Source organism: Heterodontus francisci, chromosome 18, assembly GCF_036365525.1.
Source record: "Heterodontus francisci isolate sHetFra1 chromosome 18, sHetFra1.hap1, whole genome shotgun sequence".
NCBI lineage: Eukaryota > Metazoa > Chordata > Chondrichthyes > Heterodontiformes > Heterodontidae > Heterodontus > Heterodontus francisci.
The window spans coordinates 47,091,899-47,335,691 of NC_090388.1; the positions used below are offsets into that span (position 1 = coordinate 47,091,899).

Here is a 243,793-nt window from a genome sequence, read left to right on the forward strand (position 1 = left end):
ATTTAGGAATGAGGCCCTGCCGGGGAGTGGGTTTGTACTGAGATCCACTTTAGGTCATGCAGGAAAAAGATTGCATGTGTCTCCTTGGGTATGTTGCATTCCCTGCATTCATTGCATGCCCAGAGAGGAAATCTATCTTGCGATGCTTGAACTTTTAAACAATCAATAGCATCAGAATCAAGTAGGGATGTTTCCAGGGAACTGTGAATTATTAGAATGAATGTGAACTTGGTGATCAAAACTCTTGATAACAACGACAACAGGATTGTAATTCCTTACAGAGTGTATAAAGAAATGTTTTAACAAATTTGTTGGGGACACGTTAATAATTGCAGGAAGAAAGATCTGGGGTGTTATATAATATTCAAGATTAAACAGGATATGAATACTGCAGTGAAAATTTGAACCTCATATCTTAGTTATCAACAGAATATACTTATCCTGCATTGGGCCACCACAAGCCCCTGGTGGAATGTTGCTTCAAATCCTTTGAATATAAAAAAAACTTGATAATTGTGGGCAGCTCTTCTAATTGTCAAGATGTCTGCTCTTTTAAAATGCCATTAGTAATTTGATTAATCAAGCAATTAAATTTACATTCTCTAGAAATGCTAGACAGAAAGAACTGACAATAGTCCTCATTAAAAATATGTAGAACATAGTAAATTTGTGGAAAATTATCACTTTTCAGCAAGATTTGATTTAGTAAATAAATGGCTAGAAGTATTCTGCTTCCTTTTTTTATTAGATTACATTACGAACCCTACTGAGAGTGGTTAAGATTCGTACACAAGTTTAGAGGATACTGCTAGAGAATTGACTCTCCAAAGCTCCAACTTTCCCATTAAGGGCTATTTGCTCAAGGTTGGCCACTTTAAAAAGGGGCCAGGATTAAGAAAATCCATGACCAGTATTGATTTTTATTTCTTTTTGGCTGATCCACCATTGCCCTTGGGAAGGTAGAGGTGAGACACCTTCTTGAATGGCTGCAGATCATGTGGTATACCTACAGTGCTGTTAAGCAGGGAGTTTCAGGATTTTAACCCATTTCCAAGTTCGGTTAAGTTTCTGGTCAATGGTAGCCCCAGGATGTTGATGGTGGGGGATTTGATGATGGTAATGCCAAGGGAAATGGTTGGAGTCTGTCTTGTTGGAGATGGTCATTGCCTGGCACTTGTGTGGCATGAATGTTACTTGCCACTTATCAGTTGAAGCCTGAACGTTGTCCAGGTCCTGCTGCATGTGGGCGTTGACTGCTTCATTATCAGAGGAGTTGCGAATGCAAGTGAACATTGTGCAGTCATCAGTGAACATCCCCCACTTCTGACCTTATGATGCAGGGAAGGTCATTGATGAAGCAGCTAAGATGGTCATCATGACAGGCATACCAAACCTTTACACTTTTACAAACTAGTCACATTATTTGTTTTAGAAATGAGAACACTGGCTGACCTCCACTGACTCGCTCCCCAACACATCAACTTCAAGATCTACATCCTCATCTATAGAACCTTCCATGGACTCACTCCTCTTTACTTTTCCAGGCTTCTCCAGCCCTACCATTCTCTTATTCTACTGTACTGCATGTTTCCCTCCCCTCTCCTTTAATATTGGTAGCAGAATCATGGGTCATGTCGCCCCACACTCTCGAACTCCCATCCTAAATCGTTTTGCCATGTTACATCTCACCCTACTTTTAAAAGTGTCCTCAACCTATGCTTACAACAAAGCATTCAGCCACCTCTCCTGATTTTCTTCCTAGTCATTCTTTGGTATGACCTCCCCTCACACCACCCACCTCCACCCCCACCCATCCCTGCCTTTCTATACGATATATGGACTCTTAAGCCTCTATATTTGTGAATTTCACAATCTCTATCCATGTGTAAATAAGTTTGATATTTAATGTTATGTGTTTTTACTTTTAGCATATGAGACTTAGTTTTGGAAAGAAGGGAGGTGTTGTAAGATTGCTTGAAGAGTGATGTTTCTTTAAGATCTTAGTATGCTCATGAGCTAAGTACCAGGACGCAGTCATGTGACTCAGAGCCAGAGTCACTCTGCCACTGTAACACCTTGAGCCATGTTTTGTAAATCATCAATCTTCATCTTAGGCAACAGGGAACGAGGATGACTTTCTTCCACTCCAGGGTTATGGGTCCTTAGGTGACTGAATAGTCCAATTCTAGATCCGCACACTCTGCCACAGGTGGGGCAGGTGGTGTTTGATGAGGCAAGTGGATGGGATGCTTGAATTTCTGAACTGTCCTTTTGCTTTTTGTGCTTGGTCGCTGCCTGGGCATGTCGACGTTGTTCGAACTGACTGGCATCGTTGCGGATGCTTCTTCTCCATTTTGGGTGGTTCGGGCAAGAGATTCCCAGAAATCAGTGGAGATGTCACATTTTTTCAGGGAGGCTTTAAGGACATCCTTGTAGTGTTTTCTCTGCACTCCTGGTAGCCTCTTGCCTTGACAGAGCTTAGAGTAGAAAGCTTGTTTTTTGAGTCTTGTGTTAGGCATGCGGATGATGTGGCCCACCCAACGTAACTGACTAGCCATGACCAGTGTCTCAACACGGGCAGTGTTGGCCTGAAAGAGGACCCTGATATTGGATCGCCTTTCCTGCCACTGAATTTGCAGGATCTTGCGGAGGCACTGCTGGTGATACCTCTCCAGGGCTTTGAGATGTCTGCTGTACAGTGTCCATGTTGTCAATGCATACAGGAGGGCAGGTAACATTGCGGCCCTGTAGACCATGAGCTTGATGCCAGGTTTGAGGTCTTTGTCATCAAACACTCTTTTCCTCAGACGGCTGAAGGCTGCGCTAGCACACTGGAGGTGATGCTGAGTTTCATTGTCGATGTCTGTCCTTGCTGACAGGAGGCTCCCAAGGTATGAGAGGTGATCCACATTATCTAGTGGTTCGCCATGGATCTTGATAGTCGGGAGCAGTGTTGCACTGCGAACGCAGGCTGGTAGAGGACCTTTGTCTTCCGGATGTTTGGCTTAAGGCCCATTCCTTCATACGTCTCTATGAATGCATCGACGAGGGTTTGAAGCTTGGCCTCTGAGTGTGCTCATACGCAAGCATCATCAGCGTACTGCAGCTCGATGACAGAGGTTGGGGTGACCTTGGTTTTGACTGGAGGCGACGTAGGTTAAATAGTTTCCCGCTTGTCCTGTAGAGTAGATCTACTCCGGCAGGGAGCTTCATGGAGATGAGGTGGAGTGTTGCAGCAAGGAAGTTGGAAAAGAGCATTGGTGCAATGATGCTCTGTACTGTATAATAGTTTATCTGTAATAAACCTGTTTTGAGATCTTCAACCAACTGGACTCCACGCACCTCATTTATGTTGCATCAGACAACATAAAAGAACTCATTACAGTATTCATATTCAATCTATCCTCTAAAGGACCTTCTCCTTCACAGTATCCTGCCTGCTTTGAATGAGAAATTGCTTTTCTTGATACTCACTGTAATCCATCTTTCTATATGCCATTACTTCTTTTCATACTGATATAGATTTGTCTATCTTAATCCTACTAATCCATTATTGTGCAATGATGTTAGTGACCTTTCCAAACAGTGTAGTAATTCAACAGTTACACAGTTGTACATATCCCTTATCCCCTATTACAGTGCAATACATTCAGTGCCATATTCCATTATATTCCAATATATGCTATTGACTGTAATGCATCCCACTTACCATGCTATACTGCAATATTGCCCATTTAATATTACATGTCACAATACTGCAACATATCTATATTGTGTGCAGTAACACATTCCACTCATTCCTCTCCCCACTCTATCTAACTTCCCAAAGTACCTTCTCTCTTGCCACCATTCCAGGTTTGAATCCTTCTTGAATAAAGTTTCCCTCTACCCCTTCCTTGGAATTCTAGGTCACATCTATTGTGACATCATGGGCAGGATTTTCCTTCCAGGGTCGGGAAACTAACGTAGGGATCATTTCCAGGTTTGGACCCCACCTCGGGGCGAAGTAGTCGCAGACTGCTAATTGGCTGGAGGGCAGGTTGGGTGGCCAATGAGAGGCCGTGGGTGCAGGAATGGAGGCGGGACTGAAGTGTGGGCTCCATTTAAACTCACCATGGCAGCCATTACTGTGGCTGCTGATTTCAGGAGAAAATGCAAACACCAGGAATCAAGGAAAAGAGGCAGAGGGCTGGGATTTGGGGTGGGGCTGCCCCTCAATTATTCAATGCCAACCTTGATGTTTCCTGGAGGCAGTGAGGGAGAAGAGGGAGATCCTCTTTTGGAGGGTGGAAGGAGAAGGCCACCTTCCCAAACCAAGCTGGCATGGATGGATGAGACTGTCAGCAGCAGAAGTGTGGTCCATAGGAACTGACTTCAGTGTCGGAAAAGTTTCAAAGACCTTATTTGCTCTGTCAAGGTAAGTGCAAAGCCAGAGCCTCATGACAGGCCTTTGAATATTCAACCTCCAGCAGACACTCCAGCTGAGGAGCCTGAGGGTGCATGCTGCTCCTGAACATGGGCGGAATGTGTGCCCAGGGGACTTACTGACCCTTCAGCAAGGCTCAGAGCCATAGTGCTGTTGGGGACTTGCTAGCATTGACACATGTGGCTTCATACATCAATGAGCTGCTGGCATTGGTCACAGACTAACGGTGCCTTATCTCTTTTTTTTTTGTCCTTGCTGGAGAAGATGGCTCGTAAATCCCGAGAAAAGGGCACTGACAGGAAGAGGAGGACCCTATCTGCACATTGTCACTGCCATGGAGGAGGGAACCATGAAACTCGCAAGGATGGCCCCTCAGGAGAAAGTCAGGGAAGGCAAGATCGGCATTCCTGGAATAGAGGGTGAAAAGATATTGCAATCTGTAGATGACAGGTGGAGTGCACTCCTCCCCATCTGACAGCATCCAAAGACTCAGCTGCATTGGAGAGCTTCAGCACTACAGAGACTCTGCTCTCAAATGGATAGTTCTCATGATCTCTTCTTGTGTCTCCCACAGGTTCTGACGTCAAGGGGGAAGGATAGTGTGCTGTGATAGTACCAGGGCAGCACTGGAAATAGAGACAGCAGAGCAAGCACCATCACATCTTACAAGTGCACCCTCCACCAGCACAGATACACTCACATCTGTGGATCCACGCGCATGATTAAATAGGATGGCACTGGGTGAAGAGCAGGTTGCAAGTGAGCAGGAAGAGGTGAGAGAGGCAGAAGCAGCTTTGGGCAGTCCTTCTCAGGGGATGGAGGACAGACACATCCCTGCTCAGCTGGGCACAGATGTAGGGCCTCAGGATTCACAAGAAAGGAGGCTTTACTTTGACCAGCAGCAACAGATGTGCTCCCACATGTCAGTGTTTTCTGAGGCAGTGCGGGGTGATGGACTGAGAATGGAGGAGTCCACTCAGCTCATGCACCACCATGGCACAGGGCTTTGAGAACATGAACTCCTTTATTGAGAGAGTGGCCAACCTCATGGAGAGCCATATGCAGCAGCACTTACAGTGGATGCAGGAGCAACACGCTGACATGCGCAGAATGCATGCCGCACTCAGTAGCATGGACCAGTCAGTGGCGCTGATGGCAAAGAGATGTTTGGAATGGTTGCCAGTTGCACCCCATCTTGGCCATCTAGAGTGCTAGCCTGTGCCTGAGACAGTCACCAAGGAGGACGATGGTACCACCCCTCATGGGGCACCATCATCATCATTGGCCTCCTTCGCCTCTCTGACTGAGGGATCATCTATGCAGCAGAGGCTGCCCCTGCATTGATGTCGGTGCAGCAGCCTCTGGATGTGCCCCCACTGGCACCTCCATGACGAGGATGATTGCCATGTGCATCGAAGCTGCAAGCAGAGACAAGAGAGCAGGTTGCTTCCACCTCAACCAAGGCTACAAGGGGAGCACCGCGTGGAAGTGACTGAGATCAGAGGCTAGCTCGTTGGGCAGGGCACTGAGTGGTTCGCTGCCCCTGTAAATGTGCACTTTTTCATTTTTTGAACCAAATGTAAATATGGACACATGATGCCTGATGTGTGAGCTTCCATTCTTTAATGGCAACACTGGAAAAGAGGGAAGAAGTAGTGAAAGGAAGAGTCTTTGTAGGGGACAGTGAAACCTTTGGCCAGATCTGCATCATTCATTGGTGGTAAGAGGGTATCCAATACAGTCATTGGGTCATTTACAGCACTGAAGGAGGTCATTTGGCCCTTCGGGTCCATGCTGGCTCCCCCAGAGCTATGCAGTCAGTCCCACTCCCCAGCTCGATTTCCTCCTAGACCTGCAAGTCTATTCTGTGTCTTCATTGGAAGTGCTCTCACAGGCAGGTTAAAGTGAGTGCCAGATCATGTCATCCTTCTGGGTTAGAGGGGCTTAGCTGAAATATGCCTGGATCAGATGATCCCTGACGTTGATGCCATCCTGACGAGACCCTCAAGTCATGTGTCGGACCCAGCCACGTCCCTGTGCAGCCGGGGCACCTCAATGTTCTGCCTCCTCCTCCTCCTTCCTCCTCCTCTTCCACGTCCTGCTCCTCCTCTTCCTCCGATGAGCTGTCGTTTCACGGCCTCACCCTCTTCAAGGCCCACACCTCCCTGGAGGACCATGTTATGGAGAGCACAGCAGACCACAACAATGCACAAGGCCCTTGCAGGAGTGTATTGCAGGGTGCCACCCAACCAGTCCAGGCACTGGAACCGCATCTTCAGAAGCCTGATGGCTTGCTCCATGATGGTTGCAGTTGTGGCACCTCAGTGGCTCTGTCACAGACTCACATAAAGGGGTGAGCAGTCATCTCGTCAAGAGATATCCCCATTCCCTAGAATCCTTCCATGGGGTGAGTCAGTGACGTAGTGGTAATGTCACTGGACTAGTAATCCAGAGCCCAGGCTAATGCTCTGGGAACATGGGTTTGAATCCCAACATGGCAGATGGTGAAATTTGAATTTAATAAAAAATCTGGAATTAATGGTGACTATGAAACCTAGGGCCCTTTAGGGAAGGAAATCTGACATCCTTACCTGGTCTGGCGTACATGTGACTCCAGAAATGTGGTTAACTCTTAAATGCCCTCCAAAATAACCTAGCAAGCCATTCAGTTCAAGAGCAACTAGGGATGGGCAATAAATGCTGGCCTCGCCAGCAACACCCACATCCCACAAACAAATAATAAAAAAACAAGTTTGGGGTGTGGGATTGAAGAGCTGGATTGCCAGAGGATCAAGGAGTCATGGCAGCTGCCAGGAAAGTGAGTGCACACATGCAAGAAGCTCTTGTTGTGATCGCAGATCAGTTGAATGTTGAGGGAGTGGGAGCCCTTCTTGTTGATGAACCTCACTGGCCATTCGCTGGGTGCCTTGATGGTCACATAGGTGCAATCAGTGACACCTTGCACCTGGGGGAATCCAGCGATGGAGGCAAAACTCATTGTCCTTTGTGCCTGCGAGGCTTCATCTGTCTGAAATTGGATGTAATGTCCAGTTCTCACAAATATGGTATCAGTGATCTGTGAGATGCAGTGATGTACAGCCGTTTGCAAGATGCCACCAAGGTCCGCAGCTGATCCTTTGGAAGGAGCCAGTAACAAAGAAGTTCATGGCTACAGTGACTTTGAGGGCTAGTCGCAAGACATGGCAAGCAGTGCTGTGAGGTGTGAGGCCTTCCACACGAGGGCACAAATCTCTGTGACCATCTGCCGCACTGGTTCTGTGACATGTTCAGGTAGCTCCTTCTTCGAAAGATCCTATTCTGCGGCTATGGCCTCCACTGTCTTCCTGCCACTCGCGCTTCTCCTTTGCCCTCCTTATGCCCAGGGCTCTGCCCTTCCTGCAGAGGGTGTCGCTCCTCTTCGCCACTGGGCCCAAGATCGGAGAATTGTGCCCCCATTACCAGTTGCTGTCTTCCTTGCACTCAGCTGGACGCCCTATAATATCTAGAAGCCTAACTCCCTCCTCTTATGCCCCCGCGATGTGAGGAGGGTCACTAACCCCTGTACTGCCAGAACGCATACAGACGACTCTCCTCGCAACACCTACACAGCTGATGTCACCTGTGTGCCAATGGCTGAGTGCCCCTCTCCCATTTATAGGCCCACCTAATATCATGGCGCAGCCATGACTGGCTCCCTGCTGTGTTGCAGCCTCCATGCACCTGGTCTGTCCCTGACCCAGCGTGAAACCTGTGCACCCCCAACCAAAATCCCAAACTGGCCCTCAACGAGCTGACAATGAGCTCATTAACAGGATTAATTGGCCTCATTTCTAAATTGGGCAGGTTGCTGGGCTCCGCCTTCCCCTGTCCTAAGAAAAATAGTCACCGGCACGAACGGTGATAGGAAACTGGCACAGAGGCAGGCGTGGTTATTTTTTAGTGCCTGCCCGCCTCTGTTCCTGCCGCCATTGGGACCAAAAAATATTGCCCCACACTGGCTCTCCAAGAGCAGCAACTACAATAGTCTCATTTCTATCCCACTCAGTTTGGTCTTTGGGGAATAACCTCTCTAACCTCCTCTTCATATGTTATGTCGAAATAGACACTCAAATTGGTAGAAATAATGAGCTGCTTTATTTTCCTGACCCATCATTCCCTTCAAAGAAAACAAATGTAATACAAGAGAAGGGCCATCTAGTGTTCAGTTAGCAATATGTGAATACCATACATATCACTTTCCCCGTCAGAACTTCAATGTGAAAATTATTACTTCCAAGAATGAACCTGGTTATTTTGCTGAAGCAGTAATGGCATCTGAGTGGCACACAGCTTTATTAATGCACAAATCAATTAGCAATTTATAGAGAAGAATGCCCCATGAATTGCAGATTGCCACATGTTGCTGCCACTCTTCCCTTAGCTTCGCAATAGTGGCATCTCGTGCTTAACCTGCCCATGATTTTCAAGAAGTTGCTGCATTTGCACGTTAATTTTCCATTAAATGCACCACAGGGAGTTAAGTCTTGTAAATAACAGCATAAGCATCCTTTTAACAATTGTTGATAACTGCCAATCAAACTCTATTATCCAGAAAATAAATTGGGTGGAGTCTCATTCCTTCGGGTTGTAAATTATTTTAGATCTTATAAATGTCAAATTTTACATTCTAATTTCTTTCTTTCTCTCTTTTTCTCTCACTTAATCCAATCTTTCTTTCCTTCTATTTAGTTCTCTTTCAGTACCAGATTTGACACTGAAACTACCCATTGTAATGCAGCCTCCTTCTCAGCCCTTCCTCTGTTTATTTCTTACTCCTTAAATCTCATTCGTTAAGGAGATATAAGGGCATATTCTTACTTGCCAACATGTAGGAATTGGGTGGCCTGGTAGCACGTGTGAAACCTGGAGGTCTGCTTTCCTCACAGGCTGTGGACTATTAACAGCGTGCAACTTTGATCTTGACTGTTTTCCCGGCTGGAAGTAAGCCTAACTGACAGGCTGAGCTTTCAGTCAGGTGGACAGCACTCCGAAGGAGATCGCTGGACCAGGTAGGTCTGATCCCTGACCCCACGGGGTGTCCAAATCTGAGATGGTGGGGGGGGGAAGGTTTTGATCCATGATCCCAGGGGTGTTCCGATCCCCAATCCGATGTTGAGGGTCTGACCCTGAAGTGAGATCTGAACCCTGACCAATCCCAGTGAGGGGGCTGATCCATAACCCTGGGGTAGGTCCGATCCCAAGGGAGGGAAGTTTTTATGATGGATATCTGACAGGGGGCAGGCAGCATGGTGGTGCCAGGGCCAGGATGAAGAACTCCTGAGAAGGAGTTCTGTGAAGCCACTGGCCTTTCCTCCAAGGCTACCCATGCCTTGCTGCAGCTGCCAGGTTTCCTGAGGCCAGGAAAACCTAGCCGATCCCAGTTAAACCTGTAAAAGGTGGTTAAATCCAAAGTTTCTACTTTATTAACATATTTAAGGTGCCAATCCACCTCCTGCCCATTTAAATCCCCCACCTGCAACCAAACCCACCCAGTCACCCATGTTAAAACTACCCCCATACTGTTTGTCCCATTGTCCACCAAGATCCCAGATTTCCAGTTGCCTTCGCTGTGCTGTTAGCAGTTCACACTTCCAGTAAAATTGTGGGTAATGTTTGTTAAAATCTAAATGTGCACAAACAAGTTTAACTAATGGTGCATGCTACAAGATGCCCCGCTCAACCAAAATCTGGCCTTATACTCTTTTTCTCCCATGTGATATGTGATACTACCCAAAGTAGTAGTCTCTCTGATGAGATAGTGAGGCAAATGTAGAGGTTAAAGCAAGCAAGTTCAGTAGGCAGGCTGGGCAGGGGCAGAACAGGGAGCGTGGAAAGTCTGATAGGCTAAACTGCATTTACTTTAATGCAAGAAGCCTTACAGGTGAGGCAGATGAACTCAGAGCATGGATCGGTACATGGGATTGTGATATTATAGCTATTACGGAAACGTGGTTGAGGGATGGGCAGGACTGGCTGCTTGATGTTTCGGGGTACCAATCTTTCCGGCGTGACAGAGGTGGAGGTAAGAGAGGAGGGAGAGTTGCACTATTGATTAGGGAGGACATTACGGCAGTACTTAGAGATGATATCCTGGGGGGAATGTCCAGCGAGGCCATATGGGTAGAACTTAGAAGTAAGAAAGGGGTGATCACTTTGATGGGATTATACTATAGGTCCCCCAACAGTCAGAGGGAAGTGGAGGAGCATATATGGAGGGAAATCACAAATAGGTGTAGGAATTATAGGGTTGTAATAGTAGGTGATTTTAACTTCCCTAATATTGACTGGGACTGCCTTACTGCTAAGGGATCAGATGGGGAAGAATTTAAGTGTGTCCAGGATAGTTTTCTGAAACAGTATGTGGATGGCCCTACTCGAGAAGGGGCTACAGTCGACCTCCTCTTAGGAAATGAATATGGGCAGGTGGTTGATGTGTCAGTGGGGAGCACTTTGGGACCAGTGACCATACCTCTATTAGCTTCAAGATAGTTATGGAAAAGGATAGGACTGGTCCTCAGGTTGAAGTCCTAAATTAGGGGAAGGCTAATTTCGATGGCATCAGACAGGAACTCTCAAAAGTTGAATGGGAGAGGCTGTTTACAGGTAAAGGGACGTCTGGCAAGTGGGAGGCTTTTAAAAGTGAGATAGGAAGAGTTCAGGGCCGGCATGTTCCTGTTAGATGGAAGGGCAAGGCTGGCAAGTTTAGGGGACCTTGGTTGACGAGGGATATTGAGGATCTGGTCAGGACAAAGAAGGAGGCATATGTCAGGTATAGACAGTTGGGATCAAGCGAGTGCCTCGAGGAGTATAGGGGATGTAGGACTACACTTAAGAAGGAAATTAAGAGGGCGAAAATGGGCCACGAGATTTCCCTGGCAGATAAGATAAAGGAGAATCCTAAAAGATTCTATAAGTATATTAAGAGTAAAAGGGTAGCTAGGGAGAGAGTAGGTCCCCTTAAGGATCAGTGTGGCAATCTATGTGTGGAGCCACGGGAAATGGGCGAGATCTTAAATGAATATTTCTTGTCCGTACTTACCATGGAGAAGGTCATGGAAGCTAGTGAGTTCAAGGGAGGGAACAGCGATATCCCGGAGCATATCAACATTACAAAGGAGGAGGTGTTGGAGGTTTTGAACCGCATTAAGGTGGATAAATCCCCAGGGCCTGACCAGATGTATCCTAGGATGCTATGGTGGTATAGTGGACAGTGAAGAAGGTTGTCTAAGGTTACAACAGGATATAGATCAACTGGGAAAGTGGGCAAGGGATTGGCAAATGGAATTTAACGCAGGCAAGTGTGAAGTGATGCATTTTGGGAAGTTAAACCAGGGTAGGATATATACAGTGAATGGCAGGGCCCTGGGGAGTGTTTTTGAGCAGAGAGACCTTGAGGTGCAAGTACATAGTTCCCTGAAAGTGGCAACACAGGTAGACAGGGTAGTGAAGAAGGCGTATGGCATGCTTGCCTTCATCGGCCGAGGCATTGAGTACAAGAGTTGGGATGTCATGTTACAGTTGTACATAACGTTGGTTAGGCCGCATTTGGAATACTGTGTGCAGTTCTGGTCGCCGCACTACAGGAAAGATGTGATTAAGCTAGAGAGGGTGCAGAAAAGATTCACAAGGATGTTGCCTGGTTTGGAGGGCTTGAGTTATAAAGAGAGATTGGATAGGCTGGGTCTGTTTTCCCTGGAGCGAAGGAGGCTGAGAGGGGACATGATAAAGGTATATAAAATGATGAGAGACATAGATAGGGTAGATAGCCAGAGTATGTTTCCCATGGTAGGGGTGACTAAAACTAGAGGGCATGGATTTAAGGTGAGAGGGAGGAGGTTTAAAGGGGATCAAAGGGGTAAATTCTTCACACAAAGAATAGTGAGTATCTGGAATGAGCTGCCTGAGGAGGTGGTGGAGGCAGGAACAGTAGCAACATTTAAGAGGCATTTGGACAGGTACTTGAATGAGCAAGGCATAGAGAGATATGGAATTAATGCAGACAGGTGGGATTAGTATAGGTAGGCATTATGATCGGCATGGACACGGTGGTCCGAAGGGCCTGTTTCTATGCTGTACGACTCTATGACTCTATGATATTGCTTCCAAGTTGGCGATCCAACATTACAATGTTTCCATCTTAACACTCAAGTTTCCAAATCAAGTTTGTAAATGTCAAAACAAGTACAAAACCTTCTTCCATTGAATGCCACAGAAGTTGCCATTGTAATAACAGTTTGAGGTGTAAGATAGCACAAAAGAAAGAGAGTTAATTTCTGATGCATGGTTCCAAGATCTAGTAGCACCTCTTTTAGAGAAGTTTTGAATGTACTTTCAAATTTCTCAGTCTCCAATTGTTTGTGGGGCTGGATGGTAAAATAATATAAGACACACCATTCTTATTCAAAAATTGAGAAAATTCGTATGACTGAAAAAATGGTCCATTGTCAGAGACCAGTTCTGAACGAAGTCCCTATTGGGCAAACAAATAACACAACAGATCAATTGTTGGCATTGTATCCAATAATGACACGACTTTGAGCCATTTAAAGTGAGAATCCAAGTAAGTAAAAATATCTTTGTCTTTAGTTCAGTGCAATCAACATGAATATTCTGCTGTAATTTTGTCTGCTCTTGCCGATGATTAGTTTCTGCAGGGTTTACAGGTAGATTGATCTGTTAGGCTTGACACCCATGACATCTTCCATGTTGTTATCGAGGGAAGGCCATTGCATCTGCATTCTAGCTAATCATTTTATTTTTACTCTGTAATTCCTGAATCATCTTTAATCAACAATTCATCTCAATGTCTACCATATGATTGTAGTTTTGCTGGAAAAACTCTATCATTGGACCAGCCATTCACCATGTAGCATATAACATGAGATAGTACGGGACCAATCCTGTACTATCTCATGTTATATGCTACATGGTGAACTTTGTAATGTGTCATATGTCATTGACTGAATTGAGAAGTCAGTACCACTGCTTAGTAAACAATTTCTTGGTCAAATATTTGACAATAAATGGACCTGATATAAGTAGGGAGAACACAAGATCTGCAACTGCATTCAATTTTGATGGTTTGAACTTGATTTCATGCTGATAAGCCAATAATTGAATAGCTCATTTCCGAATTCTCATTAAAGTTAAACTGGTATTCCTTTGTTCTCAGAGTATATGAAAACTAAAAGCTTATGATCAGGATACAGAACAAAATGAAATATATTTGTGCAATTTCTTCACTCCAAAGATGATTGCAAGGGCTTCATAACTGGTCTTGGAGGAGGTTAGGGCAGGGATTGTGAATGCTATTGGTTATTTGGAGCAATCAGGATATCAATGAGCAATCACAGCTTGAACACCCACGAACTGCATCAATTCATAAAATCTACCACAATTTCAGATCATAATGTACCAATAATGGTGCACATACTAATCAAGTCTTCAACCATTCAAAACTGAAGGAAAACTGACAGAAGGAATCCCAGGTGCACTAGTTTGATTTAAAAGTGATACTTATGAACAGTAATGAGTACACTTTAAACATTTTTTCTAAATGTCTGAATTTCAAGGGATTCAAACTTGATACCAATTGGTTACAGCAAACCTTTTATTGACACACAGCAGAAATCAACACATTACAGTGACTAGGCAGTAATTTGCAGCTCCTACAGATCATATATCACCCACTAGTTTACTGGACAGAGTAGCATGCTCTGGCTTGTTCTTTAGCAAAGTAGGTGTTAGGCTCCAGCCAGCATTAATGTCCACCTACACAATCAACGGTGTCTTCCCCACAGCACTGATGCTCTGCTACACACACACAGACACACACCAGAGCCAAATAGAGGTGGGCTCCTCCCAAGTTAATCTGTGGCTGTGGAAACTCACACCTAATACTGATTTACAGCAACTGAATGATTCTACTCAAACACAAAAGCAACTAAGCTCAGGGATAGTAGGCCCAACCACCTTCAACTGTTTCATCAATGGCCTTCCCTCCATCATAAGGTCAGAAGTGGGGATGTTCGCTGATGATTGCACAATGTTCGCTGATGATTGCACAATGTTCAGTACCATTTGTAACTCCTCAGATACTGAAGTAATCTGTGACCGCATGCAGCAAGACCTGGACCACATTCAGCCTTGGGCTGATACGTGGCAAGTAGCATTCGTGCCACACAAGTGCCAGACCATGACCATCTGCAACAAGTGAGAATCTAACCATCTCCCCTTGACGTTCAACAACATTACCATCGCTGAATACCCCACCATCAACATCTTGGGGATTGCCATTGAATAGAAACTTAACTGAACTAACCACATAAATACTATGCCTACAACAGTAGGTCAGAGGCTGGGAATTCTCTGGTGAATAACTCATCTCTTGGCTCCTCAAAGCCTGTCCACCATCTACAAGGCACAAATCAAGTGTGTGATGGAATACTGTCCACTTGCCTGGATGAGTACAACACTCAAAAAGTTCAATGCCATCCAAGACAAAGCAGTCCGCTTGATTGGCACCCCATCTACCACCTTAAACATTCACTCCCTCCACCATTGATACACAGTGGCAGCAATGTGTACCATCTGCAAGATGCACTGCAGCAACTCACCTAGGCTTCTTCGACAGCAACTTCCAAACTTGTGACCTCTACCACCTAGAATAACTAGGGCAGCAGATGCATGAAAACACCACCACCTGCAAGCTCCCCTCCAAGCCACTCATCATCCTGACTTGGAACTATATCGCCGTTCCTTCACTGTTGCTGGGTCAAAATCCTGAAACTTCCTCCCTAACAGCACTGTGGGCATACCGACACCACGTGGACCGCAGCGGTTCAAGAAGGCAGCTCACCATCACCTTCTCAAGGGCAATTAGAGATGGGCAATAAATACTGGCCTTGCCAGCGACGCTCACATCCTATGAATGAAAAAAAAAGTGCAAACAACTTGAACCCCTCAATTAAATTTCAAACTGTATCTCAGAATCTTTCATGCTGATCTGAGCCCCACATTGTGACTAGGTCATTGGCATATGCTTCACATTCTGCACCTGCATGTTGCATTCTTCTGCATAATTCTGAATCACAACTGGGAGGGAAATTGGAGCATGCTTCACCCGGGATTCCCAGTAAACTCTAAGTAAGGTTAATGCCTGTTTTTTTGCAGATGCACAAGTACTTTCCTGAGCTCAAAGTAGCAATTGTTTAAAGCATTTAAAAAACTCATTTAAAAACTAATCTGTAGAATGAGCTCTTGAACATACATTAGTTTGTTATTAACATTCAGGTTTCAGTTGCAGATTTTGCATCCCAGCAAGGGCAGAGACAGCTGTAAAATTAGTCCACTTAATGGCAATATGCTCACCTGTTTCACAATGTGTTTGTCCTTGCTGCATTGTGAGAGACCCCAATTATGGTGCCGAGTTAGAGTAGGTCTCTAATTACTTGTTTGAAATTAATCTGCTGATAATATCATTGCTTTCTGCTTCAAACGTTGTTTTAGAAATTCATTGGAAATCTGTGATTTCAAAATTTATATTCCTTGAAGGGTCTGTTGAGTTGTGGACTGAAAAACTTTGCTTGCACCTTGCGTGGCATCTTATGAGTGCCGCGGCATTCCCGATGGCAGAACCGGAAGTTGTCGTGACTTTCGCTTCCGCCGCAAATCCTGTTTCTCACGTGATTTTGTATTGAAATTATCCATGCAGCGACAGGCATGGGGAACACGTGAGATCATATGGCAAGGGTGGCCTTTCATTGGTGGAACCCGCCATCACTGCCATGAGCACCATGATTGCCAAATTGAAGCTGGTACTTAAATCAAAATGTTTCTTATTTTGTTAAAGTCACCACCAACTTCATATCATTCATTTTCTCTACAGCCAAAGTGATTGACATGGCAGTCAGTAAGCAGAGACCAGCCCCATGGTTCAATGACGCCTCCCTGCAGGTTCTCGTCCAAGCCGTGAGGGAAAGGCAGGAAGCCCTCTTCCCTGCAGCTGGAGTCAGAAGACCCTCCCGCCTCACCAAGGCAGCCTGGATGGAGGTAGTGGAGGAGGTCTCAAACCGTGGGGTCACTTGAAAAACATGGATGCCGCAAGCAAATCAATGACTTGCTGAGATCAGTGAGGGTAAGTGGGCCTGGCGAGGCTGCTCCATTGATTTCTTCCATGGCTATGTGTCTTTAAGGCAGAGGGTACACACTGAATGCATGAGCAGCCTTGGTGCCATTTACTAAATGATGAAGATTGGCATTGTTTATGTGATTGGATGTGTCGTGCGAAAGCCAATGCAGAATGAGTGATATTGATGCATATAAGCATCATTTGCCATGCCATTAAATCTACAGTCTGTTGCAGGATAAACGAAGCCAAAAACAGTGCGAGCATGCTAAGATGGGAGGGGGGGGCGGTTCCTGACATCAGGCTGCTGAACATGGCTGAGGAGGAGGCCTCTGAGATTGCGAGAGAGGAGGGAGGCAGGGCGAGCTGGTGTGCATGACACAGACATGTCGCAGCAGCTGAAGAAGCATGTGCCACCGGGTCCCCTGATAATTGGAGGACTGCTGGAGACCAGGCCCCTGCTCAACCCCACACTAATGATAATTCCCTGTTTGTTGCTACGAGAAGTCTGCTAGATGTGCAGCAAAGCCGTGTGGAAAACATGTTGGAGATGCCTGAGGTCATGCATGTCTTTGCATGTGCCATGAAAGAGTCCATGCAAACCATGACATCTGCCATGTCCCAGGCATTTAAGCGTATGGCTTCCTCAGTAGAGAGTCTGGCGAGTTCTGTGGTGAGTCTGGTTGAGCACTCGAGCCACATGCGATCTGACTTGCACGCCATCCCTGTTGCATTTGGCTCCATGCAACAGAGTCTAAGCGAGAGGGGACAAGAAACCTGGACCTCCCCCCAGGTGCTCCTTCCCCTCAGGGAGACAGGCAGGTGCTATTGTGTACACAGATGGAGGAGGAGAAGATGCCAGCTGCCCTGGGGCCTTCCTCTTAGGACATTCCCAGGGTAAGCGGTGTCTCGTCCCCCCCGCTGACATTGACCCCCTTACCTACAGCAGGCAAGCACACAGAGGATACTCAGGCACCATGGCTGCAGAGCCTTAGTAGGATGGAACCATAAAGGCTCCGTTCCTCCAGAGGACGCCCGCCACGGTCATTCACAGCAATGGGACAGTGCACAGAGCAGACTGCCTCCAACTCAGCTGCTAATGTTGGGGTATCACCTAGACGTAGTGGCAAGAAAAGAAAATTGAAATAGTTTTGAGCATGAAGGGTGAGGTAGAAATGTTCATGATTGCAAAGATTTATTCAAACATTTTTATTACATGCAAAATGTGATCCAGTCTCAGTAATGTTTAGCTTGGTTACAGATGGATACAAAGAGGTTTTTTGGAGGCCTATGGAAGGAACACAATGATGCTTGCAAAGCATCTCAGCAAAGGTCCTGTGTCCATATCTCACTGGAATTTGAGCCTTCACTCTTCAATGGTGGCTGTTTTTCTATTGATGATTAATAACTTTTTCCAATACTGTCATGCCTTACTTTTGTTTTCTACAGTCACTACTTAATGCTGTTTGCAGTGGTGTGTAGTCACATTTGTTATGATCAGATGAGGAGGATTGAAAGGCTCCTCCCTTGTCCCTCTCCTTGGTTGTCCGCAACAGGATTTATTTATTTGAGCAGTGGATATGCTTACTAATCAGTGAGTGTTTAATCCTTTATGTGCTATGATCATAAAATAACTAATTGAACTAAGATTTTCTTGAGTTTAAACAAGAAAGACATTAGTTCATTGTACTTAAAATCAAAACCTGATCTAAGTAAAATAATAAACTTTGCTCTAACTTTCACACACGCACACACACACGAGAATCACAAATACACAAAAAGGTTACAGAATGGAGAAGAATAGATTGGTTGGATTAGAGTCTGAAATAAATAACAAAAGATTCTCCAGTCTGTGGAATCTGGTAATTCAGTTGTCTTCCAGCTGAACTCGGTGGTCCTGAAGTTTCTGGCTGGTAGATGTGTCTGACTGCTTCAGGGTTTTCTTGGAGACAGTGATACAGATGGTTTTCTTCCTGGGGTCTCTGTTTGCAGCAATGATAGGCTTGGATGTTTGCAGCCAGCAGACAGCATTTGTATTTGCAAGGTCACCTGGAGAGAGAGAGAGAGAGACCACTTGGTTCCTTCTTAACTGATCAAACTCAGGTACTTGTCTGTCTGTAGAGAGCAGGAGCAGCTAGTTTCATGCAGCTGTATAGTCTGTCACATGATGATCCAGTGTATTCTCTCTTTTACAACTTAATTAGGTCAGGTCTAAGAATTCCAATTTCCCTCAGGAGTCCCATTGTTTCAATGATTATCCCTTGAATGGTCCGTCTCCGCCAGTGTTAATGTTCCATGATTGCCTTTAATGTCTTGTTAATGAAAGCAAGGCAGGTAGCCCATTCAAAATTTATAGGCCATTGTTCTAGTTGGTGATTTACTAGACCTACATCTCCACCTCAATACGTGTCGGGTATTTAGATGCAAATTGCGGTAGCCATTTTAACTGTTAGCAGTCGTCTTTTATCAGATCTTTGTCTCCTATTTTTTTAAAGTTTAATTCAGATTGCCAACCAATGGATTAAAAAATCATCATTCGGCATAGCACGTGTTCATGACACATTCATCGTCGCTCATGGATGATTTCAAATGCCAATCACATGGAAGTGCAGCAACGCTTCATTAAGATTGCAGAGATGAATAAGACCTCATGCAAAAGTGAATTTCTGTAGGGAATTATTATGTTTCTCCTCCCAACTTACCTTGATGATGTGGCTTATTGTTGGCTGAAACGTGCTTAAATTAGATTCTCCCTGATGTCACTTGCATGTCTCTCCATAGCCCTCATATCGATGACGCCATCTTTGTCCTCTGCCTCACCCTCATCATAGTCTTCCTCATCTGAGGAGGACTGGTGTTCCTCCTGTTCCTCTGCCTGCAGAATGTTGTCATGTCTAATTGCAAGATTGTGTAAGGAACAGCAGACAACAATTATTCATGATACCCTCTGTGGCTCGTACTGAAGAGCTCCTCCAGACTGGTCAAGGCAACAGAATTGCACTTTCAGCATGCCAATGGTGTGTTCAATGAAGGCTCGTGCAGCATTGTACCTCTCTTCAGCAGCACTTTGGGTATGATGCACTGGTGTCATCAACCATGTAGAAAGGGGGTAACCCTCGTCACCCAGGATCCAGCCATCCACTTCAGTTGGTTCCTCGAAAACTGCTGGCAGCTGGGAATTCCTCAAGATATATGAGTCATGACAGCTCCCTGGGAAATGTGCGCAAACACATGTGATTCTTCATCTGTGGTCGCAAACCAACTGTACATTTAAAGAGTGGAAGCCTTTGTGATTGACAAAGACAGCAGGCTAGTCCCAGGGAGCTCTAATGGCCACATAAGTACAGTTGATCATCTCTTGTACTCGAGGGAAGCCAGTGATGGCACCAAAGGCCACAGACCTTGCTGCCTGACTGTGCTCGTCTACAGGTAAGTAGATGAAATCATTGGCATGTTGAAAAAGGGCATGAGTCACCTCTTTGATGCACCTGTGGGTTGTAGACGGTGAGATGCCACATATGTCACCTGTGGATCCCTGGAAGGAGCTGCTGGAGATAAAATTGAGTGCAGAAGTCACCTTGAGGGCAACTAGCATGGGATTCCCACCAAAGCTGGGCGGCTGCAGGTCATGCTGCAAGATCCTACAAATTTCTGTGACCATTTCACGTGACATCCTTAGGCATCTCTGGCATTGCCTCTCTGACATTTGAAGGTAATTTGACCTTGTCCTGAGAATGTGATGACGTGCCAGTGCCCGTCTTTGATAAGGATGTTCCTAGATGTTATCATTCGGAGCATCCTCGCCTTCCTATTCTGCCTGTTGTTGGCACTCAGGCATTATGAGTTGAGGGAAAAGAGCCCTCCTTAGACTCTCTCTTTGTTCTTCTTCCTGTGGTACTCGACAAATTGGGTGTATGAGACCAACTTCACTGCGCCTTTTCTGAACAATAATTTGAGTGTGGCGATTCAGCACTCTGTTGCCAGTGAGCTGAAGCATCGAGGCAATGAACAGCTTCCTTATATCTGCCTTCAAATTGCAGCCAGGTAGAAGACACACCAACTGTTGTTTGCTTCCTCCTGCTCTGCTTGCAATCCTTGAGTGTCCACATGGTTTGCATTATCATTGGAGAAGATGGTGCACATAGAATTCAGAGCAAGTCTCCACACCTTTGAACCTCCTCCTGCAACCTTCTAGTTTGAACCCAGCACCCTTGACCCACCCAATGTTACTGTTACCCTTCCCTCCATTACTACTGAGACTTCCCCCATTACCGTGCACAGTGTAATCATAAATGTATTCATGCCATCCCTCCCCCATGTTCCTACTCCCGTTACTATCGGCATGCTAACTCTTACCCTTCACATCGCACTGACCATTGTTGCTGAGTCCTGTTCCCCTCCATATGAAGTTGTCGACTACCCACCCATTAGTTTTGACCTTCCTCCCCCCCTACAGAATCTATTTTCCTCCACTGATTGTGATCATTCCCTCTGCTAGCCAGTGCCCTCAACTTGCCCCACAGCTCCCCGACATCAACAGCACTTATCCCTCCCTTTAGACCCTTGCCAAATATCTTCACATACTACTGATATAATCCACCCACAACCCCCACAGCCAACAAAATGCATCTTCACCATCAACATCAACCATTCAACAACCTGGACGTTTACTCCACCCTCTCCTGCTCCTCGATGCACCTGATCAGCCCCGCCCTTCCCTCCCTGACTACTCTACCCTGTTCCTCCATGTAGCCCCCGCCCATGTCATTGCCGCCATTCCCTGAGATGATTCACTCTTGCTGGTGCCGAGCCTGGAGGCAAACATTCATTCCAATGCTGGCGATATTTAGCGGATGAGGGAAAGAGAGAAAACCACAGTCCTGAGACTCAACTGCACAAATCCAACTGCTGTACACCATGTTGAAACATTTGTGAACTGGGTGGCATGGGAATATCGCTCACCATTCAGTTAATCTGGCAGGTCGGATTAAATCCTAACTATGCGTAGGGTAATGAGTGTTCATGGAATGTAAATTAATGCAAAGCTGCAATCTGCCACCGCGCTGGGGAGCCCTGGAACGCCGAAAACCTGCTGACAACTTAATTCCTCTAAAATATCCCACTGTCGGGAATCTGATAAAACACCTCCCGCCTAATGATACCACCCAGCACGCCACAAATCCGCCATGGCAAACCACATAAAATTTCCCCCATTGTTTCTAGTTATTAATTTAGAAAGAATGAATGGTTGCTAGGAATTGTGGGAGATTTAGTCCTGTTCTATTTGTGAATCTGAACCAGTTAGAGTTAAATGAATCCCATCTTTTTTAGTGGGATTTGTTTATTCTGATTTGAAAACGTGATACTCCCTCAGTATGGTTGGCAAGCTGAACTTTTAATGCTGCCTCCTTTGCTCCTCTTTCCAGTTTCCTCTCAGACATTGCCCATGTGTTATACCTTGAGATATGCTCCTCTTAGGCAGTTGAAAAATGAAGGCAGGCAAGTGGGGAAAAAACAACTGGATGCCAATAGCAAGTTCTCTCTCTTGATATCTCCTCACAATAATCTCTTCACCATCTGGAGGGAAAATTTCTAAATGTTTGGGCCCCACCCTAAAGATGGTCTTTAGTATGATCAGAGTTTGAAGTTGCCACATGTTTGTGTAACAAGTGTCATGCTAGGCTAGGAATGAGGCACATTAATTTTGTCATGAACATTGATTTTAAACTGTTACTGGAGTGAAGAAAGGACTTGTTAAAAAGATCAGCCGTGGCTGGAAAGGACATTTGCATATCAACAGACGGTGATTTTAAGGACAAAGGAACCATTCCCTGACACATTCAACCCACAATGGACCCTGATCACCAGGTATTGTGTGTAAGAGGAGCATTCCAGAGACTGCTAAGGTGATACAATCCAAGACATGGTCAGACCAATTAGTCACATGACTATTTTCTGAATTGTACATACAGTTTGAACTGAGAGTGCCTGCTTGCTCCTGGACTGAGAAGATCTCTCCTGTCTGCTCTCATCTCTTTCTTACAAGCCTCTGAATCCACTGAAGACACATGAACCCCAAGAGAGAAAAGTCTCCTACAGTGAACAAGGTTTAAGAAGAATACTGGGCCCCAACGAAAAGCAAGATCTACCTACAATCAAGGACTCTACAGTGAGCTCGAAGAACTGTAACAAAAACTCTTCAGATATTGCCTCAAACTTTCCCACTTTATTTTTCTTCTGCTCTTTTCTGTCTCTATTTGCATGTATGTATCACGTATGCATGCGTCGTGTATCTGCAGGCGTCAACCAAATTAGAGTTTAAGTTCAAGGTTAATAAATTTCAACTTTTCTTCTTTAAACTTAAGAAAACCTGTTAATGCTGCTTTCTTTGCCTTATAATGGAAAAGCAGTGAACAAGGATTCACTAAGGGGGAGCTAAAAACATGGTGTTTTTAAAATTAAACCCTGTTACAGTGAGACCAGGTGAAGGCTGAAAGGGAACCCTAGAGCTCTTTTGCATCTGGTCGTAACACAAGGCTGCACTGGGTTTAATGTTTTGTATCTACTGGTGAGCTACGTCAGACATGAAGATTTCAAAATGACTGAGAAGTCTTTCAAATCTTCGGAATAGGTGTAATGACCTATTCACAGATGGGAGAATGGTAGGAAACAAAGAATGAAATAAGCCATGAGCAGGATTTATATTCAAAGCTGTAGCCTGCAGCCCTTAGATGGGATAAGAAGCCAATTAAAGAATTATTATAGCTGGCAGTAGTGTACTTGCAAGCTTTAAGGTCCACAAGGGAATATAACATCTTATGAGCAGTTCTGGTGATCTGATTGATGGCCTACAGCACAGATGGATGTAATTACAAATACAGGGCACAAATTCACACAGGAGGAGACCACTTGATCCTTCCTTCCTGCCCAGATCTTCTTGCCTTTCACGATATTTCAGATCTAGTTACAATTTCTATTCAGAATGACTTGACATAGTTCATGGCCTGTTATACTGCTCACTAACCTGTATCAATAACTTACTTAAGTTTTTAGATTTTTTATTTTAGATTTAGATATACAGCACTGAAACAGGCCCTTCGGTCCACCGAGTCTGTGCCGACCATTAACCACCCATTTATACTAATCCTACACTAATCCCATATTCCTACCACATCCTCACCTGTTCCTATATTCCCCTACCACCTACCTATACTTGTGGCAATTTATAATGGCCAATTCACCGATCAACCTGCAAGTCTTTTGGCTGTGGGAGGAAACCGGAGCACCCGGAGGAAACCCACGCAGACACAGGGAGAACTTGCAAACTCCACACAGGCAGGACCCAGAATTGAACCCGGGTCGCTGGAGCTATCAGGCTGCGGTACTAACCACTGCGCCACTGTGCCGCCCACTGTGCTCAACCACAAGGGGAAACTCAAGCTTGGAATGAGGGGCACATTTAGAATAAGATGTGGCAAATATGCTATTTCTCAAACATTTTCTAAGTGAGAATCTAAGCTTTTACAATAATTGCTTCTTGTCATGCTAGCCATAGTGCAAAAGGAATCACTCTCCAATTAGAGAGAGACAAGTTGGTGATGTATAGCTTGAGGGTCACCACTCCACAAGCATAAGGCAAGGAGGCAGGCCTCATGAACCACTGCAGCTGGTACAGAGATTGAGCCCATGCTGTTAGTATTATTCTGCACCACATTTTAGCCAACGGAGCTATCTGGCTCTCTCAATAATTGCTTGAGAAGGTGATTAATCAAGGTTACTCTGCTCCCTTCCCCCGACTGATCTAACTGTGTAAGGATGTCACACAACACAGATATTCACAGTCAAACATATTGAGGATAAACATCTTGATATAGCACCAAACACATCAGCAGCAGCAACAGATATGAACCAACTAGTAGCCTTGCTCTTTGCTAGACATCTTTGGCTCAGGAGAAAGTGTTGAATTCCATTAATGTTATCTGTACTATGTGAGTTCAGACAAGTCCCACATGGCTTCAAATTACACCTTCCCTTTTTACCCATGTAAAACATTAAACATTTGTAATCACTTATGGCAAAGCAAGTAAAAATGGGCTTCATCATTCATCAGACAAGTTGTTTAAATGTATAATGTGACAGCATCTGGCATTTATGACTACTCAGAGCTGCATATTCAACAGATAGACATTGTGTGGCTTTGAGTTTGGAACTTGTGATTTTGTGATAACGTTATCATTGGTTTGTACTACTGTGCAGAAAATCAATTTGTATCAAGTGTAAGATGCTTCATTGCAATATTAAGTGAGAGCTGTTTTGTCAGAGGGGCCGTCTTTCAGCTGAGACATTAAACAGAGACCGTGGGCTGAATTTTTAGGTCCTGCCGGGGTTCGGAACAGAGGCGGGAAGGGGATGAAAACACTCCCGCTGGCCAGCATACCGGTTTCCCACCACCGTTCCTGGTGCCGGAGAGTTTCATCAAGGTGGGGGAGGGCAGCCCTGAGAACCTGCCAGATCCATTAATAGCTCTAATTTAGGTAGTTAAAGACCTCACTGAGAGCTTGTTGATGGCCATGTTCAGGTTTTGGTGGGGGTGCATGGGCTACACGCTGACTCTGGGACAGACCAAGTGCGTGAAGGCAGATACACAGTGGGGAGAAAATCATGGCCATGCCAGGGAATTTGGTGGGTGCATAAAATGGAGAACCGCACAGAGGGGGACTTGGCGATTGGCACACAGGTGGCATCGAATCAGCGGAGGTTGTGAGGAGAGTGGTCTCCAAGTGCTTGGGCAGTGCAGGGTGTCGTCACCCTGCTGGCATGACGGGGGGATGAGGAGGGGACAAGGTTTCCAGACACAACTGGGTGGCCACCTGAACAGAAGGAAGGCAGCAGCTGGCAATGGGGTGCGACTCTCAGATTTCGGGCCCACTAGTGATGAGGAGCAACATTGAGCATCAGAAGGGCAGAGGTGAGGAACAAGGGGCAGGAAGGCAACAGAGGCCATACCCTCTACCGCCAAAGATGGAGCTCCCTTGAAATGACCAGTGCCAGAGGAGACTACAACTCTCCAGGCAAATGGTCACAGAGATTTCAGCCCTTGTCGCTGAAGACTTCACTGCTCACCTGCCCTACCAGTAGCCACCAAAGTCACTGAACTTCTTCACCTCTGGCTCCTTCCAAGGATCAGCTGCAGATCTTGGTGGTGTCTCACAAATGGCTGCACACCACTACATTTCCCAAGTCACTGATGCCCTATTTGCAAAATCAGGACAGTACATACAAATTCAGACAGATGGAGCCTCACTGTCACAGAGGGTAGTGGGTTTTACTTCCATCATTAGATTCCCCCAGGTGCAGGGCATCATTGATTGCACCCATGTGGGCTATCAAGGCACCGACTGACCACCCAATGAGATTTATCAACAGGAAGGGCTTTCACTCCCACAACATCCAACTGGTCAGTCACCACAACAAGAGCTTCCCTCAGATGTATGCTCGCTTTCCTGGCAGCGACCATGACTCCTTCATCCTCCCTTAGTTCAGGCTACCAGAGCTGTTTAATTCACCCACCAAATTCTGTGAGTGGATCCTAGGGGAAAAGAGATATCCCTTATAAATGGCTACTCATCCCTTGACAAGAAATCGAGACAGAGGCAAAGAGGCACTACAACTACAGCCATCTGCTCAGGCCATTGAACAGGCCATTGGCCTTCTGAAGATGAAGTTCTGGTGTCTGCACCAGTCAGGTAGCACCCTGCAGTACACTCCTGCAAAGGTCCCATGTATGGTGGTGGACTGCTGAGCTCTCTGTAACATGGCCCTCCAGAGAGCTGTGGACCTTGGAGAGGGTGAAGCGCTGGGTGGACACAACTCATTGGAGGAAGCGGAGGAGCAGGACATGGAGGAGAAGAAGGAAGATGCAGAACACAGAGGTGCCCCAGCTGCAAAAAGAGCGGCCGGGCCTGGCGTGGGGCTCGAGGGTCTCATCAGGGTGCCATTAACATCAGGGATCATCTGATCCAGGCACATTTCAGCTGAGCCCGTCTAAGCCAGGAGGAACAGCATGGTTTAGAACCCACTTTGAGCTGCCTGTGCGAGCACTTCCATTGAATACGCAACCTGGAACAGCTCAAATCTTACCTCCAATGAAGGATGCATATCTGCCCAGAGATTTCACTGTCACCATTCATGGACCCAAGCTCCCCTTCACCATTTCACACCACTTTCGATGTACCACCATTAATGAAGGGAGGCTCACACATCTGGATTCATGTGTCAATGTTTACATGGTGCTTGAAAAGACAAAAAGTGCACAGTTACGTGTGTTAGACACCCCAGTGACCCAATCAGTGCTCTGCCTGATGCAGTGGCCTCCGCTCTTGCCACTTCTACATGGTGCTCACCTTGTGGCATCAAATGAGGTGGAGGCAGCCTGCTCACTTGTCTTGGCTTGTGGCTGAGATGCCAGTGGCGGCACCTCCAAACGCTGCTGCACTGATGTCATTGCAGGGGCAGCTTCCATCACTTTCCTTGCCGCACAGATGCTCCCTCAGTCATAGGGGCCAAGGAGGCCATTGATGATGATAGCACCCCCTGCGGGTTGGCGCCTCATTTTCCTCAGTGACTGCTTCAGCCCTTGGCTGGGGTGCAACTGGCATCCTATCCAAACATCTCTGCACCATCAGTGCCACTGACTGGTCAAGGCTACATAGTGTGGCATACTTCCTGTGAATGTCAGTACACAATTCCTGCATGTACTCCAAATGCTGCCATATTTGGCTCTCCATGAGGTTGGCAAATCTCTCAATGGAGGAAGTCATGTATTCAAAGCTCTAAGCTCTGGACTTCAATATGTGGGAGCACATTTGTTGCTGCTGGTCTAGGTAGAGCCTCCTTTCCTGTGACTCCGGAGGTCCTGTACCTGTGCCCAGCTGAGCAGGGCTGTGCCTGCAGATGCCTCTGCCTCTGTCACCTTCTCCTGCTCACTCATGACATGCTCATCATGCAGTATCACCCTATCTAATTGCGCACAGGGACCCACTGAAGTGACGACATCTGTGCTGATGGAGGATGCGCTTGTAAGGTGTGACGGTGCTTGGGCTGAAGTCTCTTCTGGAATTGCTTGGCCCGGTGATGGTGCAAGAATCTGTCTTTGTGCCTTGACGTCTGCATCTGCGGGAGACACAAGAAGAGATCATGAGAACTAGCCTTGGAGAGTAAAAGCCTCTGCAGTGCTGAGGCTTCCCAATGCAGCTCCGGCATGCCGTCGGTAGGGCTGGAGTTAAATGATCCCCTTAATCTATGCATTCCAATTTATATTCACCCTCACCACCAGAGATGCCGATCTCACCTTCCCCAGCTTGCTTGTGGTCAGAAATCCAGGTGATCTCCATGGCTCCCATTTCCATGGTGGTGACGATGTGTAGGAAGGGAACCCCTCCTCCTGTTTGGGCCCACTCACAGGCATTATCTGCCTGTTCACCCTACATGAACAAAAAAGAGAGAGACAAGGCGCTGCTGACCTCGATGGCCAATGTTTGTTGCTGCTGGTCTAGGTAGAGCCTCCTTTCCTGTGACTCCAGAGGTCCTGTATCTGTGCCCAGCTGAGCAGGGCTGTGCCTACAGATGTTGCATGTATTAGCACTGTGACTCTGAGCATTGCAGTGGGTTCAGTAAGTCCCCTGGGCACACACTCCTCCCATGTTCAGGAGCAGCATGTACCCTCAGGCTCCTCAGCTGGAGTGTCTGCTGGAGGTTGAATACTCAGAGGTCTGTCCTGAGGGTTCAACATTGTGCTCACTTTGCCATAGCAAATAAGGTCATTGAACCTGTTCCTGCACTGGACCCAGTTCCTGCAGACCATACTGTATCTGCTCACAGTCTCTGCCACCTCAATACAGGCCTGCTTAGTCTGGGAGGGTGGCCTTCTCCTGCCACCCTCTGGGAAAAGGACCTCTCTCCTCTCCCTCACTGTCACGATTAGGATCTCCAGATTGGCATCCACGAAGTGAGGGGCAGCTCTGCCCTGGTTTCCAACCCTCTGCCTTCCCTGCTCCATCAATAACAGTACCACAGCAATTGTTTCATGAAACGGCTGCAGTTGTGTGTTTAAATGGGGCCCGCTCTCCTTCAGTCCTGCCTCTGTTCCTGCTAAATGGCCGCCCAATCCACCTTCTAGCCAATTAACGTTCTACCCCTATGAAAATCGATGCTGTGACTGCTTCCTGCCAGTTAGCAGGGTGGGTGGCGGATTGGGGGACCCGGAAACAGTTCCGACATCTATTTCCTGCCTCTGAAAAGAAAATTCTGCCCCATATCACTGCTTGTTCAGGTGGTACATAAAAGATTCCATGACTTTTTGAAGAAGAGCAGGATTTTTTTCCCAGTATCCTGGCCAACATTCATCAGCAATCGAAAACAGATTAACTGGCTATTTATCTCAATGCTATTTTGGAACTGTGCTACATGCAAATTTACTGCTGTGTGTGACTGCAAAACAACAATGGCTAATCTTTTGGCTTTGTGAAAGGCATTGTTTAAATGCAAGTAAAAACAGAAAATGCTGGAAATACTCAGCAGGTGGAGAGAGAAACAGAGTTAATGTTTCGGTTTGATGACCTTTCATGAGTGCTGGAAAAGGTTGAGTTTTAATAGCTTTGACGCAAGTACAGAGGCAAGGAAAGGAGGTGAGGGGGGTTGGGGGGTAAGGAAAGAACAAAAGGGAAGGTCCGTGATAGGATGGAAGGTAGGAGAAACCTCCGAAGACAGTTTTGGGGATTGTGGAACATGATTAACCCGTGCCCATTCATTTTGTTGCAGGCAGCTTGTTAAATTTGTGCTGCCTGCTGTTTTAAGTGATAGCTGCATGCAGCCAGTGCTGCCCATGCTGTTTATTGGCTACATTCATCGGCAGGGTGCCCGATATCGTAAGTGAAGAGCGCTACTTAAAGGCAGCTTGCAACTCTTAAAGGGAAGGTGCAATGTGGCTGCAAGAAGTGGCGGGAGTTTTTCAAAAGTGAATCTGGGCAGTGATACTTTGAGCAATGAATGAACATATATGAGAGAGAGAGAGCACCAAAGTCTTCAGACAATGCACTGGAGGTCTTAGTGGAAGAGGTGGTAAAAAGGAGAGGCGTCCAGGTGTGGTGGGATGCCCTCTATACATATGCTCAGAAGGCAGTGGAAACTAATAGCAGTGGAGATCAATGCCAGGAGTGTTGCTCCATGAACATGGATGGAGTGCAGGAAGAGGTTTAATGATCTAACATGAGATGTCAAGGTGAGTGAATTAGTTTTCGAATGGTATATCCTACCAATTGCACCACTAGCCCCATCAAGTGCCCAATTCACCCCATCGCCATCACCCATCCACCAACAAACTCTAGCAATCGAGGGTAGGTGGTGACGTAGTGGTATTATCATTGGACTAGTAACCCAGAGACCCAGGGTATTTCTCTGGGGACATGGGTTCACATCCCACCACAGCAGAAGGTGGAATTTTAATTTAATTAATAAATCTGGAATTAAAAGCTAGTCTAATGACGGCCATGAAACCATTGTCGATTGTTGTAAAAACCCATCTGGTTCACTAATGTCCTTTCAGGGAAGGAAATCTGCTGTCCTTACCTGGTCTGACCTACATGTGACTCCAGACCGAATGTGGTTAACTCTTACATGCCCTCTGAAATGGCCTAGCAAGCCACTCAGTTGTACCTAACCGCTACGAAGTCAATAAAAAGGAATGAAACCGGATGGACCACCCGGCATCGAACTAGGCACCGGAAACGACAACGGCAAACCCAGCCCTGTCGACCCTACAAAGTCCTCCTTACTAACATCTGGGGGCTTGTACCAAAGCTGGGAGAGCAACAGTCTGACATAGTCATACTCACGGAATCATACCTTACAGACCATGTCCCAGACACTGCCATCACCATCCCCAGGTATGTCTTGTCCCACCGGCAGGACAGACCCACCAGAGGTGGTAGTACAGTGGTTTACAGTAGGGAGGGAGTTGCCCTGGGAGTCCTCAACATCGACTCCGGACCCCATGAAGTCTCAAAGCATCAGGTCAAACATGGGCAAGGTACCCTCCTACTGATTACCACCTACCACCCTCCCTCAGCTGATGACTCAGTACTCCTCCATGTTGAACACCACTTGGAGGAAGCACTTGAGGGTGGCAAGGGCACAAGATGTACTCTGGGTGGGGGACTTCAATGTCCATCACCAAGAGTGGCTCGGTAGCACCACTACTGACCAAGCTGGCCGAGTCCTAAAGGACATAGCTGCTAGACTGGGTCTGCGGCAGGTGGTGGGGGAACCAACACGAGGGAAAAACATACTTGACCTCGTCCTCACCAATCTGCCTGCCGCAGATGCATCTGTCCATGACTGTATTGGTAGGAGTGACCACGGCACAGTCCTTGTGGAGACGATGTCCCGCCTTCACATTGAGGATACCATCCATCGTGTTGTGTGGCACTATCACCGTGCTAAATGGGATAGATTTCAAACAGATCTAGCAATGCAAAACTGGGCATCCATGAGGCGCTGTGGGCCATCAGCAGCAGCAGAATTGTACTCGACCACAACCTGTAACCTCATAGCCCGGCATATCCCCCACTCTACCATTACCATCAAGCCAGGAGACCAACCCTGGTTCAATGAAGAGTTTGAGGAGGGCATGCCAGGAGCAGCACCAGGCATACCTCAAAATGAGGTGTCAATCTGGTGAAGCTACAACAAAGGACTATCTGTGTGTCAAACTGCGTAAGCAGCATGCGATAGACAGAGCTAAGCGATCCCATAACCAACGGATCAGATCGAAGCACTGCAGTCCTGCCACATACAGCCGTGAATGGTGGTGGACAAAAACAACTAACTGGAGGAGGTGGCTCCGCAAATATCTCCATCCTCAATGATGGGGGAGCCCAGCACATCAGTGCGAAAGATAAGGCTGAAGCATTTGCAACAATCTTCAGCCAGAAGTGCCGAGTTGATGATCCATCTCGGCCTCCTCCTGAGGTCCCCAGCATCACAGATGCCAGACTTCAGCCAATTCGATTCACTCCACGTAATATCAAGAAACGACTGAAGGCACTGAATACTACAAAAGCTATGGGCCCTGACAATGTTCCGGCAATAGTACTGAAGACCTGTGCTCCAGGACTTGCCGCGCCCCTAGCCAAGCTGTTCCAGTACAGCTACAACACTGGCATCTACCCAACAATGTGGAAAATTGCCCAGGTCTGTCCTGTACACAAAAAGCAGGACAAGTCCAACCCGGCCAATTACCGCCCCATCAGCCTACTCTCAATCTTCAGTAAAGTGATGGAAGGTGTCATCAATAGTGCCATCAAGTGGCACTTGGTTAGCAATAACCTGCTCAGTGACGCTCAGTTTGGGTTCCGCCAGGGCCACTCAGCTCCTGACCTCATTACAGCCTTGGTTCAAACATGGACAAAAGAGCTGAACTCAAGAGCTGAGGTGAGAGTGACTGCCCTTGACATCAAGGCAGCATTTGACCAAGTATGGCATCAAGGAGCTCTAGCAAAACTGGAGTCAATGGGAATCAGGGGGAAAACCCTCCGCTGGCTGGAGTCATACCTAGCGCAAAGGAAGATGGTTGTGGTTGTTGGAGGTCAATCATCTGAGCTCCAGGACATCACTGCAGGAGTTCCTCATGGTAGTGTCCTGGGCCCAACCATCTTCAGCTGCTTCATCAATGACCTTCCTTCAATCATAAGGTTAGAAGTGGGGATGTTCGCTGTTGATTGCACAATGTTGAGCACCATTCGTGACTCCTCAGATACTGAAGCAGTCCGTGTAGAAATGCAGCAAGACCTGGACAATATCCAGGCTTGGGCTGAGAAATGGCAAGTAACATTCGTGCCACACAAGTGCCAGGTAATGACCATCTCCAACAAGAGAGAATCTAACCATCTCCCCTTGACATTCAACGGCATTGCCATCGCTGAATCCCCCACTATCAACATCCTAGGCACTACCATTGACCAGAAACTGAACTGGAGTAGCCATATAAATACTGTGGCTACAAGAGCAGGTCAGAAACTAGGAATCCTGAGGCGAGTAACTCACCTCCTGACTCCCCAAATCCTATCCACCATCTACAAGGCACAAGTCAGGAATGTGATGGAATACTCTCCATTTGCCTGGATGGGTGCAGCTCCAACAACACTCAAGAAGCTCGACACCATCCAGGACAAAGCAGCCCGTTTGATTGGCACCCCATCTACAAACATTCACTCCCTCCACCACCGATGCACAGTGGCTGCAGTGTGTACCATCTACAAGATGCACTGCAGCAATGAACCAAGGCTCCTTAGACAGCACCTTCCAAACCCACGACCTCTACCAACAATAAAACAAGGGCAGCAAATACATGGGAACACCACCACCTGCAAGTTCCCCTCCAAGTCACACACCATGCTGATTTGGAACTATATCGCCATTCCTTCACTATCGCTGGGTCAAAATCCTGGAACTCCCTTCCTAACAGCACTGCGGGTATACCTACCCCAAATGGACTGCAGCGGTTCAAGAAGGCAGCTCACCACTACCTTCTCAAGGGCAATTAGGGATGGGCAATAAATGCTGGCATTGCCATCGATGCCCACATCCCGTGAATGAATTTTTAAAAAAAATCAGTACTCAACACTAAAATTGATATGCTTCACCTCACCCTCACACGCTTAGCACTGTTACAAGCCTTGCACACACAGGCAGCTATTCAAACATGACAGCCACATTACCTAAACATTGCAGGACACTCACTGACACACTTCCCTATGTCTTGCAGAAGAAATAACAGCAGGCAGCAGGAAAGAACTGAAGGAGGACAAGTCTCCTGGTGTTTTCTTCCATAAAATGGATTTTTCTTCCCCTTTAAGTCCAAGTATTGCTGAAATAGCCTGGAAATTGGGGCTCATTATTACGTTATTGCAAAATCCTAGCAATGCTGAGATTTAACAGGCTATGAATAAATTGGCTGCTGTTTTTGAGAAATCTAGAGCAAAGGTTAAACTCGAGAGGCTTTTAGTTATCTGTATCACTTTAAAGCACAATCCATTTGTGATCAAAACATTTTCAAATGGCAACCCTTTGCTGTAATCATGTAGGATGAAAACCACTCTGCGATGTGCACCTGTCTGTGAGAAAGGCAATCAAAAGCAAATGTATGTTCACTTTAAACACAAGGGCCTTGAAATTATGCTGTGTGATATTAGCAAATGAATGCCTAATGCTTTTTCTGAAATTTCTCTCTTTTATTTTAGGTGAGATACTTATTCGTTTATTTTGAATGGCTTAATTTCAAGATTTATGTGTTGTTAACACAAATTAGAATTCAGCAGAAGAAAGAGCACAAACCTTCTCAGTCACAACCTTCTGCCACTGATGATAGATTCTTTGTTGCTGCCTCACTTTTACATGGAAGAGTTACAACTGTTTAGAGAACATGATGCTCAGCTTATAACATCATGACACAGCTAATCAGGTCATTTATGGGTACTTGACTGTAGCTCTATTTTCTGGTGAACTTGTCAAGTTGACAAATAAAAGGGCAATAGATAAGTTTGGGTCTGTTATTTGGGTCATAATGAGATTGGAGATTAATTTTTATGGGGGTTCTCCTACTCATCGGTCTAACTATGGCAGAAGAGGTGTGGAGACCCCAATAAAATGGCATCAATACTTTTCTCCTGGGTTTCTGTGATTCTTCCACTGATGTTTTGACAGACAAATAGAAGAACTTTAGTAGAAACTGTGGTCAAATCTGCGGTCTGCTGGATCCATGGGGAAACATCTGCAACCTGTTATCTGAACAGATGGCTTGTTGAATGCTCTGGCAGGTGCACTGATCCTGGTTGCAAAGATTGTTTCTTTTCTTTGGAACAGAATGTCCTAACAGAAATTGAAAACAAGTCCTTCAGGTTGCTGAGGTAACTAAAACTGGTTGGAACCAGATAAAAGGGTGAGACAGTGCCATCCAAACAGACAGCAGGAAGGCTTTTTACAGGTAGGTTGAATAAAGTGGAGACGGGATCTAGGAGCGGTTTTTGTTATTTAGAGGAACTGATTAACCAGCTCCAGCCATACAGTGCACAGGGTTGTCACTGAAGGGCATGGATAAAGGTAGCACTGGGAATCCACACTTTCAAGCCTGTTATGAGGAGAACTGAGAAGGCTTTGGAGAAGTATGCCATTTTTATTTTGGTGAAGACTGCACCTGTGTATTTTGAGATTAAAGTGAAACTGCTGTCTGTCGGTAATTGTGGCTGCATCTTGAAAGACAGGTTCTGGGGAGAACTACCTGAGGAATTTCAGGGTGCTTAAAGAACTGTGTGGCTCTACTTTGGTGCCATACCTGCTGAATGGACTACCTTGTAACTCCATAAGATCCATCTTTGTTGCATCTGATAGTGAATGTGTAATTTGTAAAATCTTTTCCATGATGTACAGGTAATTCGTGTTCAATTTATGTTGATTTTGGTTTGATTGCTAAAGTAAAAGTTATAAAAGTGAAATCTTGCTCTTTGGGTTTTAATGGGGTCATTCAGTAAATCTGGTTCTTTTTTTTTATTTTTAGAGATACAGCACTGAAACAGGCCCTTCGGCCCACCGAGTCTGTGCCGACCATCAACCACCCATTTTTATACTAATCCTACGCTAATCCCATATTCCTACCACATCCTCACCTGTCCCTATATTTCCCTACCACCTACCTACACTAAGGGCAATTTATAATGGCCAATTTACCTATCAACCTGCAAGTCTTTGGCATGTGGGAGGAAACCAGAGCACCCGGAGAAAACGCACGCAGACACAGGGAGAACTTGCAAACTCCACACAGGCAGTACCCGGAATTGAACCCGGGTCGCTGGAGCTGTGAGGCTGCGGTGCTAACCACTGTGCCGCCCCACAGTTTGGTTTGTTCATCTCCACACGGATTATAAGGAAAGAAAATTGTTCTGTAAAATAGATTCACTGGAATTTTCCAGAGTTTAAACAAACAATATTTCACATTTACTTTTGCTGTATTCAGTGGGAAACCAACACGAGTACCTTTGATGCTCATGCCATTGTGGGAGAAAGAGGATTTGTCTCTTAGTGCCTTGAAACAGTTGACAAAATATAATTAGGAATTCCCTAAGGATGAGGTGCAACCATGACAGAGTATCCACACAGGGTGGGAAGTACACTTACTGCCAAGTGGTGTGAAAACCTATGCAGCGATTTGGATCCTTTACCTTTACTATTGTTCCCAGCATTTATATTCTTGATTCCCATTGCTTATCTTTCACAATGGCCCAGATTTTGTGGTAGTAATGGCAGCAATACTGTCAGCATTCGCCATCAATTTTCCTCTGAAACTGAGCAACTGCACATGCGCAACTAAACGTGGAAATCCAGAAGTTGCTGTCATTGATTTCATACTTCTCCTTAGGATGTGCTGCTGAAGGCCTCCCAGACTGTAATCTATTAGACATTACTGAAATGATGCAAACTTTCCTTTTTATGCTATTAGTCTTGTTGTAAAAACCCTTGAAAAAGTTACACCTTGTTGAATGAGGACACACCAAGCTCATAATTACTGCTAAACAGACTGCTAAATTGGCTATGAAAAACTAACTTTTATATTTGTGGAATGTTAAAATTCTCCTCTCTGGTAAAAAAAAAAATCCAAATTTTTAAAAATACTTTCTGATATTTCAGCTTCTACCTTAATCCCACAAGTATGTCACAATCATTCATATTGCTTTCTGTAAAATTTTAAGTGAAGGATTATAAGTACATTTTACTTCTGGTTTGCTGTCCTTGAGAATACTTTAATGTGAATGACTACTTACCCGGCTTGATGACATCACTGTTACTGAACGGCTGAAGATCCCTTTGACTTGGTGCCAGATTTAAACTAATGTCGGGCAAGTGGAAATCCATGCCACAGAGATTACTAGATCTTTGCAGGATGCTTTCTTCGATGTCATCTTTGCTTTGCGAAATCCAGGTCAATATTTTTGCACAGTTTAGTTGTTCAGATATTTAAGCCTCGGCTTTCTACCTTCTCCTCCCCCCACCAACACACCAAGCATTCCTGGGGTATGAAGAGAAGCCGGGTCTGTGGAAGCATTCACGGGGTATGAAGAGAAGAGGGGGCTGTGGACATATTCTCAGAGCGCAACACTGCACAAGTTCCGTCATGTAAATAAAAAAAATTGTTGAAGTAATCTTTTGTTTATACAGACAGCTGCTTGATGCGTTTTCCTCTTGCAGTGATAGGCTTCTGTCGCAGCGAGTCTCTGACTCCAGGCTAACATGAGTCCCTAACAAAGACCAGAGAGCTCACCTCATCCATGCAAATGACCATTGGGCCAGGGTCAGGAAAGTGCATCCCAGGAGAGCCAGAAGACTCACCCTGCCATTGATATGGCTCAATCAACTGCAGTGGGCAGGGAAGCAGAAAGCCTAGGCCGTCTTGTCATGGTTGCTATTTCACTGAAATAGATTCAAGTATAGGGTACATATCACGTATTTAGTTAAACAAACTACTTATTATTAGCGGAGTAACTACCATTACACTCATAACAGTTTTATAGAGTAGATTATTTTGTTATATATTTTTCTATACAGTAAAATGATATATAAAAATACACAGATTACAATAAAAATGCTTATTCTTTGATATTAATTTAAACTTTTCAAGGGAAAGCAAGAGAAATGCCAGGAATTGTTGGTACAGTTCATGCAGTGGGAGATCACTATACTCAGGCAGGTGGGTGGGAGCTTCTGATTTCCTGTGTGACATTCGCACCCAATTTTAAGAATTCTGATCAGCTTGAATATATTAGGCACATTACAGTTAATGACTTGATATAAATTAAAACACAAAAATGTGGCATAAACGAATCGGAATAACAAAGAATATGCTGTTCCTCCTGCTGAGGTGATAAGGTTCTGTTACTTTTCTTTCCATTGTTGTAGTGAACACAGATATTTCATTTTAAAGTGAAAGCTTAAGCCAAAAATGGATATTTCTAGTTGGCAGCATGGCTCATTAGCATCACAATAGGCAAAACCCTGCTGTGAGCTCGTCATGGTGTAGCCTTGAGAAATACAGATTGTGTAGGATATAGCCTGTTACAGAAAAAAGCTGGAGGAAACCGGAGAGAAATAAAAATAAACATATCTATTCACATTAGCATCAGACAGCCCTCAGGACAGCATAACCTGAGTGCAGCATTCGTCCTAAAAATGAGAACTGTGGACCACTGAAGCTGGAATTGTTCAGCACCTTGATCCCCACGGAGGTTACCATAACAACAAGAGTTTTATATTTCTTGCTTTGCACTTGGTTGTAATAAGTAGCTCCTTATACAGTTCTTTCTCGGCAATAAGCATCTTCCCTGCACCAAGTTCGAGTAGGGCAGGGTTCAGTTAGGAGTTGAGGTCTAAGGCTACTAAGCCAAAAAATTGGATTTTTGTGATCATAATTTCCTCTTTACTTTTAGTAAAATATGAGGCTCATGCTCCTAGGAATGTGGTTTACTATTACTGGGGATTTACAAATACTTTTTGTGTCTCTGGCTGAAAATGAGTCCGCGATGTTAACAAGGCCAGGTTGTTCATCTCCTGTTGTAGAACTATTTAATTTGCATGATTCCATCGAAAATGTTACATTGAATGGCTTCACATACCTCCAGCAGTTAATTTACATGCAAAAAAGTACTAAATTGTGAGACTATAATTCGGACAGCAAATGTAAGTAATTACCATACATTTGCTACCCAAATAGCATTTATGGTTGCATGCAAGATTATTGTGCCATTAATTCTTTTACATAATTGTCTTTGAGAAAAAGAGATGGTGCGAGACAGACTGCACATTCATTGAAGACACAAATCCAGTTAAACGTTTAGAAAAAGGGATTATGCATGTCTTGCAAGAACAGGCATCCACCTTGACTACTAAGAAGAGATGTTTAGTTTAGTTTAGAGATACAGCACTGAAACAGGCCCTTCGGCCCACCGAGTCTGTGCCGACCATCAACCACCCATTTTTTTATACTTCTTTGGGCCTCCTTATCTCGAGAGACAATGGATATGCGCCTGGAGGTGGTCAGTGGTTTGTGAAGCAGCGCCTGGAGTGGCTATAAAGGTCAATTCTGGAGTGACAGGCTCTTCCACAGGTGCTGCAGAGAAATTTGTTTGTCGGGGCTGTTGCACAGTTGGCTCTCCCCTTGCGCCTCTGTCTTTTTTCCTGCCAACTACTAAGTCTCTTCGACTCGCCACAATTTAGCCCTGTCTTTATGGCTGCCCGCCAGCTCTGGCGAATGCTGGCAACTGACTCCCACGACTTGTGATCAATGTCACACGATTTCATGTCGCGTTTGCAGACGTCTTTATAGCGGAGACATGGACGGCCGATGGGTCTGATACCAGTGGCGAGCTCGCTGTACAATGTGTCTTTGGGGATCCTGCCATCTTCCATGCGGCTCACATGGCCAAGCCATCTCAAGCGCCGCTGACTCAGTAGTGTGTATAAGCTGGGGGTGTTGGCCGCTTCAAGGACTTCTGTGTTGGAGATATAGTCCTGCCACCTGATGCCAAGTATTCTCCGAAGGCAGCGAAGATGGAATGAATTGAGACGTCGCTCTTGGCTGGCATACGTTGTCCAGGCCTCGCTGCCGTAGAGCAAGGTACTGAGGACACAGGCCTGATACACTCGGACTTTTGTGTTCCGTGTCAGTGCGCCATTTTCCCACACTCTCTTGGCCAGTCTGGACATAGCAGTGGAAGCCTTACCCATGCGCTTGTTGATTTCTGCATCTAGAGACAGGTTACTGGTGATAGTTGAGCCTAGGTAGGTGAACTCTTGAACCACTTCCAGAGCGTGGTCGCCAATATTGATGGATGGAGCATTTCTGACGTCCTGCCCCATGATGTTCGTTTTCTTGAGGCTGATGGTTAGGCCAAATTCATTGCAGGCAGACGCAAACCTGTCGATGAGACTCTGCAGGCACTCTTCAGTGTGAGATGTTAAAGCAGCATCGTCAGCAAAGAGGAGTTCTCTGATGAGGACTTTCCGTACTTTGGACTTCGCTCTTAGACGGGCAAGGTTGAACAACCTGCCCCCTGATCTTGTGTGGAGGAAAATTCCTTCTTCAGAGGATTTAAACGCATGTGAAAGCAGCAGGGAGAAGAAAATCCCAAAAAGTGTGGGTGCGAGAACACAGCCCTGTTTCACACCACTCAGGATAGGAAAGGGCTCTGAGGAGGAGCCACCATGTTGAATTGTGCCTTTCATATTGTCATGGAATGAGGTGATGATACTTAGTAGCTTTGGTGGACATCCGATCTTTTCTAGTAGTCTGAAGAGACCACGTCTGCTGATGAGGTCAAAGGCTTTGGTGAGATCAATGAAAGCAATGTAGACGGGCATCTGTTGTTCACGGCATTTCTCCTGTATCTGATGAAGGGAGAACAGCATGTCAATGGTCAATCTCTCTGCACGAAAGCCACACTGTGCCTCAGGGTAGACGCGCTCGGCCAGCTTCTGGAGCCTGTTCAGAGCGACTCGAGCAAAGACTTTCCCCACTATGCTGAGCAGGGAGATTCCACGGTAGTTGTTGCAGTCACCGCGGTCACCTTTGTTTTTATAGAGGGTGATGATGTTGGCATCGCGCATGTCCTGGGGTACTGCTCCCTCGTCCCAGCACAGGCATAGCAGTTCATGTAGTGCTGAGAGTATAGCAGGCTTGGCACTCTTGATTATTTCAGGGGTAATGCTGTCCTTCCCAGGGGCTTTTCCGCTGGCTAGAGAATCGGTGGCATCACTGAGTTCCGATTTGGTTGGCTGTATGTCCAGCTCATCCATGACTGGTAGAGGCTGGGCTGCATTGAGGGCAGTCTCAGTGACAGCATTCTCCCTGGAGTACAGTTCTAGGTAGTGCTCAACCCAGCGGTCCATCTGTTTGCGTTGGTCAGTGATTATGTCCCCCGATTTAGATTTGAGGGGGGCGATCTTCTTGATGGTTGGCCCAAGAGCTCTCTTCATGCCATCATACATTCCTCTGATGTTTCCGGTGTCTGAGGCCAGCTGAATATGACTGCATAGGTGTTGCCAGTAGTCGTTTGCGCAACGCCTAGCTGTTCTTTGTGCAGTACTTCTGGCTGCTTTAATTGCTGCGGATGTTAAATCGCTGGGGGCTTTCTTGTAGTTCAACAGTGCAATGCGCTTAGTGGCTATGACAGGTTCCAGCTAATCCTACACTAATTCCACATTACTACCACATCCCCACCTATCCCTACCACCTACCTATACTCAGGGCAATTTATAAAGGCCAATTAACCTATCAACCAGCAAGTCTTTGGCATGTGGGAGGAAACCAGAGCACCCGGAGGAAACCCACGCAGACACAGGGAGAACTTACAAACTCCAGACAGGCAGTCGCCAGAATTGAACCCGGGTCGCTGGAGCTGTGAGGCTGCGGTGCTAACCACTGCGCCACTGATGGAGGGGTTTTCCTCATAGAAACCACCCAAGGGGCAGTACATTGAGGGAAGTGAATGGAAATATGGCGGGGTGGTATTCCATCCCCCCAAAATTGTCTGTTTCCCTCCAGATAATCTACTAAACAACAGCAACACTGGCCCTGACTCACCCCACCACATGTCTCCTTGGGACTCTCCTTCATTTCCAGCTTTAACCCAAGGACCAATATCCATGCCACCTGTACAAGCAGGACGGGTTACACCCAGGCAGGACCGGAACTGATGTCCTCGCGGGGGCGTTTGCTAGTGCTGTTGGGGAGGATTTAGACTAGAATGGCAGGGGGATGGGAACCTGAGCGGGGAGACTGAGGAGAAGGAAACAAGGATAAAAACGCAAGACAGGAAACAAAAAGGCAAAAGTGGAAAGCATAGAAATCAAGGGCAAGAAACAAATAGGGCCATAGTGCGAAATAAGGCTAAGATGCCTAAGAATGTTAACAAGACAAGCCAAAAGGCATTGTGTCTCAATGCGCGGAGTATTCACAATAGGGTAGGCGAATTAACTGCGCATAAAGATGTAAATGGATACGATATAGTTGCGATTATGAGACATGGCTGCAGGATGACCAAGGATGGGAACTGAACATCCAAGTGTATTCAATATTTAGGAAGGACAGGCAAAAGGGAGAGGAGGTGGAGTAGCGTTGTTAGTAAAAGAGGAAATCAATACAATAGTGAGGAATCCAGATGTGGAATCTGTATGGTTGGAGCTAAGAAACACCAAGGGGCAGAAAACGTTGGTGGAGGTTGTATATAGACCCCCAAACAGCAGTGGTGATGTAGAAGATGGCATTAAACACGAAATTAGAGACGCGTGCAATAAGGGTGCAACTATAACTATGGGAGACGTTAATCTGCATATAGATTGGGCAAACCAAATTAGCAACAATACTGTAGAGAAGGAATTCCTGGAGTGTGTACGTGATTGTTTTTTGGACTAATATGTTGAGGAACCAACTGGAAAACAGGCCATTTTTGACTGGGTACTGGCTAATGAGAAAGGATTAGTTAACAATCTTGTTGTGCGGGGTCCCTTGGGGAAGGGCGACCATAACATGATAGAATTTTTCATTAAGATGGAGAGTGAGGGAGTTGATTCCGAGACTAGGGTCCTGAATCTAAATAAAGGAAACTATGAAGGTATGAGGGGCGAGTTGGCTATGATAGATTGGGGAATGTTACTTAAAGGATTGACAGTGGATAGGCAATGGATAGCATTTAAAGAGCACATGGATGAATTACAACAATTGTTCATTCCTGTCTGGAACAAAAATAAAACAGGAAGAGTGGCTCAACCATGGCTTACAAAAGAAATTAGGGATAGTATTAGATCCAAGGAGGAGAAATGTAAAATGGCCAGAACAAGCAGCAAACCTGAGGATTGGGAGCAGTTTAGAATTCAGCAAAGGAGGACAAAGGGATTGATTAAGATGGGGAAAATAGAGTATGAGAGTAAGCTTGCAGAGAGTATAAAAACTGACTGTAGAAGCTTCTATAGATATGTGAAGAGAAAAAGATTAGTGAATACAAATGTGAGTCCCTTACAGTCAGAAAGGGAGAATTTATAATGGGGAAGAAAGAAATGGCAGACCAATTAAATACATACTTTGGTTCTGTCTTCACAAAGGAGGACACAAATTACCTCCCAGAAATGTTGGGGAACATAGGGTCCAGTGAAAAGGAGGAACTGTATGAAATCAGTATTAGTAGGGAAATGGTGTTAGAGAAATTGATGGGATTGAAGGCCGATAAATCCCCAGGGCCTGATAATCTACATCCCAGAGTACTTAAAGAAGTGGCCCGAGAAATAGTAGATGCATTGTTGGTCATTTTTCAAAATTCTATAGACTCTGGAACAGTTCCAACGGATTGGAGGGTAGCTAATGTAACCTCACTATTTAAAAAAGGAGGTAGAGAGAAAACAGGGAATTATAGACCGGTTAGCCTGACATCAGTAGTGGGGAAAATGTTAGAGTCCATTATAAAAGATGTAATAGCAGAGCACTAGGAAAACACTGACAGAATCGGACAAAGTCAACATGGATTTACGAAAGGGAAATCATGCTTGACAAACCTACTGGAATTTTTTGAGGATGTAACAATAGATAAGGGAGAACCAGTAGATGTGATGTATCTGGACTTTCAGAAGGCTTTCGATAAGATCCCACATAAGAGATTAGTGCGCAAAATTAAAGCACATGGGATTGGGGGTAAGGTACTGACATGGATAGAGAACTAGTTGGCAGACAGGAAACAAAGAGTAGGAATAAACGGGTCTTTTTCCGAGTGGCAGTCAGTGACTAGTGGGGGACTGCAGGGATCAGTGCTAGAACCCCAGCTATATATATTACAGATATAGATGAGGGAATTAAATGTAATATATTCAAGTTTGCAGATGACACAAAGTTGGGTGGGAGTGTGAGCTGTGAGGAGGATGCAGAGAAGCTCCAGTGTGATTTGGACAGGTTGCGTGAGTGGGCAAATACATGGCAGATGCAGTATAATGTGGATAAATGTGAGGTTATTCACTTTGGTGGCAAAAACAGAAAGGCAGATTATTATCTGAACGGCGATATATTGGGAAAGGGGGAGGTGCAGCGATACATGGGTGTCCTTGTGCACCAGTTGCTGAAAGTAAGCATGCAGGTGCAGCAGGCAATTAAGAAGGCAAATGGTATTAGATTAGATTAGATTAGATTAGATTAGAGATACAGCACTGAAACAGGCCCTTCGGCCCACCGAGTCTGTGCCGAACATCAACCACCCATTTATACTAATCCTACACTAATCCCATATTCCTACCAAACATCCCCACCTGTCCCTATATTTCCCTACCACCTACCTATACTAGTGACAGTTTATAATGGCCAATTTACCTTGTGGGTATGTTGGCCTTCATAGCGAGAAGATTCGAGTACAGGAGCAAGGATGTCTTGCTGCAATTATACAAGGCCTTGGTGAGACCACATCTGGAGTATTGTGTGCAGTTTTGCTCTCCTTATCTGAGGAAGGATGTTCTTGCTATGGAGGGAGTGCAGCGAAGGTTTACCAGACTGATTCCTGGGATGGCAGGACTGACTTATGAGGAGAGATTGGGTTGATTAGGCCTGTATTCGCTAGAGTTTAGAAGAATGAGAGGGGATCTCATAGAAACTTTCAAAATTCTAACAGGACTGGACAGACTAGATGCAGGAAGGATGTTCCCGATGGCGGGGGAGTCCAGGACCAGGGGTCACAGTCTAAGGATAAGGGGTAAGCCATTTAGGACTGAGGTAAGGAGAGATTTCTTCACCCAGAGAGTGGTGAACCTGTGGAATTCTCTAGCATGGAAAGCAGTTGAGGCCAAATCATTAAATATATTCAAGAAAGAGTTAGATATAGTTCTTAGAACTAATGGGATCAGGGATACGGGGAGAAAGCGGGAACAGGTTACTGAGTTTGGATGATCAGCCATGATCGTATTGAATAGCGGTGCAGGCTCGAAGGGCCAAATGACCTACGCCTGCTCTATTTTTCTATGTTTCTATATATGAGGGACAATATTAAATAGAGAGTGGTGTCACAAAGATCATTCTACATTGTAGAATCTACAAGGTAGAGACCATATTTGCTGAAGTTTCTTCAGCTCTCTCCAACTCCTGTCAGGATGGTGAATGTTGGATTTTAGGCACTGCAACAACAACAACAACCTGCATTTATATAGAGCTTTTAACACAGTGAAACATGCCAAGGTGCTTCAGAAGAGAAATTACAAACAAAATCTGACACCAAGCTACATAATAGGACAGGTGATCAAAAGCTTGTCAAAGGGATAGGTTTTGAGGAGGGTCTTAAAGAAGGAAAGAGGGGGAGAGATATGGAGAGGTTATGGGAGGGACTTCCAAAGCTTTGGGCCTAGGCAAATGAAGGCATGGTGTCCAATGGTGCAGTGAAGAAAATTGAGGATGCGCAAGAGGCCAGACAGAATTGGAGGAGTGCAGAGATCACGGAGGGTTATAGGGCTGGAGGAGTTTACAAAGATGGGGAACAATGAGGCCATGGAGGGATTTGAAAACAAGGATGAGAATTTTAAAATCAAGGTGTCCTAGACTGGGAGCCAATGTAGATCAGCAAGCACCGGGGTAAGGGGTGAACGGGACTTGATGCGAGTTAGGATATGGGTAGCACAGCTTTGGATGAGCTCAAATTTATGGAGGGGGATGATGGGAAACTGGCTAGGAGACCATTGGAATAGTCGAGACTAGAGATAACAAAGGCATGAATGAAGGTTTCAGCAGCCGATGAGCTGAGGCGGGGTGAAGTCAGGCAACGTTAAAGAGGTAAAATGAAGTGGTCTTGATGATGGAGAGAATATCTGAACATCACTGAAAAGTTCTTTTGATTTTTACAGTTAGTATCTGATAATTTGAAATATTTTGGGGAGAAGAATTTCCAAATGGGATTTTCTCTCTTTCTATGTAATGAAGAGAAAGATAATACGGATATGGAAGAGGCTAGAACAGAGAAAATTGGAATAGAGCAGCATGAAAGACTGTTGCATCCAACCTATAGATATTCATTCCATGGGGTTTCCTGATCTCACAGGCTTTATCTAGACTTTACAGCCCATCAGTGTATCAGAGACCATTGGGAAATGATGCCAGTTGTTGGCACTTGAGTGGCAGCCCGCATCACCAAGGAGTATAGCATTATCTGTGGCTATGAATATAATCACTGCTTTTATTTAGTTTTCTGTAACTGATTCTATTCAGGCACGCTCAAATAATCAATTCGACATTAGTCTAGCAGCAGCTCACCACTGCATAAATAAAGTTACCGATATTCTCTTCAGATTAGCATCTCTTTATATTTGTTTCTCCTGGAACCTGCAAAACAGAGAGAACAGCCTAATTATAGAGTTCCAATAAGTACAGGGAGCAATTGATGCTATACACAGGTCTTGAAGGTTTCCAGTTACCTCCTCAATCTTATAAATAAGAAACTTTTGAAGAATATCTAGCTAGTCTGTGATGTAGATTATCTGAATTTACACATCAATGCCTACTAGCAATCATGACTCTCTTAATCTTTAGCATTGCATTAAGGAGTCGGCCCAGGAGAGTGGAATGACTCTTTGGTGCATGAACATGCTATCTTCTCTCCAGATTTCGTGCTCCCATGACTGCCACTCCACCAGTGTCCTTACCAATGCCACTCAGCCAGCCAGTCAGCCCAAACTGCTGCCATCCATGCTGAGTCCAAGGCCCAGAGCTGCTGGAGGTCATGCTGCAAGGCCATCTGTAGTCTCCACCATTGAAAGTCAGCAGCCTTCTACCAGCTATGCTGCAGCGACTGGGGTGGCACTGCGTAGGAAAACTAGGCCAGACAAAGGCATTCACAAGACAAGCATTAAAGGGATGCACAAGAGTGAATAGTTCAGTTTTGCATGCATTATTGGAAGTCATAGAGTCATTTACGGCAGAGAAGGAGGCAATTCGGCCTATCAAGTCCATGCCAGCTCTCTGCAGAGCAACCCAGTCAGTCCCATTCCCTGCTCAATCCACGTAGCTATGCAAGTTTATTTCCTTTAAATGCCCATCCAGTTTTCTTTTGAAATCATTGATTGTCCCCACTTCCAGCACCCTCGTGGACAGCGAGTGTTCCAGGTCATTACCCTCGTTGTGTAAAGTTCTTTCTCACATTCCCCCTGCATCTCTCGTCCAAAGCCTTCAATTTGTGTCCCCCAGTCCTTGTACCATCAGTTAATGGGAACAGTTTTTCCTTGTCTAACTTATCGAAGTCTGTCATTATCTAGTATATCTCTAGCAAACTGTATTCCAATACCCAAGTTATTTATATATAGCAATAAAAGCAGTGATCCTAGTATTGAATTTTGGGGAACACCACTGTCTACCATTCTCTAGTCTGAAAACCAAACATTTACCACAACTTAAAATAAAAGCAAAATACTACAGATGCTGGAAATCTGAAATAAAAACAGAAAGTGCTGCAAATACTCAGCAGGTCAGGCAGCATCTGCAGAGAGAGAAGCAGAGTTTAATGTTTCAGGCCGTTCTGATGAAAGATCTGTTATTTCATCAAAAAATTCAATTAGCTTAGTCAAGCATGATCTGCCTTTTACCAGTCTATGCTGGCTATCCTTAATTAACTCAAACCTCTTCAAGTGCCTGTGGATTTTTTCTCTGATTATTGTTTTGAACTCGCACTGATGTTAAACTAACTGGCCTGTAGTTTCTATGACTGTCCTTACACTCTTTCTTGAATAAGGGTGTCCTATTTGCCAGACTCCAATCCTCTGGCACCTCTCCCGTATCTAGCGAAGATTGGAAAATTATGGCAAGCACTTCTGCTATCTCCACCCCCACTTCCTTTAGCAACCTGGGATGCAAGTCATCCGGACCAGGTGACTTATCTACTCTAAGCATAACCAGCCTTTTCAGTACCTCCTTCCTCTCAGTTTTTACCCTATCCATTGCCTCTACTCTCTCTGCTTCTACAGATATTTTTTTCAGATTCTTCTTCCTTAGTAAACAAGATACAAATACTCATTAAGTATTCTAGCCTTGCCCTGTGCCTTTAAGTATATATTGCCCTCTTTGTCCCAAATAGGCCCCACGCCACCTCTTACTATCTGCTTAGTATTTACATGCCGGTAGAAGATTTCTGTGTTCCCTTCTATGTGGACTCTATTCTATTCTCATATTCTCTCTTTGCCAGTCTTATTTTCCTCTTCACCTCCCCTCTCAACTTATTGTGTTTGGCCTGGTTCCCACTTGAAGAATTCACCTGCCATGTATCTACACCCTCTTTTTTGTTCCATTTAATCTCTATCTCTCTCGTCATCCAAAGAGCCCTGTTTTTCATTCTCCTGCCTTACGCCCTTGTTGGAATGTACCTAGCCTGAACCTGAAACATCTCTTCCTTGTTCCCTTACAGTTTTTCCTGTCAGTCTTTGGTTCCATTTTATCCCAGCTAGATCCCTTTTCATCGCATTGAAATTAGCCCTCTTCCAATCTATATGTTCTACTTTGTATCATTCCTTGCTTTTCTGCATTACATGTCTAAACTTTATGATACGATGATCAATCTTACCCAAGTGCTCCCTGACAGACACTTGGCCACTTGGCCCACCTCATTTCCCAGCACTAGGTCCAGCAATGCCTCCTTTCTAGTTGGGCCAGAACATCCTGATCAAGGATGTTCTCCGGAACACATTTCAGAAATTCCTCCCCCTCTTTTCCTTTTACTCTAACATCATCCCAATCGATATTTGGGTACTTAAAGTCCTCCAATATCACCACTCTAAAGTGTTGATAATGTTGTTCTGAAATGGTTTTTTATTGGTTGTTTTAATTTCAGGACTTTTGCCGAGACGACACTGTGATTGTACATAGCAGGTGATTAAAAGCTGCAAATTTTGGAGTAACTGTGATGTTGCGATGAGATCTTAGAGGAGCCAAAGTCTTTGTATCTGCTCACACACAATCTGTCTGGACGAAGGCTTTCTGAATGCCTCCTCCTTGCTTATCCTCCTGTCTTCCTCTTCCTCTCCCTCCTCCCGAGGTGGCCTCTGAACGCTTGGATGGAAGGGCTACATCCTCATGATCGTAAGGTTGTGGAGGATGCAGCACACCATGACGAACTTGGACACGTGCTGGTGAGTACTGGAGGACACACCCAAATAGTCAAGGCAGTGGAACCATTGCTTTAGGATGCTGATGGTTTGCTCCACTTGTTGCTGCTTGGCTCTCATTTCCTTGCACGGTGAGTAATGGAGGGGAGTCATTAGCCTGGTGTATAGCAAATATCCCTTGTCATCCAGCAGCCAGCCTCTGGTTCTTTGTGGTGTTGCAGAGATGGCAAGTACTGCTGATTGGCACAGGATGAATGCATCATAGCTGCTGCCAAGATAGAAGGCATTCACCAAGAAGATCTTCTGGTCATGGTTGTACAACTGCATGTTGACGGAGTGGTATCCTTTGAGGATTAAGATGTGGGACCCGCAGAGCCACATGTGTGCAGTCGATTGCACCCTGCACCATTGGGAATCCCGTCAACCTAGCAAATCCACATGCTCTCCCCTCCTGCTTCTCTCTGGTCAGTGAGAAGATGTTGAAGGCCCCTCTCCTTCTGTACAGTACCTCTGTCACCTCCCTAATGCAATGACTCACAATGAACTGTGAGATTCAGTGGCATAGAAAATTAGGGTGATGGTGGCCTTGATGTCGACTGGTAGTGCCATCCTCACCCTTCTGTGTGAGGCTACAGGTTGAGTTGTAGGTGGTGACACAGGACAGTTACCACCTCCTTGGTGAAACGCAGTTACCTCCATGCTGCCACAGGCTAGGGTGGAAGTAGGAGATTGATCCCTAAAGGCCATTGATGGGAAGAGCCTTCTAATGAGAGCCCTCCTACTCCTCCCTCTATGCACAGCTTCTCCTCTCTGCTGCCTGTACTTCATCTCCAAGTGATGCTGCAGCCCAAGAGGGACTGTAACTATAGCCCCCATTAATGAATCAGGTTTTCTCCTGACATCCCAAACAACTCCTCTGACTTCCTTGTCAGGATCCAACACCACTCCCTTGAAATGCCAAAATGTTGTCAAAACTCTTCCAATAACACAACACAGTACTTCCACTAACTCCACACCCACAAAAGTAAGTCAAAAGCACCTCACCTAGAAGTTGGCTGGTTAGCACTTTAAATAATCTTAGTTGGAGTGGCAGGGGGAGGGGTTGCTTGTACAGTTGAATGAATTGTTACGGCCACTTGGTGAGGGGTTTGGGTGATTCCCACTGTTTAACTCCTACCTGACCACAGCAAGTGTTTTTGTTATTAGAGTTTAATCCCTTTGTGTTTTATTCATCAAATAAACAGACAGCGACAGATTTCCTTGTAGGTTTAAAACAGAAAAACAATTATTTATTGATCAACATGCCTTAACCCGAAATTGTCGCAACCGTATCCACTCACACCTTTACTCGTGTGTGCACATGCACACACACACTGACACACACTCACACACAAGAGACAGATAGAGAGGAAAATTGGTAAGTGGTTGTAAGTGGGAGTAGGTTTTGGGGGTCATTTTAAACCTGTTGAATTCTCTCAGAAGTCAAGTTCTTGTTGGTTGAAGACCTGAGGAGTTTGTAGCTTTCACTCTTGGTTGAAAGTTCAGTTAAAGACAATGGATCACTTTTAATTCACTGCTGCATAAGTAAAGATGTAGAATTCTACAGCAGGGTGCATCCCTTCCGGCTTGCTGGATTTCTCTCAACTCCATTGCTGGAAACAAGCTTCGTGGATGCTTCTTTCTGAGTGTGTGTGTCTCTCTCTCCTCAGGGAGCTACCTTTAAGATCAAAAATGGTTTCATACCTTTGTCTCTGTTGGGAGATATGGATCTCCCTCCTTGTGGTGACCAACAATGGCCTAGGATGTGGTTACTTCACACCTTCTTTGTTTCAGAAGAACCCAATCAATTTAAAAGTGTCTCTTGATGTGTCCAGGATGAGAATAATCCAGTTCTGTTGTTTTCACCTTATATCTTCTTCGTTTCAGAAGAACATTCAATTCAGGAATGTTTCAGGATGGGTGTAGTTGACCCCTTCCAGCTCAAAAGGTATTCCTTTGTCCCTGTCAGACAGTTTAAATATACAAAGGCCCGGTCGTTCACCTTCAGCAACCATTTTGGAGCACATTGTTCACTTTTTAAAAGAAAGGTCCATGTTTTAAAAGACAAAGTCAATTTTTATAACTCTTCACTTTGAATCTGTATTTTTTCAGCATGACACTTCTCATAAATGTAACAGCATGTTCAACTGGGATTGATTAAGCCATGTCATTAACTGGGTCTACGCAGTCCAAAATTGCAAATTGTGTGGCAAATCAGCATTAGAGGCTGTTTGACATCATGGTCCACCCACTCTGCATGCTTCCGATGCACACACAGTATGCCCACACTAGCACTCTGTCAGTAAGGCATAGGCCACAACAGAAGTGGCTGGAAATGGCCCAGCTGACTTTTTTACAGTTCAGGGCTACCATAGCACTGGCACCAGTTGTGCTGCCGTGCCCAATTTCAGGGCCTTATTGTTGCTGGTTTGCAATGAGAATCCAACATTTTTAGCCATAGGCCTGATCTTTCCTTTTCATTCTCAGGATGTGGGTATCATTGGAAAGGCCAACATTTATTGCCCATCCCTAATTGCCCTGAAAAAGTGTTGGTCGGCCACCTCAGAGGGAAGTTAAGAATCAACCACATTGGTGTGAGTCTGGATTCATTTAACTGTAGACTTTCACCGCAAGTCTCAGTTTTATGTATAGTGTCTACTCTCTTATGCAATTGCCCATGGAATGTAGAATACACCACATTAATGGACTCACGTGCAAAAGATCAGTGAACTTTATAGTGGATAGTTCTGTTTCCTGTATTATGGGAAGGTTATTACATATAATATGAATATACACAAACCATGATTCTACCTCATATCAACACATATAGGCAGGTAGTTCTCAAACCTGCCAGAAGCCAAGAGTTAATGAGGCTTGCATGTGTAACAATCAACACAATAATTCACTGTGGATTTAGTGTCATTTACAGGTTAGGTAAACATGTTGAGCAGTAATCAAATGAACAAGGATCTCTTAGGAGGCTAATTTATTCAGTCATTACAAAACCTCCTGTATCTGAAAACAGATGTCAGTGCAGGCTTCAGCTCCAGCAGTTAACTTCTTTCAAGTTTGACCTCTAAAAAGAAAGACTTACATTTATATAGCATCTTTGATGACCACCAGACCTCTCAAAGCACTTTATAGCCAATGAAGTACAAATGTAGTCACTGTGACAATGTAGGAAATGCAGCAACCAATTTGTGCACAGCAAGCTCCAACAAACAACAATGTGATAATGACCAGATGGTCTGTTTTTGTGCTGTTGATTGAGGAGTAAATGTTAGCCAGGACACCTCACCTGCTCTTCCTCAGAATAGTGCCACAGGATCTTTTACATCCACCTGAGAGGACAGACAGGATATTGGAGATGAACAGGGTGATAACAAATTAATCACCAAGTTGTTCAAGGGTGTCATTCCAGAGATATATGACCAAGACAGGAAGATAACCCACAGAATGCCCATGCAAGGTAATGGATAATTTAAGAAGCAATGTCAGCTTTGTAACTTTAGAAAGAGTCAAGGTAACTACAGGCAAATTTCCATGGAGAATGAAAGTTGAACTGGGAATAAGAGAGAGAGTGCTGAAATGACATAAGACTGGCACAGGTTTGGCAGCCCTTGAAGACAATAGATGGGGTATCATCGAGGTTAGCTGTCTCATTGGGGTTCCAAGAGCAGATATATAATTTGATGTTGTCTGCAGTGCCAGCACAAAGAATAATGGAAGGAAGTTCTTTGTTACGGTCATAAAGACTAGAGTTAAAGAAGAAAAGTTACACCAAAAAGTTAAGCTTCTTTTTAGAAAAACTGGAATTACCATGATGAAGAGGATTTCACAGGATTCACAGGAGTTTCAAGAGAGAATTTTGGCAATGGGTCAGAAGAAACAACTTGCTGGAGGGGCTGAAAGGCAGTGGGTGATTCTTCTGTTCAATAAAGTTGTTCAGCAGCTCGATTGATGGAATTAATGGGAGTTACAAGCTAAGATAAAGTTGGTTTGGATGCTTCAGACTAATGAAGTCGCCTGAATTTTTATGAGAGACTGCAAAATAGGACTGAAACAAGATAGTCGGACGAAGTATGAACCTTCAATTCTAACTAGAATAATGCAACTCCAGATAGATAAATAAATGTTAACTTTTTTTAAAAATGAAACTTAAGAATTTTCTCTGATTTTCACTTTTAGTGTCATTTCATAGAACTTAGTCCCAACAATTCCAGTAAAAATCATGCTGTACCACCTTGAGATTTGCAAATAAGCATCACTACATCAACTGATACTTCAAAAGATTTCCTCCAAGGCATGACATGAATAATCCTGAACATGAAACTTGAAATGGATAACTATTTATTCTAGAAGGAAGAGTGCAAAAGTGTCCCGGGAACATCTGAAGTCTGTCTCTAAGCTGAAAACAGGAGGGAGAATATAATGTACATGGAAATAGATCTCTAAAGTGCATAGCATTAAAGGTGAAATTGCTTTGTGTTAATTCAATGCTAATTTTTTAGCAGCATAGGCTACATTAATTCTATTCTCTAAATGCTGCATTAATTTCTATCTTCATGAAATCAGGTCTGCTCTCTTCCACTCACAGGTACCTGTGTATTTACTGAAATTATGGATAAGCTTTCAAAGCCTCAGAGACTCACCTCCTGCTCTCTCTACCCTATTCCCATTAAACAATGACCACTCAATTTTCCTTCCTAGCTCCCATGTCAGCTAACATTGTTAATGGTTCTCTCTCCTCAGGTTCTGTCCCTCTGTCTGTCAAATCTGCCGTTATTACCCCTTTCCTCAAAAAAAACAAACCTTGACCCCTCCATCCTTGCAAACTACCGCCCCATCTCCAACCTCCTTTTCCTCTCCAACGTCCCTTTGTGCCATCTCCCAAAACTGTGCCCATCTTTCCTGGAACTCCAAGTATGAATCCCTCCAATCAGGTTTCCTCCCCTGCCACAGTACCGAAATGGCTCTTATCAAAATCACAAATGACATACAATGTCAACGTGACAGAGGCAAACTATTTCCCCTCATCCTTCTCGACCTATCTATAGCCTTTGACAAAGTTGATCATACCATCCTCCTCCAATGCCTCTCCGTCAATCAGCTGGGTGGGACTGCACTCCCCTGGTTCGATTCCTACCTATCTAATTGTAGATAGAGAATTGCCATCAATGACTTCTCTTCCCATTGCCGCATAGGTAACTCTGGTGTCTCCCACGGATCTTGAATACCTCCTATTTCTCATCTATATGCTGCCTCTTGGCAACATCACTGAAAATGTGTCAGTTTCCAACGTATGCTGATGACACCCAGCTCTACGTCACCACCACCTGTTTCGACCGCTCCACTGTCTCAAAATTGTCAGACTCCTTGTCCAACATCCAGCAGAAATTTCCTCCAATTAAATATTGAGAAGCCTGAAGCCATTGTCTTCAGTTCCCACCACAAATTCCACTCCTTTGCCACCGATTCCATCCCTCTCTCTGGCAACTATATGAGGCTCAACCTGTTCGTAACTTCAGTGGCATATTTGACCCGAGATGAGCTTTCAGCCACATATCTATGCCATCACTAAGATCGGCGATTTCCACCTCCAAAACATCGCCTGTCTCCACCCTGCCTCAGCTTTTCTGCTGATGAAATCCTCAACCTTTGTTACCTACGGACTTGACTATTCTAATGTACTCCTAGCTGGCCTCCTACATTCTACCTTGTGTAAATTTGAGGTCATCCAAAACTCTGTTATCTGTATTCTACCTCACCCCAAATGCCATTCACTCATCACTCCTGTGCTCCTGACCTACACCAGCTCCTGGTTAAATAATGCCTCAATTTTAAAGTTCTCATCCTTGTTTTCAAATCACTCCATAGCCTGACCCCTTCTTATCTCTGTAATCTCCTCCAATTTACAATCCTCCAAATATCTGTGTTCCTCTAATTCTGGCCTCTTGAGCATCTCTGATTTTAATCGCACCACTATAAGTGACCATGCCTTCAGTTGCCTAGGCCCTAGCCTCTGGACTTCCTTCCCTAAACACTCCATCTGACTACCTCACTTCCCTCCTTTAAGACATTCCTTAAAGCCTATGTCTTTGACTCAGCTTTTGGACATCAGCCCTGATGGCTGCTTATGTGACTCAGTGTCATTTTGTTTTATAAAGATTCTGTGAAGTGCCTTGGGATGTTTTATTACATTAAAGGTGCTATGTAAATATAAAGTTATATATAAAATTATTGTCTTCTGGCTTCTCAGTAGTGATGGGTTTATGCGTGTTTAGATATATATATAGCATACCTAGTCCATTCTGCAAACAATCTACTACTACCAATCCTGTCATAGCTCTGTTGTGGGACAACTCAATGACCACATGAGAAGACTCAGAAACAGATTTCAATCGTCTATTCAAGTATACGCAGAGAGAGACTATCGCAGGCAGTCCGAGCTAGCACTCTAGTTTTACACTCAAAGTTGCGAGCCTATATACATTCTTTGTCATGTAACCTTATGATTACACAGTTTTATTCTTATCAGTGCTTAGCAGATGTTTCCAATCTTAGTTCTCTATCTCCTTGTTTCACATTAATCAGGCATTGTTGTGTGACCTACCACAACTTGCTGATTGTGCAGCCTAGACCGCATCCCGGTTTCCAAAACTCACTCTCTAACTTTGCCCTTTGCCGGAGCAACTTGTTTGTCTTTTTCTCATCCTCACTTGAGTACATTCTGCTGAGTTGCCTTTCTAATTCACATGTTATTTCTTCTTAACCCCTTTAGTCCCCACTTTTGGCCCTTGGCCTAGCCCAAGATGGCCAATGAATCTAACAGTGATGAATACAATCCCACTTGCTCTCCGCCACTCATAGATACTGGCCAGATATCGAGTTTAGGGTCACAAAGGCAATTGACTACACCATCTGTGTGGGTCGGCGCTGCAGTAAGGGCTCAAAAATAACCTGTCTAGTGCCCATATTCCCATGTCCCCATACTGATTCTAAGCCATCTAATCGTGGTGGCAACATCCATGGATCAATGGCCCAATCACACTAAATCACAAAAGCGTCATATTACCTTCATTACAATATCACAATACTTCCATCATGCATGGGCTTAAAAGGTTCTCCAGTTCTCACTTTGCCTGTATCCATCTTGTGGATAGTTCTTTCTAGATATTATTATTTTCATAGCCCTTCAACTATCTTTCTGAACTTTAATTTTACTCCCTCCAATCATTACCAATGTGTTGATTTATACTGAGTCATGCAGGCCCACCTGCCAAGAATGGGGCGCAGATGTTTCGCCACATAAATATTTAATTTTTAAATTGTTGTTGGGAAGAAAAGAAGGCCTATTATAAGGGGTTGCCAAGCTCCTGACTAGAAAGACATTTGCATTGTAACAGACAGTGCTTGGAAAGGACAAAGGGACCACTCCCTGCTCCAATTTAATCCACAATGGACTTTTGATTACCAGACATTGAAGGTGTAGAGGCTAGCATTCCAGGTTAACTGCTAAGCCAGCTGAATATACAAACAGACGTGGTCAGACCAGTTTAGTCACATGACTAACTGGCTGGTTTTTTTTTAATTTGAACTTGCCACAGAGAATTTGAACTAAGAAAGCTGTTTGCTCCTGGACTGAAAAGCCCTCTCTTCTGTCTGCTGTCATCTCACTTTCACCAGTTTCGGAAACCATTGAAGACACACGAACCCCAAGAGAGAAATGTCTCCTACAGTGAACAAGGTTTAAGAAGAATACTGGGCCTCCACGAAAAGCAAGAATTACCTACAAAAGGACAAAAGGTGAGCTTGAAGCACAGTAACAAGAAACTCTTCTGATATTGCCTCAAACCTCTCCATTTTATTTTTCTCCTGCTCTTTTCTGTCTCTATTTGCAAGTGCATATCGCGTATGCATGCTAGCATGGGGTGCGGCATGTATCCATAGGTGTTAACCAAATTATAGTGCAAGTTTTAATAAATTTCACTTTCTTCTTCAAACCTACGAAGGCCTGTTTATGCTCATTTCTTTGCCTTATAATTGGAAAGCGGTGAACAAGGATTCACCAAAGGGGGAGCTCAAAACTCAGTGTGTTTAAAATTAAACCCTGTTACAATAAGACCAGGTGAAGGCTGAAAGAGACCCCTAGACACCTTTCTCACCCGGTCATAACACCTGATTATTGTAAAGTCATTTTCTCTATTAAGTATGTGTCAATGCCTTGATAATGTAAAATGTTGTCTCACTCTACTGGTCACATTAACCATTTCATGCCATGCGACCTGTTCTTCAGTGCATTTCGCCATGCATTTTGCATGTTAGTTGCTCTACATGTAACAAATCACATCTGCACATTTACACTGGTATCCCAATATTATGCCACACATTCTCGACTCTCAGGTGATCTCATCAAAAGATCAAAAGGTCAGGAGAGCTGGTGGTGTCTGTCCGAGATCTTTGCTTACCTCCCCCTGCATGCTTCCGATGTCTCGGGTAGTGGCCAGACTTTCAAATGTAGCTCTCTTAAAAAACTCATAGGCAAGGATACAAATATCTCCAGGAGAAAATTATCAAATTATTTACACTTCTCTGACTTTCACCGGAAAGCTCTAGACTTCTTGGAAGTTCCACACTATATGTTTGAATTCTAATTTCACCATAGTTTATCCCCAGAATTCCTTTATTAGCTCTTGCAGTGGCCAGATCTAATCACCAATTTGAATTAATTATAATTCTATTTCACTTTGAGCCTTGGAAAAACTTTACAGTCCAATATTCATAATATCTTTGAAACAGAAATCAAACATTCCTATTTGATTCCAGTCACTATCATATTTTGGTTGTTTCTTTTCTCTATCTTAGATGACATTTTAATTTCTTAAAAGTAACTTATTAAGTTACACTGGATTTTCGACATCTCAAATTATTCCAAATTCAAATAACAGTGTTGCTGGGGTGACAGGTTTTGTTAATGCTCCATTTAATTGCTCTGCAAATGAAACTTTAAATGTCAAATAAATTCCCCTTTGTGTGCTTTAAATAACCATTCATATCAATTTAATTTTGTTTATCCATTCCAATTTCTTATGCCCAGGCTTGGTGGTATTGCATGGTTTTTCACATTAAAGACAGAAGTGCTTGCAACTACCTCTCCTTCTCAAGCACCTTGTCTCATAAGATAACAGATAAACGTTTTTGAAAAGGCAAAACCTTTAGTCCAAATTGTGACTATGCTGTGACATTTGATGTCTGCAGTTAAGTTCTTAAATTCATAAAGCTGCTGGATCTCTTGCTGTGACAGCAGTTCTCATGTGGCCTTGGGAACTAGCATCACCTGCTTAAAAAAAGCACAAAGAATCCATTGTGGCTCTGCCCCGAGCCCAGTGGGTTAATATGTCCAATTATATCTATTAATTTAGAAATTTAAAATTTAATAATATCCAATATATAAATTTTACTCTCAGCAATGCAAAAATTGTGTGGTGAATTAAATGGAAAAACAGGTGCAGCGGGGTAAATTTCTTTGCTTGTCTCCAAGGGGTTGGCAAAACATTCTCTGCTACGCCACTTTACGTAACTGTTTTAGAAAAACTTTCCTGATTGAAAAAGAACGAAACTCAATTTTAAACTTTTTTTTTCAATTCTTTTGGTATCCTTAGGGTTTAAAAGAACAAAATCATCAGTAAAATTATCAACTTCAAAAGGAAAGCATCTCCATCAGGAAAGACAGCATTTTAGATTAAACTCCAATTGTTTCCAAACTTTTTAGCATCTTTTGTAAGAGATTTCTAATCAAAGGATGTTTTTTTTTGATACAACAAAGATGATTCCAAATTCCATTTAGACTTATTAACTTATAATACTTATTAACTACACACAAAACAAAATAGCACTTGTTTTTTTTTAAAGAAGAGGCACATTACGTCATTTTTCTTTGTTCTTTCTTCAGGCACCTTTTCAAATGCCTATAATACAATCAAAAATTAACAAAAAAGTTATTTAACATTCTTAAAACAAAAGATTTAACACCAGCTTCTTAAAAAAACTTTAAACATTCCGATCCTTCCCATATCTCCTTTATTTATCCTTCTCTCCCTTAAACCAATATCCAATTCCTGACATTTGCGACGTAAAAACAGTCAGTAAGACACGTCTTTAATTTAAACTGCAAAAAAAAAACAAGAAAAGATGGATTTCTGCCAGACATCTTCAGCCATTCAAGGTTGAAGCTTATCTCTTAGAAAATTGTTCATTGTCTTTTCACAGTTGCAAAACCAACTTGTGGTGCACAATCTTAAATTGAAATGAGCACACTCAACAATCACTTTCCACACTCATTCAATTCCAAGCAACTTAGAAAAATTGATTCCTGTTATGAATTCAAAGTACCAAAAATCTGTGTTAAATTCCCTACCCTGATCCCAAGGAGCACACAGGTTCAATTAGTTCACAACCAAAACATGACTCAATGTTCCCACAAAAATGTACGCGTGTGAAAATAGAACAAGTAACAGACTAATGCTTTCAACATTAAAGCCAGACTACAAAGAGTTAACAACTGTCAGCTCCACAGCACACAGCTACACAGACAAATGGAAGCTTCCAAGATTCATGCAGACTTGAACATAGACACAGTAACTTGTTTTTATTCACTTGAAATTTCACTAAAACATCATAAGTTGTCCCTCTTTCCTCATTCTGATAACAATCACTTTCCCACTCCAGCTTCCCCAATCTACGTTCTAACCAGTTCCTCTTAGGAGACCAAGCCAGTGCCTCCCACGGTTACTACAGACACAATTGTCCGTTGTCTCCCCATTTTTCTCTGCCATTCCAAACATCTCCTGAAGCATTCATTCTCCTCCTCCTGTTGTTTCAACTGACTTTTATTTTCCTGAGAGTCAATCACGGCTGCACCTGTGTTCAGGTTAGAGAAATGTTGCTGCTATAACAGAGCAGTTGTACACTTGTGGCACAGCTCCCAATCGCGAACCCACTGGTTCAGTCACTCAAGCTCTTCATCTTTCTGAGTACTGTAAGCCAGATTCTTCTGGCCTATCTTATCTTGATTGAACTCTATAACCTTTAACATCTTAAATCAACATGACTTATTATCCTCTTTATATTTTACTTTATGTTCTTGCTTTGTTTGCATTGCCCTGCAGTTTCCTGACGAGCGCGGCTTCGCTCTACTCTTTAGCTAGTTATTTGACATCGCCCTGCGTGGTCTTTAGTTTCCTGACCAGCGCAGCTTCGTGTCTAAACTGTAAAGGATCTGACCTCTCTGCCCAGCTTCAGCTTCACTATCCCGCCAGTGTGGTTCTGCCTCCTTACCCGGCTCTGCCTGTCCTGAGTCCTCCTTTAGATTCTTTGGGTACTCGACTGGACCTACACTCGGGTAGGCGTACTGCCCTATCTATGGATGGTAAATAAATATACTCACCTGCTTGCAGCACTGCTCCAATGACTACGCCATATTGTTGTGGGACAACTCAATCACCACATGAGGAGACTCAGGAACAGGTTTGATCATTTATTCAAGCATACGCAAGGAGAGACTATCTCGGGCAGTCTGAGCTAACACTCTGATTTTACACTTAAAGTTGCAAGCTTATATATATTCTTTGTTACGTAGCCTTATGATGACACACTTTTATTCTTATCTGTGCCCAGCAGATGCTTCCAGTCTTAGTTCTCTATCTCCTTGTTTCTCATTAACCAGGCATTGTTGAGTGACCTTCCACAACATGATGATTATGCAGCCTAGACCGCATCCTAGTTTCCAACACTCACATCCTAACCTTTTCCTTTGCCCGAGCAGCTTGTTTGTCTTTTTCTCATCCTGACTTGAGTACATTCTGCTAAGTTGCCTTTCCAATTTACATGCTATTTCTTTTTAACCCCTTCAGCTCTTTGCATCAGTTTCATATCCAACACTGTTGTTGCACCCTGATTATTCTCCTAGTACAATTCTACCTTTGAACTCTTAAATCTGATATTGACAGCTTTGAGTAAACCATGTTATTCACCTCTAGATCTGTCTGGATCACTTTCAACATTATCACATATCTCTCTCCACAGCTAAGTTATTCTACTGCCCCAGAATTATCCTGAAGAGTAAGGAAATCCCCAGACAGCTCTTCCTAATCACAAATACATCCCCCAACATTACATGTGAGGAGCTCATGGATTTCCTGAAAAATAAGACCATCTGCTTGGTCACTTCAGCTGGGTTCTCCTGCTTTTCCTTCTCTCCCCACATCACTGGTTTCACCTCATCACATTTTAGCTTCTTTGCTATCTCTCCCTAGCCTCGCAATGCTTATCACCTACTCAAGATTCACCTTTTACTTACTCATCCCCTCCTGACTAAACCACACCACCACAAAACTACCTGCCCTAAACCAATATCTTGCTGAACAAATCAATGGCTTTTTCATCTTGAGTTACATCCCGTCTCTTCCAAGACTGGTATTATCATACTCTCCATCAAACCTCAACCTTCCATCTCCATGGCCTCTCTACCACCCTATCTCTAACCTCCCTCTAAAACCCTTTACTGTGTTATTTTATTTTTATTTAGAGATACAGCACTGAAACAGGTCTTTTGGCCCACCAAGTCTGTGCCAACCAACAACCACCCATTTATGTTAATCCTACATTAATCCCATATTCCCTACCACATCCCCGCCTTCCCTCAATTCTCCTACCACCTACCTACACTAGAGGCAATTTACCATGGCCAATTTACCTATCAACCTGCAAGTCTTTGGCTGTGGGAGGAAACCAGAGCACCCGGCAGAAACCCACGCGGTCACAGGGAGAACTTGCAAACTCCGCACAGGCAGTACCCAGAACCGAACCTGGGTCGCTGGAGCTGTGAGGCTGCAGTGCTAACCACTGCACCACTGCGCCGCCCCACTGTGTTATTGTCAGCCAGCTCTGTGCCCACCTTTTCCATTATTCCCTGTTTGAATCCCTTCACTACCGTGCCCGCAACACCGAGGCTGCCCTGATCAAACTTACGGATAACATAGTTTGTGGCTGTTGTTATGCACTATCACTACTTATTCTCCTCAGTCTCTCTTTGGAGTTTTCTGCAGTTGACCTCTCCATCTTCGCTTATTAGTTCCCTTCTATGACCTAACTCCATGGCAGTCGCCTTACTTTGATTCCCTCCAATATGGCCCTACAGCCAGTAGGACTCCTACAACGATATAATAAAAGCAAAATACTGCAGATGCTGGAAATCTGAAATAAAAACAAGAAATGCTGGAAATATTCAGCAGGTCTGGCAGCATCTGTGGAGAGAGAAGCAGAGTTACAATGGTTGCCTTCCATCTTGGTACATTTTATTCTGTTAGAGATGCTATAAGAATACAAATTGTTGTTGTTCAGACCATACTTATCAATGCAGAACTTTACTCAATGCAGAAATTCATTGTTTCCTGGAGGTTCCTCATGGCACAGTTCCCAAACAGATGTTTCCCACTATAATGTTCCTGAAGTGATGGTCATAGAAACATAGAAACATAGAAAATAGGAGCAGGAGTAGGCCATTCAGCCCTTCGAGCCTGCTCCTCCATTCATTATGATCATGGCTGATCATCCAACTCAGTAACCTGTTCCTGCTTTCCACCCATAGCACCTCTTCTGAAGAGAGGTTCCTCAATGTGTTGTTCCTAAAAAGAGACCCCTCAGAGATATCATGCAAAAGAATGTTTCCTCCCAGTGCTCCTCCTGAAACGAATGTCCACGACATGAGCTACAGAGGTGGATAAAGCCTTATTCTAACCTTAGTGCCAATCCTATATACTGATTTAGCTATTTTCATGTAGGAATATACAATGGGGTAGAGTTTCCATTTTGGGCACAATCAGTAAATGGGCTTGAAATTGTGCTGGTTATGTTGCAGTTGAAGTTTCCACTAATATTTATTTGCAAAATCACAAGCCTAAAATCTTTCATGAACCAGCACAAATAGGGGACTTAATGGAATGTAATTGTTTTTTTCTCTATTTGAAAGTGTTCCTTTAAATAATTAAGAACCTGGTGCAGTTTCATTGTCTTCCTTTTTCCTCAACCGAGGATTTCCCACCACTGTAGTTGACGGGGCCCTCAACTGTGTCCGGCCCATTTCTGCACCTCTACCCTCACCCCTTCCCCTCCCTCCCAGAACTGCGACAGGGTTCCCCTTGTCCTCACTTTCCACCCCATTAGCCTCCATATCCAAAGGATCATCCTCCACCATTTCCGCCACCTCCAGCATGATGTCACTACCAAAGGCATCTTCCCCTCCCTTCCTCTGTCAACATTCCGAAGGGATCGTTCCCTCTGCGACACCCTGGTCCACTCCTCCATTACCCCCACCACCTCGTCCCCTTCCCACAGCACCTTCCCTTGCAAGCGCAGGAGGTGTAATACCTGCCCATTTACCTCCTCTCTCCTCACTATCCAAGGCCCCAAACAGTCATTTCAGGTGAAGCAGCAATTTACTTGTACTTCTTTCAATGTAGTATACAGTATTCGCTGCTCACAATGTGGTCTCCTCTACACTGGGGAGACCAAACGGAAACTGGGTGACTGCTTTGCGGAACACCTCTGCTCAGTCCGAAAGCATGACCCTGAGCTTTCAGTTGCTTGCCATTTCAACACACCCTCCCTGCTCTCATGCTCACATATCTGTTCTGGGATTGCTGCAGTGTTCCAGTGAACATCAACGCAAGCTCGAGGAACAGTTTCTCATTTACTGATTAGGCACACTACAGCGTGCTGGACTGAGCACTGAGTTCAATAATTTCAGAGCATGACGGGCCCCCCATTTTACTTTTATCCTTAGTTATTTTTTCTTTTTTCTTTTTTTTTTGTTTATTTTATTTTAGTTTGTTCAGTTTGTTTCTACTGTGCCTACCCACTGTTTTTTTCATGTTTGTGCTTGTGGCTGTTCAGTTTTCAGTCCATTAACACCCTATCTGTACTAATGCTTTGTCATTCAGCACACCATTAACATATTGTTTGCCTTTGCTCCATGACCTTCTGGTCAGTTATTCTCTGTGACCTTCTCCTATCAACATCTCTTTTGTTATCTCTTGCCCCACCCCTGCTTTACTTGCTTAAAATCTTTTGCATTTCTTATATCTGCCAGTTCTGAAGAAGGGTCACTGACCTGAAATGTTAACTCTGCTTCTCGCTCCACAGATGCTTTCAGACCTACTGAGCTTTTCCAGCACTTTCTGTTTTTATTGCAGTTTTATTGATCCAACTGAAAATGAGTTTATCACCAAAAATAAGCATTTTTATTGCTTGTATCCAGTTGTCCACCAGTGAGTATCTGATTTAAAATCACTGAAGATGACTCAAAAGAACGATATCGAACTATTTAGCAGTTTCATTGCTTTACAGTAATCAGTTTTTTAGTAAATTAAGCAACTGAGTGTGATTCGAAGACCCTTCCAGAAACAACCAGCATGATCTCAGAATTTTGACCTGGAGGCGGGGACTATTTTGTGGGTGTACCCAATTCAGATGAACCGAATATTAAGCTAGTGTGAAAGACAAAAGTAAACACAAGTGTAAATATTTTCAGTCTTAACTGATTTATGTTCTCAATTCCCCGCTCTTTTGCATTGGTTCGTCGGATTGCACTGGAATCTAGGCATGAAAGTAACAGAAATAAGTGCAAACTCTACCCTAATATAAACAAAATTTAACAAGGTTCAGAAAAGATTGCTCACTGTGCTTTACATGAAAGGAGGCTCTTCGTTGTGGTCTTTTTGAACAGATATTTCTGACAGTGCTTTTGATTATATAAGACCCCAGAGAGCATCTTCCAAAAGAATGCTTCCTACCAATGTTCCTTCTGAAGATAAGTGTCTTTGCTGGAGAGAAACTCCTTGCAACATGCTTCTCGAAAGAAGCCTGTGAAGGTCATGCTAGATTTAATGGAGTTTCATGATCCAATCAGTTGTCTCATGTTTGTGTTGTAACCATTGAATGTCTTTAGCTACTGGTGTCTGTGAAACATTCCTAATGATTCAGACAGTGCATAAGGCTGTATCCACTATCCAGTCCTGGGTATGATTTTTCAGCAGAACTAGACTGATAGAATTATCCTTTATTTCAAAATTATTCAATGATGCCAGAGTCTTAAACCCAACAGCCTCCTTTTTTCAGAATGCAAGAAGAGGAATGCGGTTAAATTTATTACTAAGATTGAGACTAACAGTCAAAGGTGGAGAAGATCTTTGCCAAAGGTACTGTCTTTACCTTAAGGGTAATTTGTCCAGGTTCCCTGCCATTGCGTATATTCTTTTCAAAGCCAAATATTCTATCCATCATATGCTAGTACAATGCTTCACACCAACAGGGTAGCTTTCTGAAAATGCCACTGGAAGCCATCGTAACCCACAACTGTAGATAAGCATATGGTGCCACATCTATAAGAAAGAACACAATCCAATACCCACATGGATACTCCAGAAGCATCTTACCATACAAATCTTCAAGAGAGTGCACTACTTCACAAAGCTAGGCAAGTGCACTGATCTGCATCAATGCAGATTTTGAGTTATGCACTACCCTCTAAGTGTGAGTCCAGCTTTCCGTGAGCGTTAATCAATTGTCACGCCAACTTGATTTGTTCAATGATAATTTTCTTTAATCCACTGTCTGGAGATCTGAATTTTTTTTAGAGGATTTTTTAAAAAAGATTTTAAAATATGACTTTGCTAGCAGCTTAAGGTGGCCACGTAATTTTCAACACTTTATCCCACATTGCAAAGCCTGTGAGGTGGACATGCAATGGCTACTGATCCCAGCAAGAACCAAGACCCAGGAAGTTTAAGGGAACTACCTGTTCTTTTTAGCAAGAAAAGAAACACTGCTACCATGTTTAAATCACTGGGTGACTGCCATGTGACAATCTCCCTCCCCATCTGTGGTTTTAAGCTTGTGTTTCTCTACAGCAGCAAGGAGAAGCTTCTGGATTCTGACACATGCAGACTCAAGTGGGGGTCCCCCCTCCCCCCCCTCCACCTCTCTCTCTCTCTCTCTCTCTCAATTTCAGCTTACAAGCTTCAAACTCTGACTGTTGACTGAGCACCTTTGTATACTCCCGCTACAATCAGAAATCATCTGTATTGCTGTCTCCAAGCGACCCACCAAAACAATCATCTACCTCTTCAAACTAAAAGCCTCAGGACCACTGAATTCAGCTAGAAGCCAGCCAAAAAACCAAACCCCACAGACCGTATACCCCTTTGTTTTCCTCTGGACTCTGACTCAACCGAATTACCTTTCCCCACTCTGTAACTGATTTGTGTGTGTGTAAACCTCTAGTGTGTGTGAAAGTTGGAACATAGTTTATTATTTTCATTAGTTTGGTTTAGGTGGAAAAAAGCAAAGTAAACCTCATCCTTTGTTAACTCAAGACAACCTGTCCGATTAGTTCTTGTTATGATCATAGCAAGTAAGTAATCAAACACCCCACTGAATTGGCCAGTACATCCACTTTAAGAAAGAATTAAACCTGTTGTGGTCAAACAAGGAGAGGGAAAAGAGGAAAGCCCTTGACCCTCCTCACTTGACTGTAGCACAATGCACCAATTAATGTGTGCAGTGGCTCACAACCACAGAGGAGCACTGCATATTTCTACTTGAATTCTTCTGTGTGACCATTGTTACAATTTGATTTCACTCACAGGCCCTGCAATGCTACTTCTTGGAAAAATCAGGTTGTTGGTGTCATTCTGCAAGTAGAGCTAACAGCTGGAACATCGCTTAACTCCTGAAGTAACATCCCATCCACCATACTGTAATGAATTTTGACTGCCCTGCACTGTAACATTGGGTGATAGCTGTTGATCTGTAACAATGCAGGCATAGAGACAGCATTCCTCACAACCGGCTGGCTTCTAATCTCCGATTACCCTGACTGGTCGCAGTTGGTTGGAAACTCACTGTCTATCTCTCTAGCTACAGACATTGAATGTGAACATATTTAGCATTTTCAGTTACAGGGTATTTATCTGCTAAAAATAAAATTTTCTCTGTTTTTGAAATATACATTGCTTTTTATTTCTTGCTAGTTCTGAAATATTTATAAGGCTATATTTCTTCAAATAAGACTGTTAAATGCAATAGATGCATTAGTTGCCTTTAAACCTGCACTAACCTGAGGGCATTTCTCTGGATGAAATCTCTGCAGGGAGGCATCAATCAGGCACTTCGCTGCTCGATCCAAGAATAGAGAAGTGACAGAACCAATATTTCCACAGCTCTCTCGCATATACAATCACAAATGTGAGTGTGTTCACCTGCTCCAGTTACGATACATAAAAAGAGAGATACAGTGCCTCTGATTCTATGCATGCTTGTGTGTCTCTGTGTATGAATTTTGGGCATTTGGCCCATTGCACTTGTGCTAGAACATAGAACATAGAACATTACAGCGCAGTACAGGCCCTTCAGCCCTCGATGTTGCGCCGACCTGTGAAACAATCTGACCTACACTGTTCCATTTTCATCCATATGTCTATCCAATGACCACTTAAATGCCCTTAAAGTTGGCGAGTCTACTACTGTTGCAGGCAGGGCGTTCCACGCCCCTACTACTCTCTGAGTAAAGAAACTACCTCTGACATCTGTCCTATATCTATCACCCCTCAACTTAAAGCTATGTCCCCTTGTGTTTGCCATCACCATCCGAGGAAAAAGGCTCTCACTATCCACCCTGTCCAGCCCTCTGATTATCTTATATGTCTCTATTAAGTCACCTCTTCTCCTCCTTCTCTCTAACGAAAACAACCTCAAGTCCCTCAGCCTTTCCTCGTAAGACCTTCCCTCCATACCAGGCAACATCCTAGTAAATCTCCTCTGCACCTTTTCCAAAGCTTCCACATCCTTCCTATAATGCGGTGACCAGAACTGCACGCAATACTCAAGGTGCGGCCGCACCAGAGTTCTGTACAGCTGCAGCATGACCTCGTGGCTCCTAAACTCGATCCCCCTACTAATAAAAGCTAACACACCATATGCCTTCTTAACAGCTCTATTAACCTGGGTGGCAACTTTCAGGGATTTATGTACCTGGACACCAAGATCTCTCTGCTCATCTACACTACCAAGAATCCTCCCATTAGCCCAGTATTCTGCAATCCTGTTACTCCTTCCGAAGTGAATCACCTCACACTTTTTCGCATTAAACTCCATTTGCCATCTCTCAGCCCAGCTCTGCAGCCTATCTATGTCCCTCTGTAACCGACAACATCCTTCGGCACTATCCACAACTCCACCGACCTTCGTGTCATCCGCAAATTTACTAACCCACCCTTCTACACCCTCATCCAGGTCATTTATAAAAATGACAAACAGCAGTGGCCCCAAAACAGATCCTTGCGGTACACCACTAGAAACTATACTCCAGGATGAACATTTACCATCAACCACCACCCTCTGTCTTCTTTCAGCTAGCCAATTTCTGATCCAAAGCACTAATTCACCTTCAATCCCATACTTCTGTATTTTCTGCAATAGCCTACCGTGGGGAACTTTATCAAACGCCTTACTGAAATCCATATAGACCACATCCACGGCTTTACCCTCATCCACCTGTTTGGTCACCTTGTCAAAAACTCAATAAGGTTTGTGAGGCACGACCTACCCTTCACAAAACCGTGCTGACTATCTCTAATGAACTTATTCTTTTCAAGATGATTATAAATCCTATCTCTTATAACCTTTACCAACATTTTACCCACAACCGATGTAAGGCTCACAGGTCTATAATTACCAGGGCTGTCTCTACTCCCCTTCTTGAACAAGGGGACAACATTTGCTATCCTCCAGTCTTCCGGCACTATTCCTGTCGACAATGACGACATAAAAATCAAGGACAAAGGCTCTGCAATCTCCTCCCTGGCTTCCCAGAGAATCCTAGGATAAATCCCATCTGGCCCAGGGGACTTATCTATTTTCACACTTTCCAAAATTGCTAACACCTCCTCCTTGTGAACCTCAATCCCATCTAGCCTAGTAGTCTGTATCTCAGTATTCTCCTCAACAACATTTTCTTTCTCCACTGTAAATACTGACAAAAAATATTCATTTAACACTTCCCCTATCTCCTCCGATTCCACACACAACTTCCCACTACTATCCTTGATTGGCCCTAACCTATCTCTAGTCATTCTTTTATTCCTGATATACCTATAGAAAGCCTTAGGGTTTTCTTTGATCCTGTCCGCCAATGACTTCTCGTGTCCTCTCCTTGCTCTTCTTATCTCTCCCTTTAGATCCTTCCTGGCTAGCTTGTAACTCTCAAGCGCCCTAACTGAGCCTTCACATCTCATCCTAACAGAAGCCTTCTTCTTCCTCTTGACAAGCTCTTCAACTTCTTTAGTAAACCACGGCTCCCTCGCTCGACAACTTCCTCCCTGCCTCACAGGTACATACTTATCAAGGACACGCAGTAGCTGCTCCTTGAATAAGCTCCACATTTCGATTGTGCTAGCTTTTCAACTGGAGCTATCTACCTCATCTCAAAATGGAGCTCTGCTGCCTCACAACCCAAACCTTTGAAGATACAGGCTTACCCATTTGTCATTGCCAGGTTTCAAAGCATAGTTCATCCAGGTATTAGCATATTATTTAGGCAGAGCAATTATTTAGCAAACAATGCAGCAGCTCTGTCATACATACAACAGGGGGTGTAGGCTTAAATCAAGCAACAAAACAACCGGTGGTGGGGAGAAATGATTAGGCCCGATATCAAGCACGGGGTCGTGATCTATGTTGAGACAGGCGAATGCAAATTTTGTGCTGCCTGCTCATCAAAATTATTGTTGCATGGAGCCCAGTGTACAATGTACAGCTGGCAGTCTGAACACTCAGCAGGGGGTCCAAATGCATGTCTGGCTAGCATGATATACAGCTAGTCTGCACTTCTTAAAGGCAGTCTGCCCCTCTTAAAGGGGGGAGGTGCTCAGGCTACAGCAATTGGTGGAACAGTGTCAGGAAGGTTTTGTTGGAAGGAAGAAGACTGGTAATGGAACAACAGGCCAGGAGAGGGCTCCCAGGTTCTCAAACGCTGTGGTGGAGACCTTAGTGATGGAGGTCAAAAGAAGAAAAGAGACCACGGGCTGAATTTTATGTTGGGTGGACGGGAGCTGGCCAACGACGTAAAAGTTGGTGGTGAACCTGCTTCTGCCCAGCCCAGGGATCCATTCCGCATTTTACGGGTCCCCGGGCTTTAATTGTTCCGAGGCAGGATTTCCACCCGCTTAGGGAGGAAGCCTCGCCTCATTGAGCTGCCGGCCAATCATTGGGCCTGCAGCTCTTAGTCCTAATGGCGCCACCGGGAGCGGTGGCCACTGCTGGGACTGCAGTCCAGCCGAGAACATGGAAACAGGAGTCCAGGTAAGTCAGGGTTGCCTCGCCGGACTAATCGGTTGCTCCTGGGTGAGGCAAGGATGGTCGTTTGGGGGGAGGGGGGCGGAGGCAGGAGTGGGTCGGGAAAGCCTCCCGGAGCCTCCCGCTCAATTTTCCCCCACCCTCCACCCTACCACAAGCTGGCTCGCTGGGCTGGTGTAAAGTTCCGGCCCATGTTTCCATCGGGGGCCAACAAGTCCTCAGCGCACACCCAATGAAGGAAAGGTGACCAGGAAGATCTGGCCCCGAGAACCTGTCTGCGGTGCCAGAAAAAGTTCAATGACCTCACACAGGTCGTCACGTCAGTGAATACAGCTGCAATGGACATCCCCTACTCATCACACCACCAATTTCTCATGCTGCTCAATGCACCACAGCCCTCTCACTCACCCATCAGCAATGAGGACTCATGCCTCACATTCAGATGCTCTATCTTACGCTTACAAATTTGCCAATGCTGCCAGATTCTTACCCACACAACTTGTAGCTTCCACATACATCCAGCTATTCATCTATGGCAGGCATCTCACCCAAATACATTGTAACACACTCACTAACATTCTTTCCTCACTCTTGCAGGACAAGGTCGCATATAACCGCCAGCTTCAACGTTGTTGGCAATGATGGATGCAATGGCCACAGTCACAGCTGGCCCCATGATGCAGAGCTTCATGATGATGGGCGGCACAGTGGCGCAGTGGTTAGCACCGCAGCCTCACAGCTCCAGGGACCCGGGTTCGAATCTGGGTACTGCCTGTGCGAAGTTTGCAATTTCTCCCTGTGTCTGCGTGGGTTTTCGCCGGGTGCTCCGGTTTCCTCCCACATCCAAAGACTTGCAGGTGATAGATAAATTGGCCGTTGTAAATTGCCCCTGGTGTAGGTAGGTGATAGGGAATATGGGATTACTGTAGGGTTAGTATAAATGGGTGGTTGTTAGTCGGCACAGACTCGGTGGGCCGAAGGGCCTGTTTCAGTGCTGTATCACGAAATTTAAAAAAGAAATAACCGCAGTGAGTCGCAGAAAACTGGCAGGGGACAAGCATGCCTGCATCTCCTGATTCCTTTGGAGGAGATGAAGCTCTGCATCATGGGGCCAGCTGTGACTGTGGCCATTGCATCCATCATTGCTAACAACGTTGAAGCTGGCGGTATGTTCCTGCCTTATGCTCCTTCTCAAATTTCACTTTACCCTCATCCTGCTATGTGGCATGAAGTGCATGCTGCAGATGGTGTGATCATTGATGTCTTTCTTTCTACCCCAAACCCCCTTCCCTCAACTCAAACCTGCCGTTCTGCATTTTTGCTTTCAGATACCCAAGATTTGCTGCCAAGCTAGCCAGCACTGCTTCACCATGAAGGGCAAGATTAATACCAGACCTCTGATGAAGAAGCACCATAATGTGACCTGACACATGCAGCCAACAGTTCAGATCCTGGGTAGTATAGAGTTGGGATCAGCATGTCATCGGGCACGAGTGGGCTGCAGCAAGGCCAGGGAGAAAGGAAAGTGCATGTGCCAGCTCCCTGGAGGGTGAGGTCAAAGATGAGTTCTGCTGCAGAGGACCCAGATAGAACTTTAATGGAGTAGTGTACAGGAGAATGCTGAAGGGCATGCACACTGGACTGCTTGGTGCATTGGCAGGCCTGGCAGACAGCCTCTTGTCACTGACAAGGCGCATTGAAGAGTCCGGCTCCAACTTGGTACAGGGCTTTGTGCAGAGCTTGGAGCCCATCCTTTCTAGCGTGGAAGTGGTGGCCAACTCCACAACAGCACTTGCGGACCCAGCCATGCTACAGCGTCTGGTGGCTGATGTCTCTGCTTCTGTTGCAGCACGGGCAGCAGCCATCCAATGTCTGAGTGGTAGCTCAGACCGAGGTAATAAGATCCTTGCATTCTGCCATACAAGCCCAGTTCTGTGCCATGCAGGCTAAGACTGCTGACGTCATGGCTGCAGATACCAATGTTCAAAGGGGCTTAAGTGCTCTCACAGCAGTCCAGCAGTCTGTGCTCCAGTAGATTACCAGGATTTCAGGGAGTGATAGTGGCTCTGTGGTGCATGAACCTGCTCTCCCATCACAGGATAACAACATTCATACTCCCACCACTGCCAGTCCACCATTGTCCTTGTTGATACTTGCCAGCCAGCCAGCCCAGACTGCTGCCACTTATGCTGAGGTTGTGCAGTCCAAAAGCTCAGTCTTCGAGGGCCAAAACTACGCGAGGTCATCCTGCAAAGCCATCTACAGTCACCTTCATTGAAAGCCATGCTGCGACCACTGGGGCAGCACTGAGTAGGAGCACTAGAACAGGCAAAGGCACCTGTAAAACAGGCACTAAGGGAATGCACAAGAATACACAAGGGTGAACAGTCAGTTTTGTATGTATTGTTGGATGAAGTCATTATGCAATGGTGTTTTGGTGATGGCTTTAATTTCAGGATTATGGCTAATTGAAAGCTGTGATGGTCTGGAGCTGACAGATTGAAAGGTGGAGAATTGTGAAGTGGGTTGGGTGACAGAGGGGAATCATGAGCCAGTTGTAGTATTCCTTGTCACCCAGCAGCCAGCCTCTAGGTTCATCATGGTGGCCCAAACATGGCCAGGCGGCTGACTAGCACAGGATAAATGCGTTGTGGCTGTTGCCAAGATAGTGGGCATTCATTGACAGAATGATCTATACATGCCTGCACACCAACTGCACATTGATGAAATGGTAGACCTTATGGTTGTGGTACATCACCCCATTAATATGTGAGGCCCACAGAGTCACCTGCATGCAGTCATTTACACCCAGCACCATTGGAATCTTGCTCGGATGGTAAAGCCTTAGGCTCACTCCTTCTTTTTGTCTCTGGCAAGTGAGAAGATGATGAAGTCCCCTCTCCTGTACAGGGCCTCTGTCACCTCCCTGATGTAGCAATGGATGACAAACTGTGAGATGTTGCTGACGTTGTGTGCTCCTGCCTGAAAGGATCTACTGGCATAGAAATCGAGGACCATGGTTATCTTCATGGTTACCGCCAGTGCCGTCCTTGCCCTGCTGTGCAGTTGCAATTCTGGTTGGAGAAGGTGGCACAGTTCAGTGACCATCCTTGGTGAACCGTAGTCCCCGCTGACACTGCTGCTGGCTGAGGTGCAGGTTGGAGAAGTGATCTCTGAAGACTCTTAGTGGGTAGGACCTTCTTCTTAGAGCCCTGCTCCCACTGTTTACAGCTTGCCCTTTCTGCTATCTGTGCTCCATGTCCAAATCATGCTGCAGCCATGAAGTACTGCAACTATTGCCCCTATTAATGAAAGCAAGTTTTCTCCTGAGAAGCCTTCCAAGTCCTTGTCAAAGTCCAGCATCCTCCCTTGTAAATCCAAAAAGTTTTCCAAACTTCTCCATTGGCATTGAACACAGTACTTGCACTCACTCTGCACCAGAAAAAGAATGTCAAAAGCACCTCACCTTGAAGTCCTATGCTGATCCCTTTAAATAACGCTTGTGGGAGGTGGGGTGGGTGGTGTCCCTCAAGCAGCTTACTGCATGTTCAGCTGGGAGAGCTTAAGAGATGGCATTAACTGGACCTGCACAGTCCAAAAATGGCAGTTTAAGCACCAAATCAGCATTAGATTTTTGACGTCAAAATCTGCCCACTGTGCAAGCTTCTGGCACACGCATGGCATGTGTGCTGGCGCCCTTACAGTTAGGGAGTGCCGTGCAGGCTGCACTAGAAGGATTCTGGCTGACATTTTCGGAGTTTTAGGCTTCTGTAGTGCCAGCACCAGTGACACAACGGAGCTATATTTTGTGGCCGTGGAATTCTGGAACTTTCATATGTGGCACGTAATTCCAGGCAAGTAACACCCGATCCACGAACAGAGAGAAGTGCACAACTCACAGTCAGGGGTAAGCATGTTAGAGAGATGTGTTGTACAGTTAACATATATGTGTTTTTTTGTGGCCTTGGAAACCTGGCAGATTAAATCCTCTTTAACTGCTTATGGATGATCCCTGATTAAGTTGAAACACTTCCTGTGTCAGGCACAGAAATCTCAGTCATATGCTTTTATGCACTTCTATTTAAAATAATAAAACAACTGAAAAAGGGCATCTTATCTCATGATTCAACAAGAACACTTTGACAAGAGACAACTACCCTAATATCAAAAGTCCTCCATTGTCTCAGGTTTATGTAAATCAGGATTTGAGTAGCAAAAAACATTTTAACTTTCATTTTTATGACATGAATCTAATTTAAACTTATTTCATTTAAATGTATCTTGTTTAACTCAATTCAACATTAGTGGAAGAGAGTTGAGTGTACCCATGCAATTTCCTATACAACAGAAGGCTATCGGAGAGAAGGATATGTGACCTGATAAGCTGCTGCCTGTGACTTCACTGTCAAGTTAATAGTAGCTGTGTATGGTAATAAGAATGGAATAGACCAAGCATAATTAATGTGCTTCAGGGAGTACTATGAATAAAGAATACGCAGAGCAGTAAGCTAATAAATAGAGATTACCAAAAAAAGTTGAATCAAAATAAGGTCCTAAAAACACTGAATAAGCCCATTCTAACTTTTAGTAATTACTGCAGTGTGCCTCATTTTTTTTTTTCCTAAGATGGCAAAACAGGACTTTTTCTCTGTTTTAAAGTCTCCATTCAGATCCTGCTAGGTTAGGTTAGCTGGCACCCACTCCGAGTGCAATCTCTTTCCTCTTTACTGTGGCCTGGTAGAAAAGGACACATCATGCCACCCCACAGCTCCCAGACACAGCAGCTCCCAGGACAACAGGCCCCTGGACAGGGAGGCCCCCAGCCCCTGGACAGAGTGGCCCACAGACCTCCAGGACTGAGTGGCCCCTGGACAAAGTGGCCCGGGACTGAAGGGACTTTGGGACAGAGCGAGCCCCGGGCCACTGGGACAGAGTGACTCCTGGTCCCCCGGACAGAGTGACCTCCCAGACAGAATGGTCTCTGGGGCTGAGGGCCCCAGGGACAAATTGAACGTCAGGCATCAGGGCAGAGTGGCTTTGGACACACATTATTCTGAGTGGAGTTAAGTTCTGGTAATCCAGGCTCTTGGATTTATTCTGAGCAATAGCAGCTGATTTTCCTTCCAACCATCAGTGCTACACACCTATACAAAAGCAAAATACTGCGGATGCTGGAATTCTGAAACAAAAACAGGAAGTGCTGGAAATAGTCAGCAGGTCAGGCAGTACCTGTGGAGAGAAAAACAGAGTTAACGTTTAAAGTCAATGATCTTTCATGAGAACCGCTACACACCTCTTGGCTTCTGGCTCTTGACGGAAGTATCTCCAGCAGTGCTTCCTCCAGTGCTCTGCCCTTTGATTAGCCTTTGGACTAACTTGTCCTCCATATTTCTCTCTGAATCTCTATTCTGCATTTAATAGCAGGACATATTTCTTCTTACCTTCCATACCTATGTACTTTGAGTGCCCTTGTGTCCATTTGTCTGCTCGATTTGTCTACTGTCCCGTACCTGAGCCCATCACTTCTATTTTCCCTTTCTCGTCCATGTTTTTGTTCTTTCTCTTTACCCCTTCTTTCGTCATGCCTCCTTTCATTTCTTCCCTCTCGGGTACTCTGCCCTCCCAAATCCCTACCTCAACACTTCAGCACTCCTTGACCTTCTTACTCTCTTGGGTTTGACTTCCTCTTAGATAAGCCTACAGCTTCCCTCTGTGGCTTTCTTGGCATCCTTTGAAGGCCCCATTGAGGCACTTGGCACTGCCTCCTTATGAGCTTGCCGATCATTGCACTCAGTGCACCCGCTGGGCCCGAATCTTGCCAAGCTCCTGCACAACCCACACAACTCCCAGTGCTAACCTTGTGGTCTCTGCCAGCAGATTAGCTCCCACTGCCCCTGTCCATATCTCCCTCTAGAATGTCCATTCATTTGTGGCCAAGGCCCTTGCCATCTATGAACTTATTGTGGATGATTACATTGGCATTATGGCCTTGATGGGTACCTAGCTGGGGTTGATGACACCTTCCCTCTCAAAGTAACATCCCCACCCTGGCTATACCTTACACCACTTGCCCCGCCCAAACTGCTATCGTGGTGGTGTAGCCCTTATTACCAAATCACATCTGCCCCCTTACTGCTTCTTTTCCTTTAACCTTGTTTCACCTCTCTCACCTCTCATTAAATATTCTCATTCTCCACCACTCATCCAAGTACCGCACCAGGATTTTCACTGCTTTCCTCCCTCAACCTCCCTCAACCTCTCATCCTGAGTGATTTTAACCTCCATCTCAATTCATCTTGCTCTCTCTCCTCTGAGTTCACAGCCCTTCTATCCTTCCTTAATCTGTCCCTCCATATAAATTTTCCTACCCATATTTTCAGCCACCCCCTCGACCTCAGCATTTCATGTGCCCTTGCTTTTCCTATCATGTCATTCACAAATAAAGTCATCTTTTGTCATTTCCTTGTATCCCAATCCACCCACACCATTACTTCCACTCCCAACCTCACTTTGTTCTGTATTCATCCCTGGAAAAACTCTTCCAATTCACAATTGCACTTTCAAATTCTCAACTCTCTAGTTAGTCTCTAGTCCTCAATTTACCATGACATTGCTGCGATCTGCTGAATCACATTCTCACCTTCACCTTTGACTCCCTTGTCCCCACAAAAACTATCACTCTCTTTCGCCCCAATCATTCTTCCTAATGCAGCCCTCATCTCTGCTCCTTTAATTCCAAGGGATTCAGATTTGAATGTCTATGGGGAACATATGGTTTAACCATTCATTGCCTGATCCAGCTGGACCACACAAAGCACTATCAGGCCCTGGTGTCCTCTACCAAAGCTGCTCACTATTCTAGGATTATCTTGGAATGCAAAGATAACTCCCAGCTTCTTTTCTCCACTCCTCTCCCCTGCCTCCTGTGATGGAGTTTTCATGTGTAGACTGGGTTCTATATACTTGTGTTTAATTTTTTTGAGACAGTCCTCGATTTGAAATTGAAACTGGAGGCTTCCAGGTTTTTGGGGAGTCAAACCCAGGTTAGACAAACAGAACTGTGACTGAGAGAAAAACAAACAGTTTATTTTTCCCAGGACATATGGCTGAAGGCTTAGGTTTCAGTTTGACCAGAAGGCTTTTGGAAATAGGTGGAAACCAGCTAAAAGGTTGTGTGTGTGTTTTACAAAAAAGAATACTTTTGGGGAGCTGTGAAGGACTGTGCAGTGGATGGAACATCAGCCAGATTGTTTTAAGGAGACAAGCTGAGAGTTGAAAGTTTCTGGGCTTCCAGAGGATCTGCTTGGAATAGAATCAGACTACAAAGTAGCTGGTTGAAGCAGTTGTTTTGACTGCAGACAGAGGAGCTCAGACTGAGTGCTGGCCATTGGTCAATGACTTACGGCTGATGCATTCAGTGACTGCAAAATTATCAGCGGAAACACACCATCAGGATGGTAGTGGGCACGGCCGAGGTTGTTCGAGAGGCAACAAGACAGAATCATTAAAGGGAAGACTGCATTGCTCACTATCAACGGGACCTCATTACCTCTGTATCTGCATCCTGGAGGACAGAACTTGAAATACTAGCTGAGGAAGATCCTTATTTTGTTGTACTGTGGAACAGTTCAGCGTCACCTTGCTGATAAAACTATTCTGAAGATCCGTAAGGATGCTTCTTTTAATTTTTGTGTAAACTTTAAGATATAGACTGTGAGTTAACTGTTAGTTCATGTTTAATTTAAGTTGGTTTTGGTTTGAATGCTAAAGTAAACTTTATAAAAATGAAATCTGGTCCGTTAGTTTTCGGTTTCCTAAACTGGGGTCAGTTGGTGGATTTGATTCTTTTAGTTTGTTAGTGGTCTACTGGGGGATCAGAACACTCTTCAACCCTCATTTCCAATGATTGTGAGGAGCTCATGGGACTTCTTTAACACAAAGACCATCTCTTCAGCTGCCTCTGTCACTTCCCTTTCTTCTCTTAGCTCACTGGGCCAAACTTCTCCCAAGGCTCCCACTTGCCCTAGCTCTGAATTTGTATCTTTCTTTTGTTTCTCTTCTTGCTCATCCTGCCTCTTTGAGCTCATCTTGTCTACGAGATCCACCTCCTACTACCTAGACCCTATTGCCACTAAACTGTTGACCGCCCAACTTCCCTTCTTGGCCCCCATGTTAGCTGATATTGTAAACGGTTCTCTCTCTTCAGGTACTTCCCCCTCTCCTTCAAATCTGCCATCATCACTCCTCTCTTCAAAAAAAACATCCTGGATCCCCCTGCCCTTGCAAACTACTGCCCCATCTCCAATCTCCCTTTCTTCTCCCAAGTCCTTTGACACACCATCCTGACTTGGAACTATATCGCTGTTCCTTCACTGTCGTTGGGTCAAAATCCTGGAATTCCCTTCCTAACAGCACTGTGAGTGTACCTGCCCCACATGGACTGCAGCGGTTCAAGAAGGCAGTTCACCATCACCTTCTCAAGGGCAACTAGGGATGAGCAATAAATGCTGGCCTGGCCAGCGACGCCCTCATCCCATTAATGAGTAAAAAAAAAGGATGACAATGGCATCCTGCTCCAAGCTCTCTTCTCCATTGTCCAATTGGATGTGGCAGCCCTCATCTGGTTTCATTTTTACCTATTGAGTCATAGCCAGCGAATCACCTGCAATAGCTTCTCTTCCAACACCTCTGGAGCCTCCCGAGGATCTATCCTTGGCCCCATGTTATTTCTTAACTACATGCTGCTCTTCATCAACATCATTCAAAAACACAGCATGAGTTTCCACATGTACCCTGACAACACCTAGCTCTACCTCACCTCCACCTCTCCCAACCACGCCATTGTGTTTGATTTGTCACACTTGTCTGACATCCAGTACAGGATGAACAGAAATTTCCTCCAAATAAATATTGGGAAAGTATTGAGCTGGATTTTGTGCGAGAGGTGAGGCCCCCAGCACTGGTATAAAAAGGTAGGGGGATCCCTGCCTATGCCTTTTCGTGCCCCACACCGGAGCGATCCTCTGGTCTTTTTAAATTGAAATTTAAAATCCCTTTAAAGGCAGGGATACTGCCTCCAAGAGCTGCCAGCCAAACACAAGGCCGCCAGCTCAGCAGTATCAGCAGCGCCACCGGGAGCAGTGGCCACTACCGGTACTGCAGCAGCGTCCGATCCAAGCCCAGCACTGGAACCACAGAACAGAGGTAGGTGATGCGGGTTGCCGGGGCCGGTCTGGAAGGCCCCGGTGAGGTGTGGGGGTTGGTGGGGGGGTGGTCATCTGGGTGGTCCCGGAAGGGGGACCTGGGGTTAAAGTGGTTCTTGGTGTGGGTCCTCCATGGGCCACAAATTGCCCACGAAGGATGACACCCCTCCAAGACCACAGGGAGGGCACTTCGTTTTACAAGGCAGCTGCCCCACTGGTAAGATCTGAGCAGCAGTGGGATGAGGCCCTCAATTGACCATTAATAGGCCACTTAAGGGCCTCAATTGGCCTCTGGGTGGGAAGGCCATCATCCGCCGATCCCGCCCTTGGAAATATCTCTTGGCGACAGGCCCTCTGCCACCCCCGTCACCCGTCACGATAATCCTTTACCCCCACCTCCGATCCCATCTCAGGGGCCACACAAAATCCCAGCCGTCATCTTTGCTTCCCGCCACAAACTCTGTTCCCTAGCCATTGATTCCATCCCTCTTCCTGGCCACTGTCTGAGGCTGAAGCAGATCGTTCTGTTAATTAATGATGGTATTAGCACAATAAAGAGGGATGACCTAAGTTCAGGAAACCAGGATGTAGAAGCAGTTTGGGTAGAGATGAGAAATCATTAAGGTAAGAAGTCACTTGTGGGAGTGGTGTCCAGGCCACCTAACATTAACCACACCGTAGGATGGGGTATACAGGAAGAAATAATGGCAGCTTGTCGGAAAGGTACAGCAATAATTATGGGGGATTTTAACCTACATATCGACTTGAAAAATCAGATGGGCAGCGGTAGCTTAGATGAGTACATAGAGTGTTTTTGGGATAATTTCTTGGAACAGTACGTTCTGGAGTCAACCAGACAGCAGGCTATACTAGACCTGGTATTGTGCAACGAGATAGGATTAATTAATGACCTTATAGTTAAGGCACCCCCAGGTAGCAGCAATCATAATATGATTGAATTTTACATTCAGTTTGAGGGAGAGAAGAGTGGGTCCAAGACTAGTATTTTAAACTTAAATAAGGACAATTATGAGGGCATGAAAACAGAGCTAGCTAAAGTGAACTTGAAAATTAGGTTCAGGGATAGGTCAATAAAGATGCAGTGGCAGAGATTTAAGGGGATATTTCAGAATGCACAGAATAGATACATTTCAATGAAAGAAAAATTTCAAGGGTGGGACCCGCCATCTGTGGTTAACTAAAACAGTTAAAGATAGTAACAAACTTAAAGAAAACGCCTATAATTGCTCAAAGATGGAAGACAGGTCAGAAGATTGGACAGAATCTAAAAATCAGCAAAGAATGACTAAAAGATTGATAAGGAAGGTAAAATTAGAGTACAAGAGAAAGCTAGCTCGAAATATAAAGACAGATATTAAGAGTTTCTATAGATATTTTAAAAAGAGAAGAGTTAACAAAGTGAACGTTGGTCCTATAGAAAGTGAGTCTGGGGAATTAATATTGGATAATAAGGAGATGGCAGATGAATTGAACAGGTGCTTTGCATCAGTCTTCACTATTGAGGATACAAGTAACATCCCAGTATCAGCTGTAAGTCAGGAAATGGAAGGGAGGGAGGAAGAAACTGTTGGATCTGCGGGCTGGAAAGCCCCTGGGTCCTGATGGACTTCATTCTAGGGTATTAAAAGAAGTGGCTAGTGAGTTAGTTGATGCGTTTTAATTTTCCAAAACTCTCTGGATTCAGGGACGGTTCCGTTAGATTAGAAAATAGCGAATGTAACTCCTTTACTCAAAAAGGGAGGAAGACAGAATGCAGGGAACTACAGGCCAGTTAGCTTAACATCTGTCTTAGGGAAAATGTTAGAAGCTATTATTAAAGACGTTGTAGCAGGACATTTAGAAAAATTCAAGGTAATCAGGCAGAGTCACATGGTTTTGTGAAAGGGAAATCATGTTTATCCAATGTATTGGAGTTTTTTGAGAGAGTTACATGTGCAGTGGATAAAGGGGAACTGGTGGATGCATATACTTTGGAAAGCCTAGAGGAGTATAGAAAGTGCAGGGGTGAAGTAAAAATGGAAATTAGAAAAACAAAGAGAGGACATGAAAAATTATTGGCAGGTAAAATCAAGGAAAACCCAAAGATGTTTTATCAGTACATTAAGAGCAAAAGGATAACTCAGGAAAGGGTAGGGGCCATCAGAGATGTACAAGGGAAATTTTGCTTGGAAGCAGAAGATGTGGGCAGGGTTCTTAATGAGATTTTTGTCCCTGTCTTCACAAAGGAAAGGGTTGACGTAGATATTGTAGCTAAAGAGGAGGAGTGTGAAATGTTAGATATGATAAGCATTATGAGAAAGAAAGTACGAGAGGAGCTGACATCCTTGAAAGTGAATAAATCACCAGGGCCAGATGGATTGCATCCCAGGTTGTTAAAGGAAGCCAAGGAGGAAATAATGGATGTGCTGAGGATCATCTTCAAATCCTCACGAGGTACAGGAGAGGTTTCAGACAATTGGAGGTCTGCGAACATTGTATCATTGTTTAAAAAGGATACAAGGTATAGGTTAAATAATTATAGGCCAGTCAGTCTGACCTCAGTGGTGGGTAAATTGTTAGAATCTATTCTGACAGACAGGATAAACTATCACTTAGAAAGGCACGAATTAATCAGGGATAGTCCACATGGATTTGTTAAGGGAAGGTCATGTCTTACTAACTTAATTGAGTTCTTTGAGGAAGTAACAAGAAGGACTGATGAGGGTAGTGCAGTGGACTTTAGTAAGGCATTTGACAAGGTCCCACATGGCAGACTGGTCAATAAAATGAAAGCCCATGGGATACAGGGGAATATGGCAGTTTGGATCCAGAATTGGCTCAGGGACAGGAAACAAAGGGTAGTAGTCGATAGATATTGTGAATGGAAAGCTGTTTCCAGTGGCGTTCCACAGGGCTCAGTGTTGGGTCCCTTGCTATTTGTGGTATATATTAATGATTTGGACTTAAATTTGGGAGGCATGATTGGGAAATTTACTGATGACACAAAAATTGGCCATGTAGTTAATAGTGAAGAAAAAAGCCATAGACTCCAGAAAAATATCAAAGGTTTGGTTGAGTGGGTGGAAAAGTGGCAAATAGAATTTGATCCAGATAAGTGTGAGGTAATGCATTTAAGGAGGGAAAATAAAGTGAGAGAATTACCGCCCCATCACCCTACTCTCAATCATCAGTAAAGTGATGGAAAGTGTCATCAACAGTGCCATCAAGCGGCACTTGCTTAGCAATAACCTGCTCAGTGATGCTCAGTTTGGGTTCCGCCAGGGCCACTCAGCTCCTGACCTCATTACAGTCTTGGTTCAAATATGGACAAAAGAGCTGAACTCAAGAAGTGAGGTGAGAGTGACTGCCCTTGACATCAAGGCAGCATTTGACCGAGTAAAGTATCAAGGAGCCCTAGCAAAACTGAGGTCAATGGGAATCAGGGGGAAAACCCTCCACTGGCTGGAGACATACTAGCGCAAAGGAAGATGGTTGTGGTTGTTGGAGGTCAATCATCTGAGCTCCAGGATATCTCTGCAGGAGTTCCTTAGGGTAGTGTCCTAAACCCAACCATCTTCAGCTGCTTCAACAATGACCTTCCTTCAATCATAAGGTCAGAAGTGGGGATGTTTGTTGATGATTGCACAATGTTCAGCACCATTCGTGACTCCTCAGATACTGAAGCAGTCCATGTAGAAATGCAGCAAGACCTGGACAATATCCAGGCTTGGGCTGAGAAGTGGCAAGTAACATTCGCGCCACACAAGTGCCAGGCAATGACCATCTCCAACAAGAGAGAATCTAACCTTCCCCCCTTGACATTCAACAGTATTACCATCGCTGAATCCCCCGCTATCAACATGCTAGGGGCTACCATTGACCAGAAACTGAACTGGAGTAGCCATATAAATACCGTGGCGACAAGAGCAGGACAGAGGCTAGGAATCCTGAGGCGAATAAGTCACCTCCTGACTCCCCAAAGCCTGTCCACCATCTGCAAAGCACAAGTCAGGAATGTGATGGAATACTCTCCACTTGCCTGGATGGGTGCAGCTCCAAGAACACTCAAGAAGCTCAACACCATCCAGGACAAAGCAGCCCACTTGATTGGCACCTCATCTACAAACATTCACTCCCTCCACCACCGACGCACAGTGGCAGCAGTGTGTACCATCTACAAGATGTACTGCAGCAATGCACCAAGGCTCCTTAGACAGCACCTTCCAAACCCGCGACCTCTACCAACTAGAAGAACAAGGGTAGCAAATACATGGGAACACCACCACCTGCAAGTTCCCATCCAAGTCACGCACCATCTTGACTTGGAACTATGTCGTCGTTCCTTCACTGTCACTGGGTCAAAATCCTGGAACATCATTCCTAACATCACTGTGGGTATACCTACCCCAAATGGACTGCAGCGGTTCAAGAAGGCAGCTCACCACCACCTTCTCGAGGGAAATTAGGGATGGGCAATAAATGCTGGCCTGGCCAGTGACGCCCATATCCCATGAATGAATAAAAAAAAAATACACAATAAACAGGAGGCTATTGAGAGGGGTAGAGGAAGTGAAAGACCTTGGAGTGCATGTCCACATGTCCCTGAAGGTGGCAGGACAGTTAGATAGAGTGGTGAAGAAGACATATGGAATGCTTTCCTTTATTGGCCGAGGTATTGAATTCAAAAGCAGGGATGTAAAGCTGGAACTGTATCAAACGCTGGTTAGGCCACAGTTGGAGTATTGCGTACAGTTCTGGTCACCACATTACAGAAAGGACATAACTGCTCTGGAGAGAGTACAGAAGAGAATTACAAGAATGTTGCCAGGGCTCGAAAGTTGCAGCTATGAAGAAAGATTGGATAGGCTAGGGTTGTTTTCCTTAGAACAGAGGAGGCTGAGGGGTGACTTAATTGAGGTGTACAAAATTATGAGGGGCCTAGATAGAGTAGACAGGAAGGACCTGTTTTCCCCTAGTGGAGTGATCAATTACCAGGGGACACAGATTTAAGGTGATTGGTAGAAGGATTAAAGGGAACATGAGTAAAAACTTTTTCACCCAGTGGGTGGTGGGTGTCTAGAATTCACTACCTGGATCGGTGGTTGAGGCAGAAATCTTCAATTCTTTGAAAAGGTACCTGGATATGCACCTGAAGTGCTGTAACCAACAAGGATACAGACGAGGTTCTGGAAGGTAGGATGAGATTGGGCAGCTAGTTTTTCGGCCAGCATAGACACAACGGGCTGAATGTCCTCCTTCTGTGCCAAAGTTTTTCAATGGTTCTATTGTACTTAGATTTCCAGAAGGCATTTGATAAGGTGCCACATAAATGGTTATTGCAGAAAATAAAAGCTCATGGTGTAGGGGGTCACATATTGGCCTGGATAGAAGATTGACTAACTAACAAGAAACAGAGAATAGGCATAAATGGGTCATTTCTGGTTGGCAAGATGTAATGAGTGGTGTGTCACAGGGAGCTGTGCTGGGGCCTCAACTTTTTACAAATTATATAAATGACTTAGATGAATGGATCGAAGGTATGGTTGCTCAATTTGCTGATGACACAAAGATAGGTAGGAATGTAACTTGTGAAGAGGACATAAGGGGGCTACAAAAGGTGATAGATAGGTTAAGTGAGTGGGCAAAGATCTGACAAATGGAGTTTCTTTGGCCTCCTTATCTCGAGAGACAATGGGTAAGTGCCTGGAGGTGGTCAGTGGTGTGTGGAGCAGCGCCTGGAGTGGCTATAAAGGCCAATTCTAGAGTGACAGACTCTTCCACAGGTGCTGCAGAAAAATTTATTTGTCGGGGCTGTTACACAGTTGGCTCTCCCCTTGCGCCTCTGTCTTTTTTCCTGCCAACTGCTAAGTCTCTTCGACTCACCACACTTTAGCCCCACCTTTATGGCTGCCCGCCAGCTCTGGCGAACGCTGGCAACTGACTCCCACGACTTGTGATCAATGTCGCAGGACTTCATGTCGCGTTTGCAGACGTCTTTAAAGCGGAGACATGGACGGCCGGTGGGTCTGATACCAGTGGCGAGCTCGCTGTACAATGCGTCTTTGGGGATCTTGCCATCTTCCATGCGGCTCACATGGCCAAGCCATCTCAAGCGCCGCTGACTCAGTAGTGTGTATAAGCTGGGGATGTTGGCCGCCTCGAGGACTTCTGTGTTAGAGATACGGTCCTGCCACCTGATGCCAAGTATTCTCCGGAGGCAGCGAAGATGGAATGAATTGAGACGTCGCTCTTGGCTGACATACGTTGTCCAAGCCTCGCTGCTATAGAGCAAGGTACTGAGGACACAGGCTTGATACACTCGGACTTTTGTGTTCCGTGTCAGTGCGCCATTTTCCCACACTCTCTTGGCCAGTCTGGACATAGCAGTGGAAGCCTTTCCCATGCATTTGTTGATTTCTGCATCTAGAGACAGGTTACTGGTGATAGTTGAGCCTAGGTAGGTGAACTCTTGAACCACTTCCAGAGCATGGTCACCAATATTGATGGATGGAGCATTTCTGACGTCCTGCCCCATGATGTTCGTTTTCTTGAGGCTGATGGTTAGGCCAAATTCATTGCAGGCAGCCGCAAACCTGTCGATGAGACTCTGCAGGCACTCTTCAGTGTGAGATGTTAAAGCAGCATCGTCAGCAAAGAGGAGTTCCCTGATGAGGACTTTCCGTACTTTGGACTTCGCTCTTAGATGGGCAAGGTTGAACAACCTGCCCCTGATCTTGTGTGGAGGAACATTCCTTCTTCAGAGGACTTGAACGCATGTGAAAGCAGCAGGGAGAAGAAAATCCCAAAAAGTGTGGGTGCGAGAACACAGCCCTGTTTCACGCCACTCAGGATAGGAAAGGGGTCTGATGAGGAGCCACCATGTTGAATTGTGCCTTTCATATTGTCATGGAATGAGGTGATGATACTTAGTAGCTTTGGTGGACATCCAATCTTTTCTAGTAGTCTGAAGAGACCACGTCTGCTGACGAGGTCAAAGGCTTTGGTGAGATCAATGAAAGCAATGTAGAGGGGCATCTGTTGTTCGCGGCATTTCTCCTGTATCTGACGAAGGGAGAACAGCATGTCAACGGTCGATCTCTCTGCACGAAAGCCACACTGTGCGTCAGGGTAGACGCGCTCGGCCAGCTTCTGGAGCCTGTTTAGAGCGACTCGAGCAAAGACTTTCCCCACTATGCTGAGCAGGGAGATTCCACGGTCACCTTTGTTTTTATAAAGGCATCGTGCATGTCCTGAGGTACTGCTCCCTCGTCCCAGCACAGGCATATCAGTTCATGTAGTGCTGAGAGTATAATGTGGGAAATTGTGAAATTGTCCACTTTGGCAGGAAGAATAAAAAAGAAGCATATTATCTAAATGGTGAGAGATTGCAGAGCTCTGAAATGCAGAGGGATCTGGGTGTCCTAGTGCATGAATCGCAAAAGGTTAGAATGCAGGTACAGCACGTAATTAGGAAAGCTAATAGAATGTTATCATTTATCACAAGGGGAATTGAATACAAAAGTAGTGAGGTTGTGCTTCAGCTATACAGGGCATTGGTAAGATCACATCTGGAATACTGTGTACAGTACTGCTCTCCTTATTTAAGAAAGGATGTAAATGGATTGGAGGCAGTTCAGAGAAGGTTTACCAGACTAATACCTGGAATGGGCGGGCAATTTTATGAGGAAAAATTGGACAGGCTAGGCTTGTATCCGCTGGAATTTAGAAGAGCAAGAGGCTACTTGATTGAAACATACAAGATCCTAAGGGGTCTTGACAGGGTGCATGTGGAAGAATCTCCCCCTTGTGGGAGATTCTAGAACTAGGGGTCACTGTCTAAAACTGAGGGGTTGCCTATTTAAGCCAGAGATGAGGAGACATTTTTCTCTCAGAGGGTCATGAGTCTTTGGAATTCTCTTCCTCAACTAGTGGTGGAAGCAGAGTCTTTGCATATTTTTAATGCAGAAGTAGATAGATTCTTGATAAATAAGGGGATGAAAGGTTATTGGGGGTAGGTGGACATGTGGAGTAATCAGTTCAGCCATGAACTTATAGGATGGCGGAGCAGGCTTGAGGGGCCAAGTGGCCTACTCCAGCTCCTAATTCATATGTTCGTATGTTCACAGCCTTGGTATCATATTTGACTGCTGATGAGCTACTGACCACATATCTGCTCCATCTCCAAGACCGCTGACTTCCACCTGCGTAATATTGCCCAACTTATCTCCGCCTCAGCTCATCTACTTGACTTGACTATTCCAACACCTGGCTGGCCTCACATCTTCCACCCTACATAAATTTTAACTCATCCAAAACTCTGCTGCCCGCACTCTAACTCACACCAAGTTCTCGTCACACATTATCCCTGTTGTCATTGACCTACAATGGTTCCTGGTCCAACAATGCCTCAATTTTTAAATTGTCATCCTTGTTTTCAATTCTCTCCATGGCCTCGCTTCTCCCTATCTTTGTAATCTCCTCCAATCCTGCAACCCTCCAAGATTTGTGTACTTCTGCACTCCTAGCCTCTTGTGCACCCTGATTTTAATCACTTCACTCTTGGTGGCCGAAACATCAGCTACCAAGGTCCTAAGCGCTGGAATTTTCCTCCCTAAACTACTCCACCTCTCTATCTCCCTCCCACCTCAAAAACCACAGAGATGTGCACTATAGAGTGGTGATACTGAGGGAATTTACTTACCCAAATATCGATTGGGATAATGTTAGAGTAAAGGGAAAGGAGGGGGAGGAATTTCTGAAAGTGTTCAGGAAAACTTCCTTGATCAGTATGTTCTCAGTGCAACTAGGAAGGAGGCATTACTGGATCTGGTGCTAGGGAATGAGGTGGGCCAAGTGGACCATGTGTCTGTGGGGAAATACTTGGGTAAGAGTGATCATTGTATCATTAGTTTTGGATTTGCAATGGAACAGAGCAAGGAACAATCTAAAGTAGAATTTCTAAATTGGAAGATGGCTAACTTTAATGGGATGGGAGGAGATCTAGCCAGGGTAAAATGGAACCAAAGATTGACAGAAAAAACTGTAACAGAGCAATGTGTGAGCTTTAAGGAGGAGATGTTTCAGGTACAGGCTAGGTACGTTCCCACAAGAGCGAAAGAACAGGGAACCAAAGCCAGGGCTCCTTGAATGATGAGGTTGATAGATAATATGATGAAACAAAAAAAGAGGGTGTACGGTGCATATTATGTGAATTTTCCAAGTGAGATCCAGGCCAAATATAATAAGTTGAGAGGGGAAGTGAAGAGGAAAATACAACAGACAAAGAGAGAATGTGAGAATAGCATGGCAGTTAACACAAAAGGGAACACAAAAATCTTCTATCGGCCTGTAAATAGTAAGAGATAAGGTGTGGCCTATTGGGGACAAAGAGAGTAATATATGCTTAAAGAAGCAGGGCAAGGCTAGAATACTTAATGAGTACTCTGTATTGGTGGTTTTTTTTATTCGTTCGTGGGATGTGAGCATCACAGGCTAGGTCAGCATTTTTTGCCCATCCCTAATTGCCCTTGAGAAAGTGGTGGTGAGCTGCCTTCTTAAATTGCTGCAGTCCTTGAGGTGTTTACGAAGGAAAAGGATGCTAACAAAATATTGGTAGAAACAGAGATGGTAGAGGTAATGGATGAGGTGAAAATTGATAGGCAAGATGTATTGGAAAGGCTGGCTATACTTATAATGGATAAGTCACCTGGATTGAATGGCTTGCATCCCAGGTTTCTAAACAAAGTGGGAGAGATGATAACGGAAGGGTTTGCCATAAATTTCCAATCTTCCCCAGATATGGACGAGGTGTCAGAAGATTGGAGAGTGGCAAATGTGATACCCTTATTCAAGAAAGGGTGTAAGGACATTCCCAGTAACTACAAGCTGGTAAGTTTAAAATCTGTGGTTGGTAAGATTGTAGAAACAATAATTAGGGAAAAAATCAACATACACTTGGAGAGGCTTGTGTTAATTAGGGAGAGCCAGAAGTGATTTGTAAAAGGCAGATTGTGCTTGACTAATCTACTTTGACTTTTTTCATGAAGTAACAGAGAAGGTTGATGAAGAGAAAGCAACGGATGTTGTATATATGGATTTTTAAAAAACCTTTGACAAATTACCACATAAAAGGCTGGTTAACAAAATTGAAGCTCATGGAACAAGAGGGTCAGTGTCAGCTTTGTTACAATCTCATTAGGGACTGTTAACTTTTAAAAAGAGAAAGTCGAATTCCCAGTTATTACTGAGTTATGCTACAAGATTTCAAATTTTAAACAAAAGACTTTGCAAGAGTTAAAAAAAAGCAAAATGCTACTAACTTAGCACTACAGCTTGAGACATTTAAACTTAAAATCTAAAAATAATATGAAGACATGTGCTTTAAACTCTAAATCTTAACAGCACACTGTTTGGCTGTTACTTCCACCCCAAGAATTCCCTCATACGGTACAGGATCTTTGCAGTTGTTCACTTCTTTTGGGATCACTCCAAAGTACCACAGTTCTTAGGGATTCACTACGATGCCTGAATTTCTCAGCTATCTTCCGAGGTATAAGATCAGCTCCCGAATCTGGACTACCCAGCTTGAGCATGGGTCTGCCTCAAAACAGAAGCACCCTGGTTCCTAATGGTCTCTTTGCCCCCGCACCCAGCTGACTTTCAAAAGCCAACTGCTTTCAAAAGCCCACCTGATTTTTCAAAAGCCAACTCCTTGTCTGAAGCCAACAGACTGTGTCAGCAAGTACACTGATCAAAAAAAACAACCAACACCCCCAGCATAATCTATCTCCATAGAAATGTGGTACATATGGAATGTCCCAGATAGCAATTTAAGCTAATCATCACCTACTTTAAATCTTCTCTTTTTTCTGGGAAATCAATGAATAATTTAAACCCCTGACTGATTTAGCTGCAGACACACTATCTCCATCAACAAGTTAAGAGGGGTTCCCATTGTGTAGGGTCTTTACACGTCCCAATATGACCTTACTAAATAAACATGGGCTACCCTTTGATCTGTTTGCCAGCTTCTCAAATCAAGTGTTTTAATTGGTCTTGCATTAAAAAATTAAATTCCCAAATTAAAAGTTACCTCTAGAAAATTAATATAAACCATGTGTAGTATAGGATGTAATGCTGAAGACCATGACAGTGGCCCTTCCCACTGTAAGAGTGATGATGTAACAATCACACGAGGTTAGACTTGGGAAAAGAAGAGGTAGCAGCACGAAGGATGCTAGCTTAGGAGGCTTGATGAGAGTGTATATAGTATTATCTGAAAATAATAAAGTTCTTAATTGACCTTATCCTGAGTCTGAGACTTTCTCCAGAATGCCCCAGCTATCCTACAAAATACAACAACAACACAGAATACCATGAACCAGATTATCCTAAAGCTTGGATAAAAAAATTGGCTTATGGACAGAAAAGAGTGAGTTGTGGTAAATGGTTGTTTTTCAGACTGGAGGATAGTAGACAGTGGTGCTCCCCAAGGTTCAGTGCTAGGATATGTATAAATGACTTGGATACTGAGTAAAATTCAAAATTTGCCGATGATACCAAACTTGGAGGCCTGGCAGTCAATCAACTGTAACAGGACATAGATAGGCTAGCAGAATGGGCAGACAAGTGGCAGATGGAATTTAATACAGACAAGTGTGAAGTGATGCATTTTGGCAAAAGGGTTAGACTAAATGGTACAGTTCTAAAGAGTGTCCAAGGAGAAAGGGATCTGGGTCTTCATACACATAGATCTTTGAAGGTGGCAGGATATATTGAGAGACTAGTTAGCAAAGCATATGGGATCTTGGGCCTCAGAAAGAAAGATATTGAGTACAAAAGCAAGGAAGTTATGTTAAGTATTTATAAATCTCTTGTTAGGCCTCAACTAGAGTGCTGTGTCCAGTTCTGGCCACCACACTTTAAGAAGGATGTGAGGGTTTTTAAGAGAATGCAGAGGAGATTTACCAGAATGATTCATGGATAAGGGATTTTAGCTATAAGGTTAGGTTGGAGAAGTTGGGGCTGTTCTCCTTGGAGTAAAGGAGATTGAGGGGAGATTTGATAGAGGTGTAGAAGATTATGATAGGTTTGTATAGGGTAGACAAAGAAAGGCTGTTCTCATTAGCTGATGGTACAAGGACAAGGGAACGCAGATTGAAGGTTTTGGATAAGAGATGCAGTGGAGGTGTGAGGAAGAACGTTTTTACAGAGGAAGTGATAATGACCTGGAACCCATTGCCTACGAAGGTGGTAGAAGCGGAGACAATGAATGATTTCAAAAGGAAATTCGATGAGTACTTGAGTGAAATAAACTTGCAGGGCTACGGCGATAGAGCTGGGGAATGGGGCTGATTGGATTGCTCTAGACAGAGCCAGCATGGAGTCAGTGAGCCGAATGGCCTCCTTCTGTGCCACTATGACTCTATGACTCCTTTAAGACATTCCATTAAACCTACATCTTCAACCACACTTTTGGTCATCTGTCCTAATACCTCCTTAAGAGGTTTGGTATCTAATTTTGTTTCATAATGGTTCTGTGAAGTGCCTTGGGGCATTTTACTACAGTAAAGGCGCTATATAATTGTAAGCAGTTGTTGTTGTTAACAGACCTCTTGACATCACTTACATAGGGAAGGTAAAAGAAAATAGCACAAAAGGGCTCTCTGCTAACTTAAAATTAAACCTGCTGATTTCTACAAATAATTGGGCTAGTAAGTTATAAACAAATTTTGAAGTCTCATCTGGTAAGAAGATTGACAGATGGTGTGATTCTGATCAACAAAATGGTGAAAGAGATTGATTGTTTCATTGTAAATAGATTTTGTTTTACTTGAACCGTGATCGCAAAAATAGAATACTTAAGTACAAAATAGTAACAAAATAACATTTCCATTGTTTTGAGCACAAAATGATAGGGACGAATTGCCTTTCCAGGTTCTTTCCTGGAGAATGCTGCTCTGAGCCCACATGGAATCGTAAAATAATTAAAATTGGGCCTCTTCTGGCTTTGATCCTGATTACAACAAGCTTTTGGACTGTTTCCAGGACTGCGCACGATTTGCTCATATCAGAGATAAATTGGTGTCAGGATCCAAATTATGTCATCAGACCCCAACATTTACATATTTATGAAGCCCCATTTGCTTGCAGCGGGTGACCTTGACGTTCTCGAATACCCAGAAGTTAAAATGGTGGGGGGGCACGAAAACTGTGGGAACACAGCATATAATGCCTACCCGATCATCATTTTACCACAACCCACATGCACCATTTCCACCTTGCAGGCAAGGTTAAAAGGGAGTTGCAGAAAATCTTTTCTTGCCAAGATGTTGTTGTGTGAAATAGGCTTCTATCAAAGTTAGTGCTAAATCAATGAACTCCAATAAAAAGGAGATGGATGATTTGTGATGGAATATAGGTATAATAGGCTTGATTGAGTAGAATTTGGAAATAGTTAGTGTATTATGCCTTTAGAGTTAAAGATTGAGAAAAGTTAAAGCTCACTGAAGTTCCCCTTTAAGATGGTATAGTTAAATATTTCAAGGTCTCTGTTAGAATAGAATCGCTGTTGTCAGGGCTTGGAAGATAAATGCACACATTGAAATATCCTGTGTGACCTCAGTAAGAGGTAGCAATAAACTTGATTGGTTTGTTCAGACAGGTCAGCTCCAGAGGTTGCTGTGGGTACCATGGAAAGGGCAATTAACAATAAATGGAATGTACTCACAGGAACAAGAGGGGTCAAGTAAACACAATTTATAAACATTTTGACCAGATAAAAGCTCACAACTTCAAATTCTAGTAAAACATTAAATGAAAGATATGGATTTTAAAAGGAACGCAGGAAGGACACATCTAATGCAAAAGTCATATGACACCTTAGAAATAGTATAAAAATACAATGTTCTGAAGTAAACACTTAGAGGTGTTGAATCCTTAACAACACTTCTCATCCCATGCCTTATTCAGGGATTTAAGGTACAAGTTTACTTTAAATGTTGATGGATATTCTAATGGATATTCTAGATATTCTAAGATAATTTTGCTGTAACATTAGCAATGTTAAACTTTTGGATTCTATGTTAGAAATAAGAATATGTGTTACCTCTCTCAATAAATTGATATGATGATATACTTATCCACTTAAGAAGTTTATTGCATGTTAAATTCTTTAATAAATATATAAATGTTATTAAATCATCGTATGCAGTATTCTGTATACAACTACAAGAACCCCCTCTCTGTGTCTCTTTAATTGGAGAGATACGTATTGAAGAGAGTTTCCCAGACCCTTATAATATATGGGATGTTTATGGCTTAGCCATAAAATATTAGAAATAGGCTATCCAAAAGATGGTAAAATTCTCTGTTGGTTTTCTTTCTTTGAGGGAAAGCTAGTGCAATTCTTTGGACCCAAATAGGTCTCTCAGAATTTGTCTGGTTTGAACTTGATTAAAGGAGATTCATGGGGATGTACTCCTGATTTGGTTTAGTCCCTACAAGGGGTTAAAGTCATAAATCACTTCAGATTATCTGCCTACAATTAGGATTAAAGATTTTATGGATAGATTTAGGCATTGATGATTAAATAGCTTAATGGGTAAAGTTTCAGGACATGGCAATATTCTTTGGAGCATATTCCCAGTTTTAGTTTCTTGGAAGTTTTATCTCTGTTTAATTCCCTCCCAGTAAATTTAAATAAGATGAGGCAATAGCCACACAAGGTTCATTGGAGGTAATGGACTTGTGAGAATGAATGATCTTTTCCTGTTCCATATTTTGACATAATCTAATGTGACTACATGGTGCTTCTAACAAATGACTAAGGGCCATATTTTGCTCTCCTCATTAATTCCTCCCTTTGTTAATTGGACAATTAAAATACAAATAAAAACTATGGTGGGAGAGTGAATATAATAGACAAATGAGCTTTGATGAGCTGAATGTCATTTTCTAATCCCTCACTTTTCTTATGTTCTTAAGCATTAAGAAATTATAAACCATTAAAAATCTGTTGTGGATCAACATTTATCTAAAAAAGTAGAGACTGCAAAGGATAGTCAGTCTGAACTTGGAGGTTATCGAGTCATAGAGTCTATATACTTTGTGAACCTATTGGAATTTTTAAGGAGATAACTAAATTAGTGGATGAAGGCTATTTAATGGTAATGTCTACTTGGATTTCAAAGAGTATTTCATAAAGTTCTGCATTTGAGGCTTTTTCTTTTACTGACCAATTTTCTCTGCTAACTTCCTTTGTTGAAAGCATTGATTTCTTGCTGGAGGCATTTTATTCATGTATGACCCTTGACAGTGATATCAGAGCGAAGACCAATCCTGCTCTCAGCCAATGCTCACACATGCACATTTTGCAGTAGGGACACTGGATAATGAGCAGCACGGAGAACACTGACTACTTTTTTTCTTACCCTGTTTTAACTCAGCACAGACTGGGAGTCAAATCTAAGAAGCTCTTGGTCTGTAAAGTTCAGCTATTTACTGGAAAATTCATTGAGCCACTAGGGAAAATATCTGAGGCTTTTAAAAAAATGTGCATGGAATTAACTCCTAACAAGTATCTTCTCTAGATGTGATTAGTCTCCCCTGGCTGGGCAATGAGATAATTCAACCCGTGGCAGTCCTTCATGGTGTGATGCATAAAAATGTCAAGGATTGACTCTTTCACATCTTTCGGGATAATTTTTTTTTGAGATGAGGTTAAACAAATGGCTGGTTGGATCTCTTTGACCTCCAGTCGTATCTATCCCAGCTAGCTGCTTATGAAACGTTTAGATGGTTGGATATTCAAATACTGCTTTTGTTGTTGTGACAGAGGTTCCCATGAATGCTGAGTGTGTTGGAGTAATGTCATTGTAACAACCTGACTGTTAAATGAGGCAGTTAATGTGTATTTTTAATTAAAATCAATATTCATGACAAACCACAAGAACAAGATTGAACCAAAGCATCTTTGATTCATTCACATATTTGCATTTTTTGTCATTGATGATATTACAGCAATGCAAAAGGTTATTTTTTACATTTGTAATAACCCTTTATCACTCACCACTGGTTAGAAAAGCCTATGTGTCAGCACAAAAGACAAAAGTATTATGTGATGAAAATTTATGTGTGAGGCTGCGGTGCACTATTGCACTTTGGTTGAGGAGGTGTTGAGGGAATATTATGCAGCAATGTATCCGTTGAGAAAGATTGAATTTTAACCTGGAGCTGCATATGTGTTTGGGTGAGGGGTTAAAAGTGGCAAAAAATGCGAGTGCGTTGGGAAGCCAGCTCCAACCCTCTGACTTGCACATTTAATTCAAACTTGTTAGGTTCATTGCAGGCAATCCCTTCTGGAGAGGTGGATTGCCTGTTAACATATGCTAATCACTCAATTGGAGTGATATTTCAAGACACTTTTTCAAGTCACATCCGTAGGTTTCCTAATCTTCCTGAAACTTGCTAGTGAAAATAAGGTGAGACACATGGGGCTATTAGTGGGGCTGATTAAAACTCATGGAAATACTACAATAAATACTCAGTACTCACAGTTGCTTTCTTATCGACATGTGGGAAAGGGTTTGTTCACAGTATTTTTGCTGTGAGTTTACTTTCTACCCTTGGTATATTTTCTGAATCACATCAAGATGGATGGCGCATTGACTGCCTTAAATTGGACCTCAGACGAGGAGCAATATGACCAGCAGTAGAAGCAGCAGTAGTTGCAGTAGCAACAGCCTGCTGTTGGGAGACCTCCAGCTGAACAACAGAGAGGGGACCAGCAGAAACAGCAGCCTTCTGTTGAGAGACAAAGTGTTTTGGTAGCAGAGGGGGATAGTAAAGAGTGGAGAAGCAAAGGGATGCAGCTCGCAGGAGACACTACCTGCAACACAGGGCATGCACGCAGAGGCTGAGCTTCCTTGACATTTTGAAACAGCAGTGCTTGAGGTGGTCAGGTTGTTTTGTCAGGTGGTGGCAGACACCAGTAGCCTCTTAGAAGAAGACATGCTCCCTGCTGAACCTGGTAGCCGTGTATTACTAGTTGCTGTCAAAGTGACCACCACCCTCAACTTTTTTTGCCTTTGGATAGTTCCAGGTCTCTGTCGGAAAAATATCTAGGATCTGCCAGTCGGCAGCCCACAAATGAATAAGACAGGTGACTGAGGGTTATTTGCCAGGGTTGACTATTATGTGAACTTCACCTGTGATGTGCTAGTCAGAATGAGGAAGTGCTTGGGTTTCTGTCACTGGCTGGCTTCCCTTAGTTGCAGCATGTCATCAACTGCACACATGTGGCAATTTACTCACCCTTAGATCGACCAGGAGTATTCGTAAACTGCAAGGATTTCCACTCTTATCAATGTGCAGCTGGTGTGCAACCACAAAAAGATATTTATGTAGGTGTGCACAGGATTCCTGGGGAGCTGCCATGCTGCTTTTGTCCTGCGTTAGTCCACCCTCCCTGATGTCTTCAGACTTGTAACCACACTTAAGGGGTGTCTGCTCAGAGACAAGGAGTACCCACTTCAAACTTGGCTGATAACACCTGTTCGAAACCTGACCAATAAAGCTCAACAATGCTACAATGAAGCAATGAATGCCATATGATCACTAGATGTGTGATCAAACAAGCCATCGGCATGCGCGAGATGCGCTTCAGGTGTATAGACACCTGTATTTCCAAGCCAGTTGAAACCAGTTGGAAATGTCAATTGGCCTTAACTGTTTTTTTCTAGTCTCAACTGGTCTTTTCTGGTATCAACTGCAAGTAAGTGGTCTCAACTAGTGTTGTCTGGATACAGCTGGGATAACTGCCAATCTTAACTGGTAACCATTTGGTATTCCCAGTTGCCCAGTTGACTTTAACTAGAACCATTTGGGCTCATCTAGTAGCAGTTGACTTGCTGACTGGTTCATCTGGAACCAGTTGGTAGGCAAAGTAGAACCAGTTGGAATTAAGTGGATCCAGTTGACATATAGCTGCTTCAACTGTAACCAGTTGGCAGGATAAATCTTTGATCTGGAATCCAACTGGATTGACTTAATCAAACCAGTAAGACTCCCTGTAGCTTTTTAAAAAAATGCCCCTGCAACTCTGTTTCTTCTTGTGTGTTCTTTGGTTCTTAGGACCCTGTTTTCATATCTTTTTTTCAGAGCTGCCTATGAATTGGATTGTATTCTGCAGTCTCTAACTAATACAGCTCTGTGAGAAAGTGTAAAATATGTTTAAATTCATGTTCTGATTAAAAAGATGTAAATATATTTAAATTCATGCTTTGATTGGAAAGACTGTAAAATATGTTTAAAGCCATTTATTGAAAAAAGGTTTTTATTGAAAGGATTGTTGTTTTTAAAGATCTTGTTGTATGAAAGTTCTGTTGCAACAGACTGTTTATGTCTGGGGTGCGACAGGAGAAGCCAATCAGATTAGGAAAAAAGTATTAATTGTTATAAAGTCAGCAAGAGCAAGCTGCAATTAGAATTTGCAATTAGGCACATAAGCAGCTCTGAAAAAAAAGGTACAACAGCAGGGTCCTAAGAACTACAGAAACAAGCAGAGACAGAGATGTAAGATGAAGACTCACACAGAAGAAGTCAGAGTAGAATAATACATCAGAGAAGAACCGAAGACAACATCACCTATGTTCAGGCAGCTTCGAGGATCAAAAGTGGCTTGTCTATTATATCCTATTGTTAAGTATTTTGTTTAAGCATTTATTCTGTTGTCTTGTTGCATTGAAGCCATTGTCTGAATGTAATTAATGTTTAAGTTTTGTATTTTGATTACAGCTGTAATTTAACTTTTTGCACTTTAACTGTTTTGTTCTCTTATTTCTTGATTTCTGCACTATGTTTAATTTGGCTTTTGCTATTTAACTGTGTTTTGTGTTTTTCTGCATCAGAATAACATTTGAAATGAACAGTGCAGTCAGGAGTGTTTTTATCTTCACCACGTGACCGCAACACACACCACATAAGTAATTTTCACTTGTCAGTGGTACTTATACACTTTTCGCAAGTTAATACTCTGGTCTCAAATGGAACGAGTTGAGCCAGAAACCAGTCTAAATGGTCACAACAGTAAGCAATATAAATTTCAACTGGAGCCAGGTTCACTGGTCTCAAATGGAGCCAATATAATTCTCCACTCTTTTGTCATATCCCTGCAGTTTTTTTTTTCTTCAAATATTTATCCAATTCCTTTTTGAAAGATACAATTGAAGTTGTTTCCACCACCTTATCAGGCAGTGCATTCCAAATCCTACCCATTCATTGCATTTAAAACTTTTTCTCTTATTGCCACTAGTTATTTTGCCAATCACCTTAGATCTGTGCCCTAAATGCTCACAACAGTAAGCAATATAAATTTCAACTGGAGTCAGGTTCACTGGTCTCAAATGGAGCCAATATAATTTTCAGCTGGAATAAGTACAAATGGTCAACTGGAACCTGTTACAACTGGTCCAGTTGTCCAAATTTCCATGGTCAACTCATTCAAGTGGACCAGTTGCAACTGGTTTGGATTTATGGGCAGATCTGGAGGTGCCCTTCAGTATGTAGTCGCCAGGGTGTCCAGAATGGTCATGGTGTGCGATGCTCTGCACAGTAATACGCAGCAGTGAGCTTTGAAGCTACAGGAGGAAAAAAGTGCAGTGTGGAGAACCTTTGCTGATAATTCAGGTGGCGAAGGAAGTTGACGAAGACAGGAAAGAGGAAGGTGATGAAGGGCAATGCAGGACCAGTTCCTCGTATTGCTGTCCGGGATGCACTTACTACTGCAAGGTTTACTTAGGTTGAACTGGTGGACGGATGTCAGAAGCACATGCAACTGTCACCCTTCCCACCACCCACCAAGCCATTGAGACAAAGCAGTCCTGTAAACAACCAACCACCCCTTGCTGATGCCCTCTTTGGTCCCGTCAATTCATGTCTTCCTATACATCAGTGAAGCAGGCAAAAAGGCTAGTTGCCACCCAGCAACCAAGAATGAGCAGAGAAATTTAAGAGGACATTTGATAGAGGTGTTTAAAGTCATAAATAGCTTAGCTAGAGTAAATAATGAGAAACTGTTTCCAATGGCTGAAGAGTCAATAATCAAAGGGCACAGATCTAAGGTGATTGGCAAAATAACTAGTGGCAATAAGAGAAAAAGTTTTAAATGCAATGAATGGGTAGGATTTGGAATGCACTGCCTGATAAGGTGGTGGAAACAACTTCAATTGTATCTTTCAAAAAGGAATTGGATAAATATTTGAAGAAAAAAAAACTGCAGGGATATGACAAAAGAGTGGAGAAGTGGGACTGACTGGATTGCTCTTCAAAAGTGATGGACTGAATGGCCTCCTGTGCTGTATTATTCTACGATTCTCTTTAAATAATAAAATTTATCTGATTCATCAAAAAAACAGAGACATCACAACATAATATTTTATTATACACCCATGTGCAAACCCTTGTGCAACTATAAAGCTTTATTCTTTCTTTTCCAAATGCTCCTATATGGTGCAGCCTGTGTGGCTTCAGCAGAGGTAGAGGCAGGCTACTCAGATCCCTATTCTGATTGTTGAGATGCTCTTGGTTGATGTCCTCTGGGTTTTGGAGCCCACCTGCACCTGTACAGGGGAAAACCCAACCATTGGGACATGAGCTAGTATGTCAGGTACTGACTGAGAAGGGTTGGGTGGGGGGCAACAAGTGAGGCGTGGAAGCACTTTGGATGGTATTTTATGCTCTCCCTGTGGTGGGTTTGTAGGCAGGGAAGGCATTTAATCAGGCAGGGTGGTGTTGGTTGGGAACCCCGCCACCTTCCTACTTCCACCCTGATTAAGTCCACCTCGTCAATTGAGGCCCTTATGGGGCAATTAATGCCCAATTAATGGCCTCTTCTAACCTCAGCTAGTATCAGCGGACGCGACATGCAAACGCGTGCGGGGTTGCTCATGGTATCCAGGGTGGTGGGGGGGGTGGCGTGGTTTCCCTTGTTCAAAGGCACTGAGTGCCTGATTGAGGGACCCAGCATCAGGAAGGCTGGGCCCACTAAGAGCTACACCCCTACCCTTGCTACCGACCCCCCTACACCTCCCTCCCCTCTGAACCTCACCCCGCAAAACCCCTCCCGCCATCACTTACCTCTGACCTGGTTTGCTCTGCAACCCAGGGACTTCTGTGGGTGTTGTTCCGGCAGCAGCCACTGCCTCCCTGGTGGTGCTACCAAGCAAAAAAGCTGCCGGTTTCTGATTGGCCCGCAGCTCTCGGCAGACGGGACTTCCCACTCCTGGGGTCCTGATCCTGGGAAAGGCCTGTCTGTGTCCTCTCAAGTGCCTAATTGGCTCATTATTCAGCTGGCCTTCCTCAAAAGAGGTAACGCGGATCTCTCACTGACTCTTCAGCCGGCGGCTAAGACCCCTATCACCTCCATAAAATCCCCCCCTTTGAGTGTAGTTCCCAATTCCATATTCCCTTTCACCATCATCGCTCTCATGGGTCAGCCACACTTCACTCTGCTGGAGCGCACTTTGTTGCAGATCAGTACAGCCACGGCGAAGGTGTCTCTCATTGTATTTAAGGTGGCAGGCATGTTGGCATCCTGAGTGTGCATGGCAGAGGCCGAGGCATGCATGGGCTTATTTGATTGCAGTGTTTAATGTTCCATGGAGCCAGTCACTCTGTTCATGCAAGAAGACATCATCGCAGTGCCCTGCAACATCAATCCACTCATGTTGAGACGGATGCCTCTATTCTCTCTGCAAACATGGTCAGTGCGCTTGGAAGGCCTGCCAGTACTTCACACATTCTCTGCTGCTCCTCAACTTGCTCCTTTTCATTGATGGCCCCTGAAGTACAGCATCTGTGTTCAGTTGAGCAAAGCTTGGAGAGGGCTGGCATCACCATCTGCTCTTGCTCACTTGTGAAGAGCGAGTCACCAGATGAAAACCCAACTATCTATCTTTCTTGTCCCACCAAAGTACGACTACCTATGCTGGTGCATTGTAAACAAGGGTCATATAATGGTGCTCAGAATAAATCAGCTCCTCTGAGGATTCATTGCCTGTGATGATTAGGGACTCCTCTTGCATGCATGAAGGCCGTGGCAAGGTAGAACTGTTGCAACCTACCATTATGAAAATGAACATATTTCACTCACTGTTGACATCAAATCAACATGACTGGGTTTTGAATGGGTTTGTGTGTGTTACTAATATTTAATTGTGTCACCAGACAGCTGGGAGATCCTTATCTCTGACAGCCAGGGATACCAGCACTCCCTCCTCTGCAGTGCTTAGCTGTGAGATCTGTGGAGGCCTTCTCCAGTTCTCTCCCTCTCCCTTGTGTTCTGTGCACTCCTCCTGCAACAGGAGGAAGAACAGACCTATGGGTTACTGTAATGGCAGGAGTTCGTCCAATGGACGCAATGCATTTGATGAGACTGAATATCAGACAGAAGCATGAAATTGAATAAGGAAGGGGATGTGAGAAAATGCACAGAAAGAGAAGGAGGAGTACACTTGCAAGGTAATTGGGTGTGAGGAGTATTATGATGGAGTAGGTTTGACAAGGCAGACGAGTCCGGAGGGGTGTTGCACACAATGAGAATGATTTGACTGCATTAAAAAGCCACAGATAGACAAGCAAAACTTCCTTCTGGGTTTCCCACGTGATATCAGACCACCCTCCCCCCCCACCAACCCCACCCAACTCCCACTCCCCCAACACACCTCCAAGTTAATGTCAAAGCCTAAGTCTTTCTTCAACCATGTCATAAATTAGAGGTTGACAATAATTTAGTCAAGGGAAAATAAATCTATTATAATACGAATAGAATGAGCCAATATCAAACACGTGATTAAAAGTACAGTATAAACAATTGCACAGCATTATACTGATTGACAACCGAGTAACAGGTACACAACAAACAAGCAGATACATTCAAAGCAAATGGATACTTCTAAAATACACATTAAAAAACAGGTTCATCCAAAGCAAATAAGTACACAACAAATAAACAAAAATGTGCTATTGAAGACTCACACATCAAAGAGAGCTGTACACACCAAACAAAAAGAGCTGTACATCCAGAGAAAGACAGCTGTACATCCAGAGAGCTGTACATCCAACCAAAGAGAGCTGTACATCCAGAGAGCTGTACATCCAACCAAAGAGACCTGTACATCCAGAGAGCTGTACATCCAACCAAAGAGAGCTGTACATCCAGAGAGCTGTACATCCAACCAAAGAGAGCTGTACATCCAGAGAGCTGTACATCCAACCAAAGAGAGCCGTACATCCAGACAGCTGTACATCCAGAGAGCTGTACATCCAACCAAAGAGAGCTGTACATCCAGAGAGCTGTATATCCAACCAAAGAGAGCTGTACATCCAACCAAAGAGAGCTGTACATCCAGAGAGCTGTACATCCAAACAAAGAGAGCTGTACATCTAGATAAAGAAAGCTCTACACAACCAACAAAATAGAGCTTTACATCCAATGAAAGAGAGCTATACATCCAGACAGGACGATATAGATGGGCTGGTAAGATGGGCAGAGCAATGGCAAATAGAATTTAATCCTGAGAAGTGTGAGGTGATGGATTTTGGGAGGACTAACAAGGCAAGGGAATAGCAGTTCCGATGAAGGGTCACTGACCCGAAACGTTAACTCTGCTTCTCTTTCCACAGATGCTGCCAGACCTGTTGAGTGGTTCCAGCATTTCTTGTTTTTATTTCAGATTTCCAGCATACGCAGTATTTTGCTTTTATATTAATATATAATGGGTGGTAGGACCATAGGAAGTACAGAGGGTCAGAGGGATCTTGGTGTACTTGTCCATAGATCACTGAAGGCAGCAGCACAGGTAGATAAGGTGGATGGGAAGGCATATGGGATACTTGCCTTTATTAGACAAGGCATAGAATATAAGTGCAGGGAAGTTATGATGGAGCTGTATAAAATGCTAGTTAGGCTACAGCTGGAGTACTATGTACAGTTCTGGTCGCCACACTATAGGAAGGATTATATTGAACTGGAAAGGGTGCAGAGGAGATTCACCAGGATGTTGCTGGAGCATTTCAACTATGAAGAGAAACTGGATAGGCTAGGGTTGTTTTTCTTAGAGCAGAGAAGGCTGAGGGGAGACATGATTGAAGTATACAAAATTATGAAGGACATAGATAGGGTAAATAGGAAGAAACTATTTCCCTTAGCGAAGGTGTCAATAATCAGAGGGCATAGATTTAAGGTAAAGGGCAGGAGGATTAGAGTGGATCTGAGGCAAAAAATTTCACCGAGAGGGTGGTTGGAATCTGGAATATACTGCCTGAAGGGGTGGTAGAGGCAGGAACCCTCATAACGTTTAAGAAGTATCTAGATGAGCACTTGATACGCCATAGCATACAAGGCTGCGGGCTAAGTGCTGGAAAATAGGATTAAAATAGATAGGTGCTTGATGGCCGGCACGGATACGATGGCCAAAGGGTCTGTTTCTGTGTTGTATAACGCTATGAGTTTTTCACTCTAAAGAGAGCTGTACATCTAGACAAAAAGGGCTGTACATCTAACCAAAGGGAGCCGAACACCAACTAATCAAAGCAGCTCACATTAACCAAAGAATAACATACCAACAAAAGAAACACCCACCAACAACCAAATTAGTAACATCTCACAAACCATACAAATTAGTTATCTACACACCAGCTAGTTTTTCCCTGCACATCATTTTCATATGTTTGTATGAAAGCATCATGGCAGTTTGTTGAAGATATGACATTGATGTGAAAGAAGTGGTAATTGGCTTTTCACACCAGCTGCATGTTGAAATGAAAGACTTTCTTTTATAAAATTAAGGTGTTTATCATATGGGGCTTTGAATGCCTCACGAGTTTCATCAGTTGTGCCTTGCACCTTTGGGAACTCTGTCTGCAGAACTGGATAGCTCTCTATGTTAGCTTCTCTAGCTCCATTGAGAAGGATGGAAATTATGAAGCCCTCTTGAATGGAGCACCTGTGACCTTCCTGATGCAATGGTAAATAGCTGCCTTACTAATATGGCAAAGACATTCAAGGCATTTGTCCCTTGACCGGTGCAGACAATGCTGTTTTCCTGGTGGAAGTGAGAATGTGCAATTCATTGTCCCATGGAGTGGTTAAACAAATGGCACAGATGCATCTAAGGGGATGCTATATATGTACATGAGACAGTAAGGAATAGAAAGATTATGCTGATGAAATGAGATGAAAAGGGGTGAATGGAGGCTTGTGTGGAGCATAAACACAGGCATAGACCAGTTGGGCTAAATGGACTGGTTCTGTGCTGTAGATTTTAGGGGAAAGAAAGTGATGTGCAGGTCTTAAGCCAGCAGTTGACACATTTTCCCAATAGCCTCCAGGGTAAAGCATAACATTGTGAGGAACTGAAGGACAGAAAAGTCTAATTCAAACCTTCTTGGTCTGTACATTTGAGCGAATGGGTATCTGCTTGTATGGAAGAGATACCTTTTGTTATACCTCAAATGCAAGCCTATAATCTATTATCATATCTTGTTCTCCTCTTCAAAACATTAGAGTAGAGGAACTCCCTTTGAGAAATCCAAGTACCCAATGCAAGTCAGTACTTTGAGCAGAAACCAGAGTGCTACCACTGAGCCACAGCTGATAGCAGACTTATTGCAGCTGAGTCACTGTAAAGCTGCACAAAGTAATTATTCTGCAGCCAGTTACTCAGGCCTTTCAGATTCCTGACAAAACCACCATACAGTCCTGCTAATGATGTTTTGACAGCACATTATTGTCATTTGACTGTTATCCAGGGCTCCTGAGCAAGCATAGGGTATTTTTGGTGGGCCTAGGTGTCTTGTGTGAAGAAGTTTGACATGCAGGAAAATGGGACACAAATGTTCATACAAGCCAATTGCATCATAAATAACTCACAATGAATCACTCTGTGATCAAACAAATAAGGGCTATGATTATATACATACTGACTTAAGTGAGACTAGCTGTGAATGCACTAATTTATGTGACAGATTTAAATGAGACAGGTGGTATACACAGATATAATGAGACTAAATGCACATAGACTGACTTATTTGACAATAGTGTACACATACAGATTTACATGAGATTAGCTATATACTCACTGATTTATTGGGCACTCGTTGTATATGCTTTGACGTAATTGAGGCTGTACACAGGCTAATTTAGTTGAGGTACACACATTGATTTAATTGACATAAACTGTACAAAAGCTGATTTTAATTTAAATGAGACTAATTATACACACTAATTTAATTGAAATTGGCAGTACACACATTGATTTAATTGACACTAACTGTGCACACACTGACTTAATTGAAGCTGATTGTACACATGCTGATTTAAATGAGACTAGCTGTATACATACTGGATTAATTCCATGTAAGAAAAACACATTTTGACTTATTAAATCACTATAGTCTGTGGGCCCAATTATAAATAAACAGAGTCATGGACTACAGTTTCCCAAACGGCACAAAAAAATCTTCTAAATAAAATGGATTTCACCTTTTGAGTTACTGTAACTGACATATCCTGATTCTACGCCCTGCTGCATCTATCAATGATTATTGTGACGTGGATAGGCATAGAGTATATAGAGTAGTTGAACTACAAAAGGACAAGGCAGGAGATGGGATATGGAAGGTTGACTGGAAGTTTGTGGAAGTGCTGTAAGTTTCTGGAGTGCAATTATTCATTGGCATATGGCTGGCATGTAGGACTGCTGAGTAAGCATTTTCAGAGACCCTACCAGTCTTGTATAAGAGGTTTGAAGTACAGTGAAAATGGGGCACAATGAATGTCTAATTACACCATAAGTAAACGGCATAGAATCTCTCTGAGATACAGATCATACAGGGCTATGAAGGCAAATGTAAAGACTTAAGTGAGACTGAGGACAGAGTCTGAGAGTTGTCAAATGTTTGATTTTTTGAGAATAGAAGGACAAGGATATATACGTTTGACCAAGGAATGAGGAAAGGGAAAACATGATTCTAGTAAGGGTAGATATGAGAGCAGAACTGAACTATTATATATTTCAACTGACATTCTGCATATTATTAAATATTTTGCATATGGCACATAATTCCTCCACATAGTTACCTTACTTCCTGTGTCATGCTTTAAATGGAAAACCAGTATGTGAACATTCACAATGCAAAAGTCCATAGTCCTGATTTTAAATCCAGGCATGAATTGGGTTGGTAGGGCGGATGGGGTGAGTAGGACGATCCCATGGTGTCCTCAATGTAAGTCCTAGGCAACTTGAGCTCCCAGTCCTCATTTCAATATTAATCGCATCAGGAAATTAAAAAAAATAAAAAGAAGCTGCCTTCTTGCTACACTCAAACTCAATTTCTAGTGCACCTCTGATGCTTATTTAAAGTGGAAATGCATCTCCTAAAGCAAGGTTAGGCTTGGGCTTTCCCTGGGATAAGGGGGTTGTCCTATGATGAGAGGCTGAGTAAATTGGGCCTATATTCTCTGGAGTTCAGAAGAATAAGAGGCCATCTAATTGAGACATACAAGATTCTGAAAGGGCTGGATAGGGTAGAAGCCGAGAGATTGTTCCCACTGATCAGGGAATCTAGAATAAGGGGACACAGTCTCAGGATAAGGGGTCAATCATTCAGGGCTGAGATGAGGAGAAATTACTTCACTCAAAGGGTTATGAATCTTTGAAATTCTCTACTCCAGAGGGTTGTGGATGTTCCATCATTGAATGCATTTAAGGCTGGGATAAATAGATTTTTGGTCTCGCAGGGAATCAAGGGATTTGGGGAGTGGGCAGGAAAGTAGAATTGAGTCCCAAAATCAGCCTTGACTGTATTGAATGGCGGAGCAGTCTCGATGGGCCGTATGCTCTACTTCTGCTCCTATTGCTTGTGTTCTTGTGTTCCATTCCCTGATTTCAGATTTCATTCCAGCACTGTGTTCTTGTCACCGTAGTGCTCCAGGTTTTCAAATACCCCTTGGAGATCTTTGTGGGGAAGATCAGGGCAAGGAGGGCAGTATTGTTCCCCAACAGCTGCAGGTGCATCCCAAGGACCACTATCCAGGAAGCCTGGACTGAGTTGACTGATGGGGTCAGCATCAGCCCGTGGACCTGGCTTCAGTGTAGGAAAAGATTCAATGATCTCACAAGAGCAGCAAAGGTAAATACAGTTCTTCACCTCTCCAGCAATCTCAACATCATCTAACCATCTAAGCTGTTTAGCACGGTTTTGGAGAATAACCCTGCACTGAGTCAGAGAAGCAAAGGCACAGCCAGAGTTAGAGAAAGTGCAAACAAGAACTTAATTGTGTGATTTCACTAATTACCTGTGAATTGATGAAAACAAACCCACAAAACTGTGTGAATATGCCAGAGAATGTTAATTTAAATTTGAACAGGTTCCTGTTGCAGTGAAGTATCTGATTTCTCTATAATTACATATGTTTGCATTGATTTTCTGGACATTATCTACGATGAATGTGTGAATAAAACCTAACGGAGATAGAAGCAACACCTCCCACAGATTGAGCATTGCTAAGTTTCCAAAGTCTCTTGCTATGACTTTTAATCACTTTGTTACAATGGTGTAATCAATAAACCATTGTTCACTTAAAGAAGCCCAACAATTCTCTAAAAAAATTGATTCTTTAATGCAGGAAATGCATCTGCAATTAAGACAGCCATTTTATTCTTATTTAAAGATGGATCTGTTAAACATGCTGAGAATGGAAAATGGCTTTTGAAAGTGTGGGTATAATCAGAGTTTGGTAGATTACAGGAGCAATTTGGGTGAAATTGAGGAAAGATATGGATGACAATGTAATAATTGATAAGAACTATTGATCACTGGCTCAGGAGTACATTGAGCTGTGTAAGGAAGTCAGAGATGACTCTGAAAATTATTGAACAGTTAGCCTAAAATCAGTTGTGTAAAAATGCTTGTGAACATTATAAAGGATGCAATCAATACTCATAAAGAAAACAGAGGCTATAAGTAGCATTCAGGATAGAGTTAGAATCAATTGGACACGTTGAGTGTACATTGGGTGGGCAGTAGGTGAAGTGTTTGCTCAGAAAAGTCAATCTGGGGCCCTGCCACTTCCATGATTGTGCGTAATGTAACTTGATGAGCTGTCAGCGGAAAACATAGGCTGCTCATAGATTAGGAGGGCAGGAAATCTGATAGCAAAGCTATTTCATAAAGGACTTCGGTAGCATATTAAAAAGGAGGTACATTTTTCTGAGTCATACAAAAATCGATAAGATGATGCAGCCCCAAGCAAAATGACTTCCAATAGGCCCTTATAGGTTCTCAGAGATGGCTAGGCTGGAGACCTGCCACAGCAGGGCGTTTGGGGATCTTCATTTTATTTTATTTTTTCTATTTAGTTCTCTCAGTCACATACTAATATACAGCAGGCCAACCTAGTGCACATTGTGCTGCTACTCATCTGCTACTGCTTACCTTTGCCACTATATGTTACTCATGGTCCCCCTCACCTTTTTCTGGGTATACCTTATGTCTTGGGTCTTCCACACACACAGATTGAGGTACAGAACTCTCCCAAAGGTGCATGATCACTTGCTATTCCAAGCACCAGCACAGAGATTGGAACCACATGTGACATAGTGAGATGATTCATCAACCACAAGTAGACAGGAATTGGTGCAAGTGACATGGATGTCCCAAGGAGATACTTAATGGAGGGCCAGCTCACATCCTAATTCAGCTGAAGAAGACAGAGATCTTAGGGTTCCAGCCATTAAAAAGAAATATCATTTCTGTGCTCCAGCAATTGCTGAATGCATTTGACTGCCTGCAAGGAAGCATCCGGAAAATGTCAGAGAGTGTAGAGGAGCCCACTACCAACTTGTGTGGTGTTCTGGTGCATGGCATTTGCACTGTGCAGTCAGCCATGGAGCATGTGGTTAATGGACACTGCAGCTGAGCCCTCTGTGCAGGAGTCTGTGACATCAGTAATAGCATCAATCAGGGATGCTCATACTAGAGCCATGTGAGCTCTAACCTCAACAATTCCGTTTACCTCAAACCGGCTGGGAGATAGAATATATCAGAGCTTCAGTCAGATAATGGATGCTCAAGAGTCTGTTTTCCCATGGATCAGTAAGCATGCTGAGCTGAAGCCTAATAACAGGAGCAATCGTCCAATGGGAATGGAAACTGATGTCATCTCTTCTGATGCAACACATCTGGACTCTTTTGACTCCATGAAACAATGCCCACCTTGGTGCCAGAAAGCCATCTGGGACAGACTGCACTGACACATGCCAAATTGCTGCTGTCTGCAGCTGAGTCCTCTCATGTCTGAACTCCTAGAGGTCACCAACCATAAGTATCTCACTGAGTCAGGGAAGGCTGCGAACTCTCATGTTGCACCAATCTAGCAAGAGAGCGCTTCAGACAGTCAGAAGGAACTCATGGCAGTGACAATTAATATGTAGGTATTTGTAACCAATAAAGTCATAATGCTTTTTAAAACCTTTGTGTGCAGAGAGTGTTCCTGTTATAGTGAGTCACCCTGCAATGTCAGGTGACATGAGTACCAATGTTGGTCTTTAGAGAAATGCAATTTTGTGGAAGGTGTAAAGTCTGGGAGAAATATCGACAATGATTATTAATGCAGGGGAGCAGGTATTATTATGGTAAAGAATGTTGTGTGTTGTTGTTGTATCTAGTAGCGTAGCTGAAGCATTCTGGAGAAAGTTTCAAACTCAGGATAAGGTCAACTAAGAGCTCTATTATTTACATTATACTATATACACTCTCATCAAGTTTCCTAAGCTAGCATCCTTTGTGCTGCTACCTCTTCTTCTCCCAAACCTAACCTCATGTGACTGTTACATCACTACTCTTACAGTGGGAAGGGTTGCTCTCACTGTCTTGAGCATTAACCCTTTACATACTTTTACTACAAAGAACTCTTCAAGAGCTGCTTGAGCTCTAGCTGCAGGCAACATTTGGCCTCCCCTACCGCTGCCCAACTGTTCCCCCACCCAACTTCCTAACCGTCCTGTACTTCCTTAATGTCTTCTCCCTCATCCTGATGAAGGTCTTTGTGCAGTGTGGCTCCATGTGTTCTCCCTGTTGCAGAGAAAAATGATACAGCACACAGCAAACCATTGTCATATGGGACATTCTATGTGAGATGTATCACAGAAAACCACCAGACCTGTCCAGGCATCTAATTTGTTGCTGCAGGTCTCCAATGGTCTGCTTGATGAGCTCTCTAGCTGACCCTTGGATTTGATTGCAATACAATTCAGCCACTGAGAATGGGTTCCTTCTAAGAGCAACCATGAGCCAAGTATGTAGTGGATAGCCTTTGTCTGCAAACAGCCATCCCCTCATTTGCTATCCAGGGAAAAACAGTGGGTGATGGAGAATTGTTGCAAAACAATTGCATAATAGCAACTGACAGGAGAGTGGACAAGAACCAATATGACACTGGTGATCACACACTATTGCAAATTAATGGAGCGGAAATCCTTCCAATTCACAAAAGCAGTGGGATTGTCTGAAGCAGTCCATATTGTGACATGAATACAGTCAGTGACTCCCTGGACATAGGGATACCCTGCAATCTGTGCGAACCCCGAGCCCTATCCTGCCACTTCCAAATGTTAATCTGTGCTTTCCATTTGATAGTGTGGATTCAGAGAGAAATATTAGCCATATTATAAGGAGAGCTCCCTAAATCTTCAATTAGTGCCATGTTAATTTTAGCATTTACTTGAACCCCATACAAATCTTGCCTCATTTTAATGTCTCATCTGAGACTGTTGATAAATGATTTGGAGGAAAATACATCACATAGGAATACAGGAACAGAGTAGGCCATTTAGCCCCTCGAGACTGTCCCACCATTCAATCAGCTCATGGCTGATTTGTGACATAACTTCACATAATCACGTTTTCCCCCATAACCCTTAATACCTTTGGCTAACAAAAATCTATCAAATCTCAGATTTAAAATTAACAATTGATCTAACATAAATTGCCATTTATGTTCCAAACTTCTGCCACCTTTTGTGTGTAGAAGTGTTTCCTAATTTCACTCCTGAAAGGTCTGGCTCTAATTTTTAGACTATACTTCCCAGTCCTTAGAATCCCCAATCGGCAGAAATGTTTTTTCTCTATCTACCCTATCATTTCCCTTAATATCTTGAAAACTTCAATCAAATTACCCCTTAATCTTCTAAATTCCAGGGAATATATCACTAGTTTGTGTAATTTTTCCTTGTAATTTAACCCTTGGAATCTTGGTATCCTTTTGGTAAATGTAAGCTGTACTCCCGCAAAGGCCAATATATCCTTTCTAAGGTTTGGTGCCCAGAATTGCACACAGTGCTCCAGATGTGGTCTCATTGGGGCTTTGTATTGCTGAAGCATGACGTCTACCCTCTTGTATTCCAGTCGTCTGGAATATAAAGGCCAGCATTCCATTAACCTTTTTGATTTTTTTTTGGACCTGTTCATGACATTTTAGTAATCTATGCATCTGGTCCCCAAGTCTCTTTGGACATCCACTGTTTCTAGGTTTTCACCATTTAGAAAGTGATAGTGAAAGAAAAGCTGATAATCGTGAACAATGCGGTCAGCCATGAAGTTTAAGGGAGCTGAGCAGCAGAAGTCTGGATCAATTAAGCAGATGGACGGAGGAAAAGCAGATGGATTTTAATATTGATAAATGTAAGCTAAGTGGTATTATGAAGATAAAATAAGAAATAGGACCAGGAGTAAACCATATAGCCCCTGGAAGCACCAGTGCAATGAAAGGGAAATGGAAAAGTGGTTGCGTGTGATTCTTCTCTCCTCCATGCCTATGCAGCAGATTTTGCTCTGGGATTTTCTGTAACAGAGCCCTGCTTTATGTGGGCAGGCAGTTACTCTGACTGACAACTCCCTACCAGGAGGTTTGGCTGCATGAATGGGGAAGGGGTCGCCACAAATGCTGTATGCCAACTCAGCATTCAGAAGCTGGAGTTCTGCTCTTCTGTTTGCTGCGGCTACAATGGAGGGTTACCCCTCCACTCCCACTGCATACAAGCACCCCACTAGATATCCACTCAATATCCAGAGACCAGGGGCTGGGAAACTGGGGTGGGGGGTGGTGGGTAGTGGCGGGGTGGCAGGGGGCCATGTAGGGATGGTTCCCCAATGCATTCCCGCCTCCAGGGGACTTTCCCAGGGGTTGAGCTGGGAACCAACTTGGCTGTCCAATTCACAGAGGCAGGAAGGAAGCCAAATAATACAATAAAAGACCTACGTAGGAGCCATTTTGCATGGCACTGGTATTTTACCAACTTTGGAGTGGTCCTCCACCATGTGTGGAGGCTGCCAGCTCAATCAAGATGGCCGCCCCATGGCAGTCCAGGAGGCCATCGGAGCTGGAGGCTCCATGCCCCAATGACAGGACCATGAGGATGAAAGTTTGCATCCCCAACTGGGAATAGACCTGCAGAGGGGTTTTCCCTCCAATGCGATGGCCCTACTATCTTCAGGTCTGTTTAACTTATCACCAGTGCAGGCAGCAGAGGGTACCTCCATGTTGAGGCACACTTGCACTCACCAACCTGCCTCTGCAGTGTCCATCTCTCCCAGCAGTGCTGCCAGCCTGACATTGCTGACAATGGAACCCCACCTTCCGTCCTTAATAAGACAGCAAGCGCAGAGGCAGCCAGTTAGGAGGCTGTCTCCCGGCAGGTTGTTATAACGGGTGTGCTGAGGACATGGGCAGGCTTAGGACACCCATATGGGCCCAGTATTGTGGTCCCTATTCCCAACGGAAAATCCAGTCCCAGATATTCAGGCTGCAATCACTGGGGGAGATAACAGATCACTTATTAATAGTATCTAATCTGAAACACTTAATCAAAAAGCTGGTGAAATAATTGGTTCTATCATGTGGCCATTTGACTATAAATTCCGTAAAGTTAATCCTAGTGAGGCCATACTTGGAATATTCTATGCAATGTTGGCACTCCTTGTTTTCAAAAGGACACTCGTGCATTACAGGCTGGTGAATAGCAAGGATGATACTATGGGCCAGATTTTAATTCTGTGTAAGGGGGTGGGTTTTGAGTGAGTTCAAATCTCACCCATAGGCCTTAAAGAGACAAAGGGTGGAATCTTATCTTAACAGACCCGCATGCAGCAGGGAGGCTGGTAGCGGGTCAGAAACGGGTATGATTTAATTGCCATTCCGGAGATGTGGTTACAGGGTGACCAGGACTGGGAACTGAATATTTAGGGATATTTGTAATTTAGGAAGGGTAGGTGGTGGGGAAAAGGAGGTGAGTAGCGCTGTTAATAAGGGACTGATCAGTACATTAGTGAGAGAGGATCTTAGATTGAAGGAGCAAGATGTAGAATCAGTTTGGGTGGAGCTAAGGAACAGCAAGGGACAGGAAACATTGGTGGGAGTTGTTTATAGGCCACCAAATTGTCGTGGTAATGTTGCACAGGGTATAAATCAGGAAATTAGACCTGCATGTAGCATGGGCAATACAGTAATATGGGCGACTTAAATTTACATATAGACTGGATAATACTAAATACCACTGTCAGGCAAACCCCCCACCTGCCAAGATTGAGGCACACATTATTTTGCCACATGAGCAATAAAACTTAAAATTGCAAGCCCCTGACTGTAAAGACATTTGCATAGTAACAGATAGTGTTGGAACAAGGGACAAAGGACCATGTCCTGACACATTCAATCAACAATAGACTTTTGATTACCAGATGTTGAAGATGGGGGAGCTAGCATTCCAGGCTGACTGCTAAGATAGCAGAATCCACAAACATAGATGTGGTCAGACCAGTGTTTAGTCACATGACTAAATGGCTGTTGCAGAGTTTTGAACTGAGAGTTTTAAATTGGAGAAAACAGTGTTTGAAGTCAGAAAGCACTTGTCTCCTGGACTAAGAAGACCTCTCTCCTGTCTGCTCTCATCTTGCTCTCACCAGCTTTGGAAACCATTGAAGACATATGAACCCCAGAGAGAAAAGTCTCCTACAGTGAACAAGGTTTAAAAAGAATACTGGGCCCCAACAAAAAGTAAGAGCTGCCTACAATCTAGGATTCTACAGCGAGCTGAAAACACAGAAACAGTAACAAGAAACCCCCTTTAGAGACTGCCTCAAACCTCTCCATTTTATTTTTCTGTCCCTATTTGCATGTGTGTACCGCATGTGCACGCTGGAGTGGACGCGTTATATATCCGTAGGCATTAACTGTATCTGAGTGTCCTAGGCCCAACCATCTTCAGCTGCTTCATCAATGACCTTCCTTCAATTATAAGGTCAGAAGTAGGGATGTTCGTTGATGATTGCACAATGTTCAGCACCATTCGTGACTCCTCAGATACTGAAGCAGTCCATGTAGAAATGCAGCAAGACCTGGACAATATCCAGGCTTGGGCTGATAAGTGGCAAGTAACATTCACGCCACACAAGTGTCAGGCAATGACCATCTCCAACAGGAGAGAATCTAACCATCTCCCCTTGACATTCAACGGCATTACCATCGCTGAATCCCCCACTATCAACATCCTAGGAGCTACCATTGACCAGAAACTGAACTGGAGTAGCCATATAAATACCGTGGCTACAAGAGCAGGTCAGAGGCTAGGAATCCTGAGGCGAGTAACTCACCTCCTGACTCCCCAAAGCCTGCCCACCATCTACAAGGCACAAGTCAGGAGTGTGATGGAATACTCTCCACTTGCCTGGATGGGTGCAGCTCGAACAACACTCAAGAAGCTCGACACCATCCAGGACAAAGCAGCCCACTTGATTGGCGCCCCATCTACAAACATTCACTCCCTCCACCACCGACGCACAGTGGCACCAGTGTGTACCATCTACAAGATGCACTGCAGCAACGCACCAAGGCTCCTTAGACAGCACCTTCCAAACCCGCGACCTCTACCAACTAGACGGACAAGGGCAGCAAATACATGGGAACACCACCACCTGCAAGTTCCCCTCCAAGTCACACACCATCCTGACTTGGAACTATATCGCCGTTCCTTCACTGTCGCTGGGTCAAAATCCTGGCACCCGCTTCCTAATAGCACTGTGGATATACCTACCCCAAATGGACTGCAGCGGTTCAAGAAGGCAGCTCATCACCACCTTCTCAAGGGTAATTAGGGATGGGCAATAAATGCTGGCCTGGCCAGTGACACCCACATCCCATGAATGAATAATAAAAAAAAAGTTTAAGTTTAATAAATTTCACTATCCTTCTTTAAACTGAAGAAAGCCTGTTTATGCTAATTTCTTTGCCTCATAATTGGAAAGCTGTGAACAAAGATTCACAAAGGAGGAGCTCGTGAAGTAACTTGGGATAAGTTAAAAGCACTGTCTATGGAGGGGTTGAGGAGGCTGGGCAGTGTGGGATTACTGTACGTTGCAAGGCTAGGAAGTCTAAACTCCTAAGGCTAGTGGCCAACCATTTTTCCCTTGAATCTGAAGAAGCAGAAGCAGTGTTTGAAACAGATTCTGACAGGGTATCATTAGCAAAGATACAATTGGAACGAAGGAAACTTGAATTTGAGGAAAGAGAGAGGGAGAAAGAGAGAGCCTTCCAAAAGGAACATGAGAGAGAAAGAAAGACAGGAGAAGGAACGAGAGAGAGAGGAGAGAAAGAGAGAAAGAATATTCGGGAAAGAATCTGAAGAGAGAGAGCTGAGGTGGCTGAGTTAACTAGGCAGCAACAGAGTAACCCTAGTGAAAACATGGCCAATATGGAGGAGCATAATTCAGGGCTGGGTACAAAATTGCTAAAACTCGCTCAATTAATTCCAAAATTCAATGAGGAAGATGTGGAATAATTTTTTTAATCTCTTTTGAGAAACTGGCAGCTAAAATGTCCAGCTGAGACCTGGTCTCTTTTACTACAAAGCAAGCTCACTGGAAAAGCCCATGAGGTTTATTCCTTGTTACCAGATGAGAGTTCATCAAATTATGAACTGACCCCTGTAGAAGAGCAGCAGGTTCAGAGAGCCCGGCAAACGACCGTTCTGGCCGATGAGTTTGCTTTAATTTATAAGTTAGTTTCCCGGGAAGAACCTTTCCTAATCACCCCGACAAATCCAAAAAGGACAAAGGGTGGAAAGGTGATATCCGTCCAGGCAGTCCTGAAAGAAAAAGGAAAGCAGGAGACACACGGGGCTCTCCTCCAGCCGAAATGGAAGGTGCTGTGAGCAAGAGTGAGACCGGGAGACCTGTGTGCTTCCATTGTAATAAGACAGGGCATTTAAAAACTGACTGCTGGAAACTAAAGGGAAAACCGGTAGGGTTAATCAGGGCACACACGCTCAATGAAGACGAGGGCCTGATGCAAAACACAGAACAAGCTGTGGCTTTAACTGCAGTAAGAGTGCAATCCAGGAAGCTTACTACGGCCAGTGCAGGAAAAGTTAGTAGGATTCCTGAAGGTTATCAGGATTTTGTATTTGGAGGGAATTTAACCCCATATCCCTCAAGTGGGCAAACAAGGCCATAGTGATTCTCAGGGACACAGGGGCCACCAGATCCCTTTTTACTGGGAAAGGGCCTGACCTTTCCCCCAGAGAGTGCAGTGAACACCAAAATGGTGGTGAATAGTATTGGAGGGCAGTGTATACCTGTACCTGTACACCGGGTGCACCTGGAGTGCGACCTAGTTTCAGGACCAGTGACCGTAGGGATTGTCCCTCGTTTACCTGTGGACGGGGTTGACCTGCTCCTAGGTAATGATCTGGAAGGGGTGAAGCTGGTAGCCTCCCCAGTAGTGAAAGAAAGATCGCAGGAGGTCAGAGAGACATGGCAGTGGCAGGAGATGATCCCCTGCAGAGTCTTTGAATGTGTAATGGATCAGGCCATGATCAAACCAGCTCCCCCAGAGGAGACTGCATTGGCACTGCAGGCAGATGACCACGAGGTCTGCCTGTCCGAGACTTTCTTTGGGCAGTTAGGAGACCCAGGGAATGAATTAAATGGATTTTCCCTAGGTGAGGCTCAGCGAGCCTATCCAGTATTGCGAGAGTTAGCACAGCTGCCAAGCTAGCAATGGCAAGTATTTAAAGAAGTATTACATGGTCTAAAACAAATATACATTCCTCTCAGATACAAAAACTCAACAGGGAAGGTGAATCAACTCTGGCGAACAAAATAAGTTAAAGACTGCATTAGATCAAAGGAAGTGGCTTATAAGGCTGCCAGAAAAAGTGGTAAGCCAGAGGATTGGGAGCAATTTAGAATCCAGCAAAAGAGGACCAAGAAACTGATAAAGAAAGGGAAAAGAGAATATGAATGCAAGCTAGCGAGAAACATAAAGGCGGACTGTAAAAGCTTCTTTAGGTTGTGAAAAGGAAAAGATTAGCAAGGACAAATGTGGGTCATTACAGGAGGAGACAGGAGAATTTATGGTGGAGAATAGGAAAATGGCAGAGAGACTGAACAATTACTTTGTGTTTGTCTTCACGGAGGAAGGTGCAGAAAATCCCCCAGAAATACTAGGGAACCAAGGGACTTTTAAAAATAAGTAAGTGAAAGAAATTATTATTAATAAGGAGGTAGTACTCGAAAAATTAATTGGACTGAAAGTTGATAAATCCCCCTGACCAGATGAGCTACATCCCAGAGTATTGATGGAGGGAGCTATAGAGATAATGGATACATTGGTAGTTATCTTTCAAAATTCTATAGATTCCAGAAGGATTCCTGCAGACTGGAAAGTAGCAAATGTAACCCCACTATTTAAGAAGGGAGCGAGAGAAAAAACAGAGAACTACAGACCTGTTAGTTTGACTTCAGTAGTAGGGAAAATGTTAGAGTCTATTATAAAGGATGTGATAACTAAACACATGGAAAATAATGATATTATTGGGCAGAGTCAACATGGATTTGTGAAAGGGAAATCATGTTTGACAAACTTGTTGAAGTTTTTTGAGGATGTTACTTGTAGCATAGATAAAGGAGAACCAGTGGATGTGGTGCATTTGGATTTTCAGAAGGCTTTTGATAAGGTCCCACATAGGAGGTTAGTAAGCAAAATTAGAGCACATGGGATTGGGGGTAATATACTGCTAAGGATTGAGAACTGGTTCACAGACAGAAAGCAGACAGCAGGAATAAATGGGTCATTCTCAGGATGGCAGGCTGTTAATAGTGGGGTAACTCAAGGATCAGTGCTTGGGCCACAGCTGTTCACAATCTATATAAATGATTTGTATGTGGGGACCAAATGTAATAGTTCAAAATTTGCTGATGATGCAAAACCAGGTGGGAATGTAAGTTGTGAGGAGGATGCAAGGAGGCTTCAAGGAGATTTTGACAGGCTAAGTGAATGGGCAAGAACATGACAGATGGAATATGATGTCAATAAGTGTGAAGTGATCCACTTTGGTAGAAAAAGAAACAGAAAGGCAGAGTATTTCTTAAATAGTGAGAGTCAGCAAGTGTTGATGTCCAGAGGGATCTGGGTGTACTTGTTCATGAGTCACTAAAAGCTAGTATGCAGGTGCAGCAAGCAATTTGGAAGGCAAGTGATATGTTCGCCTTCATTGCACGGGGATTTGAGTACTGGAGCAAAGATGTCTTTCTGCAATTATATAGAGCCTTGGTGACCCATTTGGTTCAGTACAGGGCTTTGCCATGGCTCTTTAACTGAGCGATGGCATTAGCATCTGCTTCTGGGTTTTCCAACCAATCAGAAAGGGCAGATTGAATGACACGCTGAATCTGTCAAAGGAAAGATTTCGAGTTAAAGGGACCCTGGAAGGGGTCAGAATTACTGATTTGTATATTGTTGCTTCAGCAACCATAGGAATGGAAAGGAGACCTGGGAACACTGCTCTCCTGGTGTCTAACTCTTACCTAGAGATCCTGCCATGGGACCTGAGGGACTGAAGTCAGGTGATGTTTTCCAAGGATGGGAGGAAGGGGCCAGCCTCTCAACCAAGCAGGCATGAGTGGAAGTGACTGAGGAAGTGAGCAGCAGGAGTGTTCCTCAAACCTGGAGACAGTGCCCACGAGGTTCAAGGACCTCAAGAGGGTAGGAAAGATGAGTGGCTTAACAATTTCAGATGCCACACCTCATACTCTGATTTACCCAGCAATCTCCTGCACAATACTCCTCAGACTAACACAACTTGCTGCTCCACTCATTCCTCTGCAGGCACTTCTTCATATCCCCATTTAAGCAGCAAACACTCACACTCATCTTTGTGCCATTTCACACCCATGCCTCACAGTCACCCTCCACAAATGTCTTCCTTCCCTCCTCTCCATACAATCCATTTCTCACATTCACTACTTTCTACTTTCTCTCCTTGCAGAAAAGCACAGAAGTCCTGGGAGAGGGAGAGAACTTGAGGGGTGGGGGTGGACTTGGGAGTGACCCTCCAGTGATAGCCACCTTGATGGCCACTGGCATGGTCTGCCTACCAGGTCCACTGGATGGGTGGGGGCAGTGGTCTTGTTCCAGGAGCCTGCAGCTGCTAGCAGCGACATGCTCTGAAAACCTGAGCCTCATGAGGCACTGGTGCTCAGACATGTAAAGAAAGCTAATCCTCTGCCTGTAGTCCTTGTGTTGAGAGTATCACCTCCTTTGAGTTGGATCTCTGTGTCCATCCTCTCTGCCCTGTGGAGCAACATGTGGCTGAGGAGAAGGCAACTGTTGCTCCTGGTGCTGTTGCTGGTGCTGCTCCTTGTGTTCTTCATCAGAGGTCCAAGGTAGAGCTACATAAGCTGCTCCCATGCTGCTGTAAAGGCATACAGCAGGGAAGATCACATAAAGGTGATTGAAGCCCAAGAAATTACATACCAGACAGCTCCACGTGGGTTTCTACTCACCTGCAAATGTTCCAGGGTTTAACCTGGAAGTGGGTGTTATTGAGTGTTCGTGGGTGTTATATGTTTAGTTCTGTATGCTGCCACCCATCAAGTCTAGCCCAAGAGGTACTTGGATTGTAGCATTTAAACATTAATATTTATTTCATATTCTTTACACTCACACAAGATTAACCCTTTCAGACCCTTATACTGCAGTGAGCGGGATCGTAACAGTCGGCTACAGTCGGTGAGTTTGGATTTTGCCGGTATTTGTACGCGAAGTTCCTTTCCACCGACTGCAGAGCAGAGGGACCTGGATGAATATGTGCAGAAGTCATTGAAGGTGGCAGGACAGGTTGAGAGAGCAGTTAATAAAGCATACAGTATCCTGGGCTTTATTAATAGAGGCATAGAGTATAAGAGCAAGGAAGTTGTGTTGAATTTATATAAGACAGTAGTTCAGCCTCAGCTGGAGTATTGCGTCCAGTTCTGGGCACAGTTTAGGAAAGATGTGAGGTCATTGGAGAGAGTACAGAAAAGATTCCCGAGAATGGTCCCAGGGATGAGGAACTTCAGTTATATAGTTTGGAGAAGTTAGGACAATTTTCCTTGGAGAGGAGAAGGCTGAGGTGATTTGATAGAGGTATTCAAAATCATGAGGGGTCTGCACAGAGTAGATAGAGAGAAACTGTTCCCACTGGTGAAAGGATCAAGAACTTTTTCACGAGGCGATTGGTTAAAGTCTGGAATGCGCTGCCTGAGAGTTTGGTGGGGGCAGGTTCAATTGAAGCGTTCAAAAGAGAATTAGACTGTTATATGAAAAGGAAGAATGTGCAGGGTTCCGGGCAGAAGGCGGGGAATTGAACTGAGTGAATTGCTCATTCGGGGAGCCGGTGCGGACACGATGGGCCGAATGGCCTCCTTCTGCGCTCTAATATTTCTGTGATAACCGGTTCCCGACCCGACGCCACTTTTCTGGGCTTTAAAACTTCCCGAATGCGCCTCCCTTTGGCAATTAAATTTCTGGCTAAAGCTTCCAGAATTGCACTTTCTCTCTGGTGAAGGAAAGAACGATCCAGGTCTTTAAAATGCTGAGAGGCATAACAGTTTAGATATACGTCAACTGTTTGACTTAGACTGTGTCCTGAGAACGAGAAGACACGAAGATCAACTTTTAAAAGCGTCAAATAAAGACAGAGTTTAGAGGAAACTATTATCCCATTGCAGAGTGATGAATATGGTTAATAAATTCCCAGCAAAACATATGCCTTTGAAAGCATTTTGGCCTAAAATGTCAGTTAAAATTACATCTTTGCTCTGCCATATATCCGGCCGGCATGCGGTATTTTACTCTGAACGTCTCCTTGGACTCAAAGCCCCATGGCTAATGGAGACGATGTTAACAAGAGATATCTGAACTAATTGGGATTCAGGTAAGAGGCAGTTCTGGAAATGCAGTCTCTCAATGATCGAGTAGTGCTGGTTAACAGGAGTGTTCATTTAAATGCTTACAGTGAATAGAATATTGCAATGGCATCATAAAACTTTCTAAATGATGTATGAAATCTACTTTGGACACGTTCATTACCTTTCATTCTCTTTTAAATTTACTGCAGTGTTTTTTGTGTCTGTGTCTCATGCGTGTCTTCATTAGTGAATTAAGCTATTTCCTTTTTTATATTGTCCATGTTTTTTTTCCTTCACCGGATCACGAAGGTGGATTCACGCAATGCCCTGAGCTGCCGACCACAGTCGCTGAGTTTGATTTCGCAGGTGTTTGTACTCTGAGTTCCTTTCCACAGACTGCGGAGAACAGCCCGGGTCTTCTTTACTCTGAAATCAGAACACAATATTAACTACTTTCAGTGGGCTTGGATGAGAGATTGGCAGGTAAGGGCGAACAGCCGCGCGTTCTGCTTCACAGTGTGATTCCAACATAAACCCAAATCTCATTAAATTATAATGTTCAACTGCTGTAACAGGAGGTGTCAGAATGTGTCTGACTGTAGACATTCATGGCCTTTAACAAGATACTGTACACAGTCCATCGCCGAGCTAAGAGTGTTGCCGATAGAGCAAACAAAAAATAAGTCAAATTAATGCAAGGTAAAGATGAGAAAGTGGCGAGGAAACGGATTTTTCCACGATCCTATATTATTTGGTTTGGCACAGTCAAGGCTTTCAACTGGAAACAATGTCGACAGTGGCTTCAGCACATCTGGAGCAGCATTTGGGAGATGTGTTGGCGTGAGCTGTTAATGCAGGTTGCCTCGCAGTAATCAAGATAATGTCACTGTAATAGCAAATAGCCAATATAGGAATGCTGTCCTCACCTCACTGTGTATTCTATCAGAGCTGAACTGCTCTTCTCAATTTTCTCAGTAGGATCAGCGGCAGCTTACAGAATCATTCAGTTTTCTCATTACAAATGCCTGAAAAGGTTTTTTTTTCATATTTGCATTTCTCTGTTGAATCGTTTCTCGTTGTGAACAAGTTAGCTGTGTGCAGAATAAATTAAAAGGCACGTGATGCTTTTCAATGCTCGCCTGCTTATCTCCTTAATGTTCAAATGTCTCAACAACACACTGCTATCTTTGACCAGCAGTTGGTCCCAAATATCAGTTTCGAGTCAGTAACTTCTGCATACTCTCCGCCCACACCCCGCTAAAAAAGAGGCCGAGCGTGACCGATGTGAATAGGATTGCGTTTTTTGACAGGACAAAAGAAATGGTCTAAATTCGATATTGTCTGTGTGGCCACATGGGTGCCCCCGGGTCACTGGGACCTAGGCACAGAATTAAATATGCACCAAAGTGCAACAATTACGATAAAATCTCGAATTCAGCATGCTTATTTATAAGACTAATAACATGATTTTACTAATATTTCTGCTTCCAGAGTGTTCGGGCCTATGTGTACCAAGAAGCTTGTGGCTGAACTGTGCAGTTGCAATGAAGGGCCGAACAGTGAGCGTGAAGCAGCCTCTTGGACATCAACTGCAAAACTCCCAAGATGTTCTTCAGCGCTCATTAGCTTAAAAGGCTGAGATCCGAATAGATTAACTCAATCTTCCACCTCGGTCCCAGAAGAGAGGTGAAACCCTTATGATTCATTTACAGTAATTAAGTAACGTGAATATTGTCTTAGTTTATTACATTTAATCATTTAAGCACTGTAAGTTATTTAGGGTTGATCAGTAATGGCACTCGAGGGACGTATATACTTGTGGAAAGGTAATTTCTTGACATGATAATCGGGGTTAATTTATTGTAGTTTTCACTGGGAGTCATAAGATTCATGCACTTGAACTTTGCATTGTATTTAGAATATAACGGATGTCATTCTTCGGTGGAGTCAGAGAAGGCAACAGTGGCACTCGGCCCTTTCCCAGGATACTGAGCTGACTGTATTCCTCACTGGGTAAATCCGGTGCAGTTAACCCAACTGGCCGATAAAACGGACGACAATTCAGTCACATGCAAACAAGCAGTTTGACCTGCAGTTAGCTTGTAAAGTGGGAATCCTCTATATTTCCCAGCACAAATGTAAGGTGTGTAGGTGCTAGCGTACAAAGAATAGCAACTCCAAGAAGTGGTTACATCATGCATCTAAGTGGCTAACAATGATAATCTCCTCATAGTCCGCAAAAACCTTCTGAGACAATTCGGATTTTACAATAAAATCAGTGTGGCGCGCAGAATTACACAGATTCATCGCGTGAGATCAAATGGATGGGGGGAAATCCTTTTGACAGGTTAAAAATTGGTCAATTTTTAAAAGCAAATTCAACGTGTAACCCAATTCCAACGACTTTGGAGTATTTCTAGAGCTTTGCAAAGCTGGGTTAAATAATATGAACAAGCAGGTCAATCGATAGATTCTTCATTGAGTGAGCAGTCAAAAGTAACAGCCCGAAACACATTTTGATTTGTGAATGAAAAACTCTTTAAAATGGTTATTGTCACAGGGATGACTCTTAGGAACATGGGGACATGGGAATCAAGAGACAGGCAGCGTTCTTTTGATTTATTCGAAGGCTGTTTTTTTTTGGTAAGCACTAAGATTACTGAAAGAAGTAAGGAAGCGGTGACGGGTAATACTAAAGCTCCAATCAATCGGATGAGCGGATTTTCTAATTTTTTGAATAAATGCTGGTGCTTTTTCTCTTTTTTTTTAACCGCATACTCATTCTGTTTAGGTTAACAGTTTCGCCGCTCCATAAAAAAATCCCAGTGGTGACGGTTATATGCACTCAGCACTCGCTGATGTGGGTCCTGCGCCACCCTCCGCCCAGAATTTGCTTTTCTGTGAGATTTCTATTTTGAAGTCACTAAGATCTTTAATTCTCGGGCGAACTCTGAGTTATCATTTAAGTACAACGAACAAGTTGTATCAGATTTTTGTAACAATCAGCTAGCAAAAATAGCTACTTAAATGTAAAATTATTTTAATCTCTATTGGATTTAGGTCAGTGTGAAAGATTCATCAACTCACGTATACATTTTAATTACCACTTTTAACAATCACAAGGCAATTGATTGTCTCACTGACTCACAGAAACCTTTGAATTCTGTTATAGTCATTTCCAACTATCGATTAGCAGTAGACCTAGGTAACGCTCTAACACTTGCTAAATTGTCCAATAATTTCTATTCAACCTGGTTATTTGCGCCTCTGATGAGCGCCTTTCTTTCATTCAGACAACTTGAGAAGGTCTTAAAACCCATCAATATATCGCGTAATGTGTTTGTATACCAAAAGCTGGGTCGAGTTCAAAGCGTGATGGCTGCGCTGCGCATTGCTTTATGAGATTATGCTCTGTTGAATCTGAATGTGAATCAATGATGCCTACACTTTGGTCACAATTCAACAGTTTGTAATGTGGAAGTGGGGCTATGTGAAACTGAAATGCCAAAAGGTTTCAAAGACATCAATCTACCTTTTGACATGTTGTTGGGGTAATCTGCACAGTGACAACTTGGTGCATTGTTTACAATACTAAGCAATTAAGATTTGTCTTCGAATGAACTAACAGTCACCTATAGTGTGCTATATGCTTTCCTATCACGGTGTAAAATTAATTACATGGCCAATGAATAGAACAGTATCATATGTACTCATCACTGATCTCCGACTGTGGGACTGGAAACCAGAAAACAATATTAGCTAATGTATTCTGTCCTTGACGTTTAGCCAAAATACCAGCAAACCAATGATTGTGCCCATTTCCACATGTAGTGGCCACTGACACTGAACGGTTTTAGTTCAAAACTCGGAGGTTTAATAATTCAGACACACGCACCCAAAACTTGTCAATAAATAGAACAACACGTGCCCTGGGGTGAAGACAGGGCATCCACTAATGTTCTTCCCCGTAGGACTGACCAACATCTGGGAAATTCGGTACCGCGTTAGGAAGGACATTAAGGATGTTTGGACAATAACTGATCTCATGGGTGAGGATGCCTATCACTGTTTGGCATCTGTGTACAGTAACACAGTCGCCCAAAGTAGACCAAAGATGCTGGTACAGTGCCAACGTTGTCCAGAGAAAAGGGGTTTTTGACTCGTCAGTAAACGGATTGTTTTAAATTAGTAACGCGTAGCAGTTGAGGGGCAACGTCAGGGCGCTGGAAACCAGTTGCGCAGAAACCTGCCTCGGATCGCATTGCCTGGGCAAGAAGCAATCGCTGGACCGGGGCTTTTGAAAGTGTTTGAAAGAAATACTAACAGCAAACGCCCAGACAGAAGGTATGTTGTCTGGGTGTTGAGCAGCAGCATTGGAAGACATTATGACCCTGAATTTCCACGTTATTTTCGCCGCACCTCCGGCGAAGTTACGGCGGCGCAGCCGAGGAAAGTCATAGGCGATAGACATGATTGTTGCTGAACCTGACAGTAAAACGAGCGAGTGAAAAGAGTTCGACCTTTGAGCTGTCTCTGATGTTGAAAAAGCATCGGCGGAGGAAGGGTGATGTGGATTATGTCCTGCAGGCGTGAACACCCCCTCTGGGCTGACGTCCTTGCAAAGCGTGAGAGGGCCCAGCTCCGACTAGTTTCACCCTTGAATTAAATCACGCTGAGTTTTAAATCGCTGACAGACTAGCTGCAATAAGACCTCTGATACCAGTTACTGACGCGCCTGGCGTGTTATTGAGGGTTAAAGTCACAATAGTTCGCTTTGTGCTGCTTCGAACAGGTGGAATTTACTACGGGTGAGGTTGTGCCTTTTTTAAAACGCAGCCTGATATTTCAAAGTAAAATTTATCATGTATGGAACGTTAGCGTCCCTCTTTTCCTGGCTTTACTGAGATCCAGGGACATTGCTGGAGTTAGGAATTCGAGAACCTCGAGAATAAAAGCTTAGCACGGTGAGGTGTTGGGGGGGCGGGGGGTGGGGGGAGGGAGCCGTGCCTGGTGTAGTCACTTTGCTCTGGAGGCTATCACTGAACTAGAGTATACACGGGGCGTGGACTAACATAAGGTGCCAAGCTTTTGATTTGCAGAATCTTTGATTCAGGATTTTATTCGCTGCTCGCTGCGATCAGCATCTAACGATTGGCATGATTTTTGTACAACACAACAAACTGTCGTAAATCAGATACGAAACGTTTCTGCCAAACAGCGCACAGCACAACGTCAGGGCAAGAGGCACTTTCTGATTCATCCAGAGCTTGTTCTTTGAAAGGTATGAATTCAATTTTAAGCCTCCAGGATAGCGCAGTTCCGGGGTTGTACCTTCCACCCAACTCATCACCATCCTTTATACCCAGCAGAGACGTGGGCGGTGATAAACGTTCAATATTACATTTATGTTGTATCGATCCCACCCGCCAGGGTTAGGTCTCTTTCTTGCAGCGTATGTACAGATCTCCAAAGAGTTGTCAGCGATTTCTATTATGTTGTCTGAAGAAGGCCAAATTATCGCGGTTTCAATTATTAACTGAACCTAAACAGTGGACAATATCGACGATGGATGTGAATATCGCTAGATTGAAAAGCTCAGAAAAATAGGACGCTTCGCTGAAGCCCGAATTCCAAATACCACCCTATCACTTTAAACCGATCAGATAGCCGTTTAATGGAGTAGGATGTTGGATTTTGGATGATTAACTGGCTATTATTGTGACATAAGTTATTGCGAGTTCAGCTCTGGAAATAATGCTCACACTGAGTTAAGGTACTTGGATAAACTCGGGTGGCCTTTTGTTATCCTTGACCGTTTATGATCTTAGCACAGGAATTTTATTGATGTCAAGCTTCAAAAAGTAATTGGAAAAGCAGTTGGACAGAAGTCTGCAGTAATGTGAAAATTGCTGATAAGAGGTCGGTCCAGCAGATGTTGCAATGTTGCACCAAATCAGATGCAACTGTTTATTTTATTGGCGGCGTCGAACGCACGTCACAGTAACAAATGCTTCGCCATATAAAGAGGTTGTAACGCCGTTTAGAGTAGCTGTCAAAATAGTTCATTCGGTGCAGTTCCGCAAAACAAAAGCTTTCCCCCAAGCTAGGAGCTGGGTTATGAACTAGGATGGATATCTTGAAGAGCTGTGTCCTTTGCAATGCTGTGCCTAGAAATATTCCAATAGTTGTACGGTGTTAGCGGTCACCTGTGTTTTGCAGGGAATCGCTCCTTGGCGCAGTGCTCTATCTCGTCAGAGCAGCTCCTTGTTTTCTTTCATCGGAGGAGAGAGAAGGTCTAAGGTACATTCTTGCTCTGTGCTCCTCATTAACTTCTTGTCCATTGCACGGACGCACTACAGTTGTTCGGACATCTTCTGGAAGACTTTCATTGCGCCCAAAGCGCTTGCATCAGTAGCCTACTTTCAGCTGCCTTGACCTTTCGAAACTGTCAATCGCCTCGACTACAGAGACTGCTGGAAGGGATGAAAAGGAAGGACACTGACACTTACAATTGACTCTGAGCCAGCCCAAGTCTGCCGAGTCAAAGAAGGCTTGCGTACTGGATTTCCAGACATCACTATTTGAATATTACTTGGGGCGGCTGGATTTCAGGTAAAGAGCTAAATAAATCCAATTGGCAAATATTTGGCATCTATCTGAATGTGTTCGTAGATTTTAATTCTCAGGAATAAAAACATTACTAACGTTTCCAAATGATGAGTTACAAAGCTACAGGCTCATTTTCTGTCTGCGTATGTCTCTGCGTTTGGCCGGCACGCTCTCTCTGAGTCTCTTTGTATACACAGCGAGAGGAGAAAGCAACATGCAGCTTCAGGCTTTCTGGTATAATAATCGCGATTAAGAGTGTGAGTTTGTTAAGGATTTGAGATACCATTGATCAGCTCCCATTGAAATACTGTTCTAATGGTGGGAACGACAGCGTCTATAATAATGGTAGTGTTAAGAATATATATTAATTATTATGTAAAAGGATATTAGTCGGTTGAATTAAATCAGTTTAATTGGATTATTGCTCTGACATTGTAAGAATCAATATTTTCAATTGTTATCACCTTTCTAATCAAATCGATTAGAAAGTAGGCTCGAGCTGACCTCTAACTGATGGTGAAAGAGTTTGAAAGGCGGCTGAACACATCTGGCAAAGCCCAAGCGTCCTCGCAAACTGGCAGTTCTTTAAATAAGTGCCTTAGCCTTGCAGCTCACCACAGTTCCCGATATATATTCCCTAATCACTAATGAACAAGAAATAACGGACATTATCTAAGATGCAGCAATAACTGTGCTGAAGGTTTGCATTTGGACATCACAATGTCCTGAAACGACTCACAGATCATGCAGTGTCAAACATTAGATGGGCGGGCAGAAGCGACTTGTGTACGGCACATTGTTTCCTTTATGGGATTTCATTTGCCAAACCACCAACTCTTGATTAACAGTCTCTTTGGAGCTGATTGAGAGCAGAACATGACTTATCTCGTGGGAAAGGATGTTAAAACAACAGCGGCAAGCATCTCAAACGCTTGCTATCTGTTAGTGTACCCACTTATGGTGTGTCAGTGCAAAGCCCCAAATTCTTTTTCTGTCTTATCACTTCTGGCTAATAGCAGGCGATTGCGCCTTTCTTTGTTCCTTGCGACCTTTAGACCGTCTAACTGGGTTGAAAATCAGTACGACTGCTATTGTTAATGACCAGTACTGCTTTGACACAAAGGATCACTTGTACAGTAATGGCAACGCTATTCCCTGATGTGACTGCCTTTTATACAGAGACAACGATAATAGATATGTTAACATTGAAGTAAAGGATGCCTAGGCAGTACTTAAGACTATAATATGGTTGTTACAAGGGGTATAAGTATTAAGTGATCATCACCGTGCAAAGTACTGGATATCATTTTCTCCAGAAACAAATAACCCACTGTGAACCGTTTGTGAGAAACTTTAAATGTTGGAGTAGGGTGAACATTGTAATTGTAAATCTTGTATCAGCGACCCAGACAATTCTATATTTTCTGATTTTCATGAAATTACTTGCAATTACAACACCTTTAACGTGTAGACGTTAACAGTTCGTTTCTATACTGCCACAAGCTCTCAGGAGTCACGGTAGTAGTGGTCGAGCTATAAAGTGGGAGGGCACAAACGTTTCGGACATTTTGCTTTCTTCCCGGGGAGGCGAAGGAGGGGTCGGATATTATGCTGAGTTATTTTGGCTTTCTGCTTCTCATGCTTAACTTACATTATAATGCATTATACATGGCACATGGCGGTGCATTAATAATGCATAAATCCTGAAAACCCTCCAAGGCTAGCACTGGGAAACCACATCTGTGATGCCAGATATTGCAGAGTGACGTCGATTTGCCCCCAGGATCGGTTTCCCCATTTCTGATAGAATGAAATGTAACTCCCCGTGGAAAAGAAAGCGCTATAGTACCAACCACGTACACTTTTAGCCCTCTTTTGTATAAAGATGCTAGTCCAGTTCGGCTCCCCCGTCTGATATGCGGTCCTGCTATGCAAAGGAGCTCAGCTTTTCTCTCAAGATGCTGTAACAAAGCAGCAATGCGACCGTTCCGTGTTAAACCTTCAGGTACATAGAATTGGAAGAACAAAGATAAATGGATATGTCGATTTGGAGAGTGACAAATCGGATCGGAAAATGGTCCGGGGTCATTTTAGTGAACAGTGCAATCTGGTCTCGATCTGTTGTATGGGATTCACGGGTTGTGCAGATATAATCTTTTTTTTACGTGCTTAGGTTCACAAATATTGTGAGAAAAGATGTTTAAATATTTTGTTTTTTTAAATATAAAAGGTGCTAGGAGGGCGGTTTTGTCGGCAAGTTGTATGGAGACTGACTGCTGTTCCCTTGCCTTTTCCTCCACGTGGTTTATTAAATGGCTGTGTGAATATTTATATTTCTTGAAGTGTTGAATTATTCCATGAAACGCACCGTGAAAATCAGGTTGCAAATTTAATTGTCCAGCCCCACATGCAGATTGGGAATTCCAACTGCTGGAGTTGGGAGCGTGTATTTCTAAACGATCACAGGAACTTTTAATGGGGGAAGATAGTATTGGTTCTGAATCACGCCTTCAGGTTTTAAGGTACCATCTATAAAAAAACCTCTCTAACGATTATAAAATGGTTTTAATGTTGTTTTACTGCATTCGGTATCCATTAAGGAAAGCTTGGGGTGGTGACGTGCCTGGTTTTCTAATGTCTATCGACTGCTTTCCGCCCCCACACTAGTGCCTGTGACAAATCTCATTTATTATTGGAAAAAACAATTCTAACGAAAAATAACTTTCCTTCGTCTTTCCTCCAAGCGACATTTTCACTCTTTGTGCTAATGCTTATCCCCGTGCTCTATACAAAACGTTCTTTTACTCTTTATCTTCATTTCTTCGTTCTTTATACAAAAAAATTAACCTTTTATCCTTTAATTGCTCATTATTTATTCCTCATGAAAGTCCACTGATCAGGAGCTCACGTTAGTTGGTAACCCTGTGAGTGAGATATGCTTCGAATTATATGGATATATACGAAAATGATCCAGCGTTTTGCTTAGCGGCCAGTATGCAATGCTTGTATGATCATGTTGTATAGTTCTTACTGTGCTGAGTGTGCGTATGGTATTTCAGAAGGATCTAGGACTGTCGTGAGTGTAAAGGAGCAGCCGCCATGCACCATCCTCCTCACCACCCAGGATAGATCGAGTAGCCACATGCCATGTTCCTGTCCACGCGCCTCAAATTGAATCTAAACCCACCGTCTCAATGGAACTATGGCGCGATGTTTTAGACAGCAAATAAGACTGAAGGTTAAGGATATGGAATAATGAGACAGTAGAAGGCGAGGTAGGAATGAGAGGTATGTGAAGGATGGAGTGTGTCGGAGAGAGGTGAGGGGGTGTAAGGGGTGTGTGGAGAGTGGGGGTAGGAGTGAGGGAAGGGGTTTGAAGAATGTGCATGGTCGGATAGAAGTGGGGGATGTAAGAGCTGTGATGAGGGCGATCTTGCACCATTATCCCTTTTTCATTTAATCTCTCTCGCTTTCCATCCTATTACAGACCTTCCCTTATGTTCTTTCCTCCCATCCTTCCTTTCCCTGCCCCAATAATTGCTTAAAACCTGTTACATCTCTAAACCTTTCCAGTTCTGATGAAAGGTCATTGACCTGAATTGTTAACTTTGTTTCTCTGTCCACGGATGCTGCCTGACCTTCTGAGTATTCCAAGCATTTTTTGTTTTTATTTCAGATTTCCCGCATCGGCAGTATTTTGCTTTTGTAGGAGTGAATATAGTGCCTGGAGTAGGATAGGAGTGAGGAGTGTGTGGAAGTTGAGTAGGAGTGGTGGCATGTGGAAGTTGAGTAGGAGTAAGGAGTATGTGGAAGTTGAGTAGGAGTGAGGGGTATGTGTACAGTGGTACTACTAGCAGTATGTGGAATAGGACTAACGGTTTGTGGAGGCGGTGTAGGAGTGGGTCGGAATGAGAAGTGTGAGGAAAGAGTCTAGGAGGATGGACTAAGAGGAAGGAGTGTGTAGAGAATGAAGTAGGAATAGTATGTGAAGGTTATATAGAAGTGGGGGATATGTGAAGGGTGGAGTGGCTTTGGAGAAAGATATACATTTATGTGCAACTATCACTGTGCGCGGCGTGGTTTCCTTTTCAATTTTACTTAAAACGAGAAAGATACGTAAATCATTGGTTATTCCATTGGAAGGAAACAAAAAAATGAATAAAATAAATACTCCCTGCCCACATTAAGCAGGACGCTGTTATGTCGAGGGTCCTTTTCTATGGTATTTGACTATAATACAACCAAGATTTCAGTTAATATCAAAAACGGCAGTGAATTTCCATCATCTGATTCCAGGAGAAGAGGGTCTCCCTCATTCATGAACAACTATTTCTGTAAACTATGCTATTAAGATGTGGAGACGCTTTGAAACAGAAACTGCAAAGTAAAGACTCCAACTGAGTATGTTGTGTGGTGCCAGTCCTACGGGTATATGTTTATAATATTGTAGTGTGTTTGAAGTGCTATTTATAAGATTGGTACAAATGTACCAATGAAGTGTAGTTAAAGATTGGGGTCAATTCGACCTAACTGTTTGGGACTGTACAGTGGTTTCTATTTCGCGCTGCTGCCCTCACAGCTCCAGGGACCCGGGTTCGATTCCGGGTACTGCCTGTGTGGAGTTTGCAAGTTCTCCCTGTGTCTGCGTGGGTTTTCTCCGGGTGCTCCGGTTTCCTCCCACAAGCCAAAAGACTTGCAGGTTGATAGGTTAATTGGCCATTATAAATTGTCACTAGTATAGGTAGGTGGTAGGGAAATATAGGGATAGGTGGGGATGTTTGGTAGGAATATGGGATTAGTGTAGGATTAGTATAAATGGGTGGTTGATGTTCGGCACAGACTCGGTGGGCCGAAGGGCCTGTTTCAGTGCTGTATCTCTAATCTAATCTAATCTAAATTTGCTCTAACTCCAAAGGAAAGACCTAGGATTTGGAGAAAAGTGGCCCAAGACCGTGTGCAGGAAGCAATCACATGCTGCTTGGATCTCATACTGTATGGAACATAAATCAAGGACAATGATATAAGAAGTATACAGGGATCCTTTGAAACGTAGCCAGGTCGTTTTCAATATATTGTTGTAATTTGGACTTCGAGCAATGGTCTGTAATTGGTGATAGCGAGTCGGCAGCCCGCTTTACATCTCTCCTCATTTTAAATTCCCGTTTACTTCAATGGGAAGAAAAATCGGTTGTGGTGTCTAATGGGTGGCTGATTCAATATCGCCCACGGTACACCATCACCCACAGTTCAAATTATCCTCTCACATTTGTATTCACAAGACATTTATAATATATCGTTGGCAACAACGGTCGCTAAACACATAAAAGCATGTAATGGATATAGCTGCCCTTAGTTGAGATCGGAGCCAGGCATTATGAACAGAAATAAAAACAAGAAATGCTGGAAATACTCAGCAGGTCTGGCAGCATCTGTGGAGAAAGAAGCAGAGTTAACGTTTCAGGTCAGTGAGCCTTCATCAGAACGGTATGAACAGAAACCTGTACTGTAACTATTGCACTAAGACGACATGCATGCACTTTATAATTGCACCCTGTCAGAATTGTTTAGGTCTGTATAGGGCTGTGATATGACTGCATTAAAAGTATTTTTACAGGACACAGCCGCACAGTGGCGCATTGGTTAGCACCGCAGCCTCACAGCTCCAGTGACCCGGGTTCAATTCTGGGTACTGCCTGTGTGGAGTTTGCAAGTTCTCCCTGTGTCTGCGTGGGTTTCCTCCGGGTACTCCGCTTTCCTCCCACATGCCAAAGACTTGCAGGTTGATAGGTTAATTGGCCATTAGAAATTGCCCCTAGTATAGGTAGGTGGTAGGGAAATATAGGGACGGGTGGGGATGTGGAAGGAATATGGGATTAGTGTAGGATTAGTATGAATGGGTGGTTGATGGTCGGCACAGACTCGGTGGGCCGAAGGGCCTGTTTCAGTGCTGTATCTCTAAACTAAACTTCTGCACCAGACTGGATATACAACAGAACCCTAAGGGAATGAGTGAGAAAAAATAGTTTCTGTTCAATCGTGAAACAGAGTGAACCTTATCCTGAATCTACAGAGTGCTGGGCCTGATACCTATAGCTCAGTAAGCCTAACATCGTAGTGACGAATCGTGGAGTTCATACTTAGGTTCACCCTTAGAGCCCTTAGGCCATAAAAAGGCGTCGTACGGATTTAGAAGCAATTCCTCAAGTTACATTGGAACTTTGAGAAGGTGACTGAACTGATGGACCTGACCTAGCGAATGATAGGATTGCAGTTTTATTGCTTAAATTAAGGATACAAGCTGAATCAATGCTGTTTGTAGAGTGGGTTTTGGGATAGAAACTGTTTACCTAGTGCTGATTATGCCACTGATGTAAAAATATTTTTGGTTAACAGGTGTCTGAGGGGCAGGGACTCGTTACCACGCTTAAAGACCTCCAAACCAAGCTACCACCAAATAGTTACTGTTGTCTGATGGAGGTGAATACGCTGTCCTTAGGGAGTTCACTGAATTTAGAAAGTTGTTCAAAATTATAATCTTCCTTTATCTTTTATGTTCTATCCTTTCTGATCTTTGAACAAGAGGTTCTATTAATTTGCTGAAAAGAAACTTGGACACCAATGCCTTGATATAAATGGACTGCCATTTGAAATAAATTGTCCCTAGCATGTATTAGGATATCGCTTTAAAGTGGTCAAGGGCTCAGTTTTAGTTTTTTTCTAAATCAAGCTCAAGGAGATATTTTGCCTAGTGGGTCACACTAATCTGATTTGAATGGCTCCTTTGAACTATTATCAGATTAATTGAAGCACATATTATGTCTGCTTGTAGCATGCGCTTGTGTTTTGCGACTAACGGTGCAGGATTACGTGCAGTAAAGACACTGTGGGGTGTCAGTAAACCAAGAAAATCGCAATTCATAGAGAATGAAAGGAAATTTCTGTCAAAGCACATTTTACATGACAAAAGATATACTGAGTAAAAGGATCACATCAGTAGCATAGTTGACTGACTCTAGAAAACATTGCAAACCTTGTGTTCACTTTTTGTGTTTTAATAGCTGCCAGACATTTTTAAGAAACTGCCTCAGCGCATGTGGTCGTCTGTTTTATTATTATGAATGCATATACCAAAATGTAATTGTTAGTGAGCTAGTACACGTTATATCGCTGACTGACAAGTTTTAATATTAGCTTCCCAATATCACCCTTATTATCCTAATGTATGAACGACAGAAAACTTACTCTTTGTCATTTTCTTGGCATCAGATTTTCAATCTAAAAAAACTGCAATACTTGAAATCTGCAATAAAAACAGAAGATGCTGGAAACACACAACAAATCCATCAGAATATGTAAAGAAATCATACAGGTTATTTCAGGCGTAACTCTTTCTCAGAACAATTCGGATGGACAGTACACACCTGAAACATTAACCTGTTTTTTCCCCTTTACAGAATTTGAGGGAGCCAGTGTGCCTTTCTAACATTTTCTACTTTAATTCCGTAATCCCATTGTCTTGGTGTGTTTAACTATGGCAGTCCAGGATGATCTATGGTTTGCCAGCTTGCAACTTTCAAGTATTGCTTTGTATATATCAATGCGTAAATATCCTTGTGTAAACTGTCTTTAGTACGTATAGCTGCGTCTGAACGAATGGTTTTGCAGGTATATAAATTCGCATTTTATTAGTACATGCACTCTGTTCGCGTTAATATTTGACTCTGATGTACCCAGAGGCAAATTCAATGGTTTGAAATTACCTGTCTGAATGTTACTTCTGGCTATTTAGCAGAGGTTGTAAATCAATTAAAATTGAACGTAGGATGCTTAAGACGTTGCTACAAGATTCCACTGTTCCTTATTTTAATGACGGTATTATGGGTTAGTATCTGCATTAAAATAATGGACAGAACAATATCCTACAAGAGCAATGAATGCTCCTCTTCTAATATTGATTGTTAACTTGGTCAATATCACGACTAAAACAGTGGAGAGTAAGTTCGGACCGTATAGTCTAAAGCTTTATCTTTTATTATTCCGCAACTCAATTTCAAGACCATTGAGACCGGCTTGGTTAACAAGCTATCATTGACATTTGGATGTGCATCAAAGTGAATCGTGATGTACCCATGTGTTAAACATGTTTGTGTTTGTATCAGTGAGTGGATGTCAATGTATTTAAATGTGTAGTTGTGAGTTAAGTAGGATCATATCAGTTTCCAAGTTAGTCGCGTTATGTATATCGATTCTATATAGAAAAGACACCGACAGAGAACTTTACATGGATTGGTGGTTGTTCAGATATTATATGTAAGGGCATTGATTGGGAACAGACAAGAATTAATGGTTTGCCATTATTTCCTAAAGTGGTACCGATTGGAAATACTGCATGATTCTATACAAATGCACTAATTTGGGAACAGTAGAACGACTTATCTTTTCTGTTATGTTGTCACATACTTGCTTAGTCTTAGGCTTTGTTTGAGAAATTTATTGTAAAACAAAGTAGCTAACACATAAAATGAATGGTGTCAGCATTGGCGAGGAGTCACTCATAATCACCGTCCTCCTTTGCTTTTCCTGCAGCCTTTCTCCTCAAAACATCTGATCTTTAAAGCATCTGTTGCTTATTTTCTCACTGAGGCAATACAAGAGTTTAATCTTAGAAGCTTCCAAACTGGCGTTCCACGGTCAGTGAGAGGGGACCATGTCTGGTTAATGCTCATTCGGGTTACTGCTATTAGATTTTGGTTCTATCCAATAAATCATGCATCAACTTCAGTGTTTATTATATTGGGAAAATGTAATAACTTCAAAACTATTATGGATTACTTGCATAATGCTCAGCGCGCACTGATCGTATGGTGCAGATATTTCTTTGTGTGCTATGGGACACCCAAACCCCTCGAAAGGAGAGGACACGGCTTTGCTGTCAGTTGTTCTCAGGCGCCTAGATCCGGATTTTGGACTTAAGGACTTCTCTAGCTCCGGACCACTGCGCCGAGCCTGCGAGTGAGAGATAGGTATTGCACAGAGCTCGGTTCCGTGCCTTTAAGCCACTTCTTCCTCGATGCGCAACATGCTCTCCCGATGATAGAGAGCCAGTGCGGTCGGATGACATTAATAAACTGCCGCGAAGGAGCTTTGAGCACATCGGCTCCTGCCAGGATTAATTTGCTTCGCGCAATGGGATGGATTATTTTGCAGCCCTGAAATTCAATTTTTGTTTGAAAGGTAATTTCGTATTGAAATGGTAAGAAAACTGTATTTGCTCAGTCTTTGAAAAAAAGTCTGTCACTTCTTTATAAGAACCAGGAAATTCATTATATTTGAGGCCATTTCCAATATATCAATTTAGGGGCAGAAGTTTCAGTTATTGTCAGGATATCTACGAAGACTTTGAATATTCTGGGAGGACAAAATCACAAATGAGGCAGTCCTCACAAAGGCAGAGCTCCCAAGTATGTTGGCACTAATCAAACAGGCAGTTTTGATGGATCAGACACGTCTGCAGGATGGAAGATGGTGGCATATCCAAGGACGTTCTGTATGGTGAGGTAGCCAGGACCAGACGGCCAGTGGGGCACCCAGAGGTCCGCTTCAAGGATGTTTGCAGGCATGACATGAAGGCCCTAAATGCCAACTATTGCACCTGGGAATCACTAGTTGACAAAAGAGGGAAATGACAACACATCCCGTGGATAGGTGTGCACTACCACAATGACCAGTTGCTACAGCAGCTTGGCAACAGGTGCCGATGTCAAAAACAAGAACTCGCAGCATCACTCGGCAGATTCATGTGCGGCATTTGTGGCAGAACCCGCTTCTCAAGGATTGGCCTCCAGCCATCAAAAAAGGTGCACCAAGAGAAGACACCTCACCTAAGTGGATTATGTGTCCATCATTTTTTGTAGATGGAAGGATGCCAACCATGCTTCTGAGACAGGTATCATCCCACATTCCTAGGTCTCTGCTCAGTGATACCAACTCTAACTGATGCAAGCACCAACATGTCAGCAAGAGGAAAACAGTTTTTTGGTAATTTCCAATCTGGAAGAGAGATCATCAATACATCCAGCCAAAGGAAAAAAGAATTAGCCCGAACTACAGTTGGTACCAACAATCAGCCGGATGGCTACTGATTGATTTGGTTTGCTCCCGCTGTAAACATCTTACAGCAATCAAGGAAGGACATTTTATCAAAAATTGTATATTGGTGCAATAACCTCAAATGGATAGGTTTTTTATGTTAAGTCCTCAAAGTTCTTTGGCTCATACAGTATACATACAGTACTAAACTACTTAGTAGTCAGGAGTAGCTTTATTACTGTAATAATCTTTTCTACTATAGGGTATTAATTTTTAAGTAGTTATAAACTTACACTTAAAGTCTTTCCCATTTTGCTTTAACACTTCAACTCCTTGCCTTTGTCATCCCAGACTTGACAATTCCAATGGCCTCCTGTCCAACCTTCACTCTCTGTAAAGTTCAGCTTCCACTCACGTCTGTCCTCCTTGATCTACATTGGCCCTAGTTGAAGTTCCCCAACATCTTAAGTTTAAAGCTCTCGTCCTAGTTTTTAAATTGTTTCATGGCCTTGCTGCTTTCTATCTTTGTAACCTCCTCCAGCCTTACAACTTCACTCTGAACTCTCCATTTCTTTGGGATACAATTTTACTCATTTACTCATTTTATTGTTGGCATAATTAGGAAGGGCACCTTTGTTTCAGGGTTATGATGAGCTGCAACAGTGGTCTTGGTAGGAAGAACCTGACAGCAAATGTTTTTATTTTATTTTATTTTATTTAGAGATACAGCACTGAAACAAGCCTTTTGGCCCACCAAGTCTGTGCCGACCATCAACCACCCATTTATACTAATCCTACATTAATCCCATATTCCCTACCACTTCCCCACCTTCCCTCAATTCTCCTACCACCTACCTACACTAGGGGCAATTTACAATGGCCAATTTACCTATCAACCTGCAAGTCTTTGGCTGTGGGAGGAAACCGGAGCACCCGGCGAAAACCCACGTGGTCACAGGGAGAACTTGCAAACTCTGCACAGGCAGTACCCAGAATCGAACCCAGGTCACTGGAGCTGGATTTGCCTCATGATTAGAATATAATTTTCCACTCTTTGCACATGAAAATTTACAGATAATGGTAGGTTAAACCAAAACTGAGGCCTTGGTCCTTAAGTTACTCTTCACTAATATTGCCATTGTAGCTGCAGAAATGCATGAAATTCTTTCTCCCTAAATCACAAGGAGTGAATTTCTGTGTCTCTGTAATCATGTTACTCAGCTAATACCATGAAGAAAATGTTATCTTTTGATCCCCTTGGAACCTAGGTTAATGTTTTTGTTTTGGAATATCATAAAAACAGTCATCACTTTCATATGCATGATAATTTTTGTTTTAAAATATCAAAAGAAGATTAGTTATCACTGTCACATCCCTGATACCAGCAGTCTAATTGCGTTCAATTGGTATAATGTATCCTCAGTGCAGGCAGTTCTATAAACATGGTGGAACCAATGGATCAGGTGTTTATATATTTTCTGGCTCTGGATCTTCATTTCTTTACTGTATGTATGCAGGTCATTCATAAAACACTTGCATGGAATGTAATTCATATTTATGGCGCATTTGTTGCTATTCCCATCAGGTAACTATAATTACTGTAGTGAGTTTATATCAATCAAAGATTACTTAAAATGTGGTTGCTTCATGGTAAATAATGAGGAGTCCCAACAGTTCTATAAATCAGTGCATTCTGTGAATAATGGAATATATATTTCAGACTCACGACTAAGAATTTACACAACAGTGCAGTATATCTCAATTAACTCTCTTATCATGTGGTTCAGTTATCCTGTCTAGGTGTGAACAAACTGGCAGAGCTGCATCAGGGTTTACTCATTTTGCAGGTCAAAAAGTCGACATAGTCATATTTTATAATGACACCGAACTGGCTGAAAAGCTTATCTTTTGGAGTTGAATGCAAGCGAATCAGATTTCAATTTTTAAGGGCTTATCTATTTCTATGTCAAAGATCCAAGTAAATACAAGTTAAAATAATAAAAAAAAAAGTATGGAAATATGAACACAGCATGATGAGAAGCAAAAACACTTAAATATTATATTTTTATTTTGAATTGTTTTAAAAGTTTGCTTTTGTTTGCTATGGCGGTAGTAAAGCTAGTATATGAATAGTTGAAAATTTAAATGTCTGGCCAGGGAGCTTAAAATTCTCCAGCCTTGCTTGCAGTATAAGGGTCAGCTGTGCTACATAGGTGCGTCACTCACAATGGTATTGAGGCTCACCTCAGTCAAATCATTCCCCTAAAAATAAGCAGTGTTTTAGTTATAATGCAGTAATCTATTATGTTTGTGTATTATTGGAAAACACAAACTTTGGAAATAATTAGAACAGAAGTTGTATTAAATCTGAAATAACCAAACTGCTGTAAGCAGTTAAAGAGCAATGTAAGCATAAATAATAAGGAAAAAATGGCAAATCAAGAACAAACACAGAAAATTTTGGAAATACACAGCAGGTTCATCAGCATCCATAAAAAGAAAAGCTAGGCTGATGTTTTGCATATAAAACTGTTTTTTATTCATTCACGGGATGTAGTGCGCTGCCAAGACCAACATTTATTACCCATCACTAACTGTCTTTGAGAAGTTGCAGGTCAGTTGCCTTCTTGAACCACTGCAGTCTATGTGATGAAGATACTCCAACAGTACCGTTAGGGGGGAGTTCCAAGATTTTGATGCAGCAATGATGAACGAACAGCAAAATATTTCCAAGTCAGGATGATGTGTGACTTGGAGAAGAACTTGCAAAAAGTGATGTTCCAATGCTTCTGCTGCTCTTGTTCTTCTAGGTGGTAGAGGTCGTGGGTTTGGGAGATACTATCAAAGAAGACTTGGTGAGTTGCTGCAGGGCATCTTGCAAATGGTAGACACTGCAGACACAGTGTGCCACTGAAGGAGGGAGTGAATGTTTATTGTGATGGATGTGGTGACAATCACCGGGCTGCTTTTTCCTGGATGGTGTCTAGTTCCTTGTGTGTTGTTGGACCTGCACTCATCCAGGCAAGTGGAGAGTATTCCATCGCATTCCTGATTTGTGCCTTATAGATGGTGGAAAGGCTTTGGGGAGTCAGGAGGTGAGTTACTCATTGCAAAATACCTAGCATCTCACCTGCTGTTGTGGCCATAGTATTTCTATGGCTTGTCCAGTTAACCTTCTGGCCAACAGTGACCTCTAGGATATTGATGGTGGGGCATTCGGTGATGGAAGTGCTTTTGAATATCAAGGTGAGGTGGTTGAACATGGTCATTGACTGGCAGTTGTGTGGCGCAAATGCTTCTAGTCATTTATCAGCTAAAGCCTGAATGTTGTCCAGGTCTTGCTGCATTTGGGTACGGACTGAGGAGTTGTGAATGCTGTGCAATCATCAGCAAACATCCCCACTTCTGATCTTATGATGGAGGGTATGTCATTGATAAAGCAACAGGAGAAATTGGGCCTAGGACACAGTACTGAGGAACTCCTGCAGCAATGTCCTGGGGCTGAGATTATTTGCTTTCTACAACCACAACCATCTTACTTTTTGCTAGATTTAACTCCGGTCAGTGGAAATATTTTGTCTGTTTTTATATTATTTTATGGGAAGTGAGTGTTGCTGGCACGCCTGATTTGTGCCTTGTAAGATGGTGGACAGGTTTTGGGGAGTCAGGAGGTGAGTTACTCACTGCCGAATTCCCAGCTTCTGACCTGCTGTTGTAGCCACTTTATTTATGTGGCTGGTCCAGTTAAGTTTCTGGTCAATGGTAACCTCCAAGTCGTTGATGGTGAGGTATTCTTTGATGGTAATGCCTTTGAATGTCAAGGGGAGATGGTTAGATTCTCTCTTGTTGGAGATGGTGATTGCCTGGCACTTGTATGACGTGAATGTTGCTTTCCACTTATCAGCTCTTGTCTGAACACTGTACAATCATTAACGAATATCTCCACTTTTGACCTTATGTTGGAGTGAAGTTCATTGATGAAGCAGCTGAAGATGATTGGGCCCAGGTCACTACCCTGAGGAACTCCTACAGCAATGTCCTGGAGCTGAGATGATTGACCTCCAACAACCATAACCATCTTCCTTTGTGCCAGGTATGACTCCAACCAATGGAGAGTTTTCCCCAATTCCCATTGACTCCAGTTTTGCTAGAGCTCTTTGATGCCACACTCGATCAAATGCTGCCTTAATGTCAAAGATAGTCACTCTCACCTTACCTCTAGAATTAATCTCTTTTGTCCATGCTTGGCCTAAGGCTGTAATTAGGTCTGGAGCCGAGTGGCCCTTACAGAACCCAAACTGAGTATCAGTGTGCAGATCAGTGCTGCTTGATAGCACTGTTAATGACATCTTCCATCACTTTGTTGATGATCGAGGGTAGACTGATTGGGTGGTAATTGACTTGATTAGATTTGTCCTGCTTTTTTGTGGACAGGACATACCTGGACAATTTTCAACATTGTTGGGTAGATGCCAGTGTTGTAACTGCTCTGGAACAGCCAGGGGCACAGCTAGTTCTGGAGCACAAGTCTTCAGTACTACAGCCAGGATGTTGTCAGACCCCATAGCCTTTGGTGTATCTAGATTCTTCAGCCATTTATTAATATCATGTACAGTGAATCGAATTGGCTAAAGACTGGCATCTGTGATGCTGGGGACCGCAGGAAGAAACCAAGATGGATCATCCACTCCGCACTTCTGGGTGGAGATGGTTGCAAATGCTTCAGCTTTGTATTTTACACTGATGTACTGGGCTCCCCCATCATTGAAAATGGGGATGTTTGGGGATCCTCCTCCTCCAGTTAGTTTTTTAATTGTCCACCAACATTCACAGCTGAATGTGACAGGACTGCAGAACTTTGATCTAAACTGTTGGTTGTGAGATTGCTGAGCTCTGTCTGTAGCAGGGGTTGGCAACATGTCTGTACATGGGCATCAGTGTCTGTGGTAAAACATTTTGAGGTCCGTGACAGGTAATTTAAGCGATGAGAAATTTCCCATTGGCTCCTTCTCCCAGACCAGAGTGGCTATAAATATCTCACAGCCATCAGTTTCACAGCTGACAGGTGCGTAGAGCGGGAACAGGGCTTCCAGACTTCAGACAAGTTCGGGGTTTTCCAACGGGTTCCGATTTTTTTTAGAAAGCCTGCCGAAAACCCCAAACCTCTCCAAGGTTTGGAACTGCTGTTCCCGCTCTAAGCATCTGTCAGCTGTGAAACTGATGGTTGTGATTTAAAAAAAAGGACCAACCACAAAGCTGAGAGTTATCGCTCTCTGCAACTGTCAGAGAGAGGGACAGAGAGAGAGATGGAGGGGGTGGGGTGGGGGGAGAGAGAGGGGGGGAGGGGGGACAGAGAAAGAGGGGGACACAAAGAGATAGGGGGGACAGAGAGAGGGGGATACAGAAAGATGGGGGGAGAGAGGGGGCAGAGAGAGGGGAGAGAGAGAGAAGGGGGGCCAAGAGAGGGGGACAGGGAGAGAGGGGAGACAGAAAGAGAGTGGCACAGAGCAAGATGGGGACAGAGAGGGGGGCAACAGAGGGAGGGCAGAGAGAGGGGTGTGGGGGAGACAGAGGGACGGGGGCAGAGAGCCGGCTGGGGGTCAAAGATGGAGGGCTAAGGGGGGACAGTGAGAGGGATTGAGGGGGGACAGAGAGAGGGGGTGGTGAAGGGGGGGAAGAGAGAGAGTGAGAGAGAGAGGTGGGAGTCAGAGAGAGGGGGTGAAGGGGGGAGAGAGAGAGAGAAAGAGAGGGGGGACAGAGACAGAAAGAGGGTCAGAGAGAGAGGAAGCAGAGAGAGAGAGGGGCAGAGAGAGCGAAGGGCAGAGAGAGGGAGGGGGCAGGGAGAGAGAGGGGAGAGGGAGAGAGGGGGGACAGAGGGAGAGCGAGGGGGCAGAGAGAGAGAGAGTGCGATCAAGATCACTCCTGACAATGGATATCGATCTGGAATAGTCCGCATCACTACAAGTGTGCAAACAAACATTGACTACTGTGCAAGCAAAACAAAAACAGGTATCTCACTAAATCAGTGTCCAACACAGTGACCAGAAAGTAAATCAATAAATTAGTCTTCTCAATTAAAATTTTGTTGTTGTTTTGAATGATATTAAGATAAATTTTTAATGCCTTTATCTTTCTGAAATTATCTCACTGGCCTCCTATGTAAGACAAAAATTGTACTGTGACCGCACCACCCCCCCCCCCCAACCCCCACGCAAAAATGTTGGACAACCCTGCTTCAAACCTTTAAACCTGTGTTTTAAAATAACCTAGCAGCAAAAGTAATTCGCATTGGCATTGCATACTATTTTGCTTGCTAGCTAGCTAATACAGTTGTGCTGCTTTCCATTGATATTTATATGCTTAGCTACTTTATTTATAGGGAGAAATGTGTGCTAAATTGGACCGTGTTTCGAAGGCATTAAATTGGCTATGTACTTTATAGACAGATTAATCGCCCCCAACTCTGTGGTTGAGTCAATAAGTATGTCAACTGTTTCAGTGCTGTATCTCTAAATAAAATTTTAAAAAATGTCCATGGTGCAGCAAGTCGGTGCCTATCCCTGGTCTGCAGCATGCTGCTTCCGCTGTTTAGCATGAATGTAGACACATGCTGTGGCTTCACCAGGTTGGCACCTCATTTTTAGGTATGATTGGTACTGTTCCTGGCATGCTCTTCTACGCTCTTCATTGAACCAGGGTTGATCCCCTGGCTTGATGGTAATGGCAGGCTGAGGGATATGCTGAGTCATGAGGTCACATGTGGTAGAATACATAAAAAAAAAATTATTTCATGGGATGTGGGCATCGTTGGCCAGGCCAGCATTTATTGCCCATCCCTAATTGCCCATCCCTAATTGGTGATGAGTTGCCTTGCTGAACCACTGCAGTCCATGTGGGGTAGGTACACCCACAGTGCTATTAGGAAGGGAGGTTCGGAATTTTGACCCAGCAACAGTGAAGGCTCTGGTGCCTAGGGCGATGCCAGGTGGTCCGTCTGATTTCATTCCTTATTGACTTTTTAGCGGTTAGGTACAACTGAGTGGTTTGCTAGCCCATTTCAGAGGGCATTTTAAGAGTCAACAACATTGTTGTGGATCTGGAGTCACATGTAGGCCAGACCAGGTGAGGACAGCAGATTTCCTTCCCGAAAGGACATTAGTGAACCAGATAGGTTCTTGCGACAATCGACAATGATTTCATGGCCATCAGAAGACTAGATTTTTAATTCCAAATTTATTAATTGAATTCAAATTCCACCTTCTGCCATGGTGGAATTCGAACCCACATCCCCAGAGGAATACCCTGGGTTTCTGAGTTACTAGTCCAGGGATAATACCACTACGCCACCGCCTCACCTGTGGCTGATGATGGCACATGGCACCTCATTGATGCCCAGCTTTGAGTTGCTGGATCTGTTCTGAATCTATTCCATTTAGCATGATGGTCGTGCTACACAACACGATGGAGATTGTTTGAAGATGGGACTTTGTCTCCACAGGACTGTGCAGTGGTCACTCCTACAAATACTGTCATGGACAGGTGCATCTGTGACAGGTAGATTGGTAAGGGTGAGGTCAAATAGGTTTTCCCTTGTGTAGGTTGTCATGATAGGCCCCCACCTGCCAAGATTGAGGCACATTAATTTTGTCATGAACATTGATTTTAAACTGTTACTGGAGTGAGGGGAGGACTTGTTGAACAGATCAGCCGTGCCTGGAAGAGACGTTTGCATATTAACAGACGGTGTTTGGAAGGACAAAGCAACCATTCCCTAACATTCAACCCACAATGGACTTTTGATCATCAGACGTTGAAGGTGGGGAACTCGCATTCCAGGTTGACTGCTAAGATGGCTGAATACACAAACAGACATGGTCAAACCAGTTAGTCACATGACTAAGCTGCTGGGCAATCTGAGTTTTTTGAATTTGTATAAACAGTTTGGGGAGAAAGTCTGTTTTCTTCTGGTCTGAGATAATCTCTATCCTGTCTGATCCCATCCCTTTCTCACAAGCCTCTGAATCCACTGAAGACACATGAACCTCAAGAGAGAAAAGTCTCCTGCTGCAAACAAGGTTTAAGAAGAATACTGGGCCCCAACGAAAAGCAAGATCTACCTATAATCAAGAACTCTACAGTAAGCTCGAAGAACCATAACAACACTTCAGATATTTCCTCAACCCTTTCCACTTTATTTTTTTCTTCTGCTCTTTTCTGTCTCTATTGCATGTGTGTATCTCATACGCATGCTAGCATGGGTGCGTCGTGTATCCATAGGTACAAACTGAATTAGAGTTTGTTTACATTTAATACATTTCAACTTTTCTTCTTTAAACCTAAGAAAGCCTGTTTTTGCTGGTTTCTTTGCCTTAGAATTGGAAAGCAGTGAACAAGGATTAACTAAGGGGGAGCTAAAAACATGGTGTGTTTAAAATAAAACCCTGTTACAGTAAGTCCAGATGAAGGCTGAAAGGGAACCCTAGACCACTTTTTCACGTGGTCATAACAGAAATTTGGATGCGAGCATCCAGAATTGACCCACAGACAAACAAGAAATTGGAAGTGGGAAGCCAAATTGTTCCCAAGCAAAAAAAGAGCAAGATTAATACAGGTTTTCTTGTGGCTGTGTGTGATTGAATACTAACATGTCTGCAACTGAAGCTAGTATCTCTCCAAGCCAGGGTGAAGTAACTTGGGATAAGTTAAAAGCACTGTCTATGGAGGAGTTGAGGAAAATGGCTGAGCAGTGTGGGATCACTGTACATGGCAAGGCTAGGAAGTCTGAACTCCTAAGGCAAGTGGTCAACCATTTTCCCCTTGAATCTGAAGAAGCAGAAGCAGTGCAAGAAGCAGACTCTGACAGGGTACTGCTAGCAAAGATACATTGGAACAGAGGAAACTTGACTTTGAGGAGAGAGAGAGAGAAAGAATATTCCAGAAGGAATGCAAAGAGAAAGAGTTGAAGCGGCTTGAGTTAACCAGGGGGCGACAGAGCAACCCCAGTGAAAGCATGGCCAATATGGAGAAGCATAATTCAGGGCTGGGTACAAAATTGTTAAAACTAGCTCAAATAATTCCAAAATTCATTGAGGAGGATGTAGAAGGGTTTTTTGTGTCCTTTGAGAAACTGGCAAGGCAGCAAAAATGGCCAGCTGAGATCTGGCCTCTTTTACCACAAAGCAAGCTAACTGGAAAAGCCCATGAGGTTTATTTCCTGTTGCCAGATGAGAGTTCATCAAATTATGACCTGACCAAAAATGCTATCCTCGGGGCATATGAATTCATATCTGAAGCCTATCGCCAAAAGTTTAGAACCCTCAAGAAGCAAGTTGATCAAACGTATCTAGAGTTTGAAAGAAGTAAGCAGCTGGCTTTTGACCAGTGGCTGAGGGCTCTTAAAGTACAGCTCAGCTATGAGAATCTCAGAGAAGTAATTCTGTTAGAGGAATTTAAACACTCTCTCCCACTCTCCATAAAGACACATGTAGAGGAACAGCGGGTTCAGAGAGCCCAGCAAGCAGCTGTTCTAGCTGATGAGTTTGCTTTAATTTATAAGTTGGTATTACGACCAGGTGTGAAAGGTGTCTAGAGATCTGTTACTATCTTCACCTGGTCTTATTGTAACAGGGTTTAATTTTAAACACTGTGTTTTGAACTTCCCCTTTGTGAATCTTTGTTCACAGCTTTCCAATTATAAGACAAAGAAATCAATTCACACAGGTTTTCTGAGGTTTAAAAAAGAACAATGACATTTTATTAAAACGGAAACTTAAACTCTAATACGGTTAACGCCTGTGGATATACAACATGCCCACGCTAGCATGCACATATGATACACACATGCAAATAGGAACAGAAAAGAGGAGAGGAAAATATAGTAGAGAGGGGTTTGAGGCAATATCAGAAGAGTTTCTTGTTTACTGTGCTTCGAGCTCACTTGGTTGTAGGTAGTCTTGCTGTTCATCGGGGCCCAGTTTTCTTCTTAAATCTTGTTCACGTAGGAGATTTTTCTCCCTTTGAGGTTCACGTGTTTTCACAAGATTCAGTTCCATGGGAAAGAGATGGAGTCAGGCAGGACTGGAGAGGAGGATTTGTTCCAACGGGAGCCCACGGCTTTCTGAGTTCAAATTCAGTTTTTTCAATTTAAAACACCCCTAGTTGGCCAGAAGGTGATCATGTGACTGACTGGTTTGACCAGGTCTTTTCTGTGTATTGGGGCAGGGACTCGTTCCTCATTGTTCTAACACTGTCTGTTACTATGCAAATGTCCTTCCAGCCAGGGGCTTGCAATTTTATGTTTCAATGTTCATGTGGCGAAATAATGTGTGCCTCAGTTTTGGCAGGTGGGGGTGTTTGCCTGACAGTTGGTTTCCCAGGGGAAAACCTTTCCTAATCACCCCGACAAATCCAAAAAGGACAAAGGGTGAGAAGGTGCTAGCAGCCCAAGCAGTCCTGGGAGAGGAAGGAGAGCAGGAGACACAGGGGGACCTCCTCTAGCCAAAATGGAAGGTGCTGTGAGCACGAGTGAAACCCGGAGAGCTGTGTGCTTCCATTGTAATAAGGCAGGGTATTTAAAATCTGACTACTGGAAACTAAAGGGAAAATCTGTGGGGTTAATCAGGGCACACCCGCTCAGTGAAGACAGGACCCTGACGGAAGGCACAGCAGAACAAGCTGTGGCTTTAACTGCAGTACGAATGAGACTCAGGAAGCTTACGGCTGCAAATGCCAGAAACGCTAATAGGATTTCTGAAGGTTATCAGGGTTTTGCATTTGAAGGGAAAGTAAACCCGTCACCCTCGAGTGGGGCAAGCAAGCCTATAGTAATTCTTAGGGACACAGGGGCCACTAGATCCCTTTTACTGAGAAAAGGCTTGCCCTTTCCCCCAAAGAGTGCAGTGAACACCAGAATGATGGTGAATGGTTTTGCAGGGCAGTGTATGCCTGTGCCTGTACACCGGGTGCACTTAGAGTACAACGTGGTTTCTGGACTGGTGACCATAGTGATTGTCCCTAGTTTGCCTGTGGATGGGTTGACCTGCTCCTAGGTAATGATCTGGAAGGGGTGAAGGTGTAGCCCCTCCAGGTAGTGAAAGAAAGACCGCAGGAGATCAGAGAGACAGGGCCATGGCAGGAGATGGTCCCCTGCAGTTTCCCTGAATGTGTAGTGGATCAGGCCATGATCATATCAGCTCCCCCAGAGGAGACTGCATTGGCACTGCACGAACATGACCATGAGGTCTGCGTAGCCGAGGTACAGGCATACACTGCCCTACAATACGATTCACTTTCTTTGGAAAGTTAGGAGACCCAGTGAATGATTTAAATAGATTTTCCATTGCTGAGGCTCAGCGAGCCGACCCAGTATTGTGAGTTAGCACAGGCTGCCCAGTCTGAAAGTGAAGCAGAGGGAGTCCCTGATTGCTACTATTTAAAAAATGAGGTACTGATGAGGAAATGGAGTTCTCGTCACAGACCTGAGAGCAAGAAATGGGCAATAGTTCTCCATTTAGTAGTGCTGCAGAGGTACCAGAGAGAAATATTAAGAAGGGCCCACAAGACTATAGTGGCTGTACATGCCAGTATACGAAAGACCAAAGCCCACATTAGACAGCGGCTTGACTGGGCAAAACTCTACAAAAATGTGGTGGAGTACTGCTGGAGTTGCCACATGTGCCAGGTTGAGGGGAAATCCCAACCTACAGTGAAACCTGCACCCCTAAGTCCTGTACCGGTGTTAGGAGGATCCTCCAGCAGACGGCTAGTGAACTGTAAGGGACACCGCCGAGAACAAAAAGGGACAGGCAGGCACAAGGCTGGCAAAAGGATAAGGGGAAAAAGTGACAAAGAGAATAGGTTAAAGGAAGTCCGGGAGGAATCCTGGATGAAAACCCCTACTGTCCGGTCAGCCAATCCTGGAAAATGTGAATAATTAGACCCCACATCCTCCTACGTAAATGTAGAAGCACCCCACCAGAGTTGCTAACAACATTTAGAGGAAGCTGCAGAGACAAAGACCTCTAGGGGGCAGAGAAACTGTGAGAGTGATGCCTCACCTAGTCGAAGTGCCACAGGGGAGTGCATAGAGTCTGCACAAATACCTACAGGCAGGAGTGGCCTCTGGGACAAAGGGAAGATTAGCAAAGAATCCCCCCCACAGTCAGAAAAAAAGCGAACCACCCATCCTCTGAACTCAGCCTTTGCAAGACTGAGCAAAGCACTGAAAGAGAGTTCAGGATAGACCCGCCCACTACTGCCTCTTTTAAAAAAAAATTATCCCGGCAGGAACAAAGCCTCTAGGCAGCCATGGAAATGGACAAACAGAAGAGAAACTTCCCAACAAAAAAGAACCACATGTTTATTGGGATGCCAAAAAGGGGGCAATTAAACCAGCACTGACACCAAGAGAAGACAGGCTGTAATAAGTTTTAGGATTTATGAATGAAGGGAATTAATGAGAGAAATGCATAGTTTTTCCTGTATCTTACATTTTTCTGGACCTTTTTAATGAAATGCGCCTTTTCTCAAGTCGCATTTCATTCTGCAGGATGTGGAGGTGTCATGCTCGCCCCCCACCTACCAAGGACGAGGCACATTAATTTTGTCATGAACATTGATTTTAAACTGTTACTGGAGTGAGGGGAGGACTTGTTGAACAAATCGGCAGTGGCTGGAAGGGACGTTTGCATATTGGCAGATGGTGTTTGGAAGGACAAAGCAGCCATTCCCTGACATTCAACTGACAATGAACTTTTGATCACCAGACGTTGAAGGTGGGGAACTCGCATTCCAGGTTGACTGCTAAGATGGCTGAATACACAAACAGACATGGTCAAACCAGTTAGTCACATGACTAAGCTGCTGGGCAATTGGTGTTTTTTGAATTTGTACAAACAGTTTGGGGAGAAAGTCTGTTTGCTCTTGAACTGAGATGATCTTTATCCTGTCTGCTCCCATTTCTTTCTCACAAGCCTCTGAATCCACTAAAGACACATGAACCCCAAGAGAGAAAAGTCTCCTCCAGCAAACAAGGTTTAAGAAGAATACTGGGCCCCAAAGAAAAGCAAGATCAACCTACAATCAGGGACTCTACAGTGAGCTCGAAGAACCAGAACAACAACTCTTCAGATATTTCCTCAAACCTTTCCACTTTATTTTTTTCTTTTGCCCTTTTCTATCTCTATTTGCATGTGTATATCGTGTACGCATGCTAGCGTGGGCACATCGTGTATACGTAGGCGTTAACCGAATTAGAGTTTAAGTTTAAATTTAATAAATTTCAACTTCTCTTCTTTAAACCTAAGGAAGCCTGTCTGTGCTGGATTCTTTGCCTTATAATTGGAAAGCGGTGAACGAGGATTCACTAAGGGGGAGCTAAAAACATGGTGTGTTTAAAATTAAACCCTGTTACAGTAAGACCAGGTGAAGGCTGAAAGGGAACCCTAGAGCTCTTTCTCACCTGGTCATAACAAGGTTCTGTCACGACCTGGCACAGGCCCAGTCTGGCAGTCATGTCCAGCCATCTGTCCAGTTCTGATGAAAGGTCACTGACCTGAAACGTTATCTTTGCTTCTCTCTCCAGCAATTTCCTGCACTTTTATGGTTTTATTTCAGATTTCCAGCATCTGTTGTATTTTGCTTTTATATTATTATGTCCATCCATCTACTATTTTAAACATAAAAGTTCACAAATAGAAAAGCTATATGAATATCTCAACACATTTGAGATTATTTCTGTTAAAAACCTCATTTGTCGCACACCTCAATGTCTCAGTGGGTAAATGCATAAACTAATGAGGTAGCAAACCATACAGACTAGGGAAGAACCGGGTCTACCTATAATCTGTGTTGAATTAGCTGATTTTAGTACAGGTAGTGGAAGAAACATTACAATTAGTTTTAGGGCCTTTGGGCTATAGTGGGGAAAAGACAGGTAGAATTTTTGCTCCTAATTACTTTCCAAACACTCCTGACAGAAAGTGCATGTGTGAGAATTAGTAGAAGATTGGGTTTGACTGAGGTCTTCCAAGGGGGAATAACTTAGTCACAAGAATGGTTACTTGGGTGAAGTACCACACGGCTGTTGGTGCCATTGAATCATAATAGAAACATAGAAAATAGGGGCAGGAGTAGGCCATTTGGCCCTTCGGGCCTGCTCCGCCATTCAAAAAAGATCATGGCTAATGGTCTAATTCAGTACCCTGTTCCTGCTTTCTCCCCATATCCCTTGAACCCTTTAGCATTAAGAAATATATTTATCTCCTTCTTGAATATATTTAATGACTTAGCATCCACTGCCTTCTGTGATTGAGAATTCCACAGGTTCACCATCTTCTGAGTGAAGAAATTTCTCCTCACCTCGATTCCAAATGGCATACCCCGTATCCTGAGACTGTGACTCCTGGTTCTGGACTTCCCAGCCATCGGGGACATCCTCCCTGCATCTAGTCTGTTTAGTCCTGTTAGAATTTTATAGGTTTCTATGAGATCCCCTCTCATTCTTTTAAACTCTAGTGAATATAGGCCTAGTCAACCCAATCTCTCCTCATATGTCAATCCTGCCATCCCAGGAATCAGCCTAGTAAATCTTCTTTGCACGCTCTCCATGGCAAGAACATCCTTCCTCAGTTAAGGAGTCTAAAACTGCACACAATACTCCAGATGTGGTCTCACCAAGGCCCTGTGTAACTGCAGTGTGAGTTCTGATGAAGGGTCACTGACCTGAAGTGTTAACTCTGCTTCTCTCTCCACAGATGCTGCCAGACCTGCTGAGTATTTCCAGCATTTCTTGTTTTTATTTCAGATATCCAGCATCTGCAGTATTTTGCTTTTATTATTATGCAGTGTGAGTGACTGACTCAGGAAAGGAGAGGAGAAAGCGGCAGAAAACTCTTCTGAACCTGTCTTCATCCAATATTAATAGAATTTTATGATGTTGTTTCCATTATTTATCTTATTTTCTGCTAGAGATTTTTTTGTTTGTTATATTACTGGGTGATGTATTGTAATCTATTATGTTATTCCAATTGCCAAACTAGCTGTCAGTGCTCTGACTGCATTTTGTATTAAATTACAATTGTGATGAAGAATCTTTGTTCTAAATATTACATTTGCACACTCTTGTGTCAAAGTAGATTACAACATACCCAGAGAATCTGCAAAGAGAGTGCTACCAGAAAACTCAGTTGCTAACAGACAACTTGTTGTAGATTGCAAAACAAAATAGTGCAGATGCTGGAAATCTAAAATACAAACTGAAAGTGCTGGAAATACTCAGCAGGTTTGGCAGCATCTGTGGAGAGAGAAACAGAGTTAATGTTCTGATGAAAGGTCATCAACCTGAAATGCTAACTCTGTGGATTGGATTTTCCCTGGGAAACAGAAGTCAGGAATGTTTCTGGTCCCTAACCCGCCCCCAGGAGGAAACAGTCACTGATTGGGATTTTCACGGGGGTGCCCCTTAATTGACATGGAGATAGGTTCTCTGTCAAATTAAGGGCGATGGGCGGGCTCTAGAAGCTGAAAGGTCAATCAGAAGCCTTCCAGCTTGAGAGCAGCCACAGGCTGTAATGGAAGGTAAGAAAGAGAGAGAGCACTTCAACATGGCTCCAACTTTTTTACATCTTTAATTAAAAAATAGATTCAGCAGCCAGATCACTGCTGTGGTTGGGTGGGGGGTGAGAGGAACCCCTCTACAGTGCAGCCTGAAGCTGCTCTTGCACCCAGCAGACAGGGAAGGCCTCTAGGCCTGTCTGGAGTGCTGGCACCCTACCGGCCTGCTGCTGGTGCCCGCCTCCGGGACCAAAACTGGCTCCTGCTGGTGCAGGAAACCGGAGGCTGACTGGAAACTCCCAGTTGGCCTCCCTTAATTGAACTCAATAAGGCTCTTATTGACCCTAATTGGCTACCCGCTGCAAGCGGGTGGGTGGCCCTGCTGACCCTTATCCTGCCTCCACAAAAATGTCTCTGAGGCGGGATGGAGCCGGGGAACCGGCATGCTGGCCAGTGGGGTTAATTTTCGGCCCTGTCCACCTCCAATCCCAGCCATGGCATGGGCCAAAAATCCAGTTTTGTTTTCTTTCTCCACAGATGCTGCCTGTGCTGCTGAGCATTTCCAGCATTTTCTGTTTTTATTTCAATGTGGATTGCTTGGAGCACATCAGCAGTATGACAGGGGATGGTGGGGTAGAAGCCTGATTCATTGACATCAAGACATTGTCCTATAAATCAGTAGGGTAGTCATCCATTTGGATAACAATGATTGGCTCCGTCATCTTCTAAAGAAATAAAGTTGAGTCCTCCTTTCTCATTATTTCAGTTTCCACGCGTACACTGACCACACTCAATTCTATCTCAACAGCACCTCTCTCAACCCCTCCACTCTCTCTAAATTATCAGACTGTGAGTCTGATATCCAGTACTAGATAAGCAGAAATTTCCTCCAACTAAATATTGGGAAGACTGAAGCCATCGTCTTTGAGCCTGTCACAAACTCTGTTCCCTAGCCATCAACACCATACCTCTCCCTGGCAACTCTGAGGCTGAACCAGACTGTGCTTCTGACTACATCCGTGCCATCATTAAGACCGCTTATTTCCACCTCTGTAATATCGCCCAACTCTGCAACTGTCTCAGCTCATCTGCTGCCGAAACCCTCATCCACACCTTTGTTATCTCTAGACTTGACTATTCCAATGCAGTCTTGCTTGGTCTCCAACATTCTACCATCCGTAAATTCGACTTCATCCAAAACTCTTGTCTGTGTCCTAACTCGCGCCAAGTCCCCATTCACCCATCATCCCTGTGCTCACTGATCTATAATGGCAAATTATTGATTTTAAAATCCTCACCCTTGTTTTCAAATCCCTCCATGGTCTTGCCCTTCCTCCAGCCCCCAAACCTTCCGAGATATCTGCACTCTTCTAATTCTGGCCTCTTGAGCATCCCTGATTTTAATCACTCCACCATTGGTGGCTGGGTCCTCAGTTGCTTGGGCCCTAAGCTCTGAAATTCCCTCCCTAAACCTTTCCATCTCTCTACCTCACTTTCCTCCTTTTAAACATTCCTTCAAGCCTACCTATTTGACCAAGCTGTGGGTCATTTTTGTTCTATTTCAGATAGCCAGGCAGTGAAGGATAGGACTAGAGCTTAGTCTTTACACACTTATATGCTTTTAATTACAGAGACACATATTACAAACATGCACCTCCAAACCCAAAAAATGCCGTTTCTGTCTGCTCCTAGATATAGGAGCACAAATGAATTCCCAGTTAATATTCACTGCCTGAATACAATTCAAAGCTCAATTAATATACAATTAACAATCTGCCCTAATACTTCCTTATGTGACTCCATGTCATATTTTGTTTATAATGCTCCTGTGAAATGCCTTAAGATGTTTTATGACATTAAAGATGCTAAATAAATACAAGTTGTTGTTGTGCTAATTGCAACACTCAATAAATATATTTCTATGTACTTCACTTATAAAACGAGACTGTGTTCTGGTGGTATTTAACAGTATTTAGCAATGCAGTGGACAATTCTTCTTAGCCATTAAATTGTTACTTTTGTAAGGTGATTAATGCTATGCCAACATTACACTGTTGCAATAACATACGTTAAGCATACTTCAAATGCAGGCTCCTAATTGAACCAGTATCAGTTTTTTCATTGAAAGCATTTAATGCTCCACATCATTTTCATCATCCTGCTGTCTGGCATGAAGTGCAAGCTGCAGATGATGGTGACCATGGACCTCTTGCTTTCCACCCCAACCCACCGTGTCTCATGCCAACTCTTCCCATCTGCACTTTTACTTTTAGATATCCACGTTTTGCTGGCTGGACAGCCAATGCAATCTCTCCACAAAGGGTGCCTGATGCAGCAAGGTCCAAAATGGAAATTTGAGCACCAAATCAGCATGAGACACTGTTTGACATTACTAATGCCCACCCATGCTATCACCCTTTCAAACATGGCACAGTGTGCAGGCTGCTCCGGAAGTGGTCGGATGGCATCTAACTGACATTTTTAAAGCTTCGGGCTTCTGTAGTGCTGGCGCCAGTGACACTATGCAGCTGAATTTTCCGGCCCCTATTTTCATGTTGTTTTGTGCTGTTGATTCTTAACCACGACAAGTTGCATTGACAATACTATACTTATTCATTGTTTGGATTGTTATTGCGTTTTAAGACATGAGACTTTCATATGTGCTAGGCTAGATTGAAGCACTGACTGCAGTAGTGAAAAGATAGTAGATCCAGTCAGGTCCCCATTGGAAAGAAGAAACCTCCATCTTTCATGTTTCGAATTGATATTAATTCATGTTCTGGAGCTAACTGATCAATGTTACACCCTACCAAATAGTCTTTAAGAATTTACTATTAAGAAAACTGTAAACTATGTATGCACAATTAGATGTGCCCTGGAATTCAATATTAATTAATCAGTAATATTCCCTGGATAGATTTGTGATAACAATTACATGTATGGGGCCAGATGACATAGCATTTTCAATATTGTTCTACTACTACAGATATTAAGCACCTGCGATATAATTTAAAACCTTGGAAATAATCTTTTGTGAATTTTGGACCCAACCTAATAAGCAATGGAAAACTATCTATTTTGAGCAGCCACTGTCAGGCATCAAATACTCCAAGGTCAGGTATACAAAGCTTGGATGCCAAGTTTAGACGCTTCTACTTTGCAATATGAATGTTCTTCACCCTCAGCCCCAATGCACAAGTATGACATTTTTCTGTTTTCTGCAGCAGACATCGGGCTGCATTTTAAGAGACCGCCACTGAAATAGGCGTCGGATGTAAAAAAATGGGGGCCTGCCCGCACGGGCACCAAATCATGGAGCCGCCATGATTTCAAATGCAGTGGCTCATTTGCATGGCCGTTACCCGCAACAGCGTCCAGCATCAATGCGCAGGTGCCGATGCCATTTGTAAAGGGCTTGCAGCCCTCAATGGACAAAGGGACAGGTAAGTGAACGTTCAGCAAAAAACAATGACATTACCTTTCCAAGCATTTTCCCACCCCTTCAATGGCATTCCAAAACATTCCTGCCCTTTTCACCCCCAGAATTCGTTTATTGAGAATTTGACCTTCCCCCCCCATAAAGTTCGGCACCTTTTCCCTTTACCCCTTCCCATTACCCCACCCCTGACCAATCCGCAGCATTGTCACCCTGCTCCCAATCTCCTGCACAGAGAAAATATCCTCCTCCCCCTCCCATCAGGTGTCGTGCCACGTTTCCACGAACGGGTATTCGAAGGCACGGCATTGTCGGCCCTCTGAATGAAGATCGGTGCGGTGATTAAGGAGGTCACGGGACCCTCATTAAATCAGGTATACAAATTAGTTTGCATATTGAAATGGGGGTTCCATCGCTGAGCGGCGGGGCACAGGATCTCGCCGCCGTTGTCAAGATTGGCACGGGGCCTGCTGTCGTCGGGGTCGGTGGTAGGCCTCTGCCGTACCAATCTTCATTGCCCCTGCCGCCACCGATCCTGACAGTGGAAGGAATTTAAAATCCAGCCCCTGGTCTCAGAAGTGAACAGCCAGCATCTGACTTATGGCACTGCCCAATCTCCCTCCAATTATCTTCCCCCCAAAAAACAAATAAAGGTGCAGTTGATCTCCAAGCATCAATAAAATCCTTGTGTTTATATTTGGACTGAAAGTCATTTCGCTCATGACATAATCCATAGATCCAATTTCTCACTTCATCAGAACGTGTGGAACAGGACTCAGTGAGCACCTGTTCTGCATGAATATTGAAAAGTTATCACACTATTATAATACAGCATTCAATGTTTAGATTACACCACAAATCACTTATATCATGTGAATTAGGCACTCACAATAGTCTGCAGTTTCTGCCTGTCTCTAATCACAATCATAGGCTAATTTCAAGCGAAGAATGTATTTGTCATGAAAAAAACAATACAATATTCCTATGGAATGAGAAGACTGAATCAATGACCCAATGACAGCTGCCACTTGATCTATAACAACTCTTTAATCCAAAATATTTTAGAAGAAATTGCTGTTTTGGTTATTTCACTGACCGAATAAAAGGAAATGTTTCTCTGATGTGTCCATCTAAATTATAGCTTTGGGTTTATATAACCACTCAACATTTTCCCTCAAATTTAATGCAGATGGAGAGTTTCCTCTACTTTTTTCTTGGCCATTTTTCCGGGCTTAATTTTCTTCCTTTAGTAGTTTTAATTATCTGATTTTAATAAGGATTCTGTCCTACTTTACTGTACATAAAATTAATTAGGTGAAGAAGACAGTATATAAGGAACAATTGAACTACCAATTTCATTCTTCAATGCTGGAAATTGCATTCATCACCTAGAATGATGTAAGATAACCAAGGTATTAGAAATGGTATACAAATGAGTATTAGCTATGATTAACTGACTAATTAAAGTTGCTTCTTGCCCAGTAGAGACTATCTTCCCTACTAATTAACATTGCAATACAGGTAGAAGAGAACTCTATAAAATGTACACACTGTGAGTTATCTTCTGTTCAGTTTTTATGTGTAGGCATTGTGACTTTCCCTCCATCTCATCAATTTTAACCTCTGCTGTCATGAAGTGGTACTGACCCAAAAGCAATGGAAACACATAGGTACTCCATCCAAGTGATCAATCTTGGTAACTAGACTGCTGCAGGTTATTTGGGTATTACAATTAAGACTTTGTTTTCCTCTGCTGTTGAGGAATGAGAATTTTGGCCGACTTTGTTGCTTTTCCACATGTAGGATTGGGAGAATTTATTCAAATAAGCTGATTCACTTTCTAGGTTGTTATTGTGCTACAGTTGTGTACGGCACCCAAGGAACAGCAGTCATGGTGCTTTTGCACCCTGCCAGCATTATCAGCTCATAAAATTGGAGTGCTAGTAGGACAAGGAAAGAAGCTTATATGGACTTTGAGAAGGTATTTGATAAAGTCTCTCATAAAAAGCTGTTAGCTAAAGTTGAACCCCATGGAATTGCAAGCAAGTCATTGACCTGGTTAGGAAATTGGCTGAGTGGCAAGAGACAATGATTAGGGATAATGGGCAGGCACTCTAATAGGCAGGATGTGACTAGTGGTTTCCTACAAGGATCTGTGTTGGGGTGTCAACTATTCAACATATTTACTAACAATGATTAGATGATGGAATAGAAAGCCACATACCCAACTTCACTGATGACGCAAAGATAGGTGGCATTGTAAGCAATGTAGATGGAAGCATAAAATTGCCAAGAGATATTGATAGATTAAGTGAATGGGCAAAACTGTGGCAAAAGGATCTCAATGTAGGCATATGTGAGACTTTGGACCTAAAAAAAGATAGAACAGGGTACTTTCTCAATGGTGAAAGGCTAGAAATAGTGAAGGTCCAAAGGGACTTGGGGAACAGGTGCAGAAAATAATCAAAATCTCTAAAGGAATGCTGGCCTTTATATCTAGAGGACTAGAATACAAGAGGTTAAAAGTCATGCTTCACTATACAAAGCCCTGGTTAGTCCACACCTGAGGAAAGATGTAATGGCCTCGGTGGGAGTGCAGTGTAGATTTACCAGAATGATACCTGGACTCTGAGGGTTAAATTATGAGGAGAGATTACACAAACTAGGGTTGTATTTCCTGAAATATAGAAGGTTAAGGGGTGATTTGATCAAAGTTTTCAAGGTAAATCCACATGTGATATGTGGGAGGCTTTTAAAGAGAGGTTGATTAGCGTGCAGGAGAGACATGTTCCTGTGAAAATGAGGGATAGAAATGGCAAGATTAGGGAACCATGGATGACAGGTGAAATTGTGAGACTAGCTAAGAGGAAAAAGGAAGCATACATAAGGTCTAGGCGGCTGATGAAAGACGAAGCTTTGAAAGAATATTGGGAATGTAGGACCAATCTGAAACGAGGAATTAAGAGGGCTAAAAGGGGTCATGAAATATCTTTAGCAAACAGGGTTAAGGAAAATCCCAAAGCCTTTTATTCATATATAAGGAGAAAGAGGGTAACTAGAGAAAGGATTGGCCCACTAAAGGACAAAGGAGGAATGTTATGCTTGGACTCAGAGAAAATGGGTGAGATTCTAAACGAGTACTTTGCATCGGTATTCACCGAGGAGAGGGACATGACGGATGTTGAGGTTAGGAACAGATGTTTGATTACTCTAGGTCAAGTCGGCATAAGGAGGGAGGAAGTGTTGGGTATTCTAAAGAGCATTAAGGTGGACAAGTCCCCAGGTCCGGATGGGATCTATCCCAGGTTACTGAGGGAAGCGAGAGAGGAAATAGCTGGGGCCTTAACAGATATCTTTGCAGCATCCTTAAACACGGGTGAGGTCCCGGAGGACTGGAGAATTGCTAATGTTGTCCCCTTGTTTAAGAAGGGTAGCAGGGATAATCCAGGTAATTATAGACCGGTGAGCCTGACGTCAGTGGTAGGGAAGCTGCTGGAGAAGATACTGAGGGATAGGATCTATTCCCATTTGGAAGAAAATGGGCTCATCAGTGATGGGCAACATGGTTTTGTGCAGGGAAGGTCATGTCTTACCAACTTAATAGAATTCTTTGAGGAAGTGACAAAGTTGATTGATGAGGGAAGGGCTGTCGATGTCATATACATGGACTTCAGTAAGGCGTTTGATAAGGTTCCCCATGGCAGGCTGATGGAGAAAGTGAAGGCGCTTGGGGTCCAAGGTGTACTAGCTAGATGGATAAAGAACTGGCTGGGCAACAGGAGACAGAGAGTAGCAGTAGAAGGGAGTTTCTCAAAATGGAGACGTGTGACCAGTGGTGTTCCACAGGGATCCGTGCTGGGACCACTGTTGTTTGTGATATACATTAATGATTTGGAGGAAAGTATAGGTGGACTGATTAGCAAGTTTGCAGATGACACTAAGATTGGTGGAGTAGCAGATAGTGAAGGGGACTGTCAGAGAATACAGCAGAATATAGATAGATTGGAGAGTTGGGCAGAGAAATGGCAGATGGAGTTCAATCAGGGCAAATGCGAGGTGATGCATTTTGGAAGATCCAATTCAAGAGTGAACTATACAGTAAATGGAAAAGTCCTGGGGAAAATTGATGTCCAGAGAGATTTGGGTGTTCAGGTCCACTGTTCCCTGAAGGTGGCAACGCGGGTAAATAGAGTGGTCAAGAAGGCATACGGCATGCTTTCCTTCATCGGACGGGGCATTGAGTACAAGAGTTGGCAGGTCATGTTACAGTTGTATAGGACTTTGGTTCGGCCACATTTGGAATACTGCGTACAGTTCTGGTCGCCACATTATCAAAAGGATGTGGATGCTTTGGAGAGGGTGCAGAGGAGGTTCACCAGGATGTTGCCTGGTATGGAGGGCGCTAGCTATGAAGAGAGGTTGAGTAGATTAGGATTATTTTCATTAGAAAGACGGAGGTTGAGGGGGGACCTGATTGAGGTGTACAAAATCATGAGAGGTATAGACAGGGTGGATAGCAAGAGGCTTTTTCCCAGAGTGGGGGTTTCAATTACTAGAGGACACGAGTTCAAAGTGAAAGGGGAAAAGTTTAGGGGGGATATGCGTGGAAAGTTCTTTACGCAGAGGGTGGTGGGCACCTGGAACGCATTGCCAGCGGAGGTGGTAGATGCGGGCACGATGGAGTCTTTTAAGATGTATCTAGACAGATACATGAATGGACAGGAAGAAAAGAGATACAGAACCTTAGAAAATAGGCGACATGTTTAGAGAGAGGATCTGGATCGGCGCAGGCTTGGAGGGCCGAAGGGCCTGTTCCTGTGCTGTAATTATCTTTGTTCTTTGTTCTTCTTTGTTCTTTGTTCTTTGTTATTAAGGAGAACAGATAGGGTAGACAGAGAGAGAATATTTCTGCTGGTTGAGGAGTCTAGGACTAGGAAGCATGGTCTACAAATTAGATTATTTGGCTGGAACCTACAATACACTCATCATGGCAGAAGGTTCATCGGAAGTAATATCTCTAGTATAAAAGAGATATTAAAGGGGGGAGATGTAGAATTGGAATCCCCTCTAACTGGGAAAATTTACGGACGATAAAATTCAGCCACAAAGACATGCTTTGACCCCCTGTTTGGATTGCAATACAAAAAGCCAAACTGCAGCCAGCAGCACAGGCTGGGCAGAAAAGTGTTAATTTGGACATTCAGGAAAGACAGTGGCCATCAAAAGGAATTCAAACATTGACTGAGTGATTTCAATGGAACAATGGTACCAAAGGAAAAGCCATCACCTACCATTGGCTAATGCAATTAAAAGACTGATTACCCTGCACAATGGTACACGGAACATGCCATCGATATGATAATTAAGGCCAGCATCATAGGCAGTGGTACTGGAATCTAGCCATTATAACTGTGATTGATTCCTCTCGAGGAAAGAGATGAGACATTCAGACCTTCCAGCAACTTCACAGCCATGTGGTTACTGTATTGCCTCAAACAGCAGGAGGTTTTGTTTTAAACAACATGAGAGTTTGAAGATTTTATTTGAGTTATTTCTGCCATGAAAAAATGATATTGTTAGCACTGAACAGATGTCTGAAGATTTGTTTGAGTTATTGCTGCCACGAAAAAAACTATTGTTGCACCCAGTATAAATTAACCATATTCGTCTGGGCTAGGAGTGAAACTAAGGATGTTTACCTGCTGGACACAGCACAGCATGAACAACAGAACATACGTCTGAGAAGTCCTGAGTCAGTTTATTATAAAAAGCAGCCACATCAAAGTGACTATGCTGCGGTTATGTGAAGAAGGACGGGGACTGGTCATCTCAGGTGCAGGCCTACAATCAACATTGGTCTTGAGCAGCCCAGCCGTGTGGATGATTGTGAGTTTTTCAGTCAAATCTTGAAGGTGTTTGTACTTTGGGGGCTGTAGTCGGAAGAAGGGTCAAAGTTGGTCATCTTGACTCAGGACCTACAATCAACACTGGGACCGACTGGCCTTGTGGGTGATTGTAAGTGTTTTCAGCCAAATCGTAGTGATATTGGTCTGAGGGTTTGGGACAAAAGCATAGTGTTGTGTCCGTATTTGTGGTTCAGTCAAATCGTAGTGATCTTGCTTTGAGGGGATTCGGTCAAAAGCATAGTGTTTTTGCCTGAAATTTGTAAGTTTGAACCAAGTTGTAGTGACTTTGTTTTGGGTAACTGGGAACAGTGGTCAAATCGCTGAAGGGTTCAGCTGGGAATTGGGGTGTCAATTTTTAAGTTACTGCAGGAGGTTTTGTACTGAGGACAGTTTTTTTTTTAGAGATACAGCACTGAAACAGGCCCTTCGGCCCACCGAGTCTGTGCTGACTATCAACCACCCATTTATACTCTCCTCTCCCTCTTTGGTCTCCTTGTCTCGAGAGACAATGGGTAAGCGCCTGGAGTTGGTCAGTGGTTTGTGGAGCAGCGCCTGGAGTGGCTATAAAGGCAAATTCTAGAGTGACAGACTCTTCCACAGGTGCTGCAGATAAAATTGGTTGTCAGGGCTGTTACACAGTTGGCTCTCCCCTTGCACTTCTGTCTTTTTTCCTGCCAACTGCTAAGTCTCTTCGATTCACCACACTTTAGCCCCACCTTTATGGCTGCCCGCCAGCTCTGGCGATCACTGGCAACTGACTCCCATGACTTGTGATCAATGTCACAGGACTTCATGTCATGTTTGCAGATGTCTTTAAAGCAGAGACATGGACGGCCGGTGGGTCTGATACCAGTGGCGAGCTCACTGTACAATGTGTCCTTGGGGATCCTGCCATCTTCCATGCGGCTCACATGGCCAAGCCATCTCAAGTGCTGCTGGCTCAGTAGGGTGGATAAGCTATACTAATCCTACATTAATCCCATATTCCTATCACATCCCCACCTTCCCTCAATTCCCCTACCACTTACCTATACTAAGGACAATTTATAATGGCCAATTAACCTATCAGCCTGCAAGTCTTTGGCTGTGGGAGGAAACCGGAGCACCCAGTGAAAACCCACACGGTCACAGGAAGAACTTGCAAACTCCACACAGGCAGTACCCAGAATTGAACCCGGGTCGCTGGAGCTGTGAGGCTGCGGTGGTCACCACTGTGCCACCCACTATGTTGGGTTTTATTTCTGTTCCAACTAACCATAGAGGTGTCTGTATTAGGGATATTATTGGATTCAATTAAAAAAACCTCATGGTTAAGCCAAACCCTGTGGCGTGTGCAGTTCTGTTCTTGTAATTCCTAAAGTCCAAGAACTATAGTAAGGGGATACGGGAACGGAACCTTGTACAGAGCCAAACCTTTCAAGAGTGATATTAGAAAACACTTCTACACACAAAGGGTGGTAGAAGCTTGGAACTCCCTTCCAGAAATGACAATTGATGCTAGATTAATTATAAATTTTAAATCTGAGATTGATATATTTTTGTTAACCAAAGGTATTAAGGGATATGGGGCAAACATATGAATGTATATGGAGTTCGACCACAGATCAGCCACGGTCTCATTGAATGATGGAACAGGTTCGTGAGGCTAAATGGCCTACTCCTGTTCATATGTTCCTAAATTAGTGGGAAGTTAATTTTAAAATTAAAAAAGATGTTAGAAAAAAATCTTCATTGAAAAATTTATAATTTCTCAGGTACATTGAAAATTCATTAAATTCTATACTAAGTGAGTTGGAGTATTAAAGAAACCAGCTTCAATTGACTAGATTGTCTTTCCTTATCCATGACTTTTTTTAATGTTCTCTCATTGCCTATTCAATGGCCCAGCTGAGATCAGCTAATTCAGTACAATTAGGGATTGTATTGGTGAGTGTCCTGATTTGCGTGGCTTAGTTTCACAAGGACAGTTCCAATTACTCCTGAGACCTCAGGAGAGCCTTGTGCCTCTTGTAGTATAAAGACATGTAAGGGTTAATGCTGGAGACAGGGTGAGCAACCTCTCCCACCATAAGGCTGATGATGTAACAGTCACTTGGTACTGGGCTTTGGAAGAAGTGAGTAGTGGTGATAAAGGGTGCTAGCTAAGGAGGCTTGAAGAGAGTGTAAATAGTGTTGTGTAAATAATAAGTTATTAGTTAACCTATCCAGACTCCGAGACTTTCTCTACAATGCCGTTGCTACACTACAACTACAACAACAATACACAACATAGTGGCAGTGGTTAAAATGTCCAGAAAATATTGAAAAGCACCTTACCTTGTGCATTAGTGCCAGGAGAACAGCAGATCTCGTTGGGGGACTGCAACAAGCTCCAGAGCTGCTCCTCATCTGAAGAAGAGGTGGGCAGCCGTTGAGTCAGCTGTACAGGCTTTCAGACTGCACCATAGAAGTGTGGTGCTCTGCAACAAAACACCCAGATCCAGCGAATCCAGGATCAGTTGAAATAATTTCAAAGGAGCCATTCTTGGCTAACGGCGCACTGGGTCAGGAAAAAAGCAGGGAGACAAGTCGATTGGGTGACAAGGCGATTTGGGAGTCAGGCACAGTCGGCATCCATCACCCAACCTCACCAAGAAGAGAAAGCACAGGACCTGTCAGAAAGCATAGGAATTGTCAGAAAGCGCAGGAAGTCCCCAGAAAGACAGCGAACACCTCCAGCAAAGACTCAACCATTTAAAGAGACGGGAATGCCCTAAAAATAAAAATAAAGGAAAATAAAAGTCTAACAAAGATTAGGGAAGAAAAATGGATCTGAAATTCGGATGCCTGAAAGCTTCCATGATCAGGGAGGACCCAATCAGGTACAAAATTGATTCTATGGAGAAAAAGATTCCTATGATTTAGGATGCTACCCAACTCCACACTAAATCAGAAATGGAACAAATAAATACCCTATTATACTCAATGGGTACAATTTGCAGACACTGTAATTGCGAGGTAAGGGATAAATGAGGCTTCGATTAAATTTGTGTATGTACTTCAAGCCTTTGATAGATATTTCAATCTATGTTGCAACAAAATTCTGGGAAGAGCAACATTTAACAAGTGAATCCAGATGATAGGCAAATCTGTAGATTCTTATATAAATTATCTGTACAGATTGGCTGAGGGATGTGACTATGGAGAATTAAAGGCGGAACTGATAAGGGGCCAAATAGTTGTCAGGATAACTGATGAATCTTTGTCAGACTTCTTACAGTCAAAAGAGGACCTTACACTCAAGAAAGTTGTCATACCGACAAGCTGAAGTCCATAAACAAAATAGAGCCATTCTGCGGGCTGTAGAGAAGCCTTGGATTAGAGGAAATCCAATGATTGTACAGTTCTTGAAGCCAAAGACGGACAGCCAATCTATAGAGAAGAAGACACACACAGGTGAGAAGATGCATGACACCGGGAAACTCTGCAAGCGCTGTGGAGACAGAAAGACCCACAGATGGGAGAAGTGCCCTGTTAGTAAAGCGGAATGTTTCAACTGTAGAAAGATTAGGCATTATGGACAAATGGGCCAGAGCAAGTTCTTTTCGCTCAAAATCGCAAAGCAAAAAACCTTCACAGAAAGAGTGATGAATGAAGTGTACCAATTTCCAGAAGAAAAGGAAGCAGGAGAGTTCCTAGGAGAAATTAAGGACCTAAATCAAGGATTTTGGATGACAGATACCTCCGTAAATGGACACCAAGCGAATTTCAAACTGGACAGAGATGCTAGTGTCACAGTTTTGTCAGACTAAGAGCCATGGTTGATGAGACATTGCTTACAACTGGCAGGCATACAGTTGCATGGTCCAGGCGGGACCCAACTGAAAGTGAAGGGTAAGCTTTAATCAATTTTCCAATATAAAGGGAGACAAATTATGGAAACCCTATACGTCTTGCAAAACCAAGAATTTTCCTTCTTAAACAGAAGAATGTGCTTAGACCTGCATCTCATCAAAAAGATTGAGGAAGTCATACAGCCACAGGTAAAGAGTCCCTTTCAAGCAGACTATCTGAAACTTTTCACAGGGCTCGGACAACTCAGGACAGAGTATAGAATCACACTTAAAGAAACTGCCAGGCCAGTGTGTATCTTCACACCAAGAAAGATACCTCATCCTTTGATGAACCAAGTTCAAGACCATTTGGAAGAGATGACAAGAATGGGTATAATTTCTCCAGTTATACAACCAACAGAGTGGTGTTTGGCCATGGTTCCTGTCCCAAAACAAAATGGAACTCGATGTATGTGTGTGGATTTAACACAGCTTAACAAAGCAGTAGTGCATGAGATTCACCCAATGTCCTCAGTGGATGACAGTTTAGCAAAATTGTCTCAGAGCACCATGATTACCAACCTCGATGCCAACAGTGGGTTTTAGTAGATACCCCTAGATGAGACCTCAAGACTACTAACCACATTTATAACACCTTTTGGGAGATTTTGTTTCAATTGGTTACCATTTGGGATAACTTCCGCACCAGTGATCTTCCAAAGGTCTATGTCTAACATCTTAGAAGGGCTCAAAGGAGTTATTTGTCACATGGATGACATCCTGATACATGGGCAATCAATAGAGGAACATGACCACAGAGTTCAAGCAGTTCTACAAGACCACAAGAAGCAACTCTGAAGGAAAAGTGCAAATTTTCCAAGACCGCTATTTGGTTCTTGGGACACATCACAAGCAGTGAAGGTATAATGGCAGACCCACAGAAGACTTGAGCCATTACAGAATTCCCTACTCTTACTTCCGTTCATCAGCTCCAAAGATTCCTTGGAATGGTGAATCAATTAGCCAAATTTCTACCTCATTTACCAGATAATAGAAGCGCTAAGACAACTTCTCAAAAAACAGAAAGCATGGAGTTGGATTCCACACCAACAACAAGCATTTGGAAGATTAAAGAAATGCTCATATCACTGGACCTCTTGGCGCACTATAACCCTACACTACCAACGAAGATAGCGGCAGATACCTCAACTGTTGGGGGCAGTTCTTTTCCAGGAGCAACCAGATGGTTCTTGTAGACCAGTGCACAGCGCATCTAGAGCTTTGTCTGAGACAGAGACAAGGTATGCAGTGATTGAAAAAGAAGCACTTGCTGTCACATGAGCATGTGAAAAATTTTCTGACTACATCACTGGATTGAGAGTTGTCATCTGGACAGACCATAAACGTTTGGCATCTTTGTTGAATGAAAAGGAGATCGCAAAAATGCCTCCATAAATCCAAAGATTGCATTTAAGATTGATGAGATATGCGTATGACACCATATACGTCCAGGGTAAGATGCAAACATCTGCTGATGCGCTATCCAGAGCGATGGCAGACTTTCCGACACAACAAGATGTGAAGTATGTGCATGGGTTAGTGTCATATTTGCAATACATTACACAAAAATGGCTAGCAAGCAAACAGAAATTGCAAGAAATTTGTCGAGCCCTAAAAAGCGAAGAAGAATGTATTCACATAAGGCAGTATTACATACAAGGGTGCCCACAGGAATGTCCTAGTGGGAAAATGATGAAATCTTTCCATGAATATAGAAAATACTTCACGATTATCAATGATTTGCTAGTTTGTAATGACAGTCTAGTCATTCCCAGTTCACTGAGATGAGATATCTTAGAACGTCCATATCAAGGCCATATGGGAATAACAAAGTATGGAGCAAGGGCTCAGTCATCAGTGTGGTGGCCAGGAGTATCCAAAAACATCAAGCATCTGATCCAGAACTGTCAGATCAGCGCAATACAAAGACCAGATCAGCATCAACCTCTGTTAGCTACTCAGTTTCCGACCCAACCTTGGCAACGGCTTGGTATGGATTTACTCATGTTCAATGGGAATTCCTACATAATCATCATTGATTATTTTTCAAGGTGGAGAGAAGTGTGAAGGTTGCATTCAATGACAACTGAAGCAGTTATAAGAGTTCTACAAGACATCTCTGCGACACATGGTATCCCTGACGAGATGCTGTCAGACAATGAACCACAGTTTGCAAATGAATATTTCACTCAGTTTGCGACAACAATGGGATTTCAACATCTCACAAGGTCACCATGTTATTCACTGTCAAATGGTGAAGCAGAAAGAGGTGTAAGAAGCATCAAGTCCTTATTGAAGAAGAATGAAGATCTTCCAACCTAATTTCTAATTGATGTGTGAACTATCATCTGCAGAGTTACTGATGGGCAGGAGGTGAAGACAACTTCTGGTGTTGCCTAAAAAATTGCTTCCAGGATTGAATGGGATTACAAGAGAGTAAGAGACTGGGAAAACTCTTACAGAAGGCAACAAACTCGAAATTGCAACAAAAGATTTTGTGCCACAAAACTTGACGAAGCTGAATAACAGCCAAAGAGTATTGTTACAACCGACCACTCAAGTCAAAGCCCCCAATTAGAATATACGATTCTGATTGTGGTGGGAGAAACGCACAGTTGATTCAATCCCATCCCTCCACAGATTGCCTAACGTATCATTTCAAACTTTCCAAATTAAAGAAAGACCCAGCCAAATTGTACCATCTATTAACCCCTGAATGAGGCGACCCAAACCAGGTGTCTTTCGATCAACAAACAATTGTTTAATTAGAAAAACTAAATTCTTAAACACTACTAAGAAATAAACAACATTTAAAATAGAAAAAGTTAGTGTCCTTGCAGATTTACTCGACTGCCGAAGTAGAATCTTCCAATGTGGAACATCCCAAGGTTGAATTAGAATTAGAACATTACAGTGCAGTACAGGCCCTTCGGCCCTCGATGTTGCACCGACCTGTGAAACCATCTGACCTACACTATTCCATTTTCATCCATATGTCTATCCAATGACCACTTAAATGCCCTTAAAGTTGGCGAGTCTACTACTGTTGCAGGCAGGACGTTCCACGCCCCTACTACTCTCTGAGTAAAGAAACTACCTCTGACATCTGTCCTATATCTATCACCCCTCAACTTAAAGCTATGTCCCCTCGTGTTTGCCATCACCATCCGTGGAAAAAGACTCTCACTATCCACCCTATCCAACCCTCTGATTATCTTATATGTCTCTATTAAGTCACCTCTCCTCCTCCTTCTCTCCAACGAAAACAACCTCAAGTCCCTCAGCCTTTCCTCGTAAGACCTTCCCTCCATACCAGGCAACATCCTAGTAAATCTCCTCTGCACCCTTTCCATAGCTTCCACATCCTTCCTATAATGCGGTGACCAGAACTGCACGCAATACTCCAGGTGCGGTCTCACCAGAGTTTTGTACAGCTGCATCATGACCTCGTGGCTCCGAAACTCGATCCCCCTACCAATAAGAGCTAACACACCACATGCCTTCTTAACAGCCCTATTAACCTGGGTAGCAACCTTCAGGGATTTATGCACCTGGACACCAAGATCTCTCTGTTCATCTACACTACCAAGAATCTTCCCATTAGCCCAGTACTCTGCATTCCTGTTACTCCTTCCAGTGTGAATCACCTCGCACTTTTCCGCATTAAACTCCATTTGCCATCTCTCAGCCCAGCTCTGCAGCCTATCTATGTCCCTCTGTACCCTACAACATCCTTCGGCACTATCCACAACTCCACCGACCTTCGTGTCATCCGCAAATTTACTAACCCACCCTTCTACACCCTCTTCCAGGTCATTTATAAAAATGACAAACAGCAGTGGCCCCAAAACAGATCCTTGCGGTACACCACTAGCAACTAAACTCCAGGATGAACATTTGCCATCAACCACCACCATCTGTATTCTTTCAGCTAGCCAATTTCTGATCCAAAGCTCTAAATCACCTTCAACCCCATACTTCCGTATTTTCTGCAATAGCCTACCATGGGGAACCTTATCAAACACCTTACTGAAATCCATATACACCACATCCACTGCTTTACCCTCATCCACCTGTTTGGTCACCTTCTCGAAAAACTCAATAAGGTTTGTGAGGCACGACCTACCCGTCACAAAACCGTGCTGACTATCGCTAATGAACTTATTCTTTTCAAGATGATTTTAAATCCTGTCTCTTATAACCTTTTCCAACATTTTACCCACAACCGAAGTAAGGCTCACAGGTCAATAATTACCAGGGCTGTCTCTACACCCCTTCTTGAACAAGGGGACAACATTTGCTATCCTCCAGTCTTCCGGCACTATTCCTGTCGACAATAACGACATAAAGATCAAGGACAAAGGCTCTGCAATCTCCTCCCTAGCTTCCCAGAGAATCCTAGGATAAATCCCATCTGGCCCAGGGGACTTATCTATTTTCACACTTTCCAAAATTGCTAACACCTCCTCCTTGTGAACCTCAATCCCATCTAGCCTAGTAGCCTGAATCTCAGTATTCTCCTCGACAACATTTTCTTTCTCTACCGTAAATACTGACGCAAAATATTCATTTAACACTTCCCCTACCTTCTCTGATTCCACACACAACTTCTCACTACTATCCTTGATTGGCCCTAATCTAACTCTAGTCATTCTTTTATTCCTGATATACCTATAGAAAGCCTTAGGGTTTTCCCTGATCCTATCTGCCAATGACTTCTCGTGTCCTCTCTTTGCTCTTCTCAGCTCTCCCTTTAGATCCTTCCTGGCTAGCTTGTAACTCTCAAGCGCCCTACCTGAGCCTTCACGTCTCATCCTAACATAAGCCTTCTTCTTCCTCTTGACAAGCGCTTCAACTTCTTTAGTAAACCACAGCTCCCTCGCTCGACAACTTCCTCCCTGCCTCACAGGGACATACTTATCAAGGACACGCAGTAGCTACTCCTTGAATAAGCTCCACATTTCGATTGTTCCCATCCCCTGCAGTTTCCTTCCCCATCCTACGCATCCTAAATCTTGCCTAATCGCATCATAATTTCCTTTCCCCCAGCTATAATTTTTGCCCTGCGGTATATACCTGTCCCTGCCCATCGCTAAGGTAAACCTAACCGAATTGTGGTCACTATCACCAAAGTGCTCACCTACATCTAAATCTAACACCTGGCCGGGTTCATTACCCAGTACCAAATCCAATGTGGCATCGCCCCTGGTTGGCCTGTCTACATACTGTGTCAGAAAACCCTCCTGCACACACTGGACAAAAACTGACCCATCTAAAGAACTCGAACTATAGTATTTCCAGTCGATATTTGGAAAGTTAAAGTCCCCCATAACAACTACCCTGTTACTCTCACCCCTGTTGAGAATCATCTTCGCAATCCTTTCCTCTACATCTCTGGAACTATTTGGAGGTCTATAAAAGACTCCCAACAGGGTGACCTCACCTCTCCTGTTTCTAACCTCTGCCCATACTACCTCAGTAGACAAGTCCTCAAATGTCCTTTCTGTCGCTGTAATACTCTCCTTGATTAACAATACCACACCCCCCCCCCCCCTTTTACCATCTTCTCTGTTCTTACTGAAACATCTAAATCCCGGAACCTGCAACATCCATTCCTGCCCCTGCTCTACCCATGTCTCCGAAATGGCCACTACATCGAGATCCCAGATACCAACCCATGCTGCAAGCTCACCCACCTTATTCCGGATGCTCCTGGCGTTGAAGTAGACACACTTTAAACCAGGTTCTTGCTTGCCAGTGCCCTCTTGCGTCCTTGTAACCTTATCCCTGACCTCACTACTCTCAACATCCTGTACACTGGCACTACAATTTAGGTTCCCATTCCCCTGCTGAATTAGTTTAAACCCCCCCGAAGAGCACTAGCAAATCTCCCCCCCAGGATATTGGTACCCCTCTGGTTCAGGTGAAGACCATCCTGTTTGTAGAGGTCCCACCTACCCCAGAAAGAGCCCCAATTATTCAGGAAACCAAAACCCTCCCTCCTGCACCATCCCTGCAGCCACGTGTTCAACTCCTCTCTCTCCCTATTCCTCGCTTCGCTATCACGTGGCACGGGCAACAACCCAGAGATAACAACTCTGTTTGTTCTCGCTCTAAGCTTCCACCCTAGCTCCCTGAATTTCTGTCTTAAATCCCCATCTCTCTTCCTACCTATGTCGTTGGTGCCTATGTGGACCACGACTTGGGGCTGCTCCCCCTCCCCCTTAAGGATCCCAAAAACACGATCCGAGACATCACGAACCCTGGCACCTGGGAGGCAACATACCAACCGTGAGTCTCTCTCGTTCCCACAGAACCTCCTATCTGTTCCCCTAACTATGGAGTCCCCAATGACCAATGCTCTGCTCCTCTTCCCCCTTCCCTTCTGAGCAACAGGGACAGACTCTGTGCCAGATACCTGTACCCCATTGCTTTCCCCTGGTAAGTCGTCCCCCGCAACAGTATCCAAAACGGTATACCTGTTGTTGAGGGAAACGGCCACAGGGGATCCCTGCACTGCCTGCTGGTTCCCTCTCCTTCCCCTGACGGTAACCCATCTACCTACTTCTTTTACCTGAGGTGTGACTACCTCCCCATAACTCCTCTCAATAACCCCCTCCGCCTCCCGAATGATCTGAAGTCCATCCAGCTCCAGCTCCAGTTTCCTAACGCGGTTCTCGAGGAGCTGGAGTTGGGTGCACTTCCCGCAGATGCAGTCAGCAGGGACACTCTTGGCGACCCTTACCTCCCACATTCTGCAGGAGGAACATACAACTGCCTTAACTTCCATTCCCTCTATTCTAAATTCCCAACAAATCTACTGAAAAACCAAAAAAAAAATGTCAAAACTTGTTAGGTTAGCAATCCAACGGACAGAACTTCTTAAATAAAAAGCTTACCTTATCAACACAACAGAGTCCTTTTTTTGGTTAGAGGAGGAGGGTGGGTGGGAGACACTACACGTGTAGTGTCTCGGGTACAGCCACCACCCAAATATATAGTTTTTACTTACCCAGCAGTCCCCTGGTCCTCCGAAAACAAAAGGGAATTAACTTTTAAACTTACACTGAAATTGACTTCCCAGCTGTAAGCTCGCTCTCGCACCTTCGCTACTGTCAAGCTGCAGTCACCAAAACTATCCTCACAGCTATCCGATGGGGAAAAAGGTTTTTCAACAGTAGAACAGTCCGTAGACTAGTTCAGCAGTTGAATTGATGCTTTTCTTTTCCAGCGATGAATTTCAACAATTACAGTTCAGTACTTAAAGGAATTTGCTTATTTTCTTTTAAGAAATTAATCTGGCTTGACATCAAAATTCTGAAAGTATCATAAATAGGGTTTAAATAAACCAAGAGAGAGCTCTCTTTTCCTTCAGTATATGCTGGCTGACAGTCTGTCTCTGTTAACTGTGTCTCAAAAGCCAGTTTTTCAACTAGTTTCAAATGTGAATCAGCAACAATATATCTCTCGATCCTCAGTCTCTGAGTGGCTGTTTCCCAGGGCAACCAGAATGCAATCTAGTTTGACTCAGTCTCTGGAGCTTGTTACCTTAAAGCAGTACTGCTCCTAATATATTATCAAGTCACTCAGGAAAACATTTTACTTTCCCAAAAACTCTGCTACAACCACAAATGCCATTACAATGGTATAGACTGTACCTTATTATACAAGAGACCTAGTTCCTTTAATTTTTTTAAATTGGTGTTAGATTTAGATCCCAACAATCTAGTTTCCAATTGATATAATTCCAGACGCGAGAGCAATTAAATATGATGCCAAACGCAAGACCCCAATTTAAATATGCTATCCCAGAGATGAGTAATTAATATGATTCCAAATATGAGCCCTCCAAATTAGTCTGATTCTGATCCCAGACGCGAGCAACCAAATTAAATATGATTCAATCTCGAGCGAACCGCCAATTAAATGTTACTAGTATGGATATGTGACCTAGAAAGGGAAGGACAGTAATCCACCGAGATGAAAACTGCCAGAAATTGTATGTGGTGCACAGAGCTGAAGGAAACACATATAGGAATGGGATAAACATTATCCCTATTCTGCAGAAGCAACAGTCAATCATTCAGTTGGAAGACCAGATGAAGATAAACAAACACAAAGCAAACAGAACACTACAATCCTTAGTAAAGATCAACCAAGTCAGCGATCCTGATTTACAAGGAAGACTACTGATCATCCCAGTCTGACTACAACAAGATCAAGGAGAGTCACGAACAGACCAAATCTATGAAGTCAGAACTTGGTGGGGGGAGAAAGAGTAGTAGATAAAGTCAAGAATGTATATATGTTTCAGAAAATGTTGGACAAAGACTTGGGGGGTGTTGTAGTATAAGGACATGTAAGGGTTAATTCCGGAGACAGGGTGAGCAACTCCTCCCATCGTAAGGGTGATGATGTAACAGTCACTTGGTACTGGGCTTTGGAAGAAGCGAGTAGCGGCGACAAAGGATGCTAGCTAAGGAAGCTTGAAGAGAGGGTAAATAGTGTTGTGTAAATAATAAAGAGTTATTAATTGACCTTATCCAAACTCCAAGACTTTCTCTACAATGCCCTTGCTACATTACAACTACAACAATGACACGCAACACCTCTATGTCAAGAAGGAAGAAAGACTTGGGCAACAGAATCAGCCGAACAGAAAAATATAGGGGAAAGGACTGCAACTGCAAGTTGAGAAGAAACAACTTTAGATCTGAGTGTGTGTGTGCTAGCAAGCCTCTTAAAGCAATGTCTGAGTGAATGAGTATGGAGTGTCTCAATGTAAGTGTGTTAACATGAGGCCTTGTATCAAATTTAATGTGGATGTGTTAGAGAGAATTTGGTATTAGTTTTGCTGTAGGTTTATTAGCTGGGCACCTGTATCAGTCTCAGTATGAATGTTCAGCTTCTGAAAAAGGTTACCTTTCATTGTCAATTTGAATTTTTCATCTTTTACCATCACCAGAGTTCAACTTCCCATGCATCAGCATAGGTCATCTACCTCATTTATGCTCATCAGGTCAGTCAATTTCAACAATTGTATCTACTATCAGGCTGGTGCCTTCATTTACCGTCACTGGTAATTTAAATTATATCATATTGAAATATGCTGAATTCATGCTGGGTGGTCTGTCATTGCACTTTCATGCATAGCCGTCAAAAGTGCCTGAATGGTTGAAGATATTCTCCTTGAGTTTCTTTATAAAGCATGCTGTGGTGACCTTTATTTGCATCATTAATTCCTGACCCAGCTTGACTGGATCTCTGATTAGCATAGCATACATTCAACACATGTGCCATTTCTTATATTTCTTAGATTTAACATTCCACTTACTTCTCATAAAACTGAAATACTTTCTTGAACTTCTTTTCCTATCAACAGTATGCATTTATATTCTCTTCTAATTCCTTCCAGTACTCATTTTAGTTATTCTCAATTGAACTTGTATATTTCCTAGTTATCAGTACTTTTTCAACCCTGTGTCCTTCAAAATATTTCAGTTATATCTTCAGACTATTTTTGTCATTCTTGTTCAGACAATATGGCTTTGTTTTCCTTTTATTTTTGCTTTTTCTCATGGAAACTTCCCCATATCCCTGAAAGTAGTCTCAAAGGAACTGATTTCTCTTTTCTTGCTTATTTTCTAGGCTTTCATCCTACATAGAACATAGTCCCAGATTTCCCTGCTGTATAATCTTCCACATTTAGTTATTACTTTTGGTTCAAGCCTTTCTTACATTATCAAATCATATTATCCAATAATTTAAATGTTTTATTACTTCCAGGGTTCAGTTTGTGTGTGTTTCAGGGGAAGCTGTAGATTCCCTTAAATGATGTTAAGGCATACTACGTAATAGTGGATGATGGTGACTTCACAAGATAGTTATGATGGAGGAATACTATTTGGTTCATCTTATTTCATGCATCCAGAAATTCCTGCAGGTCCCCCTATTTCAGCATCTAATGGTTTCTTAAAAGATTCCAAGATCGTCATCTCTACACTTACTGGAAGTCTATTTCATAAATTGATCACTCTTTGTATGAAGATGAATTTCCTGACATTCGTGCTAATTTTACCTTTTACGAGCAGATGAGGGTGCATATTGGGTGCCTAATTTGCAACCGCCTATTTTCTACCTATGCCCAAAGTGAGAATTATCCCTTATGTATCCTTGTCCTACTCTCTCAATTTAGCTTAAATTAATATCCCTGATTTACTGCCTTCTGTTTTCTTAACTATATTATATAGCTCTTTAATTTCACCTCTTAAATGCCTCACTTCCAGGCTGAAAAGGATAGGGATTAATTTTTGTCTCTGAAAGTTATCAGGAAGCATCAGGATCCCTAATCATTATTCTGTATTTGTTCCAGTAATTATTCTGTAGCCAAAGCAAAATGCTGTGGAGAGTGTAAATCTGAAATAAAAACAGAAAATGCTGGAAATACTAAACAGGACAGGCAGCATCTATGGAGAGAGAAACAAAGTTAACGTTTCAGGTTGATAATCTTTCATCAGAAATTATCCTGCAGAACCACTCATTTCACACCAGCAATGTGTAGTTGGAAAAAAACAGAAAAAACAGCCATGGACAACTAAAGAGATTAGGGATAGCATAAATCAAAAAGAAATGGCTTACAAAAATGCAAAACGCAGCACAGATCCGGCCAAATGGGATCGATACAAAGACCAGCAAAGGGTCACAAAGCAACTTATAAGAGCTACTAAAAGAGATTATGAAAGGAAACTTGCAAGGGACATCAAAATCAATAAGAAGAAATTTTATAGTTACATAAAGGGAAAGCGGGTGGTCAAGAGCAATGTTGGCCCACTAAAAGCTGAAACTGGAGATATTGTCATTGATAATGGGGAAATGGCAGACATGTTGAACAATTACTTTGCCTCAGTATTTACAGTTGAAAAGGAGGATAACTTGCCGGAAATCCTGAAAAAATTAATAGCCGATAGGGGACAGGGACTTAATACAATTAACGTAAGTAAATCATCAGTAACAAGTGAATTAATGGAACTAAAGAGTGAGAAATCCCCAGGACCTGACGGTTTCCATCCAAGGGTGTTAAAGGAAGTAGGGGAGCACATTGTAGATGCCCTAACTATAGTCTTTCAGAGTTCCCTAGGTTCAGGAGTGGTCCCTCTGGATTGGAAAGTTGCACATGTCACTCCACTTTTTAAGAAGGGTAAAAGGGGGAACCAAGGAAATTACAGACCAGTTAGCCTGACATCTGTGGTGGGCAAGTTGCTGGAGTCGATAATCAAGGATAGGGTGACTGAACACCTCGAAAAATTTCAGTTAATCAGGGACAGCCAGCATGGATTCATGACGGGAAGGTCATGCCTGACAAATCTCATTGAATTTTTTGAAGAGGTGACTAAGGTAGTGGACAGGGTAATGTCTATGGATGTTATTTATGTGGACTTCCAGAAGGCATTTGATAAAGTCCCACATAAGAGCCTGTTAACTAAGGTAGAAGCCCATGGAGTTGAGAGCAAATTATTGACATGGTTAGAAAGTTGGTTGAGTGGTAGGTGACAGAGAGTGGAGATAATGCGTAAGTACTCCGATTGGCAGGATGTAACTAGTGGTGTCCCGCAGGGATCTGTGTTGGGGCCTCAATTATTCACATTATTCATTAACGACTTGGTTGATGGTATAGTAAGTCATAGATCCAAATTTGCTGATGATACAAAGTTAGACGGCATTGTAGACAGTCTAGATGATAGCATAAAATTGCAAAGAGATATTGACAGACTAGGTGATTGGGCAAAACTGTGGCAGATAGATTTCAATGCGGGCAAGTGTGAGGTTATCCATTTTGGACCAAAAAAGGATAGAGCAGGGTACTTTCTAAATGGGAAGAGGTTAAGTACAGTGGATGTCCAAAGAGACTTGGGGTTTCAGGTGCATAGATCTTTAAAATGCCACGAGCAAGTGCAGAAAATAATAAAAAAGGCCAATGGAATGCTAGCCTTTATATCTAGAGGATTGGAGTATAAAGACACAGAGGTTATGCTGCAGCTGTACAAAATCCTGGTTAGACCCCACTTGGAGTACTGTGATCAGTTCTGGGCACCACACCTTAGGAAGGATATATTGGCCTTGGAGGGAGTGCAACGTAGGTTTACAAGAATGATACCTGGACTACAGGGGTTAGGTTATGAGGAGAGATTACACAAATTAGGCCTGTTTTTGCTAGAATTTAGAAGGTTAAGGGGTGATCTGCTTGAAGTCTTCAAGATATTAACAGGAAAAGACAGGCTAGATAAAGATAAACTATTTACACTGGTTGGAGATTCTAAAATTAGGGGGCATAGTCCAAAGATTAGGACCAGACCATTCAGGAGAGATGTTAGGAAGCACTTCTTCATGCAAAGGGTGGTAGAGGTTTGGAACTCTCTCTCACAAACAGCAGTTGAAGCTAGAACAGTTGTTAATTTTAAATCTGAGATAGAGTTTTGTTAAGCAAAGGTATTAAGGGATATGGGCCAAAGGCAGGTATATGGAGTTAGGCCACGGATCAGCCCTGATCTCATTGAATGGCGGGACAGGCTCGAGAGGCTGAATAGCCTACTCCCGTTCCTATCTTCCTATGTTCTTCCTAGTTGTTTAATGTGGGAGTTTAAAATTAAATAAGAATGTTGCTTTTAGAGGAAAGATCACAGGTCTAAAATGTGAGCTGTTAAGTCTCATTGTGTCTCTTGAGTGATCACTCGATAGACCACTGAAGTATCTCCAGTTTAATTGTTAAATTTTAAGCCAGTTTGTCAATATTTTAATTTCTGCACAATTAGTTGATCTAATTAATCAATCAGGATCAACTGGAACCAATATGGTGGATAATTGAGTTAAACCAGAGTTTAAGATGGAATATAACACACTAGTCATACAGCAAAAACAAATACTTTGCGTCTGTCTTCACAAAAGAGGGGACCGATGCAGATATTGTCGTTAAGGAAGAGGGGTGTGAAGTATTGGGTGTGATAAATATAGGGAGAGAGGAAGTATGAATGAGGTTAGAATCCTTGAAAGTTGATAAATCATCAGGGCCGGATGAAATGTACCCAAGGCTGTTAAAAGAAACAAGAGAGGAAATAGCGGAAGGTCTGACCATCATTTTCCAGTCCTCATTGGATACAGGTGTGGTACCGGAGGATTGGAGAACGGCTAACGTCGTACCTCTGTTTAAAAAGGGAGCGAGGGATACACCCGAATAATTACAAGCCAGTCAGTCTAACGTCAGCTGGAACCTATTCTGAGAGACAGGATAAACTGTCACTTAGAAAGGCACAGGTTAATCAAGGATAGTCATAATGGATTTGTGAAGGGAAGATCTTTTCTGACCAACTTGATTGAATTTTTTGAAGAAGTAACAAGGAAGATAGATGAGGATAATGCAGTTGATGTGGTCTACATGGACTTTAGCAAGGCTTTTGTCAAGGTCCCACATGACAGACTGGTTAAAAAAATAAAATCCCATGGAATCCAGGGAAATGCAGCAAGGAGGATACAAAATTGGCCCAGTGGCAGGTAATTGTTGACAGCTGGAGGGCTGTTTCCAGTAGCGTTCCACAGGGCTCAAAACAGGGTCCCCTGCTTTTTGTGGTATATATTACCGATTTGGACGTAAATGTAGGGAGCATGATCAAGAAGTTTGTAGATGACACAATGATTGGCCATGTGGTAGATAGCGAGGAGGATAGCTGGAGGCTGCAGGAAGATATTGATGGCCTGGTCAGATAGGCAGAAAAGTAGCAAATGGAATTCAACGCTGAGATGTGTGAGGTGATGCATTTGGGGAGGTCAAACAAAGCAAAGAAATACATGATTAATGAGAAAATACTGAGAAGTATAGAGGAAGTGAGGGACCTAGGAGTGAATGTCCACAGATCCCTGAAGGTAGCAGGACAGGTCAATAAGGTGGTTAAGAAGGCATATGGAATCCTTTCCTTTATTAGTCGAGGTATAGAATATAAGAGCAGGGAGGTTATGCTGGAACTGTATAACTCATGGTTAGGCCACAACTTGAGTACTGTGTGCAGTTCTGGTCACCTCATTACAGAAAGGATGTAATTGCATGAGAGAGGGTACAGAGGAGATTTATGAGGATGTTGCCAGGACTAGAAAAATGCAGCTATGAGGAAAGATTGGATAGGCTGGGGTTGTTCCCCCAGTGGAGGTGAAGTGTCTATTTACCTTAGCAGAGAGGTCAGTGACTGGGGGGTTTTAGATTTAAAGTGATCGGTAGAAAAATTAGAGGGGAGTTGAGGAAAAGCTTTTTCACCCAGAGGATGGTGGGCGTCTGGAACTCACTTCCTGAAAGGGTAGTTGAGGCAAAAACCCTCAACTCATTCAAAAGGAGCCTGGATTTGCATCTCAAGTGACGTAAGCTGCAGGGCTACCTATTCCTTTACCTATTTCAAGCTGACTACCAAATATATGTTTATTCCAAGCAATTTTCTAATTTTTAATATAATTAGCCTTGATATTCTTTCCTTTTATGACCTGAAAATGTATAATGCAGAAATAGAGATCATTCCAACCCATTAGTGTTTTTGCTATTAGTATTGTTTTCTTATTGACAAAACAATAATACTATGGTTACTGCCAGATATCCTAGTGTGCCTGCTATCACCAACTGAAGAGCTTGCAAGTTACAGCGCAGAAGGAGGCTATTCGGCCTATTGTGTCCATACCGGCTGTCCGAAGGAGCAACTCACTTAGTGCCATTCCCCCACCATCTCCCCGTAACCCTGCGCATTCTTCCTTTTCACGCAACAGTCTAATTCCCTTTTGAATGATTCAACTGAACCTGTCTCGACCAGAGGCAGTGCATTCCAGACCTTAACAACTCGCTGCATGAAAAAGTTTTTCCTCATGTCGCTTTTGCTCCTCCTACCCAATACTTTAAATCTGTGACCTCTTGTTCTCGATCCTTTCACCAGTGGGAACAGTTTCTCCCCATCTGCTCTGTCTAGACCCTTCATGATTTTGAATACTCTATCAAATCACCTCTCAGCCTTCTCTTCTCCAAGGAAAACAGTCCTAACTTCTCCAATCTATCTTCATAACTGAAGTTCCTCATCCCTGAACCATTCTTGTGTATCTTTTCTGTACTCTCTCCAATGCCCTTACATCTTTTCTAAAGTGTGGTGCCCAGAACTGGATGCAATACTCCAGCTGAGACCAAACTAGTGACTTATATAAGTTCAGCATAACTTCCTTGCTCTTGTATGCCTCTATTAATAAAGCCAGGATACTGTATTATTATTTTATTATGCTTTATTATGAAAAGAAGAAACAGCAAGTGAGGCCAAGCGGGTTAAGTAGCTGTAAGGATTGTAACAGGTTTTGCACATGTAAGTGGAAGCAGAAAGGGTATGCAGTAAGGGATTCCCTGCTGATTTGAGGAAAGCCATGGGAAGCAGAAAGGGAACAATTGATAGTGCTGGGACTGAAGGAATGTTGTGCAGGGTAGTGCAGAGCACAAGAAATATAAAAGGGATTCTTACTTTAGCAGCCCTGATCAATTCATTGGGCTGGATTTTGTGCTGGAGTCGGGACTCTCGGTGCCAGGCCGAAAAGGTGAGGGGAACCCTACCTCTGCTTTTGTCTCCCCCCACTACCCCGCCCGCGCCCCCTGCCCAGAGCGATCCTCCAGTCTTTTTTTGTCAAAGTTTTAGGAGGTGAGGTCCCCATCCCTTTAAATACTTTAAACTGTGGGGGTACTGTGGAGGCCTCAGACCAGGCCCAGCGCTGGAACCCCAGGGAAGAAGTAGGTGAGGTGGGGTTGCTGGGGCCAGTCTGGAAGGCCCTGGCGGGGGATGGCAGGGGGTGGCGGAGGGGGCGCGGGGTGGTGGTGCGGTCCAGGGGAAGGGGGGACCGGAGGTGAATTGGTTCCTGGTAGGGGTTCTCCATGGGCCACAAATGAGGGAACCCCAGGCCTGCAGGATGGGTGCCTCATTTTACAAGGCATCCTCCCCATTCAGTGGAATCTCCCCTCCCCCTGTCACTGGTAAGATCCCAGCGGCGACGGGAAGGGGCCCTTAATAGGCCACTTAATGGCCTCAATTTGCCTCTGGGCAGGAAGGCCCTTGTTGGGCCCTCCATCTCGCCGCTTCCCCCGACGCCTGCCGTGCTTTTCCGTGCCCCCCCTGCCTCTGAAGCTGCCTCATTGGGAGTGGGGAGGGGGCTTTTTTTTCCCCTGCACCACAGACAACAATGCTGGTGACATTGACATTTTCTGACACCTCTCTGCAATTTGTTTTGCCACCTGTTAACTATCAATTGGGAAGCAGACATCTCCACTGCTGCATCAGAGTCATGCTGCATGCTGTTGTATCATCTTGACAGTTGCTGTCCCCCACAATTGAAAGCAGTTTCCCTTTAGGGTGCTGCTACAGGCCTTTAAGTAATGGCTGCTTTGCTGGATTTCTTACCTTACTAAGCAATGAGTGGGCATTTGAGGGTGCATCTTGTGCGGGCCTGAAATTTTAGGCCTTTGTCTTCAGCTGTGCAGTCTAAACTATACATACAATCTATCTCCTCATCAGTGCTATATTCACACCATGTAACGTATACTTTATTCCCTTCAGCCTTGGAATGCATTTACAGTTAAACATATTGCAATATTGAGTGCTGCTGTTTCCACAGGATTAATCCATTTCACAGGAATTGGGCCTTTTCTGTCAAAAGTACAATCTGATAGCCATTACAGAGACATGGCTGCAGGACGATATAGATTGGGATCTGAATATTGAAGGGTACATGGCGTTTAGGAAGGACAGGAAGCTTTGAAAAGGTGGAGGGGTAGCTCTATTAATTAATGATGGTATTAGCACAATAGAGAGGGATGACCCAAGTTCAGGAGACCAGGATGTAGAAGCAGTTTGGGTAGAGATGAGAAATCATAAAGGCAAGAAGTCACTTATGGGAGTGGTGTACAGGCCAGCTCACATTAACCAACTGTAGGACGGGGTATAAAGGAAGAAATAATGGCAGCTAGTCAGAAAGGTACAGTGATAATTATGGGGGATTTGAACCTACATATAGACTGGAAAAATCAGATGGGCAGAGGTAGCCTAGATGAGGAGTACATAAAATGTTTTTGAGATAATTTCTTGGAAGAATACGTTCTGGAGCCAACCAGAGAACAGGCTATTCTAGACCTGGTATTGTGCAATGAGATAAGATTGATTAATGACCTCATATTTAAGGCACCCCTAGGTAGTAGCGATCATAATATTTTACATTCAGTTTGAGGGAGAGAAGAGCACGTCCAAGACTAGTATTTTAAGCTTAAATAAGGGCAATTATGAGGGCATGAAAGCAGAGCTAGCTAAAGTGAGCTGCAACTCAGGTTAAGGAAAAGGTCAATAGAGATGCAGTGGCAGACATTTAAGGGGATATTTCAGAATGCACAGAATAGATACATTTCAATGAGAAAGAAAAATTCCAAGCGTGGGACCATTCGTGGTGAACTAAAACAGTTAAAGATAGTATCAAACTTAAAGAAAAAGCCTATAATTGCGCAAAGATGGGAGACAGGTCAGAAGATTGGACAGAATATTAAAAACAGCAAAGAATGATTAAAAGATTGATAAGGAAGGTAAAATTAGAGTTCAAGAGAAAGCTAGCTTGAACTATAAAGGCAGATAGTAAGAGTTTCTATAGATATTTAAAAAAGAAAAGAGTTAACAAAGTGAGCGTTGGTCGTATAGAAAGTGTGTCTAGGGAATTAATAATGGATAATAATTAGATGGCAGATGAATTGAACAGATATTTTGCATTGGTCTTCACTATTGAGGATACAAGTAACATCCCAGTATTAGCTGTAAGTCAGGAAATGGAAGGGAGGGAGGAACTCAAGAAAATTACAATCACCAGGAAAGTGGTACTGAACAAATTGTTGGAGCTGCGGGCTGACAAGTCCCCGGGTCCTGATGGACTTCATCCTAGGGTGTTAAAAGAAGTGGCTGGTGAGATAATTGATGCGTTAGTTTTAATTTTCCAAAATTCCCTAGATTCAGGGATGGTTCCATTAGATTAGAAAATAGCGAATGTAACTCCTTTATTCAAAAAGGGAGGGGGACCCAAAGTAGGAAACTACAGGCCAGTTAGCTTAACATCTGTCTTAGGGAAAATGTTAGAAGCTATTATTAAAGATGTTACAGCAGGGCATTTAGAAAATTCATGGTAATCAGGCAGAGTCAACATGGTTTTGTGAAAGGGAAATCATGTTTAACCAATTTATTGCGGTTCTTTGAGGGAGTCACATGTGCTGCGGATAAAGGGGAACCAGTGGATGTATTGTACTTAGATTTCCAGAAGGCATTTGATAAGGTTCCACATCAAAGGTTATTTCAGAAAATAAAAGCTCATGGTGTAGGGGGTTACATATTGGCATGGATAGAAGATTGGCTAGCTAACAGGAAACAGAGAAAAGGCATAAATGGGTCATTTTCTGGTTGGCAAGATGTAATGAGTGGTGTGCCACAGGGATCTGTGCTGGGGCCTCAACTTTTTACAATTTATATAAATGACTTAGATGAAGGGACCAAAGGTATGGTTGCTAAATTTGCTGATGATAGAAAGATAGGTAGGAATGTAACCTGTGAAGAGGACATAAGGGGGCTACAAAGGGATATAGATAGGTTAAGTGAATGGGCAAATATCTGGCAAATGGAGTATAATGTAGGAAAATGTGAAATTGTTCATTTTGGCTTGAAGAATAAAAAAGAAGCATATTATCTAAATGGTGAGAGATTGCAGAGCTCTGAGATACAGAGGGATCTAGGTATCCTAGTGCATTAATTACAAAAGGTTAGTATGCAGGTACAGCATATAATCGGGGGTAGGTGGAAATGTGGAATAATCAGTTCAGCCATGAACTTATTGAATGGTGGAGCAGACTCGAAGGGCCAAGTGGCCTACTGCTGCTTCTAATTCATATGTTTATATGCAAAAGTTAGGACCTCCGGCAAAAACATGGGCCACATCTGCTGAAAATCATAGTCTGGAGAAAAGCCTTCAGAAAGCAACCAGCTTATTTCGAAGATTCACAAGTAATAAAAATCTAATTACTTTTATTCCTCGTTTGACTGCACATAACCTACACAGAAATCAACACAGCAATAGCAAATTATTTAATTTAAATGGGTACAGGAGCAATAGTGGTTATATTACTGGACTAGCAATCCAGAGGCATGAGCTCAAATCCCAACATAGCAGCTGGGGAATTTAAATTCAGTTATTTAAATAAATCTGGAATAAAAAAGCAAGTTTCAATAATGGTGACCATGAAACTATCGGATTATCAGAGAACCTATCTTTCACTGGTGTCTTTTAGTGAAGGAAATCTGGGCTGAATCTGACCCCAAACCCATAGCAATGTGGTTGACTCTTAACTGCCCTCTGAAATGGCCTAGCAAGCCACTCATATGTATCAAACTACAATGAGTAACAAAAACAAGAATAAAACCAGATGGCCCACCTGGCATTGACCTGGCACCGGCCACAAAAAAGGCTCAGCCAGTCTAGTCCACTCAACCCATGCCAAAATTGGGAGAGCTGTCCCACAGACTAGTCAAGCAACAGCTTGACATAGTCATACCGAATCATACCTTACAGACTATGTCCCAGACTCCTCCATCATCATTCCTGGGTATGCCTTGTCCCACCGGCAGGACAGAGCCACCAGAGCTGGTGGCACAGTGGTATACCATCAGGGGTTTGCTCTGGGAGTTCTCAACAATGAATCCAGACCCTATGAAATCTCCTGGCATCAGGTCAAACATGTGTAAGACAACCTCCTGCTGATTACCATCCTCCCTCAGCTAATCAATCACTACTTCCCCATATTGAAAAGCACTTGGAAGAAGCACTGAGGGACAGAATGTACTCTGGGTGAGGGACTTCAATGTTCATCACCAAGAGTGGCTTGGTAGCACCACTACTAACCGAGCTTACCGAGTCTTGCGGCAGGTGGTGAAAGAACAAACAGAGGGGATAAACATACTTGACCTCATCCTCCCCTGTTTCAGATGCATCTGTCCATGACAGTATTGCTAGGAGTGACCACCGCACAGTCCTTGTGGAGGTGACGTCACGGCTTCACACTGGGAAATCCCCCCATCATATTGTGTGGCACTACTAGTGTGCTAAATGGGATAGATTAGAACAGATCTAGCAGCGCAAAACTGGGTATCCATGAGGTGCTGTGGGCCATCAACAGCAGTAGAACTGTATTCAATCACAATCTATAACGTCATGGCCTGGCATATCCCGCACTCTACCATTGCCACCAAGCCAAGGGACCAACCCTGGCTCAATGAGGAGTATAGAAGAGCATGCTAGGAGCAGCACCAATCATACGTAAAATTGAGAGGCCAACCTGGTGAAGCCACAACACACGACAACATGCATAATAAGCAGCTTAAGCAGTGTGCTACAGGCAGAGACAAGCAGTTCTACAACCAATGGATCGGCTCAAAGCTCTGTAGTCCTACCAAATCATTAATATACATTAAAAAATGCAGTGATCCATACATAATTCAGACTTTATTAGTAAGACTGATTTGCTGAAAGGATATTGGCAAGTCCACTTGACTGACCAAGTCAAAGAAGTTTCTGCCTTCATGACCCCAAATGGCCTATTTCAGTGTAAGATCATGCCATTTGGTATGAAAAATACACCAGCCATATTTCAAAGGTGATTGCTGGACTAAGCAACTGTGTTGTGTATATTGCTGACCTATTGGTATACAGTGAGATTTGGGAAGATCATGTTGGACACTTGAAGGCTCTGTTCAACAAGTTAGAGAGAGCCAATTTGGTAATCAAGTTAGCCAAGGCTAAGGTGACCTCTTTGGGACATATCATGGGTCAAGGGCAAGTATTGCCTAGAGAAGGTAAGGTTCAGGTGATAATAGACTTTCCAGACCCCAAAACAAAAAAGGAGATACTATGATTCCTAGGGATGTGTGGGCTCTACCGAAACTGCGTCCTAACTTCAGCACAGTAGTCACCCCACTGACGAATTTGTTAAAGAGAAGTGTGAGGGTTGAGTGGCCAGAATCATGTTAAATGGCATTTGAGAAATTAGAGGCCATTCTAATAAATGAACCCATCCTAAAGGCACCAAATTTTAGCAAGCCCTTTAAAGTGGTTATTGATGCTTATGATGTGGGGGCAGGAGCTGCGTTACTCCAAGATGATGATGCTGGTATCAAATGATCAGTCAGTTACTTCTCTTGAAAACTAAATAAGTACCAAAAGAAGTACTCCATTATTGAAAAGGAGGCTTTAGGCCTCGTATTGACTACAACATTTTGAAGTGTGTGTAAATAATGGTCAAGGGGAAATAAGGTTTTTAGAGAATTTCAAGACCAACAATGTCAGATTATTCCAGTGGTGTGTAATGTTGCAACCATTTAGCCTAAAAATTGTACATGTTACAGGAAAGAGCAATGTAATTGCCGATGCTGTGTCCAGAATTTAAAGAAAGGGCACAATAGAGGAAAACAACTCGGAGATATGAAAGTTGTTGCCTGTTAGTGTGAGTGATTGAAATGCCTACAATGTTATATGTTGATAATGTTGTAGAAAAATCATTACTGAGGTGGAGGTGGGGGGGGGGGGGGGGGCGGTGGGGGGATGTGTTATGAATGCTGAACCTTGTAGTTTGGTTATGTTTTAAAAACTGTGATCATTAGTGCAGCGTAAAGTAGACATTCAGAGGAAACATGTGACCTCACACAAAAACGTCCCAGAGACAAACCAAGAGTTTTGGTTACCACGAGAACAAGGAACCCGGATCAAAGACCTTTCTGAAAGCAGGATGCAAGGTAACCTAAAGGACAATGGGTTTCGCTCTCCCACACTCACAGATTGTAAACAGGGAGCCGGGGGCTCTGAATGCAGATTTGAGTGGCAAATGTTTTAAGACCTGGAAACAAAGGAAGGCTCAAATGGTTCTGCTATGGTCAGACTTAAGGTTTCTGGGAATTGTCAAAGGCAAATGACTATTGACGTTTGTCACGCACACCGGAAGTGCGATGATACAACAATCATGGACTAACTGTGAAGAGTTAAGAAAAACTGACTTTGCCTTTAAATAATGAACCTTTGTTTTAAAAAGTGAACAATGGTCCAAAATGGCCACAGAAGAAAAAGTGATTGACCTTTTGTGTATTCAAATAGTCTGAAAAAGACAAAGGACAAATCTTTAAAGCTTAGAGGTATCAATTGAACCCATCCTAAATTTATCGCAAAACACTCCAGAATTGAATGTCTTCCTCTGAAACAAAGAAGGTGTGAAGTAGCCTCGTTCTGGGCCATGTGCAATCACCATGGGGAAGAGACCAGAGCGTCTCATAACAGGAGGTGAGAGATAACAGCTTTACCTTAAAAAAGTCAGCCAGAGAGAGAGAGGCAACTTCTTTATAGCTTGTGTTCCAGCCAAGCCAGAGAAAGCACGCCAGTCCTGCTGCAGAATCCACCATCTACATTATACAGCAGTGAGAGATAAAAGTAACCCATCGTCTTCAATTGAACCTTCAATGAAGAGGGAAATCTACACTCATCTCAGGACTGCATTTATCGAGAACTTGATTTCCAAGAGAGTTCAACAGGTTTATCGTAACTTTACCTCCCCCCCACTAAAAGTCACCTTCCTTTTTCCTTTCTTTATCTGTTTCTTCTTGTGTGTGTGTGTGTGTGCAAACGAATGCATGAGTGAAAGTGGTTGCAACAATTTTAGGATAAGGTGTATTGATCAAAAAACAATTGATTTCCTGTTTTTGAAAACCTACAAGAAAACCTATCACTGTTGTTATGAAAGTGCTTCTGTTTTTAGTTTAAAATATTTTTTGTGTAATTCATAGTTAAACTGAAGAAATGTTGGGCCAGTTTTCAAGAGAGTCTTCAAGAAGACACTGAAAGAACTGGTTTGGCAACAATGTTTACCGGTTGTCACATGACTCAAGTTAAAAATAGAACAGAAACCCTGGTAACTGATGAAGATGTGTGCAGAGAAGTGACAGTTGTGTGCCCCTTTGACAAGACAAGCCTGAGAGCTGCAGTGCGCACCTGAGAGAGCAGAAAACTTGAGGGCTTTTGGTTGTAGTGTTAGTGTTACCTTCTGGAATGAGATAAAGTTAGTGCCTGCTGCTGAAGAAGCGTCATGGAGGCAGAGACCAGATTCTCGCTGAATGTTTAAAGAGCCAAGCCTGCAGAAGGAGAAGAGAATTCCCAAGGAAGGAGAGAAGACCACAACACAGCTCAGCTTTCCAGCACCTCTCTAAAAGACCTGAGAAGTCCATTGTGTCAACTCATCTCATCTCCCATCTTTGAAGAAAAACTTGCTAAATTAATTCTCAACGCTGCCTGAAAAGGACTGTTCTAAAGGATCCCATTGACCCATCTACGTCTACTCAGAGACCAGACTGTATGCCAGCTTTGGAACACAACATATCTCATCTGCTGTTTTCTTCAAGAATGATCAAGTATTCAGCCCAAGTGTTTTTTGTCTGTAACAGAGCTCTGAACAAAAATCTCTTTTATTTTTCCAGTTATATGTGTGAGTGTGAGGGTCTAAGGTAAAAAGGGAACTTCAAAATTTCAATCTGTTTGTTTATGCTTTACTTCATTACTGGTTAAGACAGGTTTTATAATAAACTGATAATTTTGTTGTTTATTAAAGAAACCTGTTTAGTGTGTTTTATTCTGGGAAAAATAGTGTATATGATTGACCATATCAGTAACTGGGAAAATTTAAATATATGTTGTGACCTGTGGAGAAGTGAACTAGAGTAAACAGTGCACTCCTCCTGCCTCGGTTGTAACACTGTCGGTTTATTTGAAAAATAAAACACCAACGGGCTAAACTCTAATATAAATACACACAGCTGCAGTCAGGTGGGGAGTTGAACAATGGGAACTACCCACATTGCATCACATGGTCGTAACACTTTTGATCTGGATGAATTCAAGAGGCTTTCCTAGGTCTGGAGGCTGAAAGGAAGAAATGAAGACTGGCAGTCAGTTGCGCAGCATAAAGAGAGCGACAGAGAGAGAGAGGTGAGACAGAGAGGCCAGTGGGTTGTTTCCAGGGAAACAGCTGCTCTCAGATTGCCGATACAGCAAAACACTGCTAAGATTTGAACCCGGTTCGAAGGCTTGAGGTTTGCAGAGGAGACAAGACCAACGGGGTCACAAGAGATTGCCTTATTAATGGAAGTCCAGTCAAATGTGCTTGGAAGAAGTGAGTGAAGAGGGCACTGGGAGATCCAACCCATTGCAACTGGGAGGAGTTTGGGAATTTTTACTGCAATGATAACTTTTTCACTGAGAACACTGTGTAACATATGAATGTAGTGTCGGGTTTTTGAGTGTGTTAAGTTAATGGAAAATGCCTTTCTCTGTAATTTAGTGTATTAGCTACCTACTAAGTACTGTTTAGTTAATGTTGATTTTTAGTTTAATTGTTATAGTAAAAGTCTTAAAACATGAAATCTTGTCATGTAATTCTTTAACCCATCTGGGAAGTTCATATTTCTTGTTTTAAAGTTAGCGCTCTGTACTGAGGTCGTAATACTGACAAAGTGAAAAATTGCTCAAGTATGTCCTGTCAACAAAAAAACAGGACACATCCAATCTGGAAATTATTGCCCCATCAGTCTAAACTCAATCATTAGCAAAGTGATGAAAGGGGTTGTTGACAGTGCTATCAAGTAGCATTGACTCACCATTAAACTACACAATGATACGCAATTCCAGTTCTGCCAGGGCCACTGAGCTCCAGACTCCATTACATGGACAAAAAAGCTGAATTCCAGAGCAGAGGAGAGAGTGACTGCTTTTGAAAGCAAGGCAACATTTCACTGAGTATGGCATCAGGGAGTTGTAGTAAAATTAAAGTCAATGGGAATCAGGGGAAACTCTCCCCTGGTTGAAGTTATACCTCGTGCAAAGGAAGATGGTTGCGGTCATTGAAGGCCACACATCTTAGCCCCAAGACTTAGGAGTTCCTGACGGTAGTGTCCTAGGCCCAACCAACTTCAATGACCTTCCCTTCATCATATCTGCACAGTATTCAGTTCCATTCACAACTCCTCAGATAATGAAGCAGTCTATGCCCACATGCAGGATAACCTGGGCAACACTCAGCCTTGGGCTGATAAGTGACAAGTGACATTTGTGCCACACAAGTGCCAGGCAATGACCATCTCAAACAAGAGAGAGTCTAACCACCTCCCCAAGACATTCAGTGACATTGCCATTGCCAAATTCCCCATCATCAACATCCTAGGGGATTACCATTGACCAGAAATTTAACTGGATCAGCTATATAATTACTGTGGCTACAAAAGCACAGTAGGTAGGTATTCTCTGATGAGTGACTCACCTCTTGTCTCCTCAAATATTTCCCACCATCTAGAAGGCATAGGTTAGGAGTGTAATGGAATACTGTCCAGTTGCCTGGATGAATGCAGCTCCTACAACACTCAAGAAGCTCAACATCATCCAGGACAAAACAGGCTGCTTGATTGGCACCCCAACCACCACCTTAACCATTCATTCCCTCCACCACCAGCGCACTGTGAATGCAGTGTGTATCTTCCACAAGCTGCACTGCAGAAAATCACTAAGGCTTATTTGACAGCACCTCCAAAACCCATGACCTCCACTACCTAGGAGGACAACAGCAACTGTTGCATTGGAACACCACCACCTGGAAGTTTCCCTTCAAGTCTCACACCATCCTGACTTGGAAATACATCATTGTTCCTTTCCCATCAATGGGGTGTTATGAAAGTACTTCCATTTAAAAAACAATGGTGAGGACTCATGTTTTAAAATTGTGGAAATGGATTCCTTTGGAGGACTGAAGAGATTACATACCTGCCGGACTTTCTTTTCAAAAAAAGGTCACTGGAAGGACTTTGGGACTTGGTTTAGAAGCACACTTACTGAAAGTCATATGTCTTCAGATAAGTAAACAACATCCTTGGTGACGAGGGCAGTTGTTTACAGAGAAGTGACATGTCAAGATTTACGGTGGTCAAGAGTTGGTTTTGTTTTGAATATTGTTTTGAGTTAGTTGGGTTTGCAGCCTGTTGAGAGAAGCACCCAGCTCATCCTTTCTCCACCTCTCTGAGAAACCCTGAGAATCTTGCCTGCTAGACTAATCCTCGAGGTTGCCTGAAGGGAACTGCTTCAAAAAGATCCTTGTGACAGCCGTCTACACATATTTGGGACACCAGAAAAGGGAGAACTGACATCACTCCATATCTTATTCTTTTCCTTCAAGAATTAACAAGTACTTGGCCAAAGATTCTTTTGTTGTCTTTTTTGCAAAGCAATATCTGCAGAGAAAACCTTTATTTTTTTCTTTAACCAGTGTGTCTGTGTGTGTGTGTGTCTAAGTTAGAAGGGAACTTTTATATTTCAATCTGTGTGTTAGTGCTTTGCATCTTTAATGAATACGTCTTGTTTTATAATAAATTTATAAATTTGTTTTTTATTAAAGCAACCTGGTTGATCGATTTTATTCTGACATAAAAATAAAGTATATAATTGGCTGTATCGGTAACTGGGTAAGCTTTTAAATATATGTTGTGACCTGTGGCGAAGTGGAACTAGAAAAGACAGTGCACTCCTCCTGCCTCAGTTGTAACAGGATCAAAATCCTGGAACTTGCTACCTAACAGCATTGTGGAAATAACTTCACCACACAGACTACCCTGGTTCAAGAAGGTAGCTCACCACCACTTTCTCAAGGGCAATTAGTATTGGACAATAAGTACTGGCCTTGCCAATAACACCCACATCCCATGAACAATTAAAAATAAAAATCTGAACAATGAGCGCAGGTTTAGAGGACAGAAGTATAAAATTAATAAGCCTGAGGCAAGACTTAAGTTTTTTTCAGAGTAATGGATATATAGGAAAGAGCCATAGGTAAAGAAGTAAATATTGCATCAACTGAGACTAGCTGAGATCAGGAAAATGTCACGGCAAGGATAGCAACTCATCTAGAATATATTATATAGGATATAAAGTCAGATATACTCTGACAAGTTCTGATGAAGGGTTACCCCTGAGCTGTTAAGTTATCTTTCAGTTTCAGTTGCTGATTGACATACTGGACATTTCCAATATTTCAGGATTCCAGTACCTGTGGTTTACTAATATGGATCAAATCTGGATGATCTCACCTCCCTTCTCTGCAGTGATATGTGGAAAGTTGTATTGAGCAGCTAGTGATCAGAGATCAGATGGATGTAAACACACATACGTTCTTACATTTGGAATAAAACATGAAACATGCCACATCCAATCTGCTGAGTGTTGTTTTTAAAATAAAATGTAAGTCATTATGTCATGTCAGAAGTGGGATGGAAGTGGAAGGTTAAGCCTTCCAGATCATTTGACGTTGGATGAAAGTGAGGATAAAATAAAAACAAGAGATGTGAATTATATTAAGTTAACAATGTGCCCATGAAACAAAACAGGCAAAATGCAAACCAGTACTAAATGCAATAGGTGAGAAAGCAATGAGGTATACATACATTGAGATATGATCAGTGAGAGGATACTTGGAAACTTAAGTATTAATGGACAGGTTTGAGGAATAACTCATGAGAATATTGCATATGAAAGTCATGTTTTTAATACCAATTTTCAATCTCAAAGGGAACACATTAGTCAATATGTAACAGATTTGCCAAAAAATGTCTTGTGAGTACCGATCCCTCATAGACAAACTCATTAAAGACACAACTGTTGTCAGACACACAAAGATTTAAAAAGAAAATTTATGGAGCGAAAGAGCAGACTGAAAGTGAAAGTGAGAATGAATTCAGATAGGCAATAGTATAAAATGGAATCAACCTCAAAATGTGTACCAGAAATGTTCTTTTTAAGCTAGACATGGCAATTCAATATAATGTCTCGCCACAGTGTACAAGAAATTAAGTTGAAAACTGAGCAGGTCAAAAGCCCAATTCGCTTGTGTGTTCTTGCCAAAACATCAAGCCGATAGAAAAATGTTATGAGGCACGTAAATATAAAGATAATTACCAAAAAGTAGAATTTTAAATTCTGGAATAGTGAATACAGTCAATCCTTCGACTTTGAGCATGCCAACAGTTAAGAATTGATGCTGTCACTAACTATTGTCACTAACAGTAAATACTTAAAGGCAACATAAGTATGTTGCTGTATTTAGGTACATAAGAATTTACAGGGCAGAAGAAAATGTTGAATCCCTGATTTGGGAAAATTTCCAGACACAAAGCCCTTGATATTAACCCCGCCACGTGATTTCGGACAACCAACCACCACCAGACACATCCTTCTCCCAATGCGCCTCAGAGTTAACATTGGGGCCAAAGTGTGAAAAAAGCCAACAAAAATGTATGATGTTCAAAGCAGTCCTTGGCAGAAATTTGGGACTGATATATTTAAATTTCATTCTAATCAATACATAATAATTGCACACATTTTTAATTTTTTTTGAACTTAGCAAATTAACCAGTAAGAAAAGTTCAGACATATTTGCAAGCAATAGTTTGCTCACCATTGTGAGAGAGAAGTTTGAGTAGTGCTGGTTTCCAGTGCAAAGTGAGCAGCACAATCACAATACATGGCCAAGGATGATAGCTCTATCAAAACTGGGCCTTGGAATTCATCTGCATTACACTATTAAGCTGTGCATGCCAATCAGGCATCCTGATGTCGCTTACCAGTTGGGGCCTTAGGAATTTCAGCTGGCAGAGGAGGAGGCGATAAGCTCAAGCCGACAGCTGCTTGCAGTATTTTTGAGGAGTCAGGAGGACTATTCCTGCCATTCTGTACCAGTAATAACCAGTAATATCCTACAAACAATAAAGAAATGAGCAACTAATTAATCTGCTTTTGATGGTTGAAGGAGGAATGTTGGCCAGGACAACAGAAGTTCTTCATATCGTGAGAAGTTGGTTAGATGTGATTGACAGCTTCATGGGCCTAATGGCTTTTTACTGATGCTAAAAATTCTTATGTTCTACCCTTAGTGGAGCTCATTTGTCCTTTTTGGGGTCAAACAAAAGATGTTTGTCTCATTTGTTTGGAATGTTGCTGCAAGAATTTGTGCTGATGGACTTTTATTTCTTTTGGTCCAGGAACTGAAAGCTGGAATTCCTCTCCTGTTAACCCCTAGACTTTTTGCTTGCTTTGCCTTCCTTGAATCCCATACAGAAAGACTCAGAGTTCCAGAATGCGTGCGTGTGCACTGAAGGCTTATCAATATTCTTTCATTTTTGTTACTGTTGGGATGACTTATTTAACTACACGTCAGTGAAATAGTAATAATTTTAAATAGTTATGAGTTTGCAAAGTGACTTCAGAAGATAGGAATGAGCACAATGCCTCGTCTCAAATACAAACTCACAAGTTGCAGTGTTATGCAGTTAGAATCAGATAAAGCTGAGTAATTGTACCAGAAAACTGCCTGTTCATTCAATTAAATGCATACTTTTGTTAAACTTTTATAGATTTTTTTCTTCTTTCATTCTAGTTTATGAGCTCAGTTGCAGTGTTATTCGACAACTCGTTGAGTTTGGTATATTTTGTTTAATATCTGGAAGCAAATGAAATGTCTGTTAGGACGCAACATCACTTAAAGTTTGCTGTCATCAACACTCTTAAAATACAAAATTTATGCAAAAATGTATATACAAGTATTTTGTCATATGTCAAGTAACATATCAGCGACTATTTGGGGCCTTCTATTCCAGAATTTAGGTAAGTTGAGCAGATTGTTTATGTGCGGTCTGACCCCTTTCCAAGCAGACTGGCTATCAGTAAGTGCCATTCCACCACGTAGCCATCTTGAGCACTGCCCCTTCTATGACTGAAGAGCACCCAGTGTATACATTTGATCAAAGGAAGTGTCATTATTCCCACGCTCCACCATTAACCAGGAATCAGTGATGAAAGAAATCTGAAATGGAGGTACACTCTATTTTGAAAATACTCCAATGGTTAAATATGCTGAATATTTTTAAGGGGAATTTTTCTGACCATTTTGTATCATACTAGACTGGAACAAGGGTACATCTTACATCTACTGCTTGTTAGGGTACACTATTAATTGTTCTTACATTATGAAATGCTTGTCATGTGATAGGCAACATCTCTCTTAACTTCTCCATGGATCAGAAACAGATTGTGGTTTCTTGCATGTCCTTCTCAGATCCTTCTGAACCTTCTGCACATGCAGCTCCGATCTGGGACATTCCTTAGCTCTGCCTCCTTGTTTTGACAGACTCCATAACATGCTTTGGTTACTTCTTTTTGCTGGATTTGGTGCATCCCACTTCCATTCAGAAATATCTGATCTGATATAACCTTATATAGGAATGATTATCATAATGCAGATTATGCAATGCTTATAGCCTGTCCTGCTCCAGGTGATTCTACAGAGCTCTGCCGGGTAATGCAAAGTAGAACTATCCTGCAGTAGTCTAACCACATAATGATTCCACTGCACCCTACTTATATAATAGAGCAGATAGCAATCCCTTGTGAAGCAACATGTGGCAGTTGTGCACAACTCTGTCCTCTGACACAGACTTAAAAGGCAGCCCATTGTAATCCCAATGTGCTCAACTCCTAGGTGTTTCTTAATTCCACTCCTCCCCCTCCAATTCTCTTCCCTCCTCTCCTGAAAGCACTGGCTTGGTTAGCGTTTGGTTCTGTGCGCATTGGCCACCCTCTAGTTCTTCATTCAAGTCATCATATATTCTTCATTTGTGAGTCAAGACAGTAAATGTCCTCATCAGCAAGCTATGCCATCAAGGGAGGTATCGCAGAGGACAATCATGTCTTCAGTATGTATGCTTACACACTTCCCAATATCTTCCAATAAAAATCAAGGGTGGGAAAATTGACATCCTTAATCCATGAATCCTAAAGCCAATTAGATTGATTCTCTTTTACTATGCCCCCATAACATAGGCCACAGTGCTCGCACAGCTCTATACCCCATTACACAGCTCTTATGTGATCCTGAAGCATCCATAATGTGGACATAGAGAGCCCATATTACTGCCTGTAGTAATCCTACAGTATTCTCCCCCCTTACATTGCCTTTAGTAACCCACAGCATCATAACATTGCCCATAGTTATCTTGCAGCACTCTGCCCTATAATACTGCCTGTACCAATTGTACAGTGCTTTTAAGTTCTCATCATAAGAACATAAGAATACAAGAAATAGGAGTGGGAGTAGGCCATTTGGCCCTTGGATCCTGATCCATCATTCAACAAGATCATTACTGATCCTCCACCTCAACTTCACCTTCCTGCACTATCCCGAGTTCCCTTAATACCCAAAAATCTATCAACCTCTCTCTTGAATATACACAACAACTGAGCATCCACAGCTCTCTGAGGTAGAGAATTCCAAAGATTCACAACCAGAATGTTTTTGTGTATTCTATCTTGAAGACAGGTGCAAAGTATTGTTTAATGTCTCTGCCATTTCCTTATTCCCCATTATAATTTCTCCTGTCGCTGCCTCTAATGGGCCCACATTTATTTTCAATACATTTTTACTATAGAAACATTTACAATCTGCTTTTTGTCTCTTGCTAGTCTACTCTCATTTTCTCTATTCTCTTTCCTTATCAGTTGCTTTGTCCTCCTTTGCTGAATTCCAAAATCCTCCCAATCCTTAGGCTACTCTTTTGGGCAAAATTATGTGTTTTCCTTTGATCCAATACTATCTTTAACTCCTCTTGTTAGCCATGATTGACCACATTTTCTGTGGGTTTTTTGTGCTTATAAGGAATGTCTATTCGTTCCAAATGATGTATTAATTCTTTAAATGCTATCCATTGCTTGTCTAGCATCATATCTTTTATTGTAGTTTCCCAATCTACTTTAGCCAACTCTCCCCATGAAGATTGTTTTGTTTAGATTTAAGACCCTAGTTTCAGACTTAACTAAATCACTTTCAAACTCAATATAAAATTTTATCATAGTATTATCACTCTTCCCTAGAGGCTCCTTTGCTGCAAGGTTATTAATTAACCCTTTCTCATTGCATAATATTAGATCCAAAATTGCCTGTTTCCTAGTTGGTTCCTCAACATACTGATCGAGAAAACTATCTTGTATACATTCTATGAACTTGTCCTCCATACTATTACTGCAAATTTGGTTTGCCCAGTCTATATAAAGATTAAAGTCTCCCATGATTACTCAAATTACATACACCTCGAATTTCTTGATTTATATTCTGCCCTGTATTATAATTATTTTTAGGGGTCCCATAAAAAACCCCCACCAATGTTTTCTGCCGTTTGCTGTTTCTTAGCTCCGTCCAAACTGATTCTACATTGATTCATTCTACTGTTGATCTATGTAATATTAAAAATGGAGTGGGCTCAAGATTCTAAAAGTAATTGTAGTTGGGCTGCACATAACATTACATGAAAGCCTTTAACTGAATACATAGGAATGTCAACCATTAGGCTCTGAGATTAAAATAAAACATGCTACCAGGAACTTCTGAAGCACTTCCTCAACACTCCCATCTTCACTCCTTCTGTTCCACCTCCTCTCTTCCTTCTTCTTTGCCCTTTCCTTTTCCTCATTGGATAAATACTTGAAAAGGAAGTATTTGTTGGTCTATGGAAAAACAGCAGGGAGTGGCACTATTGGATAGTTATTTTCAAAGAGCCACCTTTCCTCCCATCTCTTTTATCCCACTGTCTCCTTCCTTCCTTCCTCTACCTCTGCCTTTTTTCCTCTCCTGCTTGGCAGTGTTTCCATTTCAGGTAGAGCAGTCAACTGCACAATAAATATCCCTCCACTCTGGCCCAAGAACATGCATCAGAAGTGTGCTCTCTAATGGGCTAGTGTGATAGTTCTGCTTCCCACAAACATGACCCTTATGGCCTCTCAAATTCATACCAGTTTTGGTCTCTTACTTCCTACAAACTGAAATATATTTCATGCGAGATCATTAGAATGAGCTTTCATCCCATTACTCTTGGCTGGATTTAAACATATCTAACAGTTACACCACCTGGGTCCTGTAAACGATCACTTGTTTGCGAGTTCATCTTAACTTTACTGGGATATCCATATAGAATAACTTGCAAGACAATGTTAAGAAAAATTCTTGTAGATCTTCCAACTTTCTTTGTAATAAAGCAGATGATATTCTTCCAATAAAACACAATCCAAGCACACTGTCCTTCTCAATTATGCCGCACAATGAGGGCATTGACCTCTAAGACTGTGTTTACATGAACTGCACAATTATGTCACCAAAATGACATCTATTGGAGTCTCTGGTGAAGCAAGTCAATTGTAATTCATGGGCTTTTTAATTATAATTCACAACAAGTCCTCTGAGTAATTAATGAGTCAGTACTATTCATTAATTATACAATTAAGACATTTGGGCAGACACCACTGGAGGAATCAAAGAGCAGCAAGTGGACATAGAGCTGATCTGGAATCCTGTGTGCAAGGAAAGTGCCAGCATCTATTACAGGTTTAAATAGCAGACAATACAGCCATGTTTCAATTTTATGTTTACCCTAGGCTAGCATGTCATATTTAGGTGAAATTCCACTAAACATTTCCACCAAGATTCTGAAGCTTAAGAGTTTTCACTTGAGTGAAGTCCTGAAGTGATAGGAGGATGATGGAGAATAATTTTCATGCTGGTGGCATCAGATGGACAGGTTGCTCTCTCGATTCATGCCCTGAGTTAAAACTGGGGCTAGTATGCTTTTGAATCAAATTTTCAGGTATACTCACAGTGAGAAATAAAGGGAACATCAAGTGTTAAATTTATTAAAGTGATGCATCTGAATTTGAGTCTGATTACAAGTCTATTCAAAGGATTCCCATGTGCCATGGGCTAAACACATAGAGTGAGTTACTGATGGTGTGGTATTATACCTTTAAATTACAAGGGACTAGTTTTCAAAAATTAATTTGCCATATACCTTTGATAAATTACAATTTAGTTTGTGAAATCCAAAAGTGTAAAAACATCTTTTTGTTTGAAAAAAGTATGAGGCAAGAACCAAAGATTAATTACTACCTTCTCAGCCTGGGAGTTGGAAGACAGATTATTATGTTATGGATTAAGAAAAAGGATTAAAGAAGGGAGGGAATGGAGTGGTGAGAGCCGAATTCCATAAAGGATTCTCGAATATAATAATCTTTTATTCTTATTACATGGGCATGGAAATATCTCCAAGGAGAGGAACAATCAGTCAACAGCAAAGATAAGAGATACATTAGTCTCTGCACCAAGATGATAGCAAAATGTGTAGTGTTAGGGAGCACTACGTGATCACTACCCCTCAGTGCTTCCCAGAGTGATCATTACCCTTCATTGTCTGTCTCATTTTGGGCAAATAAGCTCCATTTTTCATTTACAAAATGCATACACACACGCAGATATTCAAATATGTGTAAATACACAGAGGAACATATACATCTACATTTTATATATACACACATTGAGACACACTCACATAATGATCAATTAGGCTTCTATCTTCTTACTGTTTTCTGTGCTTTGCTGAAATCCATGATATGCTAATTCATTACTTCACAGCACATCTGACTCACCTGCAGTAAAACTGTCACGTTCTAATCACTAAATGAATCTTTAAACAGTCTAAATTTTCACACTTCACTTAGTAAAGAAATAAAACAGAAACCCTCAGAGCATTAACAAATTCCCAGCCCACATTTTGTGAAATAGAATAATATAAAGAGCAGCTGGTTCACATATACTGTGAGTATTATGTGCAAAGCCTAAGCATACAGATGCTGTTGATTAATCCTTTATGTTGTAGAATACATCAGCACTATGCAACACTTTCCATTAGGGTTCAGTGAACTACAGTGTGAGAGTTGGACTACACTATGTGAGTCAGGTGTTGGATTAAAAAAAAATCAATTACAGTTCCATTCCTACCCTAAGTTTCTTTGTTTTTTGCCCGCCTCTGTTAACTTTCCTTCAGCCAAGTTTCTTCAAACAATTTTTGAAAGCATCCAGATTTCCTTTGTTTAATCGGTCTGCCCCCAAGACCCTGACTTATTTCTTTCAGTTAATTCTGTTTCCATGGTCGTAACTGTGCAGCTCCTCTAATTGCTACTTCATTTTCTTTATTGTACCCCAGTTGTCAGGTCTCTGTCAAAACCTCTTTGTACTACTTTTCCTTTCTTTTTTTAATAACTATTTTTGAAATACTGTGTAGGCATTGATGAAATATATAACAATACAAATTTACTTTAGGAGCAGAATGTGATAACAGGTTTTTTGCCTTTCTCATGAGTTACACTGCTTTTCAAGAAGGGAGGGAGTGAGAAAGCAATGAACTACAGGTCAGTTAGTCTAACATCCATCATTAGGAAAATGCTGGAATCTAGTATTAAGGAAGGCTTAACAATGCACTTAGAAAAGCACAGTATGATTAAAACAAGTCAACATGGTTTTACTAAAGGAAAATCCTGTTTGGCAAATTTATTAGAGTTTTTTGAGGATGTAACTAATAGGGTAGATAAAGGGGAACCAGCAGATGTAGTATACCTGGATTTCCAAAAGGCATTCGGTAAGGTGCCACACAAAAGGTTAATAGGCAAGATAATGGCTCATGGAGTTGGGGGTAATATATTAGCATGGATAGAGGATTGGTTAATGAAGCAATGGGTGGGCATAAACGGGATATTTTCAAGTTGGCAGGCAGTGAATAGTGGAGTGCCACAAGGATCAGTGCTGGCGCCTCAGCTATTTACAATTTATATTAATGACTTAGATGAAGAGACAGAGAGTAATGTATCTAAGTTAGCTGATGATACAAAGGTAGGTGGAAAGGTAAGCTGTGGGGAGGACACAGAAAGGCTACAAAGAGATATAGAGAGGTTAAGTGAGTGGGCAACAAGATGGCAGATGGAGTATAATGTAGGGAAGTGTGAAGTTATTCACTTTGGTAGTAAGACTAGAAAAGCAGAATATTTTTCAAAAAGTGTGAAACTTGTACGTGTTGATGTTCAAAGAGACTGGGGGTGCTTGTACAAGGAACGCAGAAAGTTCGCATGCAGGTACAGCAAGCAATTAGGAAGGCAAAAGGGGATTGGAGTGCAGGAGTAAGGAAGTCTTGCTACAGTTGTACAGGGTTTTGTTGAGACCACATCTGGAGTACAGTGTGCAGTTTTGGTCTCCGCAGTTAAGAAAGTATAAACTTGCATTGGAGGCGGTACAGCGAATTGGTCCTTGGGATGAGGGGCTGTCCTATAATGAGAGGCTGAGTAAATTGGGGCCTATATTCTCTGGAGTTTAGAAGATTGAGAGACAATCTCATTGAAACATACAAAATTCTGAAGGGGCTGGATAGGGTAGACACTGAGAGATAGTTTCCACTCGTCGGGGAATCTAAAAGACGGGCACAGTCTCAGGATAAGGTGCTGATCATTTAGAACTGAGATGAGGAGAAATTACTTCACTCAAAGGGTTGTGAATCTTTGGAATTCTCTACCCCAGAGGGTTTTGGATGCTCCATCATTGAATACGTTTAAGGCTGGGATAGACAGATTTTGGCCTCTTAGGGAATCAAGGGATATGGTGAGCGGGCGGGAAAGTGGAGTTGAAGCCTAAGATCAACCATGATCATATTGAATGGCGAAGCAGTCTCGATGGGCTATATCATCTACTCCTGTACCTATTTATAAAAATCCCTCTACAGCTTCCAACCTCATAATCCCGCAACCGCGGACAGCCTGCTTCTACCTCCTTCCCAAAATCCACAAACAGGACTGTCCCGGCAGACCCATTGTTTCAGCCTGTTCCTGCCCCACTGAACTTATTTTTTCCTATCTTGACTCCATCTTTTCTCCCCTGGTCCAGTCTCTTCCCACCTACATCCGTGACTCTTCTGACAGACACCCTACATCATTTTGACAATTTCCAGTTTCCTGGCCCTAACTGCCTCCTCTTCACTCTGGACGTCCAATCTCTCTGCACCTCCATCCCCCACCAGGATGGTTTGAGAGCTCTCTGCTTCTTCCTTGAACAGAGCCCCAACTAGTCCCCATCCACCACCACCCTCCTCCGCCTGGCTGAACTTGTTCTCACATTGAACAATTTCTCCTTCAACTCCACTCACTTCCTTCAAGTAAAAGGTGTTGCTTTGGGTACCCGCATGGGTCCTAGTTATGCCTGTCTTTCTGTGGGATATGTCGACATTCCTTGTTCCAGTCCTACTCAGGCCCCCTCACCCAACTCTTTTTCCGGTACATTGATGACTGTATTGGTGCCGTTTCCTGCTCCCGACCAGAACTAGAAAACTTTATCAACTTTGCTTCTAATTTACACTCTTCTCTCACCTTCACAAGGTCCATCTCCGACACTTCCCTTCCCTTCCTCGACTTCTCTGTCTCCATCTCCGGGGATAGGCTATCTATTAATATCCATTTTAAGCCCACCGACTCCCACAGCTACCTCGACTACACTTCTTCACACCCTGCCTCCTGTAGGAACTCCATTCCATTCTCCCAGTTTCTCCGTCTCTGACGCATCTGCTCTGGTGATGCTACCTTTCATGACAGCGCTTCTGATATGTCTTCCTTTTTCCTCAACCAAAGATTACCTCCCACTGTGGTTGAAAGGGCCCTCAACCATGTCCAGCCCATTTCCCACACCTCTACCCTCAACCCTTCCCCTCCCTCCCAGAACTGCGACAGGGTTCCCCTTGTCCTCACTTTCCACCCCACCAGACAGCCTCCAGATCCAAAGGATCATCCTCTGCCACCTACGCCACATCCAGCGTGATGCCACTACCAAATGCATCTTCCCCTTCCTTCCCCTGTCAGCATTCTGAAGGGATCGTTCCCTCCGCGACACCCTCGTCCACTCCTCCATTACCTCCACCACCTCGTCCCCTTCCCACGGCACCTTCCCCTGCAATCGCAGGAGGTGTAATACATGCCCATTTACCTCCTCTCTCCTCACTATCCAAGGCCCCAAACACTCCTTTCAGGTGTACTTCTTTCAATTTAGTATACTGTATTCACTGCTGACAATGTGGTCTCCTCTACATTGGGGAGACCAAACATAGATTGGGTGACCGCTTTGCGGAACACGTCCACTCAGTTCGAAAGCATGACCCCGAGCTTCCGGTTGCTGGCCATTTCAACACACCCCCCTACTCTCATGCTCCCATCTCTGTCCTGGGATTGCTGCAGTGTTCCAGTGAATATCAACACAAGCTCAAGGAACAGCATCTCATTTACCGATTAGGTATGCTACAGCCTGCCGGACTGAACATTGAATTCAGTAATTTCAGAGCATGACGGGCCCCACCTTTTTATGTTTAGTTACTTTTTCTTTTTTTCTTTTTTCTTTTATTTTATTTGTTGTTTTGAGTTTGGTTAGTTTTTTTTTAGTTTGGTCAGTTTGTTTCGACTGTGCCTACCCATTGTTTCTGTTTAAAAAAAATTTTTTTTAATGTTAGTGCTTGGAGTGCTTTGGTCAATTCACACCTTCTCTGTACTAACACTTTGTCTTTCAGCACACCATTAACCTACCATTTGCCTTTGTTCCATGACCTTCTGGTCAGTTATTCTCTATGACCTTGTCCTTTCAACACCTTCTCATTTGTTATCTCTTGCCCCACCCCCCGCTTTACTTGCTTCAAACCTTTTATATTTCTAATATTTGTCAGTTCTGAATAAGGGTGACTGACCTGAAACATTAACTCTGTTTCTCTCTGCACAGTTGCTGTATTTCCAGCATTTCTTGTTTTTATTTCAGATTTCCAGTATCTGCAGTATTTTGCTTTTATTATCCTGCTCCTAATTCTTGTGTTCTTGTATGAGATTACATGGCTGTGGAGGGGTAGGAAGTATTTCAGCATGATAGTCCAGCCATCCTGCGATGTGGGGAAGGCTTTATCAACTGGACAGTCTTCTCCTGCCTGTCAATTTTGTATGTTTGTATCAGTGAAATGTGTAATGCATTTAATGACTTGATTTACAGAGTACCATCAGATATTTGAACCATCAACATTTTCTTCTAAACAAATATTGGAAGCCTAAAACCCCTTTTTGCTTCCATTTGTACTGCCAAAATCTTTTAGCACTTTTCCATACAGAATAAAAGGATCTCAGGAGAGCAATTTCTCGAATGTGACCAACCATTCACAAAGGTAAAAGAGAAAAAGAATCTGCAAAAGTTGACCAATAGCTACACAAAGCCAACAAAATTTACACCTCAAGAACCACCCTAATTATAAGATTATGGGGACGAATTTCATCAGGGCTTCACCAGCTCAACTGAGGTAACTTTGGCAGAAACCCAATTTAAATATGTACGGAAATCCCCGAGGAAATTCACCAGAAATGATATGTGAAAACAGGCTTTGCAACTTAAAGTGCAGTGTGCCCAACATTCCTCTCCTAATATTCTCCTTTGTTCTTTAGTGTCCCATGATCGTGTTTCTTTTTCCATGCTGCTTACTATTTTCTTCCATTCTCCATGCAGTCTCACGATCTTGCTTTTTAATCTTTGCTTTCTGATGACGTCCTTCCTTCTGCCATGCTGTCCATAAATTTGATTTGTATTCCTCGGTTTCCCAGATCTAGTTCCTCAGTCAATATTATCCCATATTCTCACTCTTTCATCTGTGCTGTCTCATGATCTCATTCTTTATTCCATGGTATCTTTGATCTTGTTTTTGTCGCTTGCTCTCTCATGATATTGTTATTTATTCCATTCTAGCTTAGGCACCCTTACCTCTGAGTCAGAAGGTTTGTGGGTTCTAGGACTTAAGCACAAAAATCCAGGCTAATACTCCAGGGCAGTACTGAAGGAGTGCTGCACTGTTGGAGGTACCGCCTTTCGGATGAAATGCTAAATCGAGGCCCTGTCTGTCTTCGCAGGAGGATGCAAAAGATCACATCGCACTATTTTGGAGAAGAGCAGGGGAGTTATCCCTGGTGTCCTGGCCAATAATATCCCTCAATCAACATCACAACAATAACAGATAATCTGGTCATTATTATATTGCTGTTTGTGGGAGTTTGCTGTCCACAAATTGGCTCCTGTGTTTCCTACATTACAACAGTGATTACAATTCAAAAGTACTTCATTGCTGTAAAGTGCTTTAGGACGTCCTGTGGTCATGAAAGGTGCAATATAAATAAATACAAGTCATTATTTTTATTTTTCCATGACCTTATTCCTTGATCTATGCTGTCTCACACTCTTATATCTGATTCTATGCTATCTCACCTGTGTTTCTTTGCAGTCTTCTGTCCTCATATTTTTTGTGCCTGTTTCATGCTTTCTTATATTCTCAACACCCATTTCAGTTTTATTCATTCCCTAATGTGTTTGTGCCTTGTTTTGTTATATTTTTGGTTCTCTCTCTACGCTTTCTTATGTTATTCTGGCTGCTGGCAATGTTTGTGCTGTAGCAGATGTTAGATCCATTGCAGTGTGAACTTTGTTTTTTTCTTACAGAGACCCAGTCATCATTTAGATGGTTTAATTTGTATTTTTTTGCACAAGCACCACTGAAATGTTTTGCTAACCACTTTTCAGTTAGTACTGTTGCTTCTAAAATCTTTGTTGTTGCAAACATATGCACAGCCCTTGACAAAATGATGGCACGGACACCAGAGTCTGCTCCACCCATGTGTCCTGCCCACATGCCTTCCTTCAAGATTGGACCAAGCTAACTGCCATTCTTAACAATTGATTTGAAAACCTTGGGAGCAATGTGTTGTTTTCTGATGACCTCATTCCTTCTGCCATGCTGCCCATAATTTTGATTGGCGTTTCTCGCTGTCCCATCTTCATCTCGAAAATCTTTTGCCCTGTAAGTTGCTGGAATTGCAACTGATAATGGTATGGTTAGGGCAATGTGGCATTTGGGACCTTAGTGAAAAATTAGAGCAACAGTCTATCTTCTTAACCAATGAGATTTAAGGACTGAAAGAGATTGAGAAAGAAACAAAGGACAACAGAGAAGAAGGGTGAATTACAGTCAAATCAGGTACAGAAAGAGAAATAAAGTGAGGGTCAAATGGAGCCAAAATCAAAGCAACCGATGGTCACCCAACACGGCGGGGTTCTGCGGGAAAATGGCCCTTCATTGAGCCTTTATTTGTCTTAATTGGCTGCCTGCCTCCAGTCGCTGGGCAGCCAAGCCGCTGTTATTCCCGTCACTGGGAAACTTCCCTGGCGGCGGAACTGCATCGGGAGGCCATCCTGAAGTGGTTCCCTGGCATTTTACCGGCCGTCCCGCTTCCTAGCCCACCACCCAGGGACCGATAAAATTCCACCCTATGTAAATCAGTGCGAATCTCCAGGCCGAATTTACAACAAGCAGGAATGAGACACAATAGTTTAAATTTATCCTTTTTTGGGTCAGATGGGTTGATTGGCATTGCATTCACGATTATCACGTTAGTCGTTGGGTAGTACAGAACTTGAGAATTGCTGAAAATAAAGACATGTTGTCGAAGCTTTTCGCCTTGCACTCATCAGGACAATATGCAAGAATAACCAATGTAAGGGAAAACAACAACTTATCCTGCATGAGAAGAGAGTGCTGACTGGTTGGCAAGTGAACTCTGATTGGTAAAAGCGTTGCCATGGGGAATGCACCAGTTTACGGTGACTGGCAGTTAACTACCAAGCTTTGTTTGAAATTTAAACCAGGCAACTTGACTCTGATTGGTCAAGGCATTGCCCTGAGGAATGAACCAGCGAATGTCAGTCACTTATTTTGTTCAACTGAAACAGGCGCAATGTGAGTACACATTCTTTCTTGATATATGAATTTCAATGCCAGTGTGATGCTAGGTATATAGGCTGTACATCCCAAAGACTGGCAGATCGTATCAAACATCATGTTCCTTCCGCTGTTTGCAACGGGTAAGGTACAGGCCGTACCCAACCAGCCTGTGCTTGCAAAACTCAAAGCACAGTGTCCAAGATTAGATGTGATTCCGCAATTGTACAACATTTGCTAAATAATCCACAACATGCTAAGAATTATGCTGACAACCAATTTAAGATTGTCGGTAGAGCTCGCAGTGTGGTGCATTTGTGCGTACTGGAAGCTGCATATATTAATACACAGGGCCCTGTTCTTCGTAGACAGAAAGAACATGTACACTCATTGCACCTGTTTCAGCTGAACAAAATATATAGCAGCCATTCACTGGTTCATTCCACAGGTCACTACCTTGACCAATCAGAGTCAAGCTGCCTGGTTTAAATTTCAAACAAAGCTTGGTAGTTAACTGTCAGTCACCATAAATTGGTGCATTCTCCATGGCAACACCTCTACCAATCAGAGTTCACTTGCCAACCAATCAGCACTCTTTTCTCATGCAGTATAAGTTGTTGTTTTCCCTTACATTGGTTATTCTTGCGTTTTGTCCTGATGAGTGCAAGATGATAAACTTCGACAACATGTCTCTATTTTCAGCAATTCTCAATTAGCACATTGTTAGAAGGGTGCTTATTGTTATAAGTACCATTCTAACTTTCTGTGGTGAGTTTAATTCAAGTTTAATGTGCACATCCAGCACAAATAATGGGGAGGATGAGGGTGAGATGCTGATTGTATGAGGCAAACGGTGCAGCGGTGTAAATTGACCAGCAAGTTATGGCAATTTGCAACTCAGTGTTTTTCCTTGAGCTGACATTGCTGACTGATATGTACATTAATAACGGCTTCGATCGTGAACTAATCTTTATTCTTCCAGCAAGATTTCGGCCTATATGATTTATTGGTTGACAAACATTCTGGTTGAGTCCCACCACAATTCTCAGCTAAAGACATTGCATTGGTAAGGCTATAAAAAGTGAATTGCTTCATTTTTGTTTTTATCGCTCTCCTAATTCACTTCTGTTCTCCACAATAATTCACTTCTAATTCCATGGTCCTGCTCCTTCATCTTAGTTTCTTCCACACTTTGCTCATTTACTCTCTCTCTTCACTTAAATCTCTTTCCATCTTCATTTCTGCCTTCACTCTCCACTTCTGTTTCTCTTGTTCTCGTCCTCATTTTTGACTCTCTCCTCCCTCATTTTCACCAATTTAACATGTCCCTCCATTTTGTCCCTCTGCTTTCCAACATTGTTCTCTTTTTTGCCTTTTCACTCAACTTATTGCAGCATTACAGCTTTCATGTGGAGAGCACGATGAGGAAGATGAAGGAGCTGGTTAGGTCTCAAGTAACCAGGAAGGATGACTTTAAATAGAGCTTGGGAAACAGGTATTTATATTGAGCACAGACAGTGAGGCTTTAAAAAGAGCATGGGGAGTGGAACTTTCAAGAAAGCAGGATACAAAATGTCATGCGGGCCCCCACCTGCCAAGAATGAGTCACATTAATTTCGCAACATGGATATTAAATTTCAAATTGCTGCTGTAAAGAAGAGAAGGCCTGTTACAAGGCGTTACCAGGACCCTGGCTGGAAAGGCATTTTTGCATATTAACAGACAGTATTTGGAGACAAAGGACCATTCCCTGACCCACACAATACACAAAGCCAGAAGTGGTTATACCAGTGGCCAACTGGGGGAGTTTTAAATTGTAGAGATAGTGTTTGAACTGGCAGAAAGCTCTTTGGCTCCTGGATTGAAAAGACCTCTCCTGGCTGGCTCGCCACATCCTCTCCTGTCTGCTCTCATCTCTTTCTCAAGGAACTCCAAAAACTGACTGAAGACACATGAACCCCAAGAAAGAAAAGTCGCCAACAGCGAACAAGGTTTAAGAAGAATACTGGGCCTCAACGAAAAGTAAGAACTACCTACAATCAAGGACTATACAGTGTGCTCGAAGAACCGTAACAACTCTTCAGATATTGCCTCAAACTTTTCCACTTTATTTCTTCTGCTCTTTTCTGACTCTATTTGCATGTGTGTATCACATATGCATGCTAGTGTAGGTGCATCATGTATCCGTAGGCGTCAACCGAATTAGAATTTAAGTTTAAGTTTAATAAAATTTCACCTTTCTTCTTCAAACCTAAGAAAGCCTGTTTGTGCTCGTTTCTTTACTTTATAATTGGAAAGCAGTGAACAAGGATTCACCAAGAGGGAGCTTAAAAAATGGTGTGTTTAAAATTAAATCCTGGCAAGACCAGGTGAAGGCTGAAAGGGAACCCTAAACCTCTTTCCCACCTGGTCGTAACAAAAAGCAAAGAAAAAAATACATTTTGGGGTGGAAATTGGACCTCACTGCACCCATTTTACTTGTGTGAAACAAGTGCAACAAGGGCTAATTTTAGGGAGCAATGCTCCACTTCCAAAGTGCACCTTAAAGATCTCTGTCCTGATATTAGGTCTGGCCTTTTAACAGGTGCCTCTGGCAGCTTTCTCAGATTGGCATCTGTCATGTTAGGCCCCCATCTGCCAAGAATGAGGCACATTAATTTTGTCATGAACATTGATTTTAAACTGTAATTGGAGTGAGGGGAGGACTTGTTGAACAAATCGGCCATGGCTGGAAGGGACTTTGCATATTGGCAGACTGTGTTTGGAAGGACAAAGCAGCCATTCCCTGACATTCAACCCACAAAGGACTTTTGATCACCAGACGTTGAAGATGGGCGAGCTCGCATTCCAGGTTGACTGCTAAGAAGGCTGAATACACAAATGGACATGGTCAAACCAGCTAGTCACATGACTAAGCTGCTGGACAACCTGAGTTTTTTGAATTTGTACAAACAGTTTGAGGAGAAAGTCTGTTTGTTCCTGAGCTGAGATGATCTCTATCCTGTCTGCTCCCATCTCTTTCTCACAAGCCTTTGAATCAACTGATGAACTATAAGGGACCCCCGCCAAGAACAAAAGGGGGCAGGCAGGCACAAGGTTAGGAAAAGATTAGACATGGAAGGGACAAAAGTGACCAACAGGGCAGGTTAAAGGAAGTCCAGGAGGAATCCTGGATGAAAACCCTTACTGTCCGGTCAGCCAACCCTGAAAAATGTGAAAGGTTAGACTGCAGATCGTCCTATGTAAATGTAGACACTGGAAGCACTCCACCAGAGTTGCTAACAGCATTTACAGAAACCAGCAGAGACAAAGACCTCTAGGGGACAGAGAAACCATGAGGGTGATACCTCACCTCGCCAAAGTGCCACACGGGAGTGCAGTAGAGTCTGTATAAATACCTTCAGGCAGGCGTGTCCTCTGGGACAAAGGGGAGACAAGCAAAGGATCCTCCCCCACCATCAGAAAAAAAGCAAACCACCCATCCCCTGAAGTCAAAAGCCTTTGCATGACTCAGCAAAGCACTGAAAGAAAGTTCAGGATAGACCCGCTCACTACTGACTCTTTAAAAAAAAATTACCTCAGGAGGAACAAAGACCCTAGGCAGCCATGGAAATGGGCAAGCGGAAGAGTAACTTGCCTAAAAAAAAGAACCACATGTTTATTGGGATGCCAAAAAGGAGCACTGGCACCAAGAGAAGACAGTTTTAATAAGTTTTAGGATTTGTGAATGAATGAGAGAAATGCATGTTTTTTTATCTGTATCTTATAATTTTCTCGATCCTTTTAGTGAAATGCGCCTTTCCTCAAATGACATTTCATTCCATTGGGTGTAGAGGTGTCATGCTTAGCCCCCATGTGCCAAAAATGAGGCTCATTAATTTTGTCATGAACATTAATTTTTAAACTGTTACTGGAGTGAGGAACACTTGTTAAACAGATCAGCCGTGGTTGGAAAATACATTTTCCTATTAACAGACAGTATTTGGAAGGACAAAGCAGCAATTCCCTGATATTCAACCCACAATGGACTTTTGATCACCAGACGTTGAAGGTGGGGGAGCTCGCATTCCAGGTTGACTGCTAAGATGGCCGAATATACAAACGGACATGGTGAAACCAGCTAGTCACATGATTAACTTGCTGGGCAACCTGAGTTTTTTGAATTCGTACAAACAGTTTGGGCAGAAAGCTGTTTGCTCCTGGACTGAGAAGATCTCCTCCTGTCTGATCCTATCTCTTTCTCACAAGCCTCTGAATCCACTGAAGACACATGAACCCCAAGAGAGAAATGTCTCCTACAGCGAACAAAGTTTAAGAAGAATACTGGGCCCCAACAATAAACAAGGTCTACTTACAATCAAGGACTCAACAGTGAGCTCGAAGAACTGTAACAACAACTCTTCAGATATTGCCTCAAACGTTTCTACTTTATTTTTCGTCTGCACTTTTCTGTCTCTATTTGCATGTGTGTATCATGTATGCATGCTAGGGTGGGCGCGTCGTGTATCTGTAGGCGTTAACTGAATTAGAGTTTAAGTTTAATAGTTTTATGCTGGTTTCTTTGCCTTATAATTGGAAAGCAGTGAACAAAGATTCACCAAGGGGGAGCTAAAAACACAGTGTGTTTAAAATTAAACCCTGTTGCAGTAAGACCAGGTGAAGGCTGAAAGGGAACCCTAGACCTCTTTCTCATCTGGTCATAACAGCATCAGACAAATTTGATATGTACGTGCAATAATTTAGCCGAGTCCCTTCAGAAATCCTCAACATCTGCTGAGATCTAGACAGAGGCTGCTAACAAAAGTGAAGTTTTTAAATTTCAAAATTCGCTCCTTTAGATCCAGGAGGAGTAGGAATGCTCCCTCGATGCTACATTACTCCTAATAGCCACCCCCCACCCCCCAACCCACATTGCCGCTCTATATTTAAAGGAGTGATACATTTTCATTTTGGCCCAGAGAAGGAATGATCCCACAGGAAGCAGCCCACAAAAATCCAGTGGCCACTGTGGCGTGGATTTCCCCTTTCCTGATGCTAGTTTGTGTCTGGCGTCAAGTCAGGGCCCGGTGTCATCAAACAGGGTAGGCAGTCAATCACATTGAAGTATTCTCACAGAAAACAAGCAAATAAAAAAATGATAGACAATGGAGAGAGGCACATGAGAAGGGAAGACAGAATGAGAGAAAAAAGCAAGGAAAGGAGAGAGAAAGAAAAGGGGGCAGAGAGAAAGGAGATGCTGGCATGGAGAAGGAGATGAAGACCTTGAAAGAGGGGCAACTAGAGGGTAAAATCTCCTCCCTTACCTCACATAACAGCTTGGGATACATCTCATCTGGATGTGGGGATTTATCCACTTTTAAGCCTGCTAAAACAACTAATACTTCCTCCCTTTCAATGCTAATATGTTCAAGTGTATCAAAATCCCCCTCGCTGATCTCTACACCTACATCGTCCCTCTCCATAGCGAACACAGATGAAAAGTAATCATTTAAAACCTCACCTATGTCCTCCAGCTCCACACACAGATTGCCACTTTGGTCCCAAATGGGCCCTACTCTTTCCCTGGTTATCCTCTTGCCCTTAATATACTTAGGAAACGCCTTAGGATTTTCCTTTATCTTGCCCGCCAGTGTTTTTTCATGTCCCCTCTTCACTCTCCTAATTACTTTTTTAAGTACTCCCCTATACTTTCTATACTCCTCTAATGCCTCCGCTGTTTTCAGCGCACTCAATCTGCCATAAGCCTCCTTTTTTTTCCTGATCCAATCCTCTATATCCCTTGACAACCAGGGACTTGTTGATCATAACCTTCACCTTCATGCGTACATATTGGCTCTGAACTCTCACTATTTCTTCTTTGAATGATTCCTACTGTAGACTTTCCTACAAGTAGCTGCTCCCAGTCCACTTTGGCCAGATCCAATTTTATCATTTTGAAATCGGCCTTCCCCCAATTCAGTACCATTATTTCTGGTCCATCTTTGATATTTCCTCCTCTTTCTTTTCCACAAAATATAGAAGATTTTCTCTGAACATTTTTGCTCATTTTTATTTTTCAATTTATTTTCCTGTATGCACCAATTCCAAACACACTTAAAACATATGGAAGCAATTACATTATTTTCCTCTCCTGCTGTGTCTTACTCTGGCGTGCATTTTGAAAATACTATTGCAACCTTATATTCCATCATTTAATGCTTCTCTGCCGAGTTTTTACCCTCTAGTTGCCCCTCTTTCTCAGTCTTCATCTCCTTCTCCGTGCCAGCATCTCCTCTCTCTCTGTCCCCTTTTCTTTCACTCTCCTTTCCTTGCTTTTTTCTCTCATTCTGTCTTCCCCTCTCACGTGCCTCTTTCCATTGTCTATCATTTTTTTTTCTGCTTTTTTCCCCTGACCAGCAATTAGTATGTGCAGGTTTGATCAATATTATATATTCTTTCAGAGGCATTTAGTAGGCATAAAAGGAGCTATTTAGGAACATAGGAGCAGAAGTAGACCATTCAGCCCATCAAGCCTGCTCCGCCATTCAATTAGATCATGGCTGATCATTTACCTCAACGTCACTTTCCCACTCTATCCCCATATCCCTTGATGTCATTAGTATCCAGATATCAATCGATTTCTGTCTTGAACATGCTCAATGACTGAGCTTCCACAGCCCTCTGGGGTCGTGAATTCCAAAGATTCACCACCCTCTGAGTGAAGAAATTCCTCCTCACCTCAGTCTTAAATCGCCTACCCCTTATTCTGTGATTGTGTCCCCTGGCTCCAAACTCACCAGCCAGGGGAAACATCCTATCTAAATCCACCCTGTCATGCCCTGTAGGAATTTTGTACGTTTCAATGAGATCATCTCTCATTCTCCGAACTCTAGAGAATACAGGCCCAGTTTCCTCAATATCTCCTCATAAAACAATCCCGCCATTCCAGGGATTAGTCTGGTGAACCTCCTTTGCACTCCCTCTATAGCAAGTATATCTTTCCTTAGATGAGGAAACTAAAACTATACACAATACTCCAGGTGTGGTCTCACCAAGGCTCTATTCAATTGCAGCAAGACTTCTTTACTCCTGTGCTCAAAACCCCTTGTGATGAGGGCCAACATACCATTTGCCTTCCTAATTGCTTGCTGCAGTTGTATGCTTGCTTTTAGTGACTCATGAACAAGGACACCCAGATCCCTTTGGACATCAACACTTCCCAACTCTCACCATTTACGAAATATTCTATCTTTCTGTTTTTTCTACCAAAGTGGATAACTTCACACTTATTTATATACACTATAGTACATGGCATGAAGCATATGCTTTTTGGAACACCAGCTTTGGTGAAGACTATTGTCATTTTAAATCTGGTGATGCATTTCTCACTTCTGCTTTGGAATACCAGCATCAGGAAAATTATCCTCTTATTTGTATTTGGCACAGTTCACAGAGCGCGAGAGGAAGTATTAAGGGGTTTAACATTTTTGAAAGTGGATAAATCCGCAGGCTTGAATGAAATGTATCTTAGGCTGTTAAGAGAAACAAGAGAAGAAATCTCAGAGGATCTGACCATCATTTTCCAATCCTGTCTGGCTGCAGGCATGGTACCAGAGGACTGGAGGTCAGCTAATGTTGTACCATTATTTTAAAAGGGAGAAAGGGATAGAGCAAGTAATTACAGGCCAGTCAGACTGTGGGTCAGCCTCAGTGGTGGGAAAATAATTGGAAAAATTTCTGAGGGATAGGATAAATCTTAATTTAGAAAGACACGGATTAATCAAAGACAGCACTGATTTGTTAAGGGAAGGTCGTATCTGACTAACATGATTTAAGTTTTTGAGGGACTAACAAGGAATGTTGATGAGGGTAGTGCATTTGATGTAGTTCATATGGATTCGGGCAAGGCTTTTGATAAGGGCCCACATGATAGACTGGTCACCAAAATAAAAGCCCATGGGATTCAAGGCAAAGTGGCAAGTTGGATTCAAAATTGATTCAGAGGCAGGAATCAAAGGGTAATGGTTGATGGGTGCTTTTGTGACTGGAAGGCTGTTTCCAGTGGGGTTCCGCAGGCTCAGTATTAGGTCTTTGGCTTTTTGTGTTATAAAATAATGATTTGGACTAGAATGTAGGGGGTATGATTAAGAAGTTTTCAGATAATACAAAAATTGGCCAAGTGATTGATAATGAAGAAAAAAGCTGCAGACTGCAGGAAAATATCAATGGACTCGTCAGGTGGGCGGAACTGCAGCAAACCTGGAGAATTGTGAGATAATGCATTTGGGGAAGGCTAACAAAGCAAGGAAATACATAATAAATGCTAGGATACTGAGAAGTATAAAGGAATAGAGGGACATTGGATTGCATGTCCACAGATCCCTGAAGTGGCTGAACAGGTAGATAAGGTGGTCAAGAAGGCACATGGGATACTTGCCTTTATTAACCAGGGCATAGAATCTAAGAGCAGCGAGGTTACTCTGGAACTGTATAAAACACCAGCTATACCACAGCTGGTGTACTGCATACAGTTCCGGTTACCACACTATAGGAAAGATGTGATTGTAACTAGAGAAAGTACAGAGAAGATTTACGAGGATGTTACCTGGACTGGAGAATTTTAGTTATAAGGAAAGATTGGATAGGCTAGTGTTGTTTTCTTTGGAACAGAGGAGGCTGAGTGAAGACCTAATTGAAGTGTAAAAATTTTGAGGGGTCTGGATAGAGTGGAAAGGAAGGCCCTATTCCCCTTGGTTGAGGGTTCCATAACTGGGGGCACAGATTTAGCTAAGAGGTTTAGAGAGGATTCGAGGGGAAATCTTTTCACCCAGAGGATGGTGGGGATCTGGAACTCATTGCCTGAAAGTGGGGGAGTGACAGAAACCCTCATAACATTTAAAAAGTACTTGGATATGCACTTGAAGTGCTGTAACTTACAAGGCTACAGTCCAAGAACTGCAAAGTGGGATTGGGCTGGATGGCTCTTTGACAGCTGCCATGGACACAATGGGCTGAATGGCCTCCTTCTCTGCTGTAATTTTCTATGATTCTCATAAAATATAAAAGCTATATAATCATAGAAATGAGAGAATTAAAACTGGTGTTAGGCCTCCATTAATATGGTCCCATAACCATCTGTTTTGAAACGCATGAGATCAACATAAAATGACTCAATCTTAGAGATTTCTCTCCCTCCCAGAGGTGAAGCTCCAAGCCTCTGAATCACATCTGCCTCTGATTGGGAGCTTATTGGATAGGATAGTTGTTCTTTCTGTGAGAGAGGGTTAACACTTGTGCATCTGTTCTCCTCACCACACTTCCCTAGGTGATCTGGATCTTCAGTGTTTACATGAGTTTGCAGTCTTGATACATGAACTTAAAGGAATCAAAGGAGTGAAAGTATTCTATCCTTAACAGCTGAATATTTGCAGTGCACAAAGGTGACTCACCTAGACTTAATAGATCAATGAAACTAAAACCCTGAGAGATATGTTTGCAATGTCACAGATCAACATCTTCATTCAGTTAGACACATGTAATTAACTATTAATTCATAATTAATTGTACAGTAAGTGGCCTATGAGATGATTCCTAATTAAAACCGAGTCTCTCCTGGCAATGATTTTGAACTTTATAAGAGCCAATGGCTTTGTATGTTGTTGCTGGTAGAACTTCAATTAGTGACCAGTTGTCTTTTAACTTCAACACATCTAAACTCTGTTTCCTAGTAATTTTCTTTTCTTTTCTACATTCAGGCCATGTCAGAGCTAACTACACATCAGAGGAAAATGATGGAAAATTCAACAGAGACAAATGCATCTCTCAGCAACCTAACCGGCTTGTTTGATACTGAAAGAGGGAGTTCTTACAAAACGGTCGAAGTGGTCTTCATTGTGATTGTGGCAGGATCTTTAAGCTTGGTGACCATTATTGGAAACATTCTGGTCATGGTTTCTATCAAAGTAAACAGACAATTACAAACTATTAACAATTACTTTATTTTCAGCTTAGCCTGTGCTGATTTGATTATTGGTGTTTTCTCTATGAACCTGTACACCATTTACATTGTAATTGGCTACTGGCCTATGGGCCCAGTGGTGTGTGATTTATGGCTTGCTCTAGATTATGTTGTCAGTAATGCCTCTGTCATGAACCTCCTTATCATCAGCTTTGACCGCTACTTCTGCGTGACAAAGCCCCTTAGCTACCCCGTGAAGAGAACAACTAAGATGGCGGGGATGATGATTGCAGCTGCTTGGGTGCTGTCGTTTATCCTGTGGGCTCCTGCCATTCTCTTCTGGCAGTTCATCGTAGGAGGGCGGACAGTTTCTGAGGGTGAGTGCTATGTACAGTTCTTCTCAAATCCAGCTGTGACTTTTGGCACTGCTATAGCTGCCTTCTATCTCCCTGTTATTATCATGACTATTTTGTATGTGCACATATCACGTGCCAGCAAGAGTCGAATAAAGAAGGATAAGAAGGAGCCTGAGTCCAGCAAGAGCACCATTTCTCCAAGTCTAGTGAAGGGCAAAATAATGAAACCGAATAATAACAACATATCGAATGCACCTGATGGGTTGCAGCACGTCAAAATGCAAAACGGCAAAATAACCGGTGGAATAACGACTGATAATTGTGGCCAAGGAGAGAAGGAGCTCTCCAATGAGTCAACTTCCCTCAGTGTGGTCCCATCAAACCAGAAGGAGGAAGAGGCGATCCAAGAGAGCACAAAGGTCTCCACTACACAAAGCCGTTTCAGGATGGATAACTCCAAACTCTCCTGCATAAAGATAGTTACCAAATCTCAAAAAAATGACTACTGTGGCACCACAGTAGAGATAGTGCCAGGTAGCAGCAGCAAGAATGGGAATGATAGAGAGATCAGAGCAGCCCATAAGATCATTAAAATGACCAAGACCCCTGCTAAAAAAAAGAGGGTAGCTGTAACCCGAGAGAGGAAGGTGACGAGGACCATTCTGGCTATTCTCCTGGCATTTATCATTACCTGGACCCCATATAATGTCATGGTGCTCATTAACACCTTCTGTTCAATCTGTGTCCCCAACACAGTCTGGACCATTGGATACTGGCTTTGTTACATCAATAGTACTATCAACCCAGCCTGCTACGCATTGTGTAATACTACCTTCAAGAAAACCTTCAAGCATCTTCTCTTGTGTCAGTATAAGAACATTGGTGCAACAAGATAAAAACAGCTACAAACACAACTGTATGAACATTTTATACATATTGATGATGGTGACTTTCATAATGTACATCCAAAAATGTATGTAAGTTATATGTTTATTGTGCCAGATTATGGTTCAAGTAGACATCTACTCTATGTAATATGATGGAAGCACATTTGAATTATATCCAATGAATCTGTAATGTCTGTTATAAATGAAGGGTGTGTTGATTATTTGAATGTATTTATAATTGAACTGGAAGATGAACTTGCCCAAAATTTAAGCATCAGAAAACATAGCATAACCTTGTTTAGAGGGGAATGTTCACTTTTGCAACATTACTCAATATAAAAGATATTAATGAGTCCCTACAGGGTAATATAACATCCAGTTTCTTCAAATCATACAATGCACATGGTGCTTCTAGTGTGTGTAGCCTCTGATACAATTTTTTTACAGTTCTGTTTGAGTAGTTTGAGTAGTCATGCATTATTTTGAAAAATACATGTGAGGAAAGAGAACAATTTCCATTTTAAACTGCAGACGGTTCTCCTGATCTTCTAATAATTCATAGTCATGTGGCCCAGGCTGATGCCAATGCACCAAATTGGTTCCTCTAATGAATTTCTGATTTTTATCAGCACTAAACTCTGCCCTCAAACTAATAGGAGCATAACCCTTGAGCTCAGTGTTCACTGAACATGAGTAACCCACTGCCTTTAGGTAAATTGAGCTTAATTAGAATCTGTAGATTCTCGGCAGGCCTCTGATGGTGGCAGAGAGCCTCATGTAAAGCAAAGTAAGTAATTTGGTAAAGTCTGCGTCACCAAATCCTAAATGCAAAATTGTAAAATTCTATTGTGTCCCTCCAACCATCAAGCCTGTTCTTAGGTCTCGATGTGTTTAGCTAAGTGAGTCAGGAGGGAACAGAGACCCTTACTCTCTAACATTAGGATGATGATAGATCACAGTATAGGAGATGTGCTTGCTATAAAGTGTAAAACAACAATGCGCAGTTATACAGCACCTGTAACGTAGAAAAACTTCACAAAGGAGTAATCAGAAGCAACAAAATGCCAAGAATTGATCCATTGATCTGAAAAAAATTATCAACCAAATCGCACTTTCTCAACCCAGAGTTGAAGATATACGTGGATAATATTTGGTCATTTTTTTGGGTGTTGGCTTTTAGTTTCTGGCATACCGACTGACATTCCAATGATAGTAGTTTGTAGTTTGGCTCATGTTTGGTGCAAGTAAAACATTTAACTAATGACTCTCCAGAGAAATGAATATGATCTAATGCATTTATAGTTAAAAACAGAAGAGCATAATGAACTGTTCTCCAAGGATCGGTGCCTCCTCTCCCTCAATGTTTGGGTGGACTACCATCTAAGTATGAATTTCAACAGAGCAAAATAGAGCAGATGCTGGAAATCTGAAATAAAAATAGGAAATGCTAGAAATACTCAGCAGGTCAGGCAGCACCAGTGGAGAGAGAAGCAGAGTTAATAGCAGAATTTTCCCAGCCTGTTAGCGGTGGGTTCAGGGGTGAGCAATGTTGCAAAGTCCTGGAAATTGACTTTGGGTCAGGTTCTCGACATGAACCCACTCTCTTCTGGCATACCCTGGGGCTGCATTGAAGACGAATGAGGAAAGCCCTTGGGTCAGTCAGGTAAATAACTAAGTGGTTGATGTAGCTAAGAAAGAAAGTAAGACCTGTTTTAACTGGATTTCTGGAATTCTGGATTTCCCAGCCCTGGAACCTGTTTCCTGACCTGCCAACACTCACCAGTGTCACTGAGGTGAGTCCACAGTTGAAAGAGCTTCTTCAGTTAAACTGACAAATTTGGAAAGCTTTAATCAGTTACACTGAAGGGCTCCAGCCATGGCCATTGAGAGGCTGCTGTTCAAAGCACTTCTCTGAGAGAGTGCTGACACTGCTAGACAGGTGAGTACCAACTTGTTGGAAGGCACCTTGCCTGTCTAGCACTTTACTCACCTTCAGCTGCACTTTCCTGTTGCCAGCCTTCAGCACGGCATGGGTGCAGCTTATGGAGCTCCACCAACTACCTATGATGAGGGGTTAGAGCAGAGGCCGTAACACTGTCAACTGCTCCAGCAGCAGCTGCACCAGCTGCCTTCTCCTCAGCCGAAAGCCCTTCCACAGGGCAGATGGGATGGACACCAAGATCCAGTTGGAAGGAAGCGAGACCCCCAACACAGGGGTCTACAGGCAGAAGATCAGCTATCTTGACATGTCTGAGCACCAGTGCTTCAGGAGGCTCAGGGTCTCACAGCAGGTCACTGGTAACATCTGCAGTCTCCTGGAACAAGACCTCCTTCCCACTGGATCTGGTGGGCATACATTGCCAATGGCCGAGAAGGTGCCTGTCACTAGAGAGGTACCCACCCCCTGGGTCTCTGCCTCTGCCCAAATTGTGTGCTCTCTTCTCCTGCAAGGAGAGAAAGCAGAGAGATATGAGTTCTCGTAATGACTTGTGTGAAGAGCAGTGAACGCCACCATTTGTGGAGGGTTGCTGTGAGGCATGGGTGCGAAAGGGCAATAGGCTGAGGGTGAGTGGTAGTGTTGGCTGTTCAGATGGGGATCTGAGGTGCCTTCAGAGAGAGGAATGAGCTGCAAGGTGTGTTCTGAGGAGTGCTGTTCAGAAAAATGATGTGAAAGTCAGTGTGGGGCTTGGCACCTGAAGGGTTACACTCATCTTTCCCATCCTCCTGAGGTCCTGGATCCTCTTGCTGCACTGTCTCCAGGTTGGAGGGACCACACTTCTGCTGCTGACTTCCTCAGTTACTCCCATCTACACCTGCTTGGTTGAAGAGGTTGTCTACTTGCTCTCGTCTTTGGTAGAGCTCACCCCACTGCAGTTCCTCATATCCCACAGCAGGACCTCCATGTTAGAGATTAACCTCCAGGTCTTCCCAGGTGTCCTTCCATTCCTGTGGTTGCTGCAGCCTCAAAAATCCAGGTGCTGGTGAGTCCTTGAAACTCATACTGCGGTACCTTTAATTAGAAATCCTTCCTTTGACAGAATGGACGTGCCATCTCACCTGCCCTCCCCAATTGGTCAGAGGGTCCGGAGGCAGGATGATAATTGGTTTGTTTTGGAAAAACAACAGCAGCTGGACATGCAAATCAGTGAGTTGGGTTCCTGTCTCCGGCAGGGACTAGGGTGAGAATATTCCACCCAACATTTCCAGTCTGTGGCCTTTCATGAGATATTCTGATGAGAAGTCATCGACTAAAAGGTTAACTCTATTTCTCTCTCCACAGATGCTGCCTGACCTCCTAGGTATGAATCTCATTTGTCTCAAAATACCTTTTTCCATTAGCTTTTAATGATGCCACCCATGCAACATTCATTGAGTCTCCTAAGTAAAGGCCAATTCCAAATGAACAACTCTCCTCTCACTGGGGTTTAATCTCAAATGGATGAATTTTCTTCAGTTAACAGCTGCTGAATTGCTAAGGGAACATCTTACCTTCTTAACTGACTTGGCTTTTCCAAAAATTGTATGCATATTTCAAAGTAGCCTGATATGCGAACAATCACAGTGTTATCACTCCAACCAACTTGCAATAGATTGGAATTTGAAATGCTCTGTGTTGCCAGTTTTCAGACATTACTAGATGAAGCATTTGTCACAGTGATGGAAGGATTGCACCATTGGGATGACAGGGGTGGACAAAGGAAATAAAACAGCTGTTCTTGTCCACCTTGATTCACAACAAAAGTCTCTGGTACCTGATCTCTGCTACACTAACAGTTTCTTGCAAACCACAGTTAGGAGAAAATTGCAATTCTTTGCAGCTGCCACTGAAGGAATTTTTTTTTAAGCCTCAATTGATCTGGAGTTTTAATTCTCACAAATGTCTGAAGAGCTTATTTTTTATGAGAAGCTACAGTAAGAGATCCAGTGCATTGTGTGCAGAAAAAAGGCTGTTACGATTTTAGTAAATGGATTTGAAAATGTGAACTTGATTAAAAAAGTCACACATAATTAGCCTTCTTCGATGAATTTTAGAACAGAAGAACTGTTCTGTGTTTATACATCTATACTCAAATAGTCTGTGTTAAAATGCGCAGGTATAAAGAAATTGACATAAAATACCACCTGTCCAATAACCAGTCAGGATGTCCAGTTTAAAATAAAAAGCCATGAAAATTGCCTTTGAACAGCTATGTTTATTCAAACTTTTCATCATTATGTGGATAAGTTCTGAAATAATTATCTCCGATTTGAAAAGATGGAGGCTATGCTGAATTATGGGCTACATGCCTTTCAATACAAATGATCAACACACTCTTTCTGTAACTATGTGTACTTTGCTTATTGATACTTCTATGAATATTGCATCTCTGTTAGAATAATACATCTTCTGGCAGAGTGTTCATTTTATTAAAATACATCTCACAATGGAAACATGTATTTCCATCAGGCCATAGCCAATGAATCATTAACAGTATCTTAAACTAGAAATACTATGGGACAATAGGGCTAATGAAATGTGTTGCTCCTTACATTCCACATTATTGACTTCCTTTAGCTGTCTACCCATTATGGCTAAATGACATGAAATCAATGCTGACGTGCTACTGGTATTTCATTGGTAACACAATCATATGCTCAAAAGTATCCACGCCAACAGATTTCTACTAATGCGATTTGATTTGTGTGCCCATTAACATCCTCAATGTGTACGTACAAAAAGTGTTATAATGACACAGTTCAATGAAATTTCCATTCTTTGATAGTCAAACAAGCAGAAATGACTGCATTGTAATCCATGAATGAGACAAGATTCTCTGATTAATAAACAGTACTGTGGATTTGAGCACTCTGATATTTAGATTACATTCCCTTGTCCTCAATGTCATCATTTATTTTTATTTTGAGCTCAATATTTGCATGAACTGTTGTATTTTCAAGAGGGACTGCTGTGGGAACATTGAGACACAAAGACGAGGTCCAGACTGTTAAGACACCAATGTGCAACTTACTAAGTGCTGGTGAATAGCTGCAGTACTATAGGCTAGCAGACCTCACTCCAGAGATTACACCACAGTCTGGTGATGAATCTATCAGGCAAAGGTGCTTTATTGGTTCAGTTGTTTGCATGTTTGCCCCTGAGTTCAGTTGGGAGGGACCAGATCTGCTGGGAAACTTCAGTGGAAATGTTAGCATCAGTCCTGACCGTTGAATGAACTAAGGAAGATCGGTGAAAACGTACTGTGTTTATAGATCTGCATTGAAATGCCAAACAAGTTAGACAGTTTCCTCCATGGTAAGTTTTCAAATTATTTATTATCATTAGTACTGACATTAGCAGTTTAATTCTTTCATTACTTGGTCAAAATTAAAGCAATGTGACATTTTGTTTCCCTTACAGTTTGCATACACTGGTAGATTATTAACACTAATAACAGACACTGACTGTATCGGAGCATACTTTTGTATTTCAAAAAGTGATCTCATTAGATGCACATAGCACACCATTTCATTATGGAAATTTTTAATAAATGACGCATTAATGCTAAATTATTGGTGTGTCAAAATAGAGCCAATTATTCATGGTGCCATAGTTGTTGATAGGAAACATTCAGCTTTATTATTAATTAATTATGAGTAATAATTGTGTGAAATGACATAATGCATCCTAAGTGTTTATTACTAATTGTGGCAGTCTTATGCACTAACTAATGCACCGATTGAGATCTGTAAGTCAAATATGTGTGTGTATTATATTCATGTGTAGGAAGAGAGCAAGAATATATTCATACATTTATATGGAATGAAAAAACTGATGTATGAATATATGATGTATTGATATTTATATAGAACTGTTTTAATTATTGCACTGCAGTAGTACAGCAGATAGGGGCACCAACATGTGATGCTAGGAAACTATTGGATACAGGTTCAACATGAAATGAGATGGATCTCAGCCATGCTGAAAAAGCTGATAGGGAGTGTCCACAGTGCCTCTAATGTACATTAAGTGACAGTTATCCAAAAGTGGCATTGGCAATGATATGAGTAGATACTGCTTGCCATATTCTCATGTACATTTGTGATGTGCAGCTCATAGTTAACCAGAAAAGGGTAAAAGGAAGTCTATGTCTGCTGTCCTCTAAAATGTTTTCAGTCAGAATTCTTTTCATTAGTTTAGTTTTAGTTTAGAGATACAGCACTGAAACAGGCCCTTCGGCCCACCGAGTCTGTGCCAACCATCAACCACCCATTTATACTAATCCTACACTAATCCCATATTCCTACTGCATCCCCACTAGTCCATATATTTCCCTACCACCTACCTATACTAGGGGCAATTTATAATGGCCAATTTACCTACCAACCTGCAATTCTTTTGGCTGTGGGAGGAAACCGGAGCACCCGGAGAAAACCCATGCAGACACAGGGAGAACTTGCAAACTCCACACAGGCAGTACCCAGAATTGAACCTGGGTCGCTGGAGCTGTGAGGCTGCGGTGCTAACCACTGCGCCACTGTGCCACCCCAAATTATTTTACTTTTTTTTAGTGTTTTGCAGAAATATCAGCTTTGTTGGGTTTTTTGTTTATTCTTGGGATGTCGGTATTGCTGGCAATTATTGCCCATCCCTACTGGCCTTGAGAAAGTTTGATAGAACTGAATAGCTTGCGAGGCCACTTCAGAGGACAGTTAAGGGTTAAGCACATTGGTGTGAGACAGGAGTCATATATAAGCCAGACCAGGTAAGGATGACAGCTTTCTTTCCCTAAAGGGCATCCCTGATCCAATGGGTTTTTATGATGATTTGACAGCTTCATAGTCACTCAGACTGATATCAACTTTCTATTTCCAGATTATTTTAAAAATAAACTCAAATTCCCAAACTACCATTATAGGATATGAACTCATGTTCTCTCAAGTATTAGTCAAGGATTACTAGATCAGTAACATAACCATAACAGTACCATATTCGATTGTAAAAATGTGGTGTGATGTGATGTGTCTTTGTCTGTTTAGTATTATCGTGTTTGAGAGTAGGTATAAAGCAATTGATGTTTCTCTGAGAGATGTGTGCACGTCATCATTTATAAAATATAATAGTCTGCTGGTTTGGAGTTTTCACAAACAAATGGACAAAATTGCTGGCATAATTTTCACCTTTCGACCTGGGTGGTAAGCTGGAGCAGGAGGAGTGCATCATTTGCCCATAATAGGAACTGTCCAATTTTTAATTTCAATTGGTCTAAATTGGTTGAAAATTGGGAGTGGGCAGGGATGGTTCTGTAGCAGGTGAGCAATGCACTCTGCCAGCGGTAAAGATGAGGATTCCCTTCTGTTGAGTGCAATTACCAAACAGGGATAAGAATTCCAGAATCCCATATAATAACAAAGGAATTTGACCTACTCCAGCTTTGTAAGTGGCACTCATTAGTATAGGACAGAATTATAGAATGCAATCCCTTGAAAAGCCTGTAATATTTGAATTTTTCAGTCCACAATGGCCTGAATCTAGAATACTTTGATAGAGCAAGTCAGAGAGCAGCCTAGTTACAATCTATTAATTTTGATTACCAAGTGACACTGCTGGGCTGGGTTTGCATTATGTTCCTTGTTAAATTTGTTGATCATTGGGCAAAAATGGACGGCCAGGTATTCTTTCATGTGCATGTGAAAACTTAATCTCCATTTCTGAGGAAAATGGAGACCATGTTAACTTTCATAGCTACAGTTAACTATTGCCTACATAAGAACAGTCACTGCCCAATAGAAGTAATTCATTTGTTGGAGACATTTCAACATGATGAAGCACTACACAAATGAAAATATTGTTATATTATCAGTGCTTTGTAAATGAAATGCACTTATAATTATATTTTGATTGAAATCTAAGTCTACGCTGGTTTTCAATGTTCCTTTTGTTATCTGTTTGATTATGTTAATACTAACTAATTGGAAGTGTTACTTATTACAGTATTCAATTAAAATATTAAACTGTGACTATGACAGTTATTTGTTTATTAAAAAGTAGCATCTTAAATTCAAACCATCAAAAATCTAAGTATGATAAGCAATATTTAGGATGCACTAAAGTCTGATGCATATCTAAAGAATTACCTAAAAATGCAAACACTTCAAACATGCATCCAAAGTTATTTTTTCCAGATCTGTGGTTTCACCTTCTATGATTAAAGGCAAACATCTAACAGCCATGTTAATTTTTATTATCTTTTCTCCAAGAATGTTATGAAGTGAACCCTGCCCATAACCTATCCTCCCTTACCATGCATTGATCTGATTAATTCAAAGCTATCTTTAAATCACTGGTGCTGTAGCAACTTTGGGATTCTCCTATTTGCATTGTTGACCTCCCTATTGGTGGTGGAATCCTGCTGGGAGCCCTCCTTGCATCGAAAATGAAATCCTGGTCCTGTGAAGTGTGTCGGGGTGGATTCAGAGGGGCAAATGGAAATCTGTTCCTGCTGGAACTCTATGCCAAAGAGAAGAATCATGGACAGTGACTTCATATATCGTGCAGCAAATGGCAGATGTTGGTGATGGCAGAGCCATTTTAGGAGGGCAACTGTTGCAGTGGCTGTCCCAATCTAATGTAGCCTGTGTCCCAGCATCAGAACAAAATCATTAAAACGCATTTTCTTGTCTACTGCAATGATGGCTCTCACAAGGTGGCCTTTAATTTTTAAAGCCGCCGACCATATTAGCAATTTGACATTAGGAATCCAATGATGATTAACTTATGTCCTATAATGTGTCATTTCAATATTCCCACTGTCGCTAGCTCAAAACATTCTGGAAATGTTAGCAGGTGCCAAGAAAAGCCAGCAGAATAAACTTCCCACCTCATCTTCCACTCATGGCCACTCCACTGACAGCCAAATTCAGGCAACAGTGGGACAGAGTATCCAACACCAGTGTTCAGTCTATTATTACTTTGTGTATGCTATCAGTTCCTCCCTGAGTCAGTTCAACAACAGTTATTGATTATGTTCCCCTTTTCTTTCTATCAACATGTGACATCTTGCATTTATTTATATTGAATTTTATTGAATGTACATTCAATTTGGTTTGTGGGATTTGAGTTCCAGTGAAAAATTACATCATACCTTATCCCCATGGGGAAAGCTATTATGCTTCTTGCAGTACCAGTTAAGCTTGTAGTGGTGATGCCATTGGAGTTTCCAATATGTTGCACATTGGGCTGGACTTTACAACCTGCCAGACATCGGGGGTCGTGGCAGAGTGGGGCCAGAAAATATCTCTGGGAGAGGGCCACCACGGGCCTCGATGCTGGGAAGGCCCAGCCCGATTTTGCCGCCAGCGGCTAGGCACCCCCCCGGTGGCTTAAAGGGCTTGAAGCCCTTTAAAAATGGCATCAGTGCCTGTGCAGTGGCGCCTGACACCATTGCTGGGGATGGACCACTCGGCCCCCCCCATGTCATCGGGGGTTGGGGAGGGGGGCGGTCTGTCCCGGCAATTTAAATGAGCCACCGTGTTTAATATCATGGCGGCTCCGCAAGGCATGGCTCAAACATGCAGGCCATCATTGCATATGGCTGCTGCTGCAACATAAATTTCAGCCCATTATCTCTCACAGCCTCACCTAGCCATATGTCTCACATAGCAGGAGTGATTGTACCATAAGGGTTTTAAATATTATGGGGCTAACGTTCATCTTATATGGGCTGTAAAACTGGTGTGCAGTATTGATCAAAGGGAAGGAGAGTCAGGCGGACTGCATGGCAGGCAACCGGTCATTACTGCTAGCTCCCCAACCCACCCACAGAAGTTACAGGAACAAAGGAACAGGAGTAGGCCATTGCAGCCCTCGACCCTGTTCTGTCATTCAACGAAATCATGGCTGATCTATTACTGAGTTCCATATACCTGTTTTTGTTCCATATCCTTTAATTCTTTTGGTTAACAAAAATCTATCAATCTTAGTTTTAAAATTAACAATTAGCCAAACATGAACTACTATTAGTGGTAAAGAGTTCCAAACTTCCACCCTTTGCATGTAGAAGTGTTTCCTAACTTCTCTCTTGAAAGGCCTGCCTCTAATTTTTCGGCTATATCCTCTAGTCCTAGAATCCCCAACCAGAAGAAGCAGTTTCTTTCTATCCACCCTATCAGTTTCCCTAATATCTTGAAAACTTCAATAAAATCATCCCTTAATGTTCTAAATTTCAGGGAATACAACCCTAGTTTGTGTAATAAAAACAAGAAATGCTGGAAATACTCAGCAGGTCTGGCAGCATCTGTGGAGACAGAAGCAGAGTTAACGTTTCAGGTCGGTGACCCTTCATCAGAACTGGCAAATACTAGAAATGTAAAAAGTTTTAAGCAAGTAAAGTGGGGGTGAGGCAAGAGAGAACAAAAGAGAAGGTGTTGATAGGACAAGGTCACAGAGAATAACTGACCAGAAGGTCATGGAGCAAAGGCAAACGGTATGTTAATGGTGTGCTGAAAGACAATGCATTAGTACAGAGAGGGTATTAATGGACAGAAAACTGAACAGCCTCGCCCCAAGCACAAACATGAAAAAAACAGTGGGTAGGCACAGTAGAAACAAACTAAACAAACTAAAATAAAATAAACATATAAAAAAGAAAATAGAAAAAATAACTAAAAATAAAAATAAAATGGGGGCCCGTCATGCTCTGAAATTATTGAATTCAATGTTCAGTCCAGAAGGCTGTAGTGTGCCTAATCGGTATATAAGGTGCTGTTCCTCAAGCTTGCGTTGATGTCCACTGGAACACTGCAGCAATCCCAGGACAGAGATGTGGGCATGAGAGCAGGGGAGAGTGTTGAAATGGCAAGCAACCGGAAGCTCGGGGTCATGCTTTCGGATTGAGTGGAGGTGTTCTGCAAAGCGGTCACCCAGTCTCCGTTTGGTCTCCCCAATGTAGAGGAGACCACATTGTGAGCAGTGAATACAGTATACTACATTGAAAGAAGTACAAGTAAATTGCTGCTTCACATGAAAGGAGTGTTTGGGGCCTTGGATAGTGAGGAGAGAGGAGGTAAATGGGCAGGTATTACACCTCCTGCGATTGCAGGGGAAAGTGCCGAGGGAAGGGGACGAGGTGGTGGGAGTAATGGAGGAGTGGACGAGGGTGTCGCGGAGGGAACAATCCCTTCGGAATGCTGACAGGGGAAGGGAGGGGAAGATGCATTTGGTAGTGGCATCACGCTGGAGGTGGCGGAAATGGTGGAGGATGATCCTTTGGATGTGGAGGCTGTCTGGTGGGGTGGAAAGTGAGGACAAGGGGAACCCTGTCGCGGTTCTGGGAGGGAGGGGAAGGGGTGAGGGTAGAGGTGCAGGAAATGGTCCGGACGGTTGAGGGCCTTGTCAAGGGGAGGAATCCTCGTTTGAGAAAAAAGGAAGACATATCAGAAGCGCTGTCATGGAAAGTAGCATCATCAGAGCAGATGCGTCGGAGGTGGAGAAACTGGGAGAATGGAATGGAGTCCTTACAGGAGGCAGGGTGTGAAGAAGTGTAATGGAGGTAGCTGTGGGAGTCGGTGAGCTTATAATGAATATTAGTAGACATCTGCAGTATTTTGCTTTTATTCTGGTTTGTGTAATCTCTCCTCATAATTTAATTGTGGAGTCCAGTTATCATTCTAGTAAATTGACACTACACTCCCTCTAAGGCCAATCTATCCTTTCTAAGATGGGGTGCCCAGAACTGCTCACAGTGCTCCAGATGTGGTCTAATCAGGGCTTTGTATAGTTGTAGCATGATTTCTAAGCCCTTGTATTCTAGTCCTCTCGATACAAAGGCTAGCATTCCATTAACCATTTTGATTATTTTTTGTACCAGCCCATGACATTTTAATGATCTATGTACATGGACTCCAAGTCTATTTGAACCTCCACTGCTTCTAGCTTTTCACATTTAGAAAGTACTTTTTAGGTCCAAAGTGGATGAGTTCACAGTTGCCTACATTGATATCCATTTGCTGCAGTCTCATTTCTTAGCAATTTTATGCTTCCATCGACACTGTTTGCAATGCTGCCTATCTTTGTGTCATCAGCAAACTTGGATATGTGGCTTTCTATTCCATCATCTAAGTCATTAATAAACAGTGAATAGTTAAGGCCCTAACACAGATCCTTGTGAGATACCACTCTACACATCCTGACTATTAAGATTACCTATCCGTTATCCCTACTATGTCTCTTGCCACTCAGCCAATCTTTTAACCGGGTCAATTATTTCCAAGAGCTTCAATTTTAGCTGTTGAAAATTACTTTTTCTCTACAACAAAAAGAAAAAGTGAGATAGACAAATAGTTGTACTAAGTTAGTCTGCAATTACAGAAAAGGACTGTTGAAAAATTCTCTTACCTGTAATTTCTTGATTGCTGTCAGATCTCAGTGTCCCTTGTGATGCTGTCACTGCAGCTATTCCGCACATGAATGGAGGGGTCTTTCAAAGCCTGTTTTCCCTCTAAAAAATGAGCACTAAGCGCTGACACACAAGTTGCAAATGCACATTCCGTGCACAGAATTGGCATGTTACCACTTTGAATCAAAGCTTCTTTTAGGCATCCTGCGTGCCTGCCTGATACCAGCATGTGCTTGTCTAAACATGCTAATTAGGCTCCTGCAATTATTTCACGACCCGCTTGCCCGTTTCAATAGCTTTTGCATCCAATTTGACAATTCTAAATTAGTCACAGAAATCGTGTGAGTAAATAGCTTGGAGGGCACCATTCCTGGTGATATATAAAGCATCACTTGCCATATAATAAATAATTGGTTAGTTTATTTGGACTCCTTTTGGGCTAATTGGGAGCTTTGGCTGATGGAACTGATAATAATTTTTTGTGAAAGTAGTTTGGGATTTTGATCAGGGCGTTCCAGAAAATCTCATTGGTTTTGATGGGTTTGATGCTTTCACTGCCATTGTAGCTGTAAGAGTTGGAGGAGCAGGCTAGAATCCAGAGAGCTGCAGCTTCAGAGAGAAGGGACATAACGAGGACAGCTTACAAGAAGCCATACCCTACATGAGTATACAGACCCAGAACCTCTTACCTGTAGTTCACCAAGGAGCAGTATGTGAGGAGGTTCCATTTTACCAGGAAGGCTGCCACAGAGCTCTGTCCCCAGCTGCAGCACTAACTGCAGCCCAGCACAAGGCCACATACATCCTTGTCTGTGGCTGTGAAAGTCACTGTGGTTCTGAACTTTTATGCCTCTGGGTTATTCCTGGCTGCAGCAGGTGACGTCTGGATCATCTTTCCCAATGGATGTCACAAAGTAAGAAGCATTATGTAGGTCTGTGCCAGGTTTACTGGTAGTTGCCATGATGCCTTCATTCTGCGCCAGTCCTCAATGCTCCTCTCTTCTACTCTGGGTCAAAGGCTGGCTGTTTGAGAACAAATGCTATCCTCTCCAGATATGACAATTGACACCCCTCAGGAACCTGAGCACAAACGAAGAGATGAGGTAGAATCCATGTCATGCCTCAATTCAAACTCTGATCAAACAAATCAGAGGCCTCCTGAAACAACATTTCCACTGCCTAGATAGGTCTGCATATGTGCCCTCAGACAATCTCCAGCAATGTCATTGTCTGCTGCATATTATCCAACTTTGCTGCCCAGAGATGCCAACCTATTGTGCCAACTGCCGAGGAAGATGTTGAAGTGGAGGAGCATGAAGATGAGGAAGAGCAAGGTCCGTCACTCCTGCCAGTGATGCTGTTGTAAGTTGAAGGATGACTGTTGGCTAGGATACTGGTAGAATCTAGTATCTCAACAAATTCCTCATTTACCAGAGCTTTGGCAAAGTCAACACCAGTGCAAAGTATTCATTTCGTACCTCATTCATGTCTTCTGCCTCCACCAATAGATCTCCATTTTGGTCCCCAATTGACCCAAAATCTCCTCTGACAACCTTTTTACTGTTAATTTGCCTATATGAGAAGTTTGGATTCCCTTTTATGTTAGTCCCTACTCTATTCTCATACTGTCTCTTAGTCACATTTATTTATTTTCACTTCTCCTCTGTACATTTTACATTCAGCCTGATTATCCCTGGTATTACCAAGTTGACATTTGTTGTAAACCCTTTTTTTCTGTTTCTTCTCTCTAACTCATTCGCTATCCAGTGAGGTTTGGCTTTGGTTTCGCTCTGTTTCCCCCTTATAGTAATGTATCTAGACTGTACCTGAACTATCTCCTATTTAATGGCTGCCCATTGCTACATTACATGTCTGCCTGCCAGTATCTGACTCTAATTTACCCAAGCTAAATCCCACTTCAATTCACTGAAATTATCCCTCCTCCAGCTAAATACTTTATGCTAGATTGCTCCTTGTTCTTCTCCATAACTAACTTACAATACTAAGATCATTATTCCTGAGATGCTCCTCCACCTTGACATTCTACACTTGACTCACTTCATTCCCCAGGACTAGATCCAACAACGCCTTCCTCTTCATTGAACAGGGAACATACTGATCAAGAAATTTCTCCTGAACACACTTCAGGAATTCCTCCCCTTCTCTGCTCTGAACTCAATCACGACCCTGTTCAATATGGGGGAGTCAAAGTCTCTCACTATTCTATAGTTCTTGCACCTCTCTGTAATTTCTTTACAAATCTGCTCCTCGATCTCCTTCTCACTAGTTAATGGCCTATAAAAAACACCAAGTAGAGTAAACTCCTCTATTGCTTCTTAACTCGAACCAATTAGGTTCTGACTATGATCCCACAAGGACATTTTCTTCCCTAGCTTTCCTGAATGCCTTGCACCCAGAAATAATAAGCACCCAATTCTCCCTTTTTTTGATATAGGAGAGCTTGGAGGGCTTCATCAAAGAAGCTCTGGTGTCTTCTCCTGGTTGCAGCCCTGCCCTGTTTCCCTGTGGGCACAGATGGCGTTGTCCCGATCCTAATGCTGTCAATATATAATTAATATATTTGCGAGAAAGGTACTGAAGTAATTTCAGAGCAAAATGAAAGAGAAAAGCAGTGTTTATGACTTACCTATTTGTCTATAGTGCTGCTGAAGAGTGCAGGCTGAACCGTGCATTTCAAAGGCTGAACAGAAATTCTGTGGAGGATGAGCTGCTGAAAACTGTTTTACATCAGTTTTGCTTCAATGCTTGCACCAATAGTTAAACAAATGAACTGCCATACATCTTCCTCCAGAGGCCAGGGTGGTGTAACATTTTTTTAAAGATGCCACAGCAACAACAACTTCATTTATATAGCAGTGTAAATTACATCAAGAAAATTCTAAGCCAGGGTTACAGTGGGGTCACAGAAGGAAAATGGCATTGGCCATTTTTGGGGGATGTATTTTGGTAGAGGACGTCTCCATCTCATTTTTCTTTCTAAATTGCTTTTGCACTTCCCAAAAACCGACCATTTAAAAAAAGATCCAAGCATCGCTGTTTAGTACGCATTCTGACAATCATGATAGCACTTTCTTGTTTATGGGGGTGAAATTACTCCCTGCTCCTCTGAACCACCGCAATCCATTTTCCAGGGTTCATGGCATTGTAAACTGTTTCCCTACCCCCAAGAGCTAGATTGCCAGCACAGAAATAGAAGACGTGAATTTGAGGCCTTGGCTAACCCCAAGTGCTTTTGAAGTGAGGCTTTGCAGTGTTGAAATGGTAGGAAAAGAGCTCTTTCCTAGGCTGTTTTTCTCCATTAGTGGACACTGATGCTGTTATAGTTGCTGTCTTGGGCATTCTGCTACTTTTCATCAGATCATCCTGGGAATTTGTACTGAGGGCATGGATGAAAGGGGAATGGGCTGTGAACTCGGGCAGGCACAGAAGGAGCAGCCAGTGGGAGTCCTGGAGTGTGGGGAAGGAAATTCCAGGATGGAGTAGGTAGAATTTCTAGACTGCATTGTGCATTTTCCATTGCTCTGTTACCTGATATAAGATGGGAGACTAGTAAAAATTCAGTGTTGAATAATTCTGAGAAGCCATTTTTTTTCACAAATGGGTAGCAATTGAGAGGTTAATCCAACCCAAAGTCTTTTGCCTTAGGATTCCCCAACCGAGTCCTGCCCACTAATACACTGATGGTTTTGTTTAGAGTCATCTAACAAGAAACTCTGACAGAAGGTGGAAATGTGACATAACATTGTTCGGTATCAGTATTTACACCCACTGTATGTTACAGGCACAAATATTCCCCTTCTGGTACATTGTAGCAAGATTCTCAATTGGAGTCCGGGCCGGGAGAAGGTTTCAAGAGGTCCACCAATGGGTAGCCTAATGAAATATGGCAGCACCCATTATCAAATAACATGCTATATAGTGAGGTCACTGGAAAGTGGCAGCAATCGGAAGCTATCAGCAGCAGTGTGATGTCTGAAAAAAGTGAGTTGTTATAAAGCAGCATGCGAAGGCGAAGGATGCACCTGGATTCAGACAGTGGGCTGCCTGGGCGGGATGAGCGCTGATTGGCAGTTCGCTGCACAGGCGCGCTGGGATCAGCCGCCCCTGCTGTTTTTGCAAGATTCAGAGATAAGTGGGAATGGCTGCTGCGGGGGAGAGGGAGAGGCTGAGGGGAGAGCAGGAAGCGGGCCAGCACATTGCCAGAGGCAGGGGGCAGAGCGGAGGAAGCACATTGAGAGTCAGGCAGCCCTTTAAACAAGCACCTGCCCAGGGTGCGGGGGAGTGGGGGATGGACACAGAGAGAGGGGAGAGGGGGAAGGACACAGAGAGAGGAAAGGGGATGCACGCACAGAGGTGGGGAAAGTGGGATGGACACACAGGGGGAAAGGGGGATGGACACACGAGGGTGGGGAGGAAGTGGGACGGACACAGAGAGAGGGATCATGATCACTTCTGACAGACGGCCATCGATCCGAATTCTCTGAATCGCTACACCAAGTGTGCAGGTAGACATTGACTATGCAAGCAAAAACAATACCGGGTATCTCACTAAATAGGGAGAAATGTGTTTTAAATGGGACTGTGTTTTGATGGCATTAGGTTGGCTATACACTTTATATACAGATTAATTGCCCCCATGTCTGTGGCTGAGTCAGTAATATTGTTAAATATCCGTGGTGCAACATGTTGGTGCCTATCCCTTCCTCCCCCCACCCTGCCAATCAGCCCTCTGCCACTGGATTTGCCTTACCCCACCAAGATTCCTGCTGTACTGGGGCCACTAGTTAGTTACCTGCAGGCGGCCACTGCAATAACCCGTTAAAAAGGATGTCGGGCTGGGCAACTCAACATGCAGCACCTTCCTAGAACTGAGAATTCATGTGCTGCAGGTTCACAATATGACTTATCAAAGTGTCCCCTTTATAGGGAGTTAAAAAGCAAATTACTTCAACAGTACACACACTGGAAAAGAGCAGTTCAGTCAACATCTACAAGAAGAACAGGCAATATTTCTTCAGGAGGCATTGGGATACCTTATCCTTTGTTCACTCACCTGGGGTATCTGATGATATTTCTGCCCATTTGAGGTTGGGGTATCATGCTTTACTCACATTTGGGTGAGGGCTGGGATTTTTTAATATATATTTTGATTCTTGGGATGTGGACAAGGCTGGCATTGCTGATGAGCAGAACTCACAATGGAATAATCTGCTACACACCTACAAACCACTTTAGTGAGAATATTGAAGCTAAACTGCCACCTTCTGTCCCATCAAAGCTATTAGAGGAGCTAATTGACATTTCATCAGACAGCTCCCTCAGAACCAAGTTCAGTGAAATACCGCTAGCATCATTTTGGTGTGAATGCTCCGATGAATATAGCACAGCTTTTTCTGCAGCACTGGAAATGTTGGTCCTATTTAGTACAAGCTACATATGCAAAGCTGGATTCTCAGCAACGACATCAATGAAAACAAAATATCGAGCCAGGAAGAGCATTGACCATGACATGCGCTTGTGCTTGTCGAAGATACCTTCACATCTTGACAGAAGTGTTCCTCAGCACCAGCCACAAGTTTCACATTATGTAAAACAACAATAATAATAATAAATAGTTCTGTTTAATTGTGAAACTAATTTTAATACAAAATACTTGTTTTGTGTTGGGGGGGAAGTTGTGTAATTTATATCACCCAGGAGGTGGTTCTCAGAAGTAAAAAGGATGAGAACCCCTACATTATAGAATCTTACAGCATAGGATGCCGTTCAGTCCATCATGCCTGTGCTGTCCAATTTAGTCCCACACTTTTCCCCACTAACTCAGCAAATTAATCCTCTTCAAGATTTATTGAATTCACAACTCATCCTGATTGGATTTGAGCTCACACCCTCTCAGTAAGTAGTCCAATACGATAACCTCTATGCTATTGATATTGTCCATATCTTTTTATGCTGCTACTTACTGATTGATACAATGTTGATTGTCCTTCATTATCACTGAGTAGTACTGAAACCAGAGCTCCTGAAACTTGCTTTATGTCTCATGTAAAATCAATAATTTCCACTGTTTAGTATAAGTACTCGAATTTGCGTGCTCTTTTATTTCAAGGCGAAGGTGTTGATTAGAGAACAAACCTTCAGGGCTGTATTTAATTAATTACATTATCTTATGGTCATTTCTGTTGTCTTGGCAATCAAATGTGTTCTGCATACAAATATCTGCAAAACTAAGCCTAAGGTTTATTTATGGTACATGACTGCCATCTCTGATACCCAACTCTCATTTACAATAGGTCTGTCACACAGTTATCTCAACTTGGTATCAAACTGTAGTGTTAGTGCAATGAAAGAGAAATGAGATTTACATCACCATGGAAACTGTACAGTCTGGTAGTCATGATAAAGAAAAACAAATAAAAACGCAATGCTTACCTTACCCACAATCCACTGCCACCCAGTATAAAATAATGTTACAGAAGTTACCCATAATTCTATATCATCCAATATATGAATAAAAGCACATTGTTGTCATTGCCATGTCCTCTGTGTTACCTAGCATAATAATGAGTGCATTGATTTTTATCTACACCTTTTTGAATGTAAGATAGCCTGATATTAACTTGGAATATGATGCATTCCTATCTTGTCATGGCTTAGTGGACATAGGCCCTTGGTCTCAGTTTGAACATCCACCACAGTAGAACTGAATACTGCCTCAGCAGTTTCATAGCCGAACCTTCAGGGCAGTCCTATCAGAGGACAAATAATTTTTAGTATCCTGTCCATGACTGCATTTATTTATTTATGACCCATTTATTTAAATGTTCACAATACTCAATAACAAGACCAAAGTTTCACACACTGGTGAAGCCCAAGTGTGCCTAGGTACTCTTTTACACACCCTTCCATGAATTTCGACGACGTGCTCCCCCGTACTGGCAGCTGAGGTGGAAGCAGGCTGCTGAATGCGCTGCCCCATGGCCTGGGATGACTTTGACGGGCGTCCTCTGAATGCCTGAGGCCTGGAGGGCTCTGCCTGGCTGAGGGGCTGCTGCATAGTTGCAAGAGCCTCCTCAGTTGTTGCAGCTATTGGAGCTGGGGTCATTGACGGAGGGGCTGAGGAGTCACTGTCCGCACTTGGAGTGCCCTGACGGGAGCCCCCAGATGTGGAGGTCAGCCTCTCCTCCTCTCTTGTCCCTGCTGACCATAGAAGGACGAGGACCTGGAGAAGACTCCAGGTGCCCTGTTCACCCTTCCGCCTTGCCACTGCTGCATTGAACTCATGGCCAAGGCAAGGATAGGTAGGTTTGCACGCCTGAGACATGGCTGCACTTATGGCATGGATGGACTGCTCCATCGTCCATGCATGACTGCGCATTGCCTCTGCCAGATATTGCCTTACCTGTCTTTGCAACTCTGGTTCTGTGCTGCTGATACCAGAGGCTCATCATCAGCTAGGGTCTCAGCATGGACCTGGCCTCCCACAGTCCTCTGACTGTCAGTGGTCTCACCTGTCATGGTGTCTGTCAGCTGCTCGGATGCATGTGTGGTGCTCCCGCCCGCATGTGACCCTGTATCTAAGCCTGGGCATATACGCACAGACATGAGAGTATCTGTGCTGGTGGAGGGTGCAGAGGAACGGTGTGATGGTGCACCCTCTTGAGGATTCTTCCTCCTTGTTATCAGAGAATGACAGGAATCCAGTGCTGCCAGCAGACAATCTTCCCTCTGAGGTGCCACAATCTGTGTGAGAAAAGACAAACATTTAAGGGTTCAGCTGCATGGATCTGTCCATGCCAACCATGTGTGATATGGTTCTCTAGAAGGGCAGTGGTGGGCACATGAACACAATGCCTTCTCAATCTCTTGGGTGGACACCACAGTCTTCCTGTCTGCTATTGAACGGCCGCCCTGTGAGCCCACTAGTTCCGGGGCCTCCTCCTCTGCTGGGTTCAGTTCTTGGATGTCCAGCATCTCCCCTCCAGTCTTTGCCCTTTCCCTAGTGTTGGGGCCATTTTCTTCTGCGAAAGAGGGACACTGTTAGTCTTCCCACAGAGACCAGAAGGACATTTGTTCTGGTGGCAGCTCTTTGGCCCCTGATGGGGGCTCCTGAATGCCTCCTCTTCACATCTGCTCTCAAGAGACGTCAAGGGGGCAAGCTTGGACAGAAGGCCGGCTATCTTGGAGATGCAGCCATATATCTGACAGGATGTGTTGTTGCCTCAGCCCCTTGCCACCCACTTTGTAGCCATTCTCTGACCATGTTGCACTCCATCCTGCATGGCCACATGCAAGTCCCAAAGATGAGATGGGTATGGAGGACTTACCATGGCATAGAGAAAGAGGTCATTGACTCTGTTGTAGCACTGGACCAAGTTTCAGAGGGTAACCCCATGGCTGCTGACCTCCTCTGTGATTTCCATCCAGGCTTGCTTGGTCAGATGGGAGGGTCTCTTCCTGCTGTCCCTTGGGAAGAGGAGCTCCCGCCTTTCCCTTACAGCCTGGAGAAGAATTCTTAGGGAGGTATCACTGAACCATGGGGTCCCTCTTGGCTCCTGGTCAACTCCTGGCCTTATGAGGCTTTGGTCAGCAGGACAGCAGCACAGGGTCTCCAGTTGCTGGGGGGTCAGCAGGACAGCAGCACAGTGTCTCCAGCTGCTGGGGGGTCAGCAGGACAGCAGCACAGTGTCTCTAGCTGCTGGGGGGTCAGCAGGACAGCAGCACAGTGTCTCCAGTTGCTGAGGGGTCAGCAGGACAGCAGCACAGTGTCTCCAGCTGCTGGGGGGTCAGCAGGACAGCAGCACAGTGTCTCCAGCTGCTGGGGGGGTCAGCAGGACAGCAACACAGTGTCTCCAGCTGCTGGGGGGTCAGCAGGACAGCAGCACAGTGTCTCCAGCTGCTGGGGGGTCAGCAGGACAGCAGCACAGTGTCTCCAGCTGCTGGGGGGTCAGCAGGACAGCAGCACAGTGTCTCCAGCTGCTGGGGGGTCAGTAGGACAGCAGCACAGTGTCTCCAGCTGCTGAGGGGTCAGCAATACAGCAGCACAGTGTCTCCAGCTGCTGGGGGGGTCAGCAGGACAGCAGCACAGTGTCTCCAGCTGCTGGGGGGTCAGCAGGACAGCAGCACAGTGTCTCCAGCTGCTGGGGGGCCAGCAGGACAGCAGCACAGGGTCTCCAGCTGCTGGGGGATCAGCAAGACAGCAGCACAGTGTCTCCAGCTGCTGGGGGGTCAGCAGGACAGCAGCACAGTGTCTCCAGCTGCTGAGGGGTCAGCAGGACAGCAGCACAGTGTCTCCAGCTGCTGGGGGGTCACCAGGACAGCAGCACAGTGTCTCCAGCTGCTGAGGGGTCAGCAGGACAGCAGCACAGTGTCTCCAGCTGCTGGGGGGTCACCAGGACAGCAGCACAGTGTCTCCAGCTGCTGGGGGGTCAGCAGGACAGCAGCACAGTGTCTCCAGCTGCTGGGGGGTCACCAGGACAGCAGCACAGTGTCTCCAGCTACTGGGGGGTCACCAGGACAGCAGCACAGTGTCTCCAGCCTGTGGCGGGGGGAGAGGGGAGTCAGCAGCACGCAGCACAGGGTCTCCAGTCGGGGGGAGGTGGGTGGGGGAGGGGTGGTGCGGGGGTCAGCAGCACAAAGGAAAAGCAGCAGAAAAGTCTCTAAGTGAAGCAGCAGTTCAAGCAGGGCTGGCAGTGCTTGAAATATGGCGAGACCACCTGCAATTGTCTCAGCTGATGATAACATTGGCGTCTTGTCACCCACCCCCATCCTCCAATGAGACAGACCTTGTGCCTACTGTGTTCAAATGGGCCTTCTGCCATGCGATCGCAGTTGCCGGCCGCACACATGACGTGCAACGAGACAACCTTCATCCACAGCTGCTGCTGGTGCCTGCAATGTGCTGTTAAAATTCATCCCTGAATTTGTGAGTGCATACTGAGTGTGCGAGAATTCGCTGAGTGTGAGAATTCGCTGAGTGTGAGAATTTGCTAAGTGTGTGAGAATTCACTGAGAGTCTGAAAATTCGCTAAGCATATGAGAATTTACTGAGTCTGTGAGAATTCACTGTGTGTGCAAGAATTCACTGAGTGTGAGAATTCACTGTGTGTGAGAATTCGCTGTGTGTGCAAGAATTCACTGAGTGTGAGAATTTTCTAAGTGTGAGAATTTACTGAGTCTGTGAGAATTCACTGTGTGTGTGAAAATTCGCTGAGAGTGTGAGAATTTACTGAGAGTGTGAGAATTCGCTGAGTGTGAGAATTTACTAAGTGTGTGAGAATTTATTGAGTGTGTGAGAATTCGCTGTGTGTGTGAAAATTCGCTGAGAGTGTGAGAATTTACTGAGAGTGTGAGAATTCGCTGAGTGTGAGAATTTACTAAGTGTGTGAGAATTTATTGAGTGTGTGAGAATTCAGTGAGTGGCCGGAATTTTACTAGCCCTCTGGAGAAGGCTGGGAAGCGAGGGGCTAATAAGATGGTGGCAGAAGCCCAACGTCTTCCTGCCAGCAAGAGATATTTCCAAAGTCGGGGATGGCCATGGCTTTGCCGCCCTGAGGTGGGTGGCCAATTAATCCAATTAACAGGCCTATTAATAAAAAAAAAATTAATGGCAATTTTACACCCCCACCAGTATTTTACCAGTGATGTGAGAAGCCCTTGCTGCGTGGGGAGACTACAAGGTACATTGAGGTAGCCTCCCAGCGGGTTCCTGGTCGGGGGAGGGCCTTCCTTTCCGGAGGCTCTACGTCCCATGGAGGGGTCCCTCAGCAGTAATAGCCACCCCCGCTGCTCCGATGCCACCACTGGAGGGTTCCCACCTCCATTGCTGGTCCCTGCCTGTCTGGCCCAAGAACATTAAAAAATTTCTCATCAGATCTTTGAGCGTGCCGCAATATGAAGGCACCGTCTCTTTCCTCTTACAACCTCAGCAGCGGCCACCTCTATCAGTGCTGCTGCCAAGGTCGCTGACCTGTTAGTCCTCTGATTGGGCTAGCAGCTCCGAGAGGTAAGCCGTTGTCCTTAGTTGGCCAGAAGTCCCGATGGGGGCCTCTTAATTGGCTGCCGCCAGTTTGGCCGTTCGTCCGCGCAGTTTTGGGACCCACATTTAGTTCCGGCGGCGGGATCCACAGCATGACGGTAAAATTTCAGCCAATGTGTGAATTCACTGAGCGTGTGAGCATCCACT

At 43.3% G+C, this 243,793-nt stretch overlaps 1 protein-coding gene across 2 annotated transcripts; it reads left to right on the plus strand.

The window, feature by feature from the left end:
- Nucleotides 1-123,394: 123,394 nt before the first annotated feature.
- chrm2a (cholinergic receptor, muscarinic 2a) lies at nt 123,395-220,222 on the plus strand. 2 transcript variants are annotated; one of them, XM_068050666.1, is made up of 2 exons: nt 123,395-123,421; nt 218,768-220,222. In XM_068050666.1, exon 2 carries the CDS (start codon nt 218,771-218,773, stop codon nt 220,220-220,222), a length of 1,452 nt encoding a protein of 483 aa, XP_067906767.1. In that variant the 5' UTR covers nt 123,395-123,421; nt 218,768-218,770. The 2 variants fall into 2 exon arrangements, with proteins under 2 accessions (XP_067906767.1, XP_067906768.1); XM_068050667.1 differs by lacking the exon at nt 123,395-123,421 and adding an exon at nt 218,656-218,663 and having other exon boundaries at nt 218,869-220,222.
- The last annotated feature ends 23,571 nt before the right edge of the window (nt 220,223-243,793 follow it).

Excerpts from the sequence above, each read along its gene's own strand:
- chrm2a (XM_068050666.1), top strand. The coding sequence starts at position 218,771 with ATGTCAGAGCTAACTACACATCAGAGGAAAATGATGGAAAATTCAACA.